Here is a 286855-nt window from a genome sequence, read left to right as displayed (position 1 = left end):
ATATTTGGGTCTCTCCTGCTGTGGGAAATGGCACACAGGAGCAAGCTATGAGTGCATCCCTCAGGCACAGCACAGACAGAGACAATGTCCCACAGCCTTTATGGCCTAGAGGAGCACCAGAAATGCAGCAACTCTTACCAGGGAAAGGCTCTTCCCCAGAGGGTGCTGGCACTGCCCAGGCTCCCCAGGGAATGGGCACGGCCCCGAGGCTGCCAGAGCTCCAGGAGCTGCCAGGGGTGCCCAGGGTGGGGCTGTTGGGGTGTCTGTGCAGGGCTGGGGCTGCTGGGTGATCCTGGGGGTCCCTCCCAGCTCAGGACATTCCATGATTCTCTGACCAACCCATGCCAATGCTGTCCCACACATCAGCCAAGCACGCAAGTGACACATGGGTGATCCCTGTGCTCTCCCTTTATTCCTGAACCCCTGCACCTACAGAAGACACCTGCAAACCCTTCCCAGCACGTGTGCACCTGTTTTGTTCCTTAAAGACCCAGCAGGAGGTTGGTGCTTGTCCTAGGGTGACATTATGGTGTTTGTATTGGATATTATGTTCTGTGCCTTCAAGACTGGCTCTGAAGAGTGAAAGTTTTGTTTGGGTTTCTTATCAGCTGCTCCCCCATGGCTGGGGGGACACAGAGATGGGGCAGTACATGGTGCTGCTTTTGCTTTTTGCTTTGCTTCTGCTTTGCTCTTGCTTTTTGCTCCTGCTCATTAGTTAGTTTAGCTGAGCAGTCCAAATTTTCCCTGGACTGTTTTTCCTTTCCCTTTTTTAGAACCCCTCGAGCCTGCTCTGGACTGGGCCCCTTTGTGGCCTACTGGGGCCTACTCTGGGCAGCAGCCAGAGGGACTGAGAACAGAGCGAGCACCCCCAGAGAGACTTTCTGAATTTGTCATCCTTTTCAGAGCAGTGACAGAGTGGTGTCACCCGGTATTGTTCATTTTGTGTGCTGGGGGTGCTGTGCCTGTTAAATAAACAGATTCTTTCCACTTCTCTCCAAGGAATCCTTCCCAAACCGGTTGTGGGAAGGGGCCGTGTGGGTTTGCTTTCTGGAGGGGCCCCTTTGGAGGTTTTCTCCCAAATTTGCCCTAAACCAGGACAGTGCTGAACCAGCAGCTCCCGTTTTATTGAAATCTTTTGATGAGGAAGGTGCTCTCCTGCAGCTGCTGATGTCAGGACAGCAGTTATGGTTTAAAACAGGAAATAAAGGAATCCACTGAAATGTCAGGCAGCAGCCTCTCAGCCTGCCTGTTGTAAAAAAGTTTAAAATAATTATAAGCAATAATAAAACCCTGTCATCTCTGGAGTTCTCTCCCTTATGTAAGGCTGAATGTGATAAGAACTTAGAGAAAGGAAAACCCACTCAGAGACAACAGGGCCTCGCCAGCAGCCTCTGGTGTTTTAATACAAAGGGACCTTTCAGCAGCCCTTTATCAGAGGGGCAGAGTGCAGAGCCCACCCTGCATCCCTGGGCTTTGGGGATGTCACTGCAGCCCCACAAGCTGCTCTGGCTCCATGGGCTGGCTCAGACCACCCTCCCAGAACCCGTGTCAGGTAACTCCAGAGCATTGCCAGTGTCTGGGTGAGATAAAACTGCTGAGAGTCCCAGGAGGGGAGATCAGGCTGCACAAGGTTTACAAATAGCCATGCTAATTACCAGCCACTGAGACTGTAAATCAAGTTCACCAGCTCCATATTTCAAGATTTGTACCAATATAGGCCTGGCAGAAACCCCTTTTCTTTGCTTTTATTCTCATTTAATGAGATGGAAGTCCAGCAGCAAGGCCTCAGGGCCTGATCCTGTGCTGGACAAAAGAGCCCAGGATGTTTTGCAGGGTTACTGAACCATCTGTGCTTTGGACATTTATTCCTTCAGACCCAAGCTCAACTTGCTTAGCCTCAAGAGGAATCAAGGTATTGGAGGCCATGGGAGCAGATCTCAGCTATCACAAGCACTTCAAGGGCTGTGAATTCAGCACATTAGTCAGGAATTCAAACCCCTAAATATCCTCAAATCGTTCAAATGATCAGAATGTTTAGATCAAACATCAAAACAAGCAGTGGAGACAATTTAACTTCTTTTACGCTTCATTTCAAAGCGCTGGGTTTTTGGAACTGATAAAATTTGACCATTACAAATTTCAGCTTTGTGCAGTACAGCACCAAAGCATGCCAATTAAAAGATGAAAAAAAAAAAGGATGGGGGCTGTCATTTTTCTGAAGATATCAGAGTGGCAGCTTTCTAAGGAGAAGATGATTCGAAGCAAAAATATTGTCAGAACAATATTTTTGTGGCTAAGCTTCAGCACAACAGCCTCTGGCCATGGAAGCTGCAGAGCTCCTGGGCAGCCCTGCTTTAGGAAGTTTGGGCTTTTAGAGAAGTTCAGCTCCAGCCCAAAGCTCTGCAAGGCCATGGATCTGACTGACAGATCAGCTTCTCTTTTGAAGTGAATGTCAACATTTCCTGGCTCAAGGTAGACATTTACAAACACAAACTTCAAATTCACCATTGTCTTAGTTTGGAAAGCCAGATGCCTGCTAAGGAAGGCAGGAGCCTCCCCTGAAATGGAAAATGCAAACCCCCTCCCTCCAAATTGCTATAAATTTTAAATTAAGGGACTCTCAGGCAAAAATATGGGAGCAGGAATTAGTTAATTCTTTATTAGGGGAGAAAATAAAAAGTTACAACAAACAATGCAGTAAACTAAAACAACACTGCCAGAGTCAGAACCCAACCTGACACCCTGTGGGTCAGGGTGTTGGTAGCAGTCCCATTGGAATTTATTGGGATCGGGCTCTGGGAATATCCATTTCCTACTCAGGTGGGCAAATTGGGCTGTGTTTCCAAATAATAAATGGATATATGGATAATAATAGATATATAATTTTTTTAAAAGAAAATAATAAAATAATCTTTTGTATATTAATTAAGTAGCCCTCCTGGAGTGTCAAGGGTGTCTCTGCTGGAGCAGGGATCCTGGAGAAAGGTGCAGTCTCTTCCTCTGAAGATCCAGGGGCAGAGGCAGCTGCTGTTCCTCTGGGAAATCCAGTGGAGAAGCTGTGCTGGTGTTCCAGAGCCTCCAGATTATATCCAGGTAGGAATGCTTGGCTCCTCCCTCTGGGCTCACATCTCCCAGTGGGATGCTGTAGTTCTTATCAGCCATGCAGGGACATTCAATAGCTGTTATCAGCAGGTGTCTCCTCTGAGGGAGGATTGGGTATGGAAGAGATAAGGAAAACTGCCCACTTGACAAAAGACAGCTGCCATACAGATGGCAAACAGAATACAATTTGCTTGGCAATCCAGGACACCAATCCAGCCCAAGGAGGAAGGGTTGCAAACAGAGCGTGGAGTTACAGCTGTTAATCCGTGTTTGATGTAAGTGGCCTCTTCCACAGGAATCCCCCAGGTCTCCTCCCTTCAGTGGCAGATTCAGCCTTTAGTTCAATACTTTATGAAGAAGAAAACCCAGACAATCAGCAGAACAGGACAGTACTGCACAAGGCCAAGAAAAGCCTGAAAACTGGTGAGATTTGGCCACACATCCCAATGGTGCAGGTACAGAGGAAGGCAGCGGCTAAAAAGAGAGGGGAAATACCAGCTTAAAAATTGCTGAGTTTTGCAGCACCAGAACTGAAGCTGAAATAAAAAGAAGCACTGCTTGCTCCTGGAGTCATTTGAAAATAGGAATCTGTCAGTGCAAGGAAACATCTCTTTCACTGGACTTATCTAGCACTGATTGGGCTTTAGCAAAAGGGGAAACATTTTCTTCCCCAATTGTACACATGTCCCATGATTTATATTCTTTACAGTGTTTTTATGAGCTTCTTTAGCACATCATCCAGTGTAATAACAGCATGGTAATTGTGTTGGCTGCATGTCCTGGCACTTAATTATAATCCTGTCATTGTCATTTCCCAGCTTGTCTAACAGAATAACCTTGCCACGTGGCTGACATCCAATTAAGGGAGAGGAGGGAGAAGGAGAGGAAAAATACACAAATATGATATCAATATGAAAGACAGTTGCTTGATGGCTTTGTGATGATGTCCTTGAGTTACAGCTCTGCATTCAGTGCCCACCTTCACCTGCAGGCTTCTCACACAGGATTCTGTGCACAAGGACCTCCTGCACTTCAGTGTTTTCTTTAGGATGCCTCTTCTTCCTTTCCCTCTGCACCAGCACAAGTCAAGCCCCATCCTAACTCTGGCAAATATTTGCTGTCCTCACGTGAATGGAGATTCTTCCTTCCCTGGATACAGCCCCAGCCCCAACCTTGAAATCATTGCCTGAAAACACCCAGTGGAGGATGCAGGAGAAGATGGGTGGAGAGTGAAGGGACACCTCGGGGAATGTCGCAGTGAGGGTGGCTGTGCCAAACCTCTCTGCTTCCCTGACTCCAGGGCACTGAGGGTGGTGAAAATGAAAAGGACTGGGTTCAATGGAGTTGACCAAAAAACTTTAATGAAGGGTGAAAAACAATAAATGTGGAGAAGTCAAGCACAGTACACGGGGCAGGATCCAAAGACCCAAAATAAAGGGGAAGCAACAATTTATGCACTTGGGGGTGTAGAACATTCTAGAACTATAGCCATGTAGGGGAAACAAGTAAGCAGTAGGGGAGCAGAACTTGGACAACTTAGCATAACAACACCTAAGGCTTATGGGGGAACTCTCAGGCTCACCCTAAGTTAAACAAATTATTCCCAGGGCTTGAAATTCACAACCAATTCTTTTGGGGTGAAATCTGGCTGGCTCCAAGTCACAGCTGGGCCAATTCCTACAGGAGAATTTTAAAACTGAGTCAGAGGGCAGCAATGAGTTAATCCTTAATCCTCTGCATTCTGTTCTGTGTCTCCTCCACTCGTGTTTTTGCTGGCTAGCACAGCTGATGGGGCTGGCACCCTCCTCCAGCCCATCCTTACTCAGCTCCCACCCAAAACCCAGTGGAGAAAATCTGGCAGGTCTGGAATAGCTCAGCTCCCACCTCCAGGCTGCTCAGTGTGTTCCAAACTGAAATCACTCCTCCAGGCAGCGTCTCTTTATCAAAGCACCCAACACACAGGACTAAATTCACCTTGTCCATCCAGTCTGTCCCCTCCTGCAGAGGGGTTTTAAGGGAATTTGCTCTGGCATCACTCACACAGGCAGGTTCCAGTTAATGGTGCATGGGCCCTGCTGCTGCAGCTCCCGGCTCACACAGGGGCTCCCAACACTGCTGGTAAAGAGCTCATTTGTGCTTCCCATGCAGCCCCACAGAGCCAGGGTGTGCTCCCTGGCACAGATGGATGCAATTCTTTCATCATTTATAGCCAGGTATTAGAAGTTCATCATTAAATGATCATTATCTTATCCCACAGCTCAGGATCCCCACTGAGGAGACACTGCAGCTGCTTGCCAGCTGTAGGAATTCCAGCCCTGGGAACTTCAGTGAATGCAAGATTGTTGTGTACTCACTGTCCTGTTCTGCAGTGATTATTTATGTAACCAGGATTAATAAGCAAAAAAAAAAAAAAAAAAAAAAAAAAAAAAAAAAAAAAGAAGAGCTATTGACAAATAACACACCTGTAAAACAGCAACCTGCAGTGCTGTAAGGTATTACAATTCCTCACTGCTGACATCCCTCAGCAGAAGTTTGCCCTGAGAAATTTCTGTAGCATTTCCAGGAGAAAATATCCTCTCCCACCCTTCTGTCCTGTATTAACAAGAGGTGTAAGGAGGCTTTTCATGGCTCCTCTTGGAGCCTTGTCCCTGCCAGCAGGGCTGTGCCCAGGGTAAGAGCCAGAGCAGTGGAACTCTGCAGTCATGGCTTCAACACTTCCCAGACTGTTGTGGTTGTGTTTATTATTCCCTGACTGATTAACAACAAAACCCTGGAAACCAAAGGAAAACAGGAGTGAGAGCTGTGGGGTTTGGGGAGGCTCACTCACAGTGCCCATCACAGCTGGCACATGGAGTCTCTGCAGGTGGGAGCAGGAGCAAAGAAATGTCCTTTTTCCTTCTTCCCAGGGATGGTCATGGCTTTACTGTGAGTTTTGGAGCCCTGGCTTCTCTCCCCAAGGAACCTGAGAGGTTCCCCAGCCCAGGTGGGCTGAGAGGGAATTTCCATGCAGGGAGGATTCAGTTAATGGAGGGTGGCAGAGAAGAAAGGGTGGTTCAGAAAATCTCACAAGGATAAAATCCCTGAGTCAAAGCTGCACTTAAAGGAGACTTGAGGAGACAGCAGCAGGATTTGGAGAAGAAAGGCAACCTGCAGCTGGCTCTGCCAAGGCACAGCTGACATGGTCAGGGATTTACACCTGCCTGTACTTCTGAGGGGTTACCATGGGATGCTCTGGGGCCCAACAGCTCCTGCTGTGCTGCTGAGGCACCCGTGGCTGGCCCAGGATTCCCCAATCCCCTTCCTGACTCCACATCCAGCAGCTCCACAAGAGAACAGCCCATGCTGGAGCCCAGTCCTGCATCCTAGGGAGCCTGCAAAGGTCACCAGGAATCGTTTCCTCTCTGTTCTTGTTTTTGTTTAAAAGGCAGTCTGCTGAAGTGCTGCTTTAATGTAAATTTTCCTACAACTTGCATTTAAATTGATTTATGAGCGCGCACACCAAGGGCTGCACCAGCTTAACCAAGGCAATTAAAAGCCTGATGTTAGCTTAATTGGTTTGAGGTTTGCTACCAGCAAAGCTGAGCTGCTGAGCTGCCTGTCCAGGGGCACAGCATGCCCACATTTCCTGGGGTTCCAAATGCACACGTTCATGCTGATGTCCTTGGCTGCACATCACAGCAAATCAACCCCAACAAGACACCTCAGTGGGAGCTGAGGGTCCCCCAGGGTGCTCAGGGGCTGAGATGCTGAATTCCCAACAAGACACCTCAGTGGGAGCTGAGACTCCTCTAGGGTGCTCAAGGGATGGGATGCTGAATTCAAGTTTTTCCAGTGAGATCCACATGTCCCAGTTGGAATCAGTTCATTTATAAAGTGCCCCCAAGTGCCTGCCCTGTTCAAACCTCAGGGGCCTCCCCAAACATAAACCAGGACATGGTTAAGATCCAAGTTCAGAAATATCCCCAAACCCGGTTCTTGGTACTGAGGCTCCAAGAAAAGCTTTTGATTGAGCCTGTCTTTCCTGGTAACCTAATAACCTGATTTTTTGTTTTTTAATCAATTCTTCCTGCCCTGCAAACAACTTTCCCTGTCCCCAGTGCAACATAAGCACCTCAATTAAATGGTTCTGAACCTGCTGGGAGGGGTGAGCACACCCATCTGGGAGATCCCATCCCCTGCTCCACTGAGCTCATTTGCAGATCTGAACAGGAGCCAAGGCTTCCCCAACACAGCTTTGCTGCTGTTGCACAGAAATTGCTGTTTGGCAGGACACTAAGTGAAACCAAGCAGGCATTTCCCAGCTAAACCACAATGTTCTTAGCCTGGAAATGTTTTTCTCTGTGTAGCTCATACACAGCCTGCACAGGGGAGCATCTCCCACCATGAAATACCATTCTTTGCTAATTGGAAGCACTTTCCTGAAGAAAACAAAAAGATTATTCAAAGCTAAGGGGAGTAGAAAGAAGCTCTTAGTTTTGGTCAGGGAAAGAAAATGAGGAAGGGAGGGAAAAGCAAGGGAAAAAGGAAAAGGGAAAAAGGAAAAGGGAAAAAGGAAAAGGGAAAAAGGAAAAGGGAAAAAGGAAAAGGGAAAAAGGAAAAGGGAAAAAGGAAGGGCTTCATTAAAGCCAAATTCAATCTCATTTCTTTAAGAACTCCTCCCTGATTACTATTTCCTGTGTCTACATTTCCATCCAATACAAGGATCTCATCTGGTTTAATTCTGCTTGGAAAGCTGATGGAGATGTGTCAGTGAGAGCAGGGCTTTGCCTCTATCCAGGCAGGCTGAAAAATGAAATAGCTCTGAAGAGACCACTCCTTGTAGTACTCCTAGAAGCCCTTAAAAACCTTCAGCTCCTGCAAGATTGCCCATCCAAAATGTGAAGCAGCTCAGAAAAAAGAATTTGCCTTTTCTATGTCTTGTTTCACATCTGGATCTACACCACCTATCTCTTCAAGGATCTCACATCTCCATCCCCAGGCTCTCCTTGCACCAAGCTGCCTGTCTGGCAAGGGCCAACACAATTGCCTCAGTCCCATTTATCTTTTAGCAATCAGAGAATTAATTAAAACACCAATGATATCAACGCCCTCTTGGCTGGACCAGTTTATGGGCACTGAGACAAGAAGGAGGGGAAAGGACTGAAGGGAGCAAGGAAGGGATAATGCAGCAGCTCATCTGTCCTCAGGCAGGTGAGGCTGCAAACACCAACCACAGAGTCAGGAAAGCACAACCCACCTGTCCCTGATACAGAAATTTTGCCATTATTTGGCATTGTCTAACAGTAAAAGCAGAAATTCAGCTGTACCAAAACCATCAGCAACAGTTTTATTGTTTTTACATTCATCATTTGAGCTTCTGCACTGAGGTCTGGTCCCACTCCAGCCCCATCACCTCAGTGTTTGGGAAGCTCTCCTCAGCCTGGCCTTGCATTGAGGATTTATTGTGTTTTGACCTCTTTGAAGTCAGTTTTACTCTTGTTTTCCTCTTCATCCCAGTTATTTAAGGGAACTTTTCCCATCTAATCCAAGCAAAACCCTTGCATTTAGCAGCTGGAAATCCAAGTTAATTTACCCATCTCAAAGGGCTCCACAAAACCACAATTAAAAACACATCCTCCAATTGGAGGTGCATCATCAGACCCACAGACAGGTGAGACAGGAGCAGCACAGGAATCCCCCACACCAGGATCCTGTTGGAAAGGAGCAAACAGGAAAGGACAAAGGAAAAAGCAGAAGAGACGTCCCTGGAAGAAAAGTGATGGAGATCTCCCTCTCCACAACAGCAGCTTTCCATCACCTCCCCTTATCCAGGTTTGTTCTCAGTTGTGCCATTTCAGGCACAATTTCCCAAGGATAAAATATTTATTTCAGCAGCCCAGAGGTGACAGGAGCACAGGGGTTTGTCCATCCCGACACACAGCCCAAGGTGAGGGTTGGCTTTTGGGGGCTGCTGTGCTCACAGAAATCTGAGATGAGATTCCCAGCAAGGGCTACTGAAAAGGGCTCTGTCCAGCCTGTTCTTGTAGCATGACATTTTACAAAGTTAACCATGTGCTTTCCAAATTTTTAAATTAAATTTTGTCTTTTATTTCACTTTTAAATTAATTTAAAGTTTAAAAATTTTAATTAATTTCCATGTTATTTCTTTTAGCTTCATCTGGTACTGCCCGACCTGAGAGCAATTTTGCTAGGAAACTTCTGCACTGGAGAGCACAGAAAATCTTATCAGCTCGCTCATCTTTCTCTGCCTCAAACCCATGAAGATCTCCACAGTGTGCCCCTAATGATGTGGAGACTGCCAGGAAAACCAGGCTAGAGAAGCTGCAGGGTTCCCCCCACCCTGCTATGGCCCCTCAATAATAACCCAAAGCTTTATGGGGTCCCATGAACTCCAGGAGCTGGAAATTTCAGCTACCACAGGGCTCACCAACAACAGGCACAGCCCAGGCCTCAGGGATTTGCTTCTGGCCATGGTTTTCTTTTCCCCTTCTGAGCCTTTCAAATAGAAGAGAAAATTTAAAACACAGCATTTGGCCTTGCACCACCTCAGGAGAACATCATTCCAACATCATGGGAAGTTACTCTTCTACAGAATCACAGAATCCCAGGATGGTTTGGGTGGGAAGGGACCTTAAATCTCCCTAAAATCCATCCCATCCCACCTCTGCCATGGCAGAGACACCTCCCACTGTCCCAGGTTGCTCCAAGCCCTGTCCAGCCTGGCCTTGGGCACTGCCAGGGATCCAGGGGCAGCCACAGCTGCTCTGGGCACCCTGTGCCAGGGCCTGCCCACCCTCACAGGGAACAATTCCTAATTCCCAATCTCCCATCCATCCCTGCCCTCTGGCAGTGGGAGCCATTCCCTGTGTCCTGTCCCTCCATCCCTTGTCCCCAGTCCATCTCCAGCTCTCCTGGAGCCCCTTCAGGCCCTGCAAGGGGCTCTGAGCTCTCCCTGGATCCTGCTCTTCTGCTATACCAGGTTGCCAACATGCTCCAGGTGTTTGCCAAGCCCTAAATCCAGGGAATCTAGCCGTGGCTGGGGGATGTTGAACTGTGAGCTGTGTTTGTGTCCCTGGATGAGCTGAGCAATCCCTGCCACTCCTGTGTGCCTCCTTTCCCTGCTGGTGACTGAAGTGACCCCTGAGACCTCCTGAGCTCAGTGCTTACCTTGAGGAATGCTGGGGGAAATCTGCTCCTACAAAAATTAGGTCCTGGCTGAAGTGAAGCAGCACTAACAGACTCCAGTATAAACCTGTAGGGGGATAGAATATAAACAAATAAAGGCAGTATAGAAAGTAATCTTACCCCCCTAAAGAGTTGTAGCTGGGTTAATTATTAAAGATTAGCAGCAGGCCTGATTTTAACAGGCCACAGCTGTAGCCAACAAGAAGAGTGTTATAAAAGAGTGGATTGGTTGGCTGAGGGGAACTGGAGTCAGTTGGTTACTGAGGGGATAAGGAAGAGTTGGTGCCTGAGAGGAGTTGCTATGAGAAACACCAAGGAGGTACAAAACTCTAGCAATATGGAACCCTTGCAATGTAATGATAACAGAACTTTTACACTATAATGCCAACATAAACCAGTCAGGGACAGGCTTGCCCGAGGTACTAAACCCCAATTCCAGAACCACATTCCCAGGGGAGGCATTGCTGATGCTGTGGGGCTGGGATGGCTCCAGTCCCTCCCCTCACCCTCCCTCGTGCTCCAGTTTCCAAATAAACACCAGCAGCCTGTTGCTTTAGTGCACCCAGGTCTCCCCCATAAAAACAAGCTTTATAAGCACTTTGCATGATCAATACCATCTTGTGTTCCTCTCCAAAGCCTTGGCCAGTGTCACAAAGAGGGATGGAGGTCAGGGCAGCGAGTTCAGTGCCTGGAACAGCAAAGCAGCACCTCCAACAACAGCAGGGTGCAAGAGGGCTCTGGCAGCCTCTGCTGAGCTGCCCCAGCTTGTGCTCATTTACAGGTTTGTCCCTTTTCCCGTAAGGCTTTTCAAGCAGAGAGCTGATATTTATATCTGCATACATTGGGCTTTGCTGGAAGGCATTGAGCATTGCTAATGAGTCAACAATAAAATGCATTTACTTCATTTGGTGCACCAACTATTTCATTTTATTGGGAATGATTTAGTACATGGTGTAATTTCTGTTTCTAAACACTGCTGCCTGCTTAGGGGTTCCCACAAGAGGTTTGTTCATTAGTGAGAGTAGGTATAAACAGGGAACTCTGAAAATGCTCCATGTGTGAGGCCAGGAGAAGAAATGAGGTCAAGATGCTGTTGTATCTTGTGGGAAAATGTGGTTAGTTTATTAAAGTTATAATCTGTCACCATCATATTTTCTGAAAAATCCCTTTGCCCAGGATTTTTCTCCTGGGAAGCTGTGAAGCCTCAGAGAAAAGGAAAACAATTCTTATCTCATTTGCTTCTCCTGTGTTGTGCTCACATGTGCAATGTGTTTGGAGATTGTTTACCCACAGGTGATTGTTCCATTGCATTCTGCTGGGAGTTGTTTTCCCTCTTTGGCCAGTCAGGGCCAAGCTGTGTCAGGGCTCTGGAGAGAGTCACCAGTTTTCATAATTATCTTTTTAGCATTCAGTAAGTATCCTTTCTGTATTCTTTAGTATAGTATAGTATTCTTTAATGTAATATAGTATCATAAAATAATAAATTAGCCTTCTGAGAACATGGAGGCAGAGTCATCTTTCCTTCCTTTCTCGGGGGTCCCTGAAAATACAAGAATAATCCACACTGTGAGCTTAGATCTCTGCTTAGAGCTCTGCAGAGGCACCAGCTCTGGGGGAAAATTCAAATGTCCCTCTGCCACGAGCTCAGCACTGTGTGCACAAACATCTCTGTGCTTCAGTGTGCAAGTGGTGGGGTCACCCTGGGGACAGGGGTGGCAAACCTCACCCTGCAAGTGTTTCTGTGAGGAACTGTCCTGCAGGCAGGAGCAGAGGGAAGCAAAGCACTCACCAGGCCCTGCAGGGATCCATTGCACACACTCTGCCCACTGGAATCCACCCACTGAGGGAAGGCTGAGCAGGGACTACAGGAGAAGCAGGGAATGAATGGGCTGGAGGCAGGATGCTCTGGCTCTGGTGATCTCGTGGCAGAGGAAAAGAGAAGAAAATAACAACAATGTTCTATGTAAACAATGTGAAAATCCTACAGGACTTAACAGAAGACAGTAATGGGAATTTTGAGGGTGATTCAGAAATACTGAAGATTGATTTCATGGTGGGTGAAGTCAACCTCCATCTGGGTTTCTTGAGCAAGATATGAGCTTCTAAAAATTGTCCCTTTGCCAGGAGATCGTCACTAAAAAACTCCATTCTGGGCACAGATTTCCATGGATTTCCAAACAGCACTGTGCTCCAGAGAACCTGGGTGAGCAGGGCCTGAGCTTTACAGGAGCACAGAACACAACAGCTGAGGCTTGGAAATAGATTTCCCACCCTGGTTTTGTATTCAGACAGCACCATACCACAATTAGTCATTGTTTCTTTCAGAAAACTCAGGTCAGGAGCCCAAAATACAGATTCTCATTATCACAGGGACCTTGCAAGTCAAGCCCCTGGGCTTTTCCTGGCTGCTTTGACCTCCAAGTCTTTCCTTTCACCACTTTTCCTCTGGATTCTGGCTTGCCAGCTGGGGTTTTGCAATACTTTCCCTCTCCTCCTCACAGCTGCTCCTCTCCTCTTCCTGCTCTGGGACACACAGCCAAAGTTCTTGGAATAGCCAGCCCCTGGTGAACACTCCTTGGCACTTGGAAGGGAAGAACTTGTAGCCAGCTGGCTTTGGAAAGCACAGTGAGGGATGCACCCTCCTCTCTTGGAGGAGAGGGGATTTAGGACAGTGAGTTCCATGGATCTGGAGGAAGGAAAGAGTCAGGAAGGAAGAGGTGACCTCACAAGACAAGGCCAAGCCAGAAGGAAATGCCTTCTGATGGTGACAGAAATGGGATAGGAGCACCCAGGAGGAAGAACTTTGGCACACACACACAGCTGAAGGAAGATTGCTCATGCAAAAGGAACTTACAGGGTTGGAAGCAAACGTTATTGGAGCAGCCAAGCCAGAACTGTGGAGTTTCCCAGCTATCCCTGTGACAGGACAATGCCAGGGAGGAGTCTCAGGCCAAGCCAGGCTGAGCACCCTCCCAGCAAACCCACCCAGTGCATCCAGACACCATCCAAAACCCCAGCTCTGCCCTTTCCATCTGTGACTCTCTTGCTGTGGCTGCTGCATCACCCAGCACGTGTGGAAACATCCCCACAGCCCTGCAGGCACTGCTGGCAGCAGGAACCAGCCCTGGGCGTTTCTTGGGAGGTGACTTTTCTACAGAAAGGGCACCAGTGCCATGGTCTAGTTTATGAGTGTCCTAGATTGCAATGCAATGTGAGTTCTATCCCCATCTGTCAGAGCTGGGGCAGTTCTCTGCTGTTCCTGGGGCAGTTTTTTCTTTCTCTCTCCCACAGCCAACCCTCCCTCCAGGAGATCTCTGCTGTCCATGGCCACTGAGTGTCCCTGCAGGGCTGATCCAATCCCAGCATCCCATGGGGAGATGCTCCGCCCAGGGGAGGAGCCAAGCATTCCTGCCTGGATCCAATCTGAGCCTGGCACAGCACAGCAGCCTTTGCCCCCTGCACTGCCAGAGGAGCAGCTTTCTGCTGCCCTGCATGGCCAGAGGGAGCCCAGGCCCATCTGCAGCAGCCCTGGAGCTGCAGAGGAAAACTCCCCCCTTGTGCAGGATCCCTGCTGCAGCAGAGCCACAGCTGGCACTGCAGGAGGGCTGAGCCCCCATGGGATGGGGCTGGGACACCCCCTGACACACAGGGGGTCAGGGCATGTTCTGACTCTGGCAGTGGTTTTGTTTTGTACTATTGCGTTTTTTAATTTTTAATTAAAAATTTTAACTATTTTTAATTTTCCTATTAAAGAACTGTTATTCCTACTTCCATATCTTTGCCTGAGAGCCCCTTAATTTCAAAACTATAATAATTCAGAGGGAGGGGGTTTGCATTTTCCATTCCAGGGGAGGCTCCTGCCTTCCTTAGCACACACCTGTCCTTTTCAAACCAAGACAATGAGAAGATGTTGGGTCATAGGTTGGACTTTATGATCTTAAAGGTCTTTTCCAACCTGGCTCATTCTGGGATTCTCAGAGGCTAGGTTGCAGGAGCACAGGGTCAGTGTCAGTTGTGAGCTGCTCTTTTTTCAGTGTTTGTACCATGATCCTCTCCCTCTGTGCCTGTACCCAGCTTAGCCCAGCTCCTGCTGCCCTGGAAGAAGTATTCCTTTGGAAATGGCTGGCAACGGAGAAGGTTTTTACAGGCAAGCTGCAGTTTGGGACTGGGATCCCACCACGTGCCAGGCTTATGATGCCTCCTGTATTTGCTCTTATGTGATTTCTAAAACATTCTTTTTTCTCAACACCACTTGGCTTTGTTACTTTTTAAAGTGAGCACAGCTCACCAAGAGCAGGTGGAAGGGAACAAACCCACTGTTTCCTGCAATCTAAGCTACCAATTTTTAAACCCACCTATTTTTTCTGATTCCAGAGGCATATTAAGACATTTTGTAGATGAATACTTTTCAAAGTTACCAAGGAACACCAAAACCCAGGAACTTGGCATTTGAGTAAATAATCCAAAATATGACAAATAACATGAGAAAACTATGTTTTTCTACCCAAATCCCCAAAGAAAACTAAAAATGGGCAGAATAAGGAAGCGTGAAAATGATACCATGGACACTGTAGGCACAGCAGAGATAAAAATGTTCAAAGGAGATCCACCACAGGATATACAAAGACAAAAATGAGAAAAACTAAGAAGTTAGGATGTTCCCTTTATTCCTTGACTCTTGCAGACAAGCTGGGAGCTGTAGAGGAAAGGGAACATCCCCCATGTGGACACTCTCTGGGAGGAACTGCAGGATTCAGCTCCTGGAGTTCTGTGATTTCACCTGCTATTATTGCTGCCAACTTTCATTTTCCAGTGCTTGCATCTGCAAAGAAACCTTCCAAAAGCATTTCAATTTCCCCAGAATTCTGTGTCTGCCTCACTGCCAGTCCAGAAAGAATTAGAAAAACTCGGGTTTCTGTTTTTGTGGTCAGATTTGTCCACAGCAGTCCTGCCCACAGGCTCTCGGACCCTTCCAGATGATGAGGATTAAAAAAGCAAGGTAGAGTAGCATCGTAATCATTATCATAATTATTATTGTTATTTCTCACTTTATTTCTTTAATTTAATTTCATACTTCCCTTTTGTTTTGTTGGTGTTTTGTGCACTGGAACATTTATAATCAGTCATTATTCTGGTTGATGGAGAATGCACAATGTTTTAGGAGTGATATGACATTTACATTCACTTACGAGTTATTAGATGTCTCCTTAGGAGCAATGAAGAATGTCAGATCTTGACATCTTCTATTTTGCATATCACTAAGGTTCCTTTGAGCTACTTCCCAGTTATTCATAGAGTGCCAGAATCACAAAATGGTTTGGGTTGGAAGGAACCTCAAGGCTCATCATTCCAACCAGGGAATCTTCCCCTGGAACAGGTTGTTCTTACCCTGGGACCGAGGCAATCCCACCTTCCTAGCATAATAAGAATAATAATTCCAGCATCCATCCCATAATTTACATTGCAATGCAGATGTAAAACATAGTTCTGCGTCTTTGTTCGTGGGAGCAATGTCTTTAAAGTCAAGGATTCCACTCCTGTGAGAAAGAACTGCTCAAGGTTGTAAAAACAGATCTTGGATGCATTGTAAAGGAGAATTATAGTGGTATTTAACTCTCAGTTACAAGCTGGAGCCTACAGAGTAAAGAAGCAGGTACTGTTCTCACTTAATAAAAAAATCCTGTCATTCCCAGCCTTGGCAGTGGGGATTAAAATCCTGCTGGGTCCCTGCATCCTGCTGCTCCAGCACTGCCCAGCCAGGGGCTGCTGCTCACCCAGCCCACCTGGCAGCTCTCAGGGAATTCTGCCATGGGATCAACCACACACATCCCTGCCTGGTGCTGCACAGGGGCTCTGGGGGGACAGCAGCCATGTCCAGGTGAAAGGAACTGCGCCATCCCTGCAGGATCCTGTAACGAGGGACTGAGGACAGGCAGAGACAGAACTTACAAGAGCAGGACAGGACAAGAGTAAATGGCTCCACACTGCCAGAGGGTTGGATGGGATATTGGGAAGGAATTATTCCCTGTGAGGGTGCTCAGGCCCTGGCACAGGTGCCCAGAGCAGCTGTGGCTGCCCCTGGATCCCTGGCAGTGCCCAAGGCCAGGCTGGAACACCCTGGGACAATGGAAGGTGTCCCTGCCCATGGCAGGGGTGGAATGGGACGGGCTGTAAGGTCCTTTCAACCTAACTCATTTTGGGATTCTGTGATCTCTGCAGATATTTGAACATCTGACCTCTCATCCCAAAGTCTGTGAAGTTAAAAGAGTGGTTCTAGATGGCATCTCCCCAAAGAGCTTCCTTCTGGGAGAAACTGAGATCCCCATTTAGGCCCCATGTCATTACAGTACCACAAAAAGCCTCAGTGAAAACAATCTCCTGTTGTCAACTGAGAGTCTGCCTTCTCCTTGAAAGCACAACTGAGTGTCTGCCTTCTCCTTTCAACACAAGCACTTAAACCCTGAGTGGCAGGAGGAAAAGCACACCCAGACACCATCCAGTGTCCCTTCATCTCCCTGTGCTCCTGCACAGAGGGAGCAGCATTCCCTGACTGTGCAGGGACACTGCTCCAGGCAGGCTGAGACCCAGCTCAGCCCAGCCCTGCCCACAGAGCCAGCACACAGCAGCACTGCCTTTGAAAGGACAGGTGTCTGCGAAGGAAGGCAGGAGCCTCCTCTGAAATGGAAAATACAAACCACCTCCCTCTGAATTATTATAGTTTTGAAATTAAGGGGTTCTCAGGCAAAGATATGGGAGTAGGAATAACAGTCCTTTATTAGCTAAAATATAAAAATAGAATTAAAAATGCAGCAATACAAACAAACGCTGCCAGAGTGGTCACAGGCCCTGGCCCCTGTGTGTCAGGGGGTGTCCCAGCCCCATCCCATGGGGGCTCAGCCCTCCTGCAGTGCCAGCTGTGGCTCTGCTGCAGCAGGGATCCTGCACAAGGGGGGAGTTTTCCTCTGCAGCTCCAGGGCTGCTGCAGATGGGCCTGGGCTCCCTCTGGCCATGCAGGGCAGCAGAAAGCTGCTCCTCTGGCAATGCAGGGGGCAAAGGCTGCTGTGCTGTGCCAGGCTCAGATTGTACCCAGGTAGGAATGCTTGGCTCCTCCCCTGGGCGGAGCATCTCCCCATGGGATGCTGGGATTGGATCAGCCCTGCAGGGACACTCAGTGGCCATGGACAGCAGAGATCTCCTGCAGGGAGGGTTGGCTGTGGGAGAGAGAAAGAAAAAACTGCCCCAGGAACAGCAGAGAACTGCCCCAGCTCTGACAGATGGGGACAGAACACACAGCCCCATTTCTAACTTCAGACAAGCTCTCTGACGAAGGTCATTTTTTTCCTTCAGACAATGTTCTCCAGCCCTCTCTTCTGCTCCATGGCTGTGATTTGAGCCACTGCTTGCTCAGAGGAGCACTGGAGCATCCCTGCAGCAGGCTGGGGGTGCTGGGAGCAGCACTGTGATCACCACAAACAATGGGGGAACCATGGGCAAACAGAGGGCTGGGACTGGGGGCAGGGCACAGAGGAGAAGTGTGGGAAATGGATTTGTAGAAAATCAATGCTACATCCATTTCAATTAATAACATAATAACAAATATTAATATTATCAAACATACAACCTTACAAAACAAAGCCACTGTCAATTTTCTTTTACTAACACATAAACATAATTATAAAAACCTTAGAAAATTACATTATATAAATTTATCTAACCATTCAAAATCCATGCACAAAAACTTCAAAAACTAAAAAATTTAATTAATCAAATTAAAACAAACAATAAATCATAATTAAAGAATTTACTTTTAAAAATGTACACCTTAACTAAAAAAAAAAACTTTACAAAGTCAATTTGTATACATTATTATAATCACAATATTAATAATAATAATACCTTATATACTACACTATACACAACAATCAATAAATAGAGAAGGAGAAGCAGCTCCAGGCATAATGCTCTTGTCAAGCAGGTCATGTCCAAGTGATCCTTTCCCTGCTGTTTAGGTATGGAAAAGGCTTTTCTCCCCCAAACCAGTCTGGCAACAGCTCTCTCTGGCTCTGTACCAAAAGTTGGCAGCAGTCTAAGCAGGTAAAAATTTAAACCAGTCTTACGAGGTAAAATTTAATTTAGTTGTCCCTCATCCTGCTTCCATTTCTCAAGACCCTGCAAAGAAGAGGACACACAAACCACAGCTTTTAGAGCCAAGAAAATACTGCTAAATATTCCCACAAACTTCCCATTAAATGAACTTTGGTCCTTCAGAAGACCCCCTTTGCTTTTTAGTTACTATTCTTCTTCTTCTTCTTCTTCTTCTTCTTCTTCTTCTTCTTCTTCTTCTTCTTCTTCTTCTTCTTCTTATTATTATTATTATTATTATTATTATTATTATTATTATTATTATTATTATTATTATTTAGAAGCACTTCACAGGCAACCTTATCCAGCCAGACATTACTTCAATATCCACAGACAGCAGATTTGGAGCCTGAAGGTTCAGAGAATACAAGGAGGGTGGGCCAGGCAACAGAGGTGCATAAACAGAAATGGGGACTAGCTAGGAACACTCCTTCAAAATAAAATGAAACTGTTTGAAATAGTTCATTCAAAATAAGGAAAATAGGTCAAGGACAAGCATTGGTTAAAAAGGAAATAAACTCTGCCAGAGGAGCTGTGGCTGCTCCATCTCTGGAAGTGTCCAAGGCCAGGTTGGATGGGGCTTGCAGCAGCCTGGGATAGTGGAAGGCAGAACAAGGTGGTCTTTGAAGTTCCTCATAATCCAAACCATCCTGGGATTCTCTGATAAGCAAAAAGAAAAAAAAAAAAGGAAAAATTTTTGATGAGTTGACTCCAATGGGAACAGAAGTACAGAGCAGCCCAGGGTGGCTGAGCAGAGATCTCACTAAAAATTCATCCCTAATTCAGATTTAGGTAGAAACTCAGGAGGAACCCTGTGCAAGATTGGAACTTGAGGCAGAAGGATCAAGAGCACACAAATTAATGATCACCCCCCCGACTGGAGGAGGAGGGGATGGAACAGAACCCACACCTTGGCATCAGCCCAGCTGGAGATCTGCATCCAGGAAACAATCCCAAATTCTAACCAGTTGTTTATTATCCTTACATTAATAGCAGATCTCTGTTCAGGGAGTCACTGCTGTGCCCTGTTTGTTGGGGGTGATTTTCTCCTTGGAAGCAGCAGAGGCAGCAGTCCCTGGCCCCAGCACAAAACTCTGCACAGTTGCTCAGTCATAGGACTGAGTAATAAATTCAGCTCCAGTTTCTTCACAAACTGAGCTCACAAGTTGTGCTTGAAGGGTTTAAGGCAAACACCTGACACTGTTGGAATCAGTAGTTGGTATTTTTTCACTGCCTACCCTAATAACCCAGTAACTATTGTAATTATGTATGTATTTATTTATTCATAAGCTAAATGTTGTAGGCAGAAGAGGACTAAGCCAAGGCTTTCCCCAGAGTTCATTTAGCTTGAGTATCAGCTGTTTATGGCCCACAGAGCTTGGTCAGTCACCTGATCCTACATTTGCACCCTGTTTGCTGCCAGAGATGTTGTGAAACTGTGCAAAATCCCACAAGATCACATGCTGGGCATCAGAGAGCTTCTCCTCCAGCTTTTACCCACACAGCTGCATGTCACTTCTTGTAATTCCCATTAATATTCAAACACTCCTTTTCTCACAGAACTTTCCACAAACACAATTTACTTCTATGAATGCTGATGAGGAATGGACAGAATGGATCAGAAAATGCTGGAAAATTTGTTAGTGTGATTGGAATGAGTGTTCCCACACATTGTTCCTTTCATTCAGGCACACACTTGCAGAAGTCATGATTTTTATTATAAATTGGCTTTAGTTTCCTGTGTTTACTGAACCCACCTTTGTGCTGAGCACTACAAGCAGCAAAGTCAACACGACACCATTAGCAATAATTACAGCTCAGGTTTGGCACAAAAATCACTCTGACTCTGGCAGCTGCTGCAAAATTTGTCAGTCAGCTTCACCTCCCAGGCACTGCAAGTTCCCTCTCCAAAAGTGCAGCAGGCAGGACCTGATCCCTGCAAAATCCCTTTTCTGTTCTGCATCCCCCTGAATCATCACCTGGCCACTTCCAAGGCAGGGAAGAGACACCACCCAAGGCTTCCGAGAGATCACTCAGGAGGAGAAGAACCTGAGCAGCAGCAGGATCATTACCTTGGAATGAAGAAATTTGAGGTTGGTTAAGAAAGATCATCAGCACTTCTGGGCTGGGACCAGCCCTGTGCTGGGCAGGCTGGACACTTGCACAGATTCTTCTCAATCATCTGTATAAAAACTAAATTTTAATTATTTTACTCATCCTGGAGAATGCTGAATTACATCCCCTGGGGCTCCATCTCAGGACACAGTTTCTATCATTGTCATTACTGCTTTGTAATAAAGGAATGGGACTATTGTTGGGTTAAGAACCATTTATTGTTTAGATAAACATCAATCTCAGAGATTTTAAAGGAGTAAGCAGTTGGTCATAGTTTAAAATAGTTGCAAATTCTTTGTAATAAGACAATATATAACTTGGTAATCTAGCAAACAGTTGCTACAAGGTTTATTTTGCTTTTCTAACTTACCACTTTTATTCACTTCTGTTGCAACCTAATAATAACCTAACCTATTTAACCTAGTAATAATAACCTAACCTATTTTAACACCTATACACATATGCTTCTATTATAACTTTTAAACTCTCAGCTTACTCTACACAATCACATTACTATTCTATAGAATCTTTGCCATCTTACCCAATACAGTTTCTTATTTACTTAAGGTATATTCTTATTTACAACTATAGAAACATAAGTTTAGGATTTTTTTACTTAATGTCTGTGTACTTAATTTGTACATCAAGCCAAGCTCCCTCCAAGGTTGCAGATCAATCCCTCCTGGCTCTGTGGAAGTTTCTCTCTTTCCATTTCCCACAAGTTCCCAAACATATTTCAGCATGGAATAGTTACCAGGCAAGACAAAGTATCTGGAATCCCAGTTAATCAGCCAGGCAGCCTCCTGAAAATAGCTGACAGAAAATAGCTGCTAACCAAGCACCTGCAGGGACTGTGCTGGCAGGGGCAGGGCAGCTCCTGCACGCTCAGTTCATTAACAGGAATTGCATCCCACATAACCAGAGGTGGATTTAGAACACACAGACAGTGCCCAGCTTCTGAGATCCTGACTTTGCCAACTCACAAATGCCCCCAGCTCACGGATTCTTATAAAAAGTAAAAGCTGAGAAGAAAAAATATCCTCCAGTCCAGCAGCACTGATTCCTCACCCAGTTAATCAGCAGGATTTGGATGTTCTGACCCACAGCAAGTCCTCCAGCCAGGCTATAATGAGGAGCAGCAGAAAGCTGCTGGAGTTCTGCAGGACCTGCAGGACAAAGGGCTAGGGATGATTACCAGTTGTTTACTAGGCAGCAAAGATAAATGCCTGATTAATGCCTCGGGATACTCCTTGCCATCCCCAGCCTCTCCTCAAGCCCTCTCCAGCCCTTGCCCATGTTCTGCTCTGTAATTCTCAGCACATCCTCACAAACCACCTCCCACACCTGCCTCTAGCCCCCAGCTCCTACCTATCCTCCCTTTTCCCTGCTCCTCCTCCATAACCAAGCCCCAAAAGGCTGATTTTGTTGGCAGCTTCCTGCCCAATCTGGAACAAAAGTTGCCTCCAGCCAGCCAGCAGATCCCAGCCTGAAAGGACTCTCCTAGATATACATTTAATCTATTCCTTGTGCTTCCTCTAATGCAAATGCCCCCTTTGCAGACAGTATCAGTGCTCAGGCACCTGTCACCATCAAGTTGCTTTCCCCATGTGCTGAGCCCAAGCCCTCACTCAGCTCAGGCTGCATTTTAAAGCTATATTTGGATTTTTCCCAGCCTGCACATTCTCCTCCTGTGTCACCCACCCCAGGGCTCTGGTTCCAGCTTCCACCAGGCCTTGGGGATTTGGTGCACATTCCCCAGTCCTGGATTGGCCTCAGCTGAAGGCTAATGGCCCATCCCACCCAGCTCCTCAGTGCCAGCACTGCTGGGCCTTTGTCACTGTGATTTGGGTCCTGTTTATCTGCCAGGCAAATGGGGGAGGTTTAACCCTTTCAGCCCTTTGGTCTGGGCTCTGCTCCTTGCCTTGCCAGCACTGGAAGAGGGTGAGAGCACATCCTGCTCCAGAAACAGCACCCAGTAGCTGTTGGAGATCTAGACAACTAATTTAGAGCATTAAAAGCAAGATTCCAACCTGACCAGCAAATACTTAAAGATTTCAAATGCCTGTTTTACAGTTTGCTGTTAATGGGGATGGCAGGATCCTGCCACTTCAAGAAGCAGCCAGTTCTCTTCACTTCCACACAAATCAGACTCTTGGTCCCAGTTTTCCTAAGATCAGCACACACTGAGGACAAGCCCTGCCATGCCCTGCCTTCTGTGCTGGACTTGGGCTGGACTCACAGGGCTGACTCTCACTCCTCTTCCTCCTCGCTGCCAGAGAGCTTTGGCAGCACCAGAGTGTCATTTCATCCCAAAGCAGCAGGATCCATGAAGCAGGCAGGGCTCAGCAGGAGATGAGAAGATAAGAGCTGAAATGAGAGATGCAGGACTCCAGGCAGCTCTCTGAAATGCAGTTTATTGTATCCAAGGTGTTCCAGCAGCCCAGGGTTGTGGGTGACAGAGCTGTGCCCACAGCTGTCAGCTCCAGCTGCAGGCAGGCCTGGAGACCCTTTGGTTTTGGTTACAATGCATTATAGACTTTTCTTTGCTGAGCATCTTCATACAGTAGAACCAATCTATACCTTAACTATTATCTCTAGCCTATCATAACTACTATAATTACCATATTCATGCTACTGTTCTCCAATCACTAAAAGTTAGCACATTACAGTTTAAGCTAGAAGTTGTTTTCCAGTTTTCTTTCAGTAGAAAATCCTGAGACCTCTTTTCTGCTTGTCACATTTGCTGACTTGTTTGCCTGTGCTATCTTTCTGCTTGGTAAAAACATCTTCTTCTTTGAGGCGGGTTTATCCTTTGCTCTAAGCTGTAAAAACCCCTTCTAACTAACACACCCTTTGCCTCCTTGATTATCCAGTAAGACTGGCTCAGCAGTTCTTTTCTTCTATATCAAAACTTGCTTCCATCTCTATTCCTTCTTCAGATTCTACATTCAAAAATCTTTCTGCTAAGCACACATATCTGTGAGACTTTCTTGTCAAACTTTCATCCTTCCCAACAAGAAGGAAATCACAGCTCTGTGATAGACCTGGCCCATGGCAGTGGCAGCCACAGGGTCTCTGCTCTTCCTCCTCCTCCTCACCCAAGGTCCCTGGGCTCAGCTGGCTCTGCAGAGGCTCCTCTGGGCCACCTCCCACCCTGCTGTGGCTGGGCAGCTCTTCCCAAAGGGAAATGGGCAGGGGAAGATGCTGCTCGTGATGATTCTGGCCAAGATACTCAGGTTCCTCATCCCTGTGACCCCAGCACATCAAACTGTACCCAGCACCTTCAGGGGGGACAGGATGGCCAGCTCAGAGCTGCCCATGGTGGCCCATACCCTCAGGGACACAAAGTGGACCTGGAAAAACCTCTTCTAAACCCCAAAGTCTGTTCTGAATTTTGAGCTCCAGTCCATGTTCTGCCTCAGCTGAAAAACCATGGAGCCCAGCAATGTGGGAGACAGCCATAGAGCAGAGAGAGCCATAATGCCTTGGGAAAACACCATTGTAAAGTTGGAGTGAGAAACTGACAAACTCCCCATGATTCTTTGCTTTCCAATGCAAATGTCCTGTTGTCAGTCAACTGCTGTTCGTTCCCCAGTTCTAGAAAATAGTGTACCCCCTGTTCCCCCATTGGTTCCTCTGAAGGACCACTCCCACTTCACTCCCTCATTGGTGTAGGCCATGTCACCCCACTTCAGCTCCTCCCCTGACTCCTTTCCCCATTGGATGGTTTGCATCCTGAGCCCGCCTGCCTTCCCCTAGTCATATACCCTGGCCCTTTCCCCTGTTCTTGGCTCTTTGTCGCTGGTTCCTTTCAGCAGAAGTTGTGTTCCTGTCTGCTCCTGCCTCTACCTTATCTCCTTGAATTCTTCTTACCATCACCTTACCATGACCCTCAGATCTACTGTTAATAAATCCTGCTGGATTTACTATGCAAAGAACTCTCTTGTTTTTCTGGTGAGGCTTCAATAACTCCATCTAGGCTCGGGTGTCTGGTGGGCTGGGGGAGTTGTTACACAGCCTGAAGTCGAGACGCTTTTGGTGCTGCAGGGACCCGACAGGCCCTGCCTGGGGAAGCTGCACAGCCACTCACAGCTGGCGCCCGAACAGGGACCGTGGGCTGGTGTCCAGTCCCAGAGCGCATCTCCTGAAAATTCACAGCAGAGCCTTGGACTCTACAGGAGATGTTGGAATCAATCTGCTCCTGCCTGCCTTGACAGGAAAATCCAACAGGATCCAGCACTGTGATCCTGATGCCACAGAGATGCAGCAGGAACCCAGCACTCAAGGTATTTTTGCTTTGGTCAGCCTTTGTTTCAAAAGAAAATCACACCTTCCACAAATGATTGGAAACCAGGTGGAAAATCTCCAAAGAAATAGGCAGAGCTGCTTCAGATTAATGTTCATGAGGAGCACTTTATTTCCTTCATACCCCACATATCCAGATGTATAACTTCCAGGGGAAATTTGGGGAAGTGTCTTCTTGTGTGGTGAGCAGACACAGCCAATGCGTCTGGGCTCCATGAGCTCAGGTGAGCTGGGGAGGTCGCAAATTCTAAACCACTGAAAATTAAATTCTAAAACCTGTCAGGCTAAAATAAAAATCCCTGCAGAGGTGCTGGGGAGCTTGTTACAAGCCAAGATCACAGCAGTGGAGTTTAGCATTTCCCTTACAACTGCATTAACAATAGGTCAGAAAGGGAGGAAATCGCTTCCAGCTCCTATTTTGTAATATTTTCATTTGTCACTCTGAATCTTCTCTGGGCTTTCAACCCTGGGCATGGTTTGTGAGCTGCTCTGGGCTGCCCAGGCTTGTCACCTGCAGCAGGGCCAAGGCAGAGAGCTCAGACCTGCCTTTAGACTTCCCTACACCCTCCCAGAGATGCAGAGAGGGACAACAAAGGGCTGAGTGGGACAGACCAGTACAGAGACCCAAAACCAGACTGGAACAATTAAAGTTCTTACGTCTAATGCCCACTGAGCTAATATCGTTATATTTCTATATTATTAAAAATTATCATTATTATTTGTTTCTTTTTTATTTCTTTAATTCTTTTATATTTATTCTTTTATTACTATTATTATTCTTTCTATTTCTATATTATTATGATATTTCTTTACATACTAGGAAATTCACAGATTATTGTGAGGTTTCTCAAAATTGTGGAATACAGAATATCCTGAGTTGGAAGGGAATCATCAGGATCATCCAGTCCAACTCCTGGCCCTGCACAGCCACCCCCTCAACACCACCCTATGCATCCCTGAGAGCATTGCTCAAAATACAGAGAGAAACTGGGTTTGTTGAGCTGGGATCCTGCTGCAGGCAGTGATGTAAGAGCATAACAAAAGTGTCAGAAATACTTCCTGGAATATTTAGTCAAAAAATCCCTGTGCTCCCCAGCCCATCCCTTACTGCTCTGCAGGGATGTCAGCACATGGAGGGCTCAGAGGGATGAGAAGAGCAAAGCTGTGCCAGGAAAGCACTCCTGTGTGGCATTCACATTCTCTGAAAAATCCCTTCACCCAGGGTCTTTCTCCTGGGAAGCTGGGAAGCCTCAGAGAAAAGGAAAACAATTCTTCTCTCATTTGCTTCTCCTGTGTTGTGCTCACATTGGAATGTGTTTGGAGATTGTTTACCCACAGGTGATTGTTCTATTGCATTCTGCTGGGAGTTGATTTCACTCTTTGGCCAATCAGGGCCAAGCTGTGTCTGGACTCTGGAGAGAGTCACCAGTTTTCATTATTACCATTTTAGCATTCTGTAAGTATCCTTTCTGTATTCTTTAGTATAGTTTAGTATTCTTTAATATCATATAGTATCATAAAGTAATAAATGAGCCTTCTGAGAACATGGAGTAAGATGCATCATCCTGCCTTCATTGGGGCATTCCCAGCAAATCCAATACTCCTGCTCCTGGGACAGGGTTTTGTACCAGAAACCTCCCAGAGACTGAGGACAGAGTGACAGAGCAGAGCCACACTGGCCTCCGCAGGGAGGTGTGCAGGGCAGTGACAAAGTGACAAATTCCTGCAGAGCAGAGCACCTTCCTCTGCTCCTAAAAAATGGAGTCAGCTCCAGACAGGTAGAAGGAGATAGATTGATGGTCAAAGTTCAGAAGAGATTGTCACAGGAGCTTGATAAATACAACCCATCAGAGCATCAGTGGCATGGGAATGAAGGATGTGAAATAAGTCTAAGTAAAACTCCGCCACCTCAAATACAGCTGGAGAAATTTATGCAACTCCTGCACTCTGTTTTCCACCAGCTGGGTTTCCCTTCCAGTATGTCCAGCAAAGGAAGGAGAGCAGCTTTCTCATCAGATATTTCACTTATCCCCTTATCAGCTCCTTTTCGAGCATCATCTGCCCTCCTGCTCTGCCTAAGGAGCAAGATGGGCAAATTATTTTGCACTTTGCTTCTGTTTCCCACCCCGTAAACCTCATTGGGAAAGGTTCCCTGTGCCCAAAATGGTCCCCAGTGCTCAGAGACAGTGCCCATTGTTCATTGTGGGAATCTCAGCTGAGCCCTGTCACAGAAATGAGCGACTCGCACACTCTAGATGTCTAAGGCAAAAAAGGGGCAGTTTATTTGTGAACTCTGATACTTATAGAATTTTAAAAGTGACCATGGATTGGAAGATGAAATTGTCACCTCTCCAGCCACACTGGTGAAACCAACAGTCCATCAATTCTTTCCTCCTCCAGAAAGGAATGCAAAACAATCATTATTTACATGAAAAGTGTGTGAGAAACTCCATTTCAAATATGTAAACATCAGAAGGCTTAGAAGAACTTTAGAAAAACAAAGCAACAGAGCCCCATAATTAACAATATTCCATATGGGAATGCTTCCCATCTCTCACCTCTGCACACCCTGAGAGATCCCAGTAAGAAGAGGAGTGGCAGAAATCATGGAATGGTTTGAGTTGGATGGACCCTAAAGCCCATCCAGTGCCACTCCTGCCATGGCAGGGACACCTTCCACTATCCCAGGGTGCTCCAAGCCCTGTCCAGCCTGGCCTTGGACATTTCCAGGGATCCAAGGGCAGCCACAGCTGCTCTGGGCACCTGTGCCAGGGCCTCAGCACCCTCACTGCTAGAAGGATTCCTTCCCAGCAGCTAATTTAAATCTGTCACATTTTCTGAAAAATCCCTACACCAGGATTTCTTCTCCTGGGAAGCTGAGAAGCCTCAGAGAAAAAGGAAAACAGTATTATCTCCTCTGTTTTGCTGCTTTGGAATGTGGCTGGAGATTGTTTATCCAACATGTGAATTGTTTTTACTTAATGACCAATCACAGTCCAGCTGTGTCAGGACTCTGGAGAGTCACAGATTTTTCATTAGTATCTTGTTAAGCCTTCTGTCTGTATCCTTTCTCTATTCTTTAGTATATTTAGTGTAGTATTCTTTAATATAATGTAAGACCATAAAATAATGAATTAGCCTTCTAAGAACATGGAGTCAGATTCAATCATTTCCTTCCTTCGTGCAGGGGACCCTGAAAATACCACATCTGTCCTCTTGCAGTTTAAACCTTTCCTGCTTGTCCTGTCTGCCTGTGTAAATGTGTTCAGGCAGTTTTCTTCTGAGGGGACACTCAGAACCACCCAGCCTAAATGTTCTCCTCCCTGAGGACAAAGGTGGCTCTTTGTCCAGGGCTCCATTACCCACAACACTCCTGTCCCTGGAGCCTGCAGGCTCACCTGAGCAGGCACTTCTGCACCTTTTTGCAGAAAAAGGAGTTTCTCACCTCTCAGGTGAGGCCCAGTGCAGTCCCTGACCCTGGGTGCACAGAAAGCTGCCCCCACCCAGATGCAGGCACCTGGGGACACTCAGCATGATCAGCAACCATGCAGCCAGAGTGGCCCAGAGGAGCCCTGGCCATGCTCAGAGCTGCACAGGAAGGCAGGAAAACCCCAGAGACAGTTCCCAATCCAGCCAGTGGGAAAAGAAACCATCCTTCTCCCAGTGCAGGCCACAAGGACACTTACCTGGATATAATCTAATCTGGGGTTTGGGACAGAGCAATCAGTCTTTATACTGGATTCCCAGAGGAACAGCTGTCCTTACCCACTGGTTTCCAGGGGACAAGAGCTACCAGATCATTTCTACAGGATCACCACTTCAACAAGACCATTTCATCTGGATTGCTGCCACCACCCTGACCAACAGGGTGTCAGGTTGTATTCTGACTCTGTCAGTGGTTTTTATTTGGCATTATTGCATGTATTTGGTGGTTTTTCCCCTTTTTCTAATAAATTGTATTTCAGCCTTGGAGTCTCTCACTGGTTTTGCTTTCAAACCAGAACATACATTATCTTCCAAGGGAGGGTCCTGGGGATTTCTCTGAGGTGAAGGATTCAGAGGATCCCACAAGATGCCTCTGGTGTGAGCAGCACAACAGGAGCTCCTGCTGCTGCAGTGACATTTCCAGCCCCCACCCTGCAGGGACTGGGGAGCTGAGTCTGCTCCCAGCCTGGACAGGTGAACCTGCTCCAAGCCATTGATTTCATGGGAGATCAATGTGCTGAAAATGGAACTATCACTTTCTGCACAGGGTGACACACAGTGGCATTTAAGGCAGAGCTAAGTGGAATTGCTCCTGTTGCATGGCACAGCATACTAACAGGAATTGATTTCACCCTCTGGAGGCCTGGCTTTGTTTATTCAGTGGCCAAGGGGGCTTTTGGTGGTTGTCCTCGATTTTGAATGCTTTGCCTAATCCCATGTTTGAAGCAGGTGAGAGGGAGAATCAGAATGCCCTGTGTAAATTGAGCCAAGTTTGCAGATGTAGAAGAATTCAGCTCTAAAGACAGAGTTAGAAGCTGGAGTCCAAAGCAACTTCTCCCTTTTCTCTCTCCCTCTGGCAGCTCAGTGCTGTCTCTGAAGTCAGAGCTGCTCCAGTGGGATGCACACAGCCGAGGACAGGCTTGGTTTACTCAGTCCCAAGGGAACACGTGCTCTGGACAGGCTGCTCATGAAGCCACATGCCTGGCCCTGTGTCCTGAGGACTGCTGTCCTCTCCAGGCTCCTTGTTCCAGGTGGCACTTTCATCCTTGCTGGGAATTTTCCTTCCAGGATGCTGCAGGCAGGGTCTGAGAGGCAAAGGCCATATAAAACCTGTCTGAGAGAGATCCTTTGACTTCCCACAGGGAGTAGGATAAACATGTTCACAAAATGAGCAAACCATGGGCAGTGCTGCTCAGAGCACAAGGACTGAGCCAGGAGCTCCTCAGCTTTCTCATCCCTGGGTCAGCAAGGCCTGGAGCCCTCAGAGCTCCTCCTGAGCACTGCTCACAGCCCACAGGGCATCCCAGAGGATATTGCAGGATCGACCTGAGTTAAAAGCCTACAAATCCAATCCAGTGCTCACTGGGGTTGGTGGAGGAGCTTCCAGTGAGTCCCCAGAGTGTTTTCTGGCTGCAGATAATTTCCAGGGTGCACAGCCACCATTCATAGAATCATAAAATGGTTTAGGTTGGAAGGAACCTTAAAACCCATCCAGTTCCACCCATCATGGCAGGGTCACCTTCCACCATCCCAGGTTGCTCCAAGCCCTGTCCAGCCTGGCCTTGGACACTGCCAGGGATCCAAGGGCAGCCACAGCTGCTCTGGGCACCCACTGCCCTCTCAGTAAAAAATACTTCCCAATATCCAACCTAAATTTCCCCATTTTCAGGTGCCAGACTCCCATTTTGTTGTGGAGATGACACATTTAGGCCACAGCTGAGGCACACAGAGTCAAGGTGGAAATTCATCATGCTGCTGTTATCCTGGTAACCAAAACTTGCAACTCCAGCCTCACAGGCAGAGGGTAGATGTGTCTTGGGATAGTTTTCTTTTTGCCTCATCTGATAATGATTTGCTCATCCTTTTGTTCAGAGAGCATTCATTAAACAGGAATGGGGCAGGCAGCAGCAGTCTAGGTGACAATCCAGGGAGGGCTCATGTCACGGCAGTTTGTCTTTCCCACATCACATCCTGCACTCTCTCTGTGTCTTACCTGCAACAGCCCTTGGGCCCAGCACTACCTGGGCTCAGCTGAAAGGAGGTTTAGGCACAGCTTTATCTCCAGAGCTGGGCAGTGCTGGATCTCACTGGATGGATGTCCTTGCCTGTGATTATTGCACGCCTCTTTCTGCTGTGCTGGAAGAGGAGAGGAAAACACAAAACCAGGCTGATTGTGTGCATCCCCCCAGGCTGGGGGCTCAGAAAAGCCTGCAGCCACGCAGCTACACTCATCCCAGCCTGGCCAGGATCCCGAGGAAGTCAGGCAGGAGGAGGGGTGGGAGCAAACCTCTGCTGTCACCCATGGGTCAGAATCACCCACTCCACTGGTCACATCCCCGTGGGATGGGAGGCAACATTCCCCAGTGTGCTGTGTTGGAAGATGTACATGGGGCTGTGCATTCTGTCCCCATCTGTCAGAGCTGGGGCAGCTCTCTGCTGTTCCTGGGGCAGTTTTTTCTTTCTCTCTCCCACAGCCAACCCTCCCTGCAGGAGATCTCTGCTGTCCATGGCCACTGAGTGTCCCTGCAGGGCTGATCCAATCCCAGCATCCCATGGGGAGATGCTCCGCCCAGGGGAGGAGCCAAGCATTCCTGCCTGGATGCAATCTGAGCCTGGCACAGCACAGCAGCCTTTGCCCCCTGCATTGCCAGAGGAGCAGCTTTCTGCTGCCCTGCATGGCCAGAGGGAGCCCAGGCCCATCTGCAGCAGCCCTGGAGCTGCAGAGGAAAACTCCCCCCTTGTGCAGGATCCCTGCTGCAGCAGAGCCACAGCTGGCACTGCAGGAGGGCTGAGCCCCCATGGGATGGGGCTGGGACACCCCCTGGCACACAGGGGCCGGGGCCTGTGATCACTCTGGCAGGGGTTTGTTTGTACTATTGCATTTGTATTTTTAATTTTTGTAGTAAAGAACTGTTATTCCTATTCCCATATCTTTGCCTGAGAGCCTTTTAATTTCAAAATTACAACAATTCAGAGGGAGGGGATTTACATTTTCCATTTCAGGGGAGGCTCCTGCCTCCCTCAGCTGACACCTGGCTGTTCAAACCAAGCCACCCAGTATCTTGCTGAGTGTTTTCCCCAGACTCTGCTGTGCTGACTCTGCTGCTGTTGAACATTTCCACAGCTCAGCTCTGCAAAAGTAGAGAGACATCAGTGTCAGTGCTGAAAAATTCATCCTCACACTCTCTGCTCCAGCTTGTCAGGGATTTTCAGGCCAGAATGGCCCATTCTGATTATCGAGCCTGATCTTCCCGATAACCCAAAGTTCACCCCAGGATTTCTACATCAAAGCCAGGGACTGGCAGCAGAGCTGAGTGTTTGAAAAGGGCACTGCACCTCAGTTCACAAGGCTCCACATCCATCTCTCAGTAACCTGGCTCAGTCATTTAAGCACTGCCACTGCCCAAAAGTTCACTTTGTTTCTATTTGAATACCTCTAACTTGCACTTTACAGCCAAATCTCTTTTATTTACAGATTTTTGCAGTGTAACTTCTATTCAGTTGCATCGTTTCCTGCAATAGCAAATGAACCTATTGTTTTAGCAGTGATGGATCATCCCTGCTTGTCAAAAATAGGAAATTAGGAGGCATTTTGGCTGACAAAAGATGAGTTAGGGATTGCAGGATGCCCGTGCCAAGTGCAAGGACATTGGTACTTGAAGCAGTGGAGGAACTGTGGTGGCTGCAGAGATTGTGATTGATACAGGTGTGATCAGTGAAGGGACAATGATGGATATGTTTATTATTTGTAGTTCAGTTTCAATCATTTTGACTCATCCTTAAATGCATCAGGGTTCATTTGCACTTAGGGGAGAGGAGCTCAGCTAATTGCTGGAGGCTCTGGCTGAGTGTTCAGAAGGTCCAGCTCTGAGAGGCACACAGTAATTCCCAGTCAGGAATTAGTCAGGCTCTACAGCATCACAGCCTGTTTCTGGAATGAATAATGCTCAGGAATAGGCAGCAGCAGTTTCCTCCTAAACGGGATATTGTTTTACAGCATAAAAAAAGATTTTAAATAGGGAAAATGACATTTTTTCCTACATTTGCAAAGCTTTTCAGCCAAATGATCCACCACAACCACTATGGAAGGTTTTCTCAGACCAAATCAGATTTTCACAGCAGAAGAATGAGCAGACTTGGCTTAAAAGAGAAGAAATCCCCTTGCAAGGGTTAAACAACCCTTTAATTTCTCACTTTAGTGCTCCCAGGGCCACTAAAACCACAAAGTTCAAGCTGACCTTCTCGATTTTTAGGACAATTCTTTAGGAATTCATGAGTGATGTGTTCATGAGGAAGCAGTTCCCTCTGCCTCACCAGCATCCTCCCCAGGGCTGGGCAGCTGCTGAGGCTTCAGGGATGGCAGGAGGAGGGAGCTCCTCCCGGCTGGAAATGGCTGCAGGGGCTGCAATTCCTCAATTTACCTTCTTCTCCAGGAAAAACTTGCTCGGTATCTGTCTATGACAGGATTCCTTTTAAAATGCTATTTTGTTTAATAAATCATGTAAATTCCAGCATGTAAACTAGAGCATTACAGACAGGCTGGTAAATAATTAACTGCTCGTTTGCATGAAGGGGGAGAAAATACCCAATTCAGCAAATCAGGCAGGAATCTGAGTGTTTACCCTCCTGAGGAATAAAGGGTTGGCTCCCAAAATTCTTGTGAGTGTGCTGGGGTGAGGGGAGAGATGGTTTTTGCTTGGGATATTGCCTGGAGATTGGGAGCAGTGTGGTTTAACCGGGATAAATGAGCGCCTCTATATGTGTAAGCTTTGTCAGGAAGCTTTCTTTGCACTTAGGGTTTTTTGGGGGTTGGTTTGAAGGGGTTTTTGTTGATTTTTTGTTAATTTTTCTCCTGCCACCCTGAAACTTTAGGAGCAACAGGGTAGGAGACACAAACAATGAGGTGCTGATTCTAGCAAATGGATGGTTCTGTAGCAAGAGCAAAACCGAATATATTTAGGAATTATTGATAAATATCTGAACCCACACACACACCCTAAAACCTTGTTGGGGCATCCTTTACTGATATTAGTAAAGGAAATAGCTCCAATTCTCACAGTGGTGTTGCCTTCAACAATTAAAGGCCCCAGGGCTTCAGGGAATCTGTGCAAGAAAAGCTCCTCAACCTATTTGTCACTCTCAAGAAACACCAAAGCCTTTATGAGGCTTGAATTTCAGGGATGGGGGTGTTTGGTGTTGCTGGGTGAAGTGTTTAATCAATTAATACTGAAGCTACTCAAGATTTCTGTGGTGCTGGATGTTCTCTGCCCTTGGGGCTTCCACTCTTTGAAGCTGTTATTGCAGTAGCCTCTTATTTGGACAATAAAAACAACTAAATAAGGAGCTGGGTAGGCAGGGAGGAAAAATCTGCCTTGGCTTTGCAAGGCTCTCTGCATCAAGGTCTCTGGACACCCAAAAGTGAGATGTGCCAGCCCCAGGTGCCACCTCTGGGGTTAAATGGCTGTGATGTGATTTATTGGATGGAATCCCAAGGGGCTACCAGGCCACTTACTGTAATGTCTCAGGGAAAATAACAGAATTTTCAAGAAGCAGAACACATTAGCCAGATAAACTTGCTGTTGCCTAAAAAGAAAGTCCTTGGCTGCCCCAGCCCTGTCTGAGCAGGCTCTGTTCCTGCCCCTGGGGCAGCAGCTGATGGCTCTGTGATGCTTGTGCATATTATTTGTACTGATTGGAAACTGGGTGTGGGAATGAGCTGCAGAATCATGCCAGGCTGCCTGGAAAATGGGCTGTTCTTAGGAAAAACAGCCTCTGCAGTGTGCCTGTGGTGTAACAGAGCTGTGGCTGTCACACAAAGCTCTGCTTCTCTGCAGGTGACCGAGGCTTGAAAGGCACTGCCTGAAGGTGGCTTGGTGTGGGGCTGAGCCTGGCTCAGGCTGCTGGTTAGTGCTGCTGGTCAGGGCTGCTGGTTAGAGTTGGTCAGGGGTCAGTGTCCCTGCTCAGTGCCCCTGGTCGGTCCTGCTGGCTGCTGCCTTCAGGGCACACAAACAGGCCAGGGAGGTGACATGGGGCCAGAGCCACCACCTGCAGGGCTGTGGGAATGGCTGCCACCCCATCCATCCCTGCCCACAGGGTAAAAGTGCTCCTCTGGCCCCGTAAGGTGTGCCCTGTCCCAGCAGGGAGAGCAGCCCGGGGCTGTGCAGGGCATCCCAAGCTGGGGAGAGGAGGTTTGGGCAGTGTCTGTGTGTCCTTACCCCCAGCCAGGCCCATCACAGCATCCTCTGCTCTGGATTCCAGCAGAATTCCCCTTCCTTGGGAGCTGTGCCCTGCAGCAGCCTGGCCCTGCTGACACAAATGCTGAGAGCTGCTCCTCCACATCCCTCTGTGCTTTCTGCTCCCTCCTTCCCCTGCTCCTCCAAGGGGACCCCGGCCCTGGCAGCCAGCTCAGTCTGTTGCCATGGAAATTGTTGTCACAAATGAGGACTTCCCAGCACGGCAGTGCTGTTAAACCCAGACATTTGCATTTGCCTCTGCCTCGGGAGGGATTCGGGTCTCCTGGCTGAGCAGGGCAAGGATGAGGCTGCTCTCCTGTTTCCTGCTGGCCAGGCACACCCAAGGTGGGGGAGTGGGGTATTTTTGGGGTCCTCTGTGGCAGAAAGGAAATGATGAATCTGACTCCATGTTCTTAGAAGGCTGATATATTATATTATATTGTATTATATTATATTATATTATATTATATTATATTATATTATATTATATTATATTATATTATATTATATTATATTATATTATATTATATTATCTATACTAAAACTATACTAAAGAATAGAGAAAGGATATTACAGAAGATTTAACAAGATACTAATGAAAAACCTCGCCAGAGTCCTGACACAGCTGGGCTGTGATTGGTCAGTAAGTTAAAACAATTCACATGAAACTAATCAAACAGTGACCAGTTGGTAAACAATCTCCAAACCACATTCCAAAGCAGCAAAACACAGGAGAAGCAGATCAGATACTTATTGTTTTCATTTTTCTCTGAGGCTTCTCAGCTTCCCAGGAGAAGAAATCCTGGCAAAGGGATTTTTCAGAAGATGTGATGGTGACAGTAGAAGGATCCTGGATGGGCAGCCAGGGAGCCCTGTCTGCTGGAATGTGGGTCAGCAGCTGGTCCTGCAGCATCAATGGCTCCTCCAAACACTCCAGCTTTCCCTCTGAAGTGCACAGAGCAGCAGTGTCAGCAGCCAGGAGAGAGAAGTCAGGGAAGAGTGCTGGCAATAAATGTGCAGGGAGGGCAGCTGGAGAAGCCAAAGCTGCTGCTGGGGCTTGCAGCCCCCTGGGCTCCCTGAGGGGATTAAAGCTTCCCCCTGGGAAGGGGTTTAGGGGGAACAGGAATAATCCAGACATGGCATCTTCTCCTTCCTTCCCCATAAGCATTGCTAAGTTTAGCTGTGTTGCTTCCAAGAAGAACTGCTCAGCTAAATCCCAGGGCCTGGCTTTGAAAATTTCAGCACGTCCCCTGTACTGCAAAATCAAAGCCTCTTCCCTGCTGAATACACCTTTGATCAGAACTGTGAGAAATATTTGCAACCATGTGAAACTTGAATGATTTGGGGTTTCATTACACACTTGAAACTCAGACCATTTTCATCAAAGGCATTGCTAAAGTTCACCAACCCTCCAACAGAACCTTTGATGCTTTATGGCTCGCATTTTGTGTAAAACTCGCAGGTTTGCTGGACTTTTTATAAGTGAAACTAGCTGAAAGTGGCTTTGACTGCATTTTGGGAACAGACACTCATAGAAAAGGCAGCCAGATGAATTTTGTTGCCTTTAGAGCTGCTGCATGCTGTCATCTGGCAATAAAGGGTAATTCTGCTGAACCCAGCAGTCAGGGTTGTGGCTGTAGCTGGGTGAGAAGGAGGCAGAGAGCACTGGTGGGGCTGTGCTCTGCTCTTCCCTCAGGGCTGGGCATCCCATGGCAGCAGCAGGGCTTGGTTGGTTTGGAGGGGGTTTTTTTGTTTATTTTTTTCCTGCCACCCTGAAACTTTAGGAGTAAGAGGGTAGGAGACACAAACAGTGGGGTGCTGGTTCTAGCAAACGGATGGTTCTGCAGCAAGAACAAGTCTGAATATATGTAGGAATTATTGATAAATATCTGAACCCACACAGACATCCTAAAACCTTGTTGGGGCATCCTTTACTGATATTAGTCAAGGAAATAGCTCCAATTCTTACAGTGATGCAGCCTTCAACAATTAAAGCCCTCAGGGCTTCAGGGAATCTGTCACAGTCTCAAGTGACAGTCTCACATATTTGTCACTGTCTCAAGAGGCACCAAGGCCTTTATGAGGTTTGAGCATTTCTCAGTGCCTTGCCCTAGGTCAGCCTTCAACTGGAGCACTTAGGGAGGTCCCAGCTTCCAAAATATGGGAGAGTGACCTGTCCTTGTCCAGGTTCTGTCCTCAACAGGGTATTTTATCTTCTCCAAGGGTTCTGTTTCCAACAACATCACCCATTCCTTACCCAGTAATTTTTGCACCTCTTTCCCAGTGTGCCACAGTCAGAATCACTCAGAATTAGGTTGGACAAAACCTCTGAGATCATGGGGTGAAAGCTCTGAGCTAACACCTCCCTGTCAGCCAGACCCTGGCACTTTGTGCCACATCCAGACTTTTCTCAAACGCCTCCAGGGATGCCACCTTCTCTGGCATGGCCTGTGAGCTGGGACCTGTCCCTGTCTGCTCACAGGGCTCCCTCTCCCTCTCTGTCGGAACCCAGGACATCCCTCTGGCTGTCCTGAGCAGCCAGGACCCATGGAGGGGGCTCAGAGACCCTGGCACAGAGCCCAAGATGCCCCTGTGGTTTTGATTATGACCCGTGGAGCAAATTACCAACCTTAGATGAAGATCTGCAAGCCACGACAGTTTAAGCAGAATGATAGTGAATTTATCATGGGGTGAAAAAGTAATTTTGGGGTTTTTAGAATGGAGGTTCAGGGGGCAAGATGGAGGGAACTGGGCATGTCCAGCCTTTCTCCTTCTTCTTCTTGGCCTCCATCTTCTGCTGGGATATTGGAGCTTTTGGATTGGTTTAGAGTAGAAGCTCACTGTCTAAGATAGGTGATGGGTATTGGGAAGTAATTGTAAACATTGTACAGGTAGTTTTTAGTATAAAGACATAACACTGCCCTGGGGCAGGCAGAGTGCCTGGAACTGTCAGGATGGATGGACCTCAGCAGGGCAGGAGAAAATATTTTATAGATAAGATACAATAAACAACCTTGAGACCGAGAACTGAAGAGCTCTGACTCCTTCTTAGAGCACCAGGCTGGGAAAAGAGACTTTCCAACACATCTTGGGGTCACTCTGAGCAGTGAGAGATGCCAAGACACCTCTCTCTGGACATGAGGCTCCTGCTCAGATTGGCAGCCAGGGCTCTCCTGGACTCTGCTCCTCCCAGAACAGCCTGGCCCAGGCAGGGAGGGTTTTCCCTGTTCTCTGTCCCTGGAGGGGAAGGGGCGCCTCTCACCAAGCACAAAATTCTCCAGTGCAGCATTGTCCTGGTGAGCTCAGCTCCTGCTGCTGAGGAGCAGTGAGAGGTGTGAGGGGAAAAGAAGTGATTTACACTGAAAGGACACAGTCAAAGCTACATTAAGTTTGGAAAAGCCCTCTAAGATTGAGTCCAGCCACAAAGCAGAAGGATAACTGTTACATTTGCCATTTTCCCAGGCAGTGTGTGTGTGTGTGTGTGTTGTATTTCCAAGCCTGTTCTCTCCTGCAGATCACTGGGATGTTCTGAGCAGCGTTCCCCTCCTGGAGGCATTTGAAAACCTTCAGAAGTCAGCAGCCAGAGCCTCTGCTATGTGTTTCTATCTCCCCTTTTATTTTATGGATCTAACTTCCCTGTGTGAGAGCTAGAGCTTGGTTAGGGTTAACCCTTGGTGCAAAGGCACAGCCCTGATGAAACTGAAATGATCTCTGCACTTCTGGCTTGGAAAGAGCTTGGAGACTTACACCTGCATTACATGTGGCTACCTGAGAAGATTTTTGCATGTTTACATACAAAATCTGATACAAATGAAATATAATCCTTGGAAAATCACCCATGTGTTTGTCATACAACAAGTGCTGCCTGGGGCAAGTGCTGCTGGGGTGACACAAGGGATACCAGAAGTGTCCAGCACTTTGTACTTTCTGTTCTAGGTGACTGCTAGGCCATGAAATGTGACTTTTGGCAAGATTTCATTCTATTCCATAAGCCAAGTATCAGGACTTTGATTTAATGATGGGTGTGCTTAGCATGAGTCCGAGTATCAGGCTTTGAAATGCAGCATTAGGTTCCAAATGTGAGCTGAAATGGTACCTCTGGTCCTGGTGCTGCTGGGAGGACCCTGTTTGCTTCTTTCCCTCCCTTCTCCTGCAGTTATTTGGCCTCCTCATACCACAGAGGGTTTCTCCTCTCTGGGAGAGCAGCAGTGCATCAAAGCAGATCCAAGCTCTCCTCTGGTGGGAGCAGAGCTGTAAAGGCCCAGGGAGCAGAGCAGCAGAGGGGATGTCCTGGTTTGGGCTCTGCATCACAAACCAGAGGCTCTCTGACTTGGACAGACTCCCCACTCTGGCTTTCTCATCTGAGAAAAAGCAGCTGTGGTGTGGCCACTGTCCCAGATTGCAACTTAATCTGTGTGTTCTGTCCCCATCTGTCAGAGGTGGGGCAGCTCTCTGCTGTTCCTGGGGCAGTTTTTTCTTTCTCTCTCCCACAGCCAACCCTCCCTCCAGGAGATCTCTGCTGTCCATGGCCACTGAGTGTCCCTGCAGGGCTGATCCAATCCCAGCATCCCATGGGGAGATGCTCCGCCCAGGGGAGGAGCCAAGCATTCCTGCCTGGATCCAATCTGAGCCTGGCACAGCACAGCAGCCTTTGCCCCCTGCACTGCCAGAGGAGCAGCTTTCTGCTGCCCTGCATGGCCAGAGGGAGCCCAGGCCCATCTGCAGCAGCCCTGGAGCTGCAGAGGAAAACTCCCCCCTTGTGCAGGATCCCTGCTGCAGCAGAGCCACAGCTGGCACTGCAGGAGGGCTGAGCCCCCATGGGATGGGGCTGGGACATCCCCTGACACACAGGGGCCAGGGCCTGTGATCACTCTGGCAGGGTTTGTTTGTATCACTGCATATTTTATTTTATTTTATTTTATTTTTATTTTATTTTATTCCCTAATAAAGAACTGTTATTCCTATTCCCACATCTTTGCCTGAGAACCCCTTATTTTCAAAATTATAATAACTCAGAGGGAGGGGGTTTGCATTTTCCATTTCAAGGGAGGCTCCTGCCTTCCTCAGCAGACACCTGGCTGTTCAAACCCAGACAGCCACCATGGCCAGCTCCGCTGAGTCACCCAGCACAGGCTGTGGAAAAGGAGGGAGTGAGGGAGGTTCCTGGGGGCACTGAAGCCCCTTCACCTGCTCGTGGTGCTGCTAGCCCTGCTCAGGTGTACTGGGCTCCTGTCACTAACTCCATCTCCCCCAGATGTGTCTGTGCAGCCAGCCTGCAGCACCTCCAACGAGGACATCAGGGCCAGAACGTCCCTGTTGCTGTGTGAACACACAAAACAGCCTTTGCCTCGTTTGGTGGAAGCAAAACTGCACTGGTTCTGCCCTTGATCCCCTCAGGCTGACCCCTCAGGCTGTGCGGTGGGTGGCCATGGCTTTTTATGAAGCCAAATGTACTAAATAAATAGCAAGTGAGTGGTAGGAGACACACCAGGTCTTACAAAAAGCAAATTCAAGGCTGAACTTGTTGAACCAATGCTGGAGCAGGAAGGGAATCTCATTCCTACCTTTGATCTCTCAGGGCATTGCATTCTTGGTGGATCCTGAGTTCACTTCCCCAGAGCTCAGAGGAGACAGATGGAAGCCAGGCCAATGCCATGTTATGTGGACATGGCCAAAAACTTCCATTGGAGTCCTAATCACTTAAAAAATGTGGGGAAAAATATTCAAAATTTGGCCACATCTGACCAAATGCGTTCCTGGCCTTGCTTTTGTGTCTTGGAGACGCCCCTTCAAGGATGAGGATTTGTAGCAGATGTCTGCACACACACACACACATTAGCACTGCAGAAATATTATCAGGGGGGTGTTTTTTAATGTGTGGAAGCAGAAACCAGACTGGCACAAATTGTTCCACGAATCCCAGAGCCTGGGGGGATGCAGGCAACAGATGTAGTTCCGGAATGTTCTGCCCTGGGAGATGGTGGAGTCCCCATCCCTGGGTGTGTTTAACAAAGCCTGGATGTGGCACTGGGTGCCAGGGTTTGGGTGAGGGGTTGGTGCTGGGTTGGACTCAATGATCTTGAAGGTCTCTCCCAACCTGGGCATTCTGTGAATTCTGTGGAAGGAGAGAGAGGGTCAATTATTGCTGGTCAGGCTGGTCTGGAGCGGGGAGCTGCAGAGGGACAGGGTCACCTCAGGGTGCTGGCAGCAGAGATGTGAGGCTGTGAGCAGCTTTTAGGCCAGCAGGAGGGCAGAGAGCACAGTCTGAGAACACCCAGGATGGTGATGGGACTCAGAACCCACACCAGCACCCCGTCACAGGTTCCTGTGGCTGGGAGATCAGAGCACAGCCTGAGCTGCACTCCTGCCACATCCCAGCCAAAAGGGGGGAATTGGCCAAGCAGGGGGGACAGGAGAACTCAGCTGAGGAGCTGCAGAGGCAGGGAGATGTGGATGTGACAGTCTGATCAGGGAAAGAGAAAGCCAGATAAGCTTTACCATTAATTGGGCTGGGAAGTTTTACCAGACAGAGAGAAAGAATGGTAAACAAATAGTGAACTATCTGCAGGTGGTGTTTCATAATAAAAACACATTTTTCTCATGTTTATCGAAGGGTGTCTTCTTAATTAGCCAATCATGTGAAATGTGTTGATTGAATGACCAATCAGGTCCACCTGTATCAGACCAGAATAGAAAAGAAGGGGAATCCAGCAAACTGGGGGCTTCTGGCCTCTTAGCCTCCTGACCTAGAGTCTGTGTCACTTATCCACTCCTGACTCACCAGTGACAGGGAGAAGCTCAGGCAGGCAGGAGGGAGCTGCTGGCACCAGAGATGGTCCAAGAAGGGTGTGAAGAGCCATTGAACTCCAGCTCTGAAAACTGGGCCTGGGAGAGGATTTGTAAGGGAAGTTGTAGCCCAGAAGGTGCTTGTGGCATTCACATTCTCTGAAAAATCCCTTCACCCAGGGTTTTTCTCCTGGGAAGCTGAGGAGCCTCAGAGAAAAGGAAAACAATTCTTCTCTCATTTGCTCCTCCTGTGTTGTGCTCACATGTGGAATGTGTTTGGAGATTGTTCACCCACAGGTGATTGTTCCATTGCATTCTGCTGGGAGTTGTTTTCACTCTTTGGCCAGTCAGGGCCAAGCTGTGTCAGGACTCTGGAGAGAGTCACCAGTTTTCATTATTATCTTTTTAGCATTAAGTATCTTTTCTGTATTCTTTAGTATAGTATTCTTTAGTATAATATAGTAGTGTAAAGTAATAAATGAGCCTTCTGAGAACATGGAGGCAGAGTCAGATGCATCATTCCTGCCTTTGTTGGGGTGTTCCCTGCATATATAAGGGGTGCTCAGTACCATTTCCAGCCAGGGCTGTCCCAGCACAGTGGCCCTGAGGCTGCAGACAGGGCAGGACCCAGCCCCACACAGCCCTGCAGGCACTGACAGGGAGGGCACTGACACCAATTCCCAGGGAACAGAGACCTGGAAACCCTTGGTTTGCTTTCTCCTCACAGCACAAATGGGAGAGGGCAGGGGAACACCTTTGGTGTGCTGCTCACACAGTGCTGTGTGGTCCCATCTGTGGAGGCTCAGGGTGAGGCACGCCAGGGGAAGCTCAGCTTGTGGCTGGGCAGGTTTTGTGTGGGTGTGCACGCAGCGTGTGTGCAAACCCGCCAGCATGTGTGAGAAAGTCAGCACAGCATCATCAGGAGGGTCCCTGAGACACATCCCCCTCCTCCTGCCGAGGTTCTGTGCCCTACCTTATGGAAGGAAATTCAGCAGAGCTCCAGGAAAAGCAGCGGCTCCGCTGGGAGCAGAGCGCCTGTCAGACTTGGAAATTAAATGGAAGCACGACAAATCTGGATTGTTCCTGCCAAAACCAACTTTCATTACTTTATAATTCAACATGTGTTACCAGCTCCTATTATTAGAAAGGCAAACTTCCTCCACTGTGGGAAGAGGCTGAGATGGAGCTTTCTAGCCCTCTGTAAGTTAATTACAGTACACATGTTAAAAGCAGCATCTGTCTTAGTCAATCTAGTTGATTATTGCAGCGCTTTATTTTTAGTTGTTATCAAGGTGGAGGATGACACTGATATAAGTGGGGAGCTTTGCACAGATCTTGCTCAACCATGTGTTCTCCCAAACCAGATCTGGTGGCTCTCCTCTCCTGGGGCTGGGCCAGCAAAGCCCTTGATGGGCTTTAGGAAAAGAGTCAGTGCCAGGTGCTTTGACTGTGGGCTTACAGCAAAGATACCAAGGCCTGGCTGTGAAAACCAGCTGTGGAAATACCAGGGTTGGTGGCCCTTTCTGGTGCTCCAGTGGCCAAAATCTTTGCTGCCTCACTTCTATTCTGAGCTCCCTCTGATGTAAATATTTCTGGCCTCATGACTGAATGCTTTGATCCCTGCTGTCTAATTCTGCTGCTTGTGCTATTTCAGCTTCTGGGCAATGTGTGAGTGTCAGGGTGATGCTGACAGGACCAACAAAAGCATGCCAGGTGAGTTTTCCTGGGGAGCATGGGAGGCTTCTCCTGGACAAATGAGAGGTCTTGAGGCTGTGGCTGGAAGTTCAAAGTCTGGCAACAACTCCCTCCTGCCTTAGGGCCAGTGAGCTCTTGTGATGATGGTGCCATGTGGGAGGTGTGGAATTAGCATTTGGGGGTGTATTTGAGTGGTTTTGGCTGGGAGGCTGGCACTGACATGGTTCCCTGTGGAATAGAGACCTGGGAAACCTTGGTTTGCTTTCTATTCACAGCACAAATGAGAAGAATCTGCCTCCTTCCCAAGTTAAAATGGACAGGTAAACAAGAAAGGAGGAATCCTGAAGAACCCCCCCCCCCCCCCACACACACACCCTTCCATGTGGGTTTTGGAGCAGCAGCACTTGGAAAGCCCAGGGAATGAATGAGCAGTGTGTGGTCTGAGGGCAAGGACTGTGCCCAGGGATGCTCCTCTGCCCCTCACCTGTGATCTCACACCAGCAAACCTGTTCAGTGCGATGGAGAGTGGAAAGAGCATGAACAGACCCTCACAGATCCAAAGCAGTGCTGCTCCTGGGTTTATTCCCAAAGGAACACTCCCAGGGCTCCCTGAGCCGGTGGCAGGAGGAGCCTGAGGCTGCTCCCATCTCCCTGGGAGGTGCTGCAGGTGCAGCTGAGGATTTGCTGTGACAGACACCTCCAGCAGCAGATCTGGTGCCTTTGCCAGATCAAAGGAAATCTAAATGGGCTGACATCTCAGTGTCCTGTGGCAGCACAGCAGGATGATGCTGTCTGATAAGAGAGGAAACTTCCCTGGCTTTTGTGCAAGGGCCATTACCAGTGTGGCTTCCTCACTCTTCTAATAATTTTTTTTTTCTCCTTTGCTCCTTATCTTAGAATGACAGAATAAAATGTAGCTGGGAGAGTGCTGGCTGACTTGTTACTGTAGATGTTAAATGTGCAAGGGTTATCAGAGAGAGGCCATGATTCCTGGTGCTTCCTCAGCAGCAGGAAATCCCCACCATCCCCACTTTTCCTGGGCAGAGTGGGAGCTTCAGGCAGAGTTTTTCAGGGAGACCCTCCCACTGAGTCAGGAGATACAGCAAGGACCCTCCTTGCTTCCTAAACTCCCTCTCAGGGGAGTTGAAATGATTTTACAGGTGTAATTGAATCTTTGTGCTGCAGGAATAAGGATGGCAAACCAGACATGTTTATATTAAAATAATATAAATAATATGATAATATTATATATTATAATATAAAATAATATAATAATATGATATGTTTATATTTAAAAGATATGTTTATATAAAAATAAATTATTAATGATTGTATGATTAGACTGTGACGGTGCTCACAGGGGTCCAAGGATGAGGGAAGGGACGAGGATCTGACTCCATGTTTCAGAAGGCTGATTTATTATTTTATGATATATATTATATTAAAACTATACTAAAATAATAGAATAAAGGATTTCATCAGAGGGCTAGCTAAGAATAGAAAAAGAAGGAATGAATAAAAAAGGTTGTATCTTGGACAGAGTCTGAGACATCTGGACTGTGATTGGCCATTAATTAGAAACAACCACAAGAGACCAATCACAGATGCACCTGTTGCATTCCACAGCAGCAGATAACCATTGTTTGCATTTTGTTCCTGAGGCTTTTTAGCTTCTCAGGAGGAAAAATCCTAAAGAAAGGATTTTTCAGAAAATATCATGGCTACAATTAGACTAAAAGATCTCCATCAGAATTATTTGCTACACAGGATAGGAGTTCTAGCTGTCAGTATAACATAATTGATAACTATCAGTGTAACAGTGCACTGGTTTTGAAGCAATTATATTAAAGACAGCAGAACCAATTACGAAGTAGATGAATGTCCCTCACCCAGGCCAACACCCATGGGCAAATCTGACTCTGTTCTCCTCTCTCACCTGGGAGCCCAGCAGGGATTTATGGTCCCTGTGTGATGGAGGGTGTGGGTTGATGTGTTAAGAAGGGACCTTCTGGTGGTGCCACAGCTGAACGTCATGCCCAGGTTATTCTGCAGGCATGGGAGGGAAAACAAACAGCTCAGGGGTGAAGAGAGGCTCTTTGGGTACTTCTGACTCAGCTGGAGCTGTGCCTCTTGAAATACTTTGAGGAGTGAACATGAAACACTCTGATGAGCCATGGGCTGGTTTCCAGGCAAAATGAAAAGAAATTAAAGCAGTTGGGAGGGGAATTAATGTCCCTTGGGACACCAGCAATGTCAGACCAAGTAGCTCTGTCTCCTTTCTGTTTAAATTGGGCCTGGCCTGCACACAAAGGGTATCTGTGGGATCAGGGGCACAGGAACAGCTGGAGCAGAGCTGGAGCCACTGTGTCCAACTCCCACTGACCACCGAGTTCATTCTGAACCAATAATGGCTGTGCGATTAGAGAGCTCCTCAGTGCAAGATCCCTTCCAAAGGTCACAGTTGCTGTGTGTTTGCTCCCAGGAGGTTTGTGAGGCCACTCTGCCAGGGGGATGGAGAACACCATGTGCTGCTGGCTGTGGGATGCTCCCCAGCCCCACCCAGGGCTCCCCTCACCCTCACCCTGTGCCCACAGCCCCGTGCTGCTCACCTGAGCCCCTGGGCAAGCTGCTCTGCCCCGGCCCAGGGGCTCTGTGCTGGCCAGGGCTGCTGGGGACAGGGCCTGCAGTCTGGGGCTGCTTTAGGGCATCTGTGTCTGTTTGGGGGCTGTGTCTGTTTGGGGGCTGTGTGTGTTTGGGAACTGTGTCTGCAATCTGGGTCTGTTTGGGGGCTGTTTTAGGGGATCTGTGTCTGTTTGGGGGGCTGCGTGTGTTTGGGGACTGTGTCTGCAATCTGGGTCTGTTTGGGGGCTGTTTTAGGGGATCTGTGTCTGTTTGGGGGCTGTGTGTGTTTGGGGACTGTGTCTGCAATCTGGGGCTGTTTTAGGGGATCTGTGTCTGTTTGGGGGGCTGTGTGTGTTTGGGGACTGTGTCTGCAATCTGGGGCTGTTTTAGAGGATCTGTGTCTGTTTGGGGGCTGTGTGTGTTTGGGGACTGTGTCTGCAATCTGGGTCTGTTTGGGGGCTGTTTTAGGGGATCTGTGTCTGTTTGGGGGCTGTGTGTGTTTGGGGGCTGCGTTTAGGGGATCTGTATTTGGGGGTTGTGTTTGGAGGCTCTGTTTGTTTGGGGTCTGTGTCTGGAAGCTGTGACTGTTTGGGGCTGTGTTTGTTTGGGGACTCTGTTTAGGGGATCTTTATTTAGGGGACCTGTGTTTTATGGAGGCTGTTTTTAGAAAGCTGGGTTTGTTTGGGGGCTGTGTCTGTTTGGGGTCTGTGTCTGCAATCTGTGACTGTTTGGGGGCTGTGTTTAGGGGATCTGTATTTAGGGAATCCATGTTTTAGGGGGATTGTGTTTGGAAAGCTGTGTCTGTTTGGGGGGCTGTGTTTGTTTGGGATCTGTGTCTGTTTGGGGATCTGTGTCTGTTTGGGGATCTGTTTGGAGGTCTGGGCTGGTTTGGGGGGGGGCTGTGCTTGGGGAGCTGTGTTTGGGAATCTGTGTGAGGATCTGTGTTTGGGGAACTGTGTTTGTTTTGAGGATCTGTGTTTATTTGGGGATCTGTGTCTGTCTGGTGGCTGTGTTTGTTTGGGGGGCTGAGTTTATTTGGGGATCTGTGTTTATTGGGGGATCTGTGTCTGTTTGGGGGGCTCTGTCTATTTGTGGGGCTGTGTCTGCTTGGCATCTGTGTTTGCACTGAGCCCAGCCCAGGCATTACCCCAGCTCCCCTGCCCTCGTGGGCAGTGAGTGACCCAGTGAAGAGCCCTCTGCCCAGCAGGAGCCTTTGCAGAGCAGCAGCTCAGGGCTGGGGGTTCCAGCAGCCCTGGGGGAGCCTTTCCCCCCGAGCTGGGGCTCTGTGCAGCCTCTCCTGGCTCTGCTGCATCCCTGCCTGCCCTCCCCGCAGCTGCCAGATCAAAGGGGGCTCCTCACTCACCAACTAAGAACTTCCACACTCATCCCAGAGACTTTCAACCTAACTGCTCCCTTTGCTCCTTTCATGTCTCCATTGTTTGGTGAGTGCACTAATGCAAGCCCCAGATAAGCAACTGCACTCCTAAGACATGAACAAACAGGGAAAGGATAATAATATCCAAAGGTTTTACAGGAGAGGTTAAAAAGGGAGCCAGGCTACAGAGACTGCTCAATAGTGGTTTGCTTGACTGATGTTACAAAGGCAAAAGACAGAAAAATCCTTGGAAAATACCTCTGAGCAGTGATTGCTCTCTCAGAAAGCCTCACAATTAGGCATGAAAGGAGTCCTTCCAAGCTCCTCAGATGCATTAAAGATGGTATTATGACATAATTAAGCTACATGGAATAATTTGAGAACCACTCTGTCCCTCACCTGCCCATCTGTTGAGGGCTCTGTGCAGAGCTGATGTGAAAGGCCTTGGCAGCCCTCAGGTCATTGCTGGCTCCTGGCTGAAGTGCACAGGGAAGGTGAAATGAGCCTTGAGTGTCAATGACCCCTGGTGAGGTGCAGCCTGCCCAGCCTGGGCCCTGCCAGCCCCCAGTGCTGCCCCAGGGTGTGTCTGACACCTCAGCAGGCACCAGGGCTGCCTCCCCTTGCCCAGGGATGCTGCACAGGGCAGAGGAGTGTGCTGCCACCATCCCCGAGCCTCTGCAGGGCACGGCTGCATGAATTCACCCTGAAACCCACTCAGCAGCTGATGGGTGAAATAAACACAGGCGGGAGACCTTTTTCCTTTTAAATGTCTTTGTTAAAAGCAATCAGCTTGGGTGGGGAGAACTGATGGGTGGCATGCACCACTGCCACCAGAAGGGACATGGAAGAGGAAGAAAGGAGCAGCTTTGTCCTCTGGTCTGCAGGCAGAGCTGGGGCCTCCATCCTCACGAGACCATCAGGAAATCCCTTTGCTTTTTGGCTGAGCATTCGAGGTCCTCTGTCTAGCCAACATCTTTTTAGCTTAGAGTGAGGGGTAAAAAGGCCTTGGTGGATACTGGATTCTGTTCCTCATGTCTAGTCATTGTTGAAGACATCTTTTCATGAAAATCCTTTCCTTAGGATTTTTCCTCCTGAGAAGCTGAAAAGCCTCAGGAACAAAATGTAACCAATGGTTATCTGCTGCTGTGGAATGCAACAGGTGCATCTGGGATTGGTGTCATGTGGTTGTTTCTAATTAATGGCCAATCACAGTCAGCTGGCTCAGAGAGAGAGTCTGAGACAGCTGCCTTTGTTATCATTCCTTTCTGTTCTTAGTTTAGCTAGCCTTCTGAGATGAAGCCTTCTCTTCTATTCTTTTAGTATAATTTTAATGTAGTATCTATCATAAAATAATAAATCAAGCCTTTTGTAACATGGAGTCAGATCCTCATCTCTTCCCTCATCCAAAAATCCCTGTGAACACCGTCACAAGTCATCACTTTGATTCATCAATTTCGTGTTGGCTCGTTGTTTTTAGGGGTTTTTTCTTAGGTTTGGTGAGGGGTCTCTCCCGTTGCATGCTGAATCCGATGTCATTTGCATGCCAACCTCGATGTCCCTTCCCCTTCACCATCTGGGTGCCATCCTCCAGGAAGCAGCAGGGCGTCACTGACAAAAGGGGAATTCCCAACCATCAACAACAGGTAGTTAATGAAAAACTATTAACAACAACCAGTGATTACAACAACAAACAGTTAGAACTCCACCCTGGCAGTAACTGGCCCAACCTGTGAACTCTGCAACCTTTTAAAAAATGGGCAGCTGCTACTCATAACAATGGGTATCTTCTACAAATCTTCTTTGCCATGTTTACTCTGCTGCTGAGAATGGGAAGCCAGTGTTTCCTCAAGCAAATGTTGTATGTGGCTGTGTGTTTCCTGGGAAGCTAAAAAAGAAAGATTTGGCTGCTCAAAACCCCACAATGGTGTCAGTGCTGAATTCAAGGAGTTTATTACAGCAAGGCTTTGCTTTTCCTTCCTTACTGGAAGCTCCATGGGGACCTCCTGCCAGCATCTTCATGAAGAGGCACAGTCTGTGTAATCCTTCCCACTGTCCCCAGCTCTGCTCAGCTTCTAAACCCCACACAGTCCAGCCAGAACTCTGTAAAGGGCCTCCTTCATTGCCCAAAGTTGCACTATAAAAATCACTGAACCTACAGAAGCCCCATAAAACCAGGGAACTGACAATGAATGTGATTTGACTGCCAATTCCCCTCTGGAAAAGATCCAGGCAGGGCAAGTCCTGCTGGGTACAGAGGTGAGGAGCAGCTCTGTTGATGCCCTGCAGTCTGAGCTCTGGGATTGCACTGGGGGCTGCTGCTTTTTCCTAAACCACCAGCCTGTTACAGCCTCTCTTTGTTCCTTCTCCTCCAAGCCCAGTGTCAGTTTGCTCCCAGGATGGTTTTATCCTTATCCATCTGTTGCCATCCCAATATTTAGCTTAAATTTCCCCCCTTTCCATTCAAATCCAGGGATCACCTCCTCCCAGGAACCACTGAGGGATCTGGGAGATCCTAATCCACTATTCATCATGTTGGAAAAATTGTGGCAGCCAGGTGAAGTTCCTGATGACTGGAAATAAAGAAATATAATCCCCATTTTAACAAACAGGAAAGGGAAAGATCTGGAGAGCTGCAAACAAGCCAGGCTCCTGAGGTACCAGTGAGGGATCCAAGCACAATTTCTGTGTTTGAGGAAGAAGTTCTGTGTTGCTTCCTCTGCTCTCCAATGTTCTGCACCTCCAGCAGCACTGGATGCTCTTTCCCCACTGCACTCCCATTAAAAGCAGTGGTGCAGAGGGGAAACCTTCCATGGAGGTTTCACCCTCATGAGCTCAGTGGGCTGAGATAAAAATAGGGTTTGACACAAAGGATTTGACTTGAGGGGGAAAGCAGAGAGGTTTCTTGCTGGGATTTGCTGCTAAGGAGATCTGTCACGGACCAAAGGAGATGTGCAGGTTCCCTGATCTGATATTTTCTTTCATTCCCTGAACTTGGCTGAACTCTGTGTATTGTCAAGCATTTCTTTTGTAAATGCATGGATTAATTAGCTGCAGGACTTCATAAATGTCCTTAGAAAAAACACCTTGTGCCTTGTGATGCTGCCTTTAATGTAAAGTCTGTTTGACAGGAGCTTTCAGGAACGTTTTCCTGGTGACTCATCTGAAGCACAGGGGGGAGCCTGCATTCCCATTTACCTCACTGGATGATGCTCCCTTCCTGTCGGGGTGTGAGCTGTGTTTGATGGCTCCTTTGAAAGCAAACTTCACTCCTCCAGAAGATCTTCAGTCCTTAGGGCAGGACTGAGTGATCTAAACGAGCTCCAGCCTCCTTCAAGGCACTGCTGCTGCTCCCAGGCCTGGGAATGGGAACTCCATGGAGCTCTCAGAGCTGCAGGACTCTGGGAGCTGCTCACCCTCCTCTGGGGCTGTTCTGCACAGCTTCAGGGCCTTCTGCATCATCAAAAGTCTGTCTCCTGTGATGGTGTTCACAGGGGTCTTGGGATGAGGGAAGAGATGAGGATCTGACTCCATGTTTCAGAAGGTTTGATTTATTATTTTATGATATATATTACATTAAAACCATACTAAAAGAATAGAAGAAAATGTTTCATCAGAAGGCTAGCTAAGAATAGAATAAGAAGGAATGATAACAAAGGTTTGTGGCTCTGCTGTCTGAACCAGCTGGGCCATGATTGGCCATTAATTAGAAACATCCAACATGGGCCAATCACAGATGCACCTGTTGCATTCCGCAGCAGCAGATAATCATTGTTTACATTTTGTTCCTGAGGCTTTTCAGCTTCTCAGGAGGAAAAATCCTAAGGAAAGGATTTTCCATAAAAGATGTCTGCGACAGTCTCTAGTTGAGGAACCAGGTCCTGGAGGGACACAACCATTTGTCTTCTCCCTAACCCTGCAGAGGGCCAAGCAAAAAGCGGAGAAGCAGCTCAGATCCCTTCCCAGGTTGGAATGGGATGGAACTGAGGAGTGGGAACCCTTGGCAGACCCTGCTGGGCCCTTCAGGATGGCTCCCCATCTGTGTCCTGCTCCCTCTGGATCTTACAGAGCTGCAGGACAGCAGCACAGAGCTCCTGGCTCTCCTGCTCCATTGGGAATGTCAGGAGGCCTGGGGGGCTGGCAGGGGCTGCCAGGCTGACCCTGGAGCCCCCAGCAGCAGGGACTGATGTCCAACCTTGGCAACTCGTTATTCCAAGGTCCCAGACCACCAAGGGACCATTTCAGCATGAGTCATTCCAGAAAGCCTGGGATTAGTTTAGATGAGGAGAATTAGTTTCATCATCCAAAGGGCAAGAAGCCTTTCTCTTTTTCCTCTCTCTGCTTCTTCCTTTCCTTTCCTTTCCTTTCCTTTCCTTTCCTTTCCTTTCCTTTCCTTTCCTTTCCTTTCCTTTCCTTTCCTTTCCTTTCCTTTCCTTTCCTTTCCTTTCCTTTCCTTTCCTTTCCTTTCCTTTCCTTTCCTTTCCTTCTGAAACAAAGCCTAAAACCCACGGGGGTACCCTAAACCCTCCCAACTCGTGGATTTGCTTGAACATTTTGTGCTCCTCTGCCTATGCAAAGCGAGTTAAAGGTTTCACTCCAGCTCCTGGTGGAAGCAGTGCTCCCATCACAACTGGCACTAATTGGCTCCCTCGTTAGCAGCTCGCGGAGAGGGTGAGCAGTGATTCCATGCACAGTGAACCCCAGCAGCTCCCAGGAAGGTGGGGAAGCAGCTCCTGGTGCTCTGCCTCTTCAGGGAGCACCAGCCTTCCCTTTCCAGGCCTGCCAGCTTGGCATGAAATTCCCTTAAATCTTGTTTGTGGTGGCAGCGTCCCCCTGAGGGATTAATTGAGCTGTGAGAGAAGCAGAGGAACGTGGAGGAAAGGCTGCAGCTGCATCACCCATGGTTGTGAGGTCCTCAGGATGAGGAGAGATGAGAATTTGAGTCCATGTTTTCAGAAGGATTATATTATATTATATTATATTATATTATATTATATTATATTATATTATATTATATTATATTATATTATATTATATTATATTATATTATATATCATATCATATCATATCATATCATATCATATCATATCATATCCACCAGAAGGCTAAAAAAGAATGATAATAAAAACCCATGACAGACCAGAGTCCTGACACAACTGGCTGTGATTAGTCATTAAATTAAAACAATTCACATTCTGGGTAAGCAATTCCAGCTTCATCCTGGTGAAGGGATTTTCCATAAAATATCATGGTGACACAGGGCTAATGCAGCAAAGAGGGACCAGAAGCTGCAGCTCTGGATGTCCAGCATGCCAAAGGATCCCAGCCCTGCCTGCAGCAAAGGAAGAATATTCATGGGAGATGGGTTCAGGCTCCCCTGCAGCTGGAGGAAGGGGAATTGCACCTGGGAGGTGGCTCTGTGGTGGCTCCAGTGCTTCATCCATCAATATTAATAATATAATAACACACAAAGCTGGGGCTTGCATATTATCTCCCAACGAGCAGGAGCCAGACACTGGGTTCCATGTAATTTAATTTCAATTAGTGCACTGGAGCTTTTTAAAGAATGGACTATATATTCTTCTGCAGTTACTTGCAGACTATTAAACACAACGCAGAAAAATTTTTATGTAAATGAGAATTATCTTATTGGCTTTAGTATCTTTCTCCCTTTCCCTTCCCCAGGTAATTGGGTAGGAAGGTGCTAGGGGAAAAAAAGCAGGTGATGGGAAATGAGAATAATGAAATCTCTGCAGCATTGCCTCCTGTTAGATGCAAGAGCCCAAAATATATGTGTGTGTCAGTTTAATTTAATTTGCTGTTAATTAGCTTAAATGGCAGTCTTACCTTGGTGTGCTTTCACTGCATTTCTGTCCAGGCTCTCATTAGGCAGAGGGATAAAGCAGGTGCTTGTTAAAAATACCAGGAGGGCTATTTACATTACAAAGTACTCCCAGCACTTGTGGTGGAGGAGCTGAAGTCTCGTCCCTGGCTACAGCTGGTGGAAGAGGGGAAGCACTCCTCTTTGCACAGGTTGCCAACCAGAGCAGGAATTCCTCTGTTAATGAGATGAGGATTGAGAACACAAGGTGCAGCAGCAGCAGAGTCGTGGAATGGTTTGGGCTGGAAGGATCCTCAAAGTCCATCTCATTTCACCCCTGCCATGACGGCAGGGACACCTTCCACTGTCCCAGGGAGCTCCAAGCCCCAATGACCTTGGGCACTGCCAGGGATCCAGGGGCAGCCCCAGCTGCTCTGGGCACCCTGTGCCAGGGCCTGCCCACCCTCACAGGGAACAATTCCCAATTCCCAATATCCCATCCATCCCTGCCCTCTGGCAGTGGGAGCCATTCCCTGTGTCCTGTCCCTCCGTGCCTTGTCCCAAGTCCCTCTCTGGCTCCCCTGGAGCCCCTTTAGGCACCCAAAGGCCACAATCAGATCACCCCAAAGCCTTCTCTCCTCCAGGCCAAACAAGTTCAATTCTCTCAGCCTTCCCTCCCAGGATTGGTGTCCCATCCCTATAAATCCAGCACAAAAATGGGTGTGAAGCTCTCTCCAAAGCCAGGTGCACAGCAGGCACTCAGAAGAATGCCTGCACGATTCAGGTGTTTACTTCCCACCTATTTCTAGCTCATGTAGAGGATGACACCTCTGCAGGGATATGGAGATGTCTGTGAATGCAAATCATTCAGAAACAAAGTTCCCAATTATTTAATTCAGGCCAACAAAGGAAATTAAAAACCTAAGTTTGAATTAAAAGAGCCTGGATGAACCTGGGAGAGAAAGCAGAGGTGGGAAAGAGGCAGCAGGGATGGAAAAGGGCACAGGGAAGGAATGCAGTGTAGGGGAGTGTGCTTTCAAATATTGATATGGAAAAGGTATAAATAGAAACAAGCACATGCTTGTGGAGCTCATAAAGGGCTTGTTTACAAGGGAGCAGAGAGGTTCATTAAGAACAGGAGCAAGCACCTGCTCTGAAATAAGGGAAACTTAATGAAAGCACAGAGAGGCTGGAGAAAAGGATCTGAGGCCAAAAGTGCTCAAGAAAGAGGAAGGTTCAGCACCTCTCATGGTTCACCTTCAGCATTTGAGTGCAGGGTCCCAGTGCATGGCAGGGCTCACAGGAGAGCAGAGTCCAGGGCAGAGCAGTGGGGCTGGCACCAGGAGCTCAGGAACTGAGGATCTGCCTCTCACTGCTTCATTCCAAGGAGTATTAAATCCAAGCAAAGAGAACAAATACCTCAGCTTATTTTCAATTCTGCTGCTTTTCCAGTTTTGTTTGTTTGTTTTGGGGTTTTAGTGGTTTTCATTTTGTTGTTGTTGTTTTGGGGTTTTGTTTTGGTTTTGGGGGGTTTTTTTGTTTGTTTTTGGGAGTTTTGGGGGTTTTGTTTGTCTGTTTTTGTTGGGATTTTTAGTTGGGTTTTTGTTTTTTTTTTTTTCCACTTTGTCTATCTCTAACTGGAAAAAAAATGCAGGCATGGAGCAGAGTCTAAGCTCCCTGGCAGATGCCCTGCTCCCCCTGATGTGCTCAGCTCTGCAGGGTGGTGATGTTGTGGTTAGGTTGTGGTGCCATCAGGTTCAATCCTTCCTTGCACTCACCTTCACAAGGATAAATCCTGACCAGTCCTCCAGGAGCAGATGTGATGGGGCTGTGAGACCCCAGCCCTGGCTGAGGCCAAATAACCTCAGAGAATATCACAAAACATCCCCAGCAGGAAGGAACCCACAGGGATCGTCCAGTTCAACTCCTGGCCCTCACAGACACACCAGGAATTCCAGCCTGTGCCCTGATGAGTGTGGAGGTGAACACAGAGAGTGGTGAAAAGGAAGAAGGAAAGGAAAGGAAGAAGGAAAGGAAAGGAAAGGAAGAAGGAAAGGAAAGGAAAGGAAAGGAAAGGAAAGGAAAGGAAAGGAAAGGAAAGGAAAGGAAAGGAAAGGAAAGGAAAGGAAAGGAAAGGAAAGGAAAGGAAAGGAAAGGAAAGGAAAGGAAAGGAAAGGAAAGGAAAGGAAAGGAAAGGAAAGGAAAATCTCTGTCCTCAGCTCCCTCTGTAAGAGCCCTCTGGGGCCTGCCCTCCCTCCTGCCATGGTGGGTGTTTCTCTGACCTGACATGCATTTTTCTGCTTTTTTCCTTCATAAGAGTTTGAAAAGACAGGTACGATGTGTCCTGGTATCCCCAGGGCAGACTTGCTGTGGGAATTGTCTGCCCAGGGACTTCCTGTCCCTTCCCAGGCCTGTGGCAGCTCTGCAGCACCATTCCTGCACCTCTCACCTGGAAATCAGGGACTTCTCTGCAGTCTGGTACCAGTGAAAGACAAGAATGTTTCCCTGTAGCATGGAGAAATCTCTTCTTTGCTCTGTGCCAGACAGCTCTGCCTGGGACAGACTAAGATAATAACTTGGGTGTGGCATTCACATTCTCTGGAAAAATCCCCTTTGCCCAGGGTTTTTCTCCTGGGAAGCTGAGGAGCCTCAGAGAAAAGGAAAACAATTCTTATCTCATTTGCTTCTCCTGTGTTGTGCTCCCATTGGAATGTGTTTGGAGATTGTTTACCCACAGGTGATTGTTCCATTGCATTCTGCTGGGAGTTGTTTTCACTCTTTGGCCAATCAGGGCCAAGCTGTGTCAGGGCTCTGGAGTCACCAGTTTTCATTATTATCTTTTTAGCATTCAGTGAGTATCCTTTAGTATAATATAATATAATATAATATAATATAATATAATATAATATAATATAATATAATATAATATAATATAATATAATATAATATAATATAATATAATATAATATAATATAATATAATATAATATAATATAGTAATAAATTAGCCTTCTGAGAACATGGAGTCAGATTCATCATTCCTGCCTTTGTTGGGACATGCCCAGCAAATACAGTAATTTGGGATGATGGTGGGAGAGCTGTGGCTGCTCCTGGTTTGAAAATGCTGCTTGGCACTCCAGGCTCTGCCCCAGCTCACCTGTAACCTGACATGGGGTGGGACTAACAGGGCCCATGGCTGGAGAGCAGCCTGGTGAGTGTGGACTTGTCTGAATGCTCACCCCAGCAGCTTTTCCAGGAGATGCTTATTGGGAAAACAGGCAGCAGCAACCACCACCTAAACCCCACTCTGGCACAGCAGCCCATGCTGTTCCCATAAAGCCTCCAGGACCTTCCAGCAAGTGCACCTGGACAGTGAGTTCAGCACAGTTTGCTCCTGGAGCAGAGCATGGAGCCCTGGAGCTCCTGCTCAGCCCTGCCTCAGCTGGAGCTCTGCAGAGGGAGGGGAGCCCAGTCTGACCCTGGGGCTGCACTGGCGGCTTGGCAGGGCTTCAAACACTCCAGCCCAGCTCTCCTGGGCCTGGGCTTCCCCTCCAGCCATGGCAGCACACAGTGGCTGTGTCCCTGTTAGCGTTCAGAAACACATGAGAATGATTCTATGCAGGTGCTTTTATTGAAGAGCTCTGGGTGTCAGGGGTACAAACCCAAATCTGACTCCGACATGGGTTCGGGATGAACATGGTTTTATATTCTATCGTTATCTAACTTCCATGTTAATTATTAAATTTATATTGTTCTATTGTATACATACATTTCAGCCAAGCATGGGCTCCTCATGCCCCCCCCCCCTCAAACTTCTAACATAGTTTCTCATTATTCTTCTTATGATTAAACAATAATTATATTTAATTACTAAGCAATCATCACATCTAACAATTATATCATTTATTATACTGCTTACTCAGGTGCAATTTCACATGATCTGGCAACACACAAAACCTAACATTTTCAGAGTCCTTTTTTAACATTTTTCCAGGGCCCCACTATCATCCCCACTCCAGCTGGCCCTGCTGGGCTCTCTCAGGTGTCTGCCAGCCTGTGCAGGCAGGAGCAGCCCCAGCACCAGGGCTGCTGTTCCAGCCAGAGAAAAGGGTCCCTTGCAGTAACTGTGCCCAGGGTTGGCACAAAGTGCTCCTGGTGTCATCACTCACCTGTGTCTGCTCAGCAAAGGGATTCTGCTCAGTTGCTGCCCACTGAGAACCTGGACAGGATTAAACCTGGTTTAACTTCCAGTGGAGGGGAAGGTGCTGATCTCCACTTGCAGGTGATGCCAAACAAGGAGGTGGAATGGAGCTGTGTCAGGGCAGGGTCACAATCTGTCACAATCTGCCACAAGCCATGAGGAGGTGAGGGTGGGCTTGGCTCTCCTGCACATTCCCACTGGGATGGATTTGCAGGGCAGATGGAAACGAGCTCCCTAAGAGCCCTGCTGTGAGGATGAGGAGTAAAGAGCCCATTTGTTCAGTCTGCCAGCATGATCTGATTTCATACTCCGTGTTTAGCAGAGAAGCTGTTTCCCCTTGAGCAGAGTTATGCACTTTGCAGTTCCTTCTTTAAAACGACTTAGTTATACATTTGCTCCATGTTATTTTGAATTCTCTTGAAGATCAAGGACACTACAAAGCCAGCAAGATAAAATTAGCATCTGAGCTGTAGCCTTTGCTTGGTATAAGAAATGCAGATCAGCTTCACTTGCAGTGAATGCTGGAAGGTGAATTTCATTTATGCCTTCCTTCAGCAGACCCAGTTCTGCCATCCCTGTTTGTTTTGAGAGCCACCACAGCCCCTAAGCTGTCCTGGTATTCCTGTACAGCTGCTGCCAGAGGAAGTATCAGACCACAAAATCGGACCTCCAGCTGATAAGAAATCAGTTTGTTCAAAATCAGTTCTTATCTCCTCACAGTGTGATGCTGGGAGTTTCAGCAGGGGAGCATCAGGCTGGGTTTGTTTGTGCACAGCTCTCCAAGCAGCACCAGGCCCAGCTCCAGTGCTGGGGGATTAAAAGGCTTTTGGAGGGGAGATTATGCCTGGAGAAGAGCCCAGGAATGACCTGAAGATGGGAGAAGTGCTCTGAAGGGGGGGTTGCAATGGTTTGGGTGGTGCCCATGCTCATGGGGCATCTGCTCGTTGGGGAAATGCTCTCAGAGGGCAAAGGTGGGTGTTGGAGGCCACTTGAGCACAGCAGAGACATGAACAGCGTCTGGAGGAATCAAGGCACGTGTTCAAAAGGGAGATGAACCATCAGGAGGGGTGGCCAAAGGGACATAAACACCTCTCAATCCCTTCTCCTCAAGGCAGATTTCTTGGGCAGGTCCTTCGCAGGAGTTTCATAGAATCTCACATTGCCTCAAGCTGAAAGGGACCCACAAGGATCAGCAGCTCCCTTCTCCTCACAGGAATATCCAGAACTAAACAGAGGATTAAGAGCACTGTCCAGGTTCTCCTTGAGCTCTGGCAGGCTCTGCCATGATCATTTATTTCCCTGGGGAACCTGCTCCAGGGACCAACCTGCCCCAGTGTCCCACCTGAACCTTCCCTGACACAGCTTCATCGCATCTCCTGTTTGGCATCACCTGAAAGAGGAGATCAGCACCTTCCCCTTCACTGCCTGGAAGCTGAACTGTCCTGGGTTGTAGGATATGTGTGTGTTCTGTCCCCACCTGTCAGAGGTGGGGCAGCTCTCTGCTGTCCATGGGGCAGTTTTTTCTTTCTCTCTCCCACAGCCAACCCTCCCTCCAGGAGATCTCTGCTGTCCATGGCCACTGAGTGTCCCTGCAGGGCTGATCCAATCCCAGCATCCCATGGGGAGATGCTCCGCCCAGGGGAGGAGCCAAGCATTCCTGCCTGGATCCAATCTGAGCCTGGCACAGCACAGCAGCCTTTGCCCCCTGCACTGCCAGAGGAGCAGCTTTCTGCTGCCCTGCATGGCCAGAGGGAGCCCAGGCCCATCTGCAGCAGCCCTGGAGCTGCAGAGGAAAACTCCCCCCTTGTGCAGGATCCCTGCTGCAGCAGAGCCACAGCTGGCACTGCAGGAGGGCTGAGCCCCCATGGGATGGGGCTGGGACACCCCCTGACACACAGGGGCCAGGGCATGGTCTGACTCTGGCAGGGGTGGTTTCAGATTTTTTTTGTGCTATTGCATTTGTATTTTTAATCTTCCTAATAAAGAACTGTTATTCCTACTCCCCTATCTTTGCCTGAGAGCCCCTTATTTTCAAAATTATAATAATTCAGAGGGATGGGCTTTGCATGTTCCGTTTCAAGGGAGGCTCCTGCCCTCCTTAGCAGACACCTGGCTGTTCAAACCAAGACATGAACCAAGTTGAAGCCTGTCCAAGTTCTCAATGTGGCAACAACTGAGCAAAACCCCACTGCAAGTACGAGATCCAAGGAGAGGATCCGCCCAGCTTCACTTGGCACAGGGTGATCCTTTCCATGCTTTCAGGTGCAGGGTTGGATCAGAATGGGCCATGAGATCCTGGGCAGAAATTCAAAGTTTAGATACTTTTTTTTTTTCCTTTGGCCATCACTGGAGCCTTTACCCATCATCTGTAGCCTTCATCCCTCTTCCTGTGGACTTGCTGGTGCCAGGCCCTGTTATCTCTTTGAAAACAGACCCAGAACTGACAGCCTTCAGAGCTCTGGCCCTGTTAGGTCTCACAGATGAAGCATTATTTTCTCAACCTAGACCAGGAGGTGACTGGAAGGGCATCCACATGATCCAGACCAGTGCTGACCCCTCTGGGCTCCTGCAGCTCAGGAGCTGGAGCACTGACCCCAGAAGCAAAGGTTTCCTTTGAATCTGGCACATCCTAATCTTTTATTCATGGTGGGTCATCCATGGTTATAAGTCAAAGCAGGAAGAGGAGGAGGAGAGGTTAAAACAGCTACAAAACCACCTGAAGATGCAGATGGAATCTCAGAGGGCAGTCAGGATTAAGAGCCCTGATTTCAAAACTGGCAAATTGCTTTAAATGCTTTATGTTTACAAATTCTGCACCCAGAACCTGAGGAACTCCATATTTCCAGCAAATGAATTCTCCCAAAATAAGGGATGTATTTTCTGTCTCTGTGTTTGCAGGGTTTCAGAACAGCTCTGAGTTTTTGCACAGTATTTGAGATGATTTACTGAGATCTAAGTAGGGTTGTCAGGGAGCATACTTGGGTGTCAGTCTCTTGATCTTCATTGATTTGTATCCATTTATGCCAGCTCAGGATTATTCTTTCAGGAAGATGCCTCTGAGTACCCAAGCTTTAAAGCCCAAGTTGGTTTAATTGGACTCTTAGGTAAAGTGTTTCATGTTTCCAAAGTAGGATGAACACAAAGACACTTTCACAGGGTTACTGATCCAAGCTTAAAAGTAGGTGTTTTTTCTGGGAATTGTGCTGTTATTTATGCTCATGGATTTACAGAGAGCCAGCAGGAAACAAGGCAAACCTGATCCATCTGGAGCCACTGGCACCACCATCCCCTCCAGCACAGCAACCGGGCAGATCTGGATTTTAAACAGGATCATGTCATCTGCAACCATGCTCCTTTTTAGGGAAGAGAATGTTGTGCACAGAACTAAAGGTGGATCCATGCCACAAATCCAGGCTTGGGATCTTTGTATCCAGATCCTTTTTTTTGTCCCATTGGAGGAGTAAGGCTGATGGTGAATTTTAGCTGTGGAGCCAACTTCTGCCAAATCTGAAGGAGGCGGGAGGCTGGATCCAGGCTGATGCCTGTCCAGTTTGCAGCAGAACACCTCATTCTCATTCCCAAATCCAGGTGCTGGCTGAGGGAGGACTCTGTCTGTGGAGCAGCCCTGGAGGGCTCTGAGCAGAGAGGATCTTGCTCAGCCCTGGGACAGGATGAGCTGTTAGCACCAGGTCACTGTCCCAGCACATAGGGACAGGCAGAGCTGATGGGCTGCTATTGTTGAAAATACATCCCTTATTTTGGGAGAATTCATTTGCTGATATTGTAGGGATTTCCGTGTGTCTGAGGCTGGAAATGGGGCTGTGTGTTCTGTCCCCATCTGTCAGAGCTGGGGCAGCTCTCTGCTGTTCCTGGGGCAGTTTTTTCTTTCTCTCTCCCACAGCCAACCCTCCCTGCAGGAGATCTCTGCTGTCCATGGCCACTGAGTGTCCCTGCAGGGCTGATCCAATCCCAGCATCCCATGGGGAGATGCTCCGCCCAGGGGAGGAGCCAAGCATTCCTGCCTGGATCCAATCTGAGCCTGGCACAGCACAGCAGCCTTTGCCCCCTGCCCTGCCAGAGGAGCAGCTTTCTGCTGCCCTGCATGGCCAGAGGGAGCCCAGGCCCATCTGCAGCAGCCCTGGAGCTGCAGAGGAAAACTCCCCCCTTGTGCAGGATCCCTGCTGCAGCAGAGCCACAGCTGGCACTGCAGGAGGGCTGAGCCCCCATGGGATGGGGCTGGGACACCGCCCTGGCACACAGGGGCCAGGGCATGTTCTGACTCTGGCAGTGCTTTGTTTTCTTTTTTTGCGCTATTGCGTTTGTATTTTTAATTTTTGCAGTAAAAACTGTTATTCCTATTCCCATATCTTTGTCTGAGAGCCCCTTAATTTCAAGACTATAATAATTCGGAGGGAGGGGGTTTGCATTTTCCATTTCAAGGGAGGCTCCTGCCTTCCTTAGCAGACACCTGTCTGTTCAAACAAAGACAAAATTGCTGGGATTTCTGTTGGTAAAATCAAGTCTCTTTTTTCCTAGGGAAAAGGATAAAGTCCTTACAAACTGTGGATGTCTGGGATTCCCAGAAAGGTGCAGTAGCACCCAGCAAGTTTCCAGCCTTACTGAGGGCAATATTCCCAAATAAAAGACAATTGAAGGAGGAGCAGAACGTGTCACCTTCTACTGTGTGGGACTTTTATTTGTGAAACACACAAAAAATTAAAGACCCTTCAGTTCTCTTGCCTACTCTTTCATGATTAACACAAAGGAGGAGCGATTGTATTTCACCTCTCTAACACCTGTCTAACCCCCCCTGAAAGGGTTTGCTGCATCCCCATGTTACTCTCATTTGAGGATTCACACTTTTCTGTCTGCTGTTATTTCACATTTCATTATCTCAGTGTTTCCAGACAAAAATAGTCCCACTCTGGCAAATCACTGGATGTTTTTCTTCTGTTGCAAACAGATTGCTTCCCTGCCCCTCCTCAGCATCCAGCCCTGGCTGCAACAATATCCCTTTCATTAGATGGATCAGGAGCATCCTGCATCCTCCATATCAGTTTCCCCCCCACCTCAGATGCTGGGATTGATTTGGTGGAAATTTCCATGAGTTCTGTTACCTGTCCTAACATAAAATACCAACACCTGTGGGTTCATTCCTAGGTTGTTTGTCACCTTCTGCTTCCAAGCTGATGTGGAAGCTCTAAGGAACAGACAAATGGTATTTGCCAGTTAGGTCTACTAATTACAGGACGTGTTTTTGGGAGGAAAAAAAAATTGTTTTCACTTGCAGTCTTTCCAATCTGTTTTGAATTAGGAGACACTTAGGATTAGAAAGTGTTTTCTCATTAGAACAAATGTCACAGATTTAAAAATCTCTTCATTTAAATTCCTCCTAATGTTCTTTGGCTTGAATGAGTGAGCTCTTAATGTCCATTTTAATTAAAGCATTTCTGTGGGATTTCTGCCTGGGCACCTAATGACAGCAGGTCTCAGGGAAGTGGATGTGTTCCAGCTACGAATGGGAACTCCTGGATGGCAACTGCAGCAGGAACTCTCCTTTTGGGGCTTTTTAGGGAAAAGTGCTAAAGGACACACAAATTAAGATGTGCCTAAGAAAGGATCCCATGCTTCCAGCAGGCAGAAACACCACATGGATTGGGAGGCACTGGCTGGGTTTGCAGAGGGATTGATCTGAGCTTCCCAAGCCACTTTGAATTTTTCTCTTTTTGCTGCTGTTCTCCTGCCATCCGCACAGCTCTGGCAGCCAGGCAGGGGCGCTGGGCTCAGCTGTAGCACCCAGTCCCTGCTGCCAGACCCCTCCCCACGTTTCTCCTCCCTGTTCAGGTGAAGGTTGGTCCTTCCCCCACTCCCCAGCAGCTCCCGTGGTGCTGCATCCATTTGTCAATGCACACCCACGGGAGCTGCCAGTGGGCAGGGCTTTGCCAGCTTTCCCAGGTGAGAAATCCTTTGGCACAGCAGGTTTCAGCAGGCAGGAGTCTGTGTGGTGGCACAGGAAGGCAGGAAAGGGCTGTGAAATAAAAGCATTGTTGGAGCACATCCACATCCCTCTCCTGGAGCATGGCCAAGGCAGTGGGAAGCATCCTGCTGGGGAATTGGATGATCCTGCTCCTCAGTGTTCTTTTCCAGCTGGGACAGCCCCCATTTCTCCCTTTTCCCTGGGGCAGCCTGGGATGAGGAGCTGGTCCTTGCCTCTGCCTTACCACGGGACTGCCATCCCAGGGGATCCAAGAGGGAAAGGACCTGGAGGCCAAGAGCAGCACATGCACAGTTTCCCTACAGTGTAGAGAAACAAAAAACCAACCACAGAGCCAGACCTGACTGATGGAAAAAGGCAGGAACCTGCCTGGGCTCACCCCAGTGGTGCCTGCCTCCCTCCCTCCCTCCCTCCCTGCTCCAGTGACACATAAATCTGGAGACAGTTAATAATGAAAGGCTATTAAGATAAGATTTAGTCTTTATCGTTCTTGTGCTTCCTTCATTTGTCAGGCACTTGAACCAAGCAGAGCAAAGTCGATCTGGGAAGCGCTGCTGATGCCCAGACAGTGGCAGATTTATTGGTGCTTGTGGCCAGGAACAACAACCAAGGGAACAGGAGCTACCTGGGCAGGTGTGGCCCTGTGTCATCAGTGTCCCTGCTCCTTTCCCTGGGGACACACTCAAAGCAGTCACCTTCACCTGGTAGCTCATAATGTCACTGCTGGAGCTGGGCAGCATTTCTGGGCCACAAAGTACCTTGGCAGACAAAGTGTTGTTTTGAGGAAGAAACTCATAAAATTATGCAATATGTTGTGTTGTAAGAGACCAAAATGTCAGCTCATTCCAACCCCACCTTCCACTATCCCAGGTTGCTCCAAGCCCTGCCCAGCCTGGCCTTGGAAATTTTCAGGGATGCAGGGGCAGCCACAGCTTCTCTGGACAACATGTGCCAGGGCTGTTTAGCCACCACACTTCAGGCAAATTGGCTTCTTTTTAATGCTCTTTGGAAGAAATATTCTTTATTTGCTCCCCCTTCGCCAACATATTAATTGTTTTTCTGTCTTTTCTGAGAGAATCCTCTTCGTGCTGCCTCCCATTGCGCATCCTGTAAGGTGGAGGGAGTCCTTAGCAGCAAATCTTTGATTTCCTCAGTGTAACAGTAAGAAAAATATAAGAAAATAAGCATAGGTTTTGTTTTCAGCATGTTTTCAGCTGCATGTAGTGTGCAGATCCTGGAAGAAAAGGATACACAGGGCAGGGAGTACAGCCCCAAGGCTGCCAGAGCTCCAGGAGCATTTGGACAACACTCATGCACAGGGTGGGATTGTTGAGTGTCCTGGATGATCCTGGAGGCTCCTTCCAGCTGAGGATGTTCTGATCCATGATTCTGTGACTCCTTGGCAGGAATTCCTGTGGGCAGGAGCCTGAGGGGAGCTGTGCAGCCCTTCCTGAGACGACAGCAGTATGGATACAGCCACCTGCAAGGCACCTGTTTTTTGAGATCATGTTCACTGAGTTTTCCCTCCTTTAACATCAAGTGGATGAGCTCCAGCTCCCCCCTTCCAACATCCTTTTATTGCTTTTAGACTGACTTTGAGATGGGGTGGAAAAAGAAATCTGCGAGAGGTGAGTTCCAAGGTCAGCGCTGCTCACCCGGCTCTGTCATCCCACTGAGCTCATAAATTGGTGTTAACACCTCCTGGAAAGAACAACAAATATAAAAGGAGAACATGGCTCAGCCTGGGAAGCAGAGCCATTACTGGGGCAGCCACTGCAGAGCAGAGTCTGGCACAACAGCAAATCCAGCCCAACTCCAGTGCCTGCTCAGCCCAGACGTGATCCCAGGCCCTGGCAGCATCCTGGTCATCTCCCAGGAGATGGAGATGGAGAAATCTGCCTTTTCAAGCAACTTATTTTTCTAAACATCACAAAGCACCTGGGTATTTCTTGCTTCTCTCCTATTAGAAATCTGCTTTGGCAGAGTGCTCTTTTTTAGTTTATTTTTTTTTTTTTGCTTGTTCTTTAAACAGCTCCTTGGAATGGGGCTTTGTGGTGTGGAAAGCACAAATTAGTTCAGAGCCTTTCATTTGCACTCCCCACCCCTTCCACTTATGATTCCCTTCAGTGGGATTCACAGAATCTATTATTGCTGCTGCAGATTGGCCATGGTGTGACTTTGGTGCAAATTCTTTCTGTGTTGACACTGTTGCTTCATTGTTATTCTTTCTGTATGAGTGAAACAAAATGAAAAATTCATTAAAAACAGAGAAAAAATGAGGAAAGAAACCCACTGGTATTTCTCTATCTCCCAGCACAAAAAATCAAATGTAGAAGATTGAAAACAGGGTGATGGGAAGGGTGAGAGAGTTAAATGTCTGAAGGATCCAGCCACACACAGTGTCTAGGATAAACATGCCAATAAAAAGAATTAAAAGGACCTGCCATCTTCTAGGGTCCCACATCCAATTAGGAGCCAGGGAAAGGTCCTACAGGTGGACTCATGTATTTATGATATTTTCTGAAAAATCTCTTTGCTAGGATTTTTTATTTTTTTTGGGGGGGAGGGTGGGGAAGCTGAGAGGCTTCAGAAAAGAATGAAAACAATAATTATCTGATTGTTTGGGAATGTGGTCTGGAGATCATTTACCAACAGGTGCATCTTTGATTGGTTCCATGTGAATTGTTTCCAATTAATGACCAATCACCGTCAGCTGTGTTGGACTCTGAGGAGTCAATCACGAGCTTTCATTATCATTCCTGTAAAGCCTGATGTATCTTTTCTCTTTTAATATAATATAATATAATATAATATAATATAATATAATATAATATAATATAATATAATATAATATAATATAATATAATATAATATAATATAATATAATATAATATAATAGTGTTCTGAGAATTTGGAGTGAAATTCTGATCTCTCATCTCATCCTGGAGACCTCACAACACCACAAACTCACTTTCTTTCGGTGTTTCAGCAGGCAGCCCCCCCTCAGAGGAGCTCTGGGAGCTGCACCATGGCCCAGGGAGCTCCCCATGGAGGGGCTCTGCCCTCAGTCCTGCTCCCAGGGAATCACAGAATCATGGAATGTCCTGAGCTGGGAGGGACCCCCAGGATCAGCCAGGGCAGCCCCAGCCCTGCACAGACACCCCAACAGCCCCACCCTGGGCACCCCTGGCAGCTCCTGGAGCTCTGGCAGCCTCGGGGCTGTGCCCATTCCCTGGGCAGCCTGGGCAGTGCCAGCGCCCTCTGGGGAAGAGCCTTTCCCTGGTATCCAGCCTGAGCCTCCCTGGCACAGCTCCAGCCATGCCCTGTCCCTGTCCCAGAGCAGAGATCAGAGCTGCCCTCAGGAGGAGCTGCAGCCCCTGATGAGGTCTGAGCTCAGCCTTCTCTTCTCCAGCTGGACAAACCAAGTGCCCTCAGCAATCCCCAGATTGCCCCTCCAGGCTGGCAGGACCCCACATTCTCCCCTTTCCAGCTGGGCTGGCACCCCCAGGCCCCACATGGCCCCAAGTCCCCACAGACATCACCTCTAGTGTGGCTTGCCCCATTTTTCCAAGCAGGGAGGCAGAGGCTGGAGGTGGCAGGGAGGGGACAAACTGAGGGAATGTGAGGCACAGCCAGACTCTGCTGGCAGTGGGACTCTGGGAATAGCTCCCCACTACATGGATGCTCTGTGGGCTCCCTGTGCCTCCTTCTCTGGTGATGGCACTCTGCCTGTGCACAGCCCCGTGCTGGCTTCTTGCAGAGCCTGTTGTATTTTCAGGGCTCCCAGACAAAGGAAGGAATGATGACTCTGACTCCATGTTCTCAGAAGGCTCATTTATTATTTTATAATACAATATTATATAAAACAATACTATACTAAACTATACTAAAGAATACAGAAAGGATACAGGCAGAAGGCTAAAAGATAACAATGAAAACTCATGACTCCTTCCAGAGCCCGGACAGCTTGGCCATGATTGGCCATGAAGTCAAAACAATTCACATGAAACCAATGGAACAATCACCTGTTGGTAAACAAACTCCAAACACATTCCAAAGCAGAAAACACAGGAGAAGCAAATCAGATAATTATTGTTTTCCTTTTTCTCTGAGGCTTCCCGGTTTCCCAGGAGCAAAATCCTGGGCAAAGAGATTTTTCCAGAAAATATGATGGTGACAAGGCCCTTCTGAATTTCCCAGTCTGCAGCCTCAAGGACACCCGTTCAGGACTGGAGGGACAGATCCTCAGCGAAAGTACAGCCAGAGGAGCTGGGCCATGCCCTGGAGCTCCTCCTCACCAGTGGGACTTCAGCAAAATTGTTCTGAGTGGTTCTTCAGCCTCAGAGCAGTGTGTGAGTGTCCAGGGCACACCAAGGGACTTGGATCAGCAGATCCTCAGGTCTGCAGGCTGGAGGTCCCCGTCCACTACTCCCTGGGATAAGGCTGCTAAGGAGCATCTTCTGTGGCTCCTCACATGGAAACCCACAGCAGCCCAGTGCCTTGGTGCTGGGAAGGGCTTGGGTGTGGTTTCCTCCTGGCAAACCAAATCAGCACCTCCCAGTGCAGGTGGCTTTGTAAAGGCTGGAGGAGCCCTGGGCTCCAGGGAGATTAGGGATGGGTTGGGCTCTACCTGGGTGCCAGTTACAAGGGGCAAGACCCCTCAGGGGTCTTTGCTGGATGTTGTTGTGTGCTGTAATGTCCCATTTTGGCCTTCCAGGTCACTTCCCCAGGTGTGCCTGTACCTCTCTCCCTTCCCCCTTGCCCCCATGCTGAGTGAGTCCTGTCAATCAGGCTTAACATTCCAGCAAGGCGTCGTGTGGTTGGTCAAGTTCAAAGGATGCCCCTGTGCCCAGAGGTCATTGGCCTGTCTGGGTGTCATCTTCCCCTGAGACCCTGCCCCTCTCACCTGGTTGGTGGCTCACCTGTACCTCCCCTCCCCCTGTCCCTGAGCTTAAAAGGTGATCAGACCATGTGGCCGGGATTCTGTTGGAGCAGTTGCTCACGTTCAGACCTCTGTAACCATGGAATAAACCTCTGGACATTAAACCCTCCAGCAGAATCCATCTCCTTTTTCTCTTCACCATCGCCTGAAGCCATTCCTCCTGAGGTAAACGGGGTTCCTAACAAGCCTGGACTTGTTCAGTGCCCAGCTGCAACCACCAGCAAGCCAAGGTATCTCTGGGGTGATACACCGCAGTTGCTGCCTTTGGCCCAGCAGTGAGGGTCAGACTGGCCCAGGCACAATCTAACTGGTAATACTGGGAGCCTTTTTCCAATAGCTGGACCATGCCAATGACCTGAGAAATGCACCCTCAAAATGAGACCCTCAATGTCCCTTCCAGCCTGAGCTCTCCTGGAATCCTGTGGCTCCCCAATCCTGCTGCAGCTTTTTTATTCTCCTGACAGACTCTCACAGAGATCATGTCTTGATCTCCACAATCACCACTACATTATTATCCATCCCAGGAGGGGGGGCACCCCCCCCCCAAAATAATCACCTAAATATTTTTTTAAAAATAAAAATGACAAAACATTTCACAGGATCTCTGCTGAGGAATGTCACAGGGGAAGAAAAACTCTTTTTGTGATCAAGAGACTGAACTTCAAAACACCCAAACTGCACATCTCCACGGGGCACCTTTCTGCAGGGTTATTAATAAGAAATAATTGTTTTAAATGCAGAAAAGCCTGTGTACTTTCTATTCCCTTCCAAAAGCCCTGCATCACTTGTCCTTAATGAATAATGAAAGATGCTTTTGTATTGCTTCCCACCCATAGACTTTCAAGTGATTGTTAAGCAATAATAAATAGGGCTCTGAAGAAATCAGGGCTTGATGAAAACTTAATTCTGGACTAATAAGAGAAGCACCTGCTGCTGCACAAGTTTATAGACATTCCTGGGGCTTTGGTGGGTGGAGAATTTTGGTGAAAGCTCTGAATGTTCTAGCCCTGGGAAAATATCACTAAATGATTCTGAAATGTTGTTGTGTAGCTCCAAGGGAATTAGAATTTGGAAGGAAAGCAGGAGATGCCATGGCCAGAACGGGCACTTTGATGCCCTGATCACAGCCCGGCTGTGATCTCACTCTCAGGGGGGATTTATCATGGAAGGCCAAACCCAAAGAGGACATTGTTCTCCAAGAAGAGAGGGAGAGCAACATCCTGTGTCAGACTGGGGAATTTGGATTTCATGGGAAAACAGTGCATTCCACCAGGAAGCTGGTGTGGCTTTCAGCCCTGCCAGGGGAAAGCACATGGTGCAGGTGAAAAACTGGATCTTGGAAGGGATATCATGGAATGATGGAATGGGTTGGGTTGGAAAAGACCTTAAAGGCCATCTTAACCCACCCCCTGCCATGGCAGGGACACCTTCCACCGTCCCAGGCTGCTCCAATCCCATCCAGCCTTGGGCACTGCCAGGAATCCAGAGGCAGCCACAGCTGCTCTGGGCACCCTGTGCCAGGGCCTGCCCACCCTCACAGGGGAGAATTTCTTCCTGATATCCAATCTAATCCCTGCCCTCTGTCAGCCATGAGCCGCCCAAGAAAAATTAAGATAAAAAGCCAGTTAATTGCTCCCATTTGGGTTGGTAGGTAGCAAGCTCTTGCCTCCAGCTCACGGCCAGAGACATCTTGATGCTGACAGGAGAGTTCACCTTACTGAGGGGTCTTTACCCAACCTTCAGAGGTACCTTCCGAGCCCCTCAACACTCCCACCAGTCCCATCAGCAACCAGCACTGTGTCAGACAGTTTTGTGTAACTGATTGCTTAAATGCCACTATAATTCTGTTGGGGTCAGTGGGAAAAACTTGTGGGGGATTTGCCTTGATTGATTTGTGCTGTTGCACTATCCCAGGCATGTAACAGGGATAAATTTCTTCACTGAAAGTGTTGTCCAACCCCATCACAGCTGCCCAGGAGGGTTTAAAAGCTGTGAGGATGTGGCACTTGGGGACATGGGTTAGTGGTGAGCTTGGCAGAGCCAGGATAATGGTTGGACTTGACGGCGATTGTGATTTATGCCTCTCTGATGGCTCGCTCCCGGTGCTGAGCTCCTGCCCTTCCCTAGCACGCTGTTGAGAGCAGCTGCATGAAATTATTTGCATTGATGTCACCCGGACCCCGCTGCCGTGAGCTGTGGAACCCGTGTGCCACCTCCAAGCGATGCTGTCCCTGCACGGCTCCGTGTGTGCCGGTCCCTCTAGCGCCGGGGCGCTCAGCCCGGCCTTCCCTCGCCTTTAAACAGCGGCGAAATGCCGGGCGTTAATTTCGGTCAGGAAACATCATTTTCCCAAAGGAACCGCTTCCTTCCCGGTGAGTGCCAGGAGCAGGCGGATACAGAATGGAGCAGCCGAGCTGAGCATCGCGTTGTTACCGAGAGCCCCTGGGGAAGAGCGGCCGGGCCGGAGCTCCGCGCTCGACCCGCGGCTCCGCCGCGCGCTCGGCGGGTGCGAACTTCGGCTGCGGCTCCGGTGAACCGGGTGTAGGCAAAGAGCGGTGCCGCTGCGAGCGCTGAGAGCGGCTGCTCTGCAGCTCCCGGGCCGCGGTGCAGGGCCGGGACCGCGGACACCGAGAGCCCCGAGCGCAGCGCAGCCCAGCCCCGCCGGGGCCGCCCCGCCGCTCCCTCACGGGGACCCGCGCCCGGAGCAGCCCCGCGCGCCCGGCCCCGCCCGCGCCCGCCCCGCTCTGGACTCTTCCACCGCGCGGGCAGCGGAGCGGGAGGGAGCGGGCGGTGCGCGGCAAGCGGCGCTGCCCCAGGCCGAGCCCCGGCGGAGCGGCCTGCCCGGCACAGCCCCGTGAGGGCGGATCGGTACAGGCTGCGCCGCGGTAGCAGCGAGAGCGGGCGGTGGGCAGAGGGGTGGGCGCTCCGCGGCGCGTGGGTCCCCCCCGGCTCGGAGCCGTGGTACGGTCGGCGGGAAGGAGCCGCGGCGCGGGGGGGTGCGCGGCACTGAGCCGGCGGCTCCCGCGGGCGAAGCGGGACGGGCCGGGCCCTCCGTCCGCACGGCACCGACCTGCCCGGCACCGACTACCCGGTGAGTGCTGCCGCCCCTTCCCCCGGCTGGTGCGAGGTGCCGCTCCCGCCAGCCGGAGCGTGCGGTCCGTGCTGGTAGCGCAGGCTCCCCTTGGTAGTGGCACAGTGACTTAGTGCTGCTTTATTTTTTTTTTTCCCTTTTCAGTCTCCACTTTCCTTATCGGTTTTCTTGTGTATGGTTAGGTTTTTCCGCCCCTGATGCACGTCTTCCCCGTTTTACGGGATGGGGAAGTGCCGCGCCTGGAAGCGGCTGCCGGGTGGGTCCGACCCCGCCGGGGCGGCGATGGCTCCGGGGCTGAGCCCTGCGCGGGTCCCGGGCGCTTGGCAGGGATGTCCGCGGTGTGACCGCACGGTCGCGGGGTACTTCGTGCCTCCTGCAGACCGGAGATGCTCGGCTGCTCTGCCAGCGGGGCCTCGGCCAGCGGGAGCGGCTTCGTAGCGAGAAAACAGGCGGAATATCGAGCCCGAGCGGCGCTGAGCCACGCCGCTCCCCGCGGGTCCGAGCGGAGCCCTGCGGGCTCCAGCGCGCGGTGCCGGCACCGCCGGAGCTTCTCTGTCGCGATTGTGTCGGGGCTGCTGGTGTCTGTCGGGAGCTGTATGTGAGAACACGCTCCCCGGGGAAGTGGTGGAGTCACCATCCTTGGAAATGTTAAAAATTAGCAGATGTGACACTCGGCCGTTTTAATTGGCACGGGGTGACTCGGTCAGAGGTTGGAACCTGATGATTTCTGAGGTCTTTATTAACCTTAATGATTCTGTTGATTTGAGGTGATGTGTGAAACTCCGGCTCTTGCTCCAGAGCAGCTTTGGTGAGTGTGAAACAGTCAGATCTGGCCGTGCCTTTGGCAGGGTGTCCGGCGGCTGATTCTCTTTGGACAGCAGGGACACAAACTGGACAGCAAACTGGATGTGCACCTTTATTTTCTGTCTAACTGGACAGCAAACTGGATGTGCACCTTTATTTTCTGACTGTTTTCTGACTGCTCTTCTTGTTCCTGAAGAGCAAGAGCCCACCTGCAGGAACAGCCCATCGCAGTTGTACTGCAATGCTTCAGCACAGAATCCCAGAATTACTTAGGTTGGAAAAGCCCGCTAAGATCGAGTCCATCACTGCCAAGCCCACCACTAAACCACGTCCCCAAATGCCACTTCTACACCTCTCTTAAATTCCTCCATGGATGGTGATTCCACCACTTCAGAGTGTATTTCTCCCGTGGTTTTGGCACGGGGAAGGGCCGGGAACCAGCCCGAGCTGTGGGGCTCGGGGGCCTGCCCTCAGCGCAGCGGCTGCTCCGGCTCTGAGGAGGCTGAACTCAGTGGCATCGTGGCTGGCTTGGGCTGACTTTCAGGGCCAGGAGAAAAGACTCTTTTATTTCCTATTGAGGAACCTGCTGTCCTTCCCCCGCAGTAAATCCGTGTGGTGGCCGATGGCCGGGCAGGGAGGGAGGCACGGCGGTGGCACCGCGGGTCGGACCCTGCTGCCGCCCTCCCCGAGCTGGCAGGGCCAGCACCAGCCCTTGGCATTGGCCCTGGAGCTCAGTGCCCTGGCTGAACGTGTTTTCCTTGGCTGTGGCATCAGGCCAGCCGGGCCGGGCTGTGTCCCTGCCCCTCCGGACTGTCCCTGCTGCGGGAGGAGGGCAGAGCTCTCCCACAGATGCCTCCGCTCCGGGTCTCCCTTCAGCAGCAAACGGGAGGTGCCGCTTTCCCTTTGCCCTGTCCTGTATTCTGCTGTTTGTTGAAATTTGGGCTCTCTGTGTTGTTCTAAAGGACAGGGAAGGAGCTTGGCTTCTAGGTGAGCTCGGGGATGGTCATTTTGTTCTGCTGTTTGTTGGGATTTGGGCTCTTTGCATTGTTGTAAAGGACGAGGAAGGAACCTGGCTTCCAAGTCAGCTCCGGAATGCTCATTTTGCCCTGTCCTTTATCCTGTGTTTGTTGGGATTTGGGCTCTTTGCATTGTTGTAAAGGACAGGGAAGGAGCCTGGCTTCCAGGTGAGCTCTTTTCCCTGCTGTTTGTTGGGATTTGGGCTGTTTGCACTGTTCTAAAGGACAGGGAAGGATTCTGGTTTCCAAGTCAGTCCTGGGATGCTCATTTTGCCCTGTATCCTGCTGTTTGTTGGGATTTGGGCTCTTTGCATTGTTGTAAAGGACAGGTAAGGAGCCTGGCTTTCAGGTGAGCTCTGGGATGCTCATTTTCCCCTGCTGTTTGTTGGGATTTGGGCTCTCTGTGTTGTTGTAAAGGACAGGGAAGGAGCCTGGCTCCCAGGTGAGCTCTGGGATGCAGGGATGGGAGCTGAGGAGCAGTTCCACAAGCAGAACCTCAGATGAGTGACCCTGGAGCATCTTCCTGGGCTGCCGGCTCTGGCTGACAGCCTGTCACAAGGTTTATTGCCGCCGTTCCTGGAAGCCTTTCTGTGGTTTTGGCCGCGTGTGAAAGCTTCCTTGGTGAGGGGAGGGTGTTCAGACACTCCTCCGGCTCTGTGAGCTGGGGAAGATTGCTGCTGTTTCACTTCTGTCAGGCTGATGTTGGAGATGGATTTCAGGAGAACGGCAGAGCAGAAAGGGGTGTGTCTCTTAAGAGCCACTTTCTTTAGAAATGGCTGATAATAGACAGTCAGTTTGGGGAGGATGTTTTATTTAGGGATTGAAAAGAGAGGATTAAAGCTCTTGACAGAGAACAGTTTATGTGGAGTAAGTGATGGGACTTGATCATTCAGAAAAAGACTCGAACGTGTTGCCATCACCAAGACAGCTTACAGCTCTCTGTGTCCCAAATCACTCAGTGAAAACAACAAAACTCCTTTTGATTTAACTTCTTCACTGGTGGCTGCATAAGGAATTTTGAGACCTAGCAATAAATTTGTATCTGCTCAAAGAAAACAGCCTATGGGTTTAAAAATCTGTGATATGCTAAAGGTACTGTGGATTTATCCAAGGTGTTAATTGTAGGCACTGGGAGTAGCTGTGTCTGTCTCACAAAATTGCAGCTTTTCCTTCCTTGCCCCGTCCCATCAAGTTACTGGCACAGGGCTGTGCTCCTGGATTTGCAGAAGCACAGAGTCACTGCTCGTAAAATTACTGAAATAAAAAAGGTTTATGCAGGGGAGAAGAAACAAGAATCAAATTTTAGGCTCAAATTGTGATTCCAAAACAAGCTGCTCATTCTTCTCACAGCTTGAGGTTTGTGATGGAAAGGTTGAAAATACCCAGCAAGAAAAACAGGCTGGGGAAAAAAAAAATCTGGAAGAAACTGAATAGAGTGAAATTCAGAATAAACTGTCATCTGAGAGTGTTTATAAACCTGCTGGAGAAAAGGAAGGGAGCAACCATTCAGATCAATAACAAGTTCTTTTTTCATAGCTGTAGAGCTTTAATCATATAGTTTAAAAAAATAATCCTAAATGTGTGCATTTTATACCTGTGCTGGTAGCTGGGGCTAAATCTGCAGAGTTCATGCTGATCTGGGTAATCTGAATCAAGCTGAATAGTAAAGAGGCTCTTAGGAGGATCTGAAACCCAGGAGGCATTTTTCAAACCTGAGTTATGTCACTTTTTTTAGAGGTGCCTCAGGCAATTGCATTTTAAGAAGACAAAGCTTTTGTTTTCAAGCTGGCCTAGAAAAATGCCAAGGATGAATCCAAAGTAAAGGCTTTCAGAAGTTGTCATTTGTGATTAAGTTGATTTTGCTGCTGTGCACAGAAGGCTGCTGCCTTCCCCGGCGTGCCCAGAGCTGGGGCTATTTTTATTTTTACCACCAGTCCTGGTGTACCTGTTTAATTCCAGTGAGTAACAGTGCCTGGGGGGGTCTCACCTGAAAGTGTGTATTTAATGAGAGGGTCTGCCAGCTCCAGCTCCAATAGAAAATTAACTGTAGGTGCAATATAAAAGGCAGAATTGAGGTGATACTGGGCAGGGATTGACTTAGATGGGTGTTCTGCAGAATTAACACCTGTCTGTGTCTAGTTTAGTATTTGAGATGCTGGAAATACCAAAGCCAAGGCTGTTTCCTTTTCCATAGGCCAGTCTGCACGCACACAGTGAATCCAAAGCTTTTCTTGGGGCTTTTGCAGCCTGAAACAATCAGGAGGAGCATCCTGGTGTTGCCAGGCTGTGGGCAAACACAGGAGCTGCTCCTGCAGAGCCCGAGCTGGGGGAATATTGTGCAGGATGGAACAGATGATGCTGGAGCATGGATGTGGAAGAGTCTGCTGGCTGCAATCTGGAGTGCTGTGAGCTCCCAGCGAGATGCTCCTTGGTAGAGAAAGGTGAAATCCTGCGAGTGTTGGAATGACTGCTTGTCCTTAAATGAAAGGAGAGTCGGTTTTGTCTCAAAATGTGCTGCAGGAGCAGTGCCAGGGCTGTCTCACCTGGGCAGGAGGTGTCCCTGCAGGCCCCCTGGCCCTGGGGGCAGCAGATTCCTCAGCCCTGGCTCTGGATGCCAGGGAAGGAAGGGCTATGAGGGCAGCCTGAGTCACCCTTTTGGCTCTTGTGCAACACCCAAACAATGCTGCTTGTCCTGCCCAGCACCAAGGGATGTGGCACTGGATGGAGCCTCTGCAGGGGCACCTCTGAGCTGCAGCTCCTGCAGTCCTCACCCTGGCACCTACAATCACAATATTTGATTGTGTTTTTAAAGCAAGCCTTGAGAATGTATTGCAAAGGTGTAGAGCAAGTGGTGCCGGTGATCTGAGGCAAGACTTGGCCTTTGCAGGGAAGGTCCCCAGTTGATCTCAGGGCTTCTGGACTTCTCCTTCCCCCCTGGTGCCGGAGCTGCCTGGCAGGATGTGCCCAGCAGGATGCTGAGCTCTGTTCCAGGAGCATCCCTGCACCTGCAGCAGAATATTTCCTTTCCTAAACAGCCACAGACTTTGCCAATGATGTTTTTTGGGTTGTTTTTTGGTTTGTTTTTTTTTTTTTTTTTTTTTAATTTGCTCCTAAAGATCTGGTTTAAAATAGAAAACACAATGCCAGGTTGCTAGGGTTTGTTTCTACCAAGAGTAAGGTAAATAGATGGGCACCTCTGGGCTGTGTGTGTGAATTCAGGGACTCCCTGGTGGTATCTGCAGCATCACCTCCGTGTGGAGATGGTACCAAACAAAAGGAGCTGAGAAGTGCCAGGGCTTTATCTGATGATGCCTTTGCAAGCAGCTTACATTTCAACAAATACAGCCGCGCTGGGAATGAATGTGAACTCATTTTCAGCTTGCTACTGCCGGCAGAATGAGAATGGCCGGGTTAAAAGTGAGAGCAGGAGGAATAACTGAGGCGGTGCAGCTCCATTCCTGCTGCGTCCCACCTCCCTGGGAGGGACAACATCCTTCCCCTGCTGGCACTTTAACAGGAGACAATTTCTGCAATAGAAGATGTTGAGGGAAAGGTGGCAATGGACACAATTTCTGTTCATTTTAATGTGTGAATTCTTGAGGTCAGGATGGGCTGGCAAAAGGTAGACAGAGAAGGTGGTTGCAGGTCTCTCCACCAAAGCTCTTGATGTCTTTATTTAGTCTAAATCTTGTGCTGCCCTTCTGTTTTTGGCAAACTTTCTTGTGGAAAAGTGTCTTGGGAGCATTAGTGAGGGAAGGAGTTCCTTTGGAAGGGTGTGGGGAGCCTTCCCCTGGTGTTCTGCCTGCTGGCACTTAACAGGAGAATTTCTGCAAGAGAAGGTGTTGAGGAAAAGGTGGAAAAGGTGGCAATGTGGAACCATTGGTGTTTATTTTAATGTGTGAACTCCTGAGTTCGGATGGGCTGGCAAAGGTCACGGTGGACAGAGGAGGTGGGCAGGTCCCCCCCCACCAAAGCTCTTGATGTGTATATTAGTCTAAATCTTGTGCTGCCCTTCTGTTTTTGGCAAACTTTCTTGTGGAAAAGTGTCTTGGGAGCATTAGTGAGGGAAGGAGTTCCTTTGGAAGGGTGTGGGGAGCCTTCCCCTGGTGCTCTGCCTGCTGGCACTTAACAGGAGACGATTTCTGCACGAGGTGTTGAGAATGTGGCAATTGACCCTGTTTTGGAACCATTGGTGTTCATTTTAATGTGTGAATTCCTGAGTTCAGCATAGGCTGGCAGAGGTCACAGTGGGCAGAGAACGTGGTTGTAGGTCTCCCCATCAAAGCTCTTGATGTCTTTATTAGTCTAAATCTTGTGCTGCCCTTCTGTCTTTAGCAGACTTTCTTTTGGAAAAGTGTCTTGGGAGCATTAGTGAGGGAAGGAGTTCCTTTGGGAGGATGTGGGGAGCCCTGGCTGTGCCAGCTCTGCCCAGGGCAGCTGTGCTGTGTCAGTGCCCTCAGTGCCCACGGCTGCCTTTCAGCTGCCCTCCAGTGACACCCTCCCCTTGCCCGGCCTTCAGGGTGACTCTTCTGGCCCAGCCTGTGGCCCCTGTGTAGAAAACTGCAGCTGCTCAAACATAATTATTTTTCAAACCTAGCAAAAATCTGGGTGTTTGCTGTGGGACAGCCCTTGCAGAGCTGGTGGTGCTGCCTGGCCTGAGCTGTGTTCCTGCTGAGGGGCAGCACTGGAGGGGTTTGGTGGCTCAGCAGCTCCTGGTTCCCGTCCCCTGGGGCTGTGCCTGCTGGAAAAACAGGGATTTTTGTTGGTGCTGCAGCAGTCTGCAATGCTTGGAGCTCTTACAGCTCCTGAAGCTCCTTCTGGAGTTGGCAAAAGCTGTAAGCACGGCAGAAATCCTCTTGAGCTCTTCTAGTAATTTAAACTTACTGTTTTAATTTATAACTTTTTTTAACTTCTGCTCCAAAGAGTGCAGCTCTTACATTCACACATTTCAACAGGCCAATAAAACCTCACCTCTGTGATGACTCTGAGAGAATCCCAGAATGGTTTGGGTTGGAAGGGACCCTAAAGCCCATCCAGGGAGGGAAGGCAGGGATGTGACAGTGTTCACAGGGGTTCTTGGATGAGGGAAGAGACGAGGATCTGACTCCATGTTTCAGAAGGCTGATTTATTATTTTATGATATATATTACATTAAAACTGTACTAAAAGAATAGAAGAAAGGATTTCATCAGAAAGATGAATAGAATAGTAAATAAATAATAATAGAATAATAAATAATAAGAATAGAATAGGAAGGAATGATAACAAACGTTTGTGGCTCAGCTCTCTGTCGCAGCCAGCTGACTGTGATTGGTCATTAATTAGAAACAACCAACATGGGCCAATCACAGATGCACCTGTTGCATTCTGCAGCAGCAGATAATCAGTGTTTACATTTTGTTCCTGAGGCCTCCCAGCTTCTCAAGAAGAAAAATCCTAAGAAAAGGATTTTTCATAAAAGATGTTTGCCACACAGGGACACCTGCCACCATCCCAGGCTGCTCCAAGCTCCATCCAACCTGGCTTTGGACACTGCCAGGGATCCAGGGGCAGCCCCAGCTGCTTCAGCATCATCACAGGGAACCGTTCCTCATTCCCAATATCCCATCCATGCCTGCCCTCTGGCAATAGGAAGCCATTCCCTGTGTCCTGTCCCTCCATCCCTTGCCCAAAGTCAAGGATCTGGCTATGGATTTTCAGTTCAAGATGAAAGATCCTTGGTGCAGCTGCAGCCCTGCATCCAGTGTCCATCCTGCCCCCTCTGGTGGCACCCTCAGGGCACAGGTGAGGGGAAAAACCCCTTGGGAATTTCGCCTGGCAGGAAAGCTGTGCAGGTAATTGTGCACATCCCAGGTGGGGTTTGGGTGCTTTCCTGTTCATCAGGAGATGTTTTCCAGTGCTTCCCTGCAGCTGGGCTCCCCAGCCATTTGACTGCAGCACAAACAGCATTTCCATGGGAATAATGCCGAGCTTGCTGATGCCTCCTGTGAGCACAGCCACACCTCGTGGCAGGAGACAGGCAGGGAGGGCTTAGATGATTTAATTAAACTTGTTGTGAGGAAGAAATTAAATTTGGTCTCTTGCCCTGCTCGTATTACGAGGGGGAGAGCGCAGCCTCTCTGAACTGAGCCATTCCTTGCCTTCTGTTTGCCTTGGAAAAAAAAGCAATTTCTCTGTCAGCTTTTAGCCTGGCTCCTGGGCCCCAATTGCTTGTTTATCTTCAGCAGCTCCCCAAATGGCTTTGAAGATGGCCTTAAACATTGATCATCTCTTCCAGTCCTTCATCTTTGTTCTGCCAGCAGACATTAGGAAAGATATTTTAAATTACCTTTCCCCCCCAAATGAACGGGCTGTGTGTATGGGCTGGGAGAATTAAAGCTCTTTCAGCCAAAGTATAAATCAGCTGCTCCCATGTTTTTGCCCAGTTCTCCTGGATTCATCTTCCAGCCCAGCCTGCAGAGCAGCAGGGATTCCAGGGAAGATAAAAGCCAAAGTGCAACCTAATTTCAAGGCAGTGTTGTGTTTGAGGAGCAGGATCCTGTTTAAAAATGACTTTTTCTCCCCTTATTGCAGCACTGGGATCTTTCTCCTTGCTGCTCCCTAGGGAAGGGCTGGGGGGCTCCATGGAGTGATGCTGTTCAGACAATGGGGGTGCAGAGCTGAGGTGATGCCTGACACTGGCAGCTGCTGGCAGGGAAGTTTGGAAAAGCAACTTCTGGATCTCTTCCTTTGCCATTTGAGCACTGAGATCTGGGAAAAAAAAAAAAAAAAAAAAAAAAAAAAAAAAAAAAAAGGACTGGCTAACAGCAGAACATTTATTCTGTGTCAAACAGGCAGCAGACAGCAGAGGTGGTTAATTCAGCATGGAAAAGCCCAGAGCTACAGCTGAACAGGCAGGAAGGTTTAATCAATCATTTGGAGCAGGTTTCTGGTGCTCCTTTCTGCAGACCCAGTCTTTTGTGGTGTTGTTAACATTTAATTGGTAGCAGGTCACACCAGCCTCCCTCCCAGGCAGAGCTGGAAGGGAGCAGGTTGTTTACATGCACAATCCCCTTAATTCCTGGTGAGAGGAGGTCCTGCAGGGCTTGGGCTGAGGAGCTGGGCTCAGTGAAGGGGCTGCAGCAGCCTGAGCTGTGTGTGGGGTTGTGATCCAGGCTGGTGTCTGCATTTATTGCTTTTATCATCATTTATCATATCACAGAGTCAGAGACTGCTCTGGGTTGGAAGGGACCTTAAGGGTCATCTCATTCCAGTCTGCTCCTGCAGTTCAATTTGCAGATTCCATGTCCCCATCCCCTTCTGTGTGCTGATGCTCTCTGCCTTTTCAACCCCTGGTTTGCAAGATGGGGGAAAAGCAGTGTGACCTCAGAGTTAATAGATTTTAGCCTTCTATGTAGCATCAACATCTACATTTTGTAGTTTGTTGTGAGGCTCTGGTGCAGGGGGTTCTGGCTCAGTGAGGCAGAGGCTTTTACCCACTCAGTGATGTGAGTAATTCATGGCTTGCCCCAAGTCTGCACAGCTGGGCTGCCAAACTGCAGCGTGTTGGGGAGTAAATATTGCATGTTTACACAAAGCCTTTTCTCTCCAAGTCCCCAAAAAGAGGATGAGCCACTTTAACAGGCTGCTCAGGCTGGGTGGGTGCCATATCCTGGGGCAAAATGCAGTTGGGCAAAGCAGCCCAGCAATCTTATAAATACAGTGAATTTTAAATTCTTTCCTGGGTTGTAACAGGAGGGGAGCATTCCTGAGCATCTCCACAATCTGCAGTAATGTGACAGTGATGTGAGAGAGAAAGCTTTGTGCAGTGATGGCAAACAGCCTTTAGATCCACTGAGTTTTTGTTAAAATAAAGTGGTTTTGGAAGTAGGTGCCCTCAGCCCATGCTGGAATTGTTTTCCCTGTTAGTACCAGACAGGCTGATGCTGCTGAGGTGCAGGCAGCCAGGACTTGTGCTGCCAGTGACTGCTTTATACATTTCCAGGTTAAATCAGGCAATAAGTTTGGATTTTATTTTTTTTTTCCCTTACCCTGAAGCTTGTCAACTTATTTTACTCTGTGTCACAGTCTTGAGCAAGAGGAATCTCCAGCAAATAGACCAGCTGATAAAATTGATGCAAACCAATTAATTTATTTTGTTAGAATTTTGAAATACCCTGAGCTGGAAGGGACCAACAAAGATTGAGTCCAACTCCTGGACACTCCAGCTATCCCACCCTGTGCCTGAGAGCATTGTCCAAGTATCCCTTTGGTGCTGTGATCACTCCTTGAATTCTTGTTCATCCCTCAAAGTTTGCTTGCTCAAAGTTGCCTAGTGAGAATAAAGACAACCAGGAGGTATTGATGGACTTCCCACCCTCTAGATTTGCTTTGTACTCCCACCCCCCTAAAAAATATTTAACCAAATCTGAGCAGTCTGTAGGATTGGTATCCAGTGCTGCCATTTGCCCTTGCAGCAGGGAGGGCAAATGAGGGCAAATGAAGCTCTGGCCTCGATGCTCTAAATATAAAGCAGGTAGGAGGGCATGTGACATGGGCTGACCTTGGGCAGCAGAGCAGGGCTGGGAGCACAGCCAGGCCCAGCTCCCAGCCCCTCTCTGGGACCTTCCTGTGCTGCTCTGGCCTCCCCCAGACCCTGCAGGTCCCTGAGCAGCCCAGCCAGGGGCAGCTGCTCCATCCCAGGCTGCTGCTCCTGCCCATTGCCACCCCGTGCCCGGGGCTTTGCCCTGGCACAGCTGATCTCCTGGGGCTTTGCCCTGGCACAGCTGATGTTCTCTGAGGGACTGGACTCCGGGCAATGCCTGGCATGTGGGATTTCACTCATAGCTGCTGTTTTTGCCAGGCTTGGTGTTGGGTTGAGGAGCTGGCCCTGCTCTGAGCAGCCTCCTTGGCCAGTGTGCCCTCAGCACCTGTTTGCTATTGCTGCATCAACTGATTTCTGACCTTTTTTGTCTCAGGGTTAAACTCTGAGAGGTAACAGACACCTGAAATTACAGAATCACTGAGGCTGGAAAAGACCTCTAAGACCATGGAGTGTAACTGTTAACCCAGCACTGTGTCTGCCTCTAACCCACGTCCCCAGGTGCCACATCCACATGGTTTCTGAACACTTCCAGTGACTGAGCCACTGCTCCAATGCCTGACCACTCTTTAGCAAAGATATTTTCCCTGATATCCAATCTAAACTTCCCCTGGCACAGCTTCAGGCTGTTTCCTCCTCTTGCTTGTTCCCTGAGAGAAGAGCCTGATCTCACCCTCTCCTAATGGGCTTGGACTTGGCCAGGTCACCTGCAGGAGTGTGCAGCTCATCTCAGGTGAGGAGGTTTTGCAGCATTGCTGTGGTTGTGCCCTGATGCAGCAGCCCCAGGGCTCTGTCCCTGTGCTGGTGCCATGAACGATCCTGTGAGGATCCCTGGGGGATGGATGGATGGATGGATGGATGGATGGATGGATGGATGGATGGATGGATGGATGGATGGATGGATGGATGGCAATCCTTCACACTCCTGCCCAAGCTTACAGGGATGCCAGTCCTGGGAGTAAAAGCTGAGTCCCAATTTTGGAAATCACAGAATCCTGCAGTGGTTTGAGTGTGACAGTGTTCACAGGGGTTCTTGGATGAGGGAAGAGATGAGGATCTGACTCCATGTTTCAGAAGGCTGATTTATTATTTTATGATATATATTATATTAAAACTATACTAAAAGAATAGAAGAAAGGATTTCATCAGAAGGCTAGCTAAGAATAGAATAGGAAGGAATGATAACAAAGGTTTGTGGCTTGGACTCTGTCCGAGCCAGCTGACTGTGATTGGCCATTAATTAGAAACATCCAACATGAGACCAATCACAGATGCACCTGTTGCATTCCACAGCAGCAGATAATCAATGTTTACATTTTGTTCCTGAGGTCTCTCAGCTTCTCAGGAGGAAAAATCCTAAGGAAAGGATTTTCCATAAAAGATGTCTGTACAGTTAGGGTTGGAGGGACCTTAATGAACATCCCTTTCTACTCCCTGCCATGGACAGGGACACCTTCCACTATCCCAGCTTGCTCCAATGCCTGTCCAGCCTGGCCTTGAACCCTTTCAGGGATGGGCAATCCTGTCAAATGTATTTAAACAAAAAGGGATGGACGTGCTGTTCCTGAATTCCCAGCAGAATCCTGGTGCAGCACTCCTGTGCACAGCTGCCCTTTGTTCCTGCACGTTCCCAGGCAAAGCAGGTGGTGTTGAATTTTTTTCTGCATTAAAAAAAAAATAATCTGTGGCGTGCTGTGCGAGGCTACTCACATCTGTGCGCTCTATGTAGGTCAGATGTGGAGTTGCTTCTTTACGAAGACTCAACTTGACAGCGTTTCCTCGCTGCAGCCAGCGAGGGAGGATCACAAAATTCACATGCTGCCTCCATGAGAAATGTCCTCAGGGAGGCCCCCCCAGGGGCTGTGTGTGCAGGTGGAGTTTGCTGCCTTCCTGGTGTGCTCCAGCTTGGTGACAAAGAGCTTTATTGATGAAAGATTTATCGGGCCTGCGGATCCAGGCTGGGTTCGGTGTCATAGCAGATTAGCCTTGCAGCTGGAAATGCTAAATGCTTCCCTGCCCTGCTTCCAGCAGCTGCCTTGTGCTCTGCTCCCACTGAAAAGCCTGTGCCCTAATCTCTGCAGCCCGTGCTGCTCTTGCTGTATTTCTTCACATGCAGATGCCTTTCCCTCCCCTCTTCTCTCCCCAGCCACTCCTGCTCTGGGATTCCTTGACCTCTTCTGACTCTGGCAGTGGTGGAGGAGAAAATGAGTTGGAAACAGGCAGCCTGTCATGCCCAGGAGCGGGGTAGGGACCTGATCTAACACCTTGTAGGGCAGCTGAGAGTCTCCCCTTGCTCATGGGCACAGCCTCAGATCCAGGTGTGTGTGGTCTTGTGGGAGATGCTCCACTGGGGTGAAGCCAGCAGGGATGAGGGACACTGTTCTGCTGATCTGCCACTCAGCAGGGTCCTCTGATCTCCTCAGGCTGATCCCAGCCCAGGGGACAGGAGAGCTGAGCCAGTCTGGCTGGTTTGGACATGTTGGGAGTTCCTTCTGTCTTCAGTCCCGGGGTTCTGTGAGGGATGTGGGAACTTTCACAGAAGGGGCTTCTTTGGAAGGGGAACTTGAAAACGGGTCCCTGAACATCCATTAAAAACAGATCAACAGAGGACCTGAGGTTCATTTAAATGTGAAGAGGGAAGTGGCTCTGCTGCCCACATTACTTTTCCTGAGCTGAGCTGACCTTGGAAGCCACCACAATTGGAGCAGTGGCCAAGGGGGATCAGAGCAGATGAAGATGGATGTGTGGATGTCCTTATGCAACCCAGGGTGGAAGAATTCTTCCGGTGTTCAAATTGTTCTGCCTGCTCCACAAAGTCTTACCAAGAAACATTTGAACTGAAAGAAGGGCTCCAGCTGCCACCTCCTCCTCTGAAAATGAGCAGCATCTGCAACAAAGGAGGATTCAGCAAAGGAGAGATTGTCTGCAGGAGCTGACAGCTTTCCAGGAGACTCCACATGGGATGGGAAGCTGTGTCCTGAAGTAGCTGGATGGGCACTCACTCAGGAACTTGGGACAATGAGCAGCTCCTGGTGGAACCAAACCTCATTCCTGTTTGTGCTATTCACTGAGTAAAATATCTGTCAGTAAATTTGTGCTGTCCATATAGAAGTCTTCCATTCTTGGTGGGGATTTTGTTACCCTTTTCTGTCCCAAGACAAATCTGGTTGTGACTGACCCATGGATTTGGAAGCATTGCTCTTGGGTTGGAGCTGGCTTCCAGTGGGAGGAAATGGACTTGGAATTCGCAGAGTTGATCAAAGCTTCATGGAAATTGTCGGTTTCTCGGCTGTTTAGGTGGCCTGGAAAGGCCCAGGGATGGCCTTGGACAACTGGCGCTTCAAAGGACGAGGAGAGACTTCAGATTTTTTCTCGGTCTCGGTGTTTATTAATTGTTTATCTAAAAGATTTTCTTTCAGCCCGACAGAGGTCTGCACAGCAGCCGGCCATGAGCACACTGAGCGCCCCTGGGGCGGTCACCTATCTTTATACTCAAAATTACGTATACAATATTTATCAATTTTCCCCAATACCTTTTACCCTTATTGACCTGTGCACTTTTAGTAATAACCAATCCCAAAGTGCCAACATCACCACAGAAGATGGAGGCCAAGAAGAAGAAGAAGAAGAAGAAGAACAGGACACGCCCCAATTCCTCCATCTTACTTCTCTAGACCCCCCTGTACAGAAATCTTAAACCCTGTGTTTCACACTCTAATTAACTTATCCCTTCAGCATTCACCCAGTGAAATCCTCCCATCCTCATACAGGTGTTGTCTCCCGTGCAGGATCAAAGTCCAGCCACCAGACACTTCTGGCAACATCCCAGGACTCCCGAGCCCCCCAGGGGTGCTCTCGGTGACTCGGCACATCAGTCCTGAGGTGCTGAGATCCCACAGGAAATGAGCAGTGTTGGAACACTTGAGGGGAAATTGGACTAATTGAAATTGCTTGTTCTGCTCTCCAAGGATCCCAGCTGCTCTCCTGTTTCTGGGTGTGTAAATGAGTGTGAGCACATCCCAGTGCAGCTCTGCTGCTGAGAGCACCTTGCTAATTGCTGTGCTCAGCCACAGATGCAGGGATGAGACGTTTCCCATGGCTGCTCCTTCCCTCCTTCCCCAAGGAGATGGAGAGAGCCTTGTTAGGGGAGCTCCAGAGTGCAACCAATCTCTTAAACTCCTGCTGATCAACTGCAACTAAGAGGGAGCTAATGAAATCCCCATTGCCACAACACATTTGTTTTGACCTTTAAAAGGGAAATGTGCTGGTGAGTCAGGAGTCCCAGCAGGAGATCTGGGCTTGTTTTGGGCAGGGGATGGAGGGGGGACCCTGGGGATTTGAAGTGGAGGCAGAGAGCAGAGCAGGGGTGAATTTGCTGTGCTCTGGGTTCTGGTGAGCTCATGAGTGGAGTCCCTCAGCTCTTGGGGGTCTCTCAGCTGTTCTGGTTGTAAAGCAAACAGTATTTTGCTCGAGTATTTTGCAGTTTTCTCCTGAGTTGATTTTAAAAGCAGGGTGTAAACTCCTTATTTTTAGAGATGAAAAAAGGGAGGGAGGAAGGAAGGATCCTGTGCCATTCTCTGCTTTGAGAGCAGAAGTAAAATTACTGCTTTGTCCAGAAGAATGAATCTCAAACATTTTCATGGCAGAAAGTCCTTCTGAGCAAGGTTTGGGGGAAGTTTGTGCCTCAAGGGGAGTGAGCCTGGCCGAGCCTCCCAGCAGCTCATCAAGGCCTTTGTTAATTTGATGTAACCTCAGTGGGAGAAGATGGGCTAAAGGCTGAGTTCAGTGCTTTGAGGAGGTTTCCCTCCTGAAGGTTCAGAGGTAAAGAGGATTTTGCATTCACCAGGACCTCCATCTATGGAGAAGTGGCCTTGTGAAGGACTGGCTCTTCAGCTCTTGGGGCTGCCTTTCTCCTGGCAAAGACCTGGAAGGTCTCAGTAGCCAAATACAGCAAAGCTCAGGTGTTTGGAAGGCACAGACACTTTGGGAACATCTCTCCAGAGGAGCACATGCAGCCAGTTCCATACTGGTCCCAGTGCTGTGGTGGTGCTGGGGATCCTGCCCTGAGGATGCCAAGAAGCAGAGAGCCTCTCCCTGTGCAGGGCCTGGGTGCCAGGGGGCACAGCTGCTCCCGTGGTGCCAGGGAAGTGATGTTGGTGTGACAGCTGAAGGCAGCAGCTCTGCATTTTGGAATTTTGGGATGGGCTTGCTTCCTTGCAACCTGCTTGTTCTCTCCCTCCTCACAGCTGGAATGAAATCAGCTCTGCATGAGCTGCTGCAAGGATTTTTGTGACAACCAAGTGTGACAACTCAGGAGGAGCAGCGAGGGCCACAGAGGTCCTGGGATTGTCAGAAGTCTGCCAAGCTCTGTCCCCGACCCTGCCACCACCCTGTGTGCCCCCTGTCCTTTTCTAAGAGGAATTTATTAACCTTCTGCAATAATTTTCTGTCTGGCTGCTCCTTGTGTAAGGCTGGGGGGAACTGAGGTGGAATTGAGCCCCTTTTGGGCTGGGTTCCTCACCTGCCTGCCCAGAGAGCTGTTCTGCAGGGAGCCTCTCCACATGGAGCCTTGTCCATCCCTGCTGCTGATTCAGCAGCAAACCACCCTGGTCTGAGCCCAGGAGGAACTTGAGGGTCTCCAGCACTCCACTGAGGCTGTCTCCATTAGCTTGGAGTGTTAAAAAGGAGCTGGAATCTCTGTTCTCAGCTGGGAAGTGCTGCCTGTCCCTCTGCTGCCACCCCAGGATGCCACCAAGGCTGTGCTTTGATTTGCCTCCGTGGATTATTTTGCTCATAAATCACCTGGGAATGCCACAGGAGCTGGGAATCCTGTGTGCCCTGCTGGCTCCAGTTTATTAAAATCCCCCATCCATAAACAATAACTCTTCAAAGCTGTGTGCTGCAGAAGCTGCAGTGCTGGGTGATGTTTTATACATGACCCTGCCAGAACCAGCCTGCTCCTCTGGGGGCAGCTCAGATCTGGCCATCCTTGAAATAATGCTCAAAACAAGGTGTCTGCTGCTTGTTCAGCACAGCCTGAGACTCCTTTAAATAAAAATGTGACACTGGATTTTGTCAATAGGATCTGGTTAGTCCCTTGGAATGGGAATTATTCCTGACTGATGTCAGCAGTGCCTCTGGGATGGTGGGATTTAGCTGCAGATTAGCATGAGTTACTTGGTTTAAAGGAAGGCAGAAAACATGCCAGCCCAAGCAATTTGACCAAACTTTACATTTATCTGGGTTGCAGGGACAGTGGGGAGCTCCTGCAGCCCTGGAGTTGTCAGTCAGTGCTGGTGGCCCTGTGTGACACCCTCCCCCTTGGGAAGGGGCTCAGGAGATGGGAGAAGTCACTTTTTGTGCCCCTTTTGGGGAAGAAATGTGCTGGTTTCATGGTGAGTGAGTGGTGGGAGCTGGGGATGGCTCAGGAGTCAGGTGTGAGTCACTGGTTTGAGCAGACAAATGTGTGCTGAGGAGGGCAGGAGCCTCCACTGAAATAGAAAATGCAAACCCCCTCCCTCTGAATTGTTATAATTTCTAAATTAAGGGGCTCTCAGGCAAAGATATGGGAGTAGGAATAACAATTCTTTATTAGGAAAATTTAAAATAAAAATGCAATAGTACAAACCAACGCTGCCAGAGTGATCACAGGCCCTGGCCCCTGTGTGTCAGGGGGTGTCCCAGCCCCATCCCATGGGGGCTCAGCCCTCCTGCAGTGCCAGCTGTGGCTCTGCTGCAGCAGGGATCCTGCACAAGGGAGGAGTTTTCCTCTGCAGCTCCAGGGCTGCTGCAGATGGGCCTGGGCTCCCTCTGGCCATGCAGGGCAGCAGAAAGCTGCTCCTCTGGCAGTGCAGGGGGCAGAGGCTGCTGTGCTGTGCCAGGCCCAGATTGGATCCAGGCAGGAATGCTTGGCTCCTCCCCTGGGCGGAGCATCTCCCCATGGGATGCTGGGATTGGATCAGCCCTGCAGGGACACTCAGTGGCCATGGACAGCAGAGATCTCCTGGAGGGAGGGTTGGCTGTGGGAGAGAGAAAGAAAAAACTGCCCCAGGAACAGCAGAGAACTGCCCCAGCTCTGACAGGTGGGGACAGAATACAGACACATCCCTCACAACCCAGGACAGAGAAATCCCTGGATGTGTTTAAAATCTGAATGTGGTACTCAGTGCCATGGTTCACTGGATGAGGAGCTGTTGGGTTGTAGATTGACCTTGATGATCTTGAGAGGAATAGCAGATTTGTCTTTCCAAACAAGCTCTGGGTCTGCTGGTAGATAAAACCAGCCCTGGGAGATAAAAGAAACAATGGGAAGGATTCCACTGATTGATGAATGGAAAAAGATATTTGCTTTTAGAAATAAACTTTAGGTTTGCTGATAAATGAAATTAGACATTGAAAGATGAAAGAAACAATGGGGAAGAAAAACCCCTAAATTCCATAAGATTTAAACGGGAGGGTTATACATTAGAGGGAAATCTTCAGTATCAGGTGTTCCGGGAAGTCTGAACCTCTCAAGTACCTCAGCCAAAGGGGAAATAGAAAAGGGAAATGTGGCTGGAAATTGGGATAAAAAGGAAGCTGAGTCCTCCAAAAATTGGAGAGACCCCAGGGGAATGCCCCATGGCCTCTGCCTTTATTGGAATAAAGTAAAAGGATTCCTCTGTCTCCTTTTTGGACATAAACCTCTGGTGTTTGTGGATTAATTTTCCTGACAACCTCAAAGGTCTTTTCCAACCTGGCTCATTTTGTTAGACTCAAGCAGGAGCCCTGCACATCTGGACTGTCCCATGCACATTTCCCTTGGGTGGAATTGCAGCTATTTCCAGGTAATTGTCTGGCACAAGCAGCTAAAATGTTGAACCAAGCCCCATTCCTGTTTGTGGTATTCACTGAGTAAAATATCTTCCAGTAAATTTTAGCTGTCCATATATAGGTTTTCCATTCTTGGTGGGTTTTTGTTACCGTTTTCTGTCCTAAGGTAAATATCCTGGAATGAGTGATCTCATGATTTCGGATACTGTATTATTTTTTGAGTGTTTCACTTTTCTTTCCTCTCTACCTTTTGCTGCCTGGCCTCCTCCAGGGATGTTGTTTTCAAGATTTATTCTTGCAGCTATTTCAGCAGGATGGCCAGCACCAGGCACAGGGGGGAAAAAAAACCTCAAAAACCTCAAGATTTCCATTTTGCTTGACCTCAGGATCCCCAAGTGTCAGGAACCCAATAGTAAACACTGCCAAACCTTGGAAGATGCTGGGAGCTGGTGACCTTGTAGTGCATGTTTGGAGAGACTTGTGCTGCAATTTCAGGTTCCTGATGGTCTCTTTAAAATCATGTGCTGCACCCTTCCATCTGATGATGGTATGGGAATTTTTTTTTTTTAATTATATTCTGATTCAGGCCCCAAAAGCCAATGAAGTCCTTGTGGTTCCTCAGGGTTCCCTTGTTGTGAGTGTTTTTAATTCCTGTGTGCTCATCCACCATTGCAGCAATGAGCTTGGAAAGGCAGCAAAGGGAAGTAATTATGGTAGATACTAAAAAAAAAATCAGAATAATGCAAAAAAACATAGATACATTAAAAAATCATGGACTTTGAGGAGCCTTGGGGTGTTGTGGGGATACATCCTCAGCTGCTCTCTGTGGGAGCAGAGTGTGTCTGTGCTTCCACGTGAGGTCTTTGAGACTTTATGGGTATTCTCATATCCCTGCTTCCACTTTAATCCCACTGTGTGCTGTCTGTGAGGAAATCCCAGGATGATTTGGGCCCTAAAGCCCATCCAGTTCCACCCCTGCCATGGCAGGGACACCTTCCACTGTCCCAGGCTGCTCCCAGCCCTGTGCAGCCTGGCCTTGGGCACTGCCAGGGATCCAGGGGCAGCCACAGCTGCTCTGGGCACCCTGTGCCAGGGCCTGCCCACCCTGCCAGGGAGCAATTCCTCATTCCCAATCTCCCACCCATCCCTGCTCTCTGCCAGTGGGAGCCATTCCCTGTGTCCTGTCCCTCCATCCCTTGTCCCCAGTCCCTCTCCAGCTCTCCTGGAGCCCCTTTAGCCCTAGCAGGGCTCTAAGTTATTAATTTTTGAAGATGTCCTGAGTTATCACCTCTGTTTCTCTGTCAGTCCAGTTTATGTTCAATTTACCAAGTTCTTGATCTTTATGGTGACATCTCTTGGGAGATGCCAGGAGTGTTCCACAGAATGAGGTTTTTAACTTGTACCAGGAGGATTTTCTTCACTATGCAGCTTTTCCATGCCAGAACACTTCTGCACCTCATGAGCTGAGCTTGGCTTGCTGATATTCTGGTCTGAGCTGGGAGTAATTCTGGTTTCACTGCAGCTGTTTTGATACACAATAATAGAAGGAGGGAGCTCTGTGATAAATGGGGCTGTGACAGGGCAGGAGTCCTGGCAGATGGCACACCTGGGCCACATGGCTCAAAAGAAACCTTGCTGACCTCATGAAGTAACTGCGGACTTTATTATTCCTTTAAAAAAGAAAAAAAAATCAGGTTTGTCCTGTTCTTTGTGTTCTGCAGGCTTGTCCAAAGGTTTCCCTGCAGGGATTTAGGCTGTGTGTTTCAGGGAATGGCACAGAGACCCTGGGGTGCTCCCTGTGTGTGACAGTGTTCACAGGGGTCTGAGGATGAGGGAAGAGATGAGGATCTGACTCCGTGTTTCAGATGGCTGATTTATTATTTTATTATATATATTACATTAAAACGATACTAAAAGAACAGAAGAAAGGATTTCATCAGAAAGCTAGCTAAGAATAGAATAGAAAAGAATGATAACAAAGGTTTGTGGCTCGGCTCTCTGTCCGAGCCAGCTGACTGTGATTGGCCATTAATTACAAACATCCAACATAGGCCAATCACAGATGCACCTGTTGCATTCCACAGCAGCAGATAATCATTGTTTGCATTTTGTTCCTGAGGCTTTTCAGCTTCTCAGGAGGAAAAATCCTAAGGAAAAGATTTCTCATAAAAGATGTCTGTGACACCTGTGCCCTCAGCCTGGGGGTGTTGTCACCTCAGTGGGCTGTGGGAGGCTGACCCCAGCCCAGTGGTGGCACAGGGGGGATGTGCCCAGGGGATGCCCAGGCTGTGGGTCAGCTCCTCCCAGGGCAGTCCTGCTGCTCCAGGAGCTCTGTCTGTCTGTCTGTCACTCTGGTGCTCCCTGCCTTGTGCTCTGACTGGCTCATCCCCCTGGTGTTGGGGCAGCAAAGCCAAAGGCACTTCTTATTTATTTATGATTAGTTATTAATTATTATTAATAATAAATTATTATTTATTTCCAGGATTATCTAATTACTTGTTTTTTGTGCACTGCCAGTGTGTGTGAGTCCCTCTGCTCCAGAGCTGTGGAAGCCTTTGCAGAGTCTGTCCCCAGTTTACAAGTTCTTGGATGGGATTTTAGCTGCTCATGGAAAATCTGAGCATCTTCTGCCAGGCCAGGGCAGGCAGGCCCCAGGCACATTCTGCATTCCCTCTGGGAAGCCTCATCCCTGGAATTCCTGGCAAAGGCAGCACAAACTCAAGTTGTACCAATGGAAATACAGGTTGTAGATTAGGAAAAGGTTTTTTACAGACAGGGTGATAAAGTTCTGGAATGGCTGCCCAGGGAGGTGGTGGAGTCCCCATCCCCGGGTGTGTTTAACAAAGCCTGGATGTGGCACTGGGGGCCAGGGTTTGGGTGAGGGGCTGGGGCTCGGTTGGACTCAGTGATCCTGAAGGTCTCTCCCAACCTGCTCATTCTGAGAATTTTTGTGAAACCAAACTTGTGACGGTGTTCGCAGGGGTCTTAGGATGAAGGAAGAGACTAGGATCTGACTCCGTGTTTCAGAAGGCTGATTTATTATTTTATGGTATATATTACATTAAGACTATACTAAAAGAATGGAAGAAAGTATTTCATCAGAAGGCTAGCTAAGAATAGAATAGCCAAGAATGATAACAAAGGTTTGTGGCTCAGACAGAGAGCCTGAGCCAGCTGACTGTGATTGGTCATTAATTACAAACAACCACAAGAGACCAATCACAGATGCACCTGTTGCATTCCACAGCAGCAGATAATCAATGTTTACATTTTGTTCCTGAGGCTTCTCAGCTTCTCAGGAGGAAAAATCCTGAGGAAAGGATTTTTCATAAAAGATGTCTGTGACACAAACTGGTTGGCTTTGACATAATCTGTGTTTTCCAGGAGCTTCCTCTTCCCCTGGGCATCTTTTGGATGTTTTCCATAGTGAAGAGAGCCCACCCCCAGAGCCAGCAGCTCTCTGACCCAGCAGTCCCTGCAATGTGAAATCCAAGAATGAAATCCCCCCACACTCAGACACTCCTGCTGCCCATGGAGGGCAGCTCTGCTCGCAGCCCTGTCCCTTCTGCTCCTGCTCATGTGTAATGCTGAAGATCCAGAGCTATTTTTGCATCTTGTGTTAATTAAGGAAGGAGGGTTGATTATTTTCTAAATGCCATCTTTAGGAAGAAGAGACTTGAGTGAAACTTCATTCCCCCGGCTGCCTTTGTCCTCTGGTTGATAATTATTTTTAAACTGCCCGTCATGTTGTGAGCAGGGTTGTTGTAGAGTTTTTTTGCAGTTGTCAAAATGTCAATTCTAATGAAAATCTCCACAGACACGCCATACCTAAGTGATTTAAGCCTTTAGGCTAAACAGGCTGCTGGTAAAATGCTGCTCATTTCCAGATGAGTCAGAAAGGTTTGTGTGTGTCTTTTTTTTTTTAATATAATTTGTTTGGTTGGAATGTCTTCATCAGAATTGGTTGTTGAAGGGTTTTTTTTCCCCCTTTTAATGGCTAAGCAGCTGCCTGTCAGCTCACCCCAGAGCTGCTTGGAATTCAGCATCTTACATAGCAGTCACTTTTGGGAAAAGGGAAGTTCCTGTGTAATAACAATAATTGAAAATTAATAGTAGATTAAATTAATACATAATTAGAAAACACTAATGCTCCCTGTGAACAAAGGCTGATTCCTACAGGAGCCTTATGAACTGAGCAGGGAAAGTGGATGATGCTTTCCCTGGGCCCTGTCTATTCCAGCCTGCAGATCATTAAAGCAATTATAATTTCACAGAGGTTTGATCTGGAATTGATTTCTTTGTGATAATTCAATTTGGAGCCTTGCTTCCTCCGGGGGAGCAAACGACAGAAGATGAAGTGTGGAATTCCTGAGCTGTGTCCTGAGGCCTGGGGGGGCTGGAACCCACCCAGGGAGGGACCTGGCTGGAGCCTGGGACCTCTCAGAGCTTCATTGGGAGCTCACCAATTGTGGGATTTTCAGGGTCCCCCAGACAAAGGAGGAAGGAATCTGACTCCATGTTCTTAAAAGGCTAATTTATTATTTTATTATCTATATTATAATAAAGAATGCTATACTAAACTATAATAAGGAATACAGAAAGGATACAGGCAGAAGGCTAAAAGATAATAATGAAAAATGACTCTCCAGAGTCTGACACAGCTGGCTGTGATTGGCCATTAGGTCAAAACAATTCACATGTTGGATAAACAATCTCCAACCACATTCCAAAGCAGCAAAACACAGGAGAAGCAAATCAGATAATTATTGTTTTCCTTTTCTCTGAGGCTTCTCAGCTTCCCAGGAGAGAAATCCTGGGCAAGGGGATTTTTCAGAAAATATGACAGTGACACATCAATAGCAGCTTCCTGGGGTGGGAGGTGGGGCTTGGGTTCCTACATCCTTTAGCTGTGCCAGGGAGGCTCAGGCTGGATACCAGGGAAAGGCTCTTCCCCAGAGGGTGCTGGCACTGCCCAGGCTCCCCAGGGAATGGCACGGCCCCGAGGCTGCCAGAGCTCCAGGAGCTGCCAGGGGTGCCCAGGGTGGGGCTGTTGGGGTGTCTGTGCAGGGCTGGGGCTGCCCTGGCTGATCCTGGGGGTCCCTCCCAGCTCAGGGCATTCTGTATTCTGTGATTCCCTGATCCTTGCTGTGAGTGTATCCTTAGAATCTTATCCTAGGGTGAAAAATTCTTGGGGCTGTTCCACCACCGGATCCCAACTTGGTGTTTCCAGCCTGTGAACTGCTTTGGATTTGTCCTGATCTCCACAGAGCCTCCACAGCAGGGCCTTTGGTGCTGATGATCATTGAATCCTGGAATGGTTTGGCTTGGAAGGCACCTTAAAGCCCATCCAGTGCCACCCCTGCCATGGCAGGGACACCTTCCACTGTCCCAGGGTGCTCCCAGCCCTGTCCAGCCTGGCCTTGGGCACTGCCAGGGATCCAGGGGCAGCCACAGCTGCTCTGGGCACCCTGTGCCAGGGCAGAATTCCCTGCTAATATCCCATCCAACCCTTCCCTGGGCCAGCCACCTGGTGTTCCCAAACCTCAGATTGGATCCAGGTAGGAATGCTTGGCTCCTCCCCTGGGCGGAGCATCTCCCCATGGGATGCTGGGATTGGATCAGCCCTGCAGGGACACTCAGTGGCCGTGGACAGCAGAGATCTCCTGGAGGGAGGGTTGGCTGTGGGAGAGATAAAGAAAAAACTGCCCCAGGAACAGCAGAGAACTGCCCTACCTGTGACAGATGGGGATAGAACACACAGCCCCAAACACATCCTACAAACCAGGACACAGAAATCCCTGGATGTGTTTGAAGAATCTGGATGTGGCACTGAGTTCACTGGATGGGGATGCAGGAATGTGCTGTCCTGCAGGCTCTGAGGGGATTGTGGAGGCTCTTTCTCAGCAGCCAGCCCTGGGGGTTGGGATGAAACAGAGAGAGATGAGGAGGAGGAAGACAGGAAAGAAAACGAAGCACAGGACAGCAAAATATGCAGAGGCAAAGCAAATCCAAGGCAGCAGGGAAAATTGGGACCTCATGGAAAATAATGATAAAGTTTGGGAAGCAGCTGCTGAGCTCCATCCCTCCCCTCCCAATTAGGCTGTATTAGTGCCTTGTGGGAAGCACCACAGCCTGCTGAAACTAATAAAGCTACTCCTTGGTGAATTTGCTTTCTTCTTGGCCCAACACAACATTTAACTTTTATTTTCGTTGCTTTGTGCACAAACCCCTCCATTTCCCTAATCTCTGAGGCTGTGTGTTTGGGAATCCTGGAGGAACAGCTACTCAGGCTGGGGTTTTGTTCCTAATTCTGTTTGTGTGAGTTGAGCATTCAGCTGCTCCTCTGTTCCAGGGCTTCAAAAAAAAAGAAAACCCAATAAATGGAACCTGTTCAGAAAGGAAAGAAATTGAGAGACTTTTAGCTTTAATTGCATTCATTAGGTTTGGTTATGATAATAAGGGGATATTAGGGAAAGATGAATTTTATAAATGCATTATTTCAATCAAAGGTAGGCAGGAAGGGTTCATGGCTGATTCCATAACACTTCTCAGGAGTGAGTGCTTATTCAATGAGTGCATTTATTTTGATCTCTCTTATCTCTAAAGCCATCTTAGCCCTGCAGTTGTACCTTGGGCTGATTTGGGTTGGAGGGAGCTTGGAGCTCATCCCATTCCCACTGCCATGGGCAGGGACACCTCCCAGTGCCCAGCCTGGCCCTGGCACTGCCAGAGCTCTCTCCTCACTGCTGTGGGCACACTGAGGAGTGACCTCAGTGATTTTCACGTGGGGCTGCTGTTGGTGTGGGGAGCTGGGCTGACAGAAACAACAAGTTTCCTGTCACTGTGATATTTTCTGAAAAATCCCTTGGCCAGGATTTCTTCTCCTGGGAAGATGAGAAGCCTCAGCTTCTCTATGTTTTGCTCCTCTGGAATGTGGTCTGGAGATTGTTTATCCAGACTTGTGAATTGTTTTTAATTAATGACCAGTGTCAGACTCTGAGGAGTCAGTGACAGGCTTTCATTATCATTCCTGTAAAGCCTTCTGATGTATCCTTCTCTTTCTTTAGTATAGTTTTAGAATAGAATAGAATAGAATAGAATAGAATAGAATAGAGTAGAATATAGTATAATAGAGTATAATAAAATAATAAATCAGTCTTCTGAGAACATGGAGTCAGATTCTCATCCCTCACCTTGTCCTGGGGACCTCACAACATCACAGTCTCCATAGTGGAAACCTGTGGGAAGTTTCCTAAGAGGGGATGTGTAAAGCCCTAAGAGGGGATCTCCATTCCCAGTCCCTGGGGTTAGGGGTTCTCCCTGCTCCCAGGTGCCAGAAGAGGGGATGTGCCACCTCCTGGGGCTCTCCACAGCTCTCTGAGGGTGCAGCCAGGCTGGGGTTGGGCTCTGCTCCCAGGGATGAGTGACAGGACAGAAGGAGACACCCTCAGGCTGCACCAGGGAAGGTTTAGATGGGATATGAGGGAAAATGTCTTCCCTGAGAGGATTGTCAAGCACTGGAACAGCTGCCCAGGCAGTGGTGGGGTCACCATCCTTGGGGGGATTTAAAATCCAGGTGGAGGTGGCACTTGGGGACATGGGGTAGTGTGGCCTTGGCAGTGCTGGGGAGTGGCTGAACCTGGTGATCTCTGAAGGGTTTTCCATCCTGAGTCACTCACTGATGCTTTGGCTGTGGCAGCTCCTCACTGTGATCCTGCTTGGGGTGTCCCAGTCATGATCAGCCCAAGCTGGCTGGACCTGCAGTGAGGAATTTGGGGCTGAGTGGCCTCTAACGTAGAGGGGTGTTGGGATCTCTAGCTGGTCACAGTGACCCCGAGAAAAGTTGGAAAGTCTCTTTTCCCAGCCCAGCACTTGAAGAAGGAGTCAGAGCTCTTCATTTCTCGCTCTCAAGGTTATTTATTGTTTCTTATCTATAAAATATTTTCTCCTGCCCTGCTGAGATCAGCTCAGCAGGACAGTTCCAGGCACTCTGCCTGCCCCCAAGGCAGTGTTATGTCTTTATACTAAAAACTACCTGTACAATATTTACAATTACTTTCCAATACCCATCACCTATGTTAGACAGTGAGCTTCTACTCTAAACCAATCTGTAAGTGCCAACATCACAGCAGAAGATGGAGGCCAAGAAGGAGAAGGAGAAAGGCTGGACACACCCAGATCTCTCCATCTTGCCCCTTGAACCCCCATTCTAAAAACCCCAAAATCTACTTTTCCACCCTGTGATAACTTCACTAATATTCTACTTAAATTGTTGTGGCTTGCAGATCTTCATATAAAGTTGGTAATTTGCTCCATGGGTCATAATCAAACCCACAGGCGTTTTGGGCTCTGTGCCAGGGTCTCTGAATCCCCTGGCAGGGTCCTGGCTCCTGACAGAGGGGAACCTTTGAATTCTCCTCTCCTGGGTTCCTCTGAAAGCCTCTCCCATGGAGCAGAGCCTGAGCTGCTGCTGTGCCAGGTGTGGTGAGCAGCCCCCACTGCTGCCTGTGGAGAGCTGCTGGAGCTGGGGATTTGTCTGTGAGGAATTCGGAATGCTTCAGTGTGTGACATCCTGACAAGAACATCTGACAGACTCAAAGTCATGCTCACAGAATAAAAACAAATTTGGAGAATTTGGTGGTTTCCACTTCACTGAGGGGGTTTGCAGTGCCATTCACAGAGCTGGGGATGTCAATACAGTGACACATAAAATGGGGTTATTGTGCTGCTTATTTTGTTGCTTTGAAATACCGATTCAAAAAAATCAAACTTTTTTTTTTTTTTTTTTTTTTTTTGCTTTTTTTTGCTTTCAACATTTCTCATTAGAAAAGAGCCCTCAAACTGTACATTTTCTTTCAGGAAAAGGGAAAGTTCTTTTGAGGATTTTAAGTTTTGTTGGGGATTCTTTCATTTTTGTAAAACCCCAGGTGCTGAGTTTGCTGCTCATGTGGATGCTGTGGCTTGGGCTTTCTCTGATCTGCATTTTTCATTCTTAAAGTGGAAAGGGACAGAGCAGGATTATTTTTCATAGAATCTCAGACTGAGTTAGAAAGGACTTAAAGCTCATCCAGTGCCACCCCTGCCATGGCAGGGACACCTTCCACTGTCCCAGCTTGCTCCAAGCTCCATCCAGCCTGGCCTTTCTGCAGATTAAAATTGTCCAGAACAGGAATTTTGGTGAACTGCAGCCCCACTGCTGGAGTTCATGTGGTCCCTGGGCTCTGTGGCTGCCCCTGCTTGGGCACAGTTATTAAACATTAATTTTAATAAGTTACTGATGACACAACCTTGCTGAACTTTGTGTCCTGGCCAGGTTCCATGTGGAGCAGGGGGAAAGGGGTGTCTGGACATTCTTTTTTCCCTCAACCAGCAGTGGACACAGAGGCTGCTCCTGGCCAGAGCAGCTCTCAGTGCTGCAGCACCAGGCTGCTCTCTCCTGTTGTCACCCCCAGAAAGGATGAAAATACATCCCCAAGGGTCACACCTGCTCTGACAGCTCATTTTTCACCTGGCACCAAGATGAATCTGTGTGATAACAAGCTCCAATGCACTAGAAAAATGTTGCTTAAAGCAGCTGGGTCAAATTGAGCTAATTGCTTCTGACCTCACTAATTCAAGACCCCAATTAATTTGGTGTGCTTTGAGGGCTGGGCTTTGCTGCTCTCCAGGGCACAGCCCAGTGCTGGGTTGTGTAGAAGCAGCTGGATGCTGGGCAAGGGCTTAGGGACCAGAATGAGTGATGGCTTTGTACCTAGAGCTGCCTGTGGCTCCATCAAACCTGCTCTTTCATCAAGGGCAAAGTGTGGGGGATGCCTGAAATGAAAATTTTGGGAGGCTGCTTGCTGTTTGGGATCCTGGCACTCTCAGCAGGTATTTACTGGGACTGGACCCTCCCCAGCTTGGAAATGGGATGAGCACAAGGCTGCCCCAAACACTGCCTTGGGCTATTCCATGAAAAGAATCCGTTGTTGCTTGTAGGTTCTGATTCTGCAGAGGGATTCACATTTTTAAGCAGCAATCCTTGTGGTGGGATCCCCAGACTGTCATGGAATTTCATGCTTGGAGGCACCACAGCTGCAACATCCCAGGAGCTGCAGCTGGATCCCACCTGAGCCATGTGCTCACAGGTTCCTCCCGTGCTTCCCTCAAGCCCTGTTGGGCTCCTGGCTCCAAACCCTTCCCTCCAGTGCTGCCCCCAACATGGAGTCAGCTGCTGGGAGCTTGTCCTTCACTGCTGCAGCCACAGGCTTTGTTTCTGTGCAGGACTGAAACAAGATACTGTGCTGCTGGAGGCAAGGTTTGAATAGGATTCCTTCACCGTGTGGTAAAATGAGAGCTCAGTGTGCTTTGGGAGAGATCCCCAGCTGATCCCCGTGCTGTGGAGGGAGGGGTGAAGCTCCTGCCTGTGTGTGCCTGTATCCCACTCTTGCCTTGCTCTGACCCCCTGATAAGGCACAGTGTGGTTACATTTAGGGGATCTGAAGTGCTGAGCTGCTTTTAAAACTGTTTAAAACTGTAGGTTTAGGAGCTGGATCCTGCCTGGCTGGGGGGAAGCACCTGAGCTCATGGAATTTGGGGTAGGGAAGGGCAGCAGCTCCAGAATCTCACAGGGATGCTCTGCTGGGCACCAGCACTGAGCTGGGAGAGGAGGAAGGAGCCTGTGGATTTGGGAGCTGGGATCTCAGCCTGTGCTCTGTTAATCACAGAATTATGGAGCATCCTGAGCTGGGAGGGACCCCCAGGATCAGCCAGGGCAGCCCCAGCCCTGCACAGACACCCCAACAGCCCCACCCTGGGCACCCCTGGCAGCTCCTGGAGCTCTGGCAGCCTCGGGGCCGTGCCCATTCCCTGGGGAGCCTGGGCAGTGCCAGCACCCTCTGGGGAAGAGCCTTTCCTTGATACCCAACCTAAACCCCTCTGACACAGCTCCAGCCATGCCCTCAGTCCTGTCACTGTCACAGAGGAGAAGTCAGTGTCTGTCCTTAGGGAGGATGGTGAAGGAGGAGAAAGGGAAAGTCTCTCTCCCTTCCCCTCTGCCCACAGAGCTGCCCTCTTGGACCAGTCTGGATCAGTGGGACCAAATCAGCACAGCCCTGTGTCCTTGGGAAGGGGTTGCTTTAGAGGCTGCTCAGAGCAGCAGCACCCCTGTGGGATGCTGCACATGATGCTGTATTGGAATAAGGCTCCCAATATTACCAGTTAGATTGTGCCTGGCCAGTCTGACCCTCGCTGCTGGGCCAAAGGCAGCAACTGCGGTGTATCACCCCAGAGATACCTTGGCTTGCTGGTGGTTGCAGCTGGGCACTGAACAAGTCCAGGCTTGTTAGGAACCCCGTTTACCTCAGGAGGAATAGCTTCAGGCAATGGTGAAGAGAAAAAGGAGAGGATTCTGCTGGAGGGTTTAATGTCCAGAGGTTTATTCCATGGTTACAGAGGTCTGAACGTGAGCAACTGCTCCAACAGAACTCGGCCGCATGGTCTGATCACCTTTTAAAGCTCAGGGACAGGGGGAGGGGAGGGACAGGTGAGCCACCAACCAGGTGAGAGGGGCAGGGTCTCAGGGGAAGATGACACCCAGACAGGCCAATGACCTCTGGGCACAGGGGCATCCTTTGAACTTGACCAACCACGCGACGCCTTGCTGGAATGTTCAGCCTGATTGACAGGACTCACTCAGCATGGGGGCAAGGGGGAAGGGAGAGAGGTATAGGCACACCTGGGGAAGTGACCTGGAAGGCCAAAATGGGACATTACAGCACATCACAACAATGCTGCAGTGAACCAGTGCCTCTGTGCTCTGCTCCTGCTGCCCCTGCATGCTCAGCTCCCTCCTTGCCCCCTGCCAGCTCCTCTACCCCAGATCTGTTTCTGTCCTTGCTTCCCAGTGGAAACCTCCACCTGCAGCCAGGGAAGTGGCATTGCCCACCCCAGGATCTCTAACTCAGTGGGTACCAGTCCCTCCTTGGTACCTGGTCATGTCCAGCCTGATCCCTACTGGAACCTTGTCCTGGTGTCCCGGGGGACCTGCAGGCTGCTGGTGGGAGGGAGTTGCCCATCTGCACAGCCTGAGCCCTGGCCTGGTGGAGAAATGCCCATTGGAGCTGGAGTGAGGAGGGCACGGATGGCACCCGGCAGTGCTGCAGCACCTCTGCAGCTCAGATGAGACAGGCCAGGATCACAGGGAGTTTGAGCTGTACTGGGAAAAATCCCCAGGAATCCTCTGCTCTGCTGCACGGCTTAAGGAGACATTACAGCCACAGGCAGGGTGAGAAGGAAGTGGAATATGGGATGATCTTCAGGGCTCAGGGCAAACTGAGCAGCATTTTTCCTATGAGAGGGCTGAGGTGGAAATCATCATTCCTACAAATGGAAGAAATAAGGGAAATTTCCAGGTGTTGGGAGTCACTGTCATATTTTCTGGAAAAATCCTCTTTGCCCAGGATTTCTCCCCTGGGAAATTGAGAAGCCTCAGAGTATTACCACGCCTGTGTGGGTCGCAGCTGGTGAGAGAGAGACGGTGAATCTTGTTTCTTGAATTAGAAGGCTTGATTTATTAAGATATCATATATAATACATTATTACTATACTAATAGAATAAAGAGAGAGGTTTGCAGAGCAGCTAGGCTAGGCTAGAATAGATAGAAAGAATCTATAACAAAGTTGTGTTCAAGGACTCAGTCCCGTAGCTTGCACTGGTGATTGGCCCTTAATTATAAACATGGGAACATGAACCAACCACCAATCAAAATAGGTGCCCCTGTTGCATTCCCCAGCAGCTGATAATAATTGTTTATGTTGTCTTCTGAGGCCTCTGGCCTCCAGAAGATGCAGAAATCCGAAAGAAAGGATTTCTGTGGAGAAATGTCTGCGACATCAGAGAAAAATGAAAACAATATTATCTCATTTGCTTCTCCTGCGTTTGCTGCTTTGGAATGTGGTTTGGAGATTGTTTATCCAACATGTGAATTGTTTTTACTTAATGACCAATCATGGTCAGGCTGTGTCAGGACTCTGGAGAGTCATTAATTTTTTTTTAGTATCTTGTTAAGCCTTCTGTAAGTATCCTTTCTCTATTCTTTAGTTTAGTATAGCATTCTTTAATATAAGATAATATCATAAAATAATAAATTAACCTTCTAAGAACATGGAGTCAGATTCATTTTTCCTCCCTACACAGGGGACCTCAAAAATACCACATTTGGGAAGCTGGGGGGTCTCTTTGAGGCTCTCACAGATGTGCTGCAGCAGGCAGAGGAGATATGAAACCTCTGTCTGCTCTTTCCTCCTGGACTCTCTGGCTGCTTCTCCAGGCACAGCAATGTCACCAATTCATTGTCCTGCTCCCTGAGCTGGTTTAATTTATGGAGCAGCCCACCATGGAGAAGGGCTGATGCACTTTGATTTTTGTCCAGTTTTGAACTGGCGCTGTAGTTTATAAAAACTAAAAGTTTATTTTATAGAATGAGAGAGAAAAATCTTCCAGGTCGACATGCAAGGGTGGATATTAGTACTGAAGAACATTTGGGATCCTGTGACTTAAATATGGCCAGGAACATGGAATCTAAATGAGAAAAGAGGGGAGCAGTTGTGTGGATTTTAGTGTTTTTACTGTCCCAGTGCTTCCTGTTTAAACTCAGCGAAATATACCCCGCCCTAAAAGCATGTGGGGTTTGGATTTTGTTTTGTTTGGGGTTTGTAAGAATAGGGAATAGCTGTATGTCCATGGTTGCTACTCCTCCTTGACCATACATCCCAGGAGGGAAGCCAGGCTTGAGCTGCAGAGGTTGGTTTTGTCGGTTTCTCGCTGTTTTATGGCCTGGAAAGGCCCGGGATGGCCTTGGGCAGCCCGTGCTCCAAAGGACGAGAAGAGGCTTCAGATCTTTTCTCGGTCTCAGTGTTTATTAATTGTTTATCTAAAAGATTTTCTCTCGGCCCCGACAGAGGTCTGCACAGCAGCCAGCCATGAGCACACTGCGAGCCCCCGGGGCGGTCACCTATCTTTATACTCAAAATTACGTATACAATATTTACCTATTTCCCCCAATACCTTTCACCCTTATTAACCAGTGCACTTTTAGTAATAACCAATCCCAAAGTGCCAACATCACCACAGAAGATGAAGGCCAAGAAGAAGAAGAAGAAGGACAGCACACGCCCCAATTCCTCCATCTTACTTCTCTAGACCCCCCTGTACAGAAATCCCAAACCCTGTGTTTCACACTCTAATTAACTTATCCCTTCACCATTCACCCCAGTGAAATCCTCCCATCCTCATACAGGTGTCATCTCCTGTGTAGGATCAAAGTCCAGCCACCAGACAACTTCTGGCAACATTCCAGGACTCCCGAGCCCCCCAAGGGTGGTCTCGGTCACTCTGCACATCAGTCCTGAGGTGCTGAGATCCCACAGGTTTCTGTGGAAGGGACCTTGTGCCCCGTGGCACAGCTTGGCTGGGCATAAAAATATCTCATGGGGACTCGTGCTTGTGGAAAGGTGATGATGGCATTTTTGAGGGGAGAGACAGCAGGACACAGGTGGGTGAGGGATGCTGTCCTGGTGGCACCTCCTCAGGGATTCTGGCAGGTTGTTGTGTGGGATGTGACATTCTCAGTGCAGATGTGGCTCTGCAGCTGGAGCAGTGGTTTAGGCTCCCTGGAAGTGAGAGGTGCAATAATGGAGGTAAGACTGTACTACGTAACCCATCTTTAATGTGGTTTCAGTGTTAATATTTAAATGTTGAACAGGCAGACTTTGAGTGGAGGCCAGGTCTATTTCTGATTTGTGTCCCATTTGCAATCCTAAGGAATTCCAGGGATGCTGGATCACCAGCGTTCTCCAGGTGGTTATGAAAAGCCAGGCCCAACAGCAGGAGGGGATCAGAGAACCCCAGACTGGGTTGGGTTGGAAGGGACCTCAAAACTCATCCAGGTCTGTCACTGTAGGACGCCAAATAAAATGACACCCACACTGGAACCTCCAAGGTAAAAAGAAGGGAAGTTTATTTTCTGACTCCAACATTTATTGACTTTCAAAAGTGACAGTGGATTGGAGGATGACAGTGCCACCTCTCCAATGACACTGGACAAACCAACAGTCCATCAAATTTCTCCTCCTCCAGAAAAGAATGTAAAACAATCATTATTTACATAAAAGTGTGTGAGAAACTGCATTACAAGAATGTAAACATCAGAAGGCTTGGAAGAACAGGGTGACACAGGTCCACCCCATGGCAGGGACACCTTCCCCTGTCCCAGGCTGCTCCCAGCCCTGTCCAGCCTGGCCTTGGGCGCTGCCAGGATCCAGGGGCAGCCACAGCTGCTCTGGGCACCCTGTGCCAGGGCCTGCCCACCCTCACAGGGAACAATTCCTCATTCCCAATCTCCCACCCATCCCTGCCCTCTGGCAGTGGGAGCCGTTCCCTGTGTCCCTGTCCCTCCGTCCCCTCGTCCCCAGTCCCTCTCCAGCTCTCCTGGAGCCCCTTCAGGCCCTGCAAGGGCCTCTGAGCTCTCCTTGGAGCTTTCTCTCCTCCCAGCTGAGCAACCCCAACTCTCTCAGCCTTTCCTCAGAGCAGAGGAGCTCCAGCCCCCCGCAGCATCTCTGGGGGATCCATGGGGAATCTCCTCCTCTGCATCCCTCCAGCAGCTCCAGGTGCTTCCTGTGCTCAGGATCCAGAGCTGGGGCAGCATTGGAGGGGAAAATCTCCTCTCCACACACAGCCAGGAATCCCAAGTTGATATTCCTGCCCCAATGAGACCTTTACATTTTCTAACCAGCACAGATCTGCTCTGCTGCAAGAATCAGTAATACTCCTCCAAGCTGTTTTGCTCTTCCCTTAAGCCAATGGGAATGGGAAATCAATTTAGGACAAATTGGGCTAAATCAACCCAGGGAGGATGCTCTTTGAAACCAGGAATGTCTTGCTTTGAACGGACAGGTGTCTGCTAGGGAAGGCAGGAGCCTCCACTGAAATGGAAAATGCAAACCCCCTCCCTCTGAATTGTTATAAATTTTGAAATTAGGGGTTCTCAGACAAAGATGTGGGAGTAGGAATAACAGTTCATTATTAGGAAAACTAAAAATAAAAATGCAGCATTACAAAACAAACCCCTGACAGAGTCAGACCATGCCCTGTCCCCTGTGTGCCAGGGGGTGTCCCAGCCCCATCCCATGGGGGCTCAGCCCTCCTGCAGTGCCAGCTGTGGCTGTGCTGCAGCAGGGATCCTGCACAAGGGGGGAGTTTTCCTCTGCAGCTCCAGGGCTGCTGCAGATGGGCCTGGGCTCCCTCTGGCCATGCAGGGCAGCAGAAAGCTGCTCCTCTGGCAGTGCAGGGGGCAGAGGCTGCTGTGCTGTGCCAGGCTCAGATTGGATCCAGGCAGGAATGCTTGGCTCCTCCCCTGGGCGGAGCATCTCCCATGGGATGCTGGGATTGGATCAGCCCTGCAGGGACACTCAGTGGCCATGGACAGCAGAGATCTCCTGGAGGGAGGGTTGGCTGTGGAGAGAGAAAGAAAAAAACTGCCCCAGGAACAGCAGAGAGCTGCCCCAGCTCTGACACATTGGGACAGAAACACATATTTTACAACCCAGGGCAGTTCTTGTATCTCCCTTCAGGGTTGGGGGTGGGCTCAGGCCCTCCCCCCCGTGTGCCCACCTGCCTCCATCTGTCTGGGCCAGCAGCAGCCACGTGTGCCCAGCAGTAAAGCGAGCCAGGAGGGCCCTGCAGAGCTGCTGACACAGCAGGGACAGCTCAGCTGCCCCGTGGCTTTGCTGACCCTGGCTGACCCAGCAGGGGACAGTGGGGTGAGAAGGGGGGTTCTCAGCAGAACTGCTCCACTGTGGAGCTCAGAACTGTGTTGGGATGCAGCTGCAGAGCTGGGTTTGGAGCCGCTGTGTGAGTAAAGGTTGACATCCCATCCCTGAATCCCAACCATCTGCATGATCTGCCACAGAGCTGAGGGGCTGGATAGCAGCTCCTGGGATTTTTGTGCAAGGTTTGAGTTGCAGAAGCCGGTGGGGAGCTGCAGGGGTGCCCACAGTAGATGTTGCAGTTAGCACAGCTGCTGTTCTGGTTTAGTGAGTGGCTTTGGATTAAAACTGGAGGGTTTCTGCTTTTAAGTGAAGTGAGAATGAACTTCTGTGTCACAGACATGTTTTATGAAAAATCCTTTCCTTAGGATCTTTCCTCCTGAGAATCTGAGAGGCCTCAGGAACAAAATGTAAACAATGATTATCTGCTGCTGTGGGATGCAACAGGTGCATCTGTGATTGGCCTCATGTGGTTGTTTCTAATTAATGGCTTTTTTATCATTCTTCCTTCTTGCTTGCAAGCCTTCTGATGAAATCCTTTCTTTTATTCTTTTAGTTTAGTTTTAATAGATCATTTAATATAATATATATCATAAAATAATAATTCAGCCTTCTGAAATATGGAGTCAGATCCTCTTCTCTTCTCTTCTCTTCTCTTCTCTCTCTTCTCTTCTCTTCTCTTCTCTTTCTCTTCTCTTCTCTTCTCTTCTCTTCTCTTCTCTTCTCTCTCTTCTCTTCCTCTTCTCTCTTCTCTTCTCTTCTCTTCTTCTCTTCTCTTCTCTTCTCTTCTCTTCTCTTCTCTTCTCTTCTCTTCTCTTCTCTTCTCTTCTCTTCTCTTCCCTTCCTTCCCTTCCCTTCCCTTCCTTCCCTTCCCTTCCCTTCCCTTCCCTTCCCTCCCCTGTGAACACCACCACACTTCTTCCTAAGTCCATCTGCTCTCCCCCTGTTCTTGGAGTATTACAGGACATCATCCTCAGAAACCTCCTGCATAAAGGGGCTCCAGGAGAGCTGGAGAGGGAGTCTGGACAAGAGATGGAGAGACAGGACACAGGGAATGGCTTCTGACTGAGAGAGGAGGTTTAGATTGGGTGTTAGAGAAAACTTCCTCACTCTGAGGGTGCTGAGGCCCTGGCACAGGGTGCCCCGAGCAGCTGTGGCTGCCCCTGGATCCCTGGCAAGTGCCCAAGGCCAGGTTGGACAGGGCTGGGAGCACCCTGGGATAGTGGAAGGTGTCCCTGCCATGGCAGGGAGTGGAATGAGATGAATTTTAAGGTCCTTCCAAGCCAAACCATGCTGGCATGATGCCCTCGGAGCAGCTCTCTGGGATCTCAGAGGCTCTTGTGGGACACAGGTTCCTCTGCACCAGCCCCTGCTCCAGACAGAAGGTTTCTCCCCAAGCTTGTCCATCAAGTGGTTTTGGTGAAGAGCTCTCAGAGCTGTTCAGCTTCAAGCAATGTTTGAAATTCCAGCTTTGCTGTGTGTTTGTGATTGGCCTGAGAAGCTGGAGGGTTCCTGAGTTTCACTCGGGGCTGTGATTGCAGTCACTGGGCACTGGGAGCCTGCAAGGGGAGCAGGAAAAGTGTTATTCCCACAAGCAGGACTGGGAGAAATTTGAGTAGCAGGACCACAAACCTAAGGGAAAGCTGTGCAAGAGGAAGAAAACCAGATTTTACTGTATAATCTGACTCGTACCTGGTTGTGCAACTAAACAGTTTGTTTAAATTATCTCCAAACATGACTGCAAACATGCATTAGAGTCCTTCAAATGTTTATAAAGAACCTCCTTTGAAGTGCCCCTTAATCAAATGCTCTTATCCTCACGAGTTACTTGTTTGTGTAACTGCTTCCCCTTTTCCCACCTGCCAGATTATGGAAAGTGCAGTGTCATGGAATAAAACCCACCAGGAGAAGCCAGGATTTTTGGAGCATTGGTAGCTCCACTTTCAGATCTGCTGTTTTCTCTCTCTCCGGCTTTTTTCAAATCTTGCCATGACTTTTCCCAGCTGGATGTGTGTGGTGGTGTTCCAGGATGAGGGAAAAGATGAGAATCTTGACTCCATGTTTCAGAAGGCTGATTTATTATTTTATGATATATATTATATGAAAACTATACTAAAAGAATAGAAGAAAGGATTTAATGAGAAGGCTTGAAAGGAATAGGAGAGGAGTGATAACAAAGGCTTGTGACTCTCAGAGTCTGAGCCAGCTGGGCTGTGATTGGCCATTAATTAGAAACAACCACATGAGACCAATCCCAGATGCACCTGTTGCATTCCACAGCAGCAGATAACCATTGCTTTTCTTTTCCTCTGAGGCTTCTCAGCAGAAAAATCCTAGCAAAGGGATTTTTCAGAAAATATCGTGGCTACAGATGCGAGCCAGTGAAGGTGACACAGAGTTGTAAGGGGTGGTACAGGTGTTCCCTTCTCAGAGGCTCTTTGGTGGCCCTTTGGCCACCCCTGTCCCAGGCAGGGGAAGGTGTGAGCATGCCTTTGGTCATCCCTGGGCTGGGAGGAGTTCCTTGGGGTGGAGATGCTGCAGCCCTGTGTACATCTGATAGCAGAGCTGCCTGTTCACTTACCAGTAAATAACTCTGTGCCTGGGGGCCATTTCTGCCTTCTTGCTTCATTTCCCCATCTGTAAAAATAGTCTAATGGAAAAAAACCCTCAGGTTCAGGTCTCTCAGGAGAGCATTTCTTGCTGCTTCCCTGAATGTTTAGTGCTGTTTGTTCTCCTGTGGGGTGCAGAGAGCTCTCAGCCCATCACAGTGCCTGGTGCAGAGCTGTGCCAACAGCCATGCCAGGAGGAAATGCCCAGGAGCTTTTAAAGGCTGCAGGGCCACAGGGTGGGTCCAGATCAGCTCCTGACAGTGCCACAAGATGCTTTTCTGTCCTGGGGTGAATTAAAATGACTTTGGGTTGTGTCCCCCTCAGCTGGAGTGTAAAAGCATCTGGTTGAACCTGGTCAGGCCAGGTTGGATGGGGCTCAAAGCAGCCTGGGTGCAATCCCTGCCCAGGCAGGGGAGCTGGAATGCCATGGTCTTTAAATACCTTTTAAATTCCTTCCACCCCAAACCATTCTGGTTTCTCTGTGTAGCAGTTTCTCTTTTAGCCCAGGTGATTTTCTGTCTGACCTGACTCTTGCCCTGTGGAAAGCAGCCTGGATCAACTCTCAACTGGTGAATTTTCTAGGATAAACAGCCCAAAAAGGGCAAACAACTTGCATGATGCTGCAGCTCCCCAGATGGTGCAGCAGTGGGCTGGATCTGAGTTCCATGGTCAGCTCTCCCATCTGCCTGCCTGACCTGCTACAAAAGCCTTCTGATCCTTTAGGAGTTCCCCCAGTGACATTCTCTGTGTTCTGTACATGAATATCTCATTCCTGTGACCAAACCACAGTGGTGGCTTGGGGACATCCCATCTCCTGGTCCCAGCTGGGTGTCTGGGGCTCCAGAGCAGCACCAGGGGCTGCAGCATCAGCCTCCTGATTGTGCTGCTTGGATATCTCTGCAGAAGAAGGAGATACTGGTAGGAACTGTCATGGTGTTTTCCATGTGGGTTTTTTTTTTGCCTGATCCCTGCCTTTCAGCCATGCAGAATCAGCCTGATGTTGAGCATTGTGCACACCTTGTGCAGGTCCCAGCACTGCAGGTGTCATTTGTTCCAGGTTATGTCAGCTCTGGAAGCTCCAGGGGAATCTGTGCCTGTCTCATGGAACCCCACCCAGGCAGGACTTTATCCATCCTGTGCAATAACTGAGTGAATTTCTAATAAGACCAATCTAATTAAGGGCTGGATGTGAGGACTGTGCCTAATTGTGATGATACTCCCACCCATTCCAGTACAGAAAAGAGCTGCTGGTGTCCAGCAAACCACCCAGCTGGGTGCAGGATGAACATCCCCCTCTCCAGCTGGGGCTGTGTGGATGGTGGGGACAACCCTGGAGGTCCCCTGGCTGTGAGGAACCTCCTGTGGCTGCCCTGGGACCACTGACTCCCCTGGGAGGAGGCTCTCAGGAGGGGTCAGTGATGATGAGGGTGAGGAGCTGGTCAGAGTTCTGTGGTCCCATGGTCTGTGCACCATGACCAAGGGTCCAGGTGGCTGCTGGGCTGGGATTTATTGGGTTTGTGCCAAAGCTCAGCCATGGCAGAGCAGCAGTAGCACCTTCCCTTCGGTGTCAGACCAGCTCTGCCTCTTCTGATATGCTCTCAGAGGCCAAAGGAGCACAAACAATTAATTATCCCATGTGGGATTTGCATTTCCTTCCTCCTGTGGAGGAAAGAAATGATAAATCTGACTCCATGTTCTTAGAAGCAGCAAAACACAGGAGAAGCAAATGAGATAATATTGTTTTCCTTTTTCTCTGAGGCTTCTCAGCTTCCCAAGAGAAGAATCCTGGGCAAGGGGATTTTTCCAGAAAATATGACAGTGACAGTCCCACACTGGAGATCTTTTGTTCTGTGATTCTCACTGCTGCACCAGCTCCTGGAGCCAACAGCCTCTGCTGATGGGTGAAACTTCTTGGGTGCAGTTTTCCATGAGGTACCTCTGCTATCAGCCTTGAAAACCAAGTGCCTGCTTGTCCAGCAGCATTTCCATCAGAGGGATGTGGTTCCTTCCAGCAGGACACAGAGCTCAGTCCCTGCTCTGGAGTGCAAGGTGCACAGGGATCAGCTGCACTAACCACTCTGGAGTTTTCTGTTCATGTTTCTGCAGTAGTTAGTGCTGAAATCACTCTTGCAGAAGAAACTGGGATGTTTTCCTTTCTTTACCTTGGAAGTTTGTCCTGCAGTGGGAAGAGCTTGCCAAATTTCTGTCAGCCCTGCCAGAGTTTGGATGGGACAGAGGGAATGAGAAGATGGCAGTGAGGTTAAATAGAGAGATAATTGATTGTTTTCAGTTCTGGTTGGGATGTGAATCCATTGTGGTTAATGAAGGAAGGCAAACTGAATTGCAGAGCCCTGTGTGGGAGGCTCAGCCTGGCACACAGCCAGTGCCAGGGGCCCCTTGTGGTGTTCCCTTGGTGTTCCACTGGCTCCACACTGGTATCACTGGGGTGTTTGTGCCAGGTGAGGGCAGCTGAGCTCTGACAGCTCCAGTCATGGCACTGGGTGCCCGTGGCAGCTGTGGCTGCCCCTGGATCCCTGAAGTGCCCAAGGCCAGGCTGGACAGGGCTGGGAGCACCCTGGGACAGTGGGAGGTGTCCCTGCCGTGGCAGGGGGTGGACAGAGATTGTCTTAAATGTCCCTCCCAACCCAAAGCACTCTGGGATTCTGTGATGGTTCTGTGTGGAGCAGGCTCAGGACACATCCCTGTCCTTAGGGCTGCCAGTGAAGTTGTGTCCCACTGGTTCTGGTGGTGAAAGCATTCCAGGGGCCTTTGGGCTGTGGCAGGTGTGTCCAGGTGTGGTGGGGCACTGTGGGCAGCAGGGGCAGCCCAGCCCTGACCAGGGTGAGGGACATCTCCCACTGCTAAAGCCGGGTACAGAGATTTCCATCTTGGATCCCACTCTGGATGAGTTTATTCACAAACCTTGATGAGCCTGGATCCCTATGTCACAGACATATTTTATAAAAAATCCTTTTGCCAGGATCTTTTCTCCTGAGAAGCTTCAGCTTCTCCATGTTTTGCTGCTTTGGAATGTGATCTGGAGAATTGTTTACCCAGCATGTGAAATTGTTTTTACTTGATGACCAATGACAGCCACCTGTGTCGAGGCTGTGAGCAGCCACAAGATTTTATTATCAATCCTTTCTATTCCTTTCAAGCCTTCTGATGAAATCCTTTCTTCTGTTCTTTTAGTTTAGTTTCAGTATATAATTTAGTATATAATTTTCTTTTAATATAATATAATAAAATAATAAATCAGCCTTCTGAAAGTCAAGATTCTCATCTCTTCCCTCATCCTGGAACCACTGTGAACAGCACCACAAGCCTTCCCCAGGGTGGTGTTTCCATGCTTTATTCTGTCCCTCTGCTCCTGCACATCACCCTGCTTTGTGCAGCAGCTAAAAATAATGGCAGGCAAGGTGTGACAGGGGGACAGTGGGGACAGGGACAGTTCCCTGTGTGTGCAGGAAACCTGAGCCCTCCAGCTGCAGCAGCCTGTCCGTCAGGCAGCACCAAGTGCTGGGCTCTCTCTGGGTGCTCCCTGCCCACAGAAATAAACAGCCTCTGCTAATGCCTCTTGCTAGCCTTGACTTTTTGGTTTGTCTCTGTATTTTTAGCCTCAGGACACTGTGTCCCCTGGGCTGGAGAGGACCTGTGTTGCCTCATACCTTTCTCAACCCAGCTCTCCCCTCTCCTGCTCCTGATTTAGCAGAGAGGAGGGGGCAGAGCTGCTGCTTCCCCTGGCTCTGCTGCAGCAGGGGCTGCAAAATCCATCTGCCCAGGGGTTTATTTGTGGTTCTGATCAATGAGATGGTTTTGCCTGATTCCTGCCTTTCAGCCATGCAGAATCAGCCTGATGTTGAGCATTGTGCACACCTTGTGCAGGTCCCAGCACTGCAGGTGTCATTTGTTCCAGGTTATCAGTCAGCTCTGGAAGCTCCAGGGGAATCTGTGCCTGTCTCATGGAACCCCACCCAGGCAGGACTTTATTGCACACTCAGTGTACAATAACTGAGTGAATTTCTAATTAGACCAATCTAATTAAGGGCTGGATGTAAGGACTGTGTCTAATGGTGATGATACACCCACCCATTCCATTATAGAAAAGAATTGCTGGAGAAAAGGAGGCTCAGGAGGGACCTCCTGGCTCTCTCCAGCTCCCTGACAGGAGGGTGCAGCCAGGCTGGGCTCTGCTGCCACTGAAAAGGGGCAGGGGGAGAGGAAAGGGCCTCAGGTTGTGCAAGGAGAGCTTTAGATTGGAGATTAGGGAAGATTTTTCCCAGAAATAATGGTGAAGCCCTGGAATACGCTCCCCAGGGCAGTGGTGGAGTCAGCATTCCTGGAAGTGTTCAGAAAACATGTGGGCATGGGGCTTAGGGACACGGGCTTGGCATTGTTGGACTCATTTGTCTTACAGGTCCTTTTCAGCTTTAATGATTCTGAGATTCCAAGTGAAGGGAAAAAACCCCACAGTTGATTACATTCAGCACTTTGCACCATTTCCTTGTGTTTCACCGAGTGGGGGACAAGTTTGGGAGTTCATTCCCTTTTATTTACAAGTACAGAATGATTTAGCACAATGCAAAATTAAATGCCACTTGGAATAAAGTTTCAAATGTTCTTCCATTTGCCAAGTGCTGGGCTGAGCACATGATTCATGATGTGCTACTTCAGTCATGCCAGATCCACCTTTGCAGAAGCCACCTTTGCAGGCAGCTGAGCCCTTGCAGTGTCCTGTTCTTGGCTTTGGAGCCTCCTGAGCATCTTCACCCTGGTCCTTGTCACTGTATTGGTTGGCTTGAGGGCTTAGCTCCTCTCCATGGGTCCCATGAGCTCTGTGGGGCTCTCTCAGCCTCCCTTAGCCTGGACTCTGGAGTGTGACCAGACTGGCTCTGGGTTATGGCTGTGCTGGAGGTGAAGAAGAAGGAGCAGCCTCTCAGGCTCTGCCCTAAAACCTCCATCTTGCTATAAATATATATATAAAATGCCACTTAGAATAAAGTTTCAAACGTTCTTCCATTTGCCAAGTGCTGGGCTGAGCACATGACATATATATTTTATATATTATAATATATATTATATATATGGATTATATATATAATAATATATATAACATACAACATATATTATATATTATATATTATATATTATATATTATATATTATATATTATATATTATATATTATATATTATATATTATATATATACTGTGCATAATATATCAAATATATTACATTTTATAAAATATGTATTATATATATTATAATATATATAATCTTATAAATATATATAATATATAGACTATATAATATTTTATAAAATATATATTTTTATATATTATAATATATATATTATATATATACATTACTGGGCTTAAAGCTCATCCAGTGCCTTAGAGCCCATCCAGTGCCACCCAGGCCATGGGCAGGGACATCATGGGCAGACACTGTCCCAGGCTGCTCCAATATATTACTATATTATATATTATAATATATATATTATAATATATATATTATATTATATTATATTATATTATATTATATTATATTATATTATATTATATTATATTATATTATATTATATTATATTATATTATATTATATTATATTATATTATATTATATTATATTATATTATATTATATTTTGCTGTATTATGATTACCTTAAACTCTTAAGTTTCCACCCTGTGATATCACACACTTCTATTCAAACTCCACACCCACTCCCAACTCTATTCAAACCCAATCCCAGTTCTGTCATTCCATTTTGGAAGCGTCTCCATGGCCTCAGGTCAATGCAGTGTTCTCTTGGGAGTCAGTGCCTAAAACACAGAAAGTCTGAAATTCTCAGTGACCAGAGCTCCAAGGGCTTTGGGTGGAGCACAGGAGCCCACGAGGTGCAGCTGGGCAGCCCCACAGGTGTGCTCAGCCCCAGAGCTGCAGCCCTGCTCCTGCAGTGGGAGCTGAGCTGGGCTGTCCCTGCTGCCACGTGTCCCTGCAGGACGTGTGACCTGCCCCAGGCACAGCCATCTGAGGGCTGCTGGGAGCTCTCAGCACTCCTGATGGGCTGTGGAGACTCAATTTTGGGCTCTTCAAGGGGTCCCAAGGCATGCAGGGACCGAGGGTGCTGGAGTGAGTCCCAGCAGGGCTGTCCCTGCTCTGCAGTCCCACCTTGCAGGTGACATGGTGGGGAGTGACTCCTCAGGGTGGCAGAGGGGAATTCTTTGGGCAGAGAGACCAAAAGCAGGACAGAGCAGAGGCTGGTGCAGGTTCCCTGGCCATGGGCTGTGGAGAGTCTGGTTCAGGCATGGCTGAAAGAAAGAGGCCATGAAGGTATACAGCTGAGGGAAAAGTAAAAGGTAGAGATAAAGCAGCATTTCCCAGGCTTGATTCTATAAATAATTAGGCTCTCTCAAGCACCACTTTATAAACAATAAGATTCTCAGACAGTCTTCCCATAACAGGCAAAACATTCTGTCCTTGGGCTCTCTGGGAACAGATAGCTGCTCTGGGAACAGATTAGGAAGGTTTTGAGAACTTTTCATATCACAGTGAGAACGCTGGTCCTGTCTTCAATAAACAAACCACAGGTATTGTAAAACAAAAGGAGGGGTTAGAGTTTTCTCTGCAACCTATCGTGAGCTTGAACTTTGCAATATGCATGAAGTTAATTAACACTGTTCTATAAAGTGGCTGATTTAATCAATAAATCGGAGTCGATGCTGATCAACAACAAAGATGGGTCGTCTCCCTTCGCTTTCAACAATGGACAGGCCCAGCTGCTCCTCAGGTCTGGGGGAGATGGGTCCCTGCTGGAGGAGCTTCTGCTCTGGGACGTTGGGACAGCTTGAGCTTGGCCTCTGACTAGAGAGGGTGATGTGGGCACAGCAGAGAATCATAAACCCAGCCTGGCTTGGGTTGGGAAGGGCCTCAAAGCCCATCCAGTGCCAGCCTTGCCATGGCAGGGACACCTTCCACTGTCCCAGGCTGCTCCAGTCCCTCTCTGACCTGGCCTTGGGCACTGCCAGGGATCCAGGGGCAGCCACAGCCTCTCTGGGCACCCTGTGCCAGGGCCTCTGCGTTGTGCTGTTACCCCATCTCACACCAGGCTGTGCTGCACAAGGCTTAGCTGATCATTAAAGCAGCATTATGCACAGATTTTTGAGGGGCAGCCATGTAGTTCCTTAAAACCTGCTGCTGGATTTTTCTGAGCTTTATTCCCTGCCCTCCCTGTGCAACTGGTGCTCCTCAGCCTCATCATTCCCTGTCCAAGTTCTGAGCTGAACAGCTGAGAGATTTTGCATTTTTTAATGGCTCTCTACTGTGCCTGAATTAATGGAAAAATGAACTGAGACCAAGATGAAGGTATTGAAGGGAGAGGATGACAAATTGGCTTTGGAGCATGGCAGCAACGAGCACTGTCAGGGGTTCACGCACTGACCTTTATCTAAACAGAACTGTGTGTAACAGATAAGAATATTTAACAATAATTAATGTCACATCAGTGCAGAGAACAAAATGACTACATCAAACAGGCAAGAAATCCACTGCAAATTACTCAAAAGAGAAATGTCAGCTCCTCCATATCTGCAACCTGCCTCGTGCTGATGGGGCTGGAAGGAGCTGGGAGGGCACTGAGGAGAGGAGCTATTAGAGATGATTTAGGGACGGGGTGATGTGTGCAGGAATGGAAACAGCAGCAGCTCTGCTGGCCCAGAGTGCTGTGCAATCAACCACCAAACTGAGCTGGTAATTGGGTGGGGGAGGAATGTGTACAAACCAATTATCCCCACTGCTGCTGTTCTGACAGGCTGCTCAGGGCTTCTCTTTCCTCTCTCCTGTCTCTGGGCTGTCCTGGTGTGCTGGGATTCAGCAGACACTGCCCTGCTCACTGAGCCCCTCTGGCAATGCCGTGATGGCCCCACCAAGGGGAGAGAATGGTGCATCTGACTGCATGGATATCAGAAGGCTAATTAATTACTATATTATACTTATATATATATATATATATATATATATATATATATATATATATATATATATATATAAGTATATTATATATTATATATATTATATTATATATATATACTAATTATATTATATACTATATATATACTATTATATTATATATACTAATATATTAGATATATAATAGTAAATAATAATAATAATAATAATAATAATAATAAATCATCTACAATGATATTATACATTATATATTATATGTAATATATATAATATATTATATGTTATATATTATGTATTATATATTATATATTGTATATTATATATTATATGTAATATATGTTATATATTATATAATGTATTATATATTCTATATTCTATATTATACATTATAATTATATATTATATATTATATATTATGTATTATGTATTATGTATTATATATTATTCTCTACATCTAAAACTGAACCTGCCAAGCACTCAACCCTGCACACACTGCCCAGAATCTCATGACTGTCCCCCAACAGTCGACACACACACACCTGGCCCTGACAGGCCAAGGAAACAAAACATCCTCACTTTGGGTAAATAATCTTCATGTTGCATTCTACTTTGGCACAAACACAAGCACAGCAAATGATAAGAATTGTGTTTGCTTTCTCTGAGGTTCAGAGAATGTGAATCCCAGAAATATTCTTGGGAACAATTGTGCCTTGCTTTTCTCTGTGAAGAGAAATGTGGGGCTACAAGCCCCCTTCGTGTTTTACAGGCAGGGAAAACCATCTGCCTGGGGATGTTGGGATCTTTCTCGTTCCCTTTCTGAGCTGGGGGTGTCTGGAGGCTGGCACGGTGCCCACAGGCAGGGGCAGTGCTGGGGAGGGATGCAGGGAAAGCAGCTTGAGAGCATCCAGAGGAGACAATGAGGCTGGGGACACAAACCCTGTGAGGAAGCCCTGAGGGAGCTGGGGGTGCTCAGCCTGGAGAAAAGGAGACTCAGGGCTGCCCCCATCACTCTCACAGCTCCTGGAAGGTGCCTGTGCTCAGCTGGGGCTGGGCTCTGTCTGCAGCAGCACTGACACAGCCAGAGCACACAGCCTCAGGCTGCACCAAGGGAAATACAGGCTGGAGACTGGGAAAAAGCTTTTACAGACAGGGTGATAAAGTTCTGGGATGGCTGCCCAGGGAGGTGGTGGAGTCCCCATCCCTGGGTGTGTTTAACAAAGCCTGGATGTGGCACTGGGGGCCGGGGTTTGGGTGAGGGGTTGGGGCTGGGTTGGACTCGATGATCTTGGAGGTCTCTTCCAACCTGGGCATTCTGAGAATTTCTGTGACTCAGCTGGGCTCCAGGGGTGCCTGTGCTCTGCCTGGGACAGGGAGGGCACTCTGCCAGCCCTGATCTGATTGCAGAATGGGTGCTGGTCCATGGAGCATTGTCCTGTGGTGGATTTCATCAGTGTCATGACAGAACCAGCTGAGTGAGGAGGAGTTAACCCCTCCTGACCTGCCTCCTGCTGCAGAGCATCCCCTGGCCCTGGACATTTCACAGAGACAGTGTGACAGATGAGTGATGCCATGGTGGACTCTCACAATTAAAAGGCAAATATCCTGTATATGTTCAGAGAAGTTTTATAGATTTATAGTTACGTTTTACCCCCTTGTGTTGTTATCAGGGCTGGCCTGGGTTTGGGACATTTGGGAGGGTCAGTTTGTCACTATGGCAGCACCTGAGCTCCAGTCAGGATTTAAGGCAGAGATCTCCACCACTGGGCAGGGAAAAGGAGCCAGTGGACAGAACTTTGGAAGGGGCTAAAGGGTTAAAAGGTGAAACCTCCATGGTGTGGATGAGCACATGGTGTGGAAAATCCTCTGCTCCTGGTGCTGTAATATTTTCTCTATTCAGTCTTCTGTTGTATTTTTGATAAGATTTTTATAAACCTTTTAAATTTTGGAAGTGAGCATCATTTCTCACAATCAGGGAGTGGTTTGAGCTGGAAGAGACCTCAAAGCTCTTCCCATCCCACCCCTGCCATGGCAGGGACACCTTCCACTGTCCCAGATTGCTCCAAGCCCTGTCCAACCTGGCCTTGGACATTTCCAAGGATGCCACAGCTGCTCTGGGCACCCTGTTCCACTCAATCTGCTCAGACAGACATTGTGAGAATATTGGAAATATTCAGTTAATGCACAAATGTGGTGAAAAGCTTAAGCAAATTACAATTTTATTCTAAACAGACCTTTGTTCACATCCTAATGAATTATTTCCTTACCATAAATTAATTTACCTGCATGGCCACGTCTGGGAAGTGTTACCAACCTCAGAGCACAGAGATGGAGCTCAGGGTCACAAAAGGAGCCTGGGGAAGAGCCAGGAGCTGCTCCTGAATCCCTTGAGTTTTTGGCTGGTGCAGTAAAGGCCAGTGCAGTCACCCAGCCACGGTCCTGCTGCCCACTAATTATTATTGTTGTCAGCATTTTGCCATTGGCAGGAGGCAGCCAGGTGCCTCTGGATTAGCCAGGGTGTGAAAAATGGCTTTCCAGCTGGCCTGGTGACCTTGTGACAGCAGGAGAGAATTCACAGGCAGAAGATGGAGATGTCAAGATATAAAATTAGGGACGATGGGGAGCTGGGTCTGCCCCTTGAAGTGAAACAGGAAAACCTATCCTGGCCTTGGTTTAGGGTTTCCTGTCTGTGATACAGGAGATTCTTGTGCTGTTTGCCTCCTGCAAGGCACATCCTGCTCCCAGGAGAGAGGTGGGAGCAGAGGCAGCTCCCAGCACAGGCTGAGCAGCATCCCTGCCCTAAAGCTGGCTCAGGAAAGGTGGCTGATGTGCTCTGTGGCTGAAGAAACCCAGCCCAGCGTGGGATGGGCGCAGAAGTGCTAATTGAAGGACCTGAGCAGCCTCCCCATGGCAGGGAATTGGAACAAGATGATCTTCAAGGTTCCTTCCAACCCAAACCTCACTGGGATTCTGTGGGGATGGATCCAGGAAAATGGGACATTTGAAGATCAGTTAAGACTAAAGCCAAATTGAGGTACTGTTTATTTTGAAAAGCTGGGAATTTGCTTCAGAATGCAGGAGCAGGGCTTTGACAAAGCAGGCAGTTAATTAAAGTGCATCAATTAAAGGGGGTTCCTCCCTGTTTTGTCTCCCATGGCCTAACTCAAAGTAAAATTTTCAGTTTCAACATTTAATATTTTCCAAATATGAAATAAATAAATGAACAAAACTATGAAAAAGTTTTACTGTGGGATATTTCACTGTTGTCTTGATTCTTTAAGTTTTTTCTAAACCTTCTGATGTTTACATTCTTGTAGCAAACTTTCTCACACGCTTTATATAAATAATTCATTGTTTTGCATTCTTTTATGGAAGAGGAAAATTTTGATGGACTGTTGGTTTGTCCAGTGTCATTGGAGAGGTGGCACTGTCACCCTCCAATCCACTGTCACTTTTGGAAATCTATAAATGTTAGAGTCAAAAATTAAGAATTCTGTTTTCACCTTGGAAGAGCTGCATGTCCACATTATGTTATTTCACGTCCTATAGAAGAAACTCTGGTTTTTCCCTCAGCTATGGTGACCAAAAATTCCTGCCTGCCTCCATCCCTGTCCTGTGCTAGCATTAACCCGATGGAGCAGTTTTTGTGGGATTTCTGGTGCCTGAGCCAGCCTGAACCAACCCCCCAGTGCTCAGCCCTGGGAACACAACCACCCCTGTCTGCTCTGCTTCCAGCTCCCTGCTAAGCAGCTCAGAGTCTTAGCTCAGAAAGTCCCAGCTCTGATCCTTGCAGACAGCAGCAGCAGCTTTGCTCCCAGCCCTGCAGAGCTCCCAGAAAGTCGTGGATTATCTGCTCACCCTCCTGCATGTGCTGCTTCCTGCAGGGTGAAGAGGCACGGAGAGGAGCTGCGCCCGCGGCCGCTGCGGGCACGGGGACAGTGACAGAGCCCGGGGGCCCAGCCAGCCCTGGTGAGTGACTCTGGGGTGCTCCTGGGGGGGCACAGCCCTGGGAGTTGGGGCAGCGCCCCCCTGGCAGGAGAGGGGCTGGACAGAACCCTGGTTCCGGGGCACTCTGAGGGTTCCTCCCTTGGTGCCTGCTGGGAGAGGCTGATTTCCCTTCCCCTGGGCTGGTGTGAGTGTTCAGCAGTCAGAGGTTGGTGGGTGTGCTGAGAACCTGTCCCCAGTGCTGCTTCACCACTTGAAGCCCAGGCAGTGGTGCAGTCACCGTCCCTGGAGGTGGTCAGGGAAGGTGTGGATGTGGCACTCAGTGCCATGTGTTGGGTCAGAGGTTGGACTTCAGGATCTCAAAGGTCTTTCCTAGCTTAATTCTGTTTTTGAGTCTGTAATTACACCCTGTGGGTTGTTTTGGACACGGGTTTGGGCATGTCTGCGTGTCACATTCATTGCCTGTGTTGCTGCTGAAGTTCTGTTTGCAGTTTGTCATGGGGAGGTGAAAATGAGTGTGCTTGGGATAAGCTGGAGGTGAACCCTGCTGGGCTCATCCCAGAGCAAGGGCAGGCAGGGAGAGGCAGGTGGAGGTGCCTTGAAAGGCTGATCTAGAGCAGAGACTAGACAGAGCTAAATGGACAAAATAGGGATTTATTGCAAGGCCTTAAAGGGACAGCACAAGAACCCGGCCAGGGCTGCACCCAGACTGAATTTAAGATGGATCCTGGTCAGGAGTTTTTACACTTTCATCAGTTTTGGTTCATCTACATATTGGGTTCAGCTGTCCAATTGCAGCTCCAGATCATGAAATCTCAGCCCCCTGCCTTGCCCCTTCTCTTTGCATTGTTTGTGCTCTTTGGGTAAAGGTTGTCCTTGATTCTCCAGCTGGGGAGGGATTGCTTTGTCAAACTGTGAAGAGAACCTGCTAACACCTAATAGGAAGTGTCAGAGTTACATACCTGAACAGAGCAGAGAATTTGGAAAATATCAAAGTTAAAACCATCCCTGGAAGTGCTGTGCTTGGGGCAGGCAAGGTGCAGAGCTGCTGCTGCTGCTGTGTGGGGCTGGGGCCAGGGAAGGCTCAGAGCTCTGCTGCTGCCTCTGCCCCTTGGGCTGGGAGGGAACATTCCCCTGGTGTTTCCTTGCTGGGGTGTTGGAATCCATAAAGTTGAAGGGTTTTTAGGAAATGGTTAAAAAAAAAAGTATGTACGCCTTAGATTGGAGTTTTGTTAGCATTGCAGAAAAGTTTCCCATGCAAGCAGAAAAGTTTCCCAAGCAGTAGACGTGACAAACAACAATAGGCCTCTGTAGAATTGGCTTTAGGATGGCAGCAAGGTTATTTAATGTATATCTTTAGAGGTTAGCATGAATAGAACTCTGTTCTTTGTCTCTTATGAACCAGTCTTTGTTTTAACTATCATTACGTGTGTTTTATAAGATTGGATAGAATGCCTGTCAATATGTGTTTTCTGTGTGTGATTGGCTGAAATCTAGACTGAGATGATTTTATGTATTTCTGTATCAGCCCTCCTGGGTGAGACATTTTTGGTGTGGATCAGTGAGCTGTCATGTCTCCATTTTGTATTTTGAGACTGATGTGCTGGAAATAAAAGCAAAAATCTCTTCACTGGTCTGGTTACAATGTTATCCATATTTGGATGTTTTGCCGCGGCCTAGTGGGTTCCTTTTTTAAGACGTGGGTTCCTGACACAATTGGATTATATCTACCCTTCCCCTGCACTGGGGCTGTGTTTGTCAGTGCTTAGGGCAGGACAGAGGAGTTCCTATCCCCACAATTTAGGAAGTTTAACATCCCCCACACCTAGCTTGGCCAGGGTGCTGAGCTGAAATCACCTCTGTGAAGCAGAGGCTTTATGGAGCAATGGGAAGGGATTTAGGGATCAGTGCAGTGGTAGCATGACCTGAGGGTTGGGAAATGCTGCTGGGAATGGCTGTGCCTGTTGGAAACTTGCTGTGCTTGCTGAGCCCCGAGGTCAGGGAGGGCTCTGCCTGCTCTGCTGGGAGTTTCCTTGGACTTCAGGGCAGTGAAAGCTGGGGTTTGCTTCAGCAGAGGGTGAAGATTTCAGGGTGTCCTCATTCTGTGCTCAGCACATGGCAGGAAGATGCAGCAGTGTGGTTTTAGCAGTAGGTTTCTCTTCCAGCTCCTGGGCAGATGGTTAAAGCAGAAATTACAGATGAACAGAATGAGTTAGAAAGGGACCTTAAAAACCATCCAGTGCCCCCCTGCCATGGGCAGGGACACCTTCCACTGTCCCAGGCTGCTCCAACTTGGCTGTGGGCACTTCCAGGGGTGGGTCCTCAGTTTCCAGTTCAGCAGGGTTTGCAGAACTTGGCTTTTCATTGGCATCACAGCTGGAGTGTGCCTTTGGATATTGCATAGAAGAGAGAAAAAACAAACCTGATCAGATAAAACTTCTTATCACAGAGGCAGGAGCTGTGCTGTTGGTGATGGACCCCTGGAGATATCACCCCAGTAAATAAGGATCTTATTTGGAAATTAATCCAGGAAACTCCGAATAACAGCAGGGAAAAGACTCACCTGAACTTCTTCAAATCAAAATGAAGCATGGCAAAGACAGCTACTGAACCCTAATTCCACAGACCAGGATTTAACTCAGCAAATGAAATTGTGGGATTCAGCAGCATTGGAGAAATCCATGGATTTTTACTATTGAAAACATTTTTACAAAGAACAATGCCAGAAATGTTTCCAAATTTTGTTTTGGTTATTGGCATATTCAGTAGAGTTTTGAACTGTGGACCCTTCTTTTTGTACAAGGTATTTACTGTAAGTGGAGGGAATTGTCTTTTATCCAGCAAGTTCCTCCCTCCCTCAGGACTCCTGACACCTGAACACTGCTGCCTGATGATTTGCTCTTTCATTTTTCACCTCTCCCCGCACTTAACTGTGGCACCCAGAATAAAGGCAGATCCCAGAAGGAGCTGCAGAGCTCCCTGTTCCTCGGGAGATATTTCAGTGGGGGAGTATCTGTCATTGAGGCAGTTAGAGAAGCACACAGAGAGTGACTGGAGAACAAGGGAGGCTGATGAAAATGCCCATTATTGCAGGAATAGAGTTGGAAATAGCTGGTACTGAGTCCATCCTTACAGGGCTGGGAGTGCCCTCAATGAGAGCACACAGAGGAGCATCCTTGGGTGCCTCAGCCAAAAAGGGATGGAATGCTTTGAAATGTTCTGTGTGGGTGGAGGGGCCAGCAGGGCTCTGAGCACAGATATTCCAGGCTCTAATCACCTGCTCAGGTCCTTGTCAGGGCAGTCCTGCCTGGCCAGGATTAGGGGGGCACTGGCAGCCCTTTAAGCTCCCGTCTGTGGTGACCTTCTTAGCACCCCGTGGGCCAAGGAAGGAAGGGATCTGACAGCTGCTTAATTTAGAGAACACCAGGTCAGGAGGAGGCTGCAGAGCCTGGGAGCTTGCAGGGGCAGGAGCTGGGGAGGGCTGCAGTGCCCAGGGCTGTGGGATGGGACCCTCACAGGGCTCGTGGCTGAGCCTAAAAAAACCAAATTCCAGCACTGAGCTCCCCTCTGTGCCCGAGGTACCTCTGTCAGGGAATCAGGGTTGGATCTGTGAAAAACGCCCATCACTTGTTTTTAAAATTTTAAAAGTTTAATAATAATGAAATGGTGATAAAAATAGTAATACAGTTAGAGTAATAATAATTTGGACAATTTGAATTAGGACAATATGAGACGATAAATACAAAGAGTTACGGATGTCCAGGTACCTTTTCTGGGCAGAACAAGCCCGAAAAAGGACCCACGTTAACAGAGGATTAACCCTTAAAAGCAACAGCATGTTGCATATTCATACACCTCATACATGATGCATAAATTCCATTCAAACACAGGATTCTGTCTGGTCAGTGTCAGCTTGTTCCTCTGAATCCTGACAGCGTCTTCGAGGTGGGAAGAAGTTCATTTCTTCTGATAATGGAGAATCTCTGAAAGATTCAGGTGTCCTGTGGCTGCTGTCTCAGTGCGAGTCCTTTCTTTAAAAAAAAGTATCCTACATGGCATTGTTTCTATTTTAACAATTTTTATAAACTAAAACTATATTTAACACAGTACTTAAGAGAATTAAACCAGCATTACTTTCTAACACAACACATATAATATTCATTTTAATATTTGGGAAAAGCCAATCATAAAATACATGCATTTTTCACAGACCACTCAGTTGGGAGCTCACTCGAGAAGCTTCACAGGAGTTGTGAGCCAACAGAAACCAGGCTGAGGAGGGCACAAGCAGAAATTCCCCGCAAAATGCACTCTCCCCAATCTTTATCTTCTGTAAAAAAAAATTCAAAGACACAAAGAAAATTTTGAAGGTAAAACTCAATGTTCTGAGCTGGCTCCTGTGAAGGATTGCCTGTGACCGTGTTCACAGGGGTCTCAGGTTGAGGGAAGAGAGGAGGATCCAACTCCATGTTTCAGAAGGTTTGATTTATTATTTTATGATATATATTTCAGTAAAACTATACTAAAAGAATAGAAGAAAGGATTTCATCAGAAGGCTGGCTAAGAATAGAAAAAGAAGGAATGATAAAGGTTTGTGGCTTGGGCTCTCTGAGCCAGCTGGGCTGTGATTGGCCATTAATTACAAACATCCAACATGGGCCAATCACAGATGCACCTGTTGCATTCCACAGCAGCAGATAATCATTGTTTGCATTTTGTTCCTGAGGCCTCTGAGCTTCTCACGAGGAAAAATCCTAAGGAAAGAATTTTTCCTAAAAGATGTCTGTGACAGTGTAGGGCATTGCACCACTCCTGCTTTGGGACATAAAACCTGGAGCAGGCACAGAAACTGGAGCACATGTGGAATTGTTAACCTGTACATTCAAGCAAAACTCCCATGCCCCAAGAAAGCCATGGGTTAAAAAGCCAGTGATTCATCTCTAGAGCTGAGCTGGTTTCTGTGATCAACCCAAATGTTTGATTCTTTCAATAGCTGAGCAAGTGATTCTTAATGAACGCTCAGTTTTCTGCAAATCTTGATCTTACTGAAATACAATGTCAGTTTAAATGATCTGACTGGAGGATTTTTGTTTTTCTTTTTTCATTTCTGGATTTCCTTTTGGAAATCATCTGTTGCTCAGAACCTCTCAAACCTTGGAGGTTAAATCAGATTAAGGTAATGTGTGAATGGAAAATGTGAAATCTTTTCCTAAGTAAAAAAGCTTTTGCTTGTGCAAACACCAGACAGATGATGGCACAAATCCCTCCTCCTGCTGTGGCTGTGCTCAAACTTTGGGTGAAAATATTGGCAGAACATCCTCTCCTGCCTGGTGCAGCTTTGTGGCTGCATTCCTCAGTTCTGGAGCTGGAATGTGAGTCAGAAAGGAGGGAGTCAAGGGGGTGCCTTAAAATGAAGGTACAAAAATAGCTCTCCCTGCACATCTTCTCTCAGCTTCCCCTTACAAGGCTGCATTGACGTGTGCTGGATGGGATGTGATGGCTCTGGCCTTGGCAGATGCATCAAATGTGACATGTGAGCATGGGTGTTAGGGTTTTTTTTTAAGGAGACAAAGAAGGGTTAGCAAGAAATGCAGAAAAGATATGCAGTGAGGTGGCCACAGTCCTTCATCTACAGAATCCAGACCTGAGATTTGCTTCCAGCTCGGCCTGAACTGGAGATTTCAGGAAACAAGCCAAAAAGTTGCTTATTTTGCCATTTCATCATCAGATGTGCTGCTTCCCTGAGGCACTGACCTTTCCCAGGCAGTGCTGTGACAAAAGCTGTGGTGGAACATGAGAGAGGCTGGGCTGTGCCACCCAGAGCAGGGAGATGCTGCCACCCCCCTGTGTTTGGATGAGCCTCTGACACAGGATGTTGGGGTTTTTCTCTGCTAAAATCCTTAATTTTGGTTTCTCCCTGAGGGTGAATATCACTGCAGTAGTATCAGGGAAAGCCAAAGGTGATACAGACACTCCATCATCAGAAGGCATGAAAATGCATTTATTATTAGAAATGTACAGTTCTTATGGAAACAATGGTGGACCTAAGACCTGATTGGCCTTTAGGAATCTTCTCTCACCTATTGGTGGACTGTCACTGACATATTTTATGAAAAATCCTTTCCTCAGGATTTTTCCTCCTGAGAAGCTGAGAAGCCTCAGGAACAAAATGTAAACAATGGTTATCTGCTGCTGTGGAATGCAACAGGTGCATCTGTGATTGGTCTCATGTGGTTGTTTCTAATTAATGGCCAATCACAGTCCATCTGGCTCAGACTCTATGGGCAGTCACAAGATTTTATTGTCATTCCATTTCTTTTCTATTCCTTGCTGGCCTTCTGATGAAATCCTTTCTTCTCTTCTTTTAGTAGAGTTTTAATATAATTTTAATATAATATATATAATAAAATAATAAATCAGCTTTCTGAGACATGAAGTCAACATTCTTGTCTCTTCCCTCATCCTGGGACCCCTGTGAACACCCCAAGAGAAATTCCACATTGAACTATGAATAGCACACTCTGGAGAACCATAGCTATGAACAATGGTTACAGAAAGAGAGAGAATAATTCTGTGAATTCTTTCCTCTAAGTTTCCCACAGCTTCCCAGGATTTTCCTGGGAGAACCATGTCTCTCTGCGTTCAGAGGATATGTAATTACTACAGGTGGAGGTTCCACTGGAAACATGGTCAGTGAGGCTGACCTTGGGATGTGCTGGGCAACCTTGGAGGGCTGATTTGGATCCCCAGCTTTCCTCTGTAGGGATTCCCCAGGGAATGGGCACGGCCCTGAGGCTGCCAGAGCTCCAGGAGCTGCCAGGGGTGTCCAGGGTGGGGCTGTTGGGGTGTCTGTGCAGGGCTGGGGCTGCCCTGGCTGATCCTGGGGGTCCCTCCCAGCTCAGGACATTCTGTGGTTGTTTGGGACAAACACTTGATTGTGGGCTGTTCCTTCCCCCTTCCCAAGAGAAGAGACACAAAGGGACCATGGCAGCCTTGGTCTCTTGCCTGTTTTTGCTGTGGTATACTGGGGAAATCCTTGTAATCAAACCTTGCTTCATCCCCTCCATCTTTGCCTGGGTTTGCTGTGCTGTGGGGAGCCAGGACATCTGCATCCTGTTCCCCTCCCATGGAGCATCTCCTCAGAGAGTCCTGGAGCCATTACAGCTGGAAAGGACCTCCAGGATCATCAAATCCAACCCTTAGCCCAGTACTGTATTTGCAGGGAATGTCCCAATGAAGGCAGGAATGATGTATCTGACTCCATGTTCTCAGAAGGCTAATTTATTGCTTTATAATACTATATTATACTAAAGAATACAGAAAGGATACTTACAGAATCTAAAAAGATAATAATGAAAACTGGTGACTTTCTCCAGAGTCCTGACACAGCTTGGCCCTGATTGGCCAAAGAGTGAAAACAACTCCCAGCAGAATGCAATGGAACAGTCACCTGTGGGTGAACAATCTCCAAACACATTGCGCATGTGAGCACAACACAGGAGAAGCAAATGAGAGAAGAATTGTTTTCCTTTTCTCTGAGGCTTCCCAGCTTCCCAGGAGAAAAACCCTGGGTGAAGGAATTTTTGCAGAGAATGTGAATGCCACAACCCAGCACTGCCAAGATCATCACTAACCATGTCCCAAGTGCCACATCCATGTGTTTTTTGGATACTTCCATGGATGGTGACTTCACCACTGCCCTGAGCAGCTTCTTCCAATGCCTCACTATTGAGTCAGGACAATCCCAATGTAGGGAATAATGTGCTCTGACTCCATGATTCAGAAGGCTGAATAAATGCTTTATTAAGCTGTGTTGTATTACACTAATTCTATATTAAAACTATACTAGAAAGGTATTAGAGACAAAAACCTGTGACTGTCTTGAGACAGCCAGGACACAACTTTGACCCAATTGGCCAAGGAAACCAAACAACCTTCACTGGTGTCCAGTTAACAAATCACTTTGGGTAAACAATCTCCATAACACATTGCACATGTGCCAAACAGGAGCAGTGAATAGAGGTAAGAATTGTTTTCTCTTCTTCTCTGAGCTTCTCACTGCCTTCCCCAGGAAAAATCCTGGGAGAGAGAATTACGTCTCTCTCTGTTCAGAGAATGTGAATGCCACACCTGACCACCCTTTGGATGAAGACATTTCCCCAGTGTCCAATCTGAATCCCCCCTGGCAGAACTTGAGGCCATTTCCTCTTGTCCTGTCCCTTGTTCCCTGGGAGCAGAACCCAGAGCTGTGGAGATCCAGAAGAAATCCTCCTTTCCCCTCTCCTCAAATCCCAGTTTTCCCTGAGCCTGCGGGGCTGGGGTGCACTGAACCATCCTCGGCTTCCCACAGCTCTGCTCCCGAGCCAGGGAGAACTTTGGCAGGGCAGGGAGAGGTTTGTGGGCCACTGAGCTTTCTCTGGTGTTGTTAATTATCCATCATTTCTTGCCCTACTTTCCCTGCAAGCCTTCCCTGCCTGCTCAGTGTCTGCTGGGACTCAGGAGAGTCCTTGTGCTTCTCCTGGGCTGGGTGGCTCAGCCCCATAGAGATGTTCTGAATCTGTTCTTGTCCAGCTTTGCCTGTCACTGGCTGTGCCTTGATCTTTCTTGTACCCCTCCTGCTAGATCCAAAAAGTCTGCTGCATTATTTTTCTCTTTTTCCCCCCATTTTCTTGTCATAGCTTTGAATGCCTTTATTATTCCTTCTTCCCTCCTCTGGCAGAGGTGTCTGTGCTTATAATCTCCTTAGCACTGAGGCAGCCTGTTCATTTTAAAGAAAGCTGCTTTAAAGGCAGGTGTGAGCCAGACTTGGCCAATTCTCTCTTTTCCCCCGTGGCTTGAAGGGCCTGAAAATACTCCTGTAATCATGTCACAGAATCCCAGAATGGTTTAGGTTGGAAGGGAGCTTAAAGCTCCTCTCGTGGGCAGGGACACCTTCCAGTGTGCCAGGTGATGCAGGGAGTGGCTGCAGCCCTTGGGTGATGTGCAGGGGACACAAATGGGACTTGAGGCAAGTTCTGCTCCCCCCATGCTCCAGCGGAGTGTCTGAGCTGTTCTCTCCCCACCAGCCCTTCTGCAGCTCATGGCACTGCTGTGTTCACAGTGGAGCAGCTGCAGTGTCCAGGCCTGGGGGAAAGCAGGGTGTCCCCCTGTGCCCCAGCCCTGCTCAGCACTCCATCTGTGAGTCTGTGCCTGTCCTGCAGCCTCACCCACACCCAGCCTGCAGCAGGCACTGCGATGAATCCACCCCAGGATGGGCTGAGCTGGGCTGCAGCAGCCTGGGCTGCTCAGGAGCTGGGGGATGCCCCAAGGAAGGCAGGAATGATGAATCTGACTCCCTGTTCTCAGAAGGCTCATTTATTACTTTATAATACTATATTATGTTAAAGAATACTATGTTGCCTTATATATCAAGAGACCTATTATATCATTATAGTGCGAGGATTCCGTATCACCAGAATTTCATCCCTCCTCAATGTTTCTCATAGACAGCTCCTCTAAGCACTGACTCTTCCTGGTGCTTGTAGAAGTCATCAGACTCCAGTTCTCCCCAATCTGCTCTTTTATAATACTGTTCTTATTTGCTACAGGTGTGGCCTGTTAACATCAGGCCTGCTCCTAATCTTTAGTAATTGGTCCAGCTGCAACTCGTTGGGGAAAAGATTACATTCTACAACACCTTCATTTACCCACACTGCATCCCCCTACAATGCTATACTAAAGAATACAGAAAGGATACTTACAGAATGCTAAAAAGACAATAATGAAAACTGGTGACTCTCTCCAGAGCCCTGACACAGCTTGGCCCTGATTGGCCAAAGAGTGAAAACAACTCCCAGCAGAATGCAATGGAACAATCACCTGTGGGTAAACAATCTCCAAACACATTGCACATGTGAGCACAACACAGGAGAAGCAAATGAGATAAGAATTGTTTTCCTTTTCTCTGAGGCTTCCCAGCTTCCCAGGAGAAAAACCCTGGGTGAAGGGATTTTTCCAGAGAATGTGAATGCCACAGATGCCTGCAGGGAGCCTGGGGTGCATTTGAGGGGCCCTGGGGGCAGCCAGCCCCAGCCTGGCCCCCTCACCCCTTCGCTGTGTCTGTGCAGACACCCCAGGGCAGTGTCCCCTGCCAGTGCCCCACACTGTCCCTCCGTTGGGCAGGGACAGGGGACAGCAGGAGCCAGCTGGGGGGACTCAACATTTGCTGCATTTTGGCTACAAAAGCCAAGGAGTGAAGTTTGCTGTTCCAGCATCTCCTTCTGCAGGAGATTTCTCTTTTTCCCTAATGCTTTCCTACTTCTCAGAGTCTGGAATTGTGTCTGTGCTGTTTGCCTGAGCCTCCCATGTGGTCACAGCCTCTGCCTTGGCTCCTATTACACTTCCCAAAGCCTCTTCATTGCCTGGCTCCTCTAATCCTTCCAGGAGCACCCATGTTTTATGCCTTGGTTATGCCTCCCTTCCTTTTAATTAATTTTTCACAGTGCCTTGCTTGTCCCTGTTGTCCTTTTTAATTTAATTTATTGCTCACTAGCCATCACAACACCTGGGCAAGCCTTTAATTTATCTTTTCCTGTGTCCCTTGCACCCCCTCTGCCCTCTCCCATTATTGATTTCTCCAGTTTGATTTCACCAGCATCATCTCCCACCCTTCCCTCCCACTCAGAATTGCTTGGATGAGTTTTCCCCCCATTCTTGACCTTGCTGCTTTGTAATTCCTGGCCCAATAAAACTGGGATTGCTGCTTGCTGGGATTGCTGCTTGCTGGATCCCCTCCCTTGCTTGGGCTTGGCTTCAACCCTAAATGTCTCAAAATTCCCTCTGGGTGATTCCCCATCCCTTTAAAGCCGTGATAAGGAATGTGAGAAACCCCAATCACATGTTTTTAAAATTTTAAAAGTGTAATAATAATAAAATGGTTATAAAAATAGTAATACAATTAGAGTAATAATAATTTGGACAATTTGAATTAGAACAATATGAGACAATAAAAACAAAGAGTTATGGACAGTCTGGGTACCTCTTTCTGGGCAAAATAAGCCCAAAAAAAGGACCCCCCTTTAACAGAGGATTAACCCTTAAAAACAACAGCCTGTTGTATATTCATACACCTCATCCATGATGCATAAATTCCATTCAAACACAGGATTCTGTCTGGTCAGTATCAACTTCTTCCTCTGAATCCTGGCAGCACCTTCAAGGTGGGAAGAAGTTCATTTCTTCTGATAATGGAGCAATAAATTCATTTTCTCTGAAAGATTCAGGTGTCCTGTGGCTGCTATCTCACTGAGTCCTTTCTTAAAAAAAAATCCTACATAGCATTGTTTCTATTTTAACAGTTTTTATAACCTAAAACTGTATTTCGCACACTACCTAAGAGAATTAACAAATCATTACTTTCTAACACAACACACATAATACTCATTTTAATGTTTGCAAAAAGCCAATCATAAAATACATGCATTTTTCACACGGAAAAAATCTCCTTTCCCAGGGAGCCTCATCCAGGTGGGAGGGGTTGGTGGCCATGCCCTGGTGCAGATTCTGTGCTGAGCTTCCTGCGGGCAGGGAGGAGTTCCAGGGCTGGGCCGTGCTTGGTTCCAGCCCTGAGCAGGAGGGAGCTGTGTGCCCAGCGCTCTGCATTCCTGCTGTTATCCTGGGGATGAGGATGTGCAGCTGAGGCTGAGCCCTGGCTGCTCCCAGCCCAGCTCTCCTGCTGCTCTCAAGCTTTTTCCTGCTCTGCATTTAAACACTGGGGAAATTGTGGAAGGAAAGAGGGAATAAATGACTTTTCTTCTGTCTTTAGCTGCCCTGTGGCTGGCACAGCCCAGCTCCCAGAGATCAGACAAAGAGGGAACCCCTGCTTTGCTCCATGGCTGTGAGGAATTGAGGGCTTTTATTTGCCACCATAAATGGTCCATTTACTTCCAGAGCAGTCCCTGCCATTACCACAATGGCTTTGGAAAGCACATTACTGCAGATACTCAGGTTATTTTGTCATCTGTGGCCATGTGATTTGCAAGCTGAGCCCAAAAGTGGGAAAGAGGTCAGAGGGATGGGAACCATGTGTTTGTTAAAAACACACAGCAAGGCAAGATCATGAGCTATTATCTGCTCCCCTGCAGAACAGGCACAAAGCACAGCAGGCTGAGGCTCAGCAGAGTGGGTATCTACAGAGTTCCCTGTTCCTGCTAAAAAATACTTGGGTTAGAGCTGTGCTCCTGTATGGGATTTCCATTTCCATGGGATCTGTCCATGGCAGCTGAGCTAGTTCTGTCTGATGGAGGAGCAGGGTGTCAAGAGTGGGGCTGAAGGTGGCTCTGGCTATGGATGTGGTTGGATATATCCTGTCCTTTGGATACCAGGGAAAGGCTCTTCCCCAGAGGGTGCTGGCACTGCCCAGGCTCCCCAGGGAATGGCACAGCCACGAGGCTGCCAGAGCTCCAGGAGAGTTTGAACACCTCTGTCACGGACATATTTTATGAAAAATCATTTTGCTGAGATTTTTCTCCTGAGAAGCTGAGAGGCCTCAGGAACAAAATGTAAACAATGGTTATCTGCTGCTGTGGAATGCAACAGGTGCATCTGTGATTGGTCTCATGTGGTTGTTTCTAATTAATGGCCAATCACAGTCTGGCTGTCTCAGACTTTCTGGTCAGTCACAAGATTTGATTATCATTCCATTCTTTTCTATTCCTTGCAAGTGTTCTGTTGAAATCTTTCTTCTATTCTTTTAGTATAGTTTTAATATATAATTTTCTTTTAATATAATATATATCAAAAAATAACAAATCAGCCTTCTGAAACATGGAGTCAAGATTCTCATCTCTTTTCCTCATCCTGAGACCCCTGTGAACACCACCACAGAGCTGCCAGGGGTGCCCAGGGTGGGGCTGTTGGGGTGTCTGGGCAGGGCTGGGGCTGCCCTGGCTGATCCTGGGGGTCCCTCCCAGCCCAGGGCATTCCATGATTCTGTCATTCATTCCACCTGCTGACTCCCAGGGCATCAAACTGGAAATCCTGGAGTGTAACAGCCCTGGCATGTTGTAATCATATGGAAAATGAGGAGGTACAACAGGCACTGCATGGGTCATGTGGAGCTTAGAAGATCTCAGAGGAACCAAGGCAGCATCACTGGTTTAATTGGTGGCTGGTTATAAATACCTGTAGTTCCACAGTGAGCTGTTAGCATGGTTAGATTTGGTTCGGGAATAAAATGTGGGAACTGGAGGATTGTAATGCCCATGGCCTGGCTGCTGCACTCAGCAGAACTGGGTGGGGAACATGGCAAGTTGTTCATTCCATTGGTTTTATTCGGTTCTCTCTCTCTTATTCTTTTCTCTTCCTCATTCTCCCCATTTCCCATTCTTCTCTCTTCAGCTGAGTTAGGCCCTTGAGGTAGGATCACCTGTAACTCCTGAAGGTAGGTCAGTTCCCTGATGCTGACAGGGAAATCTGTGGGTGTCTGTGAGCTGCTGACCCTTTTTCCAAATTAAGAAGCTCACCTTGTCCATCTTTGACAATTTTTATCAATGCATGAGCAAAGGAGACTGGCTCTCTTCTCCCTCTGTCTCCAGGTATAGAAATATCCTTTTTTATGTAGGAACAGCCCCCATTGTACCCATCCTTACCTTACCCTGCTTTTTACCAAGGTGTGGGGTGAGAGGAGAGGAGGGAAAGGCTTTAAGTTTAAGGAGGGCAAGGATGGATGGGATATTGGGCAGGAATTGTTCCCTGTGAGGGTGGGCAGCCCTGGCACAGGGTGCCCAGAGCAGCTGTGGCTGCCCCTGGATCCCTGGCAGTGCCCAAGGCCAGGCTGGACAGGGCTGGGAGCACCTGGGACAGTGTGAGGTGTCCCTGCCCATGGCAGGGGTGGCACTGGGTGGGCTTTTAAGGTCCCTTCCAACCCAAACCCTTCAAGCAGTCCATGGCAGAGCACTGTGCAGCACTTTGGGAGGATTTGTTTCCCAGCTGCCAAAGGAAACCTTTAAAGAAGCTGGAGACCATTTGGGGTCAGTCAGCTGTAGCCACATTTCTCTTCACAGAGAAAAGCAAGGCACAATTCTTCCCAAGAATATTTCTGGGTTTCACATTCTCTGAACCTCAGAGGAGGAAAACACAATTCTTATCATTTGCTGTGCCTGTGTTTGTGCCAAAGTAGAATGCAACAGGGAGATTGTTTACCCACAGTGATGGGGTTTTGTTTCCTTGGCCTGTCAGGGCCAGGTGTGTGTGTGTGGGGACTGTTGGGTGACAGTCATGAGATTCTGGGCAGTGTGAGCAGGGTTGAGTGCTTGGCAGGTTCAGATTTAGATGTATAGAGTAATATAGTATAATAAAGTAATTAATTAACCTTCTGATATCCATGGAGTCCTCATCATCATTCCTCCTTCATCAGGGCTCACAGCGCAGCCATAGTCAGTGGCTCAGTTTGAGATTCAGAGTGAGACTTGAGCAAACTCCAGCTGTGGAGAGGAAAGCTCATGTGCAGTGCAGTGCTCTGTAAGATTGCATGGAGACAGGAACTGACAGAGCAGGATGTGTTTGGATCTGTTTGGGTAATTTCTTCTCTGCTGTGAGTTGTGGTTCTTTTGTGAAACACCCCAGGCTCTCTCTGTGTGCTGCTGGATTCAATCCATCTGCCTTCCCCTGGGAATGCCACCTCTTCCCTGCTCCATGGGCTCTCTGCAAGCAAGGAGCTAGAAATAAACACCAATATCTCTCTTAGCAGGGGGTTAAAGCTGCACTGGAGCTTTGCCTTTGTACTTGTAAATAAAAACAAGCAGGTAAGGGGTGCTCCAAGGCCAAGGCCAGGCAGAAATTGGGAGCACACAGAGATGCTGCTTTATGGCACATGAAATCTGCAGAACTGTACAATGAGGTGATATTCTTTTGTAATGTGAGGAAAAAGTATGAAATTAATAGAAAGTTTTTGATCTGGGCCCAGCCAAGTCTTCCAGTGAACTTTATTTTCTTTCTCATGCTCACAAGCAGAGGATAAATGCTGGAGTTTAAAGTGCTGGAGGGTTTGATGCGCTGGGAGGGGTGGAGGAAGCTGCACTTGCCTTTCCTGGCTGTGCAAACCTGCTGAGACCCATCTGCAAGGAGATTTGGGGAAAACGGGAAAACCCTTCCTCTTGCAGGGCCCTGGTGCCTGGGTGGTGCCTCCTGTGTGATGCAGGGCAGGACATGGTGTAGCAGGGTTAATGAGCTGCTGGAAGGTTGACGAGCACAGTGAAACTGGGCTCAATTTTGGCTCCAGGACCCTGTGGTGAAGGAATCCCATAGGTACAGGTACAGCTCGTGGGCACACTCAGCCTGGGAAGTGTGTCCCTCCATCCCCTGTCCCCAGGCCCTCTCCAGCTCTCCTGGAGCCCCTTCAGGCTCTGGAAGGGGCTCTGAGCTCTCCCTGGATCCTTCTCCTCACCCCATGAGCACCCCCAGCATTCCCAGCCTGTCCCAGAGCAGAGCGGCTCCAGCTCTTGGAGCATCTCCGTGGCCTCCTTGCCACTTATTTGTTGAAAGCGAAGGGAGCCAACCCATCTTGTTGTTGATCAGCATTGACTCCAATTTATTGATTAAATCAGCCACTTTATATAAGTGTTAATTAACTTCATGCATATTGCAAAATCTGAGCTCACGATAGGTTACAGAGAAAACTCTAACCCCTCCTGTTGTTTTACAATACCTGTGGTTTGTTTATTGAAAACAGGACCAGCGTTCTCACTGTGATATGAAAAGTTCTCAAAACCTTCATATCTGTTCCCAGAGCAGCTATCTGTTCCCAGAGAGCCCAAGGACAGAATGTTTTGCCTGTTATGGGAAGACTGTCTGAGAATCTTATTGTTTATAGAAAAGGTGCCTGAAACCTAGTTATTTACAAAATCAAGCCTGGGAACTGAACCAGGCTCTCCACACTTATTCTGTCAAATCTCAATAATTTTTTGTTCAATCAAAATCAGTTTTTTTCATTCAACCGTTGTTTCAGTCGTTTCTTTCTTGCCCTGGGGCCCCAGGGCTGGGGCAGCTCTGCAGGTGGGGGTCTCACCTGAGCAGAGCAGAGCAGAATCCCCTCCCTTGAGGTGCAGATGAGCTGCCATAGCCTGATGCTGCAGGAGCAGGGCACTGCTGCACCTCAGACCACTTCTGAGACCTCCTCACGTGTGAGCTTCCCCTGCCCCTCACTCTCCTCACCTCACCTCATTTCCAGCACTATTCCCAGTGCCTGCCATAGTCCTGCAGTCCCTTGGGATGTTTGTCCTTCTGTGCCTTCATCCCCTGCATGCTCCCAGTGCCAGGGCTCTGTGCTGGTGCAGGGAGCTGTTCCCAAGCTGGGATAACATCCCCCTGCATTCAGCTGACTTGCATTTCCTCCTTATCCTTGCCATTAATCCCAAACTTGCAGAATCACCAGGTATTAGGATTTGATAGAGACTCTGCTCTTTGTGTGCCGAGCCAGCTGATGGAAGTCTTAATCCTGCAGGTGGTGAGCTGCCAATCCATCCAAAGCCAGGCTGCATTAGCACTCTGATACCAGAAATATCCTCCTGATAGGGGAAGATCCCTGCCAGGGGGAGCTGGGAAGGCAGAGTGCATCTCTGAGTGCCTGGGCTGCCCAGTCTGGCACATCCTGAGTGCCTCCTGTGGCTCTGAAATTGCTGTGAAAGGGGAAGAGAGAACAGCAGCCTGCTTGCAGAAATGTCAGCCTGCAAGGGAGGAGGGACAGGGCTGGGGGAGCTCTGCCTGCAGGACTGGGGACACTCAGGGGGTGCTCACCTGGAGGAGGCTCCAGAGAGACTCTAGAGCCCTTTGCAGGGCCTGAAGGGGCTCCAGGAGAGCTGGAGAGGGGCTGGGGACAAGGGATGGAGGGACAGGACACAGGGAATGGCTCCACTGACCCCCAGCCAGCAGAGTTGCTCCCTCCCTGCTCCTCCATCACCTCCCACAGCCATCCTCTCCCTGCCCTGGTGGGAGACAAGGCCACAGCCCCGAGGTCACCGTGGGGTCCTGAGCCTGCCCTGAGTGTGGGGACCCTGCCTGCCTCAGGGACCCCATCTGCAGACACTCCCATGGTAGGGAAAGGGATGCCTGGGTGTCTGAAATGTGATCTGGGCTGGTAACCACATCACTGGTGTTTTAGTACCAAAACCCGGTATTTTAATATTATTATATAGTATAATATAATACTGCTATACTAATAGTACAATATGTAATATAATATGATATCGTATAATTACTATATCTATTAAATATCTTAATTATATACTATATCTTAATTATATATTATATATAGATGCTGTATCTTAATATATACGATATACTACTTAGTATATATGATATAGTACTATATCTTAATATATAATATATAGTATATAGATATCTTAGTATCTTAGATATTATAGTATCTTAATATATCTATGGTATAGTACATATAATATAATATAATATAATATAATATAATATAATATAATATAATATAATATAATATAATATAATATAATATAATATAATATAATATAATATAATATAATATAATATAATATAATATAATATAATATATAACATAACATCTATTAATATATCTTAATTACATACTATAATATCTTAATTATATACTATATATATACTATATCTTAATATATAAGATATACTAAATATATAAGATATAGTACTATATCTTAATATATACTATATTATATAGTATATAGATATCTTAGTATCTCAGATATTGTAGTATCTTAATATATCTAGGGTATAATATAATATAATATAATATAATATAATATAATATAATATAATATAATATAATATAATATAATATAATATAATATAATATAATATAATATAATATAATATAATATAACATAATATAATATAATATAATATAATATAATATAATATAATATAATATAATATAATATAATATAATATAATATAATATAATATAATATATAACATAACATCTATTAATATATCTTAATTACATACTATAATATCTTAATTATATGCTTTATATATACTATATCTTAATATATAATATATACTAAATATATAAGATATAGTACTATATCTTAATATATACTATATTATATAGTATATAGGTATATAGATATCTTAGTATCTCAGATATTGTAGTATCTTAATATATCTAGGATATAATATAATATAATATAATATAATATAATATAATATAATATAATATCACAATATCTATTAATATTGACTCATTAATTCATATTATTTAATTATTATTTCATTTAATATTATTATAGCATAATGTAATAATATAATAATAATATTTATATAATATCAGTAATATAATATGTATAATATTCAATGCCATATATATTATATATAGTATTCTACACTATATATAATACATAATGCTATTATATTAGTATTATAGTATACTAGTATACTCTTTTAGTACACTAGTATACTAGATGTGTACTGGTATTTTAGTACCAAAACTACTGGTACTTTAGTAGTTCTAGTAGTACTAAAGTACTACTGGTACTGGTATTTTAGTACCAAACCCCTGCGTTCTGTTGGGCAACTTCTATTTTCCAGTTCTAGGAATAACCTAAAACAGTCAGCAGGAAACAAAATGTATCATTTATAAAATAGAATGGTTGTGGTCATGGTGGACAAGAACATTTTCAGAAAATCCTTTTCCCCTTTCCTCGCTGTAATTCTCCACAGTGACCAGGCTGGTTTTCTCCACCTGGTCCCAGGAAGCAAAGAGAGCTCAGTTCAAGGTAAATCCTGCTCATCCCTCCAGGATTCTGCATTCCCTTGCCATGTAGCAGATCCAGCACTTGCCTGGTGTTTCCAGCCAGGAGCCCAGCTGGGAGGAGGGATGGGCTGCTCTGAGCCCCAGCTGTGGGGATGGAGCAGCATCTGTGTGGTGGGAGCAGTCTGGGCAGAGCAGGCAGCTCTGGAGTAAATAAATAAATAAATAAATATGGAATATGTTCTATGAAGTAACTTGGTGATTCCCAATTAACACCCTAATTGCCCCCTTTTTCTAATTATTGATTCAAAAATTACTGAGCTGAGTTGCAAATGCTGTGGAGTATAAAAAGGAAGGAAGGGCTTTTAAGGGACATTTTGGAATTACAAATTACATTTGTTGTGAAAAAATGAGACAGTCTGTTTAATTGCTGGTAGGATGCAATTTGTGAGCACTTAGGTAAGAAAAATGCAGCTATCTAGGGGATCATTACAGATTCCTTTCCTCTGAGTCAGCAAAGCTCAGAGCTGGGCAGAAAGCAGATCTATATTCCATAAAATTCAGAGTTACAGGGAGCTCTGTCCCAGGGATTGCTCTTGGCAGGGAGAGAGGGATGGACAGAGAGGAGCACAAGGTTTGGGAGCTCACAGAGAAAAAGTAGAGGGGCCAAAGGGGCTGGATCCTATTGCACATTCCCTTCTGGAAGGTGGGGTGAGCCCCCTGGGTCACAGGAAGTTTCTGGCTACAAACAGAAAATAAAATTTGGGATTCTTCCAATGGTTTTTGGTTTACTGAGGGCAGATTTAGGTGGGATACCGGGAGAGAATTGTTCGCTGTGAGGGAGCTGAGGCCCTGGCACAGGGTGCCCAGAGCAGCTGGGGCTGCCCCTGGATACCTGGCAGTGCCCAAGGCCAGGCTGGACAGGGCTGGCAGGGGATGGGATGCCAGTGTCATTCCCACAAAGCCCTTGGAGAAACACCCCTGGGAGCTTGCTGCTGCAGGCAGGTTTGTTGGCACCAGGAGTTAATTAGAAGTGAAGCCTCTTCTCCTGGTGGCAGAAGCCTCTGGAGATCCAAGATCACCTTTTTGGACTAAGGGCTCTGCTCTTACTCACTGCATGAATCAGGGTTTGGCACAGGATCTTTGGTGGAAAAGGAAATTGGGGCTGTCTGGTGCCATCATTTTCCATTAGAGAGAAGGAGAAGGGTGTGATGTTGTGAGGTCCCCAGGACGAGGTGAGAGATGAGAATTTGACTCCAAGTTCTCAGAAGGTTGATTATTATATTATATTATATTATATTATATTATATTATATTATATTATATTATATTATATTATATTATATTATATTATATTATATTATATTATATTATATTATATTATATTATATTATATTATATTATATCATGAGGTTATATACTAAAGAAGGAAAAGGATACATCAGAAGGCTTTACAAGAATGATAATGAAAGCTCCTGACTGACTCCTCAGGGTCCGACACAGCTGATGGTGATTGGTCATTAATTGAAAACAATTCACATGGAACCAATCAAAGATGCACCTGTTGGTAAATGATCTCCAGACCACATTCCCAAACAATCAGATAATTATTGTTTTCATTCTTTTCTGAGGCCTTTCAGCTTTTCCCTGGGCAAAGAGGATTTTTCAGAAGATGTCATGGTGACAGAATGGGGGTGCTGAAGGGAGGGATGGCGGGGCAAGGGAGGGATGGCACTGAGCTGAGGGCACGTGTGGAAGCAGGCAGGGAAAGTCAAGGGCAAGGTGTGCATGGACAGACACCTGGATCTCCTGGCTGCTGTCCCCTCCTGCTGTCCCCCCACAAGAGCCTCCTGTGTGCCCTGGGGGTCTGGCAGCTCTTGCCTGCAGTGCTTCCCACCCTAAAGCATCCCTGTGGCTGGGAAATGTGGTGGGAGATCAGGTGTGTGCCACCCCTGTCCCCAGCCTGTCACCATCTGCTGTCCTGGTGGCCCTGAGCTGATGCTGCCTTGGACACCCTCGTGCTCACCTGGTGTAGGTCCTGCAGCACCAGCAGGACAGACCCACCCCACACCACCCCACCCCAAGCTCTGCAGCCCCCTGGGCTCTGTGGTGGCTCTTTGCCTCTGAGCCTGTTGTGCTTTTAAGGGCTTGGAGCTGCAGAAGGATCTGTAGTGTTGGAGAAACCACCTGCAAAAGTATAGAATCTGCAATAGGTTGGATTGGAAGGGACCCTAAATCCCATCCAGTGCCACCCCTGCCATGGCAGGGACACCTTCCACTGTCCCAGGCTGCTCCAAACCCTGTCCAGCCTGGCCTTGGGCACTGCCAGGGATCCAGGGGCAGCCACAGCTGCTCTGGGCACCCTGTGCCAGGGCAGAATTCCCTGCTAATATCCCATCCAACCCTTCCCTGGGCCAGCCACCTGGTGTTCCCAAACCTCAGATTGGATCCAGGCAGGAATGCTTGGCTCCTCCCCTGGGCGGAGCATCTCCCCATGGGATGCTGGGATTGGATCAGCCCTGCAGGGACACTCAGTGGCCATGGACAGCAGAGATCTCCTGGAGGGAGGGTTGGCTGTGGGAGAGAGAAAGAAAAAACTGCCCCAGGAACAGCAGAGAGCTGCCCCAGCTCTGACAGATGCACAAGCTTTTGCAGCTTGTGGGCCCATTTCCCTCTGTGCACTCCCAATTGTCCTGCTCCTTCAGGCTGTTCCTGCCTCTGGCCAGGGGCTAGGGGAGCTCTGCCCCCCTGACCCTACAGCCCCCCTCAGCCAGGGCTGTGCCATCCCCTCCAGTTTGGGCTGGACCACAGCTGGGTTCAATCTTCACCTCTCGGGTTTGTGTTGCTGGAATGTCTCCCGAGGTGTCAGAAAGTCTCTTTTTCCCAGCCCCACAACCAAAGAAGAAGTCAGGATTCCTTAGCTCTGCTTTTCAAGGTTGTTTATTTTCTCTTATCTATTCCATTCTTTCTCTGACCTGCTGAGATCTGTCCAGCAGGTTGGGTTGTGGCACAGTCCCTGCCCTTGGGGTGGTGTTGGCTTTTTATACTAAAAACTGGGTGTATTTTATTTACAATAATTTTCCAGTAACTATCACCTATGTTAGACAGTTTGTCTCTCCTCTAAACCAATCCAAAAGTGCCACCATCACAGCAGAAGATGGAGGACAAGAGGAAGAAGGAGAAGGACAGGACACACCCAGATTCCTCCATCTTGCCTCTTGAACCCACATTCTAAAAACCCCAATGTGGTGCTGTTCACAGGGGTCTGAGGATGAGGGAACGGACAAGGATCTGACTCCATGTTTCAGAAGGCTGATTTATTATTTTATGATATATATTACATTAAAACTATACTAAAAGAATAGAAGAAAGGATTTCATCAGAAGGCTAGCTAAGAATTGAATAACAAAGAATGATAACAAAAGTTTGTGTCTGGGACAGTGTCTGAGCTAGCTGGGCTGTGATTGGCCATTAATTAGAAATATCCAACATGGGCCAATCCCAGATGCACCTGTTGCATTCCACAGCAGCAGATAACCATTGTTTACATTTTGTTCCTGAGGCCTCTAAGCTTCTCAGGAGGAAAAAGAAAGGATTTTTCAGAAAATATCATGGCTACACCCCAAAATTCTACTTTTTCACCCTGTGACAAATTCACTATCATTCTGTTCAAACTCTTGTGGCTTGTACATCTTCACACAAAGTTGGTAATTGTTTCCATGGGTTAAAATCAAAGGCATGGGTGTCTTTGACTCCATGCCGAGGTCTCTGAGCCCCTGCCAGGGTCTTGGGTCACCCAGGGCAGCCAGAGGAATGTCCTGGGTTCAATCCTCACCCACTGCAGCACCTTGGGAACAGCACAATTTACAGCAGCTCCTCCCCCAGGCTGAGTGGAGTTGAGGAGCAACTGTAAATCATCCTGTTATTATTTTTTTTTTCCTTTCCTGTTTGTTTTACCCAGATGTAATCAATGCTCTAAAGGGCAAAGCAGCAGTTTTATTTATTTATCACAGCAAATAGTCCAGCACTTGGCAGTTTGCTGACCAATGCTCTCAATAATCAGAATTTTTCAGGCTCTTTGCAGGGAAGCCCTGTGGAGTGGGGATACATCAATAATGCCATGATCACAGAATTTGATGGGAAGGCCACCTTTTATAGATTTCATAGCTCTCCATAGCAATAACATTGGTGATTTCGTTCTACGGAAGAAAAATTAAAAGGATGAGCTTTAATTCAAGTTTTTTAGTTTAAAAATGACTTTTTCAGTGCAAATTGATGTAGAATCATAGAGTCACAGAGTGGTTTGGGTTGAGAGAGACCTCAAAGATCATGGAACCATGGAATATTTGGGTTGGAAGGGACCTTAAATCCCATCCAGTGCCACCCCTTGCCTTGGGCAGGGACATCTCCACTGTCCCAGGGTGCTCCAAGCCCTGTCCAGGCTGGTCTGGGACACTTCCACTTGCCCCAGGGATGGGGCAATGGTCAGAGAAAGTTTTTCATTTTGCAGTTGTCTTGCTTCTAATACAAAGAATGAAAGCTGTAAGCTTCACTGAGAAATAATAAACTGTAAATTTGAGTTTTAATCTAAGAAAAGAGGGTCACGGTTGATACATTTTCCTTTAAACTTTGTGATTTCATTTGAAACCCCTTTCCTTCCCTTTCCAGCTGTCAGGGGGGTATTTTCTGATAGGAGAGAGAGGATTCCTCAGCAGAGCCCCACTCTCTGGTGCAGGTACTCTGTCTCTCTCTAAGAAACTTGGGAATTCCATTCCTGGGAATTCCATTCAGGGAAGCCTCATGAATCTCATTTGGGGTCTCTTTTCCTAGCATTTCCTCAAGGGCAACATTTGCTTCCAAACCCTGCCAGACCAGTGTGGGCTGCTGGAGATTGGGGTGACAAATTGGCACAGAAGGAGTAAAATAAACTTGGATCCCTGAATACACCTGGGTCCTTGAAGGCCACATCCAGCCTTTCCTGGGGTGAAACACAACCAGGGCTCAGCGCCTGGGCAGGTCACAGCTGGCCAAGTGTCCTCCTGGAGATGCTGAAAATGTTTGCCTTGGTTCCCTCCCAGGGGTGGTGCACCCTGTACCCTCCATCCTCAGACCATGTCCCTAAAGCCTTTCTGCTCAGTTTTCACCTCCTAATGAACAGTAATTGCTTGATCTCTGGGGTGGCTGAACTGGAGTTTTCCCTGAACCCCAAATATAAGTTTTCATGCCTCTGTGACAGGGCAGGAGCCTGATGTGGGGCAGCCTGTGATGCCCAAATCCAGCAGCTCTGGCAGCTCCAACCCCAGGCAGGGATCAGCAGGAGTGGGCAGGAGCATTCCCAGACACAGGAAAAAGTGTGGACCCATTTCCCTCTTTGGACTCCCCACTTTCCTGCTCCTTCAGGCTGTTCCTGCCTCTGGCTGGGTGCTGGGGACAGAGCAGCTCAGGAGCTCTGCCCTGACCCTGCAGCCCATTGCTGCCCTCTGGAAAGGCTGGATCTCCCCAAAACCTCCTGTCTCCTGCTTCAGGGAGCCAGACAAAGCCTTGCCCAGGAGGTTTCATGGATCACATCCATAGAAAGACTTCTTAAACCTCTCACTTTGAGCTGGGCTTTTCCAGCAGGGGGTTATGGATGTTAGCTGTGTGCTCTGCTCAGGGCTGCATTTGGGGTTATCCCAATTCAGGACCACCTCTGTGGCAGAAGGGAGCAGGGCAAATGCCTCAGATTTTAGCTTTTATATTTTTCAGATTCTGAGCTGCTTTAGTGTGTGGGTCTGACCTTCATATCAGGGGATGGTGAGCTCTGTGCACAGAGCAGGGACATAAAACAATTCCTGCTCCAGCTGGGCACCAAGGACAAATGATCCAAATCTCAGCCCAAGAGCACAAACACCGTGGGCTGGAGAGAGAAAAACAAGCAGGGTGGGACTGCCTGGGCTAAAGCTGGAATGGGACAATGAACTGCAAGATGCAAATGGAGCAGAACTGATCAAAGGGAGAGACCCCATGTGTGACAGTGTTCACAGAGGGTTCTTGGATGAGGGAAGAGATGAGGATCTGACTCCATGCTTCAGAAGGCTGATTTATTATTTTATGATATATATTACATTAAAACTATACTAAAAGAATAGAAGAAAAGGTTCTCATCAGAAGGCTAGCTAAGAATAGAAAGGAAAAGAATGATAACAAAGGCTTGTGGCTCGGGCTCTGTGTCCAAGCCAGCTGACTGTGATTGGCCATTAATTACAAACATCCCCATGAGACCAATCACAGACGCACCTGTTGCATTCCACAGCAGCAGATAATAATTGTTTACATTTTGTTCCTGAGGCTTCTCAGCTTCTCAGGAGGAAAACTCCTAAGGAAAGGATTTTTCATGAAAAGATGCGACACCCGTGCCCGCTCGTGCATTTTGGGGCCATTTTGGTTCATCTTGGGTGCAGCCCTGGCTGGGCTCTGGTGCTGCCCAAGGTGGATCCATGGAGGAGATCCTTTGAATAAATCCCTGCTTTATTCTTTAGCTCTGTCCAGCCTCTGTTCTGGCATCACCTCAGTGTCCCCAGGCACTCTGGGGTGTCCCAGGGCACGTCCCCTTGTCACACCTGAGGCACAAGAGCTGCTGGCCTTTGCTGGGGCTGGTGCTGTGGAGGAGCAGCCTCAGCCATGCAGATCCCATTGATCCATGGCCCAGGAATGCTGTTCTCAGCCAGGAGGGCTGTCAGGGTGTAGCACACAAATATTTGCTCAGTTGAGAAGCACTTGGCAGCCTGCAGGTAAATATTGTCAGAGCAGTGGCTCTGTTAAGGCATTCTCAGGAATGGGGACACATGTGCCACCAGCATGGAGGAGTGCTGGGCTGGGAGAGCAGCCTGTGTCCCACCAGCTCAGGGCTGGGCTCCCAGTTCCACCCAGAGCATGTGCAGTCCCTCAGGGGGTGCTGGGTGTCCTTGGGGATCAGGGAAAATACTTCCTGTGAAAATACATCCTGCTGCTCCTTCAGCCTCTGAGAAATGACCTGGATGTCACCCCTGGAATGGTCTGCAGAGGAGAGAACCCCAAAATACCAAATTATTTCAGCTGGGGCTCCCTGGGAGTGCAGAGCCAGTCTCTGTGCCAGTCCCTGGTGCTGCCAGGACTTCACTGGGTGCAGGGTGGCAGCCGTGTGCCAGGGCTGCTTCTTGGACTGGATATCAAGGAAAATTCCTTCTTGGAAAGGCTTACCAAGCACTGGGAGGCTGCCCAGAGCAGTGATGGACTCTGCACCAAGGGAAATATATTTCCCTTGGAAATAGGGAACCTATAGGTTGGAGATTGGGAAAAAGTTTTTCATGGAAAGAGTGATAAAGTTCTGGAATGTTCTGCCCGGGGAGGTGGTGGAGTCCCCATCCCTGGGTGTGTTTAACAAAGCCTGGATGGGGCACTGGGTGCCAGGGTTTAGTTGAGGGGCTGGGGCTGGTCTGTTGTCCTGGATTGTGAAGCAAATTGTATTCTCTTTGCCATCTGTATGGCAGTTGTCTTCTGTTCAGTTGGCAGTTTTCCTTATCTCTTCCACACCCACTCCTCCCTCAGGGGAGACACCTGCTGATAACAGCTATTGAATGTCCCTGCATGGCTTGTAAGAACTACAGCATTCCATTGGGAGATGTGAGCCCAGAGGGAGGAGCCAAGCATTCCTACCTGGATATAATCTGGAGGTTCTGGAACACCAGCACAGCTTCTCCACTGGATTCCCCAGAGGAACAGCAGCTGCCTCTGCCCCTGGATCTTCAGAGGAAGAGACTGCACCTTTCTCCAGGATCCCTGCTCCAGCAGAACCAGCCCTGACACTGCAGGAGGGCTGAGCCACCATTCCAATGGGACTGCTGCCAGCACCCTGACCCACAGGGTGTCAGGCTGGGTTCTGACTCTGGCAGTGTTGTTCTAGTGTCTAGTGTACTGCATTGGTTATTTTATCTTTTTATTTTTTTCCCTAGTGAAGAACTGTTATTTCTGCTCCCATATTTTTGCCTGAGAGCCCCTTAATTTAAAATTTATAGCAATTCAGAAGGAGGAGGTTTGCATTTTCCATTTCAGGGGAGGCTCCTGCCTTCCTTAGCAGACACCTGGCTTTCCAAACCAAGACAGTTGGACTCGATGGTCTTTAAGGTCTCTCCCAACCTGCTCATTCTGTTAATACTGCGAATTCCTGGAGGGATTGAAGAGGGATTGAGTGGCTGTGGCACTTGGGGACATGAATTAGGACATGGTGGTGCTGGGTGATGGTTGGCGCTGTTGGTCTCAGGTTCCTTTTCCACACTGATTCCGTGGTTCTGTGCTGCACAGGGAGCGCCCAGAGCTGCTGGTGTCCATGCCCTGACCTCAGTGGGAGGGTGGTGCCAGCTCAGAGCTGCAGCTGGGCACCCCCAGGAGCTGCTGGTGAGAGGAGCAGCCCCGGGGCAGGGCTCCCACCCAGGGAGGACCCTGATTGCAGGGAAGGGCTGCAGCCTGCAGCTCCTGGCTCCGTGCAGGGCTTTGTGCAGCCGCTGCTGGCAGTGAAGTGTGTGTGGATGAGCCTCATTAACGCTGCCTCACCAGTGCAGTTGAGTGTAATTGTTCACTGTGCTCAAAGCCAGAGCCAGGGGGAATTGCCAGGATATATTCTCCGGGTGTGAAATGCAGGAAATAATGGAGCTGGGGGCTGGAGCTGGTGTTTAGAGCAGTGTAGAAAAAGCAGAGCTGTGATTTAAGGGAGCAAATAAAACATTTCACCTGGTGCTGCTGTTTTACACAGACAGGCAGGGTCTGGTCTGAGCAGCTGCTTCTGCAAAATGTGAGGCAGAGCCCAGGGGCAGAGGGGGTGGGCTGTGCATGGATTCCCAAATCTGTGCTCCCCAGGAGCACCCCAGGGCAGGCTGGCATCTCCCAAGGACAATGTTACCCTGCTCTGACCAGGGGGAGGGATCCCTGGGGATGCATTTCCATAAGGAGAAGGCTGGAGGCTCTGGGAGGTGTTGGGATCAGCCCATCACTGTCATTCCACCATTGTGTTTGCTCACTCTCAGTCCAGCCCAGCGCTGAGCCTGGAACCTGGCTGTGATTAAAGTGTTTCTCGCAGACAGAAATGCAGTTAAGATGTCAACAGTCAGACTCCCCTGCCCCCTGTCACTCGTGCCAGTGGTTAATCATTTCCCTGCTATAATTTGTGCACTTTATCTCATTTGAATTGGTTGGGCTTGAGCTTGTAGCCATTTATTCCTGTTCTGTCCTTACCCTTTTGATTAAAGGGCCCTTTGGTATCTGGTATTGTCTGCAGATGAAGGTTCTTACACACAGTAATCGCATCACCTTCCCACATCCCTTTTGATAAGCTAAACAGAACAAAGCCTTTAATTTTCCTTTTGTCAAGCATTTTCTCCAGCCCTGAATCACCTTTGGGGGCCACTTGCTGTCCTTTATAATTAATTTTTTTTAATCTGTAGAATTTTGATCTTGAATTGAGCATCTCAGGTTTCAAACTGGAAGTGCCCAAGCTCTGCCAAGCCCCAAGCCCTGAGTTTAGAGTCTGAGCCATGTTGCAGACAACTTTTATGGAAAATCCTTTCCTTAGGATTTTTCCTCCTGAGAAGCTGAGAGGCCTCAGGAACAAAATGTAAATATTGATTATCTGCTGCTGTGGAATGCAACAGGTGCATCTGGGATTGGTCACATGTGGTTGTTTCTAATTAATGGCCAATCACAGTCCAGCTGGCTTGAGCTCTCTGTCCAAGCCACAAACCTTTGTTACCATTCTTTGCTATTCTATTCTTAGCCAGCCTTCTGATGAAATCCTTTCTTCTATTCTTTTAGTATAGTTTTAATATAATATATATCATAAAATAATAAATCAGCCTTCTGAAACATGGAGTCAGATCCTCGTCTCTTCCCTCATCCTCAGACCCCTGTGAACACCACCACAGACCCCTGCCCTGGACCTCACCCTCCACAGAGCCCCCATGGTGCTTGTCAAACAGGGAGCCCAAGAGCCTGGATTGAGGATCTGTGCTCTGGAGCCAGGGTGGGAGAGCTGGGGGTGCTCAGGAGGGCTCGGAGCCTCCTCCAGGGCCCAAAGAGGCTCCAGGAGAGCTGGAGAGGGACTGGGGACAAGGGAGGGAGGGACAGGACACAGGGAATGGCTCCCACTGCCAGAGGGCAGGGCTGGATGGGCTATTGGGAATCGGGAATTGTTCCCTGTGAGGGTGGGCAGGCCCTGGCACAGGGTGCTTAGAGCAGCTGTGGCTGCCCTGGATCCCTGGCAGTGCCCAGGGATGGGTTGGACAGGGCTGGGAGCAGCCTGGGATAGTGGAAGGTGTCCCTGCCATGACAACTTTAAGGTGAACTTCAAGGTTCCTCCAACCCAAACCACTCTGGGATTCCTTCTGTGGTTCAGCACAACCTTTAGCCTTCAGAGCAGGAGTATGGCACTGCACAGAGCCATTCTCATCAAGGTGTGTGATCTGGTGCCTCCCCAGACTCTCCACATGTGTCCCATTAACCCCTTCTGGCCAGGCCAGCTCGGGGTCAGGACAAAGGCAAGGGCACACAGGGTCTATGTGGATCTGAAGTTCATTTCTCCACTTGTCCTGGTGCCTTCCTTCACTGAGGGCACCTCCAGCTTTGCTTGGGCATTTTGTGTTCTGATCCTCCTGTCAGAACACTCAGAGGAGACAAAGAGATACTTGAAGAGACTCAGTGGTGTGAAACTTTGCTGGATTTCCCACCACAGCTGTTGGCCACTTCTAGCTTGGTCCATACAGGTGAATAACCCAGGGGAGGGAACTGCAGGAGTGTCTTGGTGTGAAGGACTGGTGTCTGCTATAGAGCCTCTCTTGAAATGGAAAGTGTAAACCCCATCCATACAAATTATTATAATTTTGAAATTAAGGGGCTCTCAGGCAAAGATATGGGAATAGGAATAACAGTTCTTTATTAGGAAAAAAAAAAAAATAAAACAATGTAGTGATACAAACCAACCCCTGCCAGAGTGATCACAGGCCCTGGCCCCTGTGTGTCAGGGGGTGTCCCAGCCCCATGCCATGGGGGCTCAGCCCTCCTGCAGTGCCAGCTGTGGCTCTGCTGCAGCAGGGATCCTGCACAAGGGGGGAGTTTTCCTCTGCAGCTCCAGGGCTGCTGCAGATGGGCCTGGGCTCCCTCTGGCCATGCAGGGCAGCAGAAAGCTGCTCCTCTGGCAGTGCAGGGGGCAAAGGCTGCTGTGCTGGGCCAGGCTCAGATTGGATCCAGGCAGGAATGCTTGGCTCCTCCCCTGGGCGGAGCATCTCCCCATGGGATGCTGGGATTGGATCAGCCCTGCAGGGACACTCAGTGGCCATGGACAGCAGAGATCTCCTGGAGGGAGGGTTGGCTGTGGGAGAGAGAAAGAAAAAACTGCCCCGGGAACAGCAGAGAACTGCCCCAGCTCTGACAGATGGGGACAGAACACACAGCCCCAGACACATTTCCAACCCAAGACAAGGAGGCAGCTCTCCCTGTCTCATATGGATATCTGGGATGTCCTTCTGAACTCTGGGGAGCTGAAGCCGTGGAGAATCAAGCCCCTTAATAAAGATTATGTCACTGTCTCAGAGCTGTTCCAGCAATGGTGCATCCTCATTTCTTTGCAGCAACCCTTGCAGTCGACCCAAGGAGGGGTTATATTTGCATAGTCTTCACTTTCTTTTATCTCTCTCTCATGTTTTTTGAAAGCTTGGATAGCTGAAGCACTTAGCTCTGCATTGAGTGTCTCATTAAATTGCAGAACCCTGCTTTTCTGGGCTCTGTTAATTAAGCATTTGATTGAAAGTCTAAATCTGAAGGCTTGGGTATTGACTCCAGCTTTGCTAACCTGAGGTGATCTGCTCAGTGTAGTTACAGCTTGCCCAGCCAATTTCTGCATGTCCTTCCCCCTGCTCTCCCCAGGCATCCCAGATTGCTGCAAACCCTGGTGTTTCCACTGCCTGGGCTGGCAACTCTCTCAGATTTATTTTATCTCCTGAGCTCTGCTGTCACTGGAGTTTGCTGCTGCAGTTGTTGGTTAATAAAGACTGCCTGGCCATTTAGCAGGCGCACTTAATGAGCAGCACAGATTTTCTCTTTAGATGCTCGAGTAGCCTGTTGGTTTTGTTCTTTTATTTTTTAATTCTATAGATATTTCATGTGTTTGCATAACAGGCAGCCTCCCTTCAGATGCCAGCGTGTTTTTCATGCCAGCACTTTAAACTTCATTATTTTCATCTGTGTGGCAGGGAGGTGTTCAGGGCCAGTCCCCCCAGGGACACACCCAGGTTTCCAGGTGGGAATTTCCTGGTGAACCTGAACTTATGGATCCTACATGGGCAGTTCTCACATCTAGGGGCATCTGTAGCTCACCCTGCTGGGCACCACTTGCTGCTGACTCTGTCTCCCCCTCTCTTGGGAAAAGAAACCATTTAGCAGGCAGCAGTTAATGAGCAACACAGATTTTCTCTTGGATGCTCGAGTAGCCTGTTGGTTTTGTTCTTTTGTTTTTTAATTTTATAGGTATTTCATGTATTTGCATAACAGGGAGTCTCCCTGCAGATGCCAGTGTGTTTTTCGTGCCAGCAATTTAAACTTCAGTATTTTCATCTGTCTGGCAGGGAGGTGTTCAGGGCCAGTCCCACAGGGACACCAGGTTTGCAGGTGGGTGTCGCAGACATTTCTTCACAGAAATCCTTTCTTTCGGATTTCTGTGTCTTCTGGAGGCCAGAGGCCTCAGAAGACAAGGTAAACAATTATTATCAGCTGCTGGGGAATGCAACAGGAGTTTCCTGATTGGCTCATTTTCTATGTTTATAATTAAGGGCCAATCACAAAGTGCAAGCCAGGGGACTGAGTCCTTGGCCACAGCTTTGTTGTAGATTCTTTCTATCTATTCTTAGTGAGCCTAGCTGCTCTGAAAACCTCTCTCTATATTCTATTTAATATAGTCTTAATGTATTATATATAATATCTTAATAAATCAGCCTTCTGGTTCAAGCAACAAGATTCACCGTCTCTATCACCACCTGCGACCCACTCAGGCGCGGTAATAGGTGGGAGTTTCCTGGTGAATCTGAACCTGTGGGTCCCACGTGGGCAGTTCTGGGCTCTGGAGAAGGGCACTGCAGCCAAAGTGCAGCAGCCTGGCTGCTCCCCCACCCCATGCTGCTTTGCCATCACCTCCTGAGGTCTCGGGGTTTTCCGTGGTTGAAATGGCTCCTGTGGTATTAAAGAATCTTTTTTTCCCAGCCCCATGACCGCAGAAAAAGTCAGGATTCCTCGGCTCTGGTTTTCAAGGTTGTTTAATTTCTGTTATCTATAACATTCTTTCTCTGACCTGCTGAGATCTGTCCAGCAGGTCGGGTTGTGGCACAGTCCCTGCCCTTGGGGTGGTGTTGGCTTTTTATACTAAAAACTGGATGCACTTTATTTACAATAATTTTCCATTACCGATCACCCATGTTAGACAGTCTGTCTCTCCTCTAAACCAATCCAGAAGTGCCACCATCACAGCAGAAGATGGAGGACAAGAAGAAGGAGGAGAAAGACAGAACTCACCCAGATTCCTCCATCTTGCCTCTTCAGCTCCCATTCTAAAACCCCCAAAATTCTACATTTTCACCCTGTGGTAAATTCACTGTCATTCTACTCAAACTCTCGTGGCTTGTACACCTTCACACAAAGTTGGTAATTGTTTCCATGGGCTAAAATCAAAAGCATGGGTGGTTTTGACTCCATGCCAAGGTCTCTGAACCCCCTGCCAGGGTCTGGAGTCACCCAAGGCAGCCAGAGGAATGTCCTGGGTTCTGACACAGGGAAACCAGCAAGGAAGGAGAGCAGATGGAGGGGAGAGCCGAGGACAGGAGGCCTGAGAGGTCCCTGAGCCTGCCCTGTGGGATGGAGGCAAAGGAATGCTCCCAAAATGAGCTGTCCCAGGAGCTGGATTAGCAGAGGATGGCACAGAGCTCCCAGTCTGGGCAGTGGGAGCCTCCAAGGCAGGGAGTCAAGGAGGTCTTTGCAGCTGAGTCACTGTGAAAAATGCATATTTTATGATTGGCTTTCCACAAATATTAAAATGAGTATTATATGTGTTATGTTAGAAAGTTATGCTGTGTTAATTTCCTTAAGTAGTGTGTTAAACATAGTTTTAGGTTATAACATGTTAAAATAGAAACTGTGTATGTGGGATTTTTTTAAAGAAAGGAATGAGGTACTCACACCAGATAGCAGCCACAGGACACCTCAATCCTTCAGAGAAAGAGAATTTATTGCCTCATTATCGAGTTCTTCCCGCCTTGCTCAGCCATGACAACACTGTCAGGATTCAGAGGAAGAAGCTGACACTGACCAGACAGAATCCTGTGTTTGAATGGAATTTATGCATCATGTATGAGGTGTATGAATATGCAACAGGCTGTTGCTTTTAAGGGTTAATCCTCTGTTAATGTGTGTCCTTTTTTGGGCTTATTTTGCCCAGAAAGAGGTACCTGGACTGTCCATAACTCTTTGTTTCTATTGTCTCTTATTGCCCTAATCCAAATTGTCCCAATCATTGTTACTCTAACTATATTGCTATTTCTATAACCATTTAATTACTATTCAACTTCTAAAATTCTAAAAACAAGTGATTGGTGTTTTTCACAGTCACTCCCTTGGGTTTGTGGCCCATTCCTTTCAGGCCAGGCCAGCAGCACATGAGGTGGCCCCAGTGTCATTGCAGCCCTCTGCTCCCCAGTGCTGTCACATCCAGGAGCATCTGTAGCTCACCCTGCTGGGCACCACTTGCTGCTGACTCTGTCTTCCCCTCTCTTTGGAAAGGAATCCATTTCTGGGGTTTGTTTTTCTCCTTGCCTGCCTCATCATTCCTTACTTTAAATTGCCTCCCAGACTGGTTTGTTCAATATCTGCTCTGGGTCCTGCATCTCCTGTCTCCCATCCCTGGGCACTTTTCCTTGCTGCCCTTCTTCCCTCCCCAGGTCACAGCAGAGGGGCCCTCCTTGCTGTGCCCACTGCACCCCTGCAAAAGGGGCACTCAGGGTAGGCTGTCATTTAATTGAATTTTCTTCTGAAGCTGTAAGTGGAATAATCCTAAAGCTCAGCTTTGCCTCGGAGTCACAGCCTCTGTGATCTGGGAAAGGTTTTCTTTATTAGTTTCTTCATCTAATCAGTGGCTCTGGTTGCTGTCTTTGCTCCTGAGGAATATTTCTGACTTGTTTGGAGGTGGAGGATTGCTGAGACCACACAGCTGCTCTCAGAGCTCTCTGTCCGTGGGTGTGCATAGGCAGGGAGGCTCAGGAGTGGATCTGGGGGGGAACAAAGTTCCTGCTCTGCACAAAAGCAGCCTTTTTGTTTTGTGACAGAAACACACTCTGTCCTTCTCCATCCATCCAGTCCCAGAATTTAGAACTCATTTAAAGGCCAAGTGTGTTACAAATCTGCACATGAGTGTGGCCAGAATAAAACAGGAAGCCCTGAGCAGCCCCTGCTGTGGGTTTGCTGTTCACCTGCTGAGCTCCGCACAAACCTTTCCTGCCCAGGCTGTGCCCTCCCTGCTCAGGGGGCAGTGCCCTGCAGGCACTGGCAGTTCATGGTCAGGTGTCTTGGTTTGGAAAGACAGGTGTCTGCTGAGGAAGGCAGGAGCCTCCCCTGAAATGGAGAATGTAAACCCTCCCCACCCCTCCCAATTGCTATAAATTTTAAATTAAGGGGCTCTCAGGCAAAATTATGGAGCATGAATAACAGTTCTTTAATAGGGAAAAGGAAAAAAAAAATAAAGGATAAAATAAACAGTGGAGTACACTAGAACAACACTGCCAGAGTCAGAACCCAGCCTGACACCCTGTGGGTCAGGGTGTTGGCAGCAGTCCCATTGGAATTGTGGCTCAGCCCTCCTGCAGTGTCAGGGCTGGTTCTGCTGGAGCAGGGATCCTGGAGAAAGGTGCAGTCTCTTCCTCTGAAGATCAGGGGCAGAGGCAGCTGCTGTTCCTCTGGGGAATCCAGTGGAGAAGCTGTGCTGGTGTTCCAGAGCCTCCAGATTATATCCAGGTAGGAATGCTTGGCTCCTCCCTCTGGGCTCACATCTCCCAATGGGATGCTGTAGTTCTTATCAGCCATGCAGGGACATTCAATAGCTGTTATCAGCAGATGTCCTCTCCCGAGGGAGGTGTGATTGTGGTCACTCATAGAGAGAGATAAGGCAAACTGCCCACTTGACAAAGGTAATCTGCCATACAGATGGTAATGGAATACATCTTGCATTGCAATCTTCAACACCTGGCAGGGGTTAAATACCTGCCTGGCCACCTGGAGCTGGTGCAGATCCCACTTTGGGACAGCACTGGGCTGATTTTCCTGCCAGGAGCTGGTTTGGGTTTGTGCTGGGAGCAGAGCAGGTGTGCTTTCCTCATTTTTACCCTTCCAGCTCCAACATCCCCCCCAGGGGAAGCAAGGGGGGCAGCTCTGTGGGGCTGAGCTATCAGCTGGGGTTTGTCACAGACACCTTTTATGGAAAATCATTTCCTTAGGATTTTTCCTCCTGAGAGGTTTAGAGGCCTCAGGAACAAAATGTAAACATTGATTATCTGCTGCTGTGGAATGCAACAGGTGCATCTGTGATTGGTCTCATGTTGGTTGTTTCTAATTAATGGCCAGTCACAGTGAGCTGGCTCGGACAGAGAGCTGAGCCACAAGCCTTTGTTATCATTTATTCCTATTCTATTCTTAGCTAGCCTTCTGATGAAATCCCTTCTTCTATTCTTTTAGTATAGTTTTAATGTAATATATATCATAAAATAATAAATCAGCCTTCTGAAACATGGAGTCAGATCCTCGTCTCTTCCCTCATCCTCGGACCCCTGCAAACACCATCACAGGGGTTAAACCACAACGAGGTGAAACTCCAAAGGAAGTGGCTTGGGATGAGCAGAGAGGTGGGACAGAGGTGAATTCAGAGCAGCCAGCTCTGGGGAACCATGCTGTTATTTATTGATAGGATCTGTTCCATAATTGATGTGCAGAGCTTGGGCAGTGCTGACCACCCCCAGCCACAGTTTGTGTTCAGACTGGCAGCAGCCAAACCCCCTCCAAACCAGCTGCTGGTAAAAAACCCTGTGGAAATCCTTCTGGAAACATGCAGGAGGAAGTTGCCATCTTGTGGAAGCTGGGAGTTTCCAGTGCTGCTGCTTTGGGATGTTTTTCATCTTCCATGGTTTGATTTTCAAGACTGTGTTGGACAAGGCTTGGAGCTACCTGGTATGGTGGAAGCTGGTTCTGCCCATGACAGCAAGGTTCAAACAAAATGGTCCTCAAGGTCCCTCCCAAGCCAAGCCATTTGATGATTTTTGGGGAAATACTGGGATTTTTTGGCACAGGTTAGTAGAAGCTCTCAGCAAATCCTGTGGTTTTGGGGCAGTCCTGGCAGGGGTGGCAGCAGTGCCAGGGGACAGTGTATGCAGGGCAATACTGAATATATCCAATAATTTCATAGAGAAAGTGAAGAAACACAGTGGAGAAACATTCCCATCCCTGGAAGTGCTTAAGGACAGGCTTGATAGGGCTTGGAGCAGCCTGGAGGAGTGAAAGGTGTCCCTGTCCATGGCAGGGGGTTGGAATGAGATGAGCTTTAGCAGGTCATCACCACAGCTGGAGTCTCTGAAGCTCTGCAGGCTGAGGGAGACATGAATTGTCATTGTGGTCATTACAGGCACGTAGCAGTGCAGGCAGGCCTGGCTGAGGAGGATTTCAGGGCCTTGATCCAGGGAGGGGGAGAGCTGGGGGTTGTTGGTGGATTGGGATAATCCCCTTTGCCACTCTGACTGCTGGGCAAGTTCAGCACCTCCAAACTGGGGGGGGGGGAACCCCTTTGTTCCACTTCCCTTTGTCCTTTGCATGGCTTTGCTTGGATCTGGGGGTGGTTCTGCCCAGCTGGACCTGCTCCTGGCAGGCAGCAGCTCAGCTCTCTCACACACACCAGTGTGTGCTGGTCCTTTGGGGGCATCCAGAATCAGTGGGGAAGCCTCACACAGCCCTGTCCCTCCTTTGAGGAAGCACCATCATTCCATTTTTCTCTTTTTGACTGAAGAGATAAGATAAGGTTGGTTCCTCTTTAGGTTCCATGTCAGCACAGCCTGGTGAGCAGGGGAGGATGCTCTCTGCAGGCCATGCTGAGCTCTTCCTCCCTGCCTTAAGACCACTCAGCTTTTCAGAATATAAATTGTAAACTGAGGAGGGCATTCAATAAAGGCCACATTTCTCCCCTCTGCCTTCCCCATCAGAAGAATTTAATCAAAATCCCTCTGTATTCTGCACAGAGCCCCTGGCTTTATATTTTATACCAGGGAGCCGCTCCAGCAAAACACTTAAGCTGGAGGGGTGTCCTGTTGCATCTAATTAGGCTGCTCTTAGGCTCAGGTTTAAACAAATAATTAACTGTGTGCCTGGACCAGCACCAAGGTACTGAGCACTTCCACAAGTGCCCCTTCTTGTTGTGGAGCAAAGGATTTCACATGGATGGACCCTGGTGACCAGGGACTGTAGCCATGATATTTTATGAAAAATCCTTTCCTTACGATTTTTCCTCCTGGGAAGCTGAGAGGCCTCAGGAACAAAATGCAAACAATGATTATCTGCTGCTGTGGAATGCAACAGGTGCATCTGGGATTGGTCTCGTGTGGTTGTTTCTAATTAATGGCCAATCACAGCCCAGCTGTCTCAGACTGTCTCACTCAATCTCAAGCTTTTGTTATCATTCCTTTTCTATTCCTTGCTAGCCTTGTGATGAAATCCTTTCTTCAATTATTTTAGTATAGTTTTAATATAACATAGATCATAAAATAATAAATCAGCCTTCTGAAACATGGAGTCAGATCCTCGTCTCTTCCCTCATCCTGGGACCCCTGTGAACACTGTGACAGGGCATGGCTGGAGCTGTGCCAGGGAGGCTCAGGCTGGATACCAGGGAAAGGCTCTTCCCCAGAGGTGCTGGCACTGCCCAGGCTCCCCAGGGAATGGGCATGGCCCCGAGGCTGCCAGAGCTCCAGGAGCTGCCAGGGGTGCCCAGGGTGGGGCTGTTGGGGTGTCTGTGCAGGGCTGGGGCTGCCCTGGGGGTCCCTCCCAGCTCAGGCCATTCTAGGATTCTGTAATTCCCTGTGTTTGCTTTGCCCATCTGTTGGATTCCCCCATGTGCCAGCTCTGGCTCTGCACTGGCACTGCCCTGGTGTGGAGGAGCTCTCAGGTGATCGGCCTGTCCCTGATGGACAGATTCCACTGGCACAGCCCCATCCCACGGGGGCTCAGCCCTCCTGCAGTGCCAGCTGTGGCTCTGCTGCAGCAGGGATCCTGCACAAGGGGGGAGTTTTCCTCTGCAGCTCCAGGGCTGCTGCAGATGGGCCTGGGCTCCCTCTGGCCATGCAGGGCAGCAGAAAGCTGCTCCTCTGGCAGTGCAGGGGGCAAAGGCTGCTGTGCTGGGCCAGGCTCAGATTGGATCCAGGCAGGAATGCTTGGCTCCTCCCCTGGGCGGAGCATCTCCCCATGGGATGCTGGGATTGGATCAGCCCTGCAGGGACACTCAGTGGCCATGGACAGCAGAGATCTCCTGGAGGGAGGGTTGGCTGTGGGAGAGAGAAAGAAAAAACTGCCCCGTGAACAGCAGAGAGCTGCTCCAGCTCTGACAGATACAGAAATGGAACACACAGCCCCATTTCCAACCTAAAACAGTGTTCACTGTGCAGGATATTTCTTTTTTAACAGCACCAAAATCTGTGTTATCAGGCAGAAAGGGAAAGCTGCTCCCCAGAGCTCTCAGCTGGGACATTCAGCCCCTTATCTGAGTAAGCAAAATCCCAGATATCCAAACACAGGCAGCCTATGGAGTGTCTGGAAATGCAGAACAAAAGCCTCTTTGCACTCCCAATAAATTGGTCCCGTAGGAATTTTGCTTTGAAATTCTAATTGACCCAGGCAAGAAAATTATTTCATGGACTTTGAACTCATTAAAAAACTCCATCATTCATCCACAGTTTATTCCTGACACTAAATCAAAAGCAATGTAATGATCTTTCTAACTAACATAATGTGGTGTTGTTGGGAATGTGTCTGCTCCCCAGTACACAGCACATTGTAGGAGTACAAGGTGGTTATTAGTTTTTTATTTCAGTTACCAAGTGCCTCTCAGGAGTTTCAGAAGTTTCCAGAATTACGGGCAATTGTTTTGGCATCTTTGAATCTCAGATTTTTGTGGATTTGGGGAATTCCATCTCTTGTGGAATTTCATATCTTTAAAACCTTCTTTTATACAAATGAAAAATAAAATAAAGCATCAAACCCCTGATTAAGAAAATCTAGAAGATACTTTTAAAACTCCAACTTGTGAGTGACCATTTAAATCAAATTTGAGTGCAGAGATGCTAATCTGTTGGATTCCCCCCATGTGCCAGCTCTGGATCTCCACTGGCACTGCCCTGGTGTGGAGCAGCTCTCAGGTGATGTGCCTGTCCCTGATGGACATAATCCACTGGGGAGCTCAGGAGACACATCTGGCTTTATTCCTGACACCTTTGAATTCAAATAAAGGCACTAAAGGCACTGCTTGCCTCTAATCCTCAAGCCTGGTTCCTGTGAGCTCATGTGCAGATGTGAGCCTGGAAACCAGGTCAGGAAATATAAAACTACACTTTTGAAAGAAAAGAAAGTGTGTAAATCTCCTAAAGTTTCCTTCCCCTAGCCCTGCCTGTAAATCCTGCCAGTGCTGGGAAGCAGCAGGGCTCCCTTCTGGTGTCTGAGCTTCTCAAAATGATGAAAATCCCTCAGTGGCAAATCCTGAAATGACTGGGGCAGGGGCAGTGCAGATCCCCACTGTCATGTGTGGGGTCAGGAGGCACCAGGGGTTCATCCTGCCTGGCAAATGGGTGTTGGATAGATGGATGTGTATTGCTGGCAGGGGGGCTATTTACAGGCTAGAAACAGGACAGGGCTGCTGGAACATGCCTTGAGCTGCTTGATTTTCCAGCATCAGTCTCATTACATGATTATGACAATGGGAAGAGGCCACCAGCTCACATCCCAGGCAGCAGACCAAGAACTTAATGTCACTTTATGAGTTTTTTGACCAGTCACACAAAGCAAAAGCACATTGACAGTAGTTCCATTCAACCACTATAAGTACACATACCTCTGGTTAAAACAATGCTTGCTTCTTTCGAATACAACACCTGCTTGTAAGCCTTAAAACACAATGCACAGAGCTCCATTATTAAGCTTCAAACTTCCTAATATCTTGCTAGATAAACTTTTCTGTAGTTTAGGGAGTTATTCTATACAAGCGTTAATACACAGACCATTATTCTATTTGTCCTTGCCTTTCTACTTTTTAAATAATTTTTCTGCTGACCAATCTCATGGCTGCTGCTTAGCTCTAACCACAGTTCTGCTGTCTATGAGGCCTGCCTTTTGCAGCTTTCCCAAAACCCTCTAATTTTGTAATTCCCACAGATGCGCCCTGAGCACCTGAGGGGAGGACAAGCCCACCATTAGTGCTGGGCTGTAAATGCAGAGCTGCCCCTTGGCACCCCAGCCTTGGGGAGGTTTTTCCTGCTGGGCATGGACACGAAGAGCAGGCTGACCTGGGGATGTGTTTGCTGTCCCTTGGAGCACTGATGCCTGGCTCTGTGCTGTATTTCTTTGTGGAGAGATAGAATGTAAGAAAATAAAGATGGTGCAGAAGGTAATCTTGCCCCTGAGGAGCTGCAGCTGTCCTAACTACCAAAGATTAGGAACAGGCCTGCCCTTGATAGGCCACAGCTGTAACTAGTAAGGACGAGTGCTATAGTAAGGATGAGTTGGAGTTTGTTGCTTGTGCTGTGAAGAGAGCTGTGGTTTGTTGGCTGTGCAGGAGGAGTCAGTGCTGTGAGGAGGTGCCCATGAGAAATCACTGAGAAGGGATGGGAACCTTTGCAATAAGAGGACAACAGTTGGTGACCCTGATGTGATCCTGTAGTGATTTGGGCAGAGAACTGTAGAGAGAGCAGTAAGGAGATGATCCTGTGGTGATTTGGGAAAAAGGACTTAAGTGAAAATATTGTGATCCCAAGGTGAATCAAGAAGATGACTGCAGATCTAAGAGAAATAAGATGGTAGAGTCAGGCAGACCAAGAGCCTGAGAGCCTAAAAATCCAGATGAGCTATAGCCAGGCAGACCTGGGAGCCTAGAAGTTGGGACAGTGTATGAGATACCACCCCCAAGAAGAAGGAGTCAGTGCTGTGAGGAGCTGAACATGAGAAATCACCAAGGAGGTATGGGTCCTTTTGACATAAGATGGCAACATTTCTTGTCTGGATATCTTTACCCAGACAAATGAATTCATTTTGGGTTTTTGTGAGAGTGTGTCTGGCTGAGCAGTGGAGCTGGGGAGAGTAACAGGGCACAGATGAGTCCTGGGTCAGACTCAGGCTGGTGCTGGCTGTTCCCAGCAGCACATCCCCATCTGCGCGCTGCCAGCTTTCACCCAGAGGAAGATTGGCCCCACCAAACCAGCTGGGTCCCTTTCAAAACTCCCTTTTGTCTGATCCCATTCATCCTGGATAAAACCCCATCCCAGTTATATTTCCTCTAAATGGAGGCATTTCTCATACACACTGATCCCACTGCAAAGCAGCATCATTATCCATGTGTGCCTGGGCACAAAACCCTCAGATATATTTTGAACATCTGACATTTTTCCAAGAATAAACAGTGGGAGAGTTGGAAAATGTTTGCAAACTTTTCCTTCCCACTTCCTAACCTCCAGGGAGCAAGCAGAAATATTCAATCCTTTCAGATGTTAATGAAATTTTGTATTTTGAATGAAAAAAACCTAACAAACAGAAACATTTCTCTCAGCAGCTGATGCTGTGACTTTGTCCCTTCATTCTGCCATCACAGTCACTTTGTTCTTTTCATCTTGTTGAGAAGTTTGTTCTTTTGTCACACTGGCTGGGTGGAGTGGCTGAACTGCTTTCAGCAGAAGGTGATGAAGTTCATCCTGATCTTTCCAGGACCAAGTGAGTCCATAGTGGAGGTGCCCAAGAGAAGAGTGGAATCAGAAGCACAGCTCTGGGCTGGGGACACTGACAGAGGACCCATCCTCTCTTTATTCCTCATTTGCATCTTGGCCTCACATCCCTTATTCTGGAACCACCCATGGGGAGAGCCACAGGCTCTGTGCCAAAATTCCAGCCTTGATCCCGCTCCTTTTCCAGCCCCGAACGGACATCTGTGTGCAGGTATCACCTCACTGAGACAGTGACCTCAGCCTGGGGTACTGAAGGGAAAAGCAGAGCACAGAGCTCCTGAGGGGGACAGAGGCAGAACCTGAGTGAAGTTTGTGTCTCATGGATCCCAATTCAGTGCTTTATTCATTTCATTCCACTGAGCAGGGAATCATAACTTGGAATCCCAGAGTGGGTTGGCTTGGAAGGGACCTCAAAGCCCATCCCAACCCCCCCCCTGCCATGGCAGGGACACCTTCCACTGTCCCAGGTGCTCCCAGCCCTGTCCAGCCTGGCCTTGGGCACTGCCAGGGATCCAGGGGCAGCCACAGCTGCTCTGGGCACCCTGTGCCAGGGCCTGCCCACCCTCACAGGGACATCAAACCCTTCAGCTAAATCTGTTCCTTCAGTTCAAAGCTGTTCCCCTGTGCCCTGTCACTCTGTGCCTGGGTAAAAAATTCCTCACCTCCAGGGCTCTGAGCTCTGCCTGGCTCCTTCTCCTCTCCAGTGAGCCCCCCGGCTCTCCCACCCTGGCTCAGAGCAGAGGGGATCCAGCCCTTGGAGCATCTCCATGGCTTCCTCTGGACAGTAGAGTCTCACAAGAGCAGAGGAGGCTCAGCCTCAGCCCTTGGGTGGAACTCAAGCCTTTAGGCTGTTTTTGGCATTGGAAGAGTTTTATCCAAGATTCTGGCTGGGATCTTGGGGAGATCTGAGCCAGTTTTTGGAAGCAGGATCCTTTAATCCAGCACTAAACAGTGCATGCCTGCTGCAGGTGGTGTCTGACCCATCAGAGAGAGATCCCCTCACTGCTTATTTACCTCTTTCAGAGCTTATGAAAGAAAAATAAATGCTGTGGGATTAGTCCCCTAATGAATAGAGCCGTGTGTGCATGCATGTAGTGCAGAATCTTACAAGTCCATCTCAGTAGTTTTTAGGCCTGAGAGTGAAAGTTATAATGAGGAAAATATTGATTTCCCATAAAAGGGCTTTAATCAAACGCCCTGACACCCCAAGGGGGACAGAGCTCTGCTACAGCACCAAATTGCACTTCATACACCATCTATTTCTCAAGCCCTGTATAAATGAGCCTGCCCAGTGGATGTATGAGAGTTCCCAGGTGTCATAGATCACAGAGCAGGGGAGCTGTGAGCAGAGCCAGTGCTGCCTGCCTGGGGAAGGCAATGCCTGCCAAACCGTCTGGGCACAGCAGGGCCTTCCTCCTCCTCTGGGCAGCACCTGCAGCCACATGAGGGCTAATGGAGGGGTGTGAGGGTGCTCACAGAGGTCCCAGGATGAGGGAAGAGATGAGGATCTGACTCAGAAGGCTTGATTTATTATTTTATGGTATATATTACATTAAAACTATACTAAAAGAATAGAAGAAAGGATTTCATCAGAAGGCTAGCTAAGAATAGAATAGAATAATAACAAAGGTTTGTGGCTCAGCTCTCTGTGCAAGCCAGCTGGGCTGTGATTGGCCATTAATTAGAAACAACCACGTGAGACCAATCACAGATGCACCTGTTGCATTTCACAGCAGCAGATAATCAATGTTTACATTTTGTTCCTGAGGCTTTTCAGCTTCTCAGGAGGAAAAATCCTAAGGGAAGGATTTTTCATAAAAGATGTCTGCAACTGAGGGGTGCTTGCTCAGGGCTTCAGGGTAGTCCTGTTTGTCCCTAAGTGAGGGAATTTCTTTGTTCCTTGGGGCTCTGAGGTGTCTATGGAGCCTTCTCCCCTCCAAGTAAGCACCTCCAGCTGTCCCAGCAGAGGAGCTCCAGCCCTCAGACCATGTCTGTGGTCTCCTCTGGACTCTCTCCAGTAACTCCACATCCCTCTTGTGGTGAGGACCCCAGGATTTGGAATTAAAAACCCTCTCAGGGTCTGGGCTTTGCTCTGTGCCAGCACAGGGGCAGAAGGAAGTTCACTGCTGCTCAGATCTGCAAACTTGAAAGGAGCTTCAAGGTGTTGACCCCAAGGTTCACACTTCTCTTGAGGAAAATAACAGAGCAGTGGAGACCCAGATGAAAGCCTTGCCTTCAGGAGCCAGTCAGTCTCATGATTAGCTTTAGCTTTCACTGCTTCCATATTTCCTCCCCACCATCCTCCTCTGCCTCACCTCACCCTGCAGTTGGGAAGTTCTTTATTTATGTTTTGGCTTAAATCAAATCACCTTGGCTGTGTAGCAGGGAGCCAGGAAATCTTAGCACCGGGGATCTGTATTTGGAAGAGCATTGCATTGCTTCCTGAGTGTTTATTTATCCATCCTGGAGGGGGGGAGGCTGTGCAGTGTCTGTGCCTCCTTGTCCTGCCAGGAGCATCCTCCCAGCCCAATATCTCCCTCCAAATGGACCTGGGTGCCAGGGTTCTTCCAGGAGTTATCTGAAGCACTGGTGATTTGATTAGAGCAGTTTGTCCTTCCCTGCCACACATAATTCCTGTGCTGATGGCTCATTTTTCTTGGCTGGAAGTGGAATTGCAGCACACAGATCAGTTGTCTGGCTCTGCCCCGCTGATGGATCGTGGTGCCTGCACTCACTGCCTTCCCTGCTCTGCTCCACAAGAAACACCCCTGTGATGGTGTTCAGGGCTTCTTGGATGAGGGGAGAGATGAGGATCTGACTCCATGTTTCAGAAGGCTGATTTATTATTTTATTATATATATTACATTAAAACTACTAAAAGAATAGAGGAAGAGGTTTCATCAGAAGGCTAGCTAAGAATAGAAGGGAATGATAACAAAGGTTTGCCTCTGACAGAGAGTCTGAGCCAGCTGACTGTGATTGGCCATTAATTACAAACAACCACATGAGACCAATCACAGATGCACCTGTTGCATTCCACAGCAGCAGATAACCATTGTTTACATTTTGTTCCTGAGGCTTTTCAGCTTCTCAGGAGGAAAAATCCTAAGGGAAGGATTTTTCATAAAAAGATGTCTGCGACACACCCCCTGCACCCTGCTCTGCAATCCCCCAGAGCCTGGCAGCCTTGGGAAGAGCTCTCTCAAGTTGTGGTTACTGGAGCCTCCTCTCTGAATCACCAGATTTTCTGTGCTCAGGCTGGGGGAGGCTGAGCCCTGCTGGCTCCAGGTGGGATCCGTGGGCACACAGGGGGCAGAGAGGCACAAAAGCCACCAAAGCCACCCCCATGGGCCCCAGGGCCGCCAGCAGATCCTGTGAGACAGCCAGTTTGGCTTTTCAAGCCATTTAGTTTGGAAAAGCCCTCTGAGAGCAGGGAGTGCAGCCGTGCCCCAGCCCTGCCTAGGCCTGCACAGACCCACATCCCCAAGTGCCAAATCCACAGGGCTTCTGAGCGCCTCCAGGGATGGGGACTCCACCACAGCCCTGGCAGCCTGTCCAGTGCTTGACCAGTGCTTGACCACTCTTTCAGTGATGAAATTTTCCCTAATCTCACACTGAAATTTTCGCTGGTCCAGCCTGAGGCCGTTCCCTCTCCTCCTGTCCCTGGAGTCCCCCCGGCTGTCCCCTCCTGGCAGGAGCTGTGCAGAGCCACAAGGTCCCTCCTGAGCCTCCTTTTCTCCAGGCTGAGCCCCTTCCCAGCTCCCTCAGCCCCTCCTGGTGCTGCAGCCCCTTCCCCAGCTCCCTTCCCTTCCCTGACACTCCAGCCCCTCAGTGTCTTTGTCATGAGGGGCCCAAAACTGATCCCAGGATCTGAGCAGAGGTGAGCAGTGCCCCGGTCCTGCTGGCCACACTGAGGCTGATGAATCGGTGACAGCCCCAAAAATAAATCGGGAGCAAATTATAGAAAGCAGTCAGGTCCACCTCCAAAATGAGGGAATGAAGGAGAACCATATCAGGAGCACTGTGAGCTGTGATTACAGTGATCATTGATTTTTCTGCAGGAGTGAACCATGGAGCAGATCGGGAAATGCAGCCCTTGTCTGCCAGGCACAGCAAGGGATCTGTGGGACAAACTGGCTCCACAGACCTTGGGATCATTGTCAGACTGTTGGGACCTGGAAACCCCAGTGGGGCATCTTTGCTTCCCCCCTTCTCACCTTCATGGGTGGGATTTGGGGATTTAATTGAGGCACCACCAGAAATTACTGAATTCCATTGAGAGTCCTGATCTGCCTTAATTAAACTTTGCACAGGGGTTTTCAAGTATCAGCAGGTTAAGAGGTTTAATCCTCCAGTTCATAGCCTCTGGCATGGCCCTGCTTTTGTTATGGTTTATGCATTGCAGGGGAGGCTGAACTACATCAAAATGTGTGTCAGAATTTACCCTCTCAGACTGTCAGCCATGCACAAGTGTCACAAGGTTAATTATAGAGACCCAAAAAACCCTTCTCACTTTCTCCTTCCCTTCAGATGCCATGTTTACTCCCTGCTCTGCACTGAGGTGTCTGGACTTGGGCTGGATTTTATGAGCAGAAATAATGTGTGACTCCAGAATAATGTGTGACTATAGAATAATGTGTGAATCCAGAATAATGTGTGACTGTAGAATAATGTGTGATTCCAGAATAATGTGTGACTATAGAATAATGTGTGAATCCAGAATAATGTGTGAATCCAGAATAATGTGTGACTATAGAATAATGTGTGACTCCAGAATAATGTGTGATTCCAGAATAATATGTGACTCCAGAATAATGTGGGATTCCAGAATAATGTGTGAATCCAGAATAATGTGTGACTCCAGAATAATGTGTGATTCCAGAATAATGTGTGACTCCAGAATAATGTGTGATTCCAGAATAATGTGGGATTCCAGAATAATGTGTGAATCCAGAATAATGTGTGACTATAGAATAATGTGTGACTCCAGAATAATGTGTGACTGTAGAATAATGTGTGACTCCAGAATAATGTGTGAATCCAGAATAATGTGTGACTATAGAATAATGTGTGACTCCAGAATAATGTGTGAATCCAGAATAATGTGTGATTATAGAGTAATGTGTGACTCCAGAATAATGTGTGATTCCAGAATAATGTGTGAATCCAGAATAATGTGTGACTCCAGAATAATGTGTGACTATAGAATAATGTGTGACTCCAGAATAATGTGTGACTATAGAGTAATGTGTGACTCCAGAATAATGTGTGATTCCAGAATAATGTGTGACTCCAGAATAATGTGTGACTATAGAATAATGTGTGACTATAGAATAATGTGTGAATCCAGAATAATGTGTGACTATAGAATAATGTGTGAATCCAGAATAATGTGTGATTCCAGAATGTGTGACTCCAGAATAATGTGTGACTCCAGAATAATGTGTGACTCCAGAATAATGTGTGACTATAGAATAATGTGTGATTCCAGAATAATGTGTGACTCCAGAATAATTTGTGACTCCAGCTCTGCTCTGTGAGAGATAAGATACATCAAAAATCATCCCAAATGGCTTCTTGTGAGGCCATTACTCCTCCTGGGACTCTTGGGACCCTGGGCAGAGGAGCCCCTGGCATAAGTGACCCTGTGAGGGTGTTGAGGCCCTGGCACAGGGTGCCCAGAGCAGCTGTGGCTGCCCCTGGATCCCTGGCAGTGCCCAAGGCCAGGCTGGACAGGGCTGGGAGCACCTGGGACAGTGGGAGGTGTCCCTGCCATGGCAGGGGTGAGATGGGATGAGTTCTAGGGTCTTTCCAACCCAACCCACTGTGGAATGCTGTGGTAAGGGAAGTGCAAGCAGAGCAGATGCCTCCAGGGGCAGGGAGCTCTCCAGACTGTCCCCGCAGAGCTGCACACAGGGGTGGCTCTCACTGTGAGTCCTTCCCATGCTGGGCTCTCCGAGGTTTCTGGATGTGGTGCAGCTGTGCACAGTCATGGTGGGCATTTGGAGATGGTCTCTAAAAGGCACAAAGATTGTTAAAGGCCTGGAAGGGCATAGGAGGATAAGGACACTCAGTTTGTGCAGCCTGGAGCAGCAGAGTCTGAGGGGCAGCTCCAATCTCTGGGACAGGGACAGGGCATGGCTGGAGCTGTGCCAGGCAGGGTCAGGCTGGATACCAGGGAAAGGCTCTTCCCCAGAGGGTGCTGGCACTGCCCAGGCTCCCCAGGGAATGGGCACGGCCCCGAGGCTGCCAGAGCTCCAGGAGCTGCCAGGGGTGCCCAGGGTGGGGCTGTTGGGGTGTCTGGGCAGGGCTGGGGCTGCCCTGGCTGATCCTGGGGGTCCCTCCCAGCTCAGGGCATTCTGTATTCTGTGAGAATGAAGCTTTCACTGCAGGCACACACTGCCTGGGTTCCTGGTGTTACAGAATTACCTGGATACACACATCAGCAGGGACTAAGGATGGAGAAAAAACTCTTGAAAGGGCCAGCACAGAAAGGAACCTACCCTGGGAATTATTTCTGCAGGAATTGCATTCATGGCCAAGGAAATACCTGCAGAAACAGGCCTGGGGAGTGTGGAGCAGCCCTTTTTATCCAAGTGTCTGGGAGCTGTTGGCCAAATCCAGGACCCTGCAGCCTCTGCAGCACACCCACCCTGCCCTGCGCTGCCCTTCTCTCTGCCTGGGGAGAATGCAGAGGGAAGAACATATTCTGTAAACCCCTCTTTGGAAAGCCTCCAAGAGCTCCTTCCAAACCTTCCTTCTTACAGGCTCTGTCAAGTTTTGGTTTAAGCAGGGCTGGATGCTGAGTTGGCCCAAGCTGTGGGAACAGCAGAGCCCTTCCAGGGCAGGGCTGGAGGTGAAAACAAGGAGAGAGCCCAGCAGGTGCTGCTGCCCAGCAGTGCTGAGCTAAAACACTGCCCACGTGTCTGTGAAAACAAAATATCTGCACTTCACTGCTCCTGCAAGTGCTCCACCAGCATGCTCTGGGAGTAGTGCTCAGCCCACCCCAAATACAGTTTTTAGTCAATGAACTACTCATGTGGAAATGTGTTCCCAGCTCTGCTCCAGCAGTGCTTTATTCATTGTGGTCATGAACCCGTGTCCTCTGCCCTCCTGCCCTTCTCTCTGCTCACCTCTCTTGTAAAGCAGAGATGCTTTTTGTCTGTGCTGTGTAAAATATACATTGGGACTCCCACATGGGATGGGCCAAGCATTTTACTGGTCAAATAACCTTCCCTCACAATGAAACCCTCCTGTGGGAGAAAATCCTCACTCCATTCATTTTTAAACATTCCTTGTAAATTAAGACCTCGGTATTCCTAAAGCCCCTCACTTCCCTGCCTCATCATTGATAAGCTTCTAATCCCTTAAATCTCTCTAGTCAGGAGGCTGCAGGCAGCAGGGAGCTTTGTAAAGGTGTGGAAATCTCCCCAAATTCCAGTGTAATGCCCTCCTGCTCTGCCTGGCACCTCCCTGACTGCGGGAGGGGGGCACTGCCCAAAGGGTGGGGTGATGATTTCATACACTGAAAGCTGATTAGGAAGAAAGGGGTCTCTTTCTAAACCCTTTTCCTCTCCCACCTTTGGGAGTTTTACTCCTCTCCACCACGTTCTGCCCCTCTCTGGCTGTGTGGCACCAGCCCAGGACAGGACTCTGCTGCTGAGCTGCCCTTGGCACTGCACAAACTCCTCATGGGGAGCTCAGGGCACAACCTGTGCAGAGCTTCCAGGTGGCCACATCTGAGCTTGGCTGAGGTTTTTCCACCTGCACCTATATCATGCTTGTATTTGCCCACCTCCTCCTCACTGAGCTCCACTGCATTTCCCAGAGGCTGGAGCTGATGGTTTAAACTGAGTGAATGGTTCAGTTTCCACAGGAATACTGTTTCTGAAGAGTAGAAATGAAATGTGATGGTGGCATGAATTGTGAATTGTGTCATCCATAGCTCATCCATGGAACTTCTGCAGAATTCCTCTCAGTCCTTTGGTTTCACAGCATTAGATTACTAAAATTATGGAATGGTTTGGGTTGGAAAGGACCTTAAATCTCATCTCATCCCACCCCTGCCATGGCAGGGACACCTTCCACTGTCCCAGGTGCTCCCAGCCCTGTCCAGCCTGGCCTTGGGCACTGCCAGGGATCCAGGGGCAGCCACAGCTGCTCTGGGCACCCTTCCAAAGAGAATTGAAGTAGGTCCTGAGCATCCTTTAAAAGGGGGAACCTGTAGTTTAACAGCCAAAGGCTCATTCTTAGATATTTTAGATGAAGAGTTAGAACTACCTCAAGCTTTAGCAAGGCAACTGGAGTCCCTGCTTCTGCAGGATGTGCTGGTGCTCACAAAGGGAGAACCCCTCTGGATGTGAAACTGGAGAGAGACAGCACCATGTGCATGAGCTGGCATGTGTATGATAAATTGCTGAATAAATTTATTAAGTCAGATTATCCCTTAATCTGACCACCTGTATAAATCAGGCCCCAGGACTGCCCTGAATTCCATATTAAAGGAGCACATGAGAGGTAGCAGGTTTTTTAGGAGGATTATCTGCCTTGCTTTAAAAGCAGCAGAGGATCTGTCAGAGCAAGGAGCCTGTCAGGGTGATTACCCCCAGCGTTTGGTGTTTGTTCCTGGTTTATAATCTGAATTTGGGCTCATCCTCAGCTGCTGGGTGTTGTCATGGCCCCCTTACAGCACCTGCAGCCTCAGCCAGCTCTCAGAGTAAACGTTCAGATCTCAGAGTGAAAACATGTCCCAGGTCAAACATCTTTAAGGAGTCTCAGTTTATCAATACCTCTTTATCTCTATAAACCCAGCTTGGGATCTGGCTGTAAAACAAGATGTGTATTGTGGGGTGATTGGCACTAATGACCCTACAGACCTTATCTGCAGCAGATATCACTGCCAGCACTGGCATTTCCAGGCTGTTTTTCAGGTGATTCACAGCTCTGAACAAACCTTCACGGCTTCATCTTGAACCCAGAAAGCAGCTCAGGGGACTGTGGCCCTATGGGGAGGTTAAACACCAGAGTGAAAGGAAGAGAATTGTTCCCATGTAAGGTGTTTGTTCCCATGGGTGCTCCAGAGGGGGAGGTTTTCACCTCCTTGTATGAATGTTCTTCATGCAGAGCCCTCCCAGTCTGAAATGTGCTCCTGAACTGGCAGCTAGGCTCTGTGGGAGCCACAGAGAAAGGAATTGAATCCCTCTGGAGGAGGTGACTGCAGGATGTGTCCTCATCTCTGCTCAGGAGTGAGGGGTCCTCTGGGCAGGGACACAAACACAGCTTTAGGAGTTCTTCTCTCACCCTCTTAAGTAGTTTTGTTTTTAACAACAACAACAAAAAAAAGAGAGCATTTTTAAAATAAACACTCTTTTCTCTTTATTCCTGCCGTGTCTGAGGGACATGGGGCAGGAGTGAGTTTGGCAGTGCTGGGATTACAGCTGGACTCCATGATTTTAGAGGATATTCCAACCCAAATAATCCTGAGATTCTGCAGTGTTTGGGGTCCATTTGCTGTTCTCCACTGCAGAGGCATGGTGGGAGCCGTGTTTGACAAAATCAAAGTGAGTTTCACAAATTCCCCCGGTGCCAGCAGAAAGTGCTGCTCACCAGTGGGCTCCCAGTGCAGCCTGAAATGGGTGCCAGGAGCTGCCATTGCAGACCCCACCTGCCAAGAACCCAGCAGCTGTCACTGGTTAAACAAAACAAAAGCCATGTGGATGGAGGGGGCTGAGGAAAACCCTTCAATGTGGAATTTTCTTCATTTTTCTGTTTCTAGTGCTGGGAATGTGCAGTAATGGGGTCCTAAACACGTGTGGCACAGCACCATCGGCAGAGTCCCAGAGGTGTTGGCATGGCTCAGACTCTTGTATAAAATAGAAATACCTAAATTATGAATTATAAAACCTATGGATGGAGGAGGGTTAGGAAAACCCTTCAGAATGGAATTTTCTTCCTTTTTCTGTTTCTAGTGCTGGGAGTGTGCAGTATAATGGGGTCCTAAGCACGTGTGGCACAGGGGTGTTGGCATGGGTCAGACTCTTGTATAAAATAGATAAAAATATAAAATAGATAAAAATCCATAAATTATAAATTACAGAACCTCCTGCTTTTCCCATGACCAGAAGTGTCCCAGGATTCGTGGCTGTCTGTCCTGGCTGTGGTGCACAGGGGGTGACTGTGCACAGCAGCACCCTGGCTAAGTGGGGGATGAGGGGAAGGCTGAAATCCCACTGCAGTGACCCACAGAATTCCATAAACCACTTTGAATTCCCCATTCAACTTCATCAGCTCCAGCTCATCAGGGCTGGGCTGTGTTTGTGTACAGGGGCACAGCTCACAGAGCTCAGTGAGCACTCAGCAGAGGAGATGAGCTTGGCTTGGCTGCTCAGGGTTCATCCAGGAGGGTCAATCACAGATTCCCTGGGGTTCATCATCCCTCACACAGGAACAAGCCCTGGGTATGTGAGAGCTGAGGCTGCGTGGGGTCTGCATCCCTGGGGGATGGAAATAACAGAGGAAACTCATCCAAGCAGGGCAGGGGGCACTCAAGGTTATGAAAATGAAATCATTCTGCTGCTGCTGCTGCTTTCCCAGCCCCTGCTACTGTTAAAATGAATAATTGTGAGCAGCCGTGTGCAGACAGATCTGTTTGTGCTCACAGCTCCTGGTGACAGCCAAGGATCCCTGCACAGCCAGGAGAGCAAACAGAGCTGGGGTCAGGCTGGGCTCTGGCATCAGGGGGAAAAGGCACAGCCCCAGGCAGCCAGGTTTGCTGGTAAATGTCAGTTTTGCCTGGGTTAAATAGGAGAAGATAGGGTAACAGGATTGTGGAAAACGCCAGTCACTTGTTTTTTTAAATTTTTTTAAAAGTTTAATGATAATAAAATGATTGTAAAAATTGCAATATAATTAGAGTAGTAGTAATTTGGATGATTTGAATTAGGACAATATGAGACTAGAAACAGAGAGTTATGGATGGTCCAGGTACCTCTTTCTGGGCAAAATAAGCCTGAAAAAGGATCCACGTTAACAGAGGATTAACCCTTAAAAGCAACAGCATGTTGCATATTCATACACCTCATACATGATGCATAAATTCCATTCAAACACAGGATTCTGTCTGGTCAGTGTCAGCTTCTTCCTCTGAATCCTAAACCGTGTCTTCTGGCTGAGCAAGGCAGGAAGAAGTTCGATCCTTCTGATAATGGGGCAATAAATTCTTTTTCTCTGAAAGATTCAGGTGTCCTGTGGCTGCTGTCTTGCTGTGAGTCCCTTCTTTTAAAAAAAGTACCCTACATAGCATAGTTTCTATTTTAACCTTATGATATAATGTAAAACTATATTTAACACACCACTTAAGAAAATTAAAACATTAAAAAAATTAAAATTATAACTTTCTAACATAACACATGTAATATTCATTTTAGTATTTGCAAAAAGCCAATGATAAAATACACATTTTTTCACATGAATTCCTGCCTGCTTGCCTGTGAGGGTGAAAGAAGGGTGATGAGTTTTTGGGCATGAGGATGTCAGGCACACACACAGGGCAGCCCAGGGCTGCTCTTTGCCATCTCTGCTGCTGCCACAGCCAGGGCTGGGTTTGGCCACTGCCAGTGCAGGGCAGAGCTGCTGGCACTGCAGTGCTGCACCCCACAGCTGCAGGGCCACATCCCTGCTCCCTGTGCCTCCCCCAGGACACTCAGGGGGCTCTGCCAGAGCAGATTGTGGAGGGAAGATTGTCTCAGATGTTTTAGTGGCAGGTTTTTGTACCTGGAAAAGCAAGGTTTGCCATTGGGAGTGCTCCCTCCAGCAGGCCAAGCACAGGAGATGTCCAGAGGCCTCTCCCAGAGGAGGCTGGGTGTGATGAGCACCAAATTGCCATTTATTGTGATCTAATTGATTTTATAAGCTCCTGTGTTAACAAGAAGCTCTCCAGTGTCCCAGGCAGTTGGAGACGTGATGTGATGCCTGCCCCAGGGGCACTGGGAGGGACTGGGAGGCTCCAGCTCTGTGTGGAACCCCACACTGGGCTGGGTTAGAGAATGGACCTGCAGAGACCTGGAGAGCTTCTGCCTCCCTGCCAGGACTCAGGGGCACAGCCCCTCTGTGTGGGCCTGAGGTGAGTGGGAGCAGGAGGGGGGCCTGCCTGCTGTGGGGAAGATTTGAGCATCTGTCATTATAGGACACAAAATAACACAACACACGCACGCTGCCGTTCTCAAGATAAAAAAAGGGGAAGTTTAATTTCTTACTCCAACATTTACAGATTTCCAGAACTGACAGTGGATTGGAGGGTGAAAGTGCTCGTCACACTCTCCAATGACACTGGACAAACCAACAGTCCATCAAATTTCTCCTCCTCCAGAAAAGAATGCAAACCAATAAGTTATTTACATGAAGTGTGTGAGAAAGTTTGTTAGGAGAATGTAAACATCAGAAGGCTTAGAAAAGATTAAAAAATCAGAATGACAAGCATCCTGTGTGGGTGAGGAGTGTCAGGCTCACAGAGCCTGCCATGGAATTTTGGCTTTGACAGGGGGATCTGTGGGGAGCCACCTCCATCCCAGAGCCCAGCAGGGTCGTGCAGCACCAGCTGCTCCCCCAGCCAGCTCTCCACACTCCTCCTCATCATCATCACCGTGGGAATCCACAAAATCAGAGGGTTTGGGAAAGCTGCAAGGCAGGCCTCAGATAACAGCAGAACTGTGAGTAGAGCTAAAGCAGCAGCCGTGAGATTGGTCAGCGGAAAAATTATTTAAACTGTAGAAAAAGCAAGGACAAATAGAACAATAGCTTGTGTATTAACATTTGTCTGAATAGCTCTCTAAGCTACAGAAAAGTTTATCTAGCAAGATATTAGGAAGTTTGAAGCTTAATAATGGAGCTCTGTGCATTGTGCTTTAAGGCTCACAAGCAGGTGTTGTATTTGAAATAAGCAGCATTGTTTAACCAAAGGTACCTGTGCTTACAGTGGTTGGATAGAACTACTGTCAATGTGCTTTTGCTTTGTGTGATTGGTTAAGAAGCTTATAAAGTGAGTTGTAACATTCAGTTCTTTGTCTGCTGCCTGGGATGTGAGCTGGTGGCATCTTCCCATTGTCATGACCCTGTAATGAGACTGATGCTGGAAAATATGGTGGAAAATCAAACAGCTCAAGGCACGTTCCACAGCAGCACCATCTCACCATCTCGTTCGTGCTCTGTAAATAACCCCGGCCGGTGACAGTCACCATCAGGAGCAGTTCCCTGCATGGGGATGTCCCAGGGCCCCAGCCCTCAGCTCCTGCCTGGGACAAGCTCCATCACCTCCAAAGCTGGGCCCAGGGCTTGGCTAGCACTAAGAAAGCCCCATGGGCCTGGTGCCTGAGCCTGGCAGGGCCCTGCCAGCTCTGAGGAATGGCCCAGCAGCTGTGAGGACATTTCTGTAGCTCTTTGTTTATGGATTCCAGGGGTCCCTGGTAATTGGAACTCCTCACACATAACAGATGAGGTGCTGGTGGAAGGGATTTGTCACTGCTTCACTCCCCTGCACCAGGGAGGGCTCATAAGTCACAGCTGACAAATCTGTTGATGACTTTTAAACTTCATTTACAGAAAAGAATGACCATAATCAACAAACAATGATGGGCTACTAATCTTGCTGTTTTATTAAAAGGGGGTCTGTGTGTTCAGCCCCTTCTGTGGGAGCTGAGTGCTGTCCCCAGGAAGGGCTGAAAGCAGCATCAGCAGAGAGTCCCTGGAGCCCTCCCAGCCTGACCCATCACCCTGGCACTGGTGGAGCAGGAGAGCAGCAGATGATGGGCTCTTATCTCAGCTTTGGCCATCAGTGCCCCAGGGGAGCACAGCTCCCTCTGCACAGCCAGGCCTGGCTTTAGTCCTGGCATCCATGGACAGATGGAGAGGCCAAGGGCAGTGGATGGGAGCAGGGTTTGTTATTTTTCACGAGGAGGAGGAGGAATGGCTTTTATCACCAGCTGGGGGCTCTGTACAAATCACAAACAGGACAGGACTGCTGTGGAACGTGCCTTGAGCTGTTTGATTTTCCAGCATCATTCTCATTCCATGGTTATGACAATGGGAAGATGCCACCAGCTCACATCCCAGGCAGCAGACCAAGAACTGAATGTTACAACTCGCTTTATGAGTTTTTTGACCAATCACACAAAGCAAAAGCACATTGACAGTAGTTCTATCCAACCCCTATAAGCACACACATTGGTTAAACAATGCTGCTTATTTCAAATACAATACCTGCTTGTGAGCCTTAAAGCACAATGCACAGAGCTCCATTATTAAGCTTAGAACTTCCTAATATCTTGCTAGATAAACTTTTCTGTAGCTTAGGCAGTTATTCTAGACAAGCATTAATACACAGACCATTGTTCTATTTGTCCTTTTCTACTTCCTACATCATTCTTCTGCTGACCAATCTCATGGCTGTTGCTGAGCTCTAATCACAGTTCTGCTGTCTCTGAGTCCTGCCTTTTGCAGCTTTCCCAAACCCCTCTGATTCCCACAGCTCCCACCACAGGCCTGGCTGTAGTTGCCCCCTGGAGCAGCCCAGGTCTCCCTGTCCCACCTGAGATGCTTTCCCTAGAGAGAAGGAGCCTCCCCAATCTCTGTGGAGCCTCAGAGATGGCATTTTAACAACCAAACCTCAGCAAATCCAACCAGAAATGAAGTGGGAACCACATCCCAGCCACTCCACAGAGATTTGTGTCTTAATTGTTCATGTCATTCTGCATATTGGAAGTGTCTGACATAATTGTGAAAGGCAATCAGCTGGTAATTAACTCAGAGAGGAGAAAGGAGCGTGGCAAAACCCTCAGCTGGTGAAGGTTCTCAGTGAGGCTCCTGAGGCTCCTCACCCCTGTCCTGTGTTTGTGTGCAGGGACAGGGGCACAGCTCACAGCAGCTCATTGAGCACCTGCAGATGAGCACTCAGCAGAAGAGATGAGCTTGGGTTGGCTGCTCAGGGTTCATCCAGTGTCAGAACTCAGCACATCCTTCCAGGTGCCCAGAGTTGCTGACGACCCCGTCAGGGGCTCAGGGACCCTGGCACACAGCCCAGAGCACCTGGGGATTTGACTTTGACCCCTGGAACAAGTTACCAGCTTTGTATGAGGACCTGAAAGTCACACAGGTTTGAATGGTGTAATAATAAAATGATCACAGGGTGAAAATGTAGATTTTAGGATTTTTGGTGCGGGGGTTTTGGGGACAAGATGGAGGAACTTGGGCGTGTCCAGCCTTTCTTCTTCTTCTTCTTCTTCTTCTTCTTCTTCTTCTTCTTCTCCATTTTCTGCTGTGATGTTGGCACTTTGGGATTGGTTTGGAGTAGAAGTGCACTGTCTAACATAGGTGATAGGTATTGGGAATTAAGTGTAAATATGTTATATGTTGTTTGTAGTATAAAAAGACAACACCACCTCGGGAGTGGTCAGAGTGCCTGCGGCTGCCTTGCTGAGCAGATCTCAGCTGGGCAGGAAGAAAATTTCATAGATAAGAATTAATAAACAACCTCAGGACCGAAAGGTGAAGAGCTCTGACTCTTTCTTTGGATGCGTGGGCTGAAACAGAGACATCCTGCACATCTCAGGGCAGCAATTCACAACCAAAACCCCGAGAATCCAGGAGGGTCAATCACAGATTCCCTGGGGGTTCATCATCCACCACACAAGAACAAGCCCTGGGCACCTTGGCTTTACCAGGGGGGTCTGTGAGGAGCCACCTCCATCCCAGAGCAGAGCCAGCAGGGTCCTGCAGCCCCAGCTGCTCCCCCAGCCAGCTCTCCACACTCCTCATCATCATCATCATCACCAGCAGGAGCGTTCCCTGCATGGGGGACACCACAAACCCAATCTCTGGGAGCAGCTGGGTGACTTTGGGGGTGCCCCTGACAGGAGGTCCTTCAGCAGGTGGGAGGCGTGAAAAACTCCAATCGCTTGTTTTTAAAATTTTAAAAGTTTAATAGTAATAAAATGGTTATAAAATAGTAATAGAATTAGAGTAATAATAATTTGGACAATTTGAATTAGGACAATATGAGACAATAAAAACAAAGAGTTATGGACAGTCCAGGTACCTCTTTCTGGGCAAAATAAGCCTGAAAAAGGACCATGTTAACAGAGGATTAACCCTTAAAAGCAACAGCCTGTTGCATATTCATACACCTCATACATGATGCATAAATTCCATTCAAAGACAGGATTCTGTCTGGTCAGTCTCAGCTTCTTCCTCTGAATCCTGACAGCACCTTTGAGGTGGGAAGAAGTTCATTTCTTCTGATAATGGAGCAATAAATTCTTTTTCTGTGAAAGGTTCAAGTGTCCTGTGGCTGCTATCTTGCTGTGAGTCCTTTCTTTTAAAAAAGTATCCTACTCAGCATAGTTTCTATTTTAAGATTTTTTATAACCTAAAACTATATTTAACACACTGCTTAAGAGAATTAACACAACATAACTTTCTAACATAACACATATAACATCATTTTAATATTTGTGAAAAGCCAATCATAAAATACATGCATTTTTCACAGGAAGAAAACCTTTTTTTAATGGTTTTCTTTGCAGGAGAACACGGACAGCACCTCTGCTTAGGACATGAGCCTAATGGTTGGACTTGGATCATCCTGGAGGCCTTTTTCAACCATAATGCTTTAAGGCACCGGTGGAGCTCAAAAAGGGGATTCCATCAGTGAAGCTCCACCTCCAGCAGCTCCTCTTTGGCAGCTGGGTGGCCCTGGAGGAGTTAAATTAAATTAATTGGCAGCATGAAATGGGGGCTTTTCTGAGCCCCGATTTTCTAGGTTACCATTTCCCTGTGGTGAGAAATCCGTGTGTCCTTCCCACAGGAACCTGGCCTGGGAAGGGGAGATGTGGCCCAGCCCTGGAGCCTGGCAGAGCTGCTGGCCGAGCTCCTGGCCATGGCCAAAGGGGTTTGTGTGAGTGTGAGGAGGATGGGGGCTCATGGATGGGGGCAGGGGATGCTGAAAGCAGCAGCAGCAGCAATGCCAGTTCATTACCAGCTGAGAAACTTCCCAAAAACTTGGTTTTCCCCGTAAATAAATCAATCATTTGCTGTTAAAACAACAATTGGGCTGGTGGGGGGTGTTCATTAAGGAACATTATCAGAACCTGTGTGAGTGGGAGGGGGAATGGAAACACTCTGTTTTTCTGTTAGGCTGGGAATGATAAAGAATTAAGGAATAATTCTCAAGAAATTAGTCATGGCCAGCCATTAATGAGCATCTCAGTAACGCACTAATGAGCTGGCTTCAGCTGCCTGTAAAAAACGTCTTTAATTAGATTAGTGCATGTAGCATTGTCCAGTGCCTGGTAGGTAATCATCAGGTTTTGCACTGGTGGGATTATGGATGACATTCTATTTAATTGCTGTTTCCTTTTCATTTTCTTCCTCTTTTTGGTTTGTTTGGGGTTTTTTTTTTGTTTTTTTTTTTTCCTTTTGAAGATTATTTCCTCCAAAGAATTCTGTTTCTGTTCTTGAACAGAACCTAAATGTTGTCCATGGAATTCTGCATCTGAAAGGGCTGCCAGACTGGGCTTATCTGATTCAATTGACCTTTAAAATTTATTTTGCTGCTGTCAAAAAGAATGTTGGTCTGTTCACAAGAGATTTCTGAGATGATTGGAAGCAGAGACTCCTGGAAACTCCACTTGTTGCATATTCTGCAATCAAAGGAGGGAAGGCTTCTAGGAGAAAAGTGCCCTAATTTAAAATATATTTTCATGGAGAAAATGCTTTCAAAGACAAAATTCCAGCCTTGCCAAGCAGATGGAGGTGGTGGCTGCCCCATCCCTTGGAGTATTCAAGGCTGGGTTGGACAGGGCTTGGAGCAGCCTGGGACAGGGGAAGGTGTGGAAGAGGGTGGAACAGCTCAATCTCTGAAGGTCCTCCTCCAACCCAAATTATTCCATGATTCTGTGGGGTAAAACTCTCTCCAAAGGGGTGCAGTGGAGCAGCTCAAGGGTGATCCCAGCCCTGGGAGGTGAGGGCACACCTGAGTGCTGTGTGCAGCTCTGGCCCCTCAGCTTGGGAAGGACCTTGAGGGGCTGGAGCACACCCAGAGAAGAAAATGAGGCTGGAGAGGGGCTGGGAACACAAACCCTGTGAGGAAGCCCTGAGGGAGCTGGGGGTGCTCAGCCTGGAGAAAAGGAGACTCAGGGCTGCCCCCATCACTCTCACAGCTCCTGAAAGGTGCCTGTGCTCAGCTGGGGCTGGGCTCTGTCTGCAGCAGCACTGACACAGCCAGAGCACACAGCCTCAGGCTGCACCAAGGGAAATACAGGCTGGAGAGTGGGAAAAAGCTTTTACAGAAAGGGTGATAAAGTTCTGGAATGGCTGCCCAGGGAGGTGGTGGAGTCCCCATCCCCGGGTGTGTTTAACAAAGCCTGGATGTGGCACTGGGTGCCAGGGTTTGGGTGAGGGGCTGGGGCTGGGTTGGACTTGATGGTCTTGAAGGCCTCTTCCAACCTGGTCATTGTGGGAATTCTGTGAGTTCTCCAGCTGTGCCAAGGGAAATACAGGAAATACAAAGGAAATCACTCTGAAAAAAAACATTTATTTCAGATGAGTAAATAATGACTGATCATGCATATTGATTACTGTTTACATTTGTGTGACTGAGCTTCATGGCCCACAGTTTTCCATCAATTAGCACCCACTTTTATTAAAAATATTAACTAGAATTATTCAAATTATTTATTTATTTTCTGTCTGGGAGCATCTAGACTCTTGGCTAAGCAAGCATAAGTGAACAAGAACTTAGGGTCTTGAATAACTTTGTAGTGCTGAGCAGTTGTAAACGTTGGAGGAAACAGTCAAAGTTCACCCTTGGATAGGGCTGGAGATTGGGAAAAAGCTTTTACAGAAAGGGTGATAAAGTTCTGGAATGGCTGCCCAGGGAGGTGGTGGAGTCCCCATCCCTGGGTGTGTTTAACAAAGCCTGGATGTGGCACTGGGTGCCAGGGTTTGGGTGAGGGGCTGGGGCTGGGTTGGACTCGATGGTCTTGAAGGTCTCTTCCAACCTGGTCATTGTGGGAATTCTGTGAATTCTATGAGTTCTGTGAATTCTGTGCAGCTTTTGGGGGAGCCCCAGCCGTGTGCACACAAGGCAGGGTGAGGAGCAGGGCCTGCTTGGACACTGCCCAGCTCTAGGTCATCCTTTATCACCCTTATTAGGAAGGATTTAATGCTCTAATGAATAGATTTTTAATCTTCTACAGGCATAAATAATACATAGGGCAGATGGTAACGAGCCACAGCCATAAACTGAGTGCTGACCTGACAGACTTTGTGACTATTGTACCTTTAACAGCTGATTAAATACTTATTTAAACAGCTATTGATTATTTATGGCTCTGTTACAGGGGATTTCAGAAATTTAAACCAGAGCCAGCTTTTCAAAGGATTGGCAGGATTTCTGCAGTTTGAAATGACTTGTTTTAATTAAAAATTCAAAAATAAGGCTCTTTGCAGAGCATGGTGGAGAGCTGAAGGAGAACTGGGGGAGCTACTTCTGTCCCCAGTGTTTGGGCACAGCCCTGCATCTGCCAGGGCTGACCAGCTTTTATTTTATTTTTATATTTTTAATGGGATTGTAATTATTTTATTATTTATTTATTTATTTTGGTATAGAAGTTTTTATTTAAGATTAATTTGAATTTTTAATTTTTTCTACAGTTTTATGTGTTGTTGGGAAAAGGGGTTTTTATAGTTTATAAGAGGATTTTAGTTTTAAAATTAAGGTGGGTTTTTTGGGGAGGATGTAATTTTTTAATGTGTGCTTTATATAGAGGTGTGTTTTGGTTTTTAGTGGTTTTATAGCTTGCTAGTTATATTAAAAAGTTTTTGTACTGTTTTAAATTTTTTTTATGTTAAATTATGCTATTTTATTTTTTGGTTTTGTGAAATATATTGTTTTTGGTTTTGTAAAGTACATATATAAATTTTTTGGTTTTGTGAAATTTATATTTTTTTGGTTTTGTGAATTTTTTTTGTTTTGTTTGGGAAATACATATTTTTTGGTTTTGTGAATTTTTTTTATTTTATATATTTTAGTTTTGTGAAATAGATTTATTTTTTTGTTTTGTGGAATACATATATTTTTTCATTTTGTGGATTTTTTTTGTTTTGTGAAATAAATTTTTATTGGTTTTGTGAAATAAATTTATGTTATATTATGTTTTTGGGGAATACATATTTTTTGGTTTTGTGAAATAAATTTTTTTTTGGTTTTGTGGAATATATATGTATTTTGTATGCATTTTTTTGGTTTTATGGAATATATATATATATATATATTGGTTTTGTGAGATGTATTTAATTTTGGTTTTGTGAAATACATATTTTTTATTTTAAATATTTTGGTTTTGTGGAAGATAGATATAGATATAGATACAGATATAGATATAGACATAGATAAAGATATAGATATAGATATAGATATAGGTTTTGTGGAAGGTATATTTGTATCCTCAGACTTGTGCGGCCATCACTGCAGAGCAGAGGGGTAAAGGAGCTGCCCCTGCCCTTGGCACAGAGGCAGCAGCACAGGTGGCACCAGCCCCGTGCCAGCCCCGGCTGCTCCCCGTGCGTCAGCGTGGGCAGGGCTGGAGCCACCCCCCTGCAGAGCCACATCTGCCAGGGCAGGCTGGATTAGTGCTGGCACCCTGCAGGACACGTGCCCTTCCCTTCCCTTCCCTTCCCTTCCCTTCCCTTCCCTTCCCTTCCCTTCCCTTCCCTTCCCTTCCCTTCCCTTCCCTTCCCTTCCCTTCCCTTCCCTTCCCTTCCCTTCCCTTCCCTTCCCTTCCCTTCCCTTCCCTTCCCTGCCCTGCCCTGCCCTGCCCTGCCCTGCCCTGCCCTGCCCTGCCCTGCCCTGCCCTGCCCTGATGCTGGCACAGCCAGGTGGGGTGTTGGTTTCTTGGCTGTTTTATGGCCTGGAAAGGCCCGGGGTGGCCTTGGGCAGCCCGTGCTCCAAAGGACGAGAAGAGGCTTCAGGTTTTTTCTCGGTCTCGGTGTTTATTAGTTGTTTATCTAAAAGATTTTCTCTCGGCCCGACAGAGGTCTGCACAGCAGCCAGCCATGAGCACACTGAGAGCCCCCGGGGTGGTCACCTATCTTTATACTCAAAATTACGTATACAATATTTATCAATTTTCCCCAATACCTTTTACCCTTATTGACCTGTGCACTTTTAGTAATAACCAATCCCAAAGTGCCACCATCACCACAGAAGATGGAGGCCAAGAAGAAGAAGAAGAAGGAGGACAGGACACGCCCCAATTCCTCCATCTTACTTCTCTAGACCCCCCTGTACAGAAATCTTAAACCCTGTGTTTCACACTCTAATTAACTTATCCCTTCACCATTCACCCAGTGAAATCCTCCCATCCTCATACAGGTGTCGTCTCCCGTGTAGGATCAAAGTCCAGCCACCAGACACTTCTGGCAACATTCCAGGGCTCCCGAGCCCCCCAAGGGTGGTCTCGGCCACTCTGCACCTCATCCTGAGGTGCTGAGATCCCACAGTGGGGCTGGCAGGGGCAGCAGGGTGGGGGCAGCTCCCCCACTGCAGCACGGACAGACAGAACCCAGGACGCTCAGAGACCTTGGCATGGAGTCAACAACACCTGTGGCTTCGATTTTAACCCATGGAAACAATTACCAGCTTTACGTGAGGGCTTACAAACCAGGAGACTTTAAATAGAATAGTAGTTATTTTGTGACAAGGTAGAAAAATAGAATTGAGTGTTTTTAGAATGGGAGATTCAGAAGCCAAGGTGGAGGGATTTGGGCGTGCCTTGTCCTCCTTTCTTCTTGTCCTCCATCTTCTGGGTGATGGTGGCACTTTTGGATTGGTTTACAGTAGAGACAGACTGTCTAACATAGGTGATAGGTACTGGAAAATTATTGTAAATAATGTACACCTGGTTTTTAGTATAAAAAGATAACACCACCCTGAGGGGGTCCCCAGCAGGGGCTTGGTGCCACCTCCAGAGGACTAGGAGCTCAGGGGCTGCCACTGGATGGGTGGGATGCTGATGGCCTCAAGCAGTGCCACAGGAGGTTTAGTTTGGATGTTGGGAACAATTTCCTCATGGAAAGGGTTGTGGAGCATTGGCACAGGCTGCCCAGGGCAGGGGTGGGGTCACCATCCCTGGAAGGGATCAAGAAACCTTGAGATGTGGTACTTGGGGATGGGGTTTGGGTGGTGCTGGGTGGATGCTTGCACCTGATGATCTCAGAGGTGTTCTCCAACCTTAATGATTCCGTGATGGAGCCCTGGGAAGTGCTGGGAGAAATTCACAGGCCGTGTGGAAGGATCCCCTTGTCAGTCAGGAGGGGACAGCCCAGAGTGGCACTGGAGGGACGCCAGGACCTGCTCTGCCTGCAGGGAAAGGTTCCTCCCCTCCTGGGATGTGCCTGGTTGCACTTACAGGGGGAGCAGGGTTTGCAGAGGGACCCCACAGCTTCAGTCTGGCTCCTGCTCATCTCCACCTTTCCAGCCTTCCCAGCTCTAAGCGCAGCAAATATCCCCCTAAAATGTATATAAATACAGCCCTGGGCCTGCAGAACCAGTCTAATAATTGTGCCATCTTTGTCTACCCCCTTTTTTTAATAACTTCCCAGCCCTTTAACACTCATGTTTGGGAGGATTGAAGGTGTTTTCCCCAGAAAACCCAAGCACTGTTTTTTTTCCTCCCAGCTGATTGTGTTTATTGGAGCCCACAGCAGTGAGCAGGATCTTCCTGAGCCTCCAGGTCTGTGTGCAGGGCTTGCTGGGGACTCAGGAGTTATTGAAAAGAGTGCAGGGTTTGTGTTGGTTATTAAACCAAACTTCTGAGCTGGGCTCTCATGACTGGGGACTGGCTAGGAAATGGCTCAGGGCTCCCCAGGGAGGGCTGGCTGGCACTGGGGGTGGCCCATGAAGCTGGGCAGGGCAATCCCCTGTCTCAAAACTGCCTTTTTTCAGCTTAAAGGAAAAATTAAAAACAACCAAACAGGAGCAGGGTGCCCAGAGCAGCTGTGGCTGCCCCTGGATCCCTGGCAGTGCCCAAGGCCAGGCTGGACAGGGCTGGGAGCACCTGGGACAGTGGAAGGTGTCCCTGCCATGGCAGGAGTGGCCCTGGATGGGCTTTATGGTCCCTTCCACCTCAAGTGATTCTGTGATTTGAGGAAGGAAAGGGAAAGGGAAAGGGAAAGGGAAAGGGAAAGGGAAAGGGAAAGGGAAAGGGAAAGGGAAAGGGAAAGGGAAAGGGAAAGGAAAGAATCTATCTTACTCCTAGCAATCTCATCCATAAGTCTCCTTGTGTCTTTGGGGCATTTGGGACTGGGAGTGCCACTGCGCTATCTCTGGAGGCTTTGGTGAGGCTGGGAGCACACATCCCTGCATCCCAGACCTCTCCTTTCTGGAGCTCAGTTTCCCTTGCAGAAAACTGGGATAATCCTGATACTCTGTCCTGGATGTTCTCTGGGGTGCTGGAGGTGAAGAACCCCTTTGCACCTTTCATTTATTCATGTCCAAGTGTTATTCCTTGTTGCCTTTTGTATTTTTTCCATTTCTAGCTCATCTTGTGGCAGTTGAAAGATGAACTCAGAGCTGTGGAAATGCCCCTGCTGATGGCAGCAGTGGTTACTGGGATGTCCTGGAATTCCCAGGAATATGTGTGTGTGCTGTGTGGGTGTTTCTGACCCACAGAAACAAACACATCTGCTCCGACCCAGCTCTGCTGGGTGTTCCAGGCTGGCTGGAGAGGCCACTCTGCCCCCCAGCTGATGGCTCTGCTGGATCCCACCTGGACACACATTCCCTGCTGGAATGCAGGGATAGAGTATGAAATATTTACAGCCATGGTGAAAATGCCCTTTTCAAGTTGTTAGAGGAAGGAGGCCAGTAAGTGGTGCCCAGTGGGTGCTGTGTTTAAGAAGAAATCCACAGAGGAGAAAGGGAGGCTGATTTCTGCAGGGGATTCCCGGCTCGTGTGTGGCAGCAGCAGAGCACCATGCACAGGCTGCAGGGCTCAGGGGGTGGTGAGACACCAGTGGTGGGGCCCAAACCCCCTGAGCATTCCCCAGCCTTGGCCTTGCCTTGTCCCTGCTGCCTGCATGGGCAGTGGCCCTGGAGAGCTCCATCTGCAGAGCCACCAGGTCCCCCTGCCCAGCCCTGCCAGCAGCGTGGCCATCACCCTGCCTGACCCTGCCCTGGCCATCTGGTGGCCCTGTCCCACCTCCCATCAGCCCAGGCACATCCCTGCACAGACCTGTGATTGTTAAATAACCCCACAATCTGTGATGTTCTGATTTATTGTACCACTTCCCTGTCACACTCTGAAGTTTCTTTCTTGTTCCATAACGCAAAATGCACCTCAGCAGTGAAGAGAGGAGCTGTTCACTTTCGGCTCACAAGTCACTGTGGCTCTGGCTCCCAGCTGAGCCTTTATTTCATTTTTAATTCTCTCAGTGGACACAGCAGAGCAAGCAGCTGGTGGGCTCTGCCCCCTCTGTGTCCCAGGGTGGCCCCAGGGCCACTGGAATGCCAAGGGTGACAAGGTCTCTGAGATGACCCCAAGGTGTTAGAAAGTCTCTTTTTCCCAGCCAAAGAAGAAGATGGGATTCCTTGGCTCTGTTCTCAAGGTTGTTTATTTGCTCTTATCTAATACATTGTCTGTCTGTCCTGCTGAGATCTGTGTAGCAGGTCGGGTTAAGGCACACTGACCACCCTCAGGGTGGTGTTATCTTTTTATACTAAAAACTGGCTGTACTTTATTTACAATCATTTTCCAATACCTATCACCTATGTTAGACAGTTTGTCTCTCCTCTAAACCAATCCAAAAGTGCCACCATCACAGCAGAAGATGGAGGCTAAGAAGAAGAAGAAGAAGAACATGTCCAAGGATCCCAAGGAGGATCCTGTCCTGCCTGGCAGCCCCGAGAAGGGGTTGGAGTGGCTCCCAGCTGCTGTGATGGTGATTTCCAGGCTAACAGTGACACCTCCTGTTTGCACAAAGTCCAGCCCAAAGCCTGGCGTGCAGGAAATGCAGTGCAGGTGCCAGCAGGAGCACGTGGGCTGATCACTGCTTACACCACTTTGTTTATATCCAGCAATCCCAAGTCCTCTTCCAGGTGCGAGTGTGGCCTCACAGGGACAAACCCATCCCTGTGCATGGTGAGGGCTGGGCAGTGTTGGCAGGGGAAAGCCTGGAAAAGTGGGCATGAACCAAGGTGCTGGATGCAAACTGCTTCACAAAGAGTTCTTTGAATTGTGGTTTAGCACAGACAGGTAAAAGCTTTGGTATGAAAGCATTAAAGCTTTCACTTAGATGTGAAATGGATTTAAATCTTGGTTTCTCCCCTAAAAGCAACCTTAGAATCACAGAACGCCCTGAGTTGGAAGGGACTCACAAGCATTATTGAAGTTCAGCTCCTTGCTTGTTATAATTTATGTCTTTATAATAAATTTCTTAATTACAATAAACTATAAGCATTTCTTGGCCTATCAGCTTTAGCTGCTTCTGTCAAGTTTGAAGAATTTTCTACAAATCCATTTCCCACAAACATCCCTGAGGAGCCAAAATGGCTCCTGGCCCTGCACAAAACCAACCGGGTGCCAGCCTGATCAATTGATTTCTAGAATCAAGAATTTAGATTGAATTGAAAATATATTGAATTCAGGATTGACTGTGCCAGTGGTCTCCCAACACCCAGGGGCTCCCAGAGATGGGATCTGACCAGCTGAAATTGAGGAGCTGCTTCTGAGAACTTTGCTCCCTACCCTTTTCTCTGTGAATTCCTCCTCACACCCTCCTGCCTCCCCACCTCTCCTTGCAGGCATCCAAGATGTCCTTGAAGGTGCAGACCAGCAACATCACCAACAAGAATGACCCCAAGTCCATCAACTCGCGGGTGTTCATCGGCAACCTGAACACGGCGGTGGTGAAGAAGTCGGATGTGGAGACCATCTTCTCCAAGTACGGCCGCGTGGTCGGCTGCTCCGTGCACAAGGGCTACGCCTTCGTGCAGTACTCCAACGAGCGGCACGCGCGCGCCGCCGTGCTGGGCGAGAACGGCCGCGTGCTGGCCGGCCAGAGCCTGGGTGAGTCACGGACGGAGCCAGGGAGGGATGGAGGGAGTGGAGGAGGGCCCTGGCCTGCTGCGGCCTGCAGCTCCGGGGAGGGCTGGGCTGGGCCGGGCTTGGCCTTTATCTCCAGCAGCCCCTGTGAGGGCTGTGCTGGGCTGTGGCTGTGCTTGGCCTTTATCTCCAGCAGCCCCTGTGAGGGCTGTGCTGGGCTGTGGCTGTGCTCGGCCTTTATCTCCAGCAGCCCCTGTGAGGGCTGTGCTGGGCTGTCCTGTGTTCTTTTCCCTGTAGCCTGCTGGGAGGGCTGTGCTGGGCTGTGGCTGTGCTTGGCCTTTATCTCCAGCAGCCCCTGGCAGGGCTGGGCTGGGCTGTGCTGTGGCCTTTTTCCCCAGTAGCCTGCTGGATGGGCTCTGCTGTGTCTGTCCTGTGGCCATTTTCCCCAGTAGCCCCCTGGGCTGGCTGTCCTGTGGCCTTGTCCCCCGGTAGCCCCCTGGGCTGGCTGTCCTGTGGCCTTGTCCCCCAGTAGCCCCCTGGGCTGGCTGTCCTGTGGCCTTGTCCCCCGGTAGCCTGCTGGGTGAGCTGTCCTGTGGCCTTTCCCCCTAGCAGCCCCCTGGGTGGACTGTGCTGTGGCCTTTATCTCCAGCAGCCCTATGGGAGGGCTGCCCTGTGGCCTTTGCCCCCAGTAGCCCACTGGGAGGGCTGTGCTGTGGCTGTGCTGTGACCTTTCCCCCTAGCAGCCCCTTGGAGGGCTGTCCTATGGCCTTCTTCCCTGTAGCCCACTGTGTGGGCTGTGCTGTGGCCTTTTCCCCCAATAACTGGCTGTGAGGGCTGTGCTGTGCTGTCCTGTGGTGTTTTCCCCCAGTAGCCCACTGGGAGGGCTGTGCTGCCTCCTTTTTCCCCAGTAGCCTGTTGGGAGGCCTGTGCTGTGGCTGTGATGTTGCCTTTATCTCCATCAGCCCCAGGGAGGGCTGGGCTGTGCTGTGGCCTTTGTCTCCATTCACCTCCTGGATGGGCTGTGCTGTGGCCTTTGTCTCCATTCACCTCCTGGATGGGCTGTGCTGTGGCCTTTTCCCCCATTTTTTGGAAATGAAACTCAGGATAATTCTTATAAGGAGGTAATATTTTGGTGGTCGGTCTCTTTGTCTAAACAGCTGACACAGTGAGAGGATTGAATTCTGCTGGAATGCTGCTCTCCAGCCTGGTCAGACTGGGATGGTGGGTCTGCAGACAGGGTCAGGGCTGACCCAGTGATGACCCAGCAGGGCCAGAGTGACAAGGGTCAGCAGGATCCATGGCCAGGCACAGAGCTGGAGAACAGCATTCCAACAGCACCCCCAGGCAGGGGCTGGAGGCTGCCAGCTGCCCTGTGGGATGGGATCAAGGCACATGTGGCACTGTGGTCCAAAACCTCAGCTCTGGGCTGTGATTGGAGGAGCCAAACAGCAAAAGCAGAGTTCTGGATCATCCCAGGGCCTTGTCCTGGAACTGCTGGGGAAGAACAAGGGTGGGGAAAGATTGCCTGATATCAAAGACATGGATAGGACAAGGGGAATGGCTCCCACTGCCAGAGGACAGGGACAGATGGGATATTGGGAAGGAATTATTCCCTGTGAGGGTGCTGAGGCCCTGGCACAGGGTGCCCAGAGCAGCTGTGGTGCCCCTGGATCCCTGGCAGTGCCCAAGGCCAGGCTGCACAGGGCTTGGAGCACCTGGGACAGTGGAAGGTGTCCCTGCCATGGCAGAGGTGGCACTGGATGAGCTTTAAGGTCCCTTCCAACCCAACCCAACCCATTCTGTGATTCAGTGATTCCCTTCAGGACCAGCCTTACCCTCAGCCTGTCAGGATCTCCAGAGCAGCTCAGCCTGACTTCAGCCAGCCAATGTTAAACAAGGGAACTTCCCCCAGTCTGCACTGCTGTGGCATGAGAACTAACAAGCAAATCCCCCCAGCTGCATCTTTGCTTTTTCAGATTGCTCTGAGGTATCACCAGCTCCAAGCTGAGAATTGGAACTGGGGAGAGGATTTTTAATGAAAAATGTTGATTTTTAGTGAAAAATTATTATTTCCAAGCCTGCTGCAGCATTGCACACCCAGCAAAGCAATTTGCAGCCCATTCCCACCATGCTGCTGGCACAGCCTGACATGGGAAGTTGTGCTGAGGCCATGCTGCTTCCTCTGAGGTTTATCCAGATACCAGAAACTTCTGCTCACTTCTCTCAAGCTCCAGAGAGTGGAGCTGCAGACCGGGCAGAGCTCAGCCTGCCAGGAACACTTCCAGCCCAGATGTTGCCCACATGTGCAGCCTGAGACAGGATGGAGAGGGCCTGGGGGAGCCCAGGAGCTCCTTGTGGTGCTCCAGACAGAGGAGATGTGGCCAAGAGACAGGGAGTACCTGCTCACTTGGCTGAAGAGAGAGATGAAAGGTTTGCTGCGGGGAAAACCTCCTCTCAGAAAACCTGTGATCTCTGCTGGTCCCAAAGGCCTGGAATTCCAGAAGGAGGCAGAAGGACTGTGTGATAGCTGGGTGTCCTGTTCATGTCCTGGACAAGATGCCAGCTCAGCTGCCTTTGATCTGCCTGCCCCTCTTGACAGAGCCTGAAAGGCACCAAGGAGTTGCACAGCAAGGCCTGGGCAGTGGGAGTGTGTCCATGCCCTCCAGAGCTGTGTCCTGTGTGTGCAGCCTGTGCTCCTCCTGCTCAGCTCATGCAGCACTGCTGCAGCCACCCTGTGCTACTGCAGAGGATTTTCCAGGTTATACCCAAGTCAGCAAGATGTTCCTTTGGATCACTTTGTAGGCTCTGGATTTTGAGGGGGTGTGGACCCAGCTGTCCACATTTCCTCATAAAATCCCTTCATAAAACATGAAAAACCAAAAGTTTTGAATGGCCTGATGTGCTCCAAGTTGGTTAGATGCCCCTAAGGTGGAGGTAGCAGAAAACAAGGCATCACTGAAGGAATTCCTCCCTGTGAGGGTGGGCAGGCCCTGGCACAGGGTGCCCAGAGCAGCTGTGGCTGCCCCTGGATCCCTGGCAGTGCCCAGGCTGGACAGGGCTGGGAGCAGCCTGGGACAGTGGGAGGTGTCCCTGCCATGGCAGGGGGTGGGATGGGATGGGATGGGATGGGATGGGATGGGATGGGATGGGATGGGATGGGATGGGATGGGATGGGATGGGATGGGATGGGATGGGATGGGATGGGATGGGATGGGATGGGATGGGCTTTCAGGGGAGATTTCTTCCAACCCAAACCACGCTGGGACCTTCTTCTCCCACCACCTCTCTGGTCCATCCCAAAGCTCCTGTGGGGCACTGGTCTCATGGAGCTGCAGGATGTGCCCATGGGTGGGACACTCAGCCCCTGGTTCTCTCTGGGGGACCCTCAGGGCAGGTCAGGGCACAGCCCTGAGGACCAGCATGTTCAGTGGGTGACCCAGCTGTGAGGAAGAGTCTCCTGAACCCAGCCAGCCTTTTCCAGAAACACAGGGGTGGCTCCTCTGAGCTCCTGGGGATCACTGGCCTCACACCAGCTGATGAAGAGGCTTTTTACCAACGCCATGGACTCAGCAGCTGCTCTGTTACTCCCCCACCTTCCACTACTTGGATTTTTGAAATACGAGGGTTTTTTATATAAATTCTCCTTTCTGTTTATTCCTGCCATGTCTGTGGGCCATGGTTTCATGGTGGACTTGCCAGTGCTGGTCCACATGAGGAAATCCTTGCTCAGCTCAGATCTGACCTGCCCAGATGTCTGGCACCTCTTCATGCACACAGGACCTGAAGAACCAGCAGGGTTTAGGGCTGATTGGGAAGGCAGTGGGGCATTTGCCACCACTCCCCTCTCAGAATTCTGGCTCCACACCCAATGTTGGATTGCCAGGCTCTCAGCAGCTCCATGGAATTGGCTGTGTCACTTTATTCTCACATCAGAAGCACGTTTGGCACCATGGCCAAGGAGTGACAATCCCTCAGGGCATTAGAGGAGCTCATTCTCCCCTTCCCTGGCAGAAGATGCTGCCCCTAAAGCAGCTCAGGCAGGGGCGCCATGCACAGTTTAACAGTGCCAGACCCACAGCAGTGCCCAGCTGGCAGTGCCCAGCATTCCTGGTTATTCCCAGAGGATCCAAGGGTGCATGCTCAGCACTCAGCACTGAATTTTACCTAATCACACTGAATTCTCCCAGGAAAGCTGTCCTGGGTCTGTGTGTGTGGACAGGACCATGTGCAGGGCGCTGACTGCTCAGGGAATGGTGAGTGGCTCTGGAAAGGAAAAGGAGGAGGTTTTTCAAATGCAGGGATTTATTCACCTTCCTGTGGAGCCCCAGCTGTGCCAGAGCAGGTGGCAGTGGTTGGGGGAGCTCATTTCTCTGTGGCAGGGCTGTGTGCACCACCCCAGCTCCCTGGGGGTGCAGATGGAGGTGGGCAGGGATTGTCACAGCTGCGTGTCCCTTCCTTGCAGACATCAACATGGCCGGGGAGCCCAAACCAAACAGACCCAAAGGGCTGAAGAGAGCAGCCTCTGCCTTGTACAGGTAGGTGTTCACCACAGTGGGTGAGGTCTCTTGAGCTGGGTTTGCCCTCCAGCACCCCCCAACCCCTGCCCTGAGCTCCCTGCTGCCTGCCCCCAGCAGCCTGGGCACTGCTGCACACCCAGAGCTGCTCACAGGGATCCTTCCCCTGGCAGTGCCCCTGGGGCTGGCCAGTGCCTGTGGTGGTGTGGGAGATCTCCTGGGTGTGGGAGATCTCCTGGGCACACCCAGAGCTGCTCCCAGGGCTCCTTCCCCTGGCAGTGTCCCAGTGGTGGTGGAACATCTCCTGGGCATGGTCCCACCTGTGCAGGGGTTGGAGAAGGGTGGGCAGAGGAGGGGGAGCAAGAGGAGCAACCCCTGCAGCCAGGGAGCAGGAGTGGGCACAGAGGTGCTGGGGGTGGGGGAAAAACAGGGAGCAGGGATCATGTAGGGAAAGAGGAGAAGGGAGGAAAGTGGGAAGCCCTTGGGGTGCCAGGTGGAGGTGAACCAAGAAGGTGGCTGGGGGAAGTCCCAGGGGAGCCTGTTCTGAGGAGCACAGCCCAGGGATCAAGGGAACAGGAGGGGCAGGTGGGACATGGAGAGGTCTGTGGCACATGGGGTGTGTTACAGATGCCAGTGAGCCCTCAGCTCGAGGGAATTTATCATCATTTCCACAAGAGGTGAAGATTTTCATTTAAGCTTCAGACTCTGGAGTCAGGGGAATGCAGGAGAAACTCATTAAGTTCTTGCTTCTGGTTGCAGAAGCGGAAACTTGAAAAGGTCTATCAGGAGTGCCCAAAACCAAATAACAAGGTCTCCAAATGTGCTTTATTCATAAATTGTCATGATTTTGATGCCAGTCTCATGGTGAGGATACCGAGGGGCTGAGTAGGAAGTTGGAAGATGTGAGGTTGGGAGGAAAAGACTAAAATCAGTATTGGGGTTATAGGTGGGTGTAGCAAAAAGGGAAATCATGAGAGAACTGGAGATTTTTCCAGAAAAATAAGAACAAAGTGTGAAGGGTGAAGAGAACCTTGTGATTCAGACTCCGCCACATGGTCCTGCACTGGTGTGGTGTGGAATGGCAAATTCTGGTTGGAAAATGCAGCTCTGGCACAGCCAGAGCCCCAGCAGCCTCCCACCACCCACAGGGATCCCCAGGTTCCTTCCAGGAGCCTCTCAGCCAAGCTCCCCCTGTGCAGCTTTCAGGCACATTTCTCCTCCCATCCTTTGGGCCCTCATAGGACATGTGTCTTGGTTTGGAAAGACAGGAGTCTGCTGAGGAAGGCAGGAGCCTCCCCTGAAATGGAGAATGTAAACCCTCCCCACCCCTCCCAATTGCTATGAATTTTAAATTAAGGGGCTCTCAGGTGAAAATATGGGAGCAGGAAATAACAGTTCTTTAATAGGGAAGAAAAAAATAAAAGGATAAAATAAATGATGCAGTACACTAGAACAACACTGCCAGAGTCAGAACCCAACCTGACACCCTGTGGGTCAGGGTGTTGGCAGCAGTCCCATTGGAATTGTGACTCAGCCCTCCTGCAGTGTCAGGGCTGGTTCTGCTGGAGCAGGGATCCTGGAGAAAGGTGCAGTCTCTTCTTCTGAAGATCCAGTGGCAGAGGCAGCTGCTGCTCCTCTGGGGAATCCAGTGGAGAAGCTGTGCTGGTGTTCCAGGACCTCCAGATTATATCCAGGTAGGAATGCTTGGCTCCTCCCTCTGGGCTCACATCTCCCAGTGGGATGCTGTAGTTCTTATCAGCCATGCAGGGACATTCAATAGCTGTTATCAGCAATGTCCCCTCCCGAGGGAGGAGTGAATGTGGTCACTCAGAGAGAGAGAGATAAGGCAAACTGCCCACTTGACAAAGATAATCTGCCATACAGATGGTAATAGAAAACATCTTGCATTGCAATCTTCATCAACGTGGCTCTCTGGGCTCCCAGGGGATTCCACCTGAGGGGAGGGAGGTGGGAGCAGAGCTGACACCAGTCCTGCAGTTCAGCTCCACTGTGGGCTGCTCACGTGGGGCTGGGGCCATCACACACATCAGCTCCTTCCATACATCTTGCACTAACGAGCTTTTCATTTACTGCTCAGCCCTGCCTGCAGCACTAATCCCTTCCTCTGCAATGACCAATATTTCAGACTTCAGACTGCTGAGAGAGATGTTTGCTCCCTCCCACAAATATGGAAATGCTAAAATATGGGCCAGAGAACTGCACTGCTCCTGTTCCCAGCAATATTTCATCCCAAACTGGCTGTCAGATTAAAACTTTGCCATCTGGACTGGCAGAACTTAGGATATCTCCTGGAAAACAGGGATCCCAGGTTTGCAGCGAGCTGTGCTTACAGCTTCCCAAACCACCATCAATTTTGCTAAATGTTAGACTTCAAAAAATCACAGCACTGTAATTTATAGAAGTGCCATGTTAAACAGAGCAGAGGATTTTTCCAAAGGCTGGCTTTTGCTTTGCCTCATTCCAAGTCTGCATGGGAGGGTTGAGGGGAAGGCAAGGCAAGGAAAATTCCACTTTGAACGTACAGAAAGCAGCAGCTGTGACATTTTTACCTATCCACAAGCCTAGGTGTGTGTCCAGGTGTTAAACAGAAATCCTTGGGGATGTAGGTTCCCATCCACCTCCACCCAGGCTCGTGCCGCCATCAGTTTTCTCAGGTGTCTCCACACGAGGCACCTTCACTTCCTACAAAGCCTTGCTGCCATCACTGCTCTCCCCCAGCTCTGGGGCTCCCTCCCTCCCTCCCTCTGGCACTTCCCAGAGCATTCCTTTGCACAGGGCTGATCCTGGATGCTCCTGCCTGGCACCCTGGCCATCCCCACAGACCCTGCTGTCACTGTGTCCCCGGGGAGTCACTCACTGCCCCTCCAAAATCTCCAAATCTCCCTTCTGACAAAATTTTTTTTTGCCTGCACAGCAAATGTCTGGACAGGATTTCCTGGGGCATTTGGGGCCACATTCAGGTTAGTGCCAGAGATGCCACCCAGGTGCTTTCAGCTGGCTGGGAAGGGAAGGTGGCTCTGCCAGTGCCACTCTGGGCTTTTGGAGGCACAAATCCCTGCCCTGCCCTGCAGAGCTGGGGCTGAAGCTGCTCCATGGCCACAAGGACAGAGAGGACAGCCCAAGCAAGAGCTGCTGGGTGTCTGTCTGCAGCTCAGTGGCCCCAGGAGGGTGTCTGAAGTGGTGGCAGGGACAAAGCACTGCTGACTGATGTCACAGCCCATGAGCCCTGGCATCCATCCCCTGCTACACCCAGAGCTGGTGTCAGCCCCTCTCCAAAAACCCCTCCCAGGCCCTGGTGCTGGGGCAGTGACATCCCAGTGCCAAATGCACTTGGACAGGGCTGAGAGCAGCCCCGGGGCAGAGGGGGAGGTGAGCAGGGATGTCCCAGCCCAGAGCAGCCCCAGCACTTTGGGAATGCCAGGCTTCATCCCACGTTCTTTATTTCCCCCTGCCCTGGCTGTGTGCAGGAGGAAGGGGTCTCACACAGCTCCACAAGATGTGTTTGATCAGTGCCACATTTTCCAAGCAGCTTTCCACTGCAGTAATGCCATGACAGAAGGGTGGGAGCTGAGCTGAGCTCACCATGGCACTCATGATCAGCAATACCAGGCAGGAATTAAAGCACAGATGCTCAAATGCACATTTGCTCTTCAGCTCCAGGCTCAGAAGTGGCCCCACAAATGTGATGGAGAGGCAGCACATGCAAACAATCACCCCTCAGTTATCAACAGCTGCATTTTGAACCTGAGGCAGTGGAATGTTGGATTGCTGAAGGCCAGCAGACCAGAGGCAATGCATCAGGAGGTGGAAGCAGGGTGTTCCTTGAAGCCTTCCTGCTCTCCAGCCTTTCACTCTGGTTGTCCCTGCTTTATTCTGCAATGTCACCAGCTGATTGAAAAACAGCAAAATCTATTCCTGTACACAAAGACAGAGCTGCCAGGTCACTGAGGAATGATCCCTCAGCCTCAGGATGGTTTATTCTACGTGCAGTGGAATTTTCAGGATCAATCACCCCTAAAAGCTCTCCCTTTCACCAGCTTTTGTCCTGGATTCATCCTGGCAGGCCTGCCTTGTGCTCAAAGCCTGAGGGATGCTGCTAGGGGATTCCAGGGGTGCTGCTAAAACCATCTAGCCCTGCCTCCCTGCATCATCTGTTAATCTGTGAGTGACTGCTGAGTTAGAGCAGGGTCACACAGCCACAGGCTGCCCAAATCCCTCATTCCAGCCTCCTGCCTTCCTTGAGGGCTGCCCCACAGTCAGCAGGAATCCAAGCAGCCCTGCAGAGCCTGGGTTCATGTTTTGGGAGGTCAGGACCAGCTCCTTGGGATAATTCCTCTTGAAAGGGTGGAAATGTCTCCCAATCCCCTAAAGACCCAGGGGCAGGGCAGGAGAAGCCCTCACCCTTGGGGTGGTTTTGCACCCAGAGATGTTCTGGGGACCCTGCCCTGCAGTGCAGGCATGGTGTGCCCCCCTCAGTGCCTCTGGGATGTCCTGCAGATGTGCCAGGAGTGATTCCCACCAGGAGAACACAGGCATGCCCAGCTCTGTTCCACATCCCATGGAAATGGGCAATAACACAGAGCAGTAACATCACCAGGGCTCATTGGCATTTCACCCAGCAGATTGACTGCTCTGGGAAGAGGCTTCACCTGGGCTCCTGGGCATCTCTGTCCTTCTCCAGCTCTTCTCCAACCTTCTCCAGGTGGGATCTACAGATATCTGAGGCTGAGCTTCATCCCATTGGTGCTGGAGCCAAGCCCAGGAGCAGGGCAGAGGTGCCCAAACACCTCAGGGCAGGGTCAGTGCTGGAGATGGAGGTGCCCACCCCATTCAGGGCTGCATCCCTTGTTCCCAGGTGCCAGGCTGTGCCCAGGGCAGTGCTGGCAGCAGCAGGGCACTGCTGTGTGCTGGGGCTGCAGCTCCTCTCCATCCTCACAGCCCCATGGAGCTGCCCATGTGCTGATCCCACAGCTCTGCCAGGGAGCAAAGGCTTGGAGGAGAAGCCGGCTCAGACCAGGAGTGTAAATTGGGGTCAGGAAAAAGGAATTTGAGTGTCTCAGAATTTTGCCCAACATCTCCAAGCTTTGTGTTCTTTATGAACAAATTCTCCAAAGCTGCCTCATGGTCTCCAAGCCACAGAGAGCTGCCCAGCAGGAGCAGCTCCTTGTGGAGGTGATGCCTCAGGGAGCTGGAACAGAGGCTGGATGGAGTTCAGAGCAATCAAGTGGAGATTTATTGAGGAGCCTGCAAAGGCCACACCCTGGCAGTACCTGGATGGCTCCAAGATGGAAACAAAAGAGAGCTTGGCCATGAGATCTCACATTTTTATAAGTTTTAGTAGTGAATTCTCCAATTATTAGCTTCAAATGATGAGGTTTCATCCTCCTTGCTTGCTTGCCTGCCTTCCTCTTCTCACATTGTTGATGCTTTGGGCCTGAAGTTTGCAGAGATTGTCCTCGAGTCTCCAGCTAGAATAGGATTGTTTGTGAAAAGATCCCAATAACATTAATATAAAGCTAAAGGCTGCACACCAAACAGAACAGAAAAAAGCAAAGGTATCAGTTTATCCCCATTCCTATAGAATTGTTTTGTCTCCACCACCCTGTGAAAAGATCCCAGTAACGTTAATATAAAGCTAAAAGCTGCACACAAAACAGAACAAAAAAACTTAAAACCCAGGATATCAGAGAGAGTTTGTGCTGTGGATGAAGGCTCTGCTTCATCCCACTGGGAGCCCTGGAGCCACAGGGAGATCCCACTGGCTTTTGCCTGGGACTGGGGATAACACTGGCTGTGCTGGAGAGAGCCAGAAGCACTTCACCAGAGCCTGTCAGGATTGAAAATATTACAAAATTGCAGCAATTTCATTTGAGTTGCATCTAAGGAGAGGGAAAAAATTGAAGAGGGAGAGTGTAACAGCCTAGAAGCATCCTACTTCAATTTTCCTTTCAAATGGCTTCCTATTTTTGATGGTATTTTGTATTTATTGGATTCAAACAAACCTGGAGTCAAACATCCTCAGTGATCAAAGTGAATTGGCAGGCTGAGGGGAGCTATTTTCTTGGAGGGTTTTTGTATCTCCAGGTTTCACCTTGGGTTAGAACAAAAATCCAGTTACCCATCATGAAAAGCTCCGTGGCAGTGCCTCATTGTGTGATCTCCATCCCCTCAGCCCCACAAAGAGCTGGGTTCATTCCAGCAACAGCTGCCCTGCCAGGAATTGCCTTTCCCTTTCAATCCAGAGAGGGAATAAACAAACACAGATGAGGCAGAGGTTGGGACAGAGGCTGTGGGATGTTCCTGTCTCCTCTGAGCCCAGCAGGAATGTTGGCTACAACTCAGCTCAGAAGGGGAGGGCCTGAAAAGAATCTGGAATTCATCTGTCAGAAAAGGTTCTTTTGCACCATGCAGTGGCATCTGGGAGGGCTGTGGTGATCACACCTCCACAGTCACATCTCCCCAGCAGTGAGACCCTGCAGTGCCCATCCCATGCAATGGCACAGGCAGCAGCTGCTCAGGGATAAGGCATTTATGGAATATCTCCTCACTGAATCCCCAGGGCAGGAGGTGCCACCTCCTTGTCCTTAACCCTGGCACCAACTCCTTGGCCCCAAAGCAGCTCTGATGTATCCAGCCATGCTGAGGTCCCCTCTCTGCACAGGCTGGGTCTCCAGATGCTGCCACAGGCATCTGGGGAACTCAAGGAGGGTGGAAAAATCATCTTTCAGAAACCAGCCTGTGAAAAACACCAATCACTTGGTTTTAAAATGTTAAAAGTTTAATAGTAATTAAATGGTTTTAAAAATAGCAATGTAATTAGAGTAATAAAAATTTTGGACAATTAGAATTTAGGACAATATGAGACAATAGAAACAAAGAGTTATGGACAGTCCAGGTACCTTTTTCTGGACAGCATAAGCCTGAAAAAGGACCCACGTTAACAGAGGATTAACCCTTAAAAGCAACAGCCTGTTGCATATTCATACACCTCATACATGATGCATAAACTCCATTCAAACACAGGATTCTGTCTGGGCAGCGTCAGCTTTTTCCTCTTAATCCCAACAGCATCTTCATGGCTGAGCAAGGCAGGAAGAAGTTTGTTTCTTCTGAAAATGGAGCTTTAAATTCTCTTTCTCTGAAAGATTTAGGTGTCCTGTAGCTGCCATCTGGTGCAAGTACCTCCTTTCTTAAAAAAAAATCCCACATACATAGTTCCTATTTTAACTACAAAAGTTATCTTTTAAGTACAAAACTACATTTACCATACTATTAAAATGTTAATACAGCACTACTAACCAATACAACATAATACATATAGTAAATATCTGTGTAGAACCATACAGTAGGCACTTTTCACACAGCCAGTTACTGAAACCGAGCACTGGCTGGGAAGCTCAGTGCCACAACAGGCAGGACAGAGCTCCTGGAATTCCTGGTCCAAGCCACACTTCCACCAGCCAGCCCAGTCAGCCACGTTGTTCTTGTTGCCATTGTCAGAGATGCAGGAGCCCAGATGAACTCTCAGCTGCACTCCCCGGGGCTCATCCTGCCCTGTCCCCTGTCCCTCTGCTCAGCCCTTCCCTCTCCCCATCCATCTCTCATTCTTTTCAGCCATTTCCAGGAGGCAGGACAGGCTTTGGTTTTTAGGGCTGCATTCTGTTTGTGCAGAGCAGAGGGGAGACCACCAGCACCACGTCTGAATTAGCCATTAATTGAGTGTTAATTGTGTGTTAATGAGCTTAGCACACCAGAGAAGGGTGCTGGGTTCAGCTGGGGCAGCTGCTCCCAGTGTGTTGGGTGAAACCTCCTGATTTGTGCTGCCTTGTGAAACACCAGCTGCAGCCAGGGGGAAAGTGTTGGTGTCCAGGGAGTGGGGAACGCTTCTACTTTGGGTTAAAATGCAGCTGCAGCAAGGGGGAAAGTGTTACTGGGTGTCCAGGAGTGGGGAACGCTTCTACTTTGGGTAAAAATGCAGCTGCAGCAAGGGGGAAAGTGTTACTGGGTGTCCAGGGAGTGGGGAACGCTTCTACTTTGGGTTAAAATGCAGCTGCAGCAAGGGGGAAAGTGTTATTGGGTGTCCAGGGAGTGGGGAATGCTGCTACTTTGGGTTAAAATGCAGCTGCAGCAAGGGGGAAAGTGTTACTGGGTGTCCAGGGAGTGGACAATGCTCCTGCGTTGGGTTAAAATGCATCTCAAGCTTAAGAAAGCAGGACGTGGGCATTGTCTGCCTGGGGGGAGAGAAGTTAAATCAATAAATATCCCCATAAATATCCCATTTGTCCCAACTTTTCTCCACACACATCTTCTTGCTCCTCCTTGAGATAAGCAGGTTAACACCCTCTGGCCACACCACCCCTCCTCTGCCTTCAGCCCCCCAGTCTTCCTCCCTGCAGCCGGGAGGGTCCCTCATGCACGGGATCCAGTTCTTTGTCCTCGATGGCCCAGCAGGCAGCGAGGGAGCAGCAATAATGAATTACCAGCACTAATTAACCCTGACTGTCTCTGCAGTGGCTACGACTTCGACTATGACTATTACAGAGACGACTTCTACGACAGGTGAGACCCAGCCCGAGGGGCTCTGTGGGGTGGGGGCAGGAGGGATTTGGGGTGTTTGGAAAAATTAATCCACAAACACCAGAGGTTTATATCCAAAAAGGAGACAGAGGAATCCTTTTACTTTATTCCAATAAAGGGAGAGGCCATGGGGCATTCCCTGGGATCGCTCTAATTTTTGGAGGACTCAGCCTCCTTTTTATCCCAATTTCCCAGCCACATTTCCCTTCTCGCTTTCCCCATTGCCTGAGGTACTTGGGAGGTTCAGACTTCCCAAATTGCCTGATAACAGAGATTTCCCTCTAATGTATAACCCTCCCTTTTGATTTTTAATTCTTATAAAATTCAGGGGGTTTTCTTCCCCATTGTTTCTTTCATCTTTCAATATCCAATTTAATTTATCAGCAAACCTACAGTTTATTTGTAAAGGCAAATATCTTTTTCCATTCATCAATCAGTGGAATCCTTCCCACGGTTTCTTTTATCTTCCAGTGCTGGTTTTATCTACCAGCAAACCCACAGCTTGTTTGGAAAGACAAATCTGCTATTCCTCTCAGGGGGGCAGGAGGGGTTTGGGTGCAGGGGAGATTTGGGGGCAGGGGGCATTTGGATGCAGGAAGGGTTTGGGGGCGGGGGGGGGGGGGTTGGGTGAAATGAGGGATTTAGGGACAGGAGAGGTTTTGGGTGCAAGGAGGGGTTTGGGAGCTGAAGGGATTTGGGGCCGGGGGGGGGTTGGGGGGAGAGAGGATTTGGGTGCAAGGAGGGATTTAGGGGCAGGAGGGGTTTGGGTGCAGGAAGGATTTGAGAGCGGGAGGGGTTTGGGGGCAGGAGGGATTTGGGGTCAGGGTGTCCAGCCCAGCCTGTGGGGTGCCATCCCATGGCCCCTATCCCTGGAATGGCCGCTCGGCGGGGCCGGGGCAGCGCTCGGCGGGGCCGGGGCAGCGCTCGGCGGGGCCGGGGCAGCGCTCGGCGGGGCCGGGGCAGCGCTCGGCAAGGCTGGGACACCGCTGGGCAGGGCTGCCCCGGCCCCAGCCGCCTCCCCTCCTCTGGTTTCCCCTCAGGATTTTCGAGTACCGGGGCCGGGTGTCGCCGGTGCCGCGGGTGGTGCCCGTGAAGCGGCCGCGCGTCTCCATCCCGCTGGTGCGGCGCGTCAAGGCCTCGCTGCCCGTCAAGCTGTTCGCCAGGTCGGCCATCGCCAACAGCTCGGCCAAGATCAAGTGTGAGTGTGGGCCAGGGCTGGGGACAGCGCGGGGAGCTCCAAAAACACCTCAGCTCCCCTGTGGGGATGCACATAGGGAAGGCGATGAGACGAGGATTCGGTGTGCTGGTCAAAGAATCCGAATTTATTGTGGGGTACAGCTGCTTATATATTCTACTCCAGCCACTACAAGGCTCAGGTTTTACAGGGAGCTCCCCAAACCACCTCACAACGGCTGGAAACAGCAGCACCGCTGTGGGGGTACACCTGGGGAAGGCGCGGTGTCAAGAGATGGACAGAGAGAGAGGGGATGCAGGCTGGTCAAAGAATCCGAATTTATTGTGTGGTAAAGCTGCTTGTATATTCTATTCCAGCCACTAAAAGGCTCAGGCTTCATGGGAAGTTCCCAAAACCACCTCAGAATGGCTGGGAACAGCAGCCCAGTTGTGGGGTGCACCTGGGAAAGGTGTGGTGTCGGCGATGAGAAGGGGGTTCAGTGTGCTGGTCAAAGAATCCGAATTTATTATGGGGTACAACTGCTTATAAATTGTGTTCCAGCCACTGAAAGGTTCAGGTTTCATGGGGAGCTCCCAAAAACACCTCAGAACAGCTGGGAACAGCAGCCCAGTTGTGGGGTGCACCTGGGGAAGGCGATGAGACAGGGATTCAGTGTTCTGCTTGTGAAAAACGTCAGTCATCTGTTTTTAGAATTTTAAAAGTTTAATAGTAGTAAAATGATTATAAAAATAGCAATGTAATTACAGTTATAAAAACTTTGGACAATTAGGGTTAGGACAGTATGAGACAATAGAAACAAAGAGTTACTGACAGTCCGGGTACCTTTTTCTGGGCAAAATAAGCCTGAAAAAGGACACACATTAACAGAAGATTAACCCTTAAAAGTAATAACCTGTTGCATATTCATACACCTCACACATGATGCATAAATTCCATTCAAACACAGGAGTCTGTCTGGTCAGTGTCAACTTCTTCCACTTAATCCTGATGGTGTCTTCAGGGCTGAGCAAGGCAGGAAGAAGTTCATTTCTTCTGATAAGAGAGCAATAAATTCTTTTTCTCTGAAAGATTTAGGTGTCCTGTGGCTGCTATCTCAGTGAGAGTCCTTTCTTTAGGGAAAAAAATATCCTACATAGCATAGTTTCTATTTTAACCTTATGTTATAATTTATAACGTAAAATTATATTTAACACATGACTTAAGAAAATTAATACAGCATTACTTTCTAACATAACACATATAATATTAATTTTAGTATTTGCAAAAAGCCAGTCATAAAATACGCATTTTTCACATTGGTTAAAGAATCCAAATTTATTGTGGAGTACAAGTGCTTATATATTCTACTCCAGCCACTAAAAGGCTTTATAAACTAAAAACATTCCTGATGGCAGCTGCATTACTGGATTTAGAAAGGCTGCCAGAAGTGTAATTGTACTGAAAATTTTGATTCTTATACAATAAGATGGGAAGTGATAGGGAGAAACGTTTTTCAAATTTTAGACTGATTTCTTCCCATGTATTTAAAATTAACATAAAAATCCAATTTCACAGAACCCAGGAGCTCTTCTCCTTGGGGTTCCAGGGATGTTTCACAAAGGTAAAGGATCCAATTTGATACGATTTGATTTGCTTTCAGAAATTTTTAGTGTAAACATTAGTGTAAAGTTCTGGAGGAGCTGTGGTGCAGGTACAGCCTGGGGTCAGGCTCTGCAGCCTGCCTGGACACAGCACCCCAGGCTCTTTTGGGAGCAGCTTCCCTGCCAGTTCCCAGCCTGGGCTTCTCCCTGATTTTCCTGCCTGCTGAGGGAGCTGCCCTGGGCAGGGTGTGGGGTGGGATTGCTCTGCAGGGTGCTGAGTGCCTTCCTGTCCTTCCTTCCTCCCCCCAGTGAAGAGCAGCGAGCTGCAGACAATCAAAACGGAGCTGACACAGATCAAATCCAACATCGACGCTCTCCTGGGCCGGCTGGAGCAGATTGCTGAGGAGCAGAAGCTCTCTGCAGGTCAGTAGGGCTGGGGATGCCTCAGGGCTGGCCTTGGGCATCACACATTCCTCCAGGCTCTGACAGGGAAGTGTCAACCCCCAGGTTCCAGGGCAGAATCATAGGCCAAAATTACATACCAAAATTCCTGAAATTGCAGAGTTGGGGTTTGAAATGATGAGGATTTTTTTTCTTCTGTCTTTTTTTTTAGCTTGCATTTTTTGTTCTACTATTCTATTTTACTCTGTCGTATGCTATCATTATCCCTTTCCTTTCCTTTCCTTTCCTTTCCTTTCCTTTCCTTTCCTTTCCTTTCCTTTCCTTTCCTTTCCTTTCCTTTCCTTTCCTTTCCTTTCCTTTCCTTTCCTTTCCTTTCCTTTCCTTTCCTTTCCTTTCCTTTCCTTTCCTTTCCTATTAATTTCCTATCCTATTTCTATTTTATCCTATCCCATCCTGTCCCATGTCCTACCCATATCCTATCTTACCCTTTCCTATCCCTTTTCGTATCACTGTCCCATCCATATCCCTGTCCCAATCACTATCCTATTCTTATCCCCATCCCTATCCCCACCCTATCCCTATTCCTATCCCCCTCGTCCCTATCCCTATCCCTGTCCCTATCCCTATCCCTATCCCTATCCCTATCCCTATCCCTATCCCTATCCCTGTCCCTATCCCTATCCCTATCCCTATCCCTGGCTCCCACCATCCTGCTGGGGGATCTAGAACCTTCTCTGCCCTCTCCACAGTGTCCCAGGCTGCCTGCTCAAAATCAGCAGAACCCCCCATGGCAGGAAGCATTCCCACCATTATTATTTCCCCCCATCCCAGTGGATGTGGGGTTCTCTGGCCTGGGGGTCAGGCTGTGTCCCCAGCTGCCATCCCTGGCCCAGGGTCAGGCTGTGTCCCCATTCCCCATCCCTGGCCCAGGGTCAGGCTGTCCCCATTCCCCATCCCTGACCCAGGCTCAGTCTGTCCCCATTCCCCATCCCTGGCCCAGGCTCAGTCTGTCCCCATTCCCCATCCCTGGCCCAGGCTCAGTCTGTCCCCATTCCCCATCCCTGGCCCAGGGTCAGGCTGTGTCCCCATTCCCCATCCCTGGCCCAGGGTCAGGCTGTGTCCCCATTCCCCATCCCTGTCCCAGTGTCAGTCTGTCCCCATTCCCCATCCCTGTCCCAGTGTCAGTCTGTCCCCATTCCCCATCCCTGTCCCAGTGTCAGTCTGTCCCCGTTCCCCATCCCTGACCCAGGCTCAGTCTGTCCCCATTCCCCATCCCTGGCCCAGGCTCAGTCTGTCCCCATTCCCCATCCCTGGCCCAGGGTCAGGCTGTCCCCATTCCCCATCCCTGACATGGCTGTGTCCCCACAGAGGCCCGCAAGAAGGTGGAGAGCAGCAAGAGCGAGGTGTCCCAGGAGGACACGGCCTCCGAGGCCGAGGCCACCGCGGAGGAGCCGCTCAACGGGGACGAGGGCGAGGAGGAGGGGCTGGCACGGGAGGAGTGTGAAGATGAACTGGTAAGGGAGCTTGGGCAGTGCATCCCTGCAGCAAAGGAGGGGTCACAGCTTTACTGGAACTTGCCACATCCACAGGAAAAGTGGTTTTTCCATCCTCCAAAGAAATTGCAGTATTTAAATCTGATTGTTGTCACAGGTTGTTCTTCCAAGCCTGCAGAAGCACTGCCCATGCAAACACGTGTGGAGGTGCTGAAGAAACATGGTTGGCTCTTGAAATTCAGACATTTATCCTTGATTTCACAGCTAGGAGTGGTTTAAACCAATCCACTCTGCTCCCAAGTGATTCTTAGATGGATTTAAACACACCACAAGGACAGGCTGGGTTAGATGAGCTGCATTTGCAGTGCCCTTGCAGCTGACCAGACATTCATGGAGTAACAGGAGGGTTTGGATTGGAAGGAACCTTAGAGAACTTCTCATTCCACTCCTGCTATCGGCTGGGACACCTTCCACTGTCCCAGGGTGCTCCAAACCTGTCCAGCCTGGCCTTGGGCACTGCCAGGGGCAGCCACAGCTGCTCTGGGCACCCTGTGCCAGGGCCTGCCCACCCTCACAGGGAGGAATTCCTTCCCAGTATCCCATCTGTCCCTGCCCTGACAATATGAAGCCATTTCCCTTGTCCCAAGTCCCTCTCCAGAGGCACTTGTCCCATGGCACAAGCCAAGGTGTGACCCCAGCCCCACTGCTCCTAGTCCTGCCCCAAACAGGGATGTTCCTGGTGAGCCTAGAGACAAATGCGTGCATCTGGATGGGAGCCCAGTGTTTGGGTACAGGACAGGCACTGTGGTAACACTGGCTGTGCTGCCATTTATCCCAAACCAAAACCCTGCTGAGAACAGGATCAGCTCCAGATGCAGGCTGAGGGCAGCAAGGTGGGAGGACATGACCTGCCCTGAGTGGCCCCAGGAACAGCTCCAGTCCCTCCCCAGCCCAGCACTGGTGGCAGCAGAAGTGAGGATGAAGCTCAGCATCCCTCTCCTCTTCCTCACCCCTGATCCCTGGGTGCCCACACTGCACATCCACAGCCTTAAACTGCTCCAGCTCCAAACACTCCCAGCTGGGTTGGGCTCTCCTGCCCAGCTGGGTGAGGGCTCTGAACAGGATCCTTGAGCTGTTTCCTGGGCTGGAGGGGAGAGGTCACTCGAGGCACTGGGAAGAAGAAAGGCACAAGCTGTGTCAGGAAAAGGAAGGCCAGGCTTGAATTACATCAGGGCAAACAGATGGTAGACATTAGAGGGAAACTTGCTGATGGTAATGATGATAAAGAAGCACACAGCCTGTCAACAAAAAATGTGCACTCCTCTGCCTTTGCAGGGGTAAGAAAACACTGGAGGGACATCTGCTGGCAGTGGTTTGGGAAGAGCTGGTCCTCATTAAGAGGAGAAGAAAAAGATGACTGTTTCAGCTCACATCTCTATTTTCTGGAACTCCCTGGCCCTGATGTGGCATCAAGACCAGAAATGTTCCACTGCCAGCCTGAGACAGGCTCCTGAGTGCTGTGGATGGTCAGGGCAGTGTGTGCAGGGAACTCATCACAGCTCACAGCACTGAGCAGTTCCTGGAGTGACTCCTTTATCCCACACCCCAGTGTGGCTGTCACCATGGCCATGGCACCCACATGGGGTCCCTAAAATCCCTTTGGCTCTGAGGGGCAGGGCAGTGGCAGGAGAAGAGCCAGAGGTCACTCAGAGCTGAGGGAGTTTATTGAGTTCTGAGCCATAAATTTGGATTTGGAAAACTCAGATTGGTGGTCAGTACTATTTACTACGCTTAGTAGGGGATACAGAGATTATTGTGTATTAAATGTCACATGTGTGCAAAAAATGACACCTGCCAGCCCATCAATGCCTGGTGTCAGCTGAGGGGTGTCTTGGGGGATGTCCCTGCTCAAGGGGAGATCCCTGCACACAGAGGGATTTCTGGAGGGAAAGCTGAAGGACTTCTGATGTGCCCAGCACACTGTGGTTGATTTGCAGTCAGATTTTCTTCTGGTTTCCTGCAGTTTTGGTCATTTATCTGCCCAGTCTGCATCTAAACAGTTTTTGGGCTTGGTGCTGGGTGCCCACTGAAGTCTCACACCACAGGATCTGGATGTCCTGGCCTCCTTGGCCTCCAGAGATGTCTCACATGGAATTTTACCAAGCAGATCCCTGAATAGCCCCAAATCTGCTCTCTCAGGTTCAGGGATCTGATCCTGCTTTTGGTGTTGATCCCTTCTGTGGTGTACTTGGATTCACAGTCCCATGGCTCTGCAGCCAAGGCTTCTCTCCACCTTCACATCCCTGACCAGGTGTTCTTGGCCATCAGGAACCAGAATGATGCCTCCTGCCCTGCTCAGCTGGGTCAGAACTTACTCTGGATGCTGTCCCAAAGCCTTTGTTTCTTGCTCCAGCCCTGCTCCACCCCACAAATGCAGGGGTGGAGGTTCCCCAGGGCTCTGTGCCCCAGTGGTGTGCAGGGGGTGGCTGCCACGGTGTCACAGCTGGCTGTCACCCTGGTCCTCCCCCACAGGAGGAGGATCCCAGCCCATTCATTCCAAGGCACATCCAGTGCCACTGGCTCTGCCTGCCCTGAGCAAGGCCACCTCCCCTGGCTCTCAGGCAGAGCCTGTTCCCTTTCCTTTCCCTCTGGAGCCCCTTGTGTCCCTGCAGAGAGCTCCTGGATCCATTTCCATCCCTGAAATGCCCACCCTGCACAGTTAAACACCACTGTGAGCACCCCGTTCACTCCCCAGTGCCGCTGCTCTGCTCAGCAGCTCCAGGAGCAAATTCCACTGACAACCATAAAGGCTGGAAAACACTTCCAAGACCATCAGGGCAGTCCAAACACGCTGTGCTTTCCAAAGCCCTGCTTGGGGAGCAGTTCAGCACCATTATTATTATAAAGGCCATTATTATGGCCTTTGGAGTGCTGGATGAGTGTTACCATTCTGGATGATGAGTTCTGCTGCAGACTGGGACCAGTTCCTGTGCTCAGCAGCAGAATCAGGATTTGCCTTCATGGACTGAGGCACCTTGGCAGCACTGGGCAGTTCCAGGGAGCAGAAACAGGGTGAGAGGAAATGGCCTCAAACTGTGCCAGGGGAGGTTTAGATTGGAGATCAGGGAAATTTCTTCACTGAAAGGGTGGTCAGGCATTGGAACAGCTGGGGAGTGAACATCTATGCTGGGTTAATGGTTGGACTTGATGATCCTGGAAGTCTTTTCCAATCTGAATGATTCTGTGATTCTGTTACTTCCAAGCCCTGGAGGGGATTGCACACCCCAGGGCTGTTTGGCAGAGCCATTTCAGCATCAGGAGCCAGGGGAAGTTGGTGTTTTTGCCAGGTGTTCATACCAGGTGTGTTCTGTGTTCATCCATCACACTGAGCACCCTGGCACTGCTGTCCCACAGCAGGGACCAGCTGGTGCCCACAGGGGAGGTGTCCCAGGCAGGGCAGGAGGGACACAGGGTGATTTACTGTTTGTGGTTCCCTTTTCCCTGCAGGAGAACAGCCATTACACAGACGTGGAGGATGCCAGGCTACAGTAACCAGGTACAGCCCCGTGCTGCTGATGGAGCCAGAGCTCTCCCTCTGTGCCCCTTGGGCCTGGGGGTTGCTGCTTCAGGAGAGGCTCTTTCCCACTGATCCTCTGTGTTTTCCTGGCATGGAGCTTGGCTGCTCAGCTGGGTCACTGGCCAGCCCTTCACCCCCTTTCCTGAGTGACAAATCTCTGGGGTTCAAGCACAGTGCTGTAGCTCCCCCTTCTCTCCTTGCAGCTGTGAGCAACAGAGTGAGGAAAGCACGAGGCTGAACCCTGTCCTGGCACGTTGAGCAAGGCAAGCTGAATGGAAGTGCTGCTGTCATCTCTACCTGGCATTCAAAGGAGAAACATGGCCCGACATCTTCCATCCATCTGTAAAGCAAAGGCAAAGAAAACTCATCCTCCCAGCAGATCCCCACCACCCCTGCCATGGATTTGGAGCTCTGCAGGCAGCAGAGGAGCTCTGCACAACCCAGAGCCACCACAGAGAGCAGGAGTGTCCCCAGGCAGTGTTGTAGAGCTGCTTGCAGGAGAGCAGAGAGCTCAGCCCAGCCCAATAAAGACATTTTCCTGTGTGAGGTGAGAGCCAGAGCATTTCCTAACTGAGGGAGGAGTAGTGTTTCAGTCTGGACAGTTTGTGTTCTTGTGCTGAAGGTGCTGTTGATCAGAGGCTGTGGGGTGCTGTCCTCCAGCTCAGCCACCTCCTGCCACCTCTCTGTGCCCCATGAGCTGCTGAGTGTCCACAGTCACCTCCAGGTGCAAAGGAGTCGCTGCTGGAGCAGCTGCTGTGCTCTGGGATGCTGCTTGAGGAGGGAAGGGGAGAGGAAGCTGCAGGAAATCAAGTGATCCCAAGCAGGAGAGAGCGAGCAAACACCACCCTGAGTGCTTTGGTGTCCTCATTCTCCACCGTGTCAGGGCTGAGCAACCCTCTGCAGAGTGAGGGGCGGGGATGAGACCCTTTCCTTGGACCAGCTGCTCCTGGAAGGGATGTGGAGCACCCAACTCCTTCAGCCTGGAGCCAGAGACCCTCCCTGGCTGCCCACACCTCCTCCTGCTGCAGTGAGGGCACATCAGGAGCGTGGTGTGACCCCTCTGCTCCTGCCTGAGCTCCATGGCCAGGGTGGCAGCGTGCCCAAGGCTGGGCACAGGGAATGAATGCCCTGGCACTGTGGCTGTGCCTGTGCAGCACCTCCCCTGCTCCCAGCTGCCAGCTGCTGCTGTGCCCTGCCCCGTGCTGGGAGCAGAGGGCTCCTCCTGGGCCCCCACAGCCCAGAGGCCTCAGCAGTTCTCTCCTCTTTGTCCTTCCCGGGCTCCTCCCGTTTTCCCGGGGGCTGAACCTCACACAGCACTTTACTCCTCACACCTGGTGTGTCCTGCCTGCCCCTTCCCCTCCAGATCCCCCACACACAGCAGTGCTTGGAACCCAGAGCAGAGTCCACCCCTTCCCCCTGGCCTGTCACAACACCTGGGGGATCCTGAGTGCTCCAACCTCATCCACAGCATCTCTTGGAAGGGTGAAGGGAAAGCAGCTCCAGGGGTGACACTGCCCTGCCCCTGGGGCCATGCTGGAGCACGCATGGCTCTTGAAGCACAAAGTTTTCTTTGCATTTCTTAGTTTGGGCTGCTTGAGGAGGGCTTGGAGGGAGCCCCGTGCTTGCCCTGCCCTGGCCCAGCTGCTGTGCAAGGTCTGCACTGAGTTGTCCTGAGCTGTTCTCCAGGCCTGGAGAGATGAGCTGCAGGTTTGGCTGTGAACTGACTGTGCTGCTGCTGTTTGGGAGAGGTGACCTTGTACATACAATCCTGTATAATAAAAGAAAGAAATCTAATTTGCTTTCCCTCTGTTCTCTCTGCCATGCACACACACACTTGTTTCTTCTGTCTTTTTTCCATTTCCAAGCCTCAGGTCTGCCTGCAGGATTTACTTTCCCTTGCCCAAGGTAGATCCCACTGGTCTGAGCAAAACATCTGTGTTCACAGGAGTTCTGGGGTTTTCCCTGGAGGCTTGGAAACTTCTTTGATGCAGGAGAACAGGGGCCAAATCCAGGCCTTTAATCTCTGGATTTTTCACTGGTCCAGCTCATAACAGACAGAAAAGTCTGGCTGCTGTGCTGTGTGCCGGGTTGCACAAGCCAGCAATGCTAAAAACTGCTCCTTAAGCAAGTGTTGCTCTGGGTGACACCAGAGTGTGTCAGGAGGGACCAGTGACCCCAAATGGTTGGGTTGGAAAAGGTGATCTCCTTGTTGCCTGATTGATAAATGACACAAAACTTGGATAAGTTTTGTGGGTGCTTTATTAAGGGCCCAGGGAGCTGGGGGACTCACGTCCCAAAGTCTGAGCCCCCAAATTCACGTACGGGTGCTTCCCTCTTATACATGGGATTCACAACAAAGTCTCCAAGAAACAGTTTCCCGTTCCCCTTGCCTGGTCACAGACCCCTTGTGATACATGCCTTGGTTCACAAACAAGATCATTAATCCTCTGCTTATCTTATTCTAAGAGCATTGTATGCTGCCTCCAGACAGGTTAGCATTCTTACTTTCCTGCACTAGTTTAATTATTTATTAAATCCCTAAGACTACCTGCTAGGTTACACACAAAACCCAACACACTTTCAACGGCTACAAAACTACTTTTTAACAAACCAGTTCACACACAACTCACTATAATTAAATATTTTGCTAAATTTCATTTCTTTTCCAACATCCTGGGGACCTTCCACTGGACCAAGTTTCTCCAAAGTCCATCCATCCTGGATTGGTTCCTTGTGGCTGAGCCACCACCCAGCCCTGGAGAGCAAAACTGGTGAGTTTCTGGTGAGTCTGAGATGTCCGAACACCCTCCTGTCCGTCTGTCCTGCCAGCAGTTCCCTCCAAGGGGAGACAGCAGTGAAATGAACAGGGCAGGAGATCTTTCTCCTTTTTAATGCCTTTATTAAAAGTGATCATCTGGGGTGGGAAGAACTGATGGGTTGCGCTCACACTGCTGCTGCTCCCAGGAGTGGCACGGAGAAGGAGGGAAAATGCAGCTTTGTCTGCTGGTCTGCAGGCAGAGCTGGGGCTTCTGTCCTCGCAAAACCATCAGATTCCCACTTTTTGGTTTGACATTCGAGGTCCTCTTTCCAGGACATCTTTTAGGTTAGGGTGAGGGGTAAAAAGGCCTTGGCGAACTCTGGATTCTGTTCCTCACGTCTAGACATCACTTTGATTCATCAATTTTGTGTTGGCTCGTTGTTTTAGGGGTTTTTTCTAGGTTTGGTGAGGGGCTTCCTCATTTGCATGCTGGCTCTGAGGTCATTTGCATGCCAACTTCATTGTCCCCTCCTCTTCACTGGGTGCCACCCTCCGGGAAGCAGCAGGGTGTCGCTCAACTAAGGGAGAATTCTTAACCATCACTGACAGGTAGGTTATTAATGCGCCTGAGTGGGCGCTGGTGGTGATAGAGAGACAGTGAATCTTGTTTCTTGAATCAGAAGGCTTATTTATTAAGATATTATATATAATACATTATGATTATACTAATAGAATATAGAGAGAGGTTTGCAGAGCTGCTAGGCTCGCTAAGAATGGAAAGAAAGAATCTATAACAAAGTTGTGGCCAAGGACTCAGTCCCCTAGCTTGCACTGGTGATTGGCCCTTAATTATAAACAGAAAATGAGCCAATCAAGGTGTCCCTGTTGCATTCCCCAGCAGCTGATAATAATTGTTTACCTTGTCTTCTGAAGCCTCTGGCCTCCAGAAGATGCAGAAATCCGAAAGAAAGGATTTCTGTGGAGAAATGTCTGCGACAGTAGGTAACGAAAACAACAGGTGATTACAACAACGAACAGTTAGAACTCCACCCTGGCAGCAACTGGCCCAACCTGTGAACTCTTCAACCTTTTAAAAAAATGGGCAACTTTTCTACTCATAACAGCAGCAGCATCAGCCTGATGGCTGGGTGTCTTTGAGCCTGGAAGGAGGAACAGCACCAGGGGGGAAAAACCCCCAAAACCAAACCAAGTCAAACTGGCTGTCAGAAGGTGGGAACCAGCCCAGCCTTCAATCTGCTGAGCCCTGTGCCCAGCTGTGAGGGCTGCAGGGCCTCGGGGGCTCACTGCAGCTCAGCCTTGCAGCACAGACAGCAAAGAGCTGCTTGGATTGTGTTCATTACTGTGGGACCTGGGGGGCTCTGAGCAGGCCCTGCAGGGCAGCTCACTCTCCCTTGGCTGTAGGTGGGGCCCCAAGGAAAGGAGTTTTGGGTTTGGTGCTCATTGATGTCTGTCTGTCCCTGCAGAGAGCCCAGCTGAGGGGGGAAAGGGACACCCCCACCCCTCCATCCCCCTGTGGCCATGAAGCCCCTGGAGAGCTCCCTGCTGGCTCCCTGCTCTGTCAGCAGAGGAATGGGGCCCCAGAGGGGTCACCCCTGCTCTGAGCAGGTTTTCCCTCAGACCCATTTAGGCTGGAAAAGCTCTCCAAGGCCACCCAGCCCAGCTTCCCCAGCTCTGCCAAGGCCATCCCAATGTCCCCATCACCTCTTTTAGACTCCTCCAGGCATGGGGACTCCACCACTGCCCTGGGCAGCTGTGCCAATGCCCGAGCACCACAAAATGACATTTTCCATAATACCCAGCCTAAACCTCCCCTGGCACAACCTGAGGCCATTTCCTCTTGTCCTATCCCTTGATAGGTGGGAAAAGAAACCAGCCCCCAGCCACATCCCATAAAGGATGATAAGGACATCTCCCCTAAGGAGATTCCCATAAGGAGATTCTCCTTAGCCCTAGTCTTGTTGCTGTTGTATTTACAACCACATTTTTATTGTCTTCTATGGCAGTACCCAGATAAGTTCAAGTTGAGCTTTAACCCTTCGTATTTTCTCCCTGCATAATCCCACAACACTCTTGTGGTTGCTCTAAATCACCTCCCTGTTCTTCCAAAAGTCAAAAATTCTTCTTTTCTCCTTAGTTCCAAGCAGAAGTTCAGCCAAGCCATTTTTCTTCCCCATCTCATCTCTGGCTCAGAGGCACAGCCAGCTCCTGGCCCTTTAGGGCTGTCCTGCCTGACAGAGGTGTGGTCCTCCCCAGGGCCCCCTAAACATCCATGACATAAAAAGATGTGTCAGACCCCATTAGCTCTTGAAGGAATGTAAAGGCTCCCACCCTGTTTGCACTCAATCTCCTGTGGTCCAGTGTCCCCTCCTGGAAATTGTCCCTGCCCTGCTGGGATGTGGGAGGACAAGGGCTGGGCCACTCCATTCTCTCCAGAACAACCCCACAGGCAACAATTAATTCAACATCTGCATGTTCTGAAGAAATTAACCAACATAAACTGAGCAGCTCAACTGAACATACACAGCTGCCATGGTGGGAGCTTGAAAAAAAAATAAATAAAACTTTTTTGAAAGATTTTCCCCACCACCCACAGAGGGAAGGTCCCATTCCCAAATGTCTTGGACCTCACCTGGCTTCTCACTTGTGCTGCTGTTTGCTCCCATCCCATCAGTGGCAAGGTCTTGCTTAGAAACACCCTCAGAGTCTGTCCCTGCTGCCTTGCCTGCACCTCTGCAGGAATGGGAGTGTCTGAGGCTGCTGACACACTGGGTTAAATGGCATGGCATGGCATGGCATGGCATGGCATGGCATGGCATGGCATGGCATGGCATGGCATGGCATGGCATGGCATGGCGTGGCACCAGCAGGTGTGCAGGAAGCTTTGGTGCTCTGGTTTCCCCTTGCTGGCCTGGACAAGCATTGGAGCAGCAGAGCAGGGTTCCTCCCGTCCCAAATGCTCCTTCCATTGCTTCTGGACATGAACAATCACTGGGGCCGAAATGCCTGCAATCATTCATTCTGTCTGGGTTAGGAAATGCAACAAAACCCCCACTGACTTTATTAGCTCCCATTGACTTTGATGAACATCACAGTTCCAGGCTGTGCAGCTCTTGGGGAACATTTCAGTTGTACCAGGACTGTCCTTTGGGGAATTTGTGAGAGCCACTTGCTGTGTCTGTTACAGTGGTTGTGTCCATCCTGTATTGTCTTCTTGTTAGATGCAGGAGCTGCAATTCCCTCTTCTTGATGCCTCAGGCTTAGCTTTAATATTTTTCAGATTCTGTGCTGCTTCAGTGTGTGGGTCTGAGCTTCACATGAGGGGATGGTGAGCTCTGTGCACAGAGCAGGGAGACAAAACAATTCCTGCTCTAGCTGGGCACCAAGGACAAATGATCCAAATCTCAGGCCCAGGAGCACAAACAATGGCGGAATGAAGAGAGAAAAACAAGAAGGATAGGACTTGGCCTAAAGCTGGAATTGGACAATGAACTGCAAGATGCAAATGGAGCAGAACTGATCAAAGTGAGAGACCCTGTGACTGGGCATGCATTTGGTGCCCATTTTGGGTTGTGCTGCCCAAGGTCCATCCATTGAGGCCTTTTAACAAATCCCTGCTTTATTCTTTAGCTCTGTCCAGTCTCTGCTGTAGGGCAGCCTTCACAGGGCATCATTCTCAATAAAGTTTTGCACGTGGAGATGTGGCCAAGAGCCCCAGAGGCTCCTGGTGGAGCTTCTCCATCCTCTGTCAGGAAAATGCCCCCAGGCCTGGGATGGGGACAGTGGTGCCAAAGGACTCGGCCACACTGGGAATGTCCTGCACAGGGGGATGTGGCAGGAGGGACACCCTGCACCGCTCCAGCAGAGAACCCCGAGCCCAGCACCTTTCCTTGCCCAGATTCCCTCCCTGGCAGGGCATTGTTGCCTCTGCCAGGCTGGCACAGGGGTGCAGAGCCCAGCGCTCCTGGGTCTGCTCAGAGCTGGGTGAGCAGAGCAGGTCTGGGACAGCCCCAGCCTGTGCTCAGCTCGGCCTCCCTGCTGTCCCCACAGGCCAGAGCAGCCCCTGAGGGGCTTTGGGGCAGCTCAGGAGGGGCCTCTGTGCCCACAGCACCTCCAGAGGGGCTCCAGCCCCAGCACATCCCACCTTCCTCAAAGCCAGGGATGTTCTTGGCCAGGGGCAGGATTTAAATAAAGGCCGCTTCCCTCATCCAGAACAAAGAGTAGAGGGAAATTGAATTAATTGAATTTTGGGCAAGTGGAGAAGGTCTGGCATTAAAACCAAACTGCCATGTGTGCAGTACTCGAGACTCCACAGGCAGCCCCAAGCAAGGGCTTTGCCACCACCAGGGAGCCTCAACAGCCACACCTCGAGCCCCAATCACCACATCAGGAGAACCCCAGGCAGCTCCTTCAGAAGAATAAAGAAAGCAACCACTCCTCCCTCTCTCGTCTGAGGGTGTCAGGGAGGGTGGGGACAAGGCAGCAAAGAAAAATGTTTTAAGCTTCATTTCAGATGAGCTCACATCTCTCAGAACTTATTTTTCCACAGCCTTGGTGGAAAAGAGGCAATTTTGGTGCTGAACAAAAAAACAGCACAAGGCCTGCAGCAGGTTCTGAGGGCCATGAGCAGCGTAGAGACATTTCAGTCCACAAAACGAAAAATGTAACTGAACATTTATTTTTTATTGGCCTTCTGTGCCTTATTTTCAAAATTAATCACATCTAGAGTTCCTCCCTGTAATAAAGCACGTGCCACTGGTGACAACCAGGGCACAAACTGCTCCCACAGCCCTGCTCCCCCCAGTGCAGTGCTCCACACTGGAGAAAGAAATACACCAAATTATGGGATAATTACCCAAAGCAGGCCTGGGGGAAGAAACAATGGATTTTAAAAGTGATTTGCTTTACTATGGAATGTAAAATTATGGATGCTGCTTCTGTTAGAAAAAGCAGAATTTCTGTGAGCCCAGAGACCCCTGTGGGGGATGCAGTGGGCTGGAGAGGGAGGGACAGAGGTACCACAAATTTCTGGTGGGTTCTGAGCAGAAAAATTCTTCCCAACACAGAGGTAATGTGGTGACTGCTTTATTCCAGAATTTTGCAATGTGCCAAAAGGAAAAATGATGAACAGCAAGGACTGAGCCTGTCCATACAGACAAGAGCAGGGGAAGTGAAGAAGTATTTTTCTTCTGGTGAGGAAAATCCTTGAGTTTGTTGGGTTTGCTGGGCAGCAACACATTTCCAGGGCCAGCTGGAATTTCTCCTTCTATAAAGAACTGCTGCCTTGGGCTTGGGACAGACTGACAGCCATTCTGTAGCAAGGATATGAAAGAGTGTAAGGGTTATGCTGTGATGCCTCTGAATGTTTATGTAGAGCTTATCAATATTCAAATATGGTGAAACACCTACAGGAAAAGCACTTCAGGCTTTTCCTAGAAACTAAAGACTGGCTGAATCATGGCACTGCCCTGTCTTCATCACTGAAATAGATAAAATAATGCAAGAGCTAAAATAATGACTAAAAAAGTTAAGATAATGAAAGAGCTGCAAACACCAAACTTGTTGAGCCCAGGGACTGAAGCCAGGTGAGGTCCCCTCAAAGCAGAGGCCTGTCCAGGTGAGATAATGTGTGTTAATAATGTGTGTTAAGGATCAGCACCAGCCCCTGAACTTGTTTCTCTTTAGGAGAAAAGCTGTTTCACTTTAGAAGGAAGATATTGCCAGGTAACATCTTCCCAAAAGCCTTTTCCCTCCTCCAGTCACAGGATCATTTAAACAACTGATAAGAGCAAACTTTCTGCCCCTCAGCTCCTGCATTTGGGGGAAAGGACACAAGGAATTGTGCTCCCTTCTCTGCCATGGGATTTGACTGTTCACCCATAATAACCCAAACTGGAGCCACTGGAGTTGTCCAAGGTGGACAAAGCCCTGGCAGCAGAGCAAGCTGTGCCCTGCCAGCTGTGCTGCAAATGCAGGGAGCAGAATGGGGGCAGAGCCAGGCAGGTGCAGCCCAGCCCTGGCTGCTCCCATGGACACGGAGGGGATGCAGCCCCCTGCAGACTCCAGTGTGGGGCTGCTGGCACTGCTGCAAAATCCAGGAAAGGTTTTCCTCTTTCACCTTTTCCACAGGCTTGTCCTGATCCCCCTGTGACCTGGCTCCTCAACAAGGCACTGAGCTTCACCACATCAGCAACAACTCAGAGAGAAAATCCAGCAATTCTTTTAGGAGCTGGAGAATTTCTGCACTTTGCTCTCCATCCAGACTGAACCTGAACTGCTGCATTCTTGTGCAGCCACTGATTTCTGCTCAACATCTGTGCTCAAATCCTTCTCCCAGCCTGGCCTCTCACCTTCTTGGATACTATTCCAGTAATCTGGAATAATCCTCGAGGGGAAAACTGAGCACGGGGGCAAAACAGAGAGCTGGAGAAATGTTATTTAGAAGATGAACAGATAAATTCTAATGATTCTCAGCTGTCAGCATCACACTCAACTTCTCATTTTCTTGATTTTCAGCAACTTCCTGTTTCTATTCCTGTGCCCCCCCCCCCAGCCACCACCACAGGTCCTTTCACCTGATCAAAGCTCAACACCCCCTGCAGTTTGTGACAAACCCTGTCCTGATAGCAGCAGCTTTGAAAATCTGCTCTTTCCTTTCCTTGCTGACAACGCCAGGTGCCCCAATCTCACTGAAAGCTGCCCCATGGTGGCCATACCTGGAGGACACACTGCACAATGTCACACTGTCACCAAGCAGGACCTCCCAGCTCTCCATGGAGCCATCTCATAAATGCTGCTCCTTTACACCAGCTGTGGTTACGAAAATGGTGAAATTCTTGCTCCGGCCAGAAGCTCCCAGCAATGGAGTTTATTGTCACTGATTCCAGCAGAACAGAAGCACAGGAGCCCCAGGGCAGCTGATCCCCCTGGATTTGTGCACAATTAGGGGATGAGATGTTCCCATTTCCCTGGTTACTTCAGGGACATGAGCAAGGTCCCCAACCCCTTGAGCTGCAACCCCGTGACAGAGGAGATAAAAGCACATCCTGGCAGAAGTAAAGGGGATAAAGAGATTTGTTCTTCCAAGGCACCAGGGAAGCTCAGGCTGATGACCACAACAGCAATTCTGTTCTCCCAGCACCTCCAGGGACAAGTCTCAGATGAGTTTCTCTTGGATGGGCTGGGCTGGAAGATGTTTCACCCTCACTGCTGGGATGGAACAGCCCTGCATGCTCAGGTTACTTGGATCAGGTGGAGAACTGGGCATGGTGAAACCCATGGAGGGGAGCAGCTCAGCTGTTGTTCAGTACCTAAAATCTGGCTCCCACATCTCCACACAGCCAATTTTCAGCTCAGAGAAAAAAACAGCTCTGTCTCCAAAAAGGTATCTGCACACAGACACAGAGAACCTCAGCTCCTCTGTGAAGAACTCCATCTCTAAGCTGCTTTCTCACAGCCAGCTCAAGTAAAAACTTTTTTGCCTCTGAATACAACTGCACTTCAAACTCTCATCAGCCTCACGAGCAGCATGAGGCATTTGTGTTCACACAACATTATTTGAATGTACTGTGAAGTTTTTCCTAAAAAAAATAAGCCCCAACTGATATGTGCTCCTAGACAGGCATTTCCTGCATTAGTGAGGTTATTCTTATCCCACAGCAGGATCTGAGCCTACAGCTCAAGATGCTGCACTCAAATATCAGTCATTAAAAGCCCTCAGGGTTTCATGCACAGACTCAAAGCACATCTACAAAACACACCTCTGAAACTCTCCTGCAAGCCAGAGCTCACAGCTGAGAGGTTGGAACAATGATTTAGTCTTTTATTAACTTGGATCTTTTTGATCCTATTTCACTAAATCAAACTTTTCATTTAAAGCACTGAAACACAGCAGCAGCTCAAGGCCACACTGTATTTTTTTAAAGTATGTTGAAGGTATTTGACCCAGGGAAAAACAAACATTTAAAAACAAAGTATCATTGCTCTTCAGCTATTTCAGGGTGCCCCACCAGCAAGTCGCCAAAACAAAAAGGCAACTCTCACTTCTGCAAGGTTTAACTCCAAACAGGAGACTCTTTGCTAGAGGAAGAAACAAGAATACAACAATAATGTTACAAGAGGCACTGATCCTGGCTTTATTCACTTTAAGATACATCCAACATTGTTATAGCTCACTTGAAATTCAAAATGCTTTTAAAGAAACCAACCATAAAACCTTGATTTTTTTTCACCTTACAGCGCTGTCAAAGTTTTCAAATAGCAAGTGAGTGACTCCCCAGCAATACTGTGCTCTGTGTTAACATACAAAGGTTAAAACTTAGTAGAAACCCTTCAAGTTGTGGTGTTTGCTGTATTGCCTTCAAAGGACCAGCTCCCCTGGGCAGGAGGCTGCTCCCCTGACCCGCAGGGGTGGGTGCTGGGGCCCTGAGCTGCTGCACCTTTCCCTCCCCTGGGACATTTTGGCAACCGGGTGACAACTGTCCCCCACTCCTGCACCCAGGGGGATCCTTCACTCCCCACTGCATCCCCAGCTGGAAGAACTTCTACACAAATCCCAGCGAGGACAGCACCAGGTGTCCCCTCAGGGCACTGGCACTGCCAGCAGAGGAAGGGCAGGGGAAGATCCTGAAGCAAAAAGTGTTAATTTGGAACCCAAATTACTTGGCAGTGTCTCCTGCAAATTCAGGATTTATAGAAGACTGTGTTGCAGCCACAATACAATGACATTTAGACCTATTACTTTGTTTTTTTGCTGCATTTAGATTCTTTTAAAGTGATGAAGAGTGCAGGACTTCAGAAATATAAACATTTCTCTATTAGAAATTGCAAAATTTAGTACTATGACACTATGAAAACTTACAGTACAGTTTATTGATTCTGTGTTAAGATTCAGCACCAACCTGGTGCCTGAACTGTCTCAGAGCTATTTTTGCCTAATTAAGCCTGTGCACAAGGCACCCATGGCTGTACAAGCAGGAGCAGGGCTCATGCTGGCCTGTCAGCCCTGGGACTCTGTGCCTGGTTTCTCTGTTTCATGACAGCATAACTAAAACAAGCCTGTTATGTAAAAGCAAAATAACCTTTATCTTAAAACTTCATTCTGGGTCTTGGACATAGCTCAGTGACATGATCTGCAGAACAACACCAACCATTCCCACCAGTGTTTGAAGAGGAAACTGAAGGAAAAATCCAAATCCAAGACACTCACTGTTATAGTATCTTTAATTCATCTCATCTTTTACAGAAGTCTGAACGGATTAAAAAGCACCTCCTTTCCCACCACGCTCCTTACAGTTGGTAAAATATATTCAATGAGCAAATGTATGTGAACAGCTTGAGGATCTGCATCTTGCAAGGATTTCACAGACCAATCAATCAAAAGCCAAAATTTCTTGTGGTTTTTACAACCTCGCTTTAATACAACGGTAAATCCACTCGGATGGCAAACCCGTCCAGTCCCATCTCCCCAGAACACTTTGCCAACTGCAGCACTGGTTAGCAAAGCTAGTTAGCCTTGGCACGGAGCTGTGCCCTCTTGCCTGTGACAGCCTGGAAGCCGGTTTTGATGCTGGCCACGGAGCAGCGTGAGTGGCAGGTCTCGCACTGCAGGAAGTATAACCGCGTGTCCTTCTGCAGGATGGTGTCCGGCGAGCGGCACGTGTGGCAGGTGACGTACTCCTCTGCAGGGACAAAGGTATTGGAAAAAGGCTCCCAGTATTCCCAGTTAGATTGTGCCTGGGCCAGTCTGACCCTCGCTGCTGGGCCAAAGGCAGCAACTGCGGTGTGTCACCCCAGAGATACCTTGGCTTGCTGGAGATTGCAGCTGGGCACTGAACAAGTCCAGGCTTGTTAGGAACCCCGTTTACCTCAGGAGGAATAGCTTCAAGCGATGGTGAAGAGAAAAAGGAGAGGATTCTGCTGGAGGGTTTAATGTCCAGAGGTTTATTCCATGGTTACAGAGGTCTGAACGTGAGCAACTGCTCCAACAGAATCCCGGCCGCATGGTCTGATCACCTTTTTAAGCTCAGGGACAGGGGGAGGGGAGGGACAGGTGAGCCACCAACCAGGTGAGAGGGGCAGGGTCTCAGGGGAAGATGACACCCAGACAGGCCAATGACCTCTGGGCATAGGGGCATCCTTTGAACTTGACCAACCACACGACGCCTTGCTGGAATGTTCAGCCTGATTGACAGGACTCACTCAGCATGGGGGCAAGGGGGAAGGGAGAGAGGCATAGGCACACCTGGGGAAATGACCTGGAAGGCCAAAATGGGACATTACAGCACACCACAACACAAAGGGACAAATTGCTCACTACAATCCTTTAGCTACTAACCCTAACTGTCACAGATATGTTTTATGAAAAGTCCTTTCGCTAGGATTTTTTCTCCTGAGAAGCTGAGATGTAGGGGGATGCAGTGTGGGTAAATGAACGTGGTGGAGAATGTGATCTTATCCCCCAAAGAGTTGCAGCTGAACCAATTGCTAAAGATTAGGAACAGGCCTGATGTTAACAGGCCACACCTGTAGCCAGTAAGACCAGTGGATTGGTGGGATCTGGAGTCAGATGGTTACTGCAAGAACCAGAACAGTCAGTGCTTAGAGGAGATGCCTACAAGAAACTTCGAGAAGGTACAAAGCTCTGGTGATATGGAATCCTTGCACTATAACGATAGTGGAACTCTTGATATATAAGACAACACCAAGAGGCCTCAGAAATGAAATGTAAACAATGATTATCTGCTGCTGTGCATGCAACAGGTGCATCTGTGATTGGTCTCATGTAGTTGCACTGTGATGTCATGGTTTGCCTCAGATACCTTGGGTTTCTCCCTTTAGATTTCTTCCCCAGGTGTGTCAGTCCCCTCTCCTTTCCCCTCCCAGCACTGTCTGTCAGTCCTGGCATTCCAGAAGACATCGAGTGATTGGCAGATTCACAGGATGCCCTCTACCCCTGGGGGGCATTGGGCCATCCAGGTGTCCTTTGTCCCTTTGTCCCTCCCCTCCTGTCCCTGGCTGGTGGCTCCCTGCCCCTTCCCTGCCCTCTCCCCGGGGTTAAAGGAGCAGCACCCACGGGCTCAGGGAGTTCTGCTGGAGCTGGTGCTGCACTCAGAGGCCTGAGGGCCAGAATAAAGCTCTGGATCCAAACCCTCCATCAGAACCGACTCCTTTCCTTCACCATCGCCTCAAAGCTTCTCCACAGAGGGAAACCTGAGGAGCAGCCCCTGTTATGGGGGCAAGCTCCATCCCAGCACCACCAGAGCTCCTGCAGGCCTGGACTTGTCCCCACGGGCCCAGTGCAGCACCCAGCCAGCCAAAAGTGTCTGTGGGGTGAAACACCACACACCCGGCCAGCCCAAAGTGTCTGTGGGGTGAAACACCACACACCCACAGCCAAAAGTGTCTGTGGGGTGAAACACCACACACCCAGCCAGGCAAAAGTGTCTGTGGGGTGAAACACCACACACCCAGTCAGCCAAAGTGTCTCAGGTGAAAACACCACAGTTGCCACCTTTTGGTCAAGCAGCAAGGGCCAGACAAACCCAGGCACGTCCCATCTGGATATATTGGTATTAATTCCAATATCATGTGGTTGTTTTTAATTAATGGCCAATCACAGTCCAGCTGTCTTGGACTGTCTGGCCAGTCACAAGAGTTTATTATCATTCCATTCCTTGCTACTCTTCTGATGAAATCTTTCTTCTATTTTTTTAGTATAGTTTTAATATAACATATATAATAAAATAATAAATCAGCCTTCTGAAACATGGAGTCAAGATTCTCATCTCTTCCCTCATCCTGGGACCCCTGTGAACACCACTACATTTTCCCAAGGTGGACAAAGCCCTGGCAGCAGAGCAAGCTGTGCCCTGCCAGCTGTGCTGCAAATGCAGGGAGCAGAATGGGGGCAGAGCCAGGCAGGTGCAGCCCAGCCCTGGCTGCTCCCATGGACACGGAGGGGATGCAGCCCCCCCTGCAGACTCCAGTGTGGGGTTGCTGGCACTGCTGCAAAATCCAGGAAAGGTTTTCCCCTTTCACCTTTTCCACAGGCTTGTCCTGATCCCCCTGTGACCTGGCTCCTCAACAAGGCACTGAGCTTCACCACAGCAGCAACAACTCAGAGAGAAAACCCAGAGAGCAATTCTTTTAGGAGCTGGAGAGGCTTTGCAGTTTGCCCTCCATCCAGACTGAACCTGAACTGCTGCATTCTTGTGCAGCCACTGATTTCTGTTCAACATCTGCATTCAAATCCTTCTCCCAGCCTGGCCTCTCACCTTCTTGGATACTATTCCAGTAATCTGGGTCCCTGCTGCTGCTGCTGCACAGCTGCCTGCAAACGCTGCTCAAACACACCCACCAGCTCAGAGGGGCTGGTTGGGAACACTAAAATCACCCTGGTTCACCAAGAGGAGGTTTGTGGTACATTAAGCACTGACACTGTTTTAATGTTAATAACCTGTACAGATTTGCCACTGGTGTTCCCTGAGCTTCTCTGGTGAGGTGTCAGCAGCTCTGGTACTGACACAGCACTAAAGCAGGAGCTTTGTGACACAATCTGAGTCCTCTGACCAGCTGGGGCACAAAAAGTTTTTGGGATTCATTAAGAAACGTTCTTTAACCTCATGCTTACATGATTTCTAAAAGGTACACAGGAGAAAATTCTACTCAGATGTGGACTCAAATCTTCTCTGTTTGTCAGCAAGGGACACCAGCACTTATGGGAAACTTAGTGCTTTTATAGAACATTTTTTCTCATAAATTTTGGAACAAAAAAGGCATTTAAACAGAACTTATCTTAACACTGCATCTGTCAATTCACGGGTACAACAGACTGCAAAATCAACAATTACTGTTGCTTTCCACAGTCCTCATCAAAGCCAAGATATGAGGCTCAGATGAAAACAAGCAGCTCTCAAATGCTCTGCTTTCCTGGGCATGCTCTAGTGCAGAGCAGAGCACCTGCATTTGCATTATTCCATGATAAAGGAAAGTTGTGGCTCCTGAGCCCCCTCCATGGTGGGCACACAGCTGGGGCCCATGGGCATCACAAGGGGCTGAGAGAAATCTGCAGGGGGAAAGGGAGTTCTACTTACTGATATATCTTCTCAAGACATTTTCTATCTGTTTTTGCTGGAATCTTCCTTTGATTACCAGTTGGTTGTTACCATCTATTGAACCACTAATAGAAAAAATTAATTATTTGATTTGCAGGTGTGAAGCATTAAAACAAATCAAGAACATGAAGCAAGACAAGGATATATTCTTCAAGAAGAGCACAAACAGAATTGTGTTGTAGGGACAAAAAACGCAAAATCCTGAGGTACTTCAGAGCTACTTCCTAGAGGAAGTTTTGCCCAGGCACAACCCTCACCTGTCTGTCTCAGGGGAGTAAACAAGACCATTACCTTGGTCTTGGAGTTTCCCTCTGTTCCTCCTCACTAAAATGTTCTCTCCTCAATCACCCAGCACAGCACTGAAGTGCAGGGAGCAAACCCCTCATGTTCCAGCCCATCTATACACATCTAACCCCAAAAATGTTATATTTGACCAATACCAACCCTAAGCACACACAGAGCCCAGCAGCCTTACCTTGTACCCAATTCTGCCAACAAAAAAGCCAGGAGATGTTTTGGCTGACGATGTAATCTGAAAATAAAAGTAAGGAAATGTTTAACCTTCCCCCTTTCAGAGAAATCTGGTATTCATACAGGACTGGCAGGGTAAATCCAACTTAAGTCAGAAAGTTTCAAAGGGAGCAGTGCCAGGGGTCTGCCCCAAAGAGCACACACACAATTACTGAGGACACAAGAAACTTGAACAGTCCACACAAAAAAACTCCCACTGACCCCAACTCAAAATTACAGCAACTAGTGAAAAGTTTTCCATTAAAGATTTTTCATTCTTACTGTCCCAACCCCTGAAAAAACATTAGTAGCTACCATTAACTCCCCTTAGTGTTCCAGGTCCTCAGCAGGGTTTCACCAGGCCTGTTTTCTGGCACACTTTTGATACCCATCAGATCTGCATTCACAGAATTGCTCACAAAGAACAGAGCTGCCTTCACATGGCATAATTAAGACAGATATCACTGCAGAAACAGTGGGAAAACCCCACTGGAGTCCACATCATTCACCAAGAGATCAGTATTTGTAGTCAGCTCAAATTAGAAAGAACTTTTCCCACCCTTCTCCTCGAGGCTTGCACATAAATGTCACTGGTGACCCAACTTGCTTGAACCCAATGAACTCACCAAGTTTCAGCCCATGTACCATTTTTGTAATTTAAATACAAAATTAGAAATTATCTCAATAAATCATGCTCAGAAATATCTTCTCACAGAGAAATGTAATGAGCTTCCTGACTGAAATAGCTTCCACTCCTGGTTTGCCACTTGCCAGAAAACTCTACAGGAGCACAGAGCAGTGCATCCATCTGCTCTTCCTGGGAAATCCAAAGGGGAAACTTACAATTTGCAGATATCTGTGAAGTTGACAAAAGACGTTTTCTTGGTCCCTACTCTCACAACCTGCGGGGGCTTCATGACAAATTTCCTCTTCTCTCCAGCCACCATGTCCGGGTTCTTCTCCCGCATGATGTTAAAAACTCTGTTGAGCAACTGCAAAAGAAGGAATTCACAGCCATGTGAGAGCTGGCCATTCCTCACAGCATTCACAGTGAATATCAGACTACCTTTGCCCAAGCACATTTCCCCAGCTGTTCAGAACACATTTAAAGTGTTCTGATCAATGCAAAATCCCAACACTGCTTCCCCCAAGGTTTGTTCTGCCCATGGCAGAGGTGTTAGAACCAATATTGTCCCCTGTGAAAGTTACTGTGATTAAAAATATGCTTTTCAAAAATATATTATATTTTTATATTATATTCATATTATATTTCATTATTTATCTTTATATTATTACATTTATTATATTTATTTATTGTTCATATTTATATTATTTTATATTATATTTATATAATATTATATTATTATATTATTTCTTTTATATTATTGTATTTATTATATTTTATTTATTATTTATATTTCCATTATTTTATATTATATTTATATTATTATTTTATATTATATATGCCTTTAATATTTTGCTCATGAGCTTCTGACTACAAGTCCTTCACTCTGAAGTTAGAAATAGGAAATATGAGCATAAGGCTCTACTGATGCAGATGAACATGGAAAATAAGTTTTAAAAGTCTCTGGAACATTACCTCATCATATGTGTAGTCCCTTTCTGAGCCTGCCCACGCAGGTCCTGACTGAAGGCTAAAAGAAATTCCATCATCTTTTTTGCTATCTTCATCCTCAAATGCTGTAAAGAAAGTTTTGGGGGATTAATTAAGAAACATTATTTAACTTCATGCTTACATGATTTCTAAAAGGAGAAAATTTCACTCAGATATGGACTCAAGTCTTCTCTCTTTATCAAAAAGGGGCACCAGCACTCTTGGGAAATTTATACAGTGCTTTTAGGGGACATTTTTCTGATAAAGTTTGGAACAAAAAAGGCATCTGAACAGAGTTTATTCACATACAAGGTGGACTACATTTCACTTTCACCATCTCACAGAGCTAGGTTATACTTGTACCTTCATCCTTCTCCATTATCTCATCTTCATCTGGAAACTTCACATTCTTCTTTTTCTTCTTTTTGTTGCCCAGCATGATATCAAGGTCATCTTCAGGTTCTACTGTCTCTGGCACATCTCCTTCAATTTTCAATTCCTGTAAAGAAGCAAGACTGTAGTTTATCCATGTAAACCACAGCCCTCCATAGCACCAGCAATAACCCCACTGTAGGGGTGAATGCTGCTGACAGCCATCACAGCCCTGAAACCCAACAGGTAAGAATGGAATTCCAGCATGTTGAAGAGCTCTACACCCTGCACTGCTGCCATAAGCAGGGCCAGATTTGCACCTTTTGGCTGAACTTCTGCTAGCCAGGAACAAGGTCAGACTGCACTTAAAGGCAGCAGCCATCTGAGGACAGCAGGGAACAGAACACCCCTCATGGCAGCAGTAAGGGAAAGCAAAGCTGTGCTACTCTAATTTGTTATCACAATTCTGCACACTTTAAGAACACAGAGCAAGTATTTTGTCCCCTGAGGCAGATCAGAGGAACATTTTCTTCCCCCAAAAGGCAGAATCTGAAAAGGAGGTTTATGCATAACATAACATTTCTCTGTCCTCTTGCTCTCTGGGCTTGCCAGTTACACTGACATGTGATACAAAAACACTACTTGGAATAAAACTTGAGAAGAGTAAAAATATCTTGTACACCTTCTGGAACACAGCACAGTAGCCAATCCTTTCTAAAGAAAACACCAGAGTGAAAACAGATTTCTTGGCAGATATGTGCACTTCATTTCTAGTGCTGGCCTTCAGAGGACTGCTCTGTGTGTGGCTTCTGACATCCAGTTATCGCTCTAACCCCAAAAGACAATTAACCTTGAGGTTAATCAGCTCTTCCTGCAGACTGGTGAATCACTTGCTCTTTGTGCAGAGCAGGCAGGGTTTTTCCACTTCTGGACAAACAGCCCAGGCAGGAACAACATGTTCATCAAAAAAAATTAAAGACATGTAAAGTTTAGTTATGAACTGTACCAATACACAATGACAGACTTGAGACAACTCCTGCACTGCCAATCTCAAGAAAATGGAAGCAAGAGAATTTTCAGCCATAGTCAAGTTATGTAAACAAACCTTTACACCTTCTTCTGCTTCATCTATATCAAATATCTTTTTTGTTTTTTTCTTCTTTTTCTTCTGATTGAAGAAATTTAAATCATCCAAGTCATCTGTTGTATCTAAAAAACAAAACCAAAGGATTGCCTAAAGAAGGGTAACTGTAGAAACAGTTCAGAGATTAAGGCCTCTGATTGACATCCAAATCTTTAAAACTTCAAAAAATAAGATATGAGCAATGATCTGTAACCCCTGTGGATATCCTTCAGGTTTGAAGAGATCATTCCCCTCTGCCCCCAAATAGTGCTTTAGTTTCTGCACCTTCTCACTGTGTCTTTTGATTCTTTAAATGTTCAATCTTTCTTTCTGCTGCACAAGATAAATTAGTCACTTCTGTCATTAGAGGTGCTTGGACAAAAAAAAAGAGAAGTGCAGAAGGAACATACAGTTTCTTTGGTCTGCAGCAGGAGCCAATTTAGCAACAAACTGGATTTAAATTAATGGCTCTCTGAATTAGGTAATCCTGAAATTACATTGGGCTCAATTTAAGAAGCAAGGTTTTATACACAATCATACACTTACTGAAAGATTCCAAAGAACACTGTGGTTATCACATTCAGAATGGTCCAAACACTAGGAACTCCTCTAATGATGTTTCTTTTATTCACACCATTGTTTAGTTGTTCAAATGAAAAAGAGCCACAATTGTGGAATTATTGCAACAGTTGCACGTGGAAGATTTAAAACTTCACACTGCTTTAGAGATTCTCTTTTCAGTGCTTTACACAAAGGACTGAGTTGGAAAATTGCAAATTACATAAGCCCCTGGGAGCTTGGTGGTGTCTGTGAATGTGATTCCAAGCAAGAGGCCAAGCTGCCCTCCAGACAGGCAGCAGAGACAACTCACACATCTCTGAACACAACACCAAGGCTCTGGTGTTCTACTCTGGGATGCCAAATTCTTGAAACTGGGCTTGTAGCCTCCAAACAGCACCTTTGAGAGTTTATCTACATGGATTCACTTTACCTTTCTTCCTGCTATCTTCTTCATCTGCTTCAACATCTTTGTCTTCTGTTGGCTCTGGTTCAACTTCCTTTGTTTCTGATTGCTGAGTCTCTTCTGCTTGTAGGTCTCCTCCTCCCTCCTCATCCAGCATGAAGGGCTTCTTCTTTTTCTTTTTCTTCTTGCTCATAGTAGGATCGAAAATCATCTGTAAAAGTCAAGAGCTCCTTAGCAGCTCAATAATCATCCCCTATTTATTATTTATAACTTTTCCCCAACTGCTCTTCAGCTTCAACCTCAACTGTGTCAATTACAAGGGAAAACTGACAGAGTTCACAGCATCTGCTGCTTTTCCTGCAGTCCAAGTTTCCTGTCACCTATTTATTAGTGCAGCTGGAAACATGTTAAAGCTGTGGCTGTCTGACAGACTGGCTACCAGCTCTCTTTTATGACCATTATGGAGTCCAGTTTTGCAGTAATACAGCACCACTTCACACAGAGGACAATTTAACCCCACCAAAGCACATGGTCTGATCACATATCACTTCCACTTGTGACACACATTGATTCCCAGATTTATTCAAGGCAAGATTTGCCATGAATAAGAACACTCTGGATGAGGAGGAAGCCTAGAAGGGGCTGGTGATAGAGCAAGACCTGCACCAGCTCTGAACACTGAAATGGCAAAGGTCTCATCCTTCTCCCTCCCCAGACTGAGAAACTGAACCTCAGACACCAAGTGATTAAAAGCTGTTAATGAGCTCTTTAGCCAGCAAAGCAGCTTAATTCACCTTGTCTGGCTGTGAAGGCACTAGCCCCAGACTCACTTTTAACCTATTCATCATCTGCAGACCCGAGGGATTGATTCCAACACATTAAAGCTTTTTGTTTCACTTCAGACACAAGCTGACATCCCAGCTGGTCACTTTGTTACACACATCTGCCCGGACTGGCACACCATAGTGTATATTAAATACAACCATTTTAGACACTTTCTCCAGTGTTCCTCATCCAGTAATGGAAGGATGTTCTCACAGAGCTGTACTTCACCATCATGAACACCCTCACTCAGAAAAGAACCAGCACTTCACCATGGAGCAGTTCTCTACCTTGTTGCCCAGCTACCCCCTGAAGTCTGGTGGTTTTCCTCTCCCCACAACACAACCTCTCCTTGCACTTCTCATTCTCCTACATCTGCTGTTCTTGTGATATTCTTGCCATTTTCTGAAACATCCATGTTCCATACAGGCATTACCAAAGGCATCAAACTGTTTTAGGGGTCAGAAGCACAACCTTCTCAAAGCCTGCACATACACCAGGGCCCCTGAGGCTTTCAAGCTGCTGAGGTGGGCCTTTAGTTGCACACACTGTGCTGGAATGATCCTCAAAAGAAAGCCAGAGGGCTTTTCTCTGCTGCTTCCATAGATAGTGGTGTGAATCATGCTGCTGCAATGCACAGAAATCACAGCACGTCCAACTGGTTCCATGTCTGCTTCCTCCTGGGCTCCCCAGGCTGCTGGGACAGCAGGAGAGCTGCCTGCATGGCAGAGCACAGCCTGCCATCCAGCACAAGGGGCTGACTCACTTCCATCGAGATGCTCTCCAAGACTCTGAAGAGGTTTTGATTGTCTCATGTGAGACAAACCTAAGATCATGCCTCAATCAGATGTAACAGCTTCTAAGAAGGAACCAGCCCACCCGCCCCAAATCACTCTTTTTGAGGGAAAAGACATTGGAAGCACCATAAAGCATCTCCTGTGAAGGAAAAGACATCTGAAGCACCATAGAGCATCTCCTGTGAGGGAAAAGACATTGGAAGCACCATAAAGCATCTCCTGTGAAGGAAAAGACATCTGAAGCACCACAGAGCATCTCCCATGAGGGAAAAGACATCTGAAGCACCATAAAGCATCTCTTGTGGCTACAGTGTCTGCAGCCTGACCCCACTGAGCTGGGCACACCAAGACATCTCCTGGATGCAGGAGATTGGTTTTCAGCATCAAACCCCCGTGGCCTTGAGCAGGGCCACCCCAGCCAGGCTTCTGCACACCCAGCACCTACTCACAACATGGCACACTCCACATCCTGAGGAGGAGGAGGAGGAGGCCTAAGCCTGAAATGTTTTGTTCACCAAGGGCTTCAACAAGCACTCACCAGGAGCCTCAGGTCACATTTGCTTTAACAAGTCATGACATAGATGAACAGCCTGATATCCCAGCTGCTCATGCTCTGGCTTTCTAAGGCAGGTGTTTCCAAACTTTCTTTATTCCTTTTCTCTGCTCTCTAGTCTGAACTTTATGATACCATTTAGTGCTGACAAACTACAAAGTTGCAGGTTTTCTACTGCAGGAACCTCAGCCCCCAGCACAAACACAACAAATATGGATGCTTTTCCTGTGTGAAAAAAATTATAAATTCCCATCCTGTGCCTGCTTTCAGAGCAAAATTCCCATGTGGGGTTTTCTCCTCTGTAGACCAATCCATCTCAATATACCTGCTCCTTACTGCAAGTGCCTACACAGCCCAATTCCCAAATTTACAGAAAATTAGCAAGTGAACAGAGAGGGGAACGGAATCAAAGTTTCACAGACCAAATGCAACTCAAGACTGAAGCCAATGAAGCTCTGAACTGCTGTGACAGTGGGAAATGGCAGGGATTCCAACAGAAGCCACAAATAAATCTGATTTCCCTAGTCTGAATAAACACAGGCATGTGTAAGAGGCAGACACCACCCCTGCCCTGACCAAGTCAGTTCAGGTGTCCTTACACTGCCTTATGTCCAGGGTGAGGAGCAAAATTACCAAGACCAAGCAGCACTTCCATTTGTCAAACACAGCACTCTCTAATGCTACTGTCTGAAGCTTCACAAAACTGCAGGGTTCAAAGAAATTCTAGATCTTCAGCAGGATTATGTGGTTTGTAGGATTTTGAACAAACTGAACAGACATTAACAGACCACTGCTCCCCACAACTGAGCTGTGCTGCCCCTGCTGTGCCCCAGCTCAGGGCAGCACTCAGGGATGCTCCCAGCAATGAGTTTCATTCATACACAACTCTGAAAACCTTAAGCTACAGCTCAACACAATGAACTTCTTACCATCTATCCCAGTTTTCAGTGTTAATTTGTCTTCATGTGCCTTCACCCTCCTCAACTTCACAGGCTTTAAAAAGTTTCACCAACTTAACACCAATATCAAAGTATTTGGCTCCCAGCAAGCAGAGACCCAGCAGTTCTGGAAGGCACCTGCACTCAGTGCACGCCAGCCTGAGGAACAGTGCCAGCCCCACTGGGTTATCTGCCATCAGCTTTATTCTCTGTCACATAAAGCAGCCCAGAGGTGCAACTTCACTGTGGATCCCAGCAATCACCTCAACGTCAAATTAATCCACTATGCAAGAAAAGCAGTTTTACTGATACAAACTAAATTCAAAGCATAACACTCCATGAACTGCTCAGTGGCCCCTGTGATCACCTGAGTAAGGCAGCACCTGATGCAAGCATTCCTAAGTGCAGAGAACAGCCCAGACAGGAGAACTGCAGCTCCCATGACACATCTAGGCACAAAAATGCAACGTACTCATTCTAGATGTTAAAGCAGCTGAGTAAGTCAGTGACAGCTACCACTAAAATAAGTCCTAATTACAGCAGTTCTCCTTTATGACGCAGGACAAGTCTCTCTGCAAGGCCTGAGTGTTCACTTTGCTCTGAAGGAAACAAGTCACACAGGTATTTTAAACAACACCAGAGAGAAGATACAAAGGCAGAAGCAGCCATCTCCTGGATCTGGCCAGAGCAGCTTCCCAAGGGCTACACCAGCCTGATGAGCGCCTCACACAGGGAAAACTTTCCTTTTCCCCATGAGAGCAATGGAAATGAGGCCAGCAAAGCTGTCAACACAGGGCATTTACAACTGAAAAATTTCTCAGACGCGGATGTATAAACTTCCCCGGTACTGTGCCTAGATAAACACGCCAGACCCGGAAAACGTTTAGTTATTATTTGCCCAGATGTTGCTATTCGGCTTCAAGGTTAAAACCCGAGATATTAAAGCCCCATAAAGCGAGTGCTAACTGCCTAAAGGCTGCGTTTCGCTAAAGAGCGCAGAACACGATGGAGAAGCGCTGGCGGTGCCATCTGCCTCCCTCTCCGGCTGCTCCGCGCCAGGGGCGGCCGCCGGCAGCACACCGGCAGCTCCGGGCCTTGCCGGGACCGGCGGCCCCACACACACCCGCGGGGGCTCCGGGCAAAGAGGGCCCCGCTCCGGCCCGGCCTGCGCCCCCCGCGCTGCCTCAGCCCCGGCCCGGCGGGACCCCCGCCCGCCCCGGCCCCGGCCCCACGCAGGGCGGAGGCCGCGCTCGCCGCAGGCCTCAGGCCCGGCGCCCACATGGCGGCGGCCCCAGCGCAGCGCAGCCCCCGGGCGAGGCGCTCCCGCAGACGGCAGCGGCGGCGGCCGGCGGCTCTCACCTCGTCGCCGGACATGTTTGCGGCGGGGCCGCGGGCCGGAGGGGCCGGGGTCGCTCGGTGCCGCGGGGTCAGTCCGTGCTCGGCTCTTGCATCAGCGCCGCGCGCCCGCCCCGCCCCGCGCCTGCGCGCGCCCGCCGCGCCGCCTCGCGCGACTTGCGGCGTTCCCGCGCTGCGCACGCGCCGGGCGGCGGCGGGAGCGCTGAGGGCGGCGCTGAGGGGCGGGGAACGAAACGGAACGGAATGAAATTCATCTCACATCCTGCTCTGTTCTCAAAGCCCCGGGATCCCAGCATGGAGCAGGCTGCAGAGGACCATGTGGCAGCAGCTGGTCTAAACTTCCAGCTCCGGCAGGGCCATCTCAGAGCACATCGTTCGGGATTGCGTCCAGATGGTTCTGGAATGTCTCCAGTGAGGGACACTCCACACCCTCCCTGGGCAGCCTGTTCACGGTCACTGCACAGGAAAGAATTTCTCCCTCCTGTCCAGGTGCAACTTCCTGGGCATCGGTCCCTGCCCGTGGCTCTGGTGCCATCGCTGGGCCCCAGGGAGCAGAGCCTGGGCCCTGCTCTGCCCCTCCTGCACACAGGGACAGCCAGGCCTGAGGCCCCTCTCAGCTGGGGCTCCTGTCCAGGCTGAGCAGCCCCAGCTCCCTCAGCCCGTCCTGGGCTCCCCGATGCTCCAGGCCCTTGCTCAGCTCCAGGAGCTCCTGTCCCTGCTGTGCTGAGGAGCCAGAGCTGGACCCAGCACTGCAGATGTGCCTCCCAGGGCTGAGCAGAGGGGCTGGATCCCCTCCCTGACCTGCTGGCAATGCTGTTCCCAGTGCTTTCCAAGTCCCAGTAGCCCCCTTGGCCACAAGGACCCACTGCTGGCTTGTGGAGAGTTCCTTGTCCACCAGGACCCCCAGGTCCTTCTCCACAAAGCTGCTCCCCAGCAGGTTGGCCCCAGCCTGTGCAGGTGCCTGGGGCTGTTCCTGCCCAGGTGCAGGAGCTTGCTGGATTTCAGAAGGTTCCTCTCTGCCCATCCCCAGCCTGCTGAGATCCCTCTGAGGGGATGCACAGTGGCCCTGGTGGGGAGGTATTGCCCACCTCGTCCAAGCCATTGATGGGCAAGTTCTACAATAGTGGGCCCAGGAGTGAACTCTGATGGACACCACTAATGACAGGCCTCCAGCTGTGCCACTGTTCTCTCTTGGTGTTGGCATTTTGGCATTCCCATGCAAGTCTCCTTTGCTTGCTGAGCTTTTCCTGACCTGCTCTGAACAGAGATCTCCACCCTACCCTAAAAGTGAGCCCTTGATGTCTATAATGGGACATACTGTTGTAAATACCCCATTGTCAGAACATTGAGGGCTTTTTTGTATGTAAGAATGTGCATTCTTCTGCTTTTTAGTAATGTGAAAACACTGTTGGAGATCATGGCTCCTGGGACACGATCAGCTCCTATGGCAGGGAGTCTCTCCTCACTCTTGAATACAGAATCATAGAATCACAGGATCAATTAGGCTGGAAAAGATCTCTGAGATCATTGAGCCCAGGCTATGAGCCATCACCACCGTGTTAACTAGATCATGGTGCTGAGTGCCACATCCAGTCTTCCCTTATGCACTTCCAGGTGACTGCACCACCTCCCTGGGCAGCCCATTCCTATACCTAATCACTCTTTCTGTGAAGAAATTCCTCCTAAATAATTTAAAATAGTTTAAACTATTTAAATAAATAAATAGCTCAGAGCCCCCAGGCAGGTGTCATGTACCAGCTGGAGAAGAGAGCTGACCTTGGTGAGCTTGTGTGGGTACAGGTTGGTTGGTCAGCCTGTATGATGCCTGAAACTGGAGACCTGTGGGTGTAGGAAGGGACTCTCAGAGTATCTGGTCCAAGCTCCTTGCTCATACAGGGGCGGCAGGAACAGGTTCCTCAGGACCTTCTGCTGGGTTTTGAGTATCTCTAAGGATCTGGCCACCACAACTTCTTTGAGCAGCCTGTTCCATCTTCACAATAAAATGTCATTTTTCTAGGTTTAAGCAGAATTTCCTGTATTTCAGCCTGTGTCTTCTGCCCCTTCTGTCACCCAGAAGAGTCTGGCTCTGTCTTGTATCACACTGATATGATCCCCCTGAGCCTTGTCTTTATAGGTTGAATAACCAGGCTCTCTCAGCTTCTCCCCATATCTCAGATCCTCCAATCCCATTGTCATAAAATCACACATAGTTTTGGGTAGGCAGGGACCTTAGAAATCATCTTGTTTGATCCCCCTGCCATGGGCAGGAACACCTTCCTCATTCCATTTCCCTAACACTACCTAAGAAAAGAGCGTGGCACCAATGAAAACAGCTATTTACCATGAGGTGTTAAAACTCTGCCTCCCAACCAACTCTGACATTTAAAGGTCATCTGCTTCATGCAAGGTATAGTGTCAGAGCAGGCACAGCATCAACCCAAACACTGTTACAGGGTTTGTTTTACATTTTAATATTTCCAGGTCATTTGGATTCTTGGAGACCCATAACTTCCCATTAGGGGATGTAAACTTATGCACACTCTATCATTTAACTTTGTTATCACCTACAGGAAACATTTTGTCTATCCTTGGTCTTCCTTTCCTCTGTCTTTCCCTCTTGCCTCAGTGGGCAGTGAGGGCCCCCAGCACGCTCTGTTAGCAAAGCCATCACTTTGGAGACAAAGCAGGCACCAGGACAGGAGGAGTTTTACCTTCTCCCAAGGTGACTACAGGAATTTTCTGTTAAACCCCTGAAACCCAGCTTCAAAAGATTACTTTTCCTTCTTGGTTCTGTACTACCCCATTTCCCTGGGTATTGGCCTTACATTTGTGTCTTTGTCACTTGCTCTTGTGTCACAGGGATGCTGCAGATTTTTAGGTATTGCAGGCAGCTCTTCTTTAATCAGAGAGTCACAGAATGTCCTGAGCTGGGAGGGACCCCCAGGATCAGCCAGGGCAGCCCCAGCCCTGCACAGACACCCCAACAGCCCCACCCTGGGCACCCCTGGCAGCTCCTGGAGCTCTGGCAGCCTCGGGGCCGTGCCCATTCCCTGGGGAGCCTGGGCAGTGCCAGCACCCTCTGGGGAAGAGCCTTTCCCTGGTATCCAGCCTGAGCCTCCCTGGCACAGCTCCAGCCATGCCCTGGCTCCTGTCCTTGGTCACTGGAGAAAATACATTGATCAGACACGTTTGGTGTTGCTGTAACACTGAACGGGGTCTCCCTCCAAATTCTTCCTTCTCTTGCTGCAGACTTTTGCTTTGATATTCCTTTCATGAGCCTGTCTGCTCTGGAATGCTTTTCCTTGGCACGAAGCTGGAGCACATGGAGTGCTGCTGGCTGTGCCTGCACTGCCCCAACACCTTCCTCACTGCCCAGGGCTTGCCTAGACCAGCCTCCTGTCCTGAGACAGGATAATGATATTTTTGTATCCTCCCCACTTATGTGTGTCTATGCTGTTCTTAAAAACCACCATGGACAGAGATTCCCTCCACAGCCTCTTCAAGTGCCTGACAATAAAATTTCCTCACCCTTCTTGCTGTGAGTTAACCCAGTGGCTGTTGTGGTGTCCCTGAGGACACCCCAGGTCAGTGTTCCCTGTGTGCTAACCCACAGGCCTTTGGAATATCACTGTGCCCCTTCTTGTCTTGCCCCACAGCCTTCCTTTTCAAAGCATGGAAACCCAGCCCCTCCAACTATTTCATTCTCAGTTCCATTGCTGTCTCCTGCACCTCACTTAAGGTCCATATTCCTACAGCTCAGTGCCCAGTTCTGAGCATAGCACTTCCATCACATTCCTGGGCAGTACCAGGCCAACTCAGATAATTCCCTAATGCCTCATCCATAACATACCTATTAACACATTGTAGAATAAGATTCTCTGTTTTCTTTATCAGTAATACTTGGGCAATGTGTTTTATTGATGACAAATACCCTGAGATATTCGATGATCGAAAATCCTGAGATTCCCTTCAGCTGGGCTGCCTAGTGAATAACACATAACATAATGTTGCGCATGATACCTGGACAACCTCAGGAGAAAAGGAGCTGCCAGGAATGCTGGGCTGGGGTTTCTCCACACAGACAACAAAACACTGCCTCTGAAGCTCCTGCTTGTAGCCCCACAACATCAAAGCACACCTGGAAGATCACCTTACACTGATTTTTCCCCTTCCCATGCCAACAGACTGTTCAGGACACAAGACTACCCTGTTCTTTATTTTTCCTTGCTTTCCTTGTGAATTAATGAAGTTCCTGAAGTGGAAGAGTGCAGGTGCATTAGTTGTTAATTAGTTGATACCAATTACATTTTGCCAAGACCTGGTGGAACTTGTGTCTTTGATCTGATATTTTGGAGAAAAAAAATCCTGAATAAGTTTTGGTAAGAAAAGCACAGTCTGGGTTAAGGAGCTTGTAGAAACACACAGAATGACAGATTTACTCTGCATTTTTTCTTATTTTATTGAAAAGCAACCATTGTGACAATAAGGAGGAGGCCTATGAGCCAGCAGATCAAGTGGAGTTTTAACTTCAGTAACTAAAGCTCAGATCCCTACAGCTCAGAATCTGAGTGCAATACAAGTACTGTGCAGTTACCCAAGTTACAGGGAAAAGCAGTCACAGTCTGGGAGGAATAAACTTCAAATGCAACCTTGAATTCGGGGGGAAGGCACAGTGGAAATCCCAGTCACAGGAAACACCCTTGTGGAGGTTGTGAGTGTGTTTTTGAGTATTACCCAGCCCTCCAAACAAATTTCTCATGGGTTTGCCTGGCTGAATTCTGAGCCCTGCTCTTGGGGCTCGCTGTGATGCTGAAGCCAGACTGTGCCACGGTGCTAAAAACTGAAGACATCACATCTGTTTGAAGCAGCCTAAACTTCAAACTACACACCTGAACTGAGGTTATGGAATCATGTTCAGCCTGAGGAAGAGTCCTGGGAGACCTTAGACCCCCTTCCAGTACCTAAAGGGGCTCCAGGAGAGCTGGAGAGGGATTTGGGACCAGGCCCTGGAGTGAGAGGACAAGGAGCTATGGTTTCCCATTGCCAGAGGGCAGGGTTAGACGGGATATTGGGAAGGAACAAATGGTGAGGCCCTGGCACGGATTGCCCACAGAAACTGTGGGTACTGCGTCCCTGGAAGTGTCCCAAGGCCAGATTGGATGAGCTTGGAGCAGCCTGGGATAGTGGAAGGTGTCCCTGGCAGGCAATGGAACGAGATGGGCTTTAAGGTTCCTTCCCACTGGAACCGTTCTGTTAATTCCGCGATCGCTGTGGTTGTGAATGTGAAGAGCCATCGGCACAGCAGTGATCGCAGAGGGCCGGGCTCGGAGCGCTCCCGACCGGCGCTCCGGGTGGCCCCCGATCCGTGAGGGGATCCTGAGGGAAGGCCACGCCCGCCGCCGCCGCCAGAGGGCGCCCGTGCTCAGCAGCTCGGGCCGGTGGTGCCGGGAGCGGAGCCCGGGCGGGACACTGGGACACCGGGATTCGGGATTCCCTGCGCCATTCCCGGGGAATGCCCACGGCAGTGCTCTGCCCTGCCCTGCCCGAACACGGACACCGGGATTCTCTCGGTCATTCCCTGTGGGAATGCCCGCAGCAGCGGCCCGCCCTGCTCTGCTCGAGCCCCGACACCGGCATTCGGGATTCCCTGCGCCATTCCCAGGCACTGCCCACGGTAGTGCTCTGCCCTGCCCTGCCCAAGCACGGACACCGGGATTCCCTCGGCCATTCCTGAGGAATGCCCAGGGTAGCGCCGCAGAGCCCCGCAGAGCCCGGACGCGGCAGCCTGGCCCCAGCAACCCAGGGATTTGCCCCTTTGTCCTGCACCTCGTTTGGAAAGGGGATAAGGGAAGGCACAGTGGCTCGTGGTACAGTTCAGAGCACTATATTTTCCAGAATGTTGGAAGATCAGTCAGCTCTCAGTTCAAATTGGCCAGAAACAGAGAATCCAGAAGTTTATGGTTGACACCGCTTGTGTGTTCCCTGCAAAGGGAAATTTAAAAACACCACCCGTTATTCAGGAGAGGAGGGGAAGGCAGGACTTTGTTCTTTTCCTGACTGTCTCCAGCTCTTTGCTATAATTTGAACATGGTGTTTGCAGACATCTTCAACAGTTACTGAACAAACCAGGTACTCAAAATCCACTGAAAACTGTAGGTGTAGAGAACCCAGTTTCCCCTCTGTCACAGCTCAGGTTGCTAAACTTTCTGCCTGGACAGCAATAGAGTGTCCTTTTAAGTGAATGCTTTGTCCAGTGTGTGAGAAATGCTCATGTTGGGAACTGCAGCCTTTAACATGTAACTTTTATAGTCAGATTTCTGCCAGCTTGCTTTGGTAGCCACGATGCAGAGTCTGTCCAGGAGCTTCCTGGAGCCCTAATGCACAGATTGTTACTGTTTATTGCTCTGCTTGATAAAAATCACAGAAAAATCTATTTGGGAATAAAATAATATGCAGACAGAGCTTTTGATAGGTACCCTTTCCAATACAGATTGAAAAAAAGAAAGAGAAAGAGAAAGAGAAAAAGAGAAAGAGAAAGAAAAAATGTCTTTGGGTATTAAAAAAGCCAGGAAAATGAACACAGAGCTTGACAACCTCTACATGTGGTTGAGAAAGAACAGGTGAGACTGGGTTGGTCCTAGAGCCAGGAACAAGGTTGATGTTCAGTCCCTCCTGCACATGAGGAACAGAGGGCTCTGCCTTTGTACATAACCAAACCTGCACTGATACTCCCTGTCTCCATCAGCCTTTTCTCTTCTCACAGAAAACAGGTGCAAGACTCGCATTTGTAGAGGCATCACTTTTTTCACTGGTGACTTTCCTTCCCTTGAAAGCTAATTGAGATCAAAAGCACTCAAAGCACTGCTGCAGTTCTTGACTCAGACCTCACTTAGGAAAAATTGTCACTAGCTTTGGTCCAGGCCCACCCTGTGTACAAAACATTTTAATTGCATCCATTTAAGGAGGGAGTAAATCCTGACTGAATGGCCAGGAAGCACTCTGTTCCAGGTCTATATGACAGAAAACTGCATGTGGATAAAAATGTCAAAGATGTGCCTAGGAATGAGGTACAAGAGCATGAAAAACCTTTTCCCAATCTGATGGAAATGCCACCTTGTCTTGGTTTGGAAAGACAGGTGTCTGCTAAGGAAGGCAGGAGCCTCCCCTGAAATGGAAAATGCAAACCCCCTCCCTCTGAATTGCTATAAATTTTAAATTAAGAGGCTCTCAGGCAAAAATATGGGAACAGGAACAATAGTTCTTTAATAGGAAAGAAAATTAAAAGATAAAATAAACAATGCAGTACACTAGAACAACACTGCCAGAGTCAGAACCCAGCCTGACACCCTGTGGGTCAGGGTGTTGGCAGCAGTCCCATTGGAATTGTGGCTCAGCCCTCCTGCAGTGTCAGGGCTGGTTCTGCTGGAGCAGGGATCCTGCAGAAAGGTGCAGTCTCTTCTTCTGAAGATCCAGTGGCAGAGGCAGCTGCTGTTCCTCTGGGGAATCCAGTGGAGAAGCTGTGCTGGTGTTCCAGAGCCTCCAGATTTTATCCAGGTAGGAATGCTTGGCTCCTCCCTCTGGGCTCACATCTCCCAATGGGATGCTGTAGTTCTTATCAGCCATGCAGGGACATTCAGTAGCTGTTATCAGCAGGTGTCACCCCTGAGGGAGGAGTGGGTGTGGAAGAGATAAGGAAAACTGCCCACTGACCAGAAGACCACTGCCATACAGATGGCAATAGAATACAACTTGTTTGGCAATCCAGGACACAGCTTCTGTCACAAGTTGTGAGCAGGAGGAAAATGGATACACATGGACATATGATTTAGATAATTTTCTCGTGGCAGCTCCTTAATTGGAAGTTGACACATACCTACTGGTGATAATTGGCAGCATGAAGCAACACCAGGGTTTAAGTATTAACAGACCCAAATAACATCTTAGTTCTGGAATTCCAATAAAGTCCTTGGCAAAAATAAAAACAATTAGATCCATTTCTAAACTGTCACAGATCTGTGAATGCAGATATTTCACTGAAGCAGCTCCTTGTCTTCCTATTACCTAAATTTATGAATGATTGACTTAAGGCCCTCAACATAATTCTGCAATAAAGGAAAAAACAAATGTTGAGTGGGTTTTAAACCCCCATTTTAAGCCATTCTCCATCTCTACAGAGCATGGATACTTTGTTCAATGTGCAAGGCTTGCCACTCTAGCAGCACCCACGCTTTTGCAGGGACAGATGCACTGGTCAGACCAGGTGACTGCATCAGCAGAAGCTGCACACACAGGAGGAGGCTTGTCTTGGTTTGAACAGCCAGGTGTCTGCTATGGAAGGCAGGAGCCTCCCCTGAAATAGAAAATGTAAACCCCTCCCTCAAAATCATTGTAATTTTGAATTTAAGGGGCTCTCAGGCAAAGACATGGGTGTGGGAATAACAGTTCTTTATTAGGAAGAAAAAAAATTAAAAATGCAGTGATACAAAGCAACCCTGCCAGAGTGATCACAGTGTGTGTGTATTGTCTTGGTATGAACAGACAGGTGTCTGCTAAGGAAGGCAGGAGCTCCCGTGAAATGGGAAATGAAAACCCCATCCCTCTGAATTATTATCAATTTGAAATTAAGGGGCTCTCAGGCAAAGATATAGGAGCAGGAATAACAGTTCTTTTTTAGGAAAATTAAAACCACAAATGCAATAGTACAAACCAACCCTGCCAGAGTGATCACAGGCCCTGGCCCCTGTGTGTCAGGGGGTGTCCCAGCCCCATCCCAGGGGGGCTCAGCCCTCCTGCAGTGCCAGCTGTGGCTCTGCTGCAGCAGGGATCCTGCACAAGGGGGGAGTTTTCCTCTGCAGCTCCAGGGCTGCTGCAGATGGGCCTGGGCTCCCTCTGGCCATGCAGGGCAGCAGAAAGCTGCTCCTCTGGCAGTGCAGGGGGCAAAGGCTGCTGTGCTGTGCCAGGCTCAGATTGGATCCAGGCAGGAATGCTTGGCTCCTCCCCTGGGCGGAGCATCTCCCCATGGGATGCTGGGATTGGCTCAGCCCTGCAGGGACACTCAGTGGCCATGGACAGCAGAGATCTCCTGCAGGGAGGGTTGGCTGTGGGAGAGAGAAAGGAAACTGCCCCAGGAACAGCAGAGAGCTGCCCCAGCTCTGACAGATACAGAAACAGAATGCACAGCCCTAAATCATATCTTGCAACCCAGGACAGGGCTGTCAGCTCCAGGAGAAAAATCAGGGGGATTGGTACAAGTTCTGCTCAGTCTTTTTCTAATCAGCACCTTATTGTGCAAGGTAGGAAAGAACTGCAAACACTGGAGCAGTCAGCTGGGTGAAGGGACACTCTGCAACTCACCCACATTTCTAGATGGGATTTCTGTGCAGGCAGGGCTGGAAAATGGAGGCTCAGTGTTTTTGGTACACAGTGAAAAGAGAAATGAAGAGTGTTATTCTGGGCATATCATGGCCTTGCTCACAGGGATGCAAATGTTGCTTCCAGTATCTTGAAGTTGCTGGCCTGAAAATTAACTTTTTTGTTCACCATTCTGATGGTAAGGATCTTCTTTGATTCTGTGAATTATTTTGAAAACAAAAAGAATAAATATTTGGTTCTTTGATCTTATTTTCAAGTGGTAATGTCATGGAAGCAAGCTGGAAATGCCTTTCCTTGACAGGAGACGAAACTGTTCAGCCCAGAAAGTTGGTGTACTTGGTAAATTTGAAAGCCTTTGCCTTGCCTCAGTGGTGACAGCAGAACCACAGAGAGCATCCAGTAAATTACAAAGGAGCTGATTTGGTTAATGAGGGGGGATGGTTTCATTAGTCACATGTTTTGATAGATTACAGAGCCATGTACGAGAAAAAAACACTTTTAAGATTCCCAGCATCACAGCATCTTACACAGACCTCTGGCTTCACACACACCTCAGCTGGCCTGGGAGCACGGAATGCTGTCCCTCTGTCCCTCTGAGGCCGCTGGTGCCCCTGGAAAGCCAGGACAGCATCTGCCAGTGATGTTTTGTGGGGCTGCACAGGTGTTGTGGCAGTTCCTGGGCTGGAATCCTCCCCCACAGTGCTCTTTACAGCACTGGCCTTTTGGAATGTGGACCCAGAAGGAAACACTTGGAAACACTTGCTGACACTTTGCCTCAGGCTCTTAGAAGATATCACTTGCCCAATTGCCATTAATTTTTCCCTTGAATATCACTGGAGCACATGTGGGAGCTGTGCAGCCCCTGCACAGGGTACACCAATGCTCAGCCTTCCTTAGGAACAAGGAGTCAATTTTAAAGAGGCAATTTTAAAACAAGATGTAAGATTTTTTTTCCATTGTGCAGAATTCAGATAGATCTGAGGGGCAGGTGTAGATGCTAAAAATAAGAAAAATAGCTTTGTAAAACAGAAGATTCAGTTATGCAGTGAAACAGGATAAATGTGTCTTAGATGAATATCAGACAGGGCTTTCTCTACAAACAATAATATTTTTAGCTTGTTAGCTTAATGGAATTGCCTTTCAAATCCTAACTTCAGGCCAACCTGTCTTCAAGGCACTAAAAATTTTTGCAAGCTCTGATCGGCCAGAATGCTGCTTCTGTATCTTAGGAGCAGTTTGAAAAGAAATGCACAAAGATTGTTTATAGTGTGAGCATGCAGGCACCACTATCATTAAATCTATACTCAGAAAAATAACACTTAATTTGCTCCAGATGCAGGTGAGTTGCTGGACCTGTTGCTTTACAAGATGCTGATCCTGGGATCTGAGGGTGATTTCAATGCCTGTTGTCACCAGGGAGACAGAAGTCTGCAGAGTTTAAACCCAAGCCTGCACTTGTGCACAAAAGCAAACAAAGATCATAGAATGCTTTGGGGAAGAAGGGACCTTAAATCTCATTTTGCTCCAGTGCCCAAGATTTCCCATAGGAAATCTTTTCCATTAGGATAACCATGGCTGTGTTTGCTGTGCTAAGAGCACCTTTGGCAGAACCAAACAGCACCAAATACACCAAGGAAGCCTCATGGAGTGTTCAGGGCACATGAGCACATCTGGATCTGCTGGACCTCCACTGGTGGGCAGCTCCTACACCTGGGACCTGTAGGGACAAGCAGCTGCAGCTGGGAGAGGGAATTCCAAAGGCAGCCTCGAGTGTCCCTCCCTCCCCCCGCTTCACAGGCTCTCACAGCAGCAGGTTCTGGGCATTCATCTCCGTGACTGGAGCTTTTACAGAATGGAAAAACAAAACTGTCTCCCAGCTCCATGTTTGAAGGAGATCTGAATCCCTACAGAGCAAGAATGCGTGCTCCCTTTTCCTCCTCTGTGCTGTCTAGTGTGTGTGCAATCCTGAACCAGCCCTGCTTATCTGCAGGAGCTGAAGTTCTGTTCCAGCAAGGGACATGGCAAGGGAGTCATGCTCTGGCTGCTGCTGCTGCTCTCTTCAGTCTCTGCAGGTGGTGGACAGCTGCAGAGAAAATATTCTGTGTTACAGCAATAAGCCAAACAGAAATGGATTAGTGGTCACAAACCAACAGACTGCTCACAAACAAACAAACAAAAAAGAGGCTAAGACAAACAGAACTGACACTCTCTAAAGCAAAAAAAAACAAACTCCAGAAAACCAACCAATCAATCCAAAACCCAACAGCAACAACAAAAAAACTCCAAACAAACAACAACAAAACCCCACAAAACACCAATGAAACAAACAAACAAACAACAAAAAAAGAGAGAGCGAGAAAAAGAGAAAAAAGGTAGCAATTAGCCTTATCTTGGTGGCCACTGGAGCAGGGGAGGAGCCCCTTCTTGGGGTCACAGTAAAAGGAAGAGCAAAGGCTGCAAATAGCCCAGGGTTTCTGCCCACCCATCTAATGGGCTTGTCTTTGAACTGCAATACAAATCTAAATACAAATTGGTTCCCAGCTCTGTGTTTGAACATAAAGGTCCAGAAAAGAAAGGCATTAAGTGGTAAAGGGAAGCAGGCACCCCTTCTGATCTAACAGTAGCACCATCATCATCCCAGTGAGCTGTCTGGAGAACTCTGGACTCCCAAAGAGTAATTTCAGTAGAAGTATTTCCCATAATATTACGCTTTCCTGTAAGTATTTCTTACATGGTAAGAGAGCCATGACATTCCTAACAAGTAAACATCTGCCTTGGTATTGAATAATTTTGTTTATATTGAGACAAGTGAGAAAGAAAACAAAAGTCAGGAGCGCAAGTTGCAGAAGTGAAAACCATATTTTTTCTCCTGACACCTTGATCTGTAAATCATCTGAAGGCATGGGCAAAGCAGCTAAAATGTGCCTGGAGATTTATGAAGCATTGCCTCATACCCAGCTGCTTTGTTGCCCTCACGCACTACACTCTCATTTGGCTGCATTTTCTACTCCACACAATAGATTTTAATTTTCAGTTGGGTGTTAGCGTCAGAGTATGAGTGCCACAAAGATTTATCCATCCCCATGTACATCTTGAAAAGGTTCAAGCTATTCAGTTACTAAAATATTCTCTAAGAGCATATTTTAAGAGCTGGGAGGTTTGCACAGTTTGAAGGCCTCTAGCAGCACCCTTGAGAGCACCCTTCATTTTTGCTGACTTCCTAAATGAGGATGTAACAGTCAAGGCCAAGGCTGGACCCAAGTCCTGCAGGAAGATGATGTTAGCTTGAAACACTCAAGTGATTTAGCCCAGGAGGCTGGTTTGAGTCATGCCCCGGTGAAGAGGCAGATTTTGGCTCAGTGGAGGGAGATTGTTCATTCTGTAATGAAGCCCTTTCTGCAGAGAAACTCCTTTGGAGACAGCCTGACTTTCAGGAGTTCCAGCATGACTGTTTTAGCTTTTCCTCCCTGGTCTGTGAGCGCCACATCTTTATAGCAGCACTGGGGAGGGAGTAAAATCCCTTTCTGTGACAGTGGTGACAGGGGTTTTCAGGATGAGGGGAGAGACGTAGATCTGACTCCATATTTCAGAAGGCTTGATTTATTATTTTATGATATATATGATTATATATGATATATATATTATATTAAAACGATACTAAAAAGAATAGAAGGAAAGGTTTCCTCTCAGAAGGCTAGCTAAGAATAGAATGGAATGAATAACAAAGATCTGTGGCTCAGACAGAGAGCAAGCGCCAGCTCTGCCGTGACTGGTCACTAAATCCAAACATCCACACGAGACCAATCACAGATGCACCTGTTGCATTCCACAGCAGCAGATAATCATTGTTTATATTTTGTTTCTGAGGCCTCTCAGCTTCTCAGAAGGGAAAAAATCCTAAGAAAGGATTTTCACACAAAGATGTCTACGACACCTTTCTACATGCCTCTTTCCCCTGAAAAATTTACCCAGAGTTGGGAGCCCCATGCACTAAAGCATCTCGGACCATCTCACTTCAATTCCATTGCCTGTCAGAACAAACCCCAGCTTTGCCATGGCTCACACTGGATCTGTGCCCATTGTTCTGCTCTGGATTACACACTGCTCCCAAAACACAGGCTGCAGAGCCCGGGGATCCTAATGTTCAGCACTTCCCTGCCATTTGCATCTCCTCTTTGGCATCCCCTGAGGACACAATTCAAGTGATTTTCTGAGCTTGGTGCCACAGTTCACACAGACAGGGCAAGCACAGATTTGTGCTGTAGATCAAGGCAATGTGGAAGGTGAGGGACAGCCCAGCCAGGGAGCCATTGGGAAAGAGTTGTCTGAGGGGGACAGCTCCTGCTGTCCCTTCTGCACAGGAGGGGCTGGGAATCCTTCATTTGTTGCAAGAGTTCTCCAATAAGTGACTCAAGTCCCTTGCAGTAAGCAATCCCAAAGTTACTTCTCTTTGTTGCCAGGAGGGGACAAAATCCAATTCACTGCCTATTGTTGTCCCTGCCTTTTTCTAGGGGAAACAGACTGTCCTGTCTAGACCAAATTTATGACTTTATTATTGCTGCAGCAGTGGCAAAGCCAAACTATGGTAAACAGCAAGGAACAGAAACCCAGGACAGACATAAATCCAGCCCATAAAGTCATGTTTGGCTCATCTGCTCACTGGTGACTTGGAGATTTCTTCTGTGCCTGACTCTTGCCTTTCCTTTCTGTTTTAAGCACAATCTGGAGCTCTCCCCACCTGTCAAGACCCAGGACATTCCTCTGGCTGCCCTGGAGGACTCAAGACCCTGGCAGGGGGCTCAGAGACCTTGGCATGGAGTCAAAAACACCCATGCCTTTGATTTTAACCCATGGAAACAATTACCAACTTTGTGTGAAGAGTTACAAGCCACAAGAGTTTGAGTAGAATGATAGTGAATTTGTCACAGGGTGAAAAAGTAGAATTTTGGGGTTTTTAGAATGGGGGTTGAAGAGGCAAGATGGAGGGATCTGGGCATTTACTCTCCTCCTCCTCCTCCTTCTTCTTCTTCTTCTTCTTCTTCTTCTTCTTCTTCTTCTTCTTCTTCTTCTTCTTCTTCTTCTTCTTCTTCTTCTTCTTAGCTTCCAACTTCTGCCGTAATGGTGACAATTTTGGATTGGTTTAGAGACAAACTGTCTAATATAGGTGATAGGTACTGGAAAATTATTGTAAATAAAGTACACCCAGTTTTTAGTATAAAAAGTTAATACCACCCCAAGGGTAATGACTGCCACAACCTGACCTGCTGGACAAATCTCAGCAGCTCAGAGAAAGAATGGAATAGATAAGAAAAGATAAACAACCTTGAAAACCAGAACCAACAAACCTCAGCTTCCTCTTTGGTCACAGGGTTGGGAAAAAAGAGACTTTCTGATACCTTGGGGTCATCTCAGCCACAGAAACCTGAGATCCACCCCCAGAGATAAACGAGCACATGGTGGGCTGGCCCTGGCTGGACACCAGATGCCACCAAACCTCTGGGAAAGGCCTGAGCCAGCAGGCACATGGAGCAATCCATGAGGTCATTCCTTAGCCTCATTCTCTCATGTCCATGGCTCTTTCACAGCATGGGCTCTGGAAGTATATAGGAAGACAATTCCTGCCCTGAGAGATGTATGAACAAATCTGTGGAGTCACCCCAACCATTTTCTCTTTGGGGATGCATCCTGTGCTTGCAGCCATGTGTTTTATCCAGGCCTGCTCCGCAGGGCTTAAATCCTGGAATGGAGCAGTTTACCTGCCTGCTCTACCTGAAGTGGCATTTAAAAAGTTCTAACAATTGCTGTAATTTTTAATACCAGTGAAATTTAGAAAACCCAGATCAAGATTTATATTCTTTCTGAGCAAGTAACAGCAGAAAGACTCTCCCTAGAGAATCTAGAACAAAGTCTCTTAATATCAGAAAATAAAAATCCTCTCTTACGGTGATAATTGAAGCCATTTGTTGCAAGAAACTTGAACCTGAAATGAAAGTAGAAATAACATCCTGGTCATATACTTCATTGGAGACTTTCAGCTTGCAGACAGGAAGCAAATACTTTCTACAACTCAAACCAATAGCAGCTTTCCTGAAAAATATAGCTGCTTTCCACACAGTTGCCATCAAGAACTATTTTTAAACTTCACTATGAAAAATTGCAGCTCAGTGTTGTTTTACAGGAGAACTGAGAATTCCCAGTGAGTGGTATTCATCATCTGGTAATGAAATAAATTTTTTTTACCAAGGAACATTCTTAACTCTTTTTGTTGTCATCTTTGGCCTCACCAGACAACTTTTTGCTATAGCTTTAACACATCTAGTATGTGGTTTTAAGATTTATATGCAACTTGGAGTCCTTAGGAAAAAAAAATATGATGTAGTGATGTCTCAGGTTTTAGCTTTAATATTTTTCAGATTCTGAGCTGCTTTAGTGTGTGGGTCTGGGATTCATATGAGGGGATGGTGAGCTCTGTGCACAGAGCAGGGAGACAAAACAATTCCTGCTCTAGCTGGGCACCAAGGACAAATGATCCAAATCTCAGCACCAAGAGCACAAACACCGTGGGCTGGAGAGAGAAAAACAAGCAGGATGGGACTGCATGGGCTAAAGCTGGAATGGGACAATGAACTGCAAGGTGCAAATGGAGCAGAACTGATCAAAGGGAGAGACCCCGTGAGCAGTTGTCCATTTTTGTGGCCATTTTGGGTTGTGCTACCCAAGGTGGATCCATTGAGGCCTCTTAATAAATCCCTACTTTATTCTTTAGCTCTCTCTAGTCTCTGTTCTATGTCAGCCTTCACAAAGCATCAGTAGCTGTTCAAGCAAAACTGGAGGTACTTTACTCTCAGCCAGTTCCCTTCCTGTGTTTTGAGCCCACTGGTGCTGTTTGGAAGACAGGCACTTGGCCCATCCCCAGAATCACAGAATCACAGAATTTCTAGGTTGGAAGAGACCTTTAAGGTCATCAAGTCCAGCCCATGTTCTAACATCTCAACTAGATCATGGCACCAAGTGCCACATCCAGTCTTTTTTTAAACACATTGAGGGATGGTGACTCCACCACCTCCCTGGGCAGATGATTCCAGTATTTGACCACTCTTTCTGTGAAAAACTTCCTCCTTAATTCTAGCCTGTATCTCCCTTGGTGCAGCTTGAGACTGTGTCCTCTTGTTCTGTCTGTTGCTGCCTGGAGAAAGAGACCGACCCCCAGCGCACCACAGCCACCCTTTAGGAAGCTGAAGAGAGTGATAAGGTCACCTCTGAGCTGCATTTCTGCCAGCAACAGCAGCATGTCAGCACAACACTGCCCAGTGCAGGCTGTGAATGGGCCAGCTCAAACAGGGTACCTGGAATAACAGCTTCTGTTGGTCTGTAACAGGGATCACACCAGCAAATAACTTTCCCCCTGGTCCTTCACCACTAACCATGAGCCAGCAGTGCTCAGAATTATCCCCTGAGGCCTGAGAAGGCCACTGGGATCCTGGAAAGCACCAGGAACAGCATTGCCAGCAGGTCAGGGAGGGGATCCAGCCCCTCTGCTCAGCCCTGGGAGGCACATCTGCAGTGCTGGGTCCAGCTCTGGCTCCTCAGCACAGCAGGGACAGGAGCTCCTGGAGCTGAGCAAGGGCCTGGAGCATCGGGGAGCCCAGGACAGGCTGAGGGAGCTGGGGCTGCTCAGCCTGGAGAGGAGCCCCAGCTGAGAGGGGCCTCAGGCCTGGCTGTCCCTGTGTGCAGGAGGGGCAGAGCAGGGCCCAGGCTCTGCTCCCTGGGGCCCAGCGATGGCACCAGAGCCACGGGCAGGGACCGATGCCCAGGGAGTTGCACCTGGACGGGAGGGAGAAATTCTCTCCTGTGCAGTGATCGTGAACAGGCTGCCCAGTGAGGGTGTGGAGTGTCCCTCACTGGAGACATTCCAGAACCATCTGGATACAACCCTGTTCCATGTGCTCTGGGATGGCCCTGTGTGGGCAGGGAGGTGGGACCAGATGCGTCACCATGACCCCTTTCAGCCTGACCCATTCTGGGATTCTGTAATACATCATTCTCTATTTCTGCCTCAATATTTTCTCTTTCTGTCTGCTTCATCACTTATGCATTGCAATATATAAAAGATGCTTTCATGCACAACTTAAACCAGGAAACAACACATGAGGAATTTAGGGTATGTGTGGCAAGTTGCCACATTTGCTGAGCTCCTGTTCACTAGATCACACTCACTAAAATCCATAAATTGTGTGTTTAAACTTCAGGCAATGCTAAGTGCAGAGTGATGCAGTTTAGCTGAAGACTCTTCAATGAGGGATGAAGAAAGGCAGCACCATCATGCTAGAGAACGTGCACATGATAATCCCCATGACTGTGGTGCATGCTGTGGGATATCCTGGACATCCTGCTGGCCACAGTTGGATGCCTAAATCAGTGCTCCAGGGAGAGCCAGTCCTGAGAGGGAGGTGACAAGATCGCACTGAAAGCAGTACAACAAATGCCAGCAGCAGCCATGTGGCTCCTGCCCTGGGAGGCTGGCACAGCCTCCTGTCTGCCACCTTGCCAAAATGATTGATCCATTAAAGAACAGCTGAGTTTTGCAAAGGTCACTGATCAGGTGTTGGGTTGGGATTCCTGAAGTACACTTTGCTCTTGACTGTCTTTGAGAGGTTGTCCAAGTTGCTGAGGGTTGGATTCACAGCAGCCTTGAGGAAAAGCCTGGCTGGAATCAAACTCCTGACTCATGTGCCTGAGGTGTCCAGAGCAATGGATCATCAGTGGAGCCAGATGGGTCAGAGCTTCAGGGCCTGGACAAGGATTTTGGGAACAACATGTTTTGAGGGAGCAATAGAATGATTGGGGAAACAAAAAAGTACTTTTCCAATCTCTCCTGCCATCTGATGCTTGGTTGAGTCATAAATATGTTTTAATACAAGGCTGCTGCATTTCAAATACTTTGCTTGCTTAGGAGGAAAGCCCAAATGTCTTAATAATTAAGAACCATTCTGCTCAAATATTCCAGAGCCCCCTCTGCACTTGCAGGGAAATTTGAGGTGCTTATCTTCAAGATCAGCACGCAAAACATGCATAAAACGGGCAGGGGGTGGTGGGGCACCCAAAGGCACCTTTCCAATTTGGGCCAGTTGTGGGGATCTCTTGGGAATGCTGGGAGAAGACTGCCTCTGCAGACCCAGCAATCCCAAAAGGTGACACTGTCATGGTTTGACCTGGAAACAGGATTTCTGGGATGCTGTAGATAGGGCCAATGGGTGCTCAGATTTGAATATTGCCATCTGGCCCAACCACTGGGCATTGGATTCACCTCTGAGAACACAGGGTAAAAGCAGGGCTCTCCCCCTGGCAGGCTCTCTTTGGATTTCTGGCGGGAAGGAGTTGGGTCTCTCCCCCGGCCCAGTTGCTGGCTGGGCGGGGGGAGGGGAAAAGCCATGCGGCCCGGCCCGGGAGAGGTAGGCCTGGCCCCCCTCCAAGGGTGGAAGGAAGAAGTAAAGAAATGCCAGGAAGCAATGGACAGTCTGTTCCCCCCCCTTGGAGACAGACAGAGAGAGAGTGCAGCCTGTGTTTGTGGCCGTTATCTGGAAATTTAGTAAACATGTGCTGGCAGCAGGCAGCCCGGCTGAGGAGATGGGGGGCGGTGCAGTCAGGAGTCCAGCCGCCTGGAGGAGTTTTTAACCCTTCTTGGACAATGAAAACTTCACAGAACATTAACCCTTCCTAGACGAGTGAGAGAGAGAGTGAGAGATGTTGGGAAAATGGGGAAGATGGAGTGGCATTTTATGCTGGACTCTTTTGTGTAGCCATGGACAGAGCTATGTTTCCGTGTGATACAGAGACTGAGTCCAGGGGGAGAAATGTCCCAGAGCCAAAGAAGATTCAGTGTGGGTACCCCTCGGCCCCAGGGGGTATATAAAATATGGGGGGGACAGATGTCCCAAAGGTGGGAAGGTGAGATACTGTGCTTTTCTGGAACTGGACAAAGCATCCTTAAAAAGACAACCCTGGAAGCAGCCCTGATTCTTGTTCGGTGGTGAGAGCACTGGAACAAGGATGGAAAAGGCCACCACGACACATGGAAGGACTCCCTCTCCTCTTGAGGAACTGAAAGTTGAGCATTCTAAAGGGGTGGTTCTGGACCCAGAATTGGTGATTTTGGAAGATGTATTGTATTGGGAATTTAGGGGGGAGGAGGAGGAGAGTGTTTTAGTGAGGTTTTCATTTTCCTTGTGTTTTCTTTTTTTGTGTGTGTAGTTTAGTAATTGTTTTTGTAGTTTAGTTAATAAATTTTTACTTTTTTTCAAGTGGGAGCCTGCTTTGTTTATTCCTGGTCAAAATCTCACAACAGACACCAGAGAAAGTGTATTTTCATGGGGGTATTTGGCCTTGTGCCAGTGTCAAAACTTTGACAGACACAATTTAGGAGAAATATCCCTTCCCCAAGAAGCAGCTAGGTGCCATCTTCCTCAGCCATTTCCCACATTCCTGATTATTTTTGACTTCTGTTCGATCATTTTTATCTTTTTGTTTCACAGTTTTTCCTTTGAATGTTGCTGCTCCTCCTTTAGCTTTCTCATAACTTAAAATGATATAAATGGTGTTGAGGATAATCTGCAACACTGAAGAGGATCCCAGGTTACAGTAATATCCCTGGAATTGTTTTAAAGGACAGGAAGGAGGGCAGAAGATGGAACAAGAAGACACATTTATCCTGGACAAACAGCACTGGTTTTCTTTGCCAAAAATGCAACCTTCACAAGAAGGCTTCAGGAGAGTGATCTTGGATATGGAAAAATAATACTCTTATTGAAACTCTAAATATAGTGAGAGGAAACCAGGAACAGGGGTGGCCTGTCTGGGGAGCAGGAGGAGCTGGTAAGGCAGATTGTCCTTCTGCCTGAAGATATTTGATGTAATTTATCCATCTGCAAGCACTTTGTGCACTCATGCTGTGGGGGTACCAGGTATCGATTTCTCTGGCTCTGGACTGAAGGCACTTGAGACAGTAATTCATGTTGGGACTCAGGTGTTTATTATTCCTTATCAGTAAAACAGTCTCACCACTGTGAGTTTGGCAGCTTTTCATTAGAAGGCACAAAATGGCCAACAATCTCTTGGTACAAGGGCTTTTAAGACTAAACTATCCAATTAAGAACTAACACCTGGATTATTTCCCCTTTTAACCAAATCACTGATCCCAAAGAGCTGCAATGGGGACTTTTCTGCCCAATTACAAAATGCCACCAAACCCATGAAGAAGGAGGAAGAAGAAGCATGAAGAAGAAGCCCAGGATGATACCCTGTGCCCTCCATCTTGCTTCCATCCACTACATACTAAAAATCCCAAAACCTCGATTTCTCACCAAGCGATACACCTACACTACTCTCTATAATCTATTTCACACTTTTGTGGATTCTAGTCTGTTTTGAAGTCTAGGAAACTTTCTCCATGAATGAGGGTCAAAGTCAGTGCTCCCCTGGGAGTCAGGGCACCCCAGAGTGGACAGAGAAATATTCCCAGTGCTCTGGGTTTCCACATCATGCAAAACTCCATTCTGGGGATTATCACATTATTCCTCACAAAGTTCTGTCTCACTGATGACTTGGTGCTGTTGCTCAATTCCTTGCCAATGGCTTGGAGAAGCAAAGGACTAAGAAACCACTTACACTCCAGGCCTCCAGGCTGAAGACAAGCTCAATCACACTTCGAGATGGTTGCACCCAGGAAACTCAAGATGTTTCCAATTTTCTGTCAAGAAAGAGAGAAAGAAAGAAATGTGAAGCAACATATCCCCCCCAATATTTAGGCCTGCAAATAGAATGGATAATTGATTATAGATAGTCCAACAAAAAGCATCCACCAATCCCTTGGTCCCATATGCCATTAGGATCTATAAAGTTTGGGTGTCTTCTCTGTAAAAAACACAGAAAATTATTGAGTTTCTGGAAATTATTGCATTATGATCAAAAGTAGGCTCAAATAATTCTTTTGTGTTTGAGAAAAGATTTAATATCTTTGTAATTGAAAGATTGCAAAATTAAACGGTTCTCCGGGCAGTGACATCTCTTCTTCTACCAGAAAGACTTTAAGGGAATGAAATAGTCTCTGTAAGGTTTTTAGAACAGTTGCAAAATTCTGATTTGACGAAAAGGTCCCAAACATAAAACTTGATTTTCAAGTTGAGACAAAGCTAAATAGCTTCAATTTTCATTCTTCCTTTATTTGCATTCTCTTCTCTGAAATTCCAACCACATTGTTTACTTCAGTGCAATCCCAAACAAAGCCTTATTTACTGAGATGAAACAGAGCCATCTGCAAAAACAGTATTTCTGACTATAAAATATGTTCCTTGTGTTCAAAGAAATGTTAATGTTTAGACCAACCAATTATGAAAAAGATGAAAATAGCCAAGTTTCCAGTTCTTTGCACTGAAATATCTTCCACATGTTTGTAACATAAATTGCAAAGGTACAGCTATGCTAATTCATTTCTTCATTCAAGTAAGAAATTAAAGAAAAGAACAGGTGGAAATAGACAGACTTAGACAAGACTGTGCTTATTATAGACAAAATCAAGTTTTCTGGATCATGTCTGAAAGGAACAGAGCTGGGGAAGGGTCTGGAGCCCCAGGAGAGGCTGAGGGAGCTGGGAAGGGGCTCAGCCTGGAGAAAAGGAGGCTCAGGGGGGACCTTGTGGCTCTGCACAGCTCCTGACAGGAGGGGACAGCCAGGGTGGAGGGTGGCTCCCAGGGAACAGGGACAGCCTCAAGTTGTGCCAGGGAAGGTTTGAGTTGGATATTGGGGGAAGTTTTGTCATGGGTGTATAGTTTGAAAACAAACCAGCAGGAAATTCCAAGTCAGAACAATTTCATAGGAAAATCAGAATAAAGGCAGAAAAGACTGGTTTAAACTGTCAGAGTGATCACAGGCCCTGCCCCCTGTGTGTCAGGGGGTGTCCCAGCCCCATCCCAGGGGGGCTCAGCCCTCCTGCAGTGCCAGCTGTGGCTCTGCTGCAGCAGGGATCCTGCACAAGGGGGGAGTTTTCCTCTGCAGCTCCAGGGCTGCTGCAGATGGGCCTGGGCTCCCTCTGGCCATGCAGGGCAGCAGAAAGCTGCTCCTCTGGCAGTGCAGGGGGCAAAGGCTGCTGTGCTGTGCCAGGCTCAGATTGGATCCAGGCAGGAATGCTTGGCTCCTCCCCTGGGCGGAGCATCTCCCCATGGGATGCTGGGATTGGATCAGCCCTGCAGGGACACTCAGTGGCCATGGACAGCAGAGATCTCCTGGAGGGAGTTATCAGGGACAAGTCATGGAGGAGATAAAGAACACTGCCCCAGCTGTTTTTAACAGCTTGTAAAGATGATGATAGATTACATAATTTTGGTTACATCTTCCATTGTAACCTAAGACAATACGAAGGGTGGTAAAGCATTGGAACAGCTGCACAGGGAAGCAGTGCAGGCTTTAAAAAACATGGATGTGGCACTGGGTGAACAGTGGTGCTGGGTTAACAGTGGATTGATGATCTTGGATGTCTTCTTCAGCCCCCGTGGTTCAGGTCCTGTTCTACTCAATGGAAGAGCAAGGGAAGACACAACAAAGTGAAAGGCAGCAGGTTGCAAACAGATGTTTTCTTACCTCTGTGATATAGATTGAAAATCATAGACATGAAATAAAACTAGTTAAGAACTGAAGAGCATCCAGAAAAGGGCTAGAGAGTCATAAGACTAACAGGAATATTTGTATTTACCAAGAGGACAGACATTGAGAAGCTGACTGAGAAATTCTGGTCCCTGAGCTGAGCCCTCTCCAGGTGTCAGCATGAAGCTCCTCAGACCTGGTGACAACACCTGGGCTGGCTCAGTCCCTGGCCTAGGGCACAGCAGCCCATTTTATGGGTTTACAAGTTATGTGCCAGCTGACCCTTAAGCACTTTTGCATCTCTTCAGATAAGGAAAAGGCATCTCCTCACTATCTGTATCATCTCCCGGGGCACTGGTTTTGCAGTAGCCATAGTACTAAGGCATAGTCTGGATTTCTTTTTTTGAAGAAATCCTATCAATTAGGTGGGTTTTCAGTGCCCCATTGGATGCATTCAGGTTTGGTCAGATTATTCAGAGCAAAATGGGGGACGTAAAAGAAACTCCTGTAAATTTGTTCCGTGTAATTCAGATAAAAGAATTAATTTTCTCTTCCCGATGCAGAAGTCAGAGAATTGAGAACAGAAGTATGTAATAAAAATGGCATGCACTGGAATAAAAGAATTTAAGACCTGTGCACCACCTGAGGCTACCCCAAACATAACATGGAAATGGTTTTCTCTTCATTGCCCAATCATTCTTAAAAGTACATGGTTGCCCATACCATGACCTTTAAATCTTATATTTCAAAAGAATAAAAAAAGTGGTATTTATAGCTTAGCAAAGAACAAAATCAACATATTATATACATTAGATACTATCTACAAAGGATGTATCAGCTTTACCTCTGTGTTTATTAGATATTTTATGATGTAATATCCCTCTGAGTTGACTTTTTGGTTTTAATGCAATTGGCATGGCTTGAGTATGGCTGCAGCAAAACACATTTTGATTCTTGCAATGTGTGAAGAAAAAATGCAAGAGGGGATCAAAACATCAATGTTAACTGAATAAATCTGCAGTAGAGTTCATCCTTATTCACTGGGATTTAGCACCTGGGAGCATATGGAATGGTTTGGGTTGGAAGTGAGATTAAACATCATCCTGTTCCCCCCCCTGCCATGGCAGGGACACCTTCCACTGTCCCAGGCTGCTCCCAGCCCCATCCAGCCTGGCCTTGGGCACTGCCAGGGATCCAGGGGCAGCCACAGCTGCTCTGGGCACCCTGTGCCAGGGCCTGCTCACCCTCACAGGGAAGGATTTCTTACACCTTTATAAGTAGGACAGATTTGTCAACAGCAAAACCTTATGGAATCAGAAAAATTGCAGATGAAAACTAATGAACCCTGGTTAATCACCCAGTGGAAATGCCCCCAGACATTAGGACCATTGTCTCCCTCTTGAGAAAGCAAAGAGCCTAGAACTGGATGTAATGATATATTACCTCTGCACAGCTGTACTGCCACAGGTAAGTGCAGATTTTTGAAATCCAAGTCTCTACAGGAAATAAAATTTAAAAAAAGAGAGCAAAAAATGGATGGTGTGTAAGGGAAAGAAAGGAATAAACAGAAAGAAAGAAAGACCAGACACAATTTTTTTTTTGTAATTAATGTAAATCCCAGCAGATTAGAGAATCTATTCAATTCCTAGAAAGGAAAAGAAAGAAAATTTCTGAGTCCTTAAAAACAAAGATGGGAGAAAGAAACCCAGCTGCAAAGGTTTGTCTTTCCCCCCCTTTCAGAAACCCTGTTTCTCTCCACATCTCCACTCCTCATTTCCAAACCTGGAACCTCCAGTGGCTCAGCCCCTTGGCAAGCAAGGGATATGAATGGAGGTGACATTTCTGTTCCCAATTTCTAGTGTTAGCAGTTCAAGCTGCCCCAGAGGTGACTGGCATAGAGGTACAACTTCTCCTGGCACCCCGACTGCCAGTGCTGGGGTGAATGTTTAAAGGAAAGGTTCCCTCAGCCACCATGCCGCTGATGCCACATGGAGCAAACGGATTGCCCTCATCACATCTCAGGGTGTTCTGCAGGATAGTCCAAAAAATTTCCTCCCAGGAATCTTTTCTCCTTGCTCCCTTCACCTGGAAACACCAAGTACCAACCAGCAGGTAAGAGAGGCATTTTGGCTTTTCCTGATCGGTGGCTCAGCACTGGATGCTTGTCCTGGTTTAGGGCAAATTTGGTAGAGAATCTCCAAAGGGGCCCCTCCAGAAAGCAAACCCACACAGCCCCTCCCCACAACTGGTTCGGGAAGAATTCCTCAGAGAGAAGTGGAAAGAACCTATTTATTTAACAGGCACAGCACCCCCAGCACACAAAATGAACAATACCGGGTGACACCGCTCTGAAAAAGGTGACAAATTCAGAAAGTCTCTTTCGGGGGTGGTTGCTCTGTTCTCAGTCCCTCGGGTGCTGGGGCAGCTGCTGCAGCCAAACGGTGCAAACCCTCGGTGTTCCCAGGGCCCAGTCCGGAGCAGGTTTGAGATGGTCGAAGAAAAAGGAGAGGAGAAACAGTCCAGGAAGGAATTTGGACTGTTTAGCTAAACTAGCTAATAAGCAGAAGCAAAAGCAAGCAGAAGCGAGAGCAGAAAAAGAGAGCGAGCAAAGCAGAAAGCCAAAAGCAAGAAGCGAAAACAGCCCTATGTGCTGCCCATCTCTGTGTCCCTGATAAGAGAAACCCAAACAAAACTTTCACTCTTCAGAGACAGTCTTAAAGGCACAGAACAGATGAATGGGGATACAAGCATCATAACGTCACCCCAGGACAATGGTAGAGGGCGAATGGCCGGGTAGAGAACAGGTAACAAGTGATTTAGAGTGGCTTAAGGAAGGTGATGAGAATGATCCAGGCAGATCATGTTTTGAAGGTGATCCTGAAAGAGACAGTTAACCAGAGGTGTCTTTGGAAGAAGCCAGTCCTTGCTCAAGCACAGCAATGGGACCTTCCCACAAAACAGTCCAGGAGCAGGAATGTGGGGGAGTGAGTGCATGTCATGGACATATTTTATGAAAAATCCTTTTGCTAGGATTTTTCCTCCTGAGAAGCTGAGAAGCCTCAGGAACAAAATGTAAACAATAATTATCTGCTGCTGTGGAATGCAACAGGTGCATCTCTGATTAATCTCATGTAGTTATTTTTAATTAATGGCCAATCACAGTCCAGCTATGTCAAACTCTCTAGTCAGTCACAAGATTTTATTATCATTCCTTTCCTTTTCTTTGCTAGCTTTCTGATGAAATCCTTTCTTCTATTCTTTTAGTATAGTTTTAATATATAATTTTTAATATATAATTTTTAATATATAATTTTCTTTTAATATAATATACATCATAAAATAATAAATCAACCTTCTAAAACATAGAGTCAAGATTCTCATCTCTTCCCTCATCCTCTGGCCCCTGCAAACACCACCACACAAGTGCAGCTTCTGAAAACAAACCCCGTGCTGCTTCTTCTCTGCCTTGGCTTAAAGGTGCAAAACCCATTTCTGGGCTAAACAGATGAGTGGAGATATGAGCATCATAACGTCACCCCAGGACACTCTCCCTGATTGATTTGTGGCCCTATTACAAGTCTGAAAAATCAATGTCCAGAAGTGGACTAGGGAGCTCTTTGCTCCTCCACATTCCTTCTCCTGAACTATGTTTTGTCTGCAGACAGACAGACAGTGGGACAGTGTATTTGAGTGGCCATGGAACACCACAGCCACATACACAGCACAGGCTCTCCAGATAAACTCTGGATAACTTTTCCTGCTTCCAGATGATGCAAGGATGATTTCACAGCTGGGCACTGTGAAACTCTTGCTGAACACAAGCCCTGCTGCTGTCCCTTGCCAAGACAAGCTTGTAGCAACACCCCTTAGTAGCAGGGTGAGTAAAGCACTTGCTAAGTTTGCTACACTTTGTCCCAGCCCCTCACATCAGGGCTGCCAGCACAGGTGTGGGCTGAAACAGGTGTTTGGTACAGAACAGTGTCAAACCCTAAAAATCAGTAATAAAAACCTCCTTGACACAAATTCCCACATGAAAAACTAAACTGGAACTGTTAATAAACAGAAAGGGGTTTGCTGAGGAGCCCTGGCAGCTGCTTTCAGGCTCTGCTAAACAGGATCCCCATAGGGATGTGGCACTGTACCACCAGTCCTTGCTCTACCAAGCCTCTCTGGGTTGGCTCCCTGCTTTCCACTGTGGCCAAGGGTATTTCAGCTTTCTCTGTGACAGAAAATGAGGATGCTGCTTTGCTAAACCCAGTATTAATTCAGTTTACCACAAAAAGGCTGGAGGCATAAGGTCTTGCTCCTACTCTCCTGGCAGTAGCATTAGGCTGTGCACAAGATTATTTAATTCCTCTTCTGAAGGCAGTGTGTAGTTCAGTAGGTCAAATTCCTTTGGATTTTGCTGTGCATCCCATAGCAGATTCATGGCTGGTGTGGTGCCCCCCTGCTGGAGGTGTGGACACCCCAGTTCCCAGCAGCACACCCTTATTGCCCTGGCACCTTGGGCAGCCCCTGCACCTGCAGGGTCCCGTCCCTCACCTGCTGTTCCTGTGCCATCCACACCTGATGGGATGGAGGCCCTGGGCTCACCTTCCCTTCTTCCATCCTGGTCTCTGCCTGGGGACCAAGGGCACATCCTGAAGCCTTGTCTTACATCCTCCCCCATCCCTCAAGGCCATTTCCATACTGAGCTGGTGTTTCTTCTGTTGCTGATCCATTCCTACATTATTTATCTAAAGCTCCACAAAGTCTTCCATTTTTCTTTTTGCCCAGTCACTCTCCTTTTCTGTCCTTCCCCAAGGGAACATGCAAGGGAGTTACAGCTGCAAAGGCTATTCCTTTGCCTCACTGTTTTTTGGTTTTTTGGTTTTTTTGTTTTTTTTTTTTTTTTGTTTTTTTTTAACTATATTCATTATTTCAATCTATTCCTGCTTGCCCCAGACTTTCTAATACATCCCATGCTGTTCCCACATCTACATACCCTAAGGGTAGACACATGGACACATTTCTGGGGTCAGGCCATCTACTAAAATTATTTTAGATGCCACCTGGTTATAATTTGGAGCCTTGTCCAGCTCTTATTTAAAAGACCACAAACAGCAGCCTTCAATCACATAGATATTTCTCTGCTTTCATTGGAATTGTGCTCCTTTAGATAATTTTTTTCCTCTTTCTTTTCTACTTCTGCTCTTGCTTTTGAAGCTCACATGGCACTGTGATCATTTGCTACCGCAGGAGCTGCGTTTAATTGAGTTTTTACAACTGCTGGGTCAGAAGCAGTAGCACTTCCTTGGCAGGGCTGGCTGGGTCCCTCGAGCTCCCTCCTCACCCAAGAGCACACAACATCTGGTTCTACCTCAAGGGCTTAACTGCTGGGCTGAAGCTTTTAATTGGTTTGGGATCAGATCAGCAGGAAATTGTCTCTTCCCTGAAAGTCTGAAGAATTGACATTTTTATTGATTCAGAAATACCTTGAAAGTGTTCAAAATAATGTGGTAGTTTCACATTTTTGCCTGTTGCTCAACCCTTTCTACTCTTACAGCAGCCAAATAGTAACCAGGACTCCAGGGTTCATTCACTGGAATACTTCCAGCTGCCCTAAACCAGGAGTGCAGTTCTTTAGGTCCCAGTCTCCTTACGGAAAGATCCCTTAGTAATCTCTCCTGCACCCTTTCACAGACCCCATTTTCTTCTTCCAGTGTCCAGCACTGGCTCTCTCCCTGCACCAAGGCCTGAGCACTGTGAGGAGGGCCAGGTCTATTCCATATTTGTTTTACACCTTCCAGCTGCTCCCTCTTCCCAGTGCAATTCCTGCCTTTCCATTGTGCTGATGCTGAGGGCACAGGGGCTGGGATGGCTCACGAGCCATTGGTCCCCTTGATGCCTTTTCCTGGTCTTAAATTTACTGGATGCTCTCTGTGGCTCTGCTGTCACCACTGAGGCAAGGCAATGACTTTCAAATTTGCCAAATATACCAACTTTCTGGGCTGAACACTTTCCTCTCCTGTCAAGGAAAGGCATTTCCAGCTTGCTTCCATGACATTACCACTTGAAAATAAGATCAAAGAACCAAATATTATTTCTTTTTGCTTTCAAAATAATTCACAGAATCAAAGAAGATCCTTACCATCAGAATGATGAACAAAAAAGTTAATTTTCAGGCCAGCAACTTCAAGATATTGGAAGCAACATTTGCATCCCTGTGAGCAAGGCCATGATATGCCCAGAATAACACTCTTCATTTCTCTTTTCACTGTGTACCAAAAACACTGAGCCTCCATTTTCCAGCCCTGACTGCACAGAAATCCCATCTAGAAATGTGGGTGAGTTGCAGAGTGTCCCTTCACCCAGCTGACTGCTCCAGTGTTTGCAGTTCTTTCCTACCTTGCACAATAAGGTGCTGATTAGAAAAAGACTGAGCAGAACTTGTACCAATCCCCCTGATTTTTCTCCTGGAGCTGACAGCCCTGTCCTGGGTTGCAAGATATGATTTAGGGCTGTGCATTCTGTTTCTGTATCTGTCAGAGCTGGGGCAGTTCTCTGCTGTTCCTGGGGCAGTTTTCTTTCTCTCTCCTACAGCCAACCCTCCCTCCAGGAGATCTCTGCTGTCCATGGCCACTGAGTGTCCCTGCAGGGCTGATCCAATCCCAGCATCCCATGGGAGATGCTCCGCCCAGGGGAGGAGCCAAGCATTCCTGCCTGGATCCAATCTGAGCCTGGCACAGCACAGCAGCCTTTGCCCCCTGCATTGCCAGAGGAGCAGCTTTCTGCTGCCCTGCATGGCCAGAGGGAGCCCAGGCCCATCTGCAGCAGCCCTGGAGCTGCAGAGGAAAACTCCCCCCTTGTGCAGGATCCCTGCTGCAGCAGAGCCACAGCTGGCACTGCAGGAGGGCTGAGCCCCCATGGGATGGGGCTGGGACACCCCCTGACACACAGGGGACAGGGCCTGTGATCACTCTGGCAGGGTTGCTTTGTATCACTGCATTTTTAATTTTCTTCCCTAATAAAGAACTGTTATTCCCACACCCATGTCTTTGCCTGAGAGCCCCTTAAATTCAAAATTACAATGATTTGGAGGGAGGGGTTTACATTTTCTATTTCAGGGGAGGCTCCTGCCTTCCTTAGCAGACACCTGTCTGTTCAAACCAAGACAATACACACACACAATAGATGGTGTGTACAATTTATAGACATTACAAATTAGCATATGTAACAAGGATTCCCAGTGGGAGGCCTGGATGGATGGCATGATGTTGCCCCATCTGTGAAATTCCCCCCTGGATGGGAAGATCTCCAGTTCACAGGATATATTCTAGAGGGGATCTTGGTTTCCCAAGACTGTGTAGGGTTTTATGGTCTCCCACCACGAGGCCTTTAGGATTTTGGTCTCCTGGCCTAACAGAATACCAGGACTCTGCTAAGTTATCAGACTTAAGGAATTGCAAGAATGCATGCTAAGAATACTGAGGATACATAAAAGGTATAGAAAAGGCATCTAAAACAAAGGCAAACAACTAATCTTGGCATCACCCTGGTCCATGTGTAAGGAACTGATTATCCCTGCTGCACATCAAACACCCTCCATGCCTCCTTCCTTTTGACAGGGAGCCCTTGCCAGAAGTTGCACACACAATTAGGAGCTTCTGCAGTTAAAATCTGGGTGCTGCACAGAGGCCTGATTTGAACACAACTGCTCTTACATGCTATTTCTCTGGTTCTCTGTCATATAAAACAATTTCATCAGTCTTGTTTATGCAGGAATATTTCCCCAGGCAGTACACCCTGCATCCCAGAAATAATATGGACACAAAACCCTGAAAATTCTCCTAAACAGGAGGAAACTCCTGGGCTAAAACCCAAGGATTTGGTGTTTTCCTCTGTCAGGAGTGCAGTCAGTCCACTTGGAGGCAGGAGATGGGAACACAGCAGCACTCTGGGCACCAGGAGTGAAGCTGGTGGGAGGTTACACCCCCCGAGGCCCCCAGGCTCCAGGTGTCTCTGTAGGACTGATCAACAGCTTGGATAACACATTGCAAACCTTCACTGCAGGATTGGGGTTCATCATCACCTCATCTGAAAGGGTCAAACCTGATTCCCATCAGGTCCATAGACTGCTCTTACAATTGTTGCTATTAGCAATTTCTATTAATTGTTAGTGCTGTTAACAAGTCAATAAAATCCCTTAGGAGTGCTTTTCCTTCCATCGATACTCTGATTTGCAAAAAAACAAATCAGCAGGAACAGACACTAAATAGGAACCAAAAGAAAAGTTGATTTTATGAAATGCTTTTATACTTTTTGCACTATTCTTCCTCAGTGCTAAGATGTTTATCTCATCCTATAAAGTCAAAGTATCTCTTTTTCAGTACTCATGATCTCTTTTTTGATTAATAACTTTACATTGGGATTTAGTCACGTAACCTTGAAAAATCTGGATTTTGTTAAAATTACCTTAACCCTTGTATTGTGGACAGAGTTACATTTCTGTGTTAACAGATTCATCTGCTGCAGCTTGCCCAGGTGTCTCTCAAGTCCTCACTCCTGCATCAGGTACAAGCATCCAAAGGCAACTGCAGGTCCTGCAAGTCTTTTGCTTAACTGAATTTCTAAATTCTTCTCGTGCACCCCATGATAGAAGCAAAATAAAATAGCCCCAGATGGCCAAAGCAGCTTTAAAAATTAGTTCTGACATGTTCACAATCTCCAAAATGCAAAAAAAAGAATTTAAAATAACATACTGGAAGAGTCTCTTGCTTTCACAGGGCTTGTTATAAAGGAGACTTAGAGTCTCTCATTGCTCTAAAGTTGCTGCTTCTTTTTGACTGCACCAATGAGAGGCCAAAGTTGAGAACCCACAATTCTGGGATTTGCATTGCACAAAAGGGATTTGTTTGTGTTCAGTGAAGCCATTTAAAATAACATTGGTATTAAGTGGAGACAGGTTCTCATTGGCTTTCTCACAGAAAACCTCTATGGCCTTTAAAATTTGCCCAAAATGGTGGAAATAAGAAGCCTACCAAAGAGACTTGGTATTTTCCTCCCTTGAACTGCTGTAGGAGCCCAAAATTTCATGGGGACAGCAGTCCTGGGCTGGTTTTGACTCCTGGCATGTGGGGCAGAGGAGCTCAGTGCTTTCCAAGGCTGTGTGAGGGGCACAGCAGCAGGGCTGAGCTCCAGGGAGCTCAGAGAAATGCTCAGAGCATCAGGATCAATGACTGCTGAAAGTAGAGACATTAGGCTAGAACGTGTCCACTTTTAAAAGCTGAGCAGAAAAATGTGTATGTTCCTAATTACATGGCAAACAAATCCAAAATTCCACAGTAAAAAATCACCTTGGAACTATAAATGTCACTGGGCAGAGCTGAGCCTAATCAATCATTGTACTGTTATGAGCCACTTTATGAAAAGACATTATTTTTCTAAGATTTAGACTGTTCTTCACCCTACTGAACTTTATTTTGACAGTTGTTTTCATTTATGATTTCTAAGTCAGACTGTCTCTGTATTTAGGATGCCTTCTGTCTGGAGTGCAATTGTTCTTTATGGTCTAGGGCTGAGTATTCTTCTCTTGGCAGTCAGCTTTGTTTTCATCTTGTTTGGGTTTTGTTTGGTTTGGATTTTTTTTTCTCTTGTGGCTTTTTAAAGCCTTTTCCATACTTTAAGCCCTTTATCATAAATGTCTTTAATAACACTGAAAATTCAAAGCACCCATTCCATTCTTGTTAGCGGTCAAAAACACATAATCACGTAGGGATTATATGCAGTGCTTTTTATTAAGAGCTCTGGGTGTCAGGGGTATATTCAACCCAAATCTGACTCCAACCATACATCCAAAATGATCATGTTTTTATATTCTATCATTATATAACTTTCATGTTAATTATTAAACTTATATTCTTCTATTGTATACATAAATTTAGCCCCTCTCTGAATTTCCAACATAGTTTCTCAATATTCTTCTTAAGGTTATATAATAATTATATTTAATTACTAAACAATCATCACATTTAACAATTATATCATTTATCATACTGCTTACACAGGTGCAGTTGATCTGGGAAAGCACAAAGCCTAACATTTTAGATGATTCTATCTTTAACTTTTTCCAGGGCTCCACTATCATTCTCAGATAAGTTTTTTCTTTTCTCTTTTCTTTTCTTTTCTTTTCTTTTCTTTTCTTTTCTTTTCTTTTCTTTTCTTTTCTTTTCTTTTCTTTTCTTTTCTTTTCTTTTCTTTTCTTTTCTTTTCTTTTCTTTTCTTTTCTTTTCTTCCCTTCCCTTCCCTTCCCTTCCCTTCCCTTCCCTTCCCTTCCCTTCCCTTCCCTTCCCTTCCCTTCTCCCTTTTCTCCCTCTTTTCCCTTTTCTCCCTCTTTTCCCTTTTCCCTTTTATTTTCAACACATAATCAAGTAATCTTTCCCCAACTGGACAAACATTCTTTTTAAGTTTTACTTCACCAGCCTCAGGAAAATGCTTCCCCTACACTCAGTGCAGACATGCAGAGCTTGAGGTCTGTTCCTCCCAGGCCTCTTCCTCATCCTCCCTGTGCAGGCAGGGTTCTGTGCCTCTCCCAGCCCCCAGCATCAGGCAGGCAATGCTGGAGCTGCTCTGGGGCTGCTCTGGGCTAACCCAGCCTCTCCTCAGGGGCTCAGTGCCTCTGCTGCAAGCTCAGCTCTGGGAGCGCTCCTCACCCAGCCCAGGCTCAGTGCCAGGGGCCTCACAGCCCTTTTCAGTGACAGTGTGACCCGGTGGCACTGTGAGCATTGCCACCACCCCCGGGGGATGCTCCCTCTGAATCCCTGCTCCCTTTGGATCCCTGCTCCCTCTGAATCCCTGCTCCCTTTGGATCCCTGCTCCCTTTGGATCCCTGCTCCCTCTGAATCCCTGCTCCCTCTGAATCCCTGCTCCCTCTGAATCCCTGCTCCCTTTGGATCCCTGCTCCCTTTGGATCCCTGCTCCCTCTGAATCCCTGCTCCCTCTGAATCCCTGCTCCCTTTGGATCCCCGCTCTCTTTGGATCCCTGCTCCCTCTGAATCCCTGCTCCCTCTGAATCCCTGCTCCCTTTGAATCCCTGCTCCCTTTGGATCCCTGCTCCCTCTGGATCCCTGCTCCCTCTGAATCCCTGCTCCCTCTGGATCCCTGCTCCCTCTGTATCCCTGCTCCCTTTGGATCCCTGCTTCCTCTGTATCCCTGCTCCCTCTGGATCCCTGCTCCCTCTGTATCCCTGCTCCCTTTGGATCCCTGCTTCCTCTGTATCCCTGCTCCCTCTGTATCCCTGCTCCCTTTGAATCCCTGCTCCCTTTGGATCCCTGCTCCCTTTGGATCCCTGCTCCCTTTGGATCCCTGCTCCCTCTGGATCCCTGCTCCCTCTGTATCCCTGCTCCCTTTGGATCCCTGCTCCCTTTGGATCCCTGCTCTCTTTGGATCCCTGCTCTCTTTGGATCCCTGCTCCCTTTGGATCCTTGCTCCCTTTGGATCCTTGCTCCCCTTGCAGCAGCAGCATGGCCTGAAGGTGATCCAAGCAGGCTTGAGAGAAAATGAGCTCAGAGCGGCTGAACCGTGGAACAGCTGCCACCAAGGCCAGAGGAGGGACTGCTCACAAAACACCTGCTTTGTCCTTGCCCTTCTGGGTGCCATCCCAAAGCAGCTGCTGTGGGCTCTTGCTCCATGCAAGCACAAGCCAGAAGGCAGCTTGTAACAGCACAGGAAGGCAGCAGTAATTGACTGGAACTCCAAAATGAGGATTGTGCAACAAGATGCATCAGAAAGCAACAAGAATGGGGCTCCCCCAGGAGGGGGCACACACCAGAAGCCGAGGGTGGTCCCAGTGCAAGCCATGCCCTCACTAGCAAGCTACAGCCCCACAGGATGCAGAGAGGATCCATCAGCAGTCCTGGACAAGGAACCAGCTCCAGGATCCATCCAGGGTGCCCCAGAGCTGGTAAAATAGTGGTGAGAATCATGGTCAAATTTCCATCACTGGGGATCTACAGATGCCCTGTGTTCATTTGTCTATCCCAGGGTTCCCCATCTCCAGCTGGGGGACCAGGGATGAGCCTGGCTGCATCCCAGAGCCCAGGCAGACTCTGCAAGCTTAACCAGGACTGGAGTTTGGGGAGGGTTGGTAATGTCTTGGGGAGGCAAGGAAGAAGAGAGCATGGGTTTGTCCACAGAAAAATTATTTTAAAATAAAATGAGCAGAGAGGGAAAGAAGTAAGAGAAAAAGTCCTGACAATGGCACTGCAGGAGGAAATGTTGAAACCTAGTGACACACAGTGAGGGAAGAATGGAGGCACAATAACAAGGATTGAAATGCTGTTTAGGGTGAAAATCAAAGCTTGGGCATGACCTTGAGGAGCACAGTCCTTGCTTTGGTTCTGAGTGTCCCGGGGTGCATCAGGCTGCCTGGGGGAGGTGACAGTCCCACTCTGCTCTGCACTGGGGTGGCCCCACCTCGAGTCCTGAGGGTGGGTTTGGGCACCACAACATAAACAAGATCTAAAGCTGTTGGAGAGTCCAAAGGAGGGATAGGAGGAGGATGAAGGGCCTTGAGGAGAAGCCCATGAGGAGCAGCTGCGGGCACTTGGTCTGTTCAGCTGGAGGAGCCTGAGGTCAGATCCCACCGGGGCTGCAGCTCCTCCCGAGGGCAGCTCTGATCTCTGCTCTGGGACAGGGACAGGAGCCAGGGCATGGCTGGAGCTGTGCCAGGGAGACTCAGGCTGGATACCAGGGAAAGGCTCTTCCCCAGAGGGTGCTGGCACTGCCCAGGCTCCCCAGGGAACGGGCACGGCCCCGAGGCTGCCAGAGCTCCAGGAGCTGCCAGGGGTGCCCAGGGTGGGGCTGTTGGGGTGTCTGTGCAGGGCTGGGGCTGCCCTGGCTCATCCTGGGGGTCCCTCCCAGCCCAGGACATTCTGCCTGTTCCATGCTTCTAAGTGCTCTGCTTAACTCATGCTCAGCACTCTTTAACATTCAAAGCTAACATTTATGTTCTTTCCCATCACAGCTCTTAATCCTGAGCTCCCCATCATTCACAGCAAGGACTGGAACAACTCCACTTCTTGCTGTTGACATCCATGGAAGAAATTGCTTGTTTTGAGACAAAATTAGTTCCTTGCAAATGGGCAAATTATCTGGGAATATACATTGCACTAACTGTCATTGTGCATCACCATAGCAAACGAGTTCCATGGATAAAGGGGAATCCACAGTGTCCTTTACAGACCTGGAGGAAGCAGTGATGAAGGAAGAGGAAAAAGGTTGATAACTGCATCCTTATAGGTTTAAGCAAGCTAATTCTTCTTTTTCTGCATGCCAGTTAATAAAGCAGCTATTTCCACTGATCCTAGAAAACCTCCCAAGATGACATTTAACAATTCCATTTCCACAGGCCTTGTCCATGGTGTGCTTCCCCCATTATTGTTGTGTTTAAGCTGAATTGTGTTTCCCAGCACTGCTGGAATCATAAAAAATAGAGAAAATAGAGATTCCTTTGTAAAATAGTCTGAATTAGCAGATTGAGTGAGCTGGTTAATGAAAAAACTTGTAGGTAACATGTGGCCTGTGCTCAAAAGGGGAATTTTCTTTTAAAGTAGAATTAGGCTATAATTGCTCTGACATTATTTACCTGTATCCCTCCCCTTAGATTATACCTGTCCAGTATCAGGTAAATTAGAATTTGCAGAGTGTTCCCTAAGATAAGGTGGGGCAGAAGGCACTAGAAATTTCCAGGGTGCCTGAAATCACACAACCTCAGCCATGAAAAAAAATCCTGATAAGCCAAAGAAATCAAGTTAATATTTAACATTTTAGTCAAGAGCTGTGTGATCCAAGCCAAGGAGGAGAAAACTGAGCAGATCCAGTTGCGGGGAGATTTTTCATCCATCAATGAGAAATATTTGCTGAAGGGTTGGTTTTCTTCTTGCTTGAAGTTGAGATAGTACTTTGTAAATGGACAGAAAGAGCCTGAAACCATAACATTTCTCTTTGTTCAAGCATTAGGGCCAGCTTTAATTTAGGCCAAGCTTTAAGTGGCACCAGCTGGGCACAGGCTGGGTGTGCAGGGGTGACAAATGGCTGGGAAATGGCAAAGCCACCCTGGCCATGAGCTGGGGGGAAGAGCTGCAGGGACTGGTGAGCCCCTGTGGCACCAGCTCCAGGCTCCCCTTGGCAATTTGGCAAAATCAACATAAACTGTTTTACTTAAAGTGGAGTGTTTCCAATATTGCAACACCTATGGATCACCCATTCCATTCATTTCATGTTGATGCCTTAGGATTTTATCTTGTTTATTTTCCATATATTTGTAACCCTGCAGTTCTTTAGTGTATAACTCCAAACCCCACACTCAGTGTGAGCTGCTGCTTTCCCAGCTTGGGCAGACACAACAATTCCTCTCCAGGCCTGGCAATCAAGAACACCTCACTGCCTCAGGGCCCAGAGAGGGAAACAAAAGTGAGTTGGGGGAGCAAACCTGGGGTAAATGACTTCATTACCTGAAGCTGTAATTGGAAGATTAACCCCCACCATGCAAATGGACCAAGCTTATTTGTCATAAAGTCAAGCTCTAATGCAAACAATCCATACTCCATGTGTCAAAGCAAACATGAAACACAAAAAGCACCTTTCTTAAGCTCAAAATATGTATTTCCAGGTTTTGTTTCAGATTTCTTTTTTCCCTTAGTTTTCTCACTTATAATTAATTTAGAATGTGACAAAATATGAGATAATACAGCTCAGTTTTAGAAGTGACCATGTTTTACCTGCTGAACTTCCTTCAAATTCCGTTTTAATAAAAGCTGTGCTTTTCCTTAGAATTGCAGGAATGGTGTTCTGTGCACTTGTGAAGCTCTTCAGACATTCCTCTTAGGCATGGCTTGGTGACTTTGCTTGCAGCATTGCAGGTGTCTCTAGGAAGATAAAATCATCCCCATAATCACAGCTGACTGTAATACTTGAGGGAAAATCCACTGAGTGAATTTTAGGGCTGTTTCCCTGTAACTGCCAAAAATATCTATTGCCACATCTGACGATGCGAATGGAATAAAATCTTTTTTTTTTTTTAATTTTAATAGAAGCTGGGCCTCCACTGGTGGTTGAAAGGAACTGTTCTGTTCTGTGACATGTGGAGTTTCAGTCAGTGATTGCTACTAAATACACCTCTGTGATGCTGCTAGGGGTTTGCATTTCGTTCTTTGCTATGTTCTCTGTATTCTTCACACATGTATTTGTAACTCTGTCACCTATTGTATTAGTGACTATTTTTTCCCAATACTTTTCCAAGGCCTTTCCCCAGGCAAAAAAACCAAAACAAATTCCAGAGCTTCAAGCCCAGAGGGGTTACAAGACCCCAGATCTGTCTTGGTTCTTCCTGGGAACCAAGGCCATGGACAACTCTTGGAGATCCATTCCATGGACAGAGCAGAGCCAGTGCCAAGGGGGACTCCAGAGAAGGGGCTTCACCTGGGGGGGAATTGCCTCACCACTTGTGCTGCTAATTGGTGCTTTTAATCAGTTATGCTAATTTCCTAAAACCTATAAAAATGTACTCGCCCCTGTGGGGGTGGGTTTTTGTGGACAGCTTTCCATAACTGCCCCTGAAACCTTCAAATAAAAACCCACTTTTATATTACTAAACTGATCTCGAGTTTCATTTCCAGGTTGGGCAAAAGGCAATTGTAAGTTAATTAATTATGTTTTTCTCATGGTATTTCTGACTGCTGGCCCCGGAGGCACTGGAGAGATCAGAAGGAGGCATTGACATTCACTGCATTTCTCTGTATTTCTTCTTGCCCGAGGGAAAGAGATAAAAAAATGAGACAATTTTTCCCAATTAAAAACAAACAAACAAACAAACAAACAAAAACAAAACAAAAAACCCCCACACAAACCAAACCAAAACAAAGAGGAAAAAATTTTAAGTGGTTAAAATAAGAACAAATATCTAGAATTATAGTAATGTTCCACATTTCCATCCATATTCCAGATGATTTCTTTGATCCTGCTTGCTCTCAGCCAAACCCCAGCAATTGGTGCATCCCCTGCCCTCTCTGGATTTTGAGTGTTGGAGCTGAAAATCTCCCAGGAGCAGAAGAATTCACTCAGTTGTGTACCTGCATGGAGGGGACTGTGCCATACAGAGATTTCATTTCTTTGAATTCTAAACTGGCCAGCAGAAGGGGCTGCACAGCAGCACATTGCAGCCACTCTGCAGATCCATTAATGGATTTTTATTCCTGTGTTCAGACTGTGGCATTGTTACTCTGTCATCCTGCACAGCAACCAGGCCACTTGAAAACAAAAACTCCTAATCCCACTGGATCCCAAGATTAAATGAGTAAGAATTAATTGTTTTCTGTCATTGTCCTCAGCCCCTTCTATCAGATGTAACCAGATTGAAGCCAGCCTTTGCATCAAAGAGCTCAAGAGGGGACTGAATTAACCAGCTTTAAACATTCAAACTGCTTTGTTTTCTAGAGGAAAACCAGAACATACAGGCAACTCTGAGTTTCATAATAATCAGTTACATTTGTTTTCACTCAGTTCCTGTTCATGGGACTCAGAGTTCCAACCTGTAACTGGGAATCACTCCCTGTTTGTGCTGAGGCTGATTCCTCCTCTGTGCAAAGCCTTTGGCAGTCTGAGGGCAGATGAAATGTGTACAGAGTATTCTCAGAGCATTAGTGCCAAGTGTCACTCGTTCCGAGAGGGATGCAGTGCGGTGCAAAACAGGGATTGAGAAACTGCAACCATACAAACCAACAGTGGCACATTAAATAGCTTTAAAATGAGCAGTCATGAAATTAGAATCAAGCACAGCTGGAAATGGAGAGTTGTAAGTCTGGCCATATGTTTATTTTCATTTAAGTATGTAAACTGGGAAAGAATAAATGGGGATGCAGGGAGAGGGACAGAGGAGAAATAATTGGTGCAAGACAAGATGGAGCTGAGAAAGATCCACCCAAGGGGGTTTTAGAGAGCTGAGCACAAATCACCAGCGTGATCAGCAGGTCCTGTCTGTGCAGGACACGGAAAAGCCTCTCAGAAAACCTCAGCACTTGCCAGACATGAAGATGGCACTGAGGGACGTGGTTCAGGGGTGGCCTTGGCAGTGTCAGGTTTATATTTGGACTCCATCTTAAAGGTCTTTTCCAACCTCAGTGGTTCCACGATTCTAAACCAAATAAAAATAACATGGGAAAATCACATAAATTAAATCAACATAGAAATAGGCAGAAGAACACACAGGGCCCTTCTGAGAGCTTGGGGACAGATTGAAGCGGTTAGCGGAGCTTGTAAAAAAAGGTTTAACAGAAATAAGGGCAATTTTTATAAGGGGCTTTCAGATTCAATTGCAATTGTTTCCAGGAAGCAAGCAACAGCAAAACTGCCTTGGACCTAAGAAATGAAGCATTCAGATGCTCAACAGTCAGAGATGGGGCTCTGCCAAAAGCCTGCCCAGCTCCCAAGGATGATCATTTATCACCCTGGGCACTGCTGGAACAGAGCAAGAGCAGCTGGTAGAGCATTGACAGGAGCTGCAGCAGCTGTGGATTGGATTGCTTCTGCACAGAGGTAAGGATGGATCCTAGAAAAAAAGATATTTTCCCTAAAAGCTTCTTTATGAAGAGGGAAGGGAAAAAAAAACCCACCCTAAAGCAGAACCACCAAAGAAGAGTCAGGCATTTCAGATCACTATTCTAAAGAAAACACAAAGCCAAGGGAAAAAGGCATCAGAAAAAGCAGGAAAGAATTCATCAAAACCTGGAAGGGCTTTGGAGAGAGTTCATTGAAATTCATTTATTTCTGTAAAACTTTTTGATTTTATGAAGATGCATTTTCTGATTTATGTTTAACTGACACAATGTTTCCTTGCCCTTGTGTTCAGTGCATCCAAAAAGTCAAGTTCTTGAAACCTCTCTGCTTCAAAGTTCTTCATTGCAAAAAGCATAAAATAAATCTCTTTAAGTGATTACTGCTTGATTCAGTAATTCCACCCATGCTGATTTTAAAACAGAGCTTAGAAAAGAATAGCAGGGCATAAAATTACATCAGAAGACAAAGAGATGGGATGGAAAACATGCAAAGGAAAAGTGTCTTAAGATGAGGAGTGGAAAGTAATAACAATTCCAGATTATTTTTGCAAGTCCAGAGTCATAAACACCAGAACTGGTGGCAGAAGAAGTAGCAGAAGATTTACAAAAAAACAAAGACATTTTAATTTGGGGGACTTGGAAATAATGGTCCTCTAGCAGTATTGGTAAGGGAGTAGCCAAAAAGTGCTTTTGAAGTGCCTGCAATAATGTGTAAAAGAGATTTTTTTGGCAAGGTGACAAGCACAGGAACAGCATCAGTGTTGGCTTTATTACAGATTCTTTTTTCAGAAGAGATTCCAAATCCTTGTATGAAATGTGCATTAAACAGAAAACCTATTTCTCTTCAAATCTGGCTAACAAGTGCTTCTGAGGTGACCTGACCTGGACAGCACTTTTAAAAAAATTTGCCTTACAGTGACAAAATTCCATGCAGGCTGCCTGTTTGGATGAGGGTGGGTACAATCACCCTCCCTCCCTTCTTCTATTCCTGCCTCAGGAAGCCAAAGAAAAAGTTTTATTTTCCTTCCATTGCTTTTCCCACAGTACTTGAAATAAAACATCATTAACATGAATTCAATGATACCTATTCCACATTTTCTATATTCACAAGGAAGAGCTAAACTTAGTGTATTTCTTCTCCCAAGACCCATTTTTCAGTAAATAAATAAAAATAATATAAACTATTGAAAAAAATTAAGATCATCTACCTTCCTAGCCAGGAGGGAAGTAAAAGAAAAATAAGAGCTGTGTCATACTCACAGATTTTAATTTCCCAAATTAAATTAATATCACCATATGAACTAATTTACATCAGTGCAGATCTATTGGAGAAAATCTGACACATGTCTCCAAACAGAATATTTCACTCAGAGACTTTACATCCCCAAATCTGCTTGCTGTGAGCATCACAAGCTTGGAGATGAGGGGTGGGCTCTGGGATTTGCACAGCAGTGTCACTCTGCCTCTGGGGCATTTTAAACAGTCATTAACCTCATTAAAGGGCACCACTGTAAAAGCCAACATCTTCCAGCATCACATCCCATAATTACATCCCACAGGGCCCCAGATCCTGTCTGTCCCCGTCACAAAATCCTCTGCAGAGCCCAAAGCTCCACCCCTGCCCTGCTCTGCCTGCCCTTACACTCCTGGCAATCAGGACAGAGGTTTTACATCAATGACAAGGGGTTTTACGTCAAGACAGAGGTTTTACCTCAATGACAAGGGGTTTTACCTCCATTGTTGATTGTTGTTAAGCTGCTCCTTTGCTTTCCCATTGCTGCAACAATGGCAGAGCCTTCAGGAGGCTGTTTCAAAGGTATCTCCTTGCTGCTGAAATGCTGTTCAAACAGCCCATGGTTTCACTGTGAATTTTGAGCTGCTTTTCCCTTGAAGCAACAGCCATTGCAGATGGATAATTGCAGTAAGACCAGCACTGCAGATGTCTGGTTTTATTCCCATTACCCTGTCTCTCCATAGCAGTAACTGCAGCTTTTACCTCTCCTTCACCCCGAGTTGTCTGACTTTGATCTTGAAACTGGAGTTGTTTCAATGCCCACAGTCAGGTATGTAGAAAGATTTTCTTGTCTCTTCGTATTAGCCCAGCTAAGACAGAGAGGAGACAGAAGGGAAATGATCAGGTCAGAAACACAGCTGAACCACGGCAGTCATGGCCCGATTTCTGTACAGCTGGATGCCAGCTCTGCTCCTGCCAGAACCTCTCCTGAATGATGAAGACAATATCCAGCTTCCTCCTCCCTGCACCCATGAGATTGGTGTTTTTGGAAAAGGGTTCACTGGCAGGTAAATAAACCACATCCACAGCTCCCATCTCACTTTACAGTGAGAGGCACACAAAATAATTCTAACCCATTCTGTTTTCAGACGTGAAGTTTTCTCTGTAATTTTTAACTGGATGATTTGATTCTTACCACAGATTTCCTTTCCCCCTAATTATGTGTTCAAACAATGTAAAAAGATGTTCCTGTGAGGTTATTTAAGATAAGTGACCATGGACCCAGCATTCCTAACTCCATCCCCCACAGATGCAGAGGAGCCTCACCCTGCTCACCAACATGTGCAGTTATGAGCCAGCCCTCAGTAACATCCCTCCAGTCATAAACTGGGCTGCAAAAACCAAGACACAACTTTCCCAGTATCAACAGGAACAATTTAAGGAACGCATCTTTACAGTAAACGGCAGTTTTAGTTTCACAGGAGGATGGTATTTGATTGCAAGCTGAAGCTGGGCTACCAAGAGGAAAAAGAAAATTTAAAAAAAAACCCAAAACCCACACCAAAAAGCATCTGTCTTTTAGAAAGGAGCCACCAGACCCACTTTTAGACATGCAACAGACTCTTCATCACCTTTTAACATATCTAGGCACTCAAATAATTGACAGACAATCTGCTTTTTTTTTCTTGGCAATACAATGACAACCAGCAGAATGACCTGTGGATGGCAATGAATTGGTTTTGTATCCAGGTCTGCAAGAGCAAGGTGTATTTTTTCAATTGTTTGATTTACAAGACGAAGTGGGGTTCAGGTAATGCAGACACTCTGTTTTCTTTCTCTTAAAAAACCCCCACAAGTCAACAAAAACCCAAAGCCAACAAATCACCCAAAACTTCTCCACCAGCAGTGGGTCAGAAAAACCTGAAACCAAAATATAAGTTACAGATAAGTAACTTAAGACATCAAGTTATTAGTTATTAAGTTAAAAATAAAAATAATTTCAGTATTCTTTTTTAATTAGATAGTTTAACTTTTAAAAACTTTATAATAAAAATAGTTGGCTATTTAATACTTTATTAATAAAATACTACAAAACTCACTACTTATAAAATTATAACATAAATTTAAAAAAACATTTAAATCTAAACACAAACTATTATCTTACTTTCAATCTTAACTTCAACAAAAAAAACCCCCCAACATTTAATAATACACTAATAGTACACTAAAACCTCAAAATATAGAAGAAAAGAATCCAATATTTTTCAAGTTCCTGAATTTCTGCACAAAGCCACCACTTCAGAGTCAACTTGTATTGTTTCCTCTGGGTTTCTTGTCAAATATTCCCTTAGGCAGGAGCTCTGTAATTGTAAGCCTCAAATGCTGTTGGGAGCAGCTGATTCACTCAGAGCGTCCTGGAATGCCAAACAAATTGTATTCTATTGTCATCTGTATGGCAGTTGTCTTCTGTTCAGTGGGCAGTTTCCCTTATCTCTTCCACACCCACTCCTCCCTCAGGGGAGACACCTGCTGATAACAGCTATTGAATGTCCCTGCATGGCTGATAAGAACTACAGCATCCCATTGGGAGATGTGAGCCCAGAGGGAGGAGCCAAACATTCCTACCTGGATATAATCTGGAGATTCTGGAACACCAGCACAGCTTCTCCACTGGATTCCCCAGAGGAACAGCAGCTGCCTCTGCCCCTGGATCTTCAGAGGCAGAGACTGCACCTTTCTCCAGGATCCCTGCTCCAGCAGAAACAGCCCTGACACTGCAGGAGGGCTGAGCCACCATTCCAATGGGACTGCTGCCAACAGCCTGACCCACAGGGTGTCAGGCTGGGTTCTGACTCTGGCAGTGTTGTTCTAGTGTACTGCACTGTTTATTTTATCCTTTTATTTTCTTCCCTAGTAAGGAACTGTTATTCCTGCTCCCACATTTTTTTTTTGCCTGAGGGCGCCTTAATTTAAAATGTATAGGAATTTGGAGGGGTGGGGAGGGTTTACATTTTCCATTTCAGGGAGACTGCAGCCTTCCGTAGCAGACTCCTGTCTTTCCAAACCAAGACAGAGTTACAAGAAAACACAGAGAGTTGATCAAGCTCCAAATTCTCTCCATGGCAAATAAGTGGAATTTGTGATAAAGCTTCACTCCAGAGCTGGACCCCTGTGAGTCAGTGAGAGAAGCAAGGGCAAGGCATTAAACTGCTGGAATTGCTTTGATAGGAATATAGAAATTAAATACACATCACATTTGTGGTAATAGGTGATACATTTATGCAGATGAGAGAGGCCTCCAGCCTCTGAAGGGGTTTGAGGGACATCTGAGGGGGCACAGCTGGCTTTGGCTTGTGCCCAGCAGTCCTGAATAGAAGTTAATTGGATGTTAGTAAGGGGAGAAATACAATAAGGTGGAATGTCAAGTCTTAACTTCTTTTTGCCAAGGTTGGGATTAAATTGTGAGATGGTTTTTCTTGTTGGAAATCAGATGTTTATTAGTTCTTATCTATGTCACAGTCTCACAAACCCTGAGCTCTACAGCACTTCACTCAAACTAAAAATGGAGCCCCATCTCTCTCTCTACAAGGTCTTTTAAGGATAAACGGTCCAATTAAGAAATGATACCTAAATTATTTTTACTTTTAACCCAATAACCAACCACCTGCAATGTGGACATTTTTATCCAATTACACAAAACCACACAAACCCATGGAGAAGAAGGTGAAGAAGAAGGACCAGCCCCCACTTTAAAACCTCCATCTTGCTTTATATCTATTACTGTACTCTAAACCCTTAAACTGTGAGTTTCCACCCTGTGATATCACACACTTCTATTCAAACTCCACACCCACAATCTCAGTTCTGTCATTCCATTTTGGAAGCTTCTCCACAGCCTCAGGTCAATGCAGTGTTCTCCTGGGGGTCAGTGCCTGGCAGCACAGAAAGTCTGAAATTCTCTATGTCCAGGGTTCCAGCTGTGGAACAAAGCAGTGTTATTACAATCTCCTCATGAGGCCAAGAATTAGCGTCACACACATGGAGCCAGCGATCGCCCTGTTCTGCTCCTGCCCGGCTCGCCCCTGCTGCCAGCTCCAAATGCCAAATTTCCTGTCCCCACACAGTGCTGTGGCCCTTGCAGAAGGCACAAAAGCCATGGTGATCCCAGATACCTTTTCTTTTCCTGCAAGGATGTCTCAAAATTAGTCCAGCTTTCTTCACTGGCCATACCCAGTAACTTCTCTCAGCGCCAATTAACTTTGTCTGTAGCACTTTGTGATAAGGACACTCCCCCCTGCCTCAAAGCTCTTTTCCTTTATCATCAGAGCTCTGCCTACATGTGACCAAGACCCATTTTTCTCTATGGAGATCAGGCTGTTTCTGAAGGCAGAGGGTGCCAGAAATGCCAGTCCCAGCCCATGAAGAGCATTTTTGCCAAGCAGCCATTCCTTGGAAAGGAAGTTTCTTCATGGAAATGAAGTTTTCTTTCTTTTCTTTCTTCTTTTCTTCTCTTGTTCTCTTTGTACCGAAGGAGGTACCATCATTTTGGCTACCTGGAACACAGTCTGCAGGCTGTGTTATAACCTTCATTCTGAATTCCACTTTCTGCACAGCTACTGCCACAAAAACCTCCAGGTCAACCCATTCAGGGCTCTGAAGTTCCAGGAAATCAGATAAAGTTCAGATCAGGCAGCTGGAATAGAATCCCTGTTTTGTGTCTAATTCAGGATATTGAACTGTGGGGTTTGTATGGATGAGAGGGAGATGAACTGGCTATATCAGTCAGTTGGGGTTTCTGAGATGTCCTGTATTATTACCTGAAAATCAGCCAAATTGGTGAAAGGGGCTCCCTTGGGACACTCATGACTTAATTCCCAGTTCTCCTGACTGTGAACATTTCAGCACATGCTGGTCAGCAGCAGAAGGGTGTCTCTGTGGAGCAGAGAGCTATTTCCCTCTGACAGGCATATTTTTGTAAATGACTACTCTAAATTCCAGCAAAATTTACACCACAGTTCAATTTAAGATGGAGGGGGGAACCAAAAAACCAAGCAAACCAAAACTTCCCATCGCACTGTAGTTTCAGAAGACAACCACAAGATTTCCTGGCAGCTTCAGGGCCGTGCCCGTTCCCTGGGGAGCCTGGGCAGTGCCAGCACCCTCTGGGGAAGAGCCTTTCCCTGGTATCCAGCCTGAGTCTCCCTGACACAGCTCCAGGTGTTCCCTTGGTAGCTTAAAGCACTTTGTCCTGACAAACAGAAAATTTTTTGTAATACTGCACAAATATCTGGATTGAAAACTGAGCTGGTGGCAGCAGGGCGACTGTGAGGCTGGGACTGAGGAACAATCAGCAAAGGCTGGTGGCTAAATGCTCTTTTGGGATCAAAGTTTGAATTCCATGAGTTTTGACCATGGGCTGGGGTGAGAAGGCCAGGAAGGGCATCTCTGCTCCCATACCTCTCCCTGGACTAGGGAATGAAATATCCATATATTTATAAAGAATATTTATAATTTATAATTTTATAGATATTTGGTCAAGACTCTTTCCTTCTGCACTGCTGGAGTCAAAGGAAAATGAAAATTCAGACTAAGAACTTGTCCCATGGGTGATGCTGAGAGGCCCTAAGCTTTCCAGAGGATGGAAACAGCAAGTAAAATTTGGCAGAAGTAAAGGAGGCACTTTGTTCCTGCACAACCTGATTTTGGGAAGGGGAACATGCCCCCAGCAGCAGGTTTGCAGCAGTTATTTGTCGGGCTTTGGCAGAGTGTTCCTTTGCTATAGCACAGCTCTGGTTGCTGGGCAAGTCCCACACATTTCAGCTCCCACTATTTCATTTCAACCGCTCTGCCCAGCCTCACTCAAGGGCAGCTTCTCAAACACACCAGAAAGCATTTCAGTTGTGTTTTGAAGACAGAAGGCTGCATAAATTGTATGAACTTCACTCATCCTCAGCAGTTGAAAAGCTGCTGGAAAACACCAAAACGTTTTGGGGTTTGCTCATTCACACACAAATGGGCCAATGGAAAAAGGGCAACAAAACCAGGCACAGTTCTGAGCAGTTTCCCAATGATACATTCCTTGCACAGATACCAAAAAATCTCATTTTTCACAGGGAGACTCAGCACTGTGTCGCTTCCAGATGTTGTTCTACTGTGGTCCATGTTCAGTTCTCAGCTGCCATCCACCAGCAGATGTTTCTCTTCATGCTACAGTCTGTAAACACTTTGCCTTCAGCAGAATCTATTTAAGCAGTATTTTTGAAGTTCAAAGAACTGCTTGATTTCTGTTTCAGTCCTGTGTGTGTTTCTATCTGCAAGGAGAAGCAAATAACTGCAATTTTTGTCTCTTTTAGTTCCCATATCACCATCAAGCCTCTGTTTATCTCTCAGCTCAGCCTGGGGTTTGCTACAAAACTGACTCTTGAGAGGTTACATATTCTGAAATTGCAATCAATGATCAATTTTCAAAATGCATATTTAAAAACCCTTGAACTTCTCTCTCACTAAGGGAGCACACAAAACAGCAGAAAGCTCTTACTTCAGCACAAGCTCAGAGAAATAATACAGGAGTGTTCTTAGATGCTACTATCTGCATTTCACAACTCCTTTAGGAGGTTTTCCCATCTCTATGAAAAAGAATTTCTTTCACAATTTGATTAAAAACAGGTCTTTAATAAAGATATTAATAGACAGATGTTATTAAACTAATTAGAATTTTATGTACCTAGCTACTGTTTTTTTCCTGAAGTTCATTAAACTTGCTTCAGAAGTTTTTTTATTTCTTTTTTATTTAAAAACCCTTCTAATAAATTAATAGAAGCTTGATAGCCTATTAAATTTCCAATAAGTTATTAAACTTCTCATAAGTTATTAGTATTATAAGCTCTTGTTAAAAAGAATAGGAATAGCAGGGGGTAAATAAATAAACCAAATAAAAATTTACTAAATATACTTCCAGTGAGTTTAACTTATTAGAATTTTATTTATTTCCCCCCTGCCATTCTTATTATTTCTGGAGTTCAATTTCTTGAATTCAGCCAGAATTTTCTACAGAAACAATAAATTTTGTTTCAACAGAAATATAAATGTATTACACATTTCTGTTATTTTTTCTTTTTTGTGTATTATTTTACCATTTCTTCACAGACAAATCTGCATAATAAATACCTAAAGAACAGATGCAATAAATGAATTTATTGTCATTTCTAAATGGCAGTAACAGTTAAAGTAAATAAATACAGCCAGTTGTTCTATATTCAGGGAAACACTGCAGCCTCTCAAACTGTCATTTTGAAAAGTTATAATTCTGAATATTTAGACTTAAACTCAAGTCATTATTCCATATAATCAAAGTTGTATTTATGTAAATAAGGAGAAGAAAATTCTAGAGGCTGCTGAGTCCCATCAGCAATGGAGAAATGCACAGCCACAGTCCCATGGGCAGCCTCTTTGAATCAATCCAACATGGGCAAACATCTCCAGATATTCTCAGACTTTTGCTGTCTCTGCTCTTGCTTTGGGAGCTGAAAAGAGTTGATTTAATGCAGGCTGAGAGAAGGCAAAGACAACTTCCCTTTAAAAATAGTTAATATTTGAAATATTTACCAGATAAAAGGTGTTGCACTAAACATGCCCAGAGCAAATTGAGAAGTGACTGCCTGGGGAAATCATTACTGATCTGGGGACTCCTTAGGAAAGGAAATGTTACTGACTGCACCAGGTCATAAAAACAAATGTTGTCTTCTGTGTAGAGGATCTCAAAATCCCGTTTCTGACATCTTTTAAAGTTTCCAGAGCCCAGCTTTTAGCTTTCTCTTCCCACCCTCAAGCCCACACAAAGACACACAAGCTTGAATCCCGTTCCAGAGCTCAAGCGTTCCCTGGTGCCTGTTTTGCTGGGGACACTTTCACCTCTTTCCAAGCATCATTGTGGGATTTCCGTCCTGTGAGCACTGCAACACTTCCCCTTGTACTGCTCATTCCCTGGAGCTCTGAGCAAAGCTGTTTCAGGAGATCAGTTTTCCTCCCTGACATCCATCATGACAACTTGCACTTCCTCTTCCTGATTCCCAATTTCTTTATTATGCTTGCCTTGAAGCAGAGAACACAGAGAGCAAGCAGGGGCACAGCCAGGGCAGGCCCTGGAGAAGTTGTCCTGCTTGGATGTGTCCCAGGGGCATGATTTTAGCACAAAGCAGCTGTCAGAGGACACCTGAGGCTCAGCAGGAGGTGTCAGGTCCCTCTGGGCTTCACCCTGAGCAGGGTTGAGCAAGGGAGGATTTATTCCTCTTGTTTCCTCTGAGGGTCTTTGGCACAGGTTGATCTCCTTGGTACCAAAGTTATGAACCACAGCAACTTCAAAGGCACAAAGGCTGGGAAAATATGAATGTAAATTTAATTCCATAATCAGAATAACAGTGACCAGAACAAATGGAAAACATATTTTAATCAGTTTCCTGGACTATTTTACAAGCAGCTCCATCTAGAGAGAGAAGTGAAAGAGAGAAATGCAAAACAAACCCACTGATTTAGAAACACACACTTAGTTCAGCTGCTGCTCTAATTTTGTTGATAACTTTTTAAGCTCTTTGAAGCATTTTTCAGCCTGCACTGCATAGGGATCTTCCTTGGGCCTGTGCTGACAGCCTCACTAGATGGCATTTCTGGCCATGTTTCTTGTTTTTCTTTTCCATTGCAAGGTTTTTGTGGCTGAAGAATATCTGATCTTGCCAGGTCAATACACTTAAGCTGGAACAGGAATTTGCAAGCCTCTTTCTCTCCCTACCTGAAGGCCACCCTAGCAAATCCTACCAAGGCCTGTGTGTCAGTGATGCTCCTTCATCCAGCTGAACACCAAAAACAAATTTGGGTATTGGTCTATAGTCTTTGTAATTTTTACAAAAGACAGAGGGAAAAGCCACAAACCTCAATATTTCTAGCAAAAGCAGAGACATACAGAATCACAAAATCATAGAATCATGGTAAAGTTTGGGTTGAAAGGACTTCAAAGCCCCCCCCCCCCCCCCACCTCTGCCATGCAAAGACACCTTCCACTGTCCCAGGCTGCTCCCAGCCCTGTCCAGCCTGGCCTTGGGCACTGCCAGGGATCCAGGGGCAGCCACAGCTGCTCTGGGCACCTGTGCCAGGGCCTGCCCACCCTCACAGTTTCATATTTCACCTTCTGTATTCTCCACTGAGGATGCCTTTAAACAGCCAAAGCTGGCAGGAACAGAAGGGACCTTACCTAGCCACTCACTCTCATTTTGACCTGCTGGTCACCAGAACAGGGTAATATTATTGTGTATTATTAATTTGGTTGGATTTATTTCAAGTAGCCATGCTCAGATAATTAATAGAGACTCAGGTTTGGGAAATAGGAATCAGGAAGTTGATGTTTGTGGGTAAGGGAAGAGCAGAGAACACTGAGTGCCACCACATCCTTGAGTCCAGGTGAGGATTTGAGAGCACACAGGTGGTGCTGGGCCCCATGTGCCCTTTATGATGACCCAGGATTTCCCTCAGTTTATTGCCCATCCTTGGGAAAACCTACACGATTTACACAAAGCACTGCAGCATTGCTCAAATCTGAGCCCTTAAGGGAGGAGAAACAAGAAAAAAAAAAGTGTGATTTATTACGAGAATGACAATAAAGCATTGACCTCTGCAAAAAACCGAACAAAGAACAAAGAACATTCTTAACGTGGGAATTATTTCTCGAGGACTGACCAGACTTTTGCCTTAAACCTTCCCTCAGCTCCCAAGACTGTATTATTTCAAACTGACCCTTTCAAGGAGATGCAGCCAACTGAAAGAAAAACCTTATGGAACATCTGGAGGGGAATGTGACCTACCCTGTGCAGGATTTCAAACACCAGAATTGATCTATTATAGATCTAAGAGGATATCAAGGCCAGATGCTGCTATGGATAGTCAGCCTTAAGTGGTGATAGTGTTTTCCTTCCATTGCCCTTTTCAAACACTTAGATCTTGAACCAGCCT

General features: G+C 48.1%; 2 protein-coding genes across 3 annotated transcripts; one reads left to right on the top strand and one right to left on the bottom strand.

Annotated features, from left to right (window-relative positions):
* The first annotated feature begins 71232 nt into the window (after nucleotides 1-71232).
* On the top strand, nucleotides 71233-211877 carry RALY (RALY heterogeneous nuclear ribonucleoprotein). 2 transcript variants are annotated; one of them, XM_063172148.1, is made up of 10 exons: nucleotides 71234-71311; nucleotides 120788-120872; nucleotides 188484-188748; nucleotides 193187-193259; nucleotides 201771-201818; nucleotides 202877-203034; nucleotides 204921-205034; nucleotides 206382-206527; nucleotides 210014-210062; nucleotides 210287-211877. In XM_063172148.1, the coding sequence occupies exons 3-9, from the start codon at nucleotides 188493-188495 to the stop codon at nucleotides 210056-210058; spliced, it is 840 nt and encodes a 279-aa protein (XP_063028218.1). In that variant the 5' UTR covers nucleotides 71234-71311; nucleotides 120788-120872; nucleotides 188484-188492; the 3' UTR covers nucleotides 210059-210062; nucleotides 210287-211877. The 2 variants fall into 2 exon arrangements, with proteins under 2 accessions (XP_063028219.1, XP_063028218.1); XM_063172149.1 differs by lacking the exon at nucleotides 120788-120872 and having other exon boundaries at nucleotides 71233-71311.
* A 10186-nt stretch (nucleotides 211878-222063) lies between these two features.
* On the bottom strand, nucleotides 222064-235143 carry EIF2S2 (eukaryotic translation initiation factor 2 subunit beta). Its single transcript, XM_063172146.1, has 9 exons — nucleotides 235028-235143; nucleotides 230586-230769; nucleotides 229577-229680; nucleotides 228463-228598; nucleotides 228085-228185; nucleotides 227328-227476; nucleotides 226450-226506; nucleotides 225954-226039; nucleotides 222064-222539 (listed from the first exon to the last, which is right to left on the bottom strand). Exons 1-9 carry the CDS (start codon nucleotides 235040-235042, stop codon nucleotides 222364-222366), a joined length of 1008 nt encoding a protein of 335 aa, XP_063028216.1. The 5' UTR covers nucleotides 235043-235143; the 3' UTR covers nucleotides 222064-222363.
* Nucleotides 235144-286855: the final 51712 nt, after the last annotated feature.

This window comes from Melospiza melodia, chromosome 19 (assembly GCF_035770615.1).
Source record: "Melospiza melodia melodia isolate bMelMel2 chromosome 19, bMelMel2.pri, whole genome shotgun sequence".
In the NCBI taxonomy this organism is placed as follows: domain Eukaryota; kingdom Metazoa; phylum Chordata; class Aves; order Passeriformes; family Passerellidae; genus Melospiza; species Melospiza melodia.
The sequence above is the reverse complement of the archived record's forward strand: the minus strand, read 5'-3'. Positions and strand labels throughout refer to the sequence as shown.

Excerpts from the sequence above, each read along its gene's own strand:
- EIF2S2 (XM_063172146.1), bottom strand. Across the intron at positions 229,681-230,585 it reads AGAAGATAGCAGGAAGAAAG|ATACAACAGATGACTTGGAT; the intron begins GTAAAGTGAATC and ends TTTGTTTTTTAG. Across the intron at positions 226,507-227,327 it reads TTCACAGATATCTGCAAATT|ATTACATCGTCAGCCAAAAC; the intron begins GTAAGTTTCCCC and ends TTTTATTTTCAG.
- RALY (XM_063172149.1), top strand. The coding sequence starts at position 188,493 with ATGTCCTTGAAGGTGCAGACCAGCAACATCACCAACAAGAATGACCCC. Across the intron at positions 201,819-202,876 it reads AGAGACGACTTCTACGACAG|GATTTTCGAGTACCGGGGCC; the intron begins GTGAGACCCAGC and ends GTTTCCCCTCAG. Across the intron at positions 206,528-210,013 it reads AGGAGTGTGAAGATGAACTG|GAGAACAGCCATTACACAGA; the intron begins GTAAGGGAGCTT and ends TTTTCCCTGCAG.